The sequence below is a fragment of the Athene noctua genome, chromosome 15, assembly GCF_965140245.1.
Source record: "Athene noctua chromosome 15, bAthNoc1.hap1.1, whole genome shotgun sequence".
Lineage (NCBI taxonomy): Eukaryota > Metazoa > Chordata > Aves > Strigiformes > Strigidae > Athene > Athene noctua.
The window spans coordinates 10,490,601-10,778,958 of NC_134051.1; the positions used below are offsets into that span (position 1 = coordinate 10,490,601).

At 38.7% G+C, this 288,358-nt stretch overlaps 2 protein-coding genes and 1 non-coding gene across 6 annotated transcripts; 1 reads left to right on the forward strand and 2 right to left on the reverse strand.

The window, feature by feature from the left end:
* Positions 1–105,851: 105,851 nt before the first annotated feature.
* On the reverse strand, positions 105,852–207,155 carry TRRAP (transformation/transcription domain associated protein). Of its 3 annotated transcripts, none has more exons than XM_074918853.1 (71): positions 207,066–207,155; positions 206,348–206,498; positions 205,948–205,997; positions 201,868–201,978; positions 201,221–201,325; positions 200,473–200,556; positions 199,999–200,055; positions 199,242–199,367; positions 198,839–198,916; positions 198,526–198,614; positions 197,521–197,617; positions 197,016–197,154; positions 194,847–194,925; positions 193,613–193,847; positions 191,375–191,702; positions 191,156–191,253; positions 190,316–190,510; positions 189,604–189,795; positions 187,711–187,876; positions 186,230–186,486; positions 185,122–185,322; positions 181,702–181,853; positions 180,412–180,611; positions 179,426–179,643; positions 179,101–179,298; positions 178,159–178,419; positions 176,996–177,157; positions 175,675–175,771; positions 175,099–175,220; positions 173,473–173,643; positions 172,657–172,725; positions 168,624–168,743; positions 168,175–168,294; positions 167,653–167,817; positions 167,057–167,238; positions 166,575–166,773; positions 166,020–166,148; positions 165,129–165,395; positions 164,343–164,549; positions 163,312–163,470; positions 163,094–163,228; positions 162,782–162,892; positions 161,351–161,497; positions 159,114–159,327; positions 158,334–158,459; positions 156,316–156,462; positions 155,102–155,304; positions 154,301–154,422; positions 153,265–153,478; positions 152,139–152,318; positions 151,650–151,796; positions 150,852–150,971; positions 150,241–150,528; positions 148,760–148,897; positions 148,242–148,354; positions 147,605–147,740; positions 141,564–141,755; positions 136,173–136,401; positions 135,691–135,956; positions 134,837–134,937; positions 131,890–132,091; positions 130,634–130,798; positions 127,264–127,354; positions 125,426–125,625; positions 124,395–124,656; positions 115,640–115,865; positions 114,902–115,119; positions 112,186–112,370; positions 110,349–110,552; positions 109,178–109,372; positions 105,852–107,078 (listed from the first exon to the last, which is right to left on the reverse strand). In XM_074918853.1, the coding sequence occupies exons 2-71, from the start codon at positions 206,445–206,447 to the stop codon at positions 106,794–106,796; spliced, it is 11,547 nt and encodes a 3,848-aa protein (XP_074774954.1). In that variant the 5' UTR covers positions 206,448–206,498; positions 207,066–207,155; the 3' UTR covers positions 105,852–106,793. The 3 variants fall into 3 exon arrangements, with proteins under 3 accessions (XP_074774954.1, XP_074774955.1, XP_074774953.1); XM_074918854.1 differs by having other exon boundaries at positions 136,206–136,401; positions 181,675–181,853; XM_074918852.1 differs by having other exon boundaries at positions 181,675–181,853.
* On the reverse strand, positions 206,075–206,217 carry LOC141966769 (small nucleolar RNA ZL1). The gene has a single exon (XR_012634616.1). It is a non-coding gene; the product is annotated as a small nucleolar RNA ZL1 (small nucleolar RNA).
* Positions 207,156–207,570: 415 nt separating the features above from the next.
* On the forward strand, positions 207,571–219,801 carry TMEM130 (transmembrane protein 130). 2 transcript variants are annotated; one of them, XM_074919119.1, is made up of 8 exons: positions 207,571–208,660; positions 211,194–211,484; positions 213,347–213,515; positions 214,702–214,871; positions 215,516–215,600; positions 217,470–217,672; positions 218,697–218,809; positions 219,354–219,801. In XM_074919119.1, the coding sequence occupies exons 1-8, from the start codon at positions 208,585–208,587 to the stop codon at positions 219,528–219,530; spliced, it is 1,284 nt and encodes a 427-aa protein (XP_074775220.1). In that variant the 5' UTR covers positions 207,571–208,584; the 3' UTR covers positions 219,531–219,801. The 2 variants fall into 2 exon arrangements, with proteins under 2 accessions (XP_074775220.1, XP_074775221.1); XM_074919120.1 differs by having other exon boundaries at positions 211,194–211,268.
* Positions 219,802–288,358: the final 68,557 nt, after the last annotated feature.

Here is a 288,358-nt window from a genome sequence, read left to right on the forward strand (position 1 = left end):
CAACAAAACAAAACACGACTTTCCCCCTGCTTTTGTAATGGACTAATTCTATTTAGAAAACATTCCTCAGAGGAAACACAATTTTTCTTCCAAGGGAAAAGAAAATAATTCATAACAAAGCAGGCCAGAAAAGGGAAATATTGTCCAGGAGGACTTTAGAGTGGCAATGTTTCACTGGGCTTCTTAGAAGAACCTTCCAATGTTTCAGTGGACAAAAATATGGTCTCTTGTTCGAATATTGAACAGTAATGAGCCATTCATTCAGTATTATTAAGATTTCAAATACTCATCCCAGACCATCATCACCCTCTGATAGAGAACCAATGTCTGTTTAATACAAGGGGTTCTGTTTGATAGAATTAAAAGTGCTGAATTTTCAGCCCCAGTCTCAAAGTACTCAGTAAAACTGCAAGTCTGATGAACATAGGTATTTGTAAGCCATCTTTACATCTTTTCATTTTAGGCTGGCTGGAAACCAAACTCTTTCCCCTAGTCTAAGGTTGTAATAGTTAAATATATGCTTTAAAACATTTCTGGTTCAATCCATTGAAATAAGGAATCCATAAGGAAACCTAACTCAGATATCTGCAATATGATGAGAACAAAATACTGGTTCATGTTCCTCCTCATATCCACTACACATTGTTATAAAGATCCCTCAAACAAAACCTAAGGATTATGGAACTCTGGCAGTCCCTTACCAATCATCATCCACACTTTCAGACTCTCCCATGAACACACTTGCACATTAGCACTTTTCTGGGTTAAGCCAGTTGTAGTTCACTAGGTACAAAACAAAGGAGAACAGAATTCACTGTCAAAGAGTTAATGAATATATGGGACCATTAGTCTTATAACAAGGAAGAGATATACATTGTGTGTGTGTTATAAATAGACGTATGATCATTACCATATTGCAACTTGGAACATAAATCTCTGTTTTGTAGCCTAGGAGACTTCAGCGTCAAGAAGTCTCCCAAACTGTAGTAGTCAATCCAAAAAATATATTCTTATCACCTCATGTGCTATGAAGCTAGAAATTTGGAATAACTTCTACAGATACATATCCATAATTAAATATAAAGGGAGAAAATATAGTAAAGAGCTATAAGATAGCAATGTTGTCTGCTTAAACTGCTGATGACTACATGAACACTGAGTTTAGCCTGCTGAAGCTAATGCTTGATCGTTTTGTTGAAGTTATCTTTAGTCACCCTAAAGTGACCAACCATAAAAGTGCAGAATCTGATTTATTTAATCATATTTCTCTTTTAGTAATACAAAATGTGATGCCTGCTTTTAATCTGAACTGACAAATTCAAGGGGGAAAGACTGATTCTTAAAATGAGTGGGTAGGTAAATCTAGGTGAATCTAGGGAGTAATGCTCCTTTCTGGCATTCTTCACTTCTGTTCACTCAGTTCTTCACTCCCATTTTTGCCAAGTAAACTTTGGACAGTTTCATGACCGTAAAGAAAAGAGCCAAATCAACTCTATTTTTCCCTCTTTTAAACAAAAGAAAATAAAAAATTCCTCCTCTCCCAAAGAAGCACGAAGCAACAGAAAAGAATCTACCTGATATGCTGTGCATACAATACAATGAAGTAGCACAAATTATGGAAAACTTGGAGAAAGGATAACATGCTTGAGATTACTTCTTACGATGACTTAGACCCAAGAGAAATGCCTTGCTATAAAAATGCATTTTAAGAATTATAAAGAACAAAGCTCTAACACAAAGTTGAAAACATTTAATTATAAATATTGCAATAACAAGGCAAATCAAACAATTGGAATAACTTGTACTAACAGCTCCTCTGGATTAGTTGTATGCAAACTTATAAAACCTCTATTAGTCCAGTTCTATTCTCATTTAAATGAATGGGAAAATGCTAACTTTTTTTTTAATCAGAAGTCAGATCAAACACAAATAAAAATAACATAAAATTACTGATGAGCTTAGTGCCGTTGGGGAAACCTGCTGTGTTGAATACCGTGTTTTAGTTCGGTTTGGTTTAGGTCTTAGGATTCAGAATAAATCTTGGTTTTCAAAGTCAGTTATATTTATCACAATATGTTGGATTCATCCCCATATGCTATTTGCACACAGTTTGCTTGATGACACTATATATATAACTTCTGAGCACTCTGAGATTTTCAAATAGGTATCCAAGAAACACACCATACAGTGAACTTCATAATCTTAGCTACTGCAAAGAGTCACTGGAACTCATGAAAAAATCTTCTCCAGGAAAATAAAATGAGGAAATAGTTCTTTTGATTCCAATAGACATTTTAGTACATAAAGAAATATGGGACAAATTAGAAAAAAAAAACAATATTAGAGACACTAAAATATTGATTAAGCTGCTATGAGTAAGCTGTTGAGAACCCAAGCTAAAAGAAGTTCTATATAACCAAAAGAAAGTCTGTTACAGCGAAAAGTGTTATGGTATCAATAACTGTTAATGAGCAACTTCAACAGCTCTTTGCAGCAAAAAGAAATCATCTGTCACTTTCAAAGAGCTATGTTTCAAGGCTATCTAAAAAGTAGTGTAAGAATATAGGAAATCTAACTGAATTGCTAACAAAACCTTGTCCATCAGTTTACTAATGGAATACTTTGAGATCATCTACCTGGACTTGTGCAAAGCTTTTGACATTGTCCCACACTGCATCATTCTCTAAATTGGAAAAGACATGGATTTGATTGATGGACCATCTGGTGGATAAAGAATTGTCTGGATGGTCGAACTCAAGAAGTTGCAGTCAATGGCTCAATGTCCAAGTGGAGAGCAGTGATGAGTAGTGTCCTCAGGGGTTGGGACCAGTGCTGTTTAACATCTTTGTTGGCAACACAGACAATGGAATTGAGTGCACCTTCAGCAAGTTTGATGATGACATTGAGCTGTTTGGTGTGGTTGACACACTGGAGGGAAGGGATGTGCCATCCAGAGGGACTGGACAGGCTGCAGAGGTGGCCTGTGCAAACTTCATGGAGTTCAACAAGGCCAAATGCAAGGTCGTGCATATGGATCAATGTGATCCCAAGCACAAATACGGGCTGGTCAAAGAGTGGATTGAGAGCAGCCCCAAGGGGAAAGACTTGATGGTGCTGGTTGACGAGAAGCTTAACATGGCCAGGCAATGGGTGTTTGCAGCCCAGAAAGCCAACCACATCCTGGGCTGCACCAATAGAAGTGTGGCCAGCAGGTCGAGGGAGGGGATTCTCCCCCTCTACTCTGCTCTCGTGAGACCCCCCCCCTGCAGTGTTGTGTCCAGCTCTGGGGCTCTCAACATAAGGAGGACATGAGCCTCCTTGAGCGGGTCCAGAGGAGGCCACGAAGATGATCAGGGGCTGGAGCACCTCCCTTATGAGGACAGGCTGAGAGAGTTGGGGGTGTTCAGCCTGGAGAAGAGAAGGCTCTGGGAAGACCTTATAGCAGCCTCCCAGTACCTAAAGGGGTCCTGCAAGAAAGCTGGAGAGGGACTCTGTCAGGGGTTGTAGGGATATGGTGAGGGGTAATGTTTTAAATAGAAAGAGTGTAGGTTTAGATTAGATGTAAGGAGGAAATTCTTCCCTGTGAGGGTGGTGAGACACTGGCACAGGTTGCCCAGAGAAGCTGTGGCTGCCCCCTCCCTGGCAGTGTTCAAGGCCAGGTTGGACGGGGCTTTGAGCAGCCTGGGCTAGTGGAAGGTGTCCCTGGCCATGGCAGGGGGGTTGGAACTGGATGATCTTTAAGGTCCCTTCCAACCCAAACCTTTCTACAATTCTGTGATTCTGAGATCATCAGGGTGCCCATAAGCCAAAAGAGGTCCCATGCTCACACTGAGTTTTGCAGTTGCTGACAAACGTCACGGCTAGAGCATCAAATCCTGTTCAACAACAGGAACAGCAACTCATATGTTATGTGTGTCAGCACATAAAAAAGATATGTGGGATTTGGCCTCAAGAGATGAACAGGATCTGACATAATTAGTGCTTATCTAGGATTGATTTAGATTTAACTTGGTAAAAAATGGAGTCAGCTCATTTACTTCTAGCTGAAATTTACTTTCAGCTCATTTTATGTTAATACATTTTATATTCTGCTAGCAGGATGTGCAAGTATTTTCTTTAAAGCAACAGAATATTACCTGTACAAAAGATAAAGCCCTAGTACAACCCTGCACCTCCCCACACACACACATAATTTGGCTTTACATTAGATTTTTGCTATGCTTTCCCTACATTTGGAACACCAAAAAGGTCATCCTGAGGAAGGAAAGAGATGCACTTTGGTAGGTCCTTCTAGTTTAGTACTGACCTCCAGCCACCACTATTTCAAGCCTGTTGTTCATACCTGACTGGTCAGTACCTCTTTTTCAGAACACCTGTTTTTGGAAGTGTAGCTATTCCTTCCAGTCCACTGGAGGTATGTTTGGAAACACAGAAAGCAAGGAAGTAAGTCAGTCTCTTTATGCAACTATAATTGGTGAGTTTAAGGGAGTGCTGTTGTAAAACTATTTCCCCATGAACTATTTTCATAATCAAACTGCTGCCAGTAACAGTGAACATAAAACTGAAGAGAGAGTGGGAGAGGGGGAAAGAGCAGAAACACAAAGAAAACTCTTTAGAAAAACAAATCAAGAAAATATCCTAATTCCAACACACTTACAGTCTCACTGGGTCTTAGCAAGAAATTTTATAGATATTACATTGCATATAATTGAGACTTCTACACAGCATCTGAAACAAAGCCCAAGTGTGGAAATATCTCCACAGAGGCAACATTTCATTACACTTGTGCAGAAATGTGATTGCAAGAGACTTCTTGGATCACAAGGCCAATTTTGGACAACTGGTTGCAATCAAGTATTTGGAAAGAAATTGCCAGTTTTCTGGAGTGAATTCTCTAACACAGCTCAAGTCTGGAATGATTTCATACACAACAGTGGTTATGGTGTTTTGCTACCACTACAAGACAAAGCTGATGCTGAGGAAGCCTGTAAAAGCATTCAACTGAGGCAGTGGATTGTTTGGGCTTTTTTAAAAATCTGTCCATTTGTTACAACAGCCAGCTTTCAGCAACATTCAAGAACCATTAATTCATCAAACATGATATTAAAGCACTCCTGCAGGTAGAAAATGAAGAGGCTGCCTCTGCAAATCATTGTATTTTTTGCTCTTCAAGAGTTTTGACCCAAGAAAAACAGATTATTAGTCACTGGAAAACATACAAGGACATGATATATCTCATTTTGTTTGTTTCTGTTTGCTTTCAGAGAATTCTCTGTTCAAACAGCTAGCTTATATTAATTTAAATGATCCAAAGCACTGACTGTAGATTTGAGAAAACAGTGTCATAGCCTCAGAAGAGCTGTGTTATGTTTGATACATAGCAAAACAGTAACCTTTTATATAGTTCTGCAAAAGTGAGAGTTAGAATGCATGAAGCATCAGTCCCATTTTCAAATTAGTACCTCTAGCGTCTAGTAAACATAGCTGAAATCTTTGGGGATATCTGGCAGTGCTTCCAGTAATTGTGTCTGCTGGTTTTAACACAGTGCAAATATGATGTAGCAGTTGTCTATTTTTCTCCTGTACTGAGTGCACTGTAGGATTTATTAGCATTACTGATACACTGTAAAAGAATTATATGCCAATTATCACTACATTATGAGTAAACTTTTAAAATACATTGCAACAGATATTGCCTTCCTCAATCCCAAAGTTGTCTGCTTTCCGAGCACAGGAAAATCCAACTCATTCCATGTCTACAAAGAATTCCATGGCTTGGATTGCATTTCAAAATATAGGGAACTGGAAATGTCTGTGGGTTAATACAGAAGAGCCAAAGGGTTTTCTCAGGTCAGTTTAAAACAATGAAGTTCTGCATTCTTGCTGTATTTGCATACCTTACAGTGATGCCCAGTTTTCACCAAAAATAGAGAGAATGTGGAAGTCACAGTGGCATGTCTGAGTTTTTCCCTGTTTATGAAGGACTGATTTGAAAACACACAGATTTGTCCTACTATTTTAATAATTTTGACAGGAAAAAACCACCTACACTCTCCAAAACTCAACCTTTTCTGTTCAGAAGAGAAAAAAACCAAAACCCAAACAATCTAGAGAGACTTTTTTTCCTGTTCTTAGGAAAATAGAGGCTAACACAGCAGCCAAACAAGGATCAAATTTCTTCAATTTCCAAAGAGAAAACACAAATATTTCTAAAGAAGCAGTCTCCGTGAAAAACCTTACATTATTTGGAGGATTTTAGAAGCCTGCATTCTGCAGTATAATAAAGGCAGACAAATTAATGAAAATATATGCAAATAATATTAATGTCCCCTAAAGATGTTTTAAATCTTGGCATTGATTACTCTACATTTCTATATTTTTATGACTTCTCATATAATATACAATTTCACTGAGATAAAACTAATTTCCTATACAATTGATTTTTCAATCATAGAAAGTTATTAGTATTTGTATTTTTTGATCTTTACGGCTCACAGTCTTTAAATGACCATTGTAAAACTGCTGATCAGGCGAAGACTACAGAATTCACTATAATGTGTCAAGAAAAACTAATTGTCAAAAAATAGATAAAATTACTCTTATTCTTTGTGACTAAGTATCACATTTAGAGTATAAAAAGAATCTTTACTCTTCAGTTTAACAGCTATTAGAGCACAGGCTGGGAGATGAACCATAAAGAATTATATCCTTGGCATTGCTGCTGTAGCCTTACTGGGCTTGCCTAAAATCACCTAGATGAAAACCTCCAAGATTAGCCACAAATTTTGTGGTTTACACTTTCTAGAATGAAGACCAGTGGCAAGTTAAGAAAGCAATTGTCAACATCAGTGCCCCACCATTATATTAAGTATAATATCAGCTCCACATGAATCAGTGAGATTACCAGTAACCACTGTGATACAAACCACAGGGTCACACTGAGATTTCGTTTTTGTGTATTCCTATCACTGGAGTGGAATAAATACTGATCCTTGGTCAAGTTTATTTTAACCTGCACTTCCAGATTTTATCTCCCTGAACAAAGTATTTGGTGATACTGGGAAAAAGGATGGCACAGTTAAGGAGAGGCTCCAGTTTCATGCCCCTTCTATGTCCTTGGTTTATTGCACAATGGGTTGGAGATTGTAGGAGCTTTTCTTTTGCTGATAAATGGAAGCTATTAACAAGGTCCTTGTAGTGGAACATTTAGGAAACATCGTGGGCTCTTCATTAGCGTAAATGCCAATATATAGCACAGCCAATAATGTAAAAGAGCCAAAAACTTTTAGTAAGAAGGATGGAGGGAAAGGAGAGAATCAATATTTTTTTTTTATTTCTGCTTCATTTAATTTAAACATTTTACATCTCTCATTTGCAAAGTGAATACTAAGTGAAAAACCTCAGCATTAAACTGTACACACAGATCACTCAAGTAAACTGCATGCCCATTTACACTTTGTTTATAAGTTCTTTCCTGAAGTCAGAACTACACAGATGTCTCTGAATAAGCCATTTGGGATAAGCCCACATTCAGTCTACCCTATCTATGAATCACACTCACGGTTTCTTTTTTCACCCACAGGAATGTAAATACAGAGTAACAACAATAAGGTCAATGTGAAAAGGGAATTTTAGTCATAGCCTGCATATTTGGGTTCAGCTTTCTGATATTGGCATTACTGTAGGGTGCAGCAGAAAATAGGAACCAAGCAGTGCTTGTTAACACTCTTTTGTTCCCTCAATGAAAAATATGGATGTCAGAGAGCTTTCCATCTCATCTGAAGATTCTATTACAGTGTCAAGCCCTTTGAGGGCAAAGCTGGCTAGAGAATATAGATGATGAATTAAGATTTAACATCTTCCCAGGTGCTGGACATTCAAGGGATCTTATATTTTATGTTGGCCCGCTTGTGAGCAATACAGATCTTTTTAATAAATACATGGTGCCTATACCACTGAACTTTCCTTGCCCTGTCATTTATGTATCACTCTTTTCTTGGAGGAAATTGCTTCCCAAATTTTTAACCTTGCAGGTTTCTTCAGGCCAAATTGTAGTCACATCAATAGCATGACCAGTGTCATTCATCTCTTCTATAATCAAATTCTTCTGCTTGCAGACAGCTGGCAAAAGTTTACACAATTAAATGGTAGCTGAGCAGTGCAGAATAACTTCATGAAGCCCTATATGACAACGAATATATTTCTAGTAAATAGCTCTACTGATCTGTCATGGTCAAGACAATGCCTTGAGTCTAGATAAGTAAAATATTTTTCTTAAACAGTTGTCTAGTTTTCTTTATGCTGTATTTTAAATTGGGAGGGATTGAGATTTGTTTTTATCTAGGAATCATGTAGAAAATCTGAAAAATTGGGATATAAATTAAGTACTTTTCCCTAAGAGAAACAGTATCTGTATAAAACATCTCTTAATGTTCCCTTTACTGGCATTCCAGTACAGAGGTTCAGCAAGTTTTTTTCCATGGTATGAGTATGAAACTGATGCCAAAATATTGATATGGCCTATAACTCACAGATCCCTTTCATCAGCTGATCATAATCGTTTTTTGATTGCTTTGACAACAAATTTGATGCCACACTGGGCAACCTAAGAAAAATAAATATTTTGCATATTCCTTGCTGGCTCCATTTTTCTAAAAACAAACAAATGAAAAGTTTACACTGAGACCTCTCTCCTGAATCTCTGTCCACAGGACACTAGTTTTTCCCCATTTGTTAGGAATGTGATAGGTGCTTTTAATCAGGGGATCTCTGTAACTTCGTAACACACTGAAGAAAGAGACAGTTGTGTTTGGAAGCAGTTGCATTTTGAAGCAGTTGGGAAAACTGCTCCTTCTTTTGGGATACACAAACAAAGCTCTAGTAAGTATTATTTTTTGTAAACCACAATTAATAGACTGATTTTTTTCTAATTTTACTATTAATCTAGTTAAATACAGCAAAGTACTATAGACAATTCTGAAGAGATGTAAATATGTCTAAAATGAATTTTGCTGTTATAATCTCACTTATTTAAACGTAAATTAAAGAAAAACCTGTGCAACTCCAAGCACAGCTGAACCTGTGAATTAGGACAATTTAATTACCCTCTTTTTTGACACATCAAATGATTCTAAGAAATTACATGGGCCACCAAAAAAAAAAAAAATCACTTAGAATTTTGAGTTTCAGGAGGGTTTTTTTGTTCTGTTGTAGAAATTATTTTTAAAACAATTGAGAAATAACACAGAACTTCACCCATCATAAACAGAGGGACTCTACATATAGCTAATAGTATGACATGCTCATTGGAACTGAAGACCACCTCAGGTTCAAACCGTTGTCTTGCTTCATTCTGACTTAGATCAGAGCCTCCAAGTCTGTGCCATTCTGCTCTCCAGAACAGAAACACTCCCTTTCAGCATCACCTACCTTTGTAAAATATTGACTGATTCAGCCCACTGGACTAATCCATTGATGGCAATCAGGGAATTCCCATGGGACATAGGATACTTGTGCTTAGACCTGGTTTAGAATGTGGACTAATTGCAATGATTCACTTATTTTTCTGTTTTTTCTAGGAAAAAAAGATGGAGGAATCTTTGCAGTAATGATCATTTTTGAAAATTTCACAACATACCGTTTCTTTCAAATGAACAAAAATGTACCCCATTGAAGCTGTCAGAGAACACCACAACAAACCTCACTGCCCAGACTGGCATACTGTCAGAGATGTAGGTCTCATGTTGGCTCAGTACAAGACACTGCTTTGGGAAAGGATATAAAATTAAAGACTGCATTAGGACGTATCACTGAAATACATCCCTGTTTTCTCAGACACAGCTTTGGCCCATTTGATCTTGATTATTTTATGGGAAGACAGAGAGTGCTGTAGATACTTTCTGCTGTCATGATTCATATATTTTCCTCCCTCCAAGAAATCTCTGAAGCAATTCACAGTTTTACTGGAGTTTTATTTGCAACAGGGCATGTCCAGAAAAGAGAGACATCATGGATTTTTCATAGGTAGCCAGAGGAATTCTTTCTTTTCAAACCACAGTTTCTTTCAAGATAACTTTTCAGAGAGACTGTAAGGTGTAGCATGCTTCTATGCAGAGCGCAGCCCTGTGTTGCTTGCTTTGTAACTGTTAAGATAATGCAGTATGCTCAGAACAACACACCTTTGGGCAAAAACTGAGCTCCAGGTACTTAGATACATTTTAACCTGAAGAAAGAGTGAAGGAACAAAATCAAAATGCCAACCACCCAGACAAGTCAATACTCTCCTTTCTTTAAAGCTCCTTATTTCCTCCTTCTAAATGGATACTTATTTAATGATAATGATATTCTGATTCTGAAGGTGTTGCAATTACACTGCACTGCATCCTGCCAAGTCACCTCCTGATGTGGCAATCTCACTCAGCAGTACAAAAGCTTTGGATTCTCTGCTCCTGTCTCTGTCACCCATACAAAACAAGTGCAGCTTTGCCCTTTGCACTTTCTTTCCATCAAATTTTTCCATGTGCTATTTTGTTGTTGTTGCTGTCAGCTTGTTTGGGATTAGAACTTTATCCCACATACTAGGTGCCTTTAGAAAAGACTTCTGAAGATGATGACTTCCGATGATTTTGAGACCTTTCCCTATCCACTGAAAGACACTGCCTAAAGTGAGAATCTTGTCACTAGGAAACATTTAAAGAGATATTATCAAAGGTACAGGTCCTAGCTGTAAGAAAAAGGAAACAAAGAAATGAGAGACAAAGTTAAAGAAGATTTTCTTAACCTTGAAATTTACCTCACCAAGCCATATGCTGCAGTTTCTCAAAGGGTATTGTTGCAGCATAGGGAGAACAATGAGTATTAGTTGAATAATCAGGATAGATTATCAAAATATATAAAATCAAAGTCTGTACCCTACAGCAAGTCATAAAGAAAACCAGCCATCTGGAGCTCAAGAAATGTTTCTAGCTTTGTCAGTAAGATTTTATTATAAACACACAATATAAGCTGCTAATTAAAAAAGCTACAACTAAGCATTCTCCTTCTCTCCAGGGATTTTTTTCCATACATGCTTTAATATTCAGAATTGTGATCTTCATAAAAAGATCGTTAAGCCTCTGGGGCTACAGGAGACTGACTACAGGGTCTTTGATTTCCTTTATTCACATCCAGTATCTAGAACAAGTCCAGACCAATAAGCACAAGGAAGTGTGCCCTTGGCCTTGCCCAGTTCTTGTTTTCTTATTGATTTCAAGAACCTTCTACATGGCATTATGAAAAGTAACAAGCACAACAAATCAACTGGGAATTTTGACAAGGAGCATGACTGCAGGTTCCTGAACCACATGTGGATTTTTCTGAGGGTCTCAATCCCTATAATTTCTAAGTAAAGCAACAACAAAAGCAAAGGAGCTTGTTGATATCTACATCAAGGACAGCCAGAGAGAAAGGTTCTGAAAGTAAAAAAAAGAAAAAATTTTTTAAATCTATCAAATTATTTTCCATTTTCATTTAGAAAGGAAGGAAAAACGCAGTTTTTTACCTGAGTGGGAAATTTTGCTTCTACTTTTACTGATGCTGCTGAAGTTTTACGCTTAACTTCTGGTCAGGAATATACTTTCAAGAACTACACAATCTTGGATAATACATGCCTTTTGTGTTGCATTTAGAGCTTTCAGTATGAGCAATCATCTTAACAAAAAAAGTATACAAAGAAGTAGGCTAGTATCCTCACTCTCCTGACTGATACTAAGCTTATGAGAACCTAGCATGCTCTTCCAGACAAGCTTCTTTTCATTTCTTAACTAGGCAAATGTTTGCTTTCTTCATAAAAAACATAATGTTAAGATTTGCTCTCCTTTCGGTTTCCTACTGTCCTTTACAAATATATGTACCTCCAAGAGACTCAAACTTTTCTACTTCTTCAGGTGAAGCATTTTTAAAACATCCTGTGCTAGAATAACCATTTAGTCACATCACAAAGCAGTCACTGGCTAAGCCAAGATCTGAATTCAAAAGGCCTGAAAGAAAGAAATCTGTATTTAGTCTGTGTCTTCAATCAGCAGGTTTTACAGTCTGAAAAGATAATACAGACACAAGAAGTCAGTCTGAAACTGTCCGTACTAGAAGACCACAATCTGTATTCTATACTGATATGGGAGATTATTACAGGAAATACACTTTCTAGAAGTCTCTAATTTTAAAGCTGGCTTTTGGTTGTACTCTCTTTCAAATACCAAAAGACAGTTTTCCTAAACTTAATAGAAGTGGAAAAGATTTAATCATGGTAGCAAATCGGACTGTATATTCTTCCTAAAACAGAAAATCCACAATGTTACTGAAGGCGTTTGAGACTTGGTTACGGCTTAGACTCTTGTTTAGATACACACACTCATAGAGGTATGCACATACATCACACACGCAGAGCTTGTATTCCCATAGCATTAATCCACAGCGTAGTTGGCACGCTAGAACACATTACAGAGCAGTGTTTCTCTTCCAACCCATGATCCAGCTTTAAAAAGAACAAAGCATGGTGAGCTGAACATGGTATGGACCCAGAGATACCTTTGTTCCCTGTTCCAGATGTAACAGATAGCATTATAAACCAGATAGTTACAGGGGCGATAGATCTGGGACTGCTCGAAGCCATCTTAAAGATGGCTTGCAGAGCTTTCCATCCCTTCTAACAAGACATCTCAGCAGTGTCCAGCAGAGGAACTTTGAAGGGCCAGACCCATATTTTCCAACGTACACACAGAAGAGGAGGCATATAATTGTAAGCTAGTCATTTATTAATTAATATCCATACATACTTATAGGTTTTTCTAACCCAGAAGGTGCACCTTCATTCCTTCTAATATACCAGCCATCTCCACCAGAACAGGACACAGTACAAATAGCTAGCCCTTTTCGCAGTCAGGTGTGGTAAACATTAGTTGCAATAAGCAGGGCTGTTCTCAGAGCTTTCTGCAAATAAAGGTTCTTCATGATGTGTTCAAGTTTCCAGTTCAGACTCTTAATTTAGAAGAAAAAGAGCTACTTTGTTTCTTTGTTTCAGATGATGAAATGTGCCCTACTTACTGAGAAGACAATTTTTGTTCTTTTGATTTCCTGCTGGCCAGGATGTACAGATGGTTTTTTGGAAAAAAAAAAAGAAAAAAAAAGAGGACAGATGACACTGAAGTACAGAAGAGATTAACAGGGTCACTACCTTGCACTCCTGGGGTCTGGTTGAAAGATTCCTGCTTCTTAAAACTGTGAATACCGAGAGATGATGGACTCATCACTCAATGAAAAGTGAGTTATGACTTTGCAGTATGAACTTAGTTGGCTGCTTTCCATTGCCTTGGCTCTTCATGATGTGAAGGCTCATGGGAAAGTGCTACTTTGATGTTTTGTTGAATTTTTCTGTGGAACATATTAGACATGAGGCGTATCAGATACAAGTTCAAAGCATCTGGGCTAAATTCACAGTTGGTATTGATGATTTTCTGCACTGCTTCAGGTGACATTTTAAGCAGGTTATTTAATGTGCTAATAAGCACATAACCAAGACTATCTGACTAGGAACAATAGGTCTTTTGTAAAAAGATGTAGAACATGGAGTCACACTAAACTTGTCAGATATGAAGTTAAGCTACACATAGAATTATCTGAGGACAGTTGCGTAGTGTGGTAGTATCTTCATTACGGCAAGAAGACAACAGAATTTGTGCTAACAATTCAGAAATGTGGCAATAGCTGCCAAAACACGTGTCATGTGAGATGCAGGACATCTTACACCTGGCATGAGACTGGTCCTTGAACAGGGTAACTGAAATGCAATATGGTGAAAATTCCCTTTACAAAACTGGCATAGAAAGGCACCAGATTCATGAGGTGGGGGGGAAGTTAATCCTGCACTCCAGATTCTCTTTTGTCTCATATTTTGTCATTCTATCTTTGCAAACAAATTATTATGCTTACCTATATTCATATCCTATTGAATATCAGAAAAAGGAAAGTAGATCATGCCAAATGGTTTCTGGTTTGAAGAATAGAGAAAAAATCTTAACAGTTGCCATCTTGCAGGAAAAGCTAATGAGTGTCAGATAGTAAATCTGGTAATAGATGAGCAAGGAAAGAAGGAACTGGACTGTTCTGAACTTTTAATGGCTGCAAAGGCTAAGAAGACCACGAGATGGTCAGGGCCTTAAAATAATCCTGTCTAATTCACAAAAAATAGCAAAACTGTAAAGGAGGTATCATTTTTAACTAATTTCTCCTACCATAACCACATTTTAACAGCAAGTACAGCAGGCTTAACTGTGAGGCCTGACAGAAATTTCCAGGCTTTGAAATCACAAGTTCCATTTTTAAAGCTTATATATTCCTTCATAATTAGTGCCTGCTCTGAAAGCTCTATCACTGATATAGACAGCAGCTACATTGAACGGACTCAAGAGAGGTCTGTGATTGGAAACAGCTCAGCCCCATCTTGTTCTTTGGCATACCCGCACTTCTGAGAGAAAAGCTCTGAAATATTTTGTGCAATGTCCATCTTCCTAATTATTTTGCTCTCATTCTTTTACTGAAGCTAGAGCATCAACTGCATGCACTGGAGCAAATTTGCTGTCTTCATTTCCATGGATCCCTGAGGGTTATTTTAACTCGTTTGATACTAACTCTTTATACAACATGACTGAGATAATAAAAGAACACTGAAATACATCACAGCTTACAAAAAAAACCCCAAAAAACAAAACACCACCCCCCCCCCCAAAAAAAAAAAAAACCCAACAACAAACGAACACCAAAAAAAAAACCCACCAACTAGAAAATGAAGGAAATTTTTCTCCTCTTCACTTCAAAATTATAAGGACTGATTTTAGAGGGTTGACACAGTTTGAAGCACACCTTATGACTGAGACTATACCTGGAAGGCTGTGGCAGTCACAATCATGCAGAAGTGGTTAGTATAGGCTGCACCAACACAGACAAACTAAGTTTGTGCTTCAAATTGGCACATTTAGAGTGAAGAAAAGTATTCTGTACTTCAAAGAATGAAAAAGTTAATATGTCTATTTTGTGATCTCATTAACTTTGAATATAAAAGCTAACAGTTTCAGAAGTTTATCAAAAGCATATTTTTTTTCTGTAGGGCCAGAACTTCTCTTCTGAGCTGCACATAAACTCAGGGTAAATAGGAAGTCTCTGACTGACTCAGGTGATGGACAAGAACTTTGTCATGAGCATTAGCAAAACTAGCAAGAAACAAGCCTAGCAAGCAATTTATGATCTCTGGCCCAAATGTTTTAATCAAATGAAAGAGCATGTCTCATTTTTCGGAATTCATTGTGAAATAATTCAATGAGATTCCACAGAACTGTCTGTGTGAATCCACCAACAAAATGAATGTCAGCATAGATCATAAAGACCTAGCACAAAACAACTTAAAATAGACCAAAGAAACATATGAATTCAATGACATTAAAGGACTGTATATCAAAAGCATTAGCAGACATCCTGCTGCTGCAGCTTATGAACTAACCCTTCTCTTCTGGTTTGTAAAGTTTCATTAAAATATATAATTCCTCATTTTTTTCTGTGCCACAGGAAAACAGGCCTAAAAGAGAACCTAACGATGTGGGACACTATGGGCCAAGTTCTGCTGACAGAGTCAAAGTTAGTGACAAACCTCCCTTTGGCTTAGAAATGGAGAATTAGAAGTCCTAAAATAATATGAAGTAGTAATAGATCTCCTTAAAAACAATAGTGTCACTTTCACTTGCAAAGCAGACAACTTCCAAGAGATTGGTTGATACTGAAGTCAGAATATAGAGTTTAAACATTTCTCTGTGTAACTGAAGCCTTAGACAGAACAGCTACATCTCTTGAGAATGGGGGGTTATATTTCTTTCTTCATCTGAAAGGTGATTTCATGCTTCAGGAAGTAAAGAAAGTTTGTGCATTGACAATATAAATGCAGATGCCTCCCATAATGATTGACACCAGAGGTCATGCAAGTGGAGTTTCATTTCTACTCCCAGTAGATCATGCAGCCAAGCGAATTAACGTCTCTTTAGGAATTAGAAAGTCAAAGTTTTGACAGCTCTGGTTTCCCCCCTTGAAATGGGTTCAGAACAAGAAGGCCTCCTTGAGGTCTGCTCTGCTCCTCACAATTATCTTTTTTAATAGACAATATGAAAGCCAGTGACACTCCGAGTGTACTGTCATACAGAGGTGAATTTCTTTCCCTGCAAAGGACGTAAGTGGCAATGAAAGAAACTGGCTATTACATCCAGCAAGCAGTGAAGCACTCTATCATAAAGAAGTATTAATTTCATAGAGCTGTCAGAAAATGGTCTCTGTCCCAATCCTAAATGTACATCTCAGAAGAAGAGACCTTTTCCAGCGTATATCTGGAAGAATAATGCTGTTCGTGTAGAAGATAAGCGAAGTATATTCCTAACAAGTTGCTGTTGCAATTTGTGCTCTCTTACCAAAGAGGGAATTTTCCAGTACAATAGAAAAGCTGTTGAGCTACAACACAAATATTGTGACAAATAGTAAAATCTGCAGCTCAGCATTTTCCCTTGCTGCGTATATTCAGACAGATGCCTAACTTTGTGAATAAAGGTATACAAAATATAACATAGCATTGGTATATCAATAGGGTAACAATAATTCTTCTGGTTTTTTGCCTGACAGCAGGTTAATTTGGCCCTTCCAGCCAAGTCTGTAAAATTTGAAGTACAATATCTTTATGCTTGTTTCTAGCCACACCAAGCCCAGCTGTATCTCTGCTAAAACACTGCTCAATCAAGCCCATTACTTGATCCATGGATTTTCTATCACAGCACATGCAAGTTTCAATGTAAAGTCCTCTCATACGTACACTCACGCAATGGACAAATGATTTTGCAAACCATTTTTTATAAAAGCCATCAGAGGCCCAGTTGACAGAATTCTCAGGAATAAACTCTGCTACACATATAGGAAAATTTTTCTCAAGGCACCACAATAAAACCTGATGCTTACACTTAGCCTTTATTTGTTATTCATCTGTTCCCTTCAGTTCCTAAGCTGTACAGATATGTTTGTTCTAAGAGAGGATGCCTTACCAGCACTCTGTTTAAGACAGCACTTTGGTGCAACTGCTACTGTAGAAAACTAGAAGCATGTTCAACACAACTTTTTAATTCACCACTTTTCTAAATTGAGTATTTTTATAATGTAGGAAAGATTTGCTTTTACTTTTCTTCATTATAGCTAATGTTCAAGTGAGAATGCAGACAAATCCATCCAATTTATAGCCCTTCTCTTCACTTTTTATTTGCATAGTCACTAACTTCTGTGCATTTTCCAACCCATGGAATATCACTGATAAGTTTATGAAGTTATCACTGCTTAAATGATGGCAGTACATTAGTGTATATAATAGAAACTTCTTATCTGATATGCAGCTGGTGATTGGGAAGAAAATATTAAAATGGTAATACCATAAAGCAAGAAGGGTGTAGTGCCTGGGAGAGAGACAAAGAAGGAATATCAACAGGAAGTCTAAAAGCAAACAGAATAAAAATCAGTGTTAAACCTATAGCTTTCTGGGTGACAACAGAAAAATGAGAGCAAGTATCATCCAAAAAAATTACAAGAGCATCATCATTCAAACTTCATTGCCAAATATTAACTGATATGGACTAGAAAACCTCCCTGTACACATTATCATAGTACTGTCCATCTTCTCCACAGCATCTGGTCACTGGCACAATCAGAGAGAAGATAGTAGACTTGCTGTTCCCCTGAGCTGATCTGGCATTTTGGTGCCTTTTTCCCATATTCCTCATTATTCAGCACCTGCTTCATCCAAAAATATTTACTTAACCTTGACCAACATGTGAAGCTGATTACAAAGAGGAAGTCTACACAGAGAAAAAGGACAGTTACTTAGAAAGAACATTCAAGTGACCAGACAATCCCGTATCTTACTGCACAGCTTAATTCACTGCTATTTCCTGACTATCACTGTTCTGGAGCTATGCAATGCAAAAAAGAAAACAAGATACTACCCAATTTTGCTGGTGTCTCTCTCTGTAATTTCCAGGATTATGTATTACACCATGGTAGGTAATGCTGACTGCTTTCAGAGGTAATTTCTTGATGGCGAAGTATGAGGAAACACAGATTTTGACAGCAGGAAACCACCACAGCAAAAATACGTACAATATTCTCCAGCAGAAATTGTAAGTGTTTAGCATTGCTGGCTTGCATAACTTCTTACCTAGTCTAATACTCATTACATCATCAGCTCCAGACAGGATTGAGACTCTCACTACAGTGAAGTTGTAATGATCTACCCCAGCTGAGGATCTGATCCTTTTTGCCTGTTGGACAGTATCTAAGAGTTTCAGTAGTCTAGTTGGGAACTACCCAAACATTTGTCTTGCTGGATAGAATATAAATATATAAGAAGGAACATTAAAACGTTCTTCCAAAGTCAATTTGGAAATACTTCTTAAGTCACTCTTGAAGCATTGATCATTATCCAGCTGACCTAAACAGTCTCGGTCAGTTCCCTTGACCTACTGTCATTCTCCCAAAGATAATAACACCTTCAATTTCACACTGACCAGGACTTTTGGTTAGAGAGATAATTTAGTATGTCTCTCTTATTATTGGATCTCTTCCCTTCTCCTGTGACTTTTCTCATGCTCTTTTTCAATCAGATACTAGTTTAAGCCTGTATGTATCACATTAAGTATGGCATCCATCTTTCAGCTGGTGAAAAAATGGTTATGTTGAACGGAGCAGTGCTAGTCTGTATGAGAACTGGACCAAGTACATGCAGAGGCAGATTGTGAGGGACCAAGTTTCTCTTCCAACTTTTCTGAACTTTTTAATGACCTATCTTTGTAGCAGTGATTTTCCACAAGAAAGGCACCATGTTTGGTGCTGTGTCTCTTGAAAGTTACCAAAGAAAACAAAATATGCACACAAATGTGATGAGAGATACCCAAAGAAGGAAAAGCAGGGTTCAATAAAAATGAAGCATCCTGGTTTTCATGCCTTTTTGCCTTTTTCTTCCATTTTTTAGTACAGCTTTGTTACAGCATTTAAAAAATAATTAAGTCTGATAAATGAAGCTGTTGTTAGGGTAGGAGAACTACAGCATCTTTGGATAGTAACAAGATTTTAACATATGTCAAAAATCCATTATGTTTAATTAATATATACTTCAGACAGCTGAGGTCTAAACAGACCATAAGAGAATACTATCAGTACTATACTTGTACTGTAACTTAGATGAAAAAGGTTTCTATGACTAGGAGAAACACAATATAGTCCTTTATCTTCCTCTCATTCCTCCACTTTCGAGGCAATAAAAATTAAGGAACTTCCAGACAGAACCACTCCATCCTCACAAAGTTCATACAAACCAATAAAGTCCTATGTACATATGAATTTGTGAGATAAAGTTTAAAAACTCACTACGTGACTAGGCATTCACAGGAACAGAAGTCTCAGGGGCTATCACCAATGCCCTAATATCACAGGCTGCAAGAATATGGTGAGAATCGGCTGAGAAACAGGGTCTCAGAAGTCGCCTGAAGTTCAGAGTGCTCCTGAGCACTCCCTGAGGTGCAGCATGGACACAGCCATCCAAAGAAACGAGATTATAAAACACTTACATCCTTTCAAAAAGTTTTTCCAAGTCAAGGACATTTAGGAATTGTGGAATCTGTTCTATACTTCATACTCTCCAGATTTGATTTTGATTATTTCAGACTAGCTAGAAATTACAGAAAATTTGGACAGTACAAGCATCAACTAGTGTATGTTCAGATAAATCCATTCATATACACATTTCCAGTACAACTTCATGAAAAATAAGACAAATACATAACTACATAGCACCACTGCTAATGAAAAATACTCCATCCCCCTTTAAAAACTTTCTGATCTCTTTCCTTTGATTCAAGGAAATAACACCATCATTGTGCTGATGCTGCTAAAAAGATAAGTGAAAATGTATTTGTAAACTGTGAAGGTTTGCATTTGATTCTGCTGTCAATAATTTGCTGCAGCTTTCTGGGGGACAGCCAGGACACAAAGTTCAGGCAAACACTATCCCTTTGCAGACTTAGGAAGCACAAAGCATTTCAACACTACAGTTGTAAAGATTTCCTCTAGCAAAAAGATGTTCACAGAGCCTTACAGGATCAAGACCTTTAAATCAGACTATCAGACAATGTGGGTGTAAGCTATTTGGTACTTTTAGCACTGATCAAAGGAAACAACTTACGAACAGTCCAAGCACAGCACTTAGAGCCATAGCTAAGGAAAGAATTTTCAGTAACAGCATTCACTGTGCAAGCCACAAAGAACCAATCCAAAACCAGAGACAATCAGATCTTTCTTCAGAGACCAGTTGACAAGCCCTGCTCAAGGTCCCAGACTTTTACAACAGAATCCAAATTGGATCTTTCTTTAGAGTATCAAGGAGTTATTCAGTGCTTCCACTTACATAGCCAGATGAAGAGATGTTGTATGTTTATCTTCTACACATTTGTCTTCAGGAAGGACAGTGGGGGATGAGAGTAACAAAGCACAAATACAAGGAAACAAAATGGCTCTAAAAAACACCCTAGAGGAAAAAAAGTTGACCAGGATTGACACACATGGAGCTGAATACCTCACCAAATCATCAGCCTATGTTGTAGCGGAATACCCTGTATCTGAACAATAAAAACAGTGAATATTATTTATGTGTATAATACTTATCCCTTCATCGTGTGAAATCCTAAAGCACCTCACAAGAACGAGGCACAGAAATCCATGGAACGCAACGGCCATCGAAACAAAGCAATAATTCTCAATAGCTTAAGGCATTTCTAAAACAAGAAAATACCAAATGATCAATTTTAGAAAACAGACAAAAGCAGGAACAAATTATTCAGTAGAAATCAGCTAAAAACTTTATAACAGTGATAGCATTTTTTTTCCCTTTTCCTTCTTTTGTGTTTCTCTTTTTTGTTATTCATTAACAGTCTTTGGTAAGATTCAAATCAGACTCTCCTCCTTTGGTTTTCCCAGGGCATGAATAGAGAACATGATTGATGTCCTGATCACTTGCTTATAGCAAAATACTAACCTTCTGTATTGCTAATTTTGATCTGAGATGGAAAAAACAAAAAATATTAACTATTTCCTTTCCTTTTTGTCATACTAAAGCTATTTCAGATTCCATGTCAGAGGAAGGAAGAAAGGAGATATAATAATAGTGTTAGTTCATTAAAAAAACCACCATCCTAAGGTATCTGCTACCTATAGTTCAGGAAAGGTGAACTGTCAATCACTACAGGGAACTAGAGGAGGGAAAACAAACAAACCAACAAACCAAAAAGAACTAGATTTGAAGAAGTAGTGCACCATAGTGTTGTTCCTGTCAGTGCTCTTCTTCCCTTTCCTCCTACTTTCTCTGTTTTACATTTTCATGGAAACCAGGAGGAAGGCAGGTCTTAAGGGGGCTGATGGAGTAGCTCAGCAGACTAAAACAGAAGCTCAGGTCCCTGCCACCAGCTCCTACCCAAAACTGCATTTATCTTGGTGAGAAAAGATTCAGCAAAACAGGGAAGGGAAAAAAAAAATTTAAATTTAAGTGATGCAACAAAACAAAAACAAGAAACAGAGGTGGATCTTGTTCTTACTAATAGTAAAATGAGAAATACAGATGTCCAAGCAAGTTGGCCTTTCAAACCTTCCAAATACACTAAATTTGCAAGTTAGGTAGTTATTGTTAAAACCAGCAACAAGGTTGAGGAAAGAATTCCCTTGTGCGCCAACAGATAATTCTGCAAAAAAGTCCACACCAACAGCAAAGGCTGAAGAGGCGATACCATGTTCATCAGGCTGTCAGCTATCTTGGTTTGCACAGTATTTAGGCAGGTCATAGAATGGTTTGGGTTGGACCCTAAAGACCATCCAGTCCCAACCCCCCTGCCACGGGCAGGGACACCTTCCACTAGCCCAGGTTGCCCAAAGCCCCGTCCAACCTGGCCTTGAACACTGCCAGGGAGGGGGCAGCCACAGCTTCTCTGGGCAACCTGTGCCAGTGCCTCACCACCCTCACAGGGAATAACTTCTTCCTTATATCTAATCTTAATCTACTCTCTTTCAGTTTAAAGCTGTTACCCCTTGTCCTATCACTACCCCCACAACGAAGAGACCCTCCCCAGCTTTCCTGTAGCCCCTTTAAGTATTGGAAGGCTCCTATAAAGTCTTCCCAGAGCCTTCTCCAGGCTGCACAAACCCAACTCAGCCTGTCCTCATAAGGGAGGTGCTCCAGCCCCCTGATCACCTTTGTGGCCTCCTCTGGACCCATTCAAGCAGGTCCGTGTCCTTCTTATGCTGGGGGCCCCAGAGCTGGACACAGCACTGCAGGCGGGGTCTCACGACAGTGGAGTAGAGGGGGAGAACCACGCCCTAGAAGGGAAGATGCTTCCATGCAAAAACATTCTTCAGAGAATTGTACAGATTTCCTTCCAAACTCTGTAGAAGCCCCTCAGCTGAAAATGGAAATGGTTTTGAGTTGTAAAATGCTTTAAGCTTTGACAGGGAAAATCAGCACAGAAGAGTATGCCAGCATCTGTCACTCATTGAGTGTAATGGTGCCATAGGCTAAAGGAGGTCAGCAAAGCTATAGATTCATCCAGGAGACATTAAAAAAAAAAAGGAACTCATGAGAGCAGGAGCCTGTGTCAATAATTAGGTTGTTACTCATCAATCCTGTGCTCAAAGGTATGGAAGCCATTTTGATTTTCTTGTAAGAAGCTGCAATTACATTTTATGTACAGTTTCTATGTCCCAAAGCTTTCACAGCCTAGGGCAGATCAGTTTTAAGACACTGAAAATCCATGTTTTTTCAACAAGCCATTATACGTGAAAGACAAGAGCATGCAGAGACAACTGGACATATATGAAATTTTAGACACAGAGGTCCACTTGTGGCCCAGACTTACTTTTGGTTCAGGGACACATTTATTTACAGTCAATTTCTTTTCTGTGCTCTCTTCTTGCACGTACACAGAAACTAATTACATCAGCAAGGAAATAGGTCTGGTAATGTGTACTCTCCCAGTGCCTGGACATATCCCAGCTACACTGAATCAGAGTGAATTCAATGAATCTTCAAAATCTTCCATGTGCTAAGCAGTGATCTTTATATTTAGGGTACTCTGGGAGGTAACTGCCTGTTCCTCCTGCTGCAGATGACCCAACATCAGAATATAGAAACATTCACCCAGGAAGAGCACAAAATGATTCTACATATCAGTACACAGCCCTTGCTCCTAGGAGAGGAGAGACAGACATTCAAGACTGATAGATGAAAGAAAGAGCTTAAAAACTAAGGCCAGGATAAGTAAGTGCTATCTATCACCCCTTAGCTAGAAAGAGGCTCCATTACCTTCTCTGACAAACTACCGCAAATTTAGTTACAACATAATATATTTACTTCCTGATTACAGTGTTGACTAGTGTGTAGCCTTGGGATGACCAAAATCACATCATCAACAAATTCCAAGCCATTTTGCTTGTCTCTATAATTGTCCACATGTGGTAGGCATCCATTTTTCAATACAATGCGATTCCCCTCAAAAACTAAAGTAAATGGAAGAAGAAAAACCCCTTCCACCTTCTTAATCCTTCAATTTTTTTTTTTTTTTTTTTTTTACTCCAATAGTCTTTAAGAAAGAACACAGACTAAGGATGAAAGCAGCAACAGCCACAGGCAAATACACGTCTCCATATTTTTTGCAGGATGGAAGATGATTAGGGGAATGCAGAAGTTAGATAAGGAATATATCCACCTTCCAAAATCCCTGAATTGTTTTGCAGTCTGCACTTGGTAAGCTTTTAGCTGAGCTTCATCCATGTTTTATACATTTCCATCCTCACAGAGCCACCATCTGGAGAGGCAATTCTAAGGGCAGAGGCAGGGAATGCCATGACAAGAAACTAGTCCTTTTGGGTTTTTTATATGACTGAACTGCTGAGAATCTGAAACACACTTTTATTGCAGCACAGTGAAACCTAGTGACAGATGGTAATAATCACTTAAAAATAAATCTCCTTTATGCAACCAGCTTTTACATTCATTGAACAAATCATTAAATCTACAATATATTTGTGTGTGTTGTGCATTGCAAAAGCAGCACTGCAGGGCATTTTTCTTAAAAAGCTAATGTTCACTTACCTATCATTACCACTAGATATAATGGGTAAAGTCTTAGTCCTTACAAAGTCAATGACAAAACTCCATGCTTTCAGTGAGGACCAGGATTTCACCTAAAAAGACTGCCTAGCACAGATAATCTAAAATTAAAACTATACACTCAATTACCTCAAACTCTGAAGAGCTCATGAACTAATCATTGTAACTACAGCTGTAAAATGGACCAACATAGACGGATGTAAACCTATCAAGTTATGTTCTTTGTATCTGCTGTGACTATCTATGACGTTGGATATGAATCTTCGTATGACAAGCCTTCTTGTAACATATTCAACACTACAGCACAAAGAGAGTGGAGAGGAAGATAGTGTATTTGAATTTATTTATCCAGTCCAGACTTAGGAATCAGCAGTCCTAAGTAAAGAATCCTTTTACATGAATTAATGGAATAATCCTGAAGATACACACACTCCTCTGTAAACTAGGTCTGGCTAAAATATAGCACATTTCACCAATCAATCATAAATTGCTCTAAGAAGAGAGGAAATTTTTCTTTATTTTTCAGGTGGCAACACTGGGGCTCACAAAGGCAGTTGTAGAGAAGCAACAGGACAAACACCTTTTCTGTCTCCCTGTCTTTTGGGCCACATGATGTTTAATAATCATATTATTAATCATACTCTTAGAAGTGAATATTTACAGCCCTTTGTCAGGATTGTTATGGACTGAGGCAATCTTCTTCCTTTACACGCAATATAAAGAAGTTAACAGAAACAGAAATAGACTAAAGAAGTAAAAGATAAAGCATTTAATCAAGATACTATTGTAATTAATGTTTTCCATACCCTCCTCTCAGTGCCTACGCAATTTCCTGGAGGTTATAGAAAGAGGTTAGAAAATGTTCCATATTAAAATATTAGTAATTAAAGCCATTATTACCTCATTATTTAAAAACCAAGTTATACTGGAATTTCTTAAAGTAGAAAAGTCGCATGATCTTTTCCTACAGAGGAAACACTCACTTAAAGCTGAAAAAATACCACCATTATTACTTTCCACTGCAGTGACAGAGTCCGATATTATGAGGATTTAAACTGACAATTCAGTTTCCTAAATAAACTCCTGTTAAAGTTGTACTTTACTAGCCCACTCTTAGGAGCAAATACCCGTAACTAAGCATTCTAAAGGTATTATTATGGGTAGTACATTGATCATTGTCATACGAAAGCAATCAGTACAAAGCCGAAAGGGGATACTTCTGAGGCAAGAGTAGAGTGTCTTTAGACTCCAATTTTTGGGACAAGGACTATGTTTCAGTACTTGTCCAAGTCTTCAACAGGGAATTCTGCTAGGTACCTCTGTCACTGTATAACGTCACAACACAACCAATAAAGATGACAAAAGGAGAAGATGAGGAAATATTTCACTAAGTGCAAGAAAACCTCTATGTAGTGAGATCACTTACATTGCTTTTTATCCTCTCAAAGGAAGAGATGGAAGGCCCAGACATTTCAAAGCAGACTGTATAAAGTACAGGGCAGGGAATAAGTCAGTGTGGAAGGGACTTAGTCCACCCTGCTAGATACACATTTCTATTAATTCAACATTTATACAATTATTACATACATTTAAAAATGAGAAAATATAAGTCAAATCCTGATTCCAAACAATATTTTAGTTTTAAAATCAGTACAGTACCTTTATTGTCCTTTCATCTGTGCTCAACACACAACTGCTAAGTATTTATAAAAAGGGTGTACTGTGAAAACAGCCAACAGGCTGTGGCTGACTAAAGAACCGGAACATAAGCATAACACTTGCAGGAGGGAAGAAGGGGGAAGAAAGCAAAATAACAGAATGTAAAGCCTTGGTTTAGTTCATTTGGACTGAGGTAAGGCGTCAAAACAATAAAGACTTAATCCAAACCTCTTTAAACAGGAAACAACATTGGAAATCCCTATAAAATTAATCTGAGTCAGATGAGTATTGCTATAAAAATTCCTTTCCTGTATTTGTAAGGACAGGCCCTGCTGGAAGCAGAAGTGAATAGGTAATTCCAAACTTCTTTTTAACTTCAGAAAGTTTCAGTTCATATCCATTTTGGAGACTGAAGAGTCCAATTTTGGAGCTAGAGTTGGATCTGTTTCTCATTTTGTCTTTACTTCTCCACCCAACCTCAGTTATGAAGAAGAATGTGCAGACCACATCATGTCCAAGATCCTGTGCACACCTTCCAGAGCAAAACGTTTTTCAAAGCAAAGCTTTCTCCGCATTCTGGAGGTACAATTAGATGCAGAGCTCTGGAAGTATGGTCTTCACAAGGTCAGATGATGATGAGCACAAGACTGGAATGCCACTGTGCTTACCCTAAGCAACTCATCGGACATCAGAAGAGAAGGACAGCTATCCCCTCCCCACAGTTGCTGCAAGCAAACAGCTTTTGAAGGTAAATCTCCTTCCTATTATCAACAAAAGTGCTATCAAGCCAACACATACACTGACATATACTTCAGAAACACACATTCAACCACCACACACCTTTATCAAATATGATGGAAATGCTCATTTTCTCATGAATGGGACATGTAAATTACCCTGATTGCTGACACCAGTCCTGACAACTTTAAAATAAAACACAACATATGAAGTCTAATGATAACTTCACTTTCTTGGACGTTATCTGACTGTATCTGAGGATGAAAAACCTGGTAAGACTACATAGGTATAGTCATGATTTTTGGGAGGGCGATTTCTAGTTTTGATTTGTACCTTTTTTTCATCCTTTTATGAAAAAAAATAAAAAAGAAAAATAAAAAAGAAATTTTACTGTAGGATTTTGAGGAGATACATTTCCTTATGAAAAACTGCAGAATATAACAGAATTTAGCAAGATTCAGTTGACAAACATAGAATCTGGAAATGCAACCAAGCACAGAAAACAAGGCAGTAGGCAGTAAGTCAGAAGGAGTTCTTCATGCTTGCACAGCTACAAACATGGCTTCAGTGTTTTGTGCCAAAGACAGATTTGCCCATAGAAACCCAATGGTTGGTTCAAACACAGATGCAGACTGGGAGTTATGTGAAGAAGCATCAGTCCCCCAAACTATTCTCATAGTTCCACCTGACTGGTAAGTACCTGCATGTACCATTTTAGGTGTAAAGCCCCTTGAACAAGTGTATAACATCATATTCATGAATGAGAATATATTGTCACAGCTCTTTCTAGAAGTATTAAAAACTTTCCCTCAAGGAAAGAGCCAGCAGTGACCCCAAGTGAAAAGGAAACTGTTCCCACAGACCAGAGCCCAGCAAGAAGATGATGAAGCCAACTGAAACAGAAAAAGAAAATAAACTCAGCAAAACTGATAAAGCAAAAGCCAGGATAAAGCAGTTTTTGTAACAACAAACTGTGTTCTCATTCCCTCTGTGAAACTAAAAGCCTGTCATCCCTAATGATATATGTATGTGCAAGCATTTACACACAGTTCATGTGCAACACAATCAACATGCATCTCAAACCGCCAGTAAACTAAAGGAAGCATTATCAGACCACATGTCATTTGAAGGTTTTCTTCCATACCTGAAGCCTCTCTCCTTCCTTCCCCCTTTTTTTGCTAACCCTGTTGTGGTGTACATTGCTCATTTAATCAGGCAACAGGGCTCAAATGTATAGGGCAATGTATCTTTACTATCAAAACATAGACTAAGGAAACAAAAATAAAAGGTGTAATATTCTGGAAGAAAATCTCCAAGCACTGTTCCCTTGAAAACAGACACAAGGTGAAAATATCTTTCGAAACATGGCAGAGAAAATTGTTAGGTAGTAAGTTTTCCTTAACTCCCTCATCTATGGCTCTTCAGTATTGTGTCTGAAACAGTTCATTGGCAAGAGGGTCACAATACTGTCAAAGATGATCCTCCCTTCACAAGGTTTTATTTTACATTTTTTACAAGGAAGATATACTCTACTGCTCCCAGGGGCCTGCAGGAACTACATAGATACTTCATAAACATTTTTGAAAACAATTATATCCTGTAAGCACCCGGTTTCACTCTCCAGTATGAGGTCAAGAGAACAAACAGTATTTAAAATAAAAGAAAATGATAGCTCGGACTCCAGACTAGACCATGAGACTGTCAGTTTTGCTGTCCCGCCTCTGGCATTAACCAATTCACAGTGCTCCAGATAAACAGGAAAACACACCTAAACAATCCTCATAAAGCACCTATAGAACAGCATGATGATAAATGTGCAAAGAGGACAAATTCTTTCCTGATCTCTGTGGCAAGCAGCTTGTATTCTCAAGAATTACATTTGATAGACTTTTTTTAGCTTGCAAAACCACAAATTGCATTATTGTCCATAAAAATATCCTGAATGTATAATGGAAAATCCTATAGCAATTTGTAAAATAATGGGGGTTCAGCAGAGGCTTAATGGTATATCAAAAGCATTTCTATGTAAATAGAGATGGAACAAGAGTACATTATATTTAAAGAACTTACTGCATGGCTTGTTGTTTATAATTTTTTTTAAATTAAAGGTACTATCCTGCAAAGTGTTACACAGTGACCTCAGACTAGCAAAACCTGTTCAGCACATTCTTAATCCTAACTAGTTAACAAATTCTTCTGTACATTTAGTGCAGTCAGGCCAGAAAGATTAGCACCACGCAAGATGGAACTCTTAGGAAACTGGTTTGGCCTATTGTGATTTTTCTGCCTAGCTTAAAACAAAACCTTGCAAGAAAAGGCCCAATTCACAGAAGACAGAAGAAATGCCTATGAAAATACAAATGAAATACAAGGGTCCTGCCACGTTTGTGGCTTTTAAGCATATATCACATCAAGAGGGATATTTTCCTTCAAAAATTAATCAGACAAAATTGCCACAACTGAAAAAAGCTTAGAAGAGTCTTTGAGACAAGGAGCTCATAAGAGCACACAAGAGCCCAATGCACTGGTTAGCCATTACTCAACCACAGGTAATAAAAGATTGGGCATGTATATGAATTCAGTTAGACAGTAGGTACCCTCATCCAAATCTGTAGTGTAAAACTCAGCCCAGCTGCTCCTTAAACCCTACAGATGTTTGTTCTTACTTCAGACCTGCCCAGATAGAGGTCAGCCTCTATATAAGAACAAAGCACCTCGGCACCCATTATACAGATGACACTAGACAGTCATCAGATGAATGGTTTGGAGATTAGGCCATAGGATTTCTTTTGCCTCCCCCAAGTATTAACAGTGAAGCACAGAGGCACATTCTCCTTCGTGGTTCTTCCAGAGGGTGAAGAACACCCTTTTCAACCTCAGCAGAAAAAGCCTCATTTGAAGGAGCTTCCTTAAGGGTGAAAGAAGAGGGGTTGAGCTCTGCTATGCTGTTATGGGCAAGTAAGTATGAGTAGTCTTTTCCTTAAGTTTGCGGTATGGCACCAATTGGGATTTAAAAAGCAGGAGTAAGTCCTGCTCATTGTCTGAAAGGTTTGTTCTTCAGACACATGATGAAGAAAAGGTTTCAGGTGAAGAACCCCAACTGGACAGCAATGCCATCATGCAGAGCAAGGCTCACTAAATACTTATTTTTAGGATTTCAAAGTGAAGGTCTAACGTTCCTTGGCACAGCGAAGGGAAACTCTCACAAGTCCAAATCTAAGGCACCTTGAGTGATCTCACTCACAGGTAGGAATTTACAGACTTCTTTTTTCTTCTTTAAATGCTAATTGTTGGGAACATTTACAGCTGGCTCTAAATAAGCACAGAAGGCAAATGGCATTGCAAGCTGTGTGTTTGTGTTTGCACTGCAGAGGAGCAATGAGCAGATTGGCAAGTTTTTCCTAAGTGATCTTGAAATGGAATAACATTGATGCCACATACATTATGCAAAAGTGGATGGATTGATTAGTGGGTCACACAATTCCAAAGACCCATTATACAGCTTCCTTTAAATAATTAAGCACAGGAAAATGTACTACTCCTGCAAAACTAACTAGGATTATCTCACTACTTAGAAGATTCACTGTGTACTTCATTGCTAAGGGAAAAGCTAAGCAGGTCTCGGTGACTTGGGGCACTGCCCTCAGTTTCATGGGTGCTGTCATACTCCTTCAAATGCATCCTCATACAGTATCGACAAGCGCCGACCTCCCGGTCCTGTGACTTTGTTCAGTGGGGGCCTCTTTGCTTTCTCAAGGATTTGGCAGCAATCCATTTGCTGGTGTGAGCAGGGAGTGCAACTGATTTGTTTTTCTAAGCATTTCCCAAAGATTCAGGGTTAGGTTCTGTGCTTTATTTCTTGGCAATAGCGTTGCACATTCCAAAAAATAAAAGCAGTTGACAGAGAAAATATATCCGTTTGATATATTTTTTTTAACCAAAACTGACCATTCAAGCCATGAGGAGCTATGTTCAAATTCAGCTATTTAGATAGTGTCCTTTTCATATCAGGTTTGCTAAAAGGTTCAAGTGTTGCCAAGTTTTAAGAACGGTATGTAGTAGCCCAAGCAATTGAATTATTTAAAGCTTAAAAGACAGAGCTATTAACCAGCACCTTTCTGATGCCAGTAGGTTTAAGGACGCCAGTATACATGAAAGAGTGATACTTCTTGTCACTTCAGAAATATTTTTATGAAGGCACAAAAACGAATGGCACATTTTGTGCCTTCCGAAAAGCTATTTAGAGGTAGACTAAATAAGTACTGCCATTTTAAAAGATAATTTCTTCAGAAACACCTACTGCATTTAAAAAGAATTCATCTAGTACAAGAACAATGAAGACACTGCATTTCACTAACCAAGAAGTGCTTTAACAATCTCAAAGTACAACAGGAAAAAAAAAAAAAGACACGGGTACAAACTTACATCTAAAGTAACTAATCTGACCTCTGTTAGCTAACAAGATTTGGAGGGATTTAAAAGATTTTCTATATTTTAGAAGATATATGTCAATGTTGAGAAGAGTTGGCTTCTGTGTTTCACTTTTATTTCTCAATTAGCTTTTCTTGAACTTATTGTGTATCAATGTGTTTCAGTTTCTCATCACCTCCTAATCAGATTTCTATCTTATCACCTGATACAGAAATAAAATACCAGGAGAAATCAATAGTCAGAGCAAAGTGTCAGGTAGGGGTCAGCCCTGGATAACTGATATGTTTGTCTTACTCATACCACAACATGAGATCATCTTCAAGCAATGAATCTGAAGAGTCAAAAAATGGACCTATAAGGGAAAAAGGATTTAACTTGGCTGAGCAAGCTGCATTAATTGCTTAAATAACTACAGCTGGCTGAAGTTTGCAATTTCCCCTGACTATTTTGAATTTCAAGGAAAAAAGGCCAAATAAATTGTTTTGATGTTTTTGGATAACATTCTCTATTTTGCATCCAGCTCTACAGAATGAGATATTTAAATCACAGCTGCTCTTTTTTCTTTCTTCTAACAAATCAAGCGCAAAGATATACGCGGCTGGAGTCTGGATAGATCACCCTTTCCTCTAGGGATTTTAATGCATGCTTAATAACCTGCAACCATTTCCCGTGGTTGGGGAGCATACAAAGGATACTTCTAAGGTTTCACCCTTCCATCAGTATCTATTTTCATGAAACATGTATTATCTTAAATACCTTGCACATGTCCACCTCTCCATCAAATGTGGCTGAATCAATCCCTAGGTTCAAAAGTTATGAAGCAAGTTGTTAGTCTCTCACATACACACTCACAATGTGTCTGTAATCTCATTCCCTTAAAGATCCACCAAAGACTGAATTTACAATAACACTGCATGTATAACACCTGTGTACATCAGCCTCAGGAGACTCTGAGACTTGATGGGGGTTTTCGGTAGCACTGTTGAAACAGGTTTTTCCCAAACATAGTTGTACTGAAAGCGTTTTCATTACTAACCGAGAGCAATCTGTTGTTAATACGCACTGCTGCAAGGAGACAACTTCCTAAGGGATTGGATTCAACTGTAATGGCAACACACCCGTGAGAGAGCAAGCTGAAGACTATCTCACAAGTTGTGCTTCACTGATTAATTTCCAGGATGTTCTTTTAATCTAGTTTTTGGGTCTTTTCTGAAGGAGAAAGCTCTTCTCAACAGAAGCAAAATAAATATAACCCCACCTCTCTGCCTTCCTGCTTTGCCTCATCAGTGACAACGAAACAGAGCAGCCACAGGCCATCACTGTGTTACATTTACTTTTACAGAACATCACTGTAAACTGTAGATACGTAGCACTGAATCAATGTTTCCTCCTTTTCTTTTTTAAAATTTTGTCTCACATTTGCACACATAATTACACCATCCACTTTACCAGATGTTTTGCTCCTGTAATCTGTGTGAGTTCTCATTGTTCAGCAAGAGAACAAGGGACAGAGCACCCCCACTGTGTCACAGCAGGATCAGGTTCAGAGTGAAATTAAATTTGCCCCTTATCCTCCCACTCCCTCCTGTGCTATGATGTATGTGCTCATTTCCTCAATGCAAAAGGCAGTCCTCCCTGCATGGAAATCAATTTGATTGTAGGACTTTACAGACCTGTGTTAGAGGACTTAAACTTTTCACAGTTTTTTACTCCAGAAGCATGAGCCAAGTCAAAATTCCCTTCTGTTTCCCTTCTACTTAACCCTTTTCATGTAACTTTAGTGTTTGCCTGCATACAGATGTGCTGATTTCCAGCTGAAGAAACTTCAGCTCATGCTGCCAGAGGCTCAGTATGTGACAGTAGTAATTCTGACATATTTGAAAGCTTGTGTTTCTTTCTTTCACTATGAATTCTTATTTAGGAAATTGTTAATTACAGCAAAAAAAAAGAAAGACTCAAGACTTAACAATAAAATCTTGGGATGGAAACAAAACATTCCATTGATCGGAAGCAATTACTTCATTACTATTTTCAGTTTAAGAACAACAACAACAAAACCTCCAGGTTGTTTGGGTTTTTTTATCCTGTGTACAGACAAAATATTTTTCAGGATGGCAGCATTTTTCCCAGAACATGAGAATGGTTTCCCATCCCCTCTGAAACACAACCTCTGCTGTATGTTTAAAGTTAAGTAGGTGCATAAAGCTCATTGATTCTACACAAGTAGAACGTCTTGATGAAACACATTCAAAATGCTTTTTTACAAGAATCCCGTGATTATGGAGTACACAGTGTAAACCACAATGAAGTGACTGATAAACAAGTTAGCCATCAGCTTTACAAAGAAAAAAAGATCAGTGTAAATTCCAGAGGTCTTTCATAAGCTGTAATTAATTATGTGGTATTCCATTCTAGTTATTTTCAGGAAACTAACTGCTATAGTGCCCATAATCATGCATTTTATATGTCATTCACCTTTTAATTAAACTGGTCTTCTTGTAAGGTTATTGTTTTCTGCCTTGTGATCTCAGCTCCCCTGCTCTCCAAATGAAGATCTTATGTGTTGCTTTGTTCAGCTATACATAGGGAAAAGATGATGCCGCTTTGCAGGGCATATCTGGTATTTTGACACTGGATGAAAATCCAGTGTTTGGAAGCCTTGTCTCAGAGGGAATGGAGTCTCAGGTGTGGACAACTTCAACTGAAGTTTTTCAGCCAACTCTAATACAAAATGTAGCTGGACTTCTCCTTTGCTGTCAGCAGAAAGTGATAATCAAAATCTGAGCTGACAGAAACCTGTCAGGCAAATGAAAGAGAAAGGTGAGGAGTTCAAGCCCATTAACCTCATTAGTTCTTGGAATAAATTTGGATAAGACAACACAACTAGCATCTTGTTGTGAGTAGTCAGTTTTTGAAATCACTGTAGGCAGTCATATCCATAGATGGTTCACAGCCTAAAACCTCAAGCTCTCAGACACATCTTCCTATCCTACCTTATCCATCATAATTGTTATTTGTATTGTCATCAACTGAAAGGAGACCGTGATTCAGCTCAACCATTATGGTGTTTGTCATCAGACATCTCAATGACACCAAATAACCTGATTTAAGAGTGCAAGTCTTTTCTGTGCTTACATACTTAAATAGAGAAGTCCCCCCTGGAGAGTAGGAGGATGTCAAAAACATGGGAGCACTGAATAATCACTGATACATACAAAGTAATGTTTGAAATCAAGGAGGTGTTAGATATAGTAGGCTTGATTTTCATTTTATACTCATAAAGGATATTGTTTCATGTTTTAAACAACAGCAATCTTTAATATTATCAGGGAGTTTCCAGGCAGATGACAGATAGAATAAATATGTGCAGTGGGGTGCTACCTAGAATTTGGGGAGAGTGTAGTATGTCCAATAATCACCGAAATCCACCTGTTTTATTTCCTGTTTCGAACTGGCCTCACAGGTGAACAAACAGATCACCTTTCTCTGCAGGACTCCTTGACAGCACTTAAAGGTCACGTAGTGCTGAAGCCTGTGCAGCTCAGGCCTACTTATGATTTTGAGACACTTTATTCAGCTGTTTCAAGTACTCACACTAGATGAAAAAATCCAGCTTGCTGGTAGAGGCACATTATAGCTAAGGAGAAAAATAGCATTGTGGGAACAGTGCCAGAAGAGGAGATTGGTGCTCATACAGATCTGGCCTGAGAATGTCAAGTAGCTTCTCTCACCTCCCCATCTATAATGCTGAAATAAGTGTTACCAGAATTAAAGGGATGCTGTGAAGCTAAATCTGCACAGGTCCTTAAGCACTTAGAGGACTTCAGCTGGAAGGCATGACAGAAATGAAACACTTTTTTATTATTTTTCTCACTCACTCAAAGAAATATCTGAGAGGAAAGCCAACATTTTATAGAACTTATAAAACATTAAAAGCCTGACTCATTTCCCATTCAGTTCAAGAGGAGTGTTTTCCACTGGCTGCCATATGAGCAAGATTTGGACTAAAAGGCCTACAACAATTCCTTATAAACAAGATTCCTAAAACAACTTACAAATAGAGGCTGCTATTTGCCTTGGCTTTCACCCATCTTTCCCATGGAGACAAGAAGAGGAAGAAGATAACGAATCTGTCCAGAGATAAATGTCTGCATACTAATTTATTTTCCTCTGTTAATACTGAGAGCAAGAATGATTGCTGATTTTGTGGACTGAATTTTTTAGAATTGGAAAGACAACACACCACAGGCCCATCTCTGTCTACAAAGAAGCTCCTCGGTTCCAAGGAGATGAACACTTCAAATCATGTCTCTACAGTATCTTCAAGCACCATACTTCCACCTCATGGTATTTAATTGTTTTAACTCGCTTCAGCTGATTTCTGAAGTCTGGTGAACTAGAGGATATGTTTATATTTCAGATGCAAGTTTATTTCCCAAACATTGTTTGCCAGCACTGGAAACAGAAGCCCTGCTTTCTGGAAGTAGGCCAACCTCTTAGTACTTGAACTCCATTCACAAAGTGCTAAAAGACGTTCATCCACTGCATATATTTGCTTTGAATAGCTTTGCTGCTGTTTCAGCTGGAAAAGACTCTACATGATTTGAGTATATATCAAATTAACATATTTTGCATTGTCCTGAAAAGATACCACTGCCCTGTCACATGCATTGTTCTGTTGCATTATTTCAGGAGTTTTTCTGCCTGAAGAAATATTTGTGCCTCCTACTTAGAGCCTACTTCAGCTAATGCTAAAAATACCACTAATTATTATAATGGTATTATTCCCTCTTCACCTCCATCACTCACCTACCAATGCAACAAAGCAGCATCTCAGCATGGAACCCATATTGCCTATGCTGAATGGGATGCTCCAAACACCTCCTGACATAAAAATGTCAGAACAGCTACCCCGGATCACACCAAAACCCCATCTAGCTCAGTTCCCTGAGTCAGTGTGGGGGAAAGGTGATGGCCAAAACTCAGGGAAGGTACAGTCAGGCCCCACCACCTGTCAAGAAAGTACTCACAGCAGAACAGGCAACTGGGTTCAATCATTTCTGGGAGGAGCAGCAGAGCCAAGGCTGGGGATGGAGGTGAATGAGTTGGGATATTTACATGCTGCAGGATGAGGACCTCATGCCAACATGCTGCCACTTAGTGGGAGTAGTCCTGAAAAGGGCTCCCAGAAAACAACATAATCACTGGGACGCTCATCCAGCAGCTACAGACAACAGGGAAGAGTTTGAACCAGTCCTGGGAGATGCACAGCCTCCACCTTCTGGGTGAAGACAAGCAGAACTAGCCCTCCAGAGAAAATGTGGAGGCAATCAGGACCAGCACCAGCTCATTAAACCCATTCCACCACTTTTACCTCCCTTCCTTTCCTCTCCCCTTTACCTCACTTGGGTGTAACAATATCACTCAGTGTTGTTTACACAGTATTTTTGTTAAATATAACTACAAGTTTTAAAGAAGTCACTAATAGCAGCTTAGAAAGAGGATAAAAACAGGGTAAGCATGTGATAGTGTTTCCATGGAATAGTGCCCAACCTTGAAAAAGCTGAAGCTCAGCAGTGGAATCTCTGGGTTTAGGATCCCTTGATGGATATACTTTCTTTCATGAATTTACCTAGTCTCTTCTCAGTACCAAGCAGGTACCTAAATACATTCTAAAATAAGTCTGTGTGACTAGTCACAATACATGGAGGCTAAGTGACACCTTTTTTGAAAAAAAAAAATTCCTTTCTGTACCCTGAACTAGGCAAAATGTCCCACTCAGGTCTCCCTTCATCAGGGTAAACCACATGGAGAACTCTAATATCAGGACAGGCAGAGACAGTCACTCACTGGGATATTACTACACAACATAGTGTGGCTATACCCACAGGTACATTCCCCTGTCCAGTTTCTATGATTTCTGTAGTAAGCTAATTTTTACTTTAATTTGAGATGAGACATACAGGAATGCTTTCACTGTCAAGAAAAACATACTCTGAAACAAACCCAAAATATCTTATTAAAAATGTTTCAAGATTTCTGACCTGCATTCTGGATTTGCTATACTTAGCTATAAATTAATAAATGAAGTTTGGCTATGAATTTGGCTATTTTAATGATTCATGACTACAGAATGTGTCTTGAATGTAGGGGACAGAAAAGGATTAGTGATGAAAATACACATAACATTTTTCAGTGTCTTAAGTTTTAATCACCAGGAAACAAAAAATAAATGATCTATGGGCATTGTATAATTGCAATAAATTTTGAGAAATGAGTAGTGTCCAGAGAAACCCAATTAAGTTTAATAATTTTGTGCATCAGAGACTGGGAGGATGGGGGGAGGGGAATAAATCTAACAAGTTACTGATGAATATTAAGTTTTCAACTACAGAAAACAATGGTTAAATTAACATGACACATGGTGATACTTCTGGCTGCCTTTCTAATTGATTCTTCTTGTTAAATCAAGAGGAACTTGTGCACAATAAGCAGATTGCTGAGAGGTTATCCCCTACACAGAGATAACAGTTAACTTTAGCCAGGCACATAGTGGCTTATTAATAAAAGAACAGTCTCTTTTTTAATTTAGCGGGGTTTTGCTCATGGGATTTCTAGTTTAAGGCCCAATGTAACAGCAAGAAAAGACCAAGGGATCACAGTACTCTCCAAAGCTCACCGTCACAAAAAAATGTAACCATCTGGCTCACATGCATTACTTTTCCCTCCAAGTGAAACCTGGAGCTTATGCTCATGACACAGTAAAAGGAGAAAGTCAGGTACTTTTCTCTGTTCACCGCTAATTCTTATACACATCATCTAAGTATCAAGCCAACAAAAAGACTGGGTTACATTAAAGCATTATCCAATTCAAGGAATTCTTGAAATGCCCATTGCCAAATGTGATGCACTTGATTTCATTAGGTTCCACATCAGAACTCTGATTTTCCAGTGACTTCTGAACTGAAAATCCAACTAAGAAGGCATGAGAGGAGCCTAGATGTATAAAACAATATGACACCTTTACATGGAGACAGATAGGGAACTTCTGACCTCTATTCTACAAAGTTGTCTCTAGTATGAAAATGAGTAAGTCCAATTGGCTAATTCTTTTAGCTAGTCTCCTAACTCTCCAGAGTTTATTTTTTTATTATTAAAAAAAAAAAGTAAATTTCCATCTTTTGGAATTCCAATGATCATAAACAAAAGCAGAGCGTACCAATTCAGAGGTGTCAAGAACACATCTGGAATATCACTCAGAAACAAACTGCCCCGTTCAACTCACTGAGATGTGCAATGATGATAAATTATATGTCAGCACTCATGACCATTTCAATCCTTGTATAGCAAAGGGAAGGAAACTCAGATAACATGAGGCTAGAACTGACAATCAGGAAATCCTGTCAAGTTTTATCATTCTATCTGCCCCATTTACTGTCCCTAGTAACATAAACTGACACTGAACACAAAGTGGAAGATCATTTGCTGAAACATTATTTGGGAAAGTAACACTGACATTTAATTTTACCCTGGGCAGGAGCTCAAGGATATGGCACCTTCACAGAAGAGAAACATGATTGTGGGCACAGAAAACTACACAGAGATATTCTAAATATCTGTAGCATCCAGCAGGTGCTACATCTCATTTCAGCAACTCAGGCAGAAATTCTTCATATAGGGGAATAAACATTGAAAAAAATTCCCATCCTCCCCTTGCTCAACTTGTAAAGAATTTCCCATCTAAAGAATGCATTTGGCCCTTCTTCACAGAATCACAGAATCGTCTAGGTTGGAAAAGACCTTGAAGATAATTCAGTCCAACCATTAACCTAAAATGACCATTCCCAACTACACCAGATCCCTCAGCACTATGTCAACCTGACTCTTAAATCCCTCCACTGCCCTGGGCAGCCCATTCCAACTGAACACAGCAACCGAGGTGCGGCCTCACCAGTGCCGAGTACAGGGGTCAGATCCTTTCCCTGTCCCTGCTGGCCATGCTGTTTCTGACACAAGCCAGGATGCCATTGGCCTTCTTGGCCACCTGGGCATACTGCTGGCTCCTGTTCATCCGGCTGTCAGTCACCCCCCCAGGTCCTTCTCTGACTGGCAGCTCTCCAGCCGCTCCTCCCCAAGCCTGTAGCGCTGCTGGGGGTTGTTGTGGCCCAAGGGCAGCCCCCGGCATTTGCCCTCAGTGAAACTCCCCCAGCTGGGCTCAGCCCATCGCTCCAGCCTGTCCAGGTCTCTCTGCAGAGCCTCCCTACCCTGAGCAGATCAACACTCCCACCCAACTTGGGTGTCGTCTGCAGATTTACTGAGGGTGCACTCGATCCCCTCATCTAGATGAACACTCATCTATTTTGAATACTTTACTTTTTTCTAATGTGTTTGTTAGAAGACAACACCACGTACACAAGTCAATGATGATCAAAAGTATATCAACAGAGCACATTGACTTTATTTTTCCCACTTTAGAGAACAGCTAAGACCATCCTTTCGGCATGTAGTACAACATGCAATTCATCTCACCTTGCAGTTCATAGAACCTTGTATAGACCACTTTTTTTTAGGAAATATCACCATTAAATCCCTGAAAATCCTTAAGTTAATTACTCTTAGAAGAGAGATTAATGAGAAAGTTACTAGACCAAACCTGTAATTCAAACTGGCCTACTTCAAAAGTTATCAACAATCTTTCCAAGAAAAAAAAACACCCATGGCAATATAGAGACATCCGGAGTTAAACTCTAACAGTTTATGTCACAGTGAGAAATTGGACAGTTGAAGGACCAGGAAGTAGAGCAGTGTCTCAGTGGTAAACCATCACATTTGGGTGCATCCAAATGACTGACTCCTAAGCCACAGTCAGTCCATGTTGAGTGTTGTCCCCTGACATCAGACTTGCACACAAAATGAACCCACCCCTTCAAAACCTGGAAGGTTTAGCTCTCAACAAAGCAGAAGCAGCTTATTCTCTTAGCCATGATGGATTGTTCAAAGCTGCAACCCCACTGACCCCGTAATAAACTGAATTTTATCAATTCAGGTCCTTGCATACTGCTGCTGCTTCTTGATTCAAAGCTTATCAAAGGGTTTTATAAGTGAAATTCATTTCAAAACCTGTTAAAAGGGGTGTAAAACAGGTTGTAAAGAGATGCAGCTGCTCCAAGCACTGGAAAAGAGGTCATGAAGTTTTTCTGACCTATGTGGGACATATCTCTAGACCAGAAGGGTGATAGCAATTAAAATAGGACAGAGGATGTGTCTTTTAAAGATGAAGAGTCCTCTTCACATCTCAGACAATACAGTGCTTTATTTCTACTTATCTGTTTATGAAATACTCCAGGCAAACCAACTATCATTAAAAAAACAGTATATTGATAGTAGTATCCGAACAAGACATTCACTGACTTAGAAGATTCTTCTAATAAATAGGAATCTTTCTCTACAGGAAAAATCAAGTGTTATTTTTACCTTCCACTGAGTTGTGCTTTGCATGTATGTTGGCAATGGAGTTCACATTACTCCTCCATACCCAAGTCATGTCCTTTTCTTGCATTTACATCAGAGAAAAAAAATTTAAAGTACCTTAACATCAATGTATTCAAGATCTGTGAGTTCAGACTATTTAGGCGCTATTTTGAGCAAAATCGTATATTAGGAGGCTTTACATAATTTCAGCTAATTAAAAATAAGATTTTTGAAAGACTTACAGAGTTCTCTTCACGTGTGGGAGGGTCCAGAGCTGAGAAGAAAGAGGATGTCTGGTCAGCTTAGGATGCCAACAATGGGAAGAAGAGAAAAGAGGAGCCAATTTCTTTATGGTGGAGCACAGATGAAGCAAGATGAGGTTTTCCTCAGCTAAAATTAGAGACATTACCTTAACTATTCTTTATTTTATGGTTTGTGTTAATTATTTGGCATGTAGGACAAACTTTGGTTTTGCATGCAAGTTCAAACACACAACAAGAAGAGGGGAAGTTCCCTGTTGTTCAGCAAATTCTCTGCTTCCTATTGTTGTTCAGTGCTGGATTTTAATTGTGAGAGTTACAGTATCTTAACCATTTTTCACTTCACCTTTTATTTTATAGCTTCTGTTCTGTGTTAAGGAAAATGTTTCTTTCACTGAAGTAGCAGCATGCCAGCAGCTCCTGAAACTGCAAGATAAGAATTCTCACCTGACTACTCATAACAAATGAGACATGCCTTGCAGAATTCACCCATTTTATTCCAGGAAGAGAAAATGTGTGCACTGGGAGACAGAAACAGAAATGAGAAATGCTGGGTGACCTTGGGCATGTCATTCCACTTCTTTGTTTCTCTTTGCTGCTCTTTTCCTTGATACTTTTGGTCTGTCTTCTCCAATTAAAGATATCTGAAGCAGAAGTGCTCTTCGCACTGTCAGCATACGTAGCCAATAAGGTGCTGACCTCACTTGGATACAATAGTAATAAGTAATAACCATGACAACAAGTGATGGCCTGCATTTCTAATATTTAGGATTAAGTGTTTCAACAACTTATTAAAGCACATGTGTAAGTTCTCCTTTATAACGGGAAGCTGCTCTTAACTCTTGTCAGCTTTAATAGGACTTAAAAGCCTAGATTTTCACCCTGACGATTTCTCCTGGAAGGCCGTTGCAGAAGTCTACTGCTTCACTGGTCTGAGAAAAAACTCTTCTAATTACAAACCCAAATGCACTCCTGGACAACTCTCACCCTTCGCTCTTACGTCAGCAAGGTCATCTCCTCTAGTGTTTATGCCTGTGCTGTAGACAAATCACAACTCTTCCAGGACTGTTTTACTAGGTGAAAGAGGCCAAACTCTCCTCTGAGTTACATGTTAAGACTGCATTTGAACCTCTGCTTTGAGTTCTAATTCACCACCCATGCAGTCATTACAACCTAATTTGGGACTTAAGCTCCTATTAAACTAGGTGAAAAATCTTTCAGTTCTCTATGGCCAAACTGGCAGGGTGACTAACCCTGGGTCTCCACATACTTGTCCCAAAAATAGAAGTGTCCTTGCTCCTGAAATCCATTGCTCAGTGCTGTCCTTACCTGCCATCACTCAGCACCCATCCCAGGAAGGGAGTAGAGAGAACAAACTCCCCTTTCAGGATACGCTCTTTTCTTTCCAGCTTGGAATTGTCTACATATATCTGCATAACTATGTTTAACTGGGTCTAGGGTACAGAAGTTGTTGGGACTAATGGCATAAAAAAAGCACAGAGTCAAGAAAAAAACTTCAGCTTAGAAGAAAATACTGTAACACATTGTATATTTCTAGTAGGAAGGATGACTTTCAAATGCCCATTGGACAGAAATATAAAATCTTTTCTTTCTCTATTCCCTTCTATTGACAGCATATCACTTTCAAACATCCTAATTTTGCTGGGTGAAAATGCATGCCCTCTTTAATACAGATAAGTCATTTGCCATACATAAGTCTTGTTAATTTAGGATTAATGTTGCTGAAGTAATTAAAGTGACCTTATGCAAAACACATGACTATAGCTTCGTACTGAAGTTCTACTGGTTATCTGTAGGGCTAACTTCAGTCCAGTCGTATTAACAGCTGGGTTGGCTTTAGCTTTACAGCTTCAGAGGTCTCCAAAACCCACTTTAAAATAAAGGTCTTCCATTAAATCTTCCAAAGACAAATGAATGTCAGTCAGTTGTTCCCTGCAGCTAACTTTGAGAAGCACAAACTCTTCAGTAAGGCTTCAGGAATCAAAGATCACAGACGGAAACCAAGAATGCAGAAACTGTCGTATGTTCCCCTCTAATTTCAAAAAAAGCTAAACAGAAGTGATTCAGTAGGTAGAGGTGGCCCTTAAATCGCTATCAGATAGGTATTGTTACATGCATTAACTTTGAATTTGGTATGAACTTCTTTGTCTCTAAGCAAAAGCTCAAAATAAGACTCCACTATACTGCAGAGCAGCACTTTTAGTATGAAAGAATTGTTTAGCAAGCAGCTACTGCCAGATTAATAATTTATCAAGTACAAATTATGGTTATTTTCATAGGGTTTCTCTAGTACAAAAAAATCTGCTAGGAAATTTACATGAAAACAAACTTCATAGGAAAACAAATGCTACTGCATGGGCAAGGATCTAAAATATGAAAGGTTGTTTTGTTCGATAACACTTTGGGTTGGTGGTCATTTAAAATGCTTTTCACACACATGGCCAAAGATCAAAGTATTAATGGAGACAATTACAGAGCACAACTTGAGAGAACCATAGCAATCAGTTGCTAAGGCTAGAAAGTTTATTGTAAAATAGTGTTTGCACCAATAAAGCCCTACTGTTTTTCATACTGCAAAATATTTTGTCCTCCCAGGCTACTACCTAGGATTCCTGTATCTTCCCCTAGGAACAGGATCACTGTTTCAAATAATTTTCTCTTGAAGATACACACATCAGCTTTGTCCACTTCTGCAGCTGACACAAAGAAGTCCATTCAATAAAATAGTTCCTTTATTTGCATATGGTTTCTGAGGACTTTATTCAAAAACAGCTCACAGTATAATAAGTGTCATCTGCTTTTCTCCTGTTCATTAAATCTGTGTTCATTCACTGCATACAGCACTTCTGTTCACCTTCTTGATATCAACAAAGCTAGAGTGATGGATGGACCTCAAAAGGAGGCTACACGATTATAAATTTCAAAGCAGGGTTATTTCAAAGCCTATTGCCTAGGGTCACTTCTGGTACAAATTCCAGACATTCGCGTTGAATTTTGTAAGACACTGCTACTCAGTCAAAGGCAAGTTCAAAAGAAGCATCCCATTATGTGATATGTATGCTATTTCTGATACAGGAGTCAATATTAAAATAGATGCACCCAGCAATGCACTACAGAACAAGAACCAGCATTGTACACTTTTACAATTAAAAGGATAAAGGGGTTTCGTCTTTTCCAGCAGTTGCCTGTATAGATCAAGGGAAACAGGTATCTGAGTTATGGGATACTGAGTACCTAGCACCTGACTGTCTGACTGGCTACAGAAACAGAGATAAAACCAGAAAAAATCTGAGCTGCACAGAATTCACTGTTTAGAAGAATGATATTTGTGAAAAGCACATTTTTGAACGCACACACTGCAGCATCTATCAAAACAGTGCTGCTGAAGTAGAGGTATCCATCCTCTCCACACATGCACACATACCCCCTCCACAGAATCCAGAGCTCACGGCACTTAACCAACTGCTGCCCCAGGTCCAAAGCAAGACAAAACAACCTTGCTCCAGTGAGCTGTTTCTGATCTGTGCTTGAAATTCTCTAGCCAGGTTTTACAGCCATCCATTGCACTGAACTAGAGTCCATGAGTTACAATCATTCAAATTCTTTACTAACACAGACATAATTAAACAGTTAAAACATAAAGACACAGGCTTCTTCCTCACTTACAAATTCCCCTGAAGTCTTGCAAAAATTGCTGCCCACTGAGAGCACTGCACTGGCTTTTCTTTTTTGTTTTTCCCCTCCACCATCTGACTTTAACACACAAGACATGTAACAATGCCTGGGGCATCATCCCTGACTCCAGGAGTCTCCAGGCAATCTGCAGCCTCTGTGGTTGTGTTACAAGTGAGAGATGAGCAATAATAAAGGAACGTTACAGTGTAGAACCTATGGGGATTTTGCAAAGAGATCAAGTAAATAACTTTCATCAGTAGCATTAGAAGGAAAAGAACCCCTCCCTACTAAGCTTCATCTCATCAGATTTCAGGCTTGAAAACATTCACAGTGAAACCAAAGCCTCTCCAAAGCTCATCCGGGTTTACAGTTTTGCTACTAAATCATAACTCAGACAAGACTGGTTGAAAGCTCAAATGAATTTGAAAACACTTGGACCCACTTTCAAAGAATCCTGAGCTGATGGATGAGTTTGTGCCTAATTTTTGGTGAAACTTAGTTATGTATGGTTTGAAGTGTTTCAAAGATGGTAGTGAAATTACTTGATATACACTTGCACATCATAGTACCAGATATATTTATACAACTGTAAGGCCTAAAAGGTGGATATTGCTGGTAACATGAGGGCAAAATGCTTTCAATGAGTATTTTTTCATATTTGCCTGTTTGCTTACTGTTAAGTTATTTTTTATCATTACTGCAGTGTCACATAAGAGGTCACAGGTCAGGATCCTATTATTTTAGGTACTGCAAAAGCATCAATGTGAGTCCCTATCTCAATTTTTGAATAAGTGAGCGTAATTCTCCATTAGGCCATAAACTGCTATTGCTATTGCAAACTTGTTCAACATTGATCAGTGTCTTATAAATGAGAGTGGTTGGCAGTTTTTAATTTGCATTGGAAAGCTTACAGTGTAAGCAGGTATCTTGGTATGTTTTGCTCTTTTCTCTTTACAAAGCTTTGTTAAACATTGTTCTGATTGACCAATGCAAAAACAGTTTTTAAAAACGTATATAAGTAGAATTCATTTTGCAAAAGTGGCAGCGAGGGTTTAGGGGTTTCCCCCCCTTTTGGTTATCCGCCTTATGATTTTTACGGAGTTTGAAGCCAAACTTCAACATACAACATTGCCTAGTGAATACTGGCTAATCTTTCATGAGGTGAATGTGCTGACAACAACATAACTTCCCTGGACAGAAACAGGTGTGCAACAAATCCCTAGAAATCATACTGCAAATATATCCCTAAGAATCCTTTAGATTTCCTGAAGTAGAGTGGAAACTAGAGATATGCTTAAAATCCTAAAAGGAATGTGTATTGTCAGCAAACAGGCTGAAGTGCTGCTTCATGGGTAATGCAGTAAAGTGCCCTTAAAATGACTGTACCAGCAGCGAAAGAGAGGCAATTTTTACGACTTAATGACACATCACATCAAAACAGGTCAGATGATGCATTTCGTGAGGTGGTTTCATATATGACCCTGCAAAATCACATGTCAAATGATGGATAAGACGATTTCTCAGGAAGCAGTATGCTCCAGGTAAAGTCAGGATTAATGTGAAGGGCCATCTTCAACAAAGTAAGAAATAGGTGACAGGATGAGATACCTTTCTCATTCTTCAGTCAAGCATGCCACTATGACAATAAATGGTAAAAAATGATACAAAATAACAGGAGTAATCAGAAGAGTCATCAAAACAGAAAATACCTGTCCTTTTTCCTCAGCTTGGCCTAGAGTGGAAACAAACTCAAAGCAAAGCAAATTTTGTCTAAATATTACAAAACCATTGTAGATGGTAGTTGTAGATCTAGAATAGCCTATGGTTAGACCCTTTACACCAAAGACAAACTCTGCAATAGGAGTAGGGCAAAGTTTGTAGGAAGTTGGTTCTTTTTCATTAGACAAATACAGTTTGTCAAGAACATACAAGTTTCAGGATAGAAGCCTTCTTCAGTGATTCAGACCTCCACCCAACTTTCACTCTCTTTTAGGCCCTAGAGCATCATGCCCTTCAAAAGTACACTTCAGACTGAGTCAGTAAAGTTTAGAAGCATACAAATTTCTTAGATTTAGAACACTGAACAAGAAATGTTGGCCTTTCAGCTATGACCTAACAACAAACACCTGGGCTGTTTTAACCACTGAAGCCATGCAAATTAAATTAATTATTGTTCTAAAAATTAGCTTCTCTCTCCATTTCAGTACATAAGGGCAATATCCTCTCCTAGTTCTGTGAACCAGCAGCTAATTATCTCCTTGCAAGTGGAAACAACAAACTTTTATTTTGACAAGACTGTGTTTTCATACAAGCAAATGCAAGCATAAATCTAACATCTGAGAAAAGAAAATTCAGCCTAATAAAACACTGATGGAACAAGGGCTGAAGTTTAAATAAGTGCTCCTCACTCAGGCAATGCAAAATACTCTGTCACCTTTCACACTAACATGATGATGTTGCCAAGATGAAGCACCATCTTACCAGCATTTTCCTCTGTTGTAAGGTCAAACCACTGAGAACTTGACTTAGTTTTCCATCTTTAAGGTACCACATTTTAAGACTAGATTTTTAACATGGATAATAGACCTGTGCAGGAGCCAAGAGCCTGAAATTCCTCCTTCACATCCTTTCCATGGGTCAGCGGTCAAGGAGGAGAGGTTGACAGGGGCAGGGGAACGGCAGACCCTGGATTATATAAATCCTTTCATTAGACATGAAGGGGCACAGCCACATTTGGGGCTGTGACAGGGCATTCATCTTCCTGCTCCTACTGGAGAGAAAGAAGAGCTAATAATTGCTAGTAAAAGGGGTATCTTAGAGCACAATAAGCTAATACTCAAGGCACAGGTGACACATGTCCTCTTATTCAAGGTATGATCTAACTCACAGTGTTAACTCTAGTCTGATTTACCTTCCAGAATGACACAGGCGATTCTTGTGCAAGTCTGCAGAAAAGTGTATGCCGTATCTGCAGAAAACTGTACGCCATATCACCCATGCCTTACAACACTATTGTTAGCAACAGTATCGGCTGTGGGATGGTTGCAAATGCAGTGCTAGTTATCAACTCAGAGTAAGCAAAACCAAATTAATCATATATAACACACACACGCTTGTGCACACACACAGAGCCCTGTGATTACATGACATATATGTATTAGACAGATGTGTTTGTTTCCCTAAAGGAAATAGTAACCCAAGACAGTTATTAAAAACACAGAAGACACAATTATCTTTTTATTACTTTCTATACTAAGGCCTTTTCATTGTTCTACCAGGTCTGTTTCATCTGAATGCACATGGAAACTGAAAATCCTTACCTACTCCTCAATGCCAAGGTGAATTTAATCAGCAAACTAATTGCTTTCATTTTTCTGTTATAAACTCTTCAATTTGCTGTAGAGATTACCATGGTGAAAATTTTCTGCCAGCAATGAAGCCCAAAAGGAAATGGTCTGTGTTGTTTCTTGGAAGAAAATTGCCTTTAGAAAAAATCCGATTTCTTTGCTAGAGTATCAAGGAGAGTCGTGGTTGAAGAAAGAGATGTATAGCTTTTGAGATTAATCATTATGATGAATGAGAAAAAAGCTGAAGGCTATAAATGATCTCCATAGTCTATCACCACTTATTATCCAATAATTACACCAGTAGCTACCATCTTCACTGTTTCTATGTAGATTCTCTCCCTGCCAACCTTGGTCCCCAAAGAACCGATGTATAACATCCAGGTCTCTGCTCACAAGTCTTAAACTGCTGGCAGCTGCAAGAAACATGAATTAGAAACAAAATACCATATTAAACTAGTCCCAAACACCTGAGCCACCCATAGAATATTCACTGTTTAACAAAAAAAAGTAAGAATTGCTGAAAACAAATCTTTGAAGTGAAATACTGATCTTCTAAAACCTTAAATTCAGCATTTAATACAGCCTTAGAAAAACGCATTCGTGTCATGGTGTCTCATTATTTCTTTTGATGTGTTATCACATCCTTATGGAGTGGTGCTGGTTTCAGTCATGAAATGCAGATTTGGAACATAGTGTTGTGTCTGCTTAAATAGAAACTGAGCATACACAGCACACATAAATAATTTTAGTGATAACACTTTGCGAAAGGATTTGAGATGACGTTTGAAGAAAAACACAGAAGTCTATAATGCTGCATTCAAACATAGGATTTTCACAGCTTTATCATTTCCTTGAAGTATTTTTTCCTAAAACATTTTGTTACATACCATGTGGAAGATGGTGATCATTAAACTGTGTGTTAAGGAAATCCACACAGCTCATAGAGCCCGTCAATACACGTCTCACATCAGCAGTTCCGCTGGACACTGAATAACAATGCTCTGTCTAGCATACCAGTGATTCAGGAGGGGCAATCACACCACTCAGACTGACATTTTGTAAAACAAACCACACTGGATTTCACCCAGAGAAGCCACTGTTAAACCCTCTGATTCATGTTTACTTCTAGCAGGAGCATTCCCACTACCTTCTACAGCAGCATGCTCTAATGGTTAATCACTTTGTTAAATAAAACCTGATCTTGTCTGTAATAAATGTAGACTTAACATCAACTCAAAGAAACGGAAATGGGAGACAGTGCCAAGATACTTGTGAGGAAAGCAAACAAGCAAGAGGCAATCTGGCTGCATTGGCAGAATCTATTTTTTTTATATTAAAACCAGAGAATTAGATGTAATTCAGCTGCAGCATTATCTAATTGCAACGGCAAGAAGAGGGTGGTTTACGAACATCCGTTGTACCAGATCTAAGTGGTCATGCTGTTCAAGGAGAAATGAAAATGTGAATTGAGTAGGGTCCAGGAAGTCAAGTGCAGGAGTAAGTAGAACTGAGAGCTAATTTAATGCAAGCTCCAACCTAATGAAAAGAGAGATAATTGGAGGTAATGAAGGGCCTACCAGTGGTAGGAATGGAATGTTACACAGAGGCACGTAAAAGCACTGCTTGTGGACTTTGTTGAATGTGGGTTACACAGTGCTCAAAAACATCAGCAGCATCGAGGTAAATCACAGTCCTGACGCCGAAGGAGCTTTCCGACCTGTGAGTCACACACACTGACTGTCACACAGAGATCTTAAATGGTGCCGGCTGACTTGCAGAAAAAGCAACAATGAAAACAGCAACAGCACACTGTTAACAGACTGAAGGAGGACTATTTTTGATATCAGTAATCTGTACTGACCACCTGCCTACATGTTGTCAGCTGACAATGTTCCATCACCTCCCCAGAAGCAGAGTATCCTGTAGGGAGAACAGAAAAACAAATATTGGGAATGAATAAACAAACAAACAAACAAACAGATAGGAAAGCTGATAAAACACAGAAACAAAATGTATGCAACAGACAAGGAAGAGAAAACATGAACAGGGGAAAGAACTAATGCAAAAGTATTTTGCCAGCACGGAGAAAACCAAATTTGACAGAAAGGAAGAAGCAACATTGCAAAAGCAGGAAAACCAGGATGCCAAAGCAGAGGCACTGTTAAAGCCAAAGGGGAGCTCTTAAATGAACAGTCTTTACCTACATCCTTGCACAGAGATAGCCACTGACCAAGCTGTGAGCAGTAAAGTGTTTCAGGACCCTTGAAATATTTTTAAAAGGATAAAGCCTCCTATAGTCCTTAAAGAAGTGGAATTACGCATGTAGTTTGTTGACAGAAAAGGATGCGTTCTCTAACAGTGACAGGGGTTTAGGGGACAAATCATGGAACCACCTAGAAACCCAAAGGAGGGCTTGTTTTGTTACCAAAATAGAGACCTCATTGCCATCTCATCTGAAGAAATTCCCGTGAATGACAGGCTAGAGGCTCACATATGGACATCTTTTAGTTACAAAGGGCTTATGAGACTATATTTATACTCCAGTTTTGAGCATCTCCCAGAAAGCTACTGTCAGAAATGGTCTCATTATGCCATTTCCAAACAGGAGCACAATAGGAGAGTTACTACCCAGACTCTAAAACTTAAGTAGGTGCAAGAGACAGCAGGTCTTCGGAGAACATATGGGGGGAAAAATGACAGAAACACAAGCACAATTTACAGTTTAAGTCCCTGTGAAGCTAAAAGAGACCACTTATTTTAGTGGACTTTGGATCAGGCCCCTCACTTCTGAAGAGCTTTGAAGTTTAAAAGTGTTAGATGAGCACTCAGAATTCTTATCAACAGAAAAACATGGCTAAAGAGCTGTATAGGAGTGTCTTTTTAATTTGCTTGAAAAGGTCAGAAGATGTCAGCACATAGGAGGTGATTTAAGGGGATTTGAGGGGAACACTTCAGACACAGTGTGGATAACACAAGAAAAAGGAGTTGGGTGTTTCTTAGAAGTCTGTGCACTACAGACTCATCACAACTATCCAAGAACTGGTCAAAAAGCAGATGAAGCTACATCAGGGTGTTTTCTAACTTGTGAATGCCCTGAATGTTTGCTACCTTATCATAAATCAGGGTTAAATATTTTACGTAATTTCTTCGGCAGAAATGCTGATTCAACAAACTTTTACTACCATATCTGCCCCAGTAGTTCCTTGTCATCCCAACATCATCCATATGCTATGCAAGTGATTTTTTTTCCCATGTGGGGTGGAAGTTACTGTCTGAGGTTTACAGACATTAATATCAGGAGGGCCTCCCTGTAATCCTTTAGCACTATCCTTCATGTTTTATGACCAGTAGAATGATGCACTCTCCAATTAGGTTAATTATTAAAGAAACACAACAACAGAACTTGCAGCTGAAGAGTAGATTAGTATCTTTCAAACTGTACATGCAGTAGAAAGAAGTAGGTATAACTAAATACAGATATCTAAAATAGCACCCAGCAGTTAACATCTCATGCACTGGAAAATGTTTCTCATCTCAGTGAAAGGATACTTATACCTTTATTCTCCAGGAAAACTTTAGTCATACCTCTACTATACCTATGCAACCTTTAAAATGTAAATAAAAATCACCAATTCTCTGGGTTAGGTAAACCAAATTAGATCCTAGAACAGAAGGCCACTACTACTAAGAGATTTTACTATTATAGATAAACCTTCAAATCACAGAACAACTATTCACCAAATAAACCTAGCTTTCAGAATTTATTATTCCTCTGAGGAGTGCTGAAGCTTTCAAGAAATCTAGGATATTTGCAAGAACTGATGACATGGCTGTGTTTCGGTTGTACCACAAATCATGATGTAAGCAGACTGAAAATTAACAGAGGTTAACCAGGTACGTCTTCTGACATAGTAGCTGCATTATAACAGACTCCAATGGGTAAAAGCAACTCAGTGTGGAGCTCGCTTTATCTCCCCATTCCACAAAACTCAAATATCCAGCAAAGCAAATCAAGATGGGTAGAAGGCTAAATAGGTAGGAGGATTTTCAGATTGCAGTACAACTCTACAGGCAAATCTAAGCACTGCTGCCTGTCAAACCTTGCTCCATGGGTGAGCTGCTGCAAAAAGATGGTGTTTACCTCTACACAGATCTCTGCTGAATGTTCCCATATGGTACGTGCTGAGTGAGAACTGACAAAAGTGATAGGTAACTTCTTCAAGGGTCTCTCTGAAGCCTGGAGCTAATTGCATATCCTGCAGATCCACTTCATGGGTTTAGAAGGGGTTTTTTCCTTCCTTTTTTAATAAAAAAAAGCAGTTAGGGCTGCAGTCACACTATGTTTTCATTTCAGCTAATTTATCTAAGTTAAATTAGCTGTTATGCAGTGGAATAGGAAATAATGATGACACCATAAAAAACTGCAGAATAACTACAGAATGTGGGATGATAATGGTAGAAAGCAGTGTCTGTGGGTTTGGAATTTATAGTCACTAAAACAGAGTGAAATAACAACTGACTAACTAAAATCTGTCAGCAAATCACCGACTAGGTAACTTCCCATTGTTTTATTTACCATGTCTGACCGGAATTTACTGTGGTGGCACTATTCATTTATAATCAGCATGCCATATTTATTACACATAAAGCCTTGCCAAACATTCTGCCTTACAAAAGCAGAACAGTTGCTCTTCCGAGGCTAAAAAAGAAAAGATGAGGAAAACCAACCTTTTCCTAGAGGTGAGATGTGGTTAGCTGTGGGCCTGGCATTACAGAATGGATATTTTTGATACACGGGGTTATTTTCAAGACTTATTTTAATACTGTAGCCATAGAATCCAGAAGAAGAAAGAGTTTAAGTTCAAACAGAACTCTTACCCTCAAAAGAACCCAGCCCAAAATCCATGAATACCATTCTCTCAATAGGCTGTAAATATAGAACAAGGTGCCACGTACTTGCAGGCAGGGTGCTAGGATAACTCTTGACAAGGCACATTTCTGGACCCTTTTGATGTCACCTTTCCAAAGATTTCTGTCCCTTCCAGTTTCTCCCTACACTTCAGAGCTGTTTGTCCTCCCCAAGGGCTCATGCACTGACATACTTTCAGCAGTCCTAGATACATGGGGAGACTGAGACAGCTAAAACTGCTATAAACCAATTTATCTTACAGCAAAGAAGCCAAGATGAGCTAGTAATAGAGTCTTTCTGTGCCTTACCATAATGACAGACCTTACAAGATTTTGACTGTAGTCAAAGAAAGTTTTAGAAGATGGAGGCTATCACACAACTTCTGAGGTAATTTTCTTGCTTTGGAGTTATTCTAACCACAACAGTACTTCCCTACAGATTGGAGACTCTCCTCCCACAGTGTCTGGTCCCTTCAAGTCCTCTCTTACAGCTTTCTCTGCTGACACTAAAAAAGTCAGTAGACAAACAAATTCTACAGCTAGTATTATTCAATTACAAAAGGAGAGAACATGGCTTCCTCAAAGAGACAAGAACGTGTCACAATAAGAAATTTTCATTTGCTGTGAAGGTTTACGGTAGAGGAGAATACTGTTTAAGAAAAGGAAGCAAGGACCACATCGGCTCTCATGTAGTCAATTCCAAATCTCTTATTTGAAAAGTCAAGTAACCTCTATTGCAGAAATAGATCCGTGCTGGGAAAACGTGGTGCTTCTTTCCCATGGGAAAACCAAATATGGAGATACCACCAGATTTGCAGTGAGTGGATACAAGTGACTGTAACGTCTGTGCTTTCACTAGCGTGTGAATAGGAGTGCCTTAGAGCAAGCAGACAATGCAGTTTGGCCACTAAACACCCATAAATACGTCAAATAACAGGATGAGACCTTGCTTGCCCTCTACTTCTCAGTCAGAATTGTAGGGCAGACTGGCAGGAGCTGACTGCTTAAATTTTTAAAGCAGTATCTCTGTACTTCCTCCTATGTTCCCACTGGAAGCACTCCCTGTAAGATGTTAACAGACCATCTCACTGATCCAAGTCTGATAAAGTGATCTGAATAGTCTCTTTAAACTTTTAACAGCAGGGATAAATTCAAGAGATGCTCACGTCCCTCATCAGCCCCTCCACGTGGATGCCAGGTGCACATAAGGAGACATCCAGGCAGTGTGAAAAACTATGATGTCACAGCTGAAACAAAGCTGTTTTCCTTGATATTTGGCACATATTTTAAATAAATAGTGATTGCAGCCTAAAGGGAAAGTGATAAATGGAAAACACTGGGAACTAATCTACAACAGACACACCCTGCCCCAGCCCCATCTCCTGCTGCTGGGAGGGTAAGAAGTTCATGCTCAATAATGAGGCTTTTTCGAGCCCTCGCTGCTGAGGGTGTCAGCAAGGTTTCCTCCCAGTCAGTGCCAGTGAAGGTTAGAGAATGTACTCGGTGGAAATATTTCAAAATATTTCCCTTGCACATATACTCAAAGCCACAAAAAAAGTTTCTAAGCAGACACCAGGGTGTTCATTCCTAATAGTACTTGCCTTCTAATAAAGGGGCACTGGGCCTCATCACATCCACAGTATATGGACATGAGCTGAGCACCATCCACCCTGTTCAAAATTACTATCTCCTCACCTAGAAGTTGAAAATAAGCCAGAGAAATGCCTTTTACACCCCTAACCTCACCACAGCGATGGACTCCCACTGTTTACCTCCAGACAGAGTTTGGCTGAGTGGCAGTGAGCTTACTGTTTACAGGGAAAATGGCAAAGTTCAGCAGGCTCCTCATCCCCCACACACTTATAATTATCCTGTTTCTGCAGTTTGGTCAGACAAGGGATGAATGTTAGTTCTTTCCAGCAGTTCTATTTTCATCCTAACATCACTTTTTGGCAGTAAAATATGTCAAAATTGGAAACCATCCTGCATCAAATGACACGTAATTTCTCCTAAACAATGGAGAAGAACCTTGTTCACCTTTCCCACTTGTTTCTGCACATCTTGTCCTTAAAAGGGGTCAGGAGCAGAGTTGTGCTCACTTATAATAGCTGAGAATACAGGCCAAAAGATATACCTTGTTACCTCCCTTTTCTCCTGAGCATTGAGCCAAACCAAACCTAAACTGTCATCTACACCTGAAAGAGAAACAGATGCTGGAGACAAGACCTTTTTTTCATGCAATCCTGCTTTTTTCCCCCTTTTATTTTAAATAAGGAAGGAATAACACCTCAATTTTCTTGTAAGAAGAATGTCTCCCATCTTATTTCTTCAAGGTATATTCCTAATGGTTTTAATGCTTATTCTGACCACCTCCTCAGCTTTTCTGGTCCTGCTTTCTTCTCTCAAAATATGCTCCTCATCTTCAGCACTCCAATCTCTCAGTTTGCTCTATTAAACCAAGAAAAAGCCTCAATCCAATCAGGCTACCTTCTTTGCTGTGCTTTACCATTTTATGCTTTTGGCAGCAGCCTCTATTGTTCTAGCCCTCACTAAATAAAGATGTTTTTAACTGCTCCCTCATTTAGCTTGAATGGAATTTCAGTTGTTATGCCCACCAGTTTGAAAGAGGCTCACAGCAATATTCACATTTATTAGCTGGAACCAATAACAACCTAAACACTTGTCATTTTGCATTGCAGCTCTGATCCTATTTTCTTTCTTCCTCAAAGAAGCTATTAAAAAAAAAATAAATCAGATGTTAGAAAGAAAAGTTCAGTAATGGCTCATGAATAGTGATGTTTTTATTATAGGAGAGGTTTAGGTTTTTCAGTTGGTTTCCCCCCCCCCCCCCTACTTATTGTCACTGAAATGGTTGACTGCTTTTTCCATTGTATTAATTTATTTTTTATTCATTTCTCAGATGTCTATCAGAATGCATCTGGGATGCTGCCAACCCACCAAAAGAAGGAGGAAAAAAAAAAAAAGGTAAAGAAAGCAAGGTCCCCAGAAAAGACCACTGAATATTGGAGCTCACAAGATCCAAAGCAATTCCCTGCTCTATCACAGACCTCTTCGCTGACTACGAGCAAATCATATCAATCTACCAATTCTGTCATTTCATGGATATAACTCATTTCTTTTTACCACACAATCTGTCTTCCACAAGAAAGAAACCAAAATTCTTGGGGAAAGAAGAGTAGAGACCTTACCCATATCCAGGGTTAAGTAGAAAAGAACATATATCTTTATTGTGATTTTTCCCCTACATATCACTACATCAAAATGGAAAAGTTTGTCATTTGTATCATAATTCTGATAACTCTTTTCCCCTTTTTATAATAACTGTGCTTTTGGAAAAGCAGGGGCAGGGTGGGAGAGGGAACACATCTTCCTGGAACTCAAAACTGGGACTAGAACTCAAAGCAAAGTGAAAAACTCAAATAACTAATGTAAAGGTGGGGTTTTAAAATTTTTCATTGATCTCACACATTCCATCCACAATAGTTTTTTTTTTAATTGACAGCATTTCCTTTCTTTCTTTTTCTTTCTCTTTCTTTTCACCTATGCAGTTGACAGAACTGGGAATACTTCTCCTGAATGACTGTCCAAATGCCTCCCAGGAGTATTTAGAGCAAGAAATACTATACATTAATTTGTTTTGTTTAGTCAGGCATGAGAGGAATATTCCTGGTTTGATGTATTGTATTTGTTCTCAGTGGAAAAGAGGTTGCTCCTGGAAATAGTAAACAAAATGTTTGTTTTCTTAGGAACTAAAGCCACATATACCCCTACTAATCTCTTGAAAGTACATACTGTGCCCCAGCTGTTACTCTATGGCTCCTGAGGAAACAAGAAGCATACTAAGAAATGAAATAGTAGCCAAAATAAAAAATAAACATTCTTCCTGAGGTATACAGTGTATTTAGGTAACACATATAATTATACAAATGTGAAGATGAGGAAAGCCCAGGGATAAGAATAGGCCAACAGCGTGGGATAATTCATAGCCCATGGTCTGAGGGATGTGTGGGATATAGAAAAAGAGTTCAATAAAAAAATGTGATTTACAAACCTCAGCTTTCAAATGCTAGCATTCCCTTTTGACCATGAAAAGCTGTGTATGTACACTCTCCCCCACATTGAGAGCCTGTGCTTGCACATATTAGCATCTGCGCATGAACTAACACTTGTTTCTTGAAATAGGATTAGACCTTGCACCACCAGAATTTAAAGGTACCAACACGTTCCTTTGATACAAATCAGATTCATGTCACACATGCACAATAGACTATGGAAAGCCAACTACTTTGTTCTGGCAAAGAAAGTACAAAAACACAGGTTCTTTTGTATGCATACCTATGTGGACCTTGCACAGAGCTTAAAAAGAGGACTGGGTAAAAGTTTACTGCTAAATATGCAAAATTATAACTTCTTTAAGAATAAGCATTTTGAGTCCATGCTGAAAAAGGACAATGGAAGTGTTAATACTACCCTATCTATAGCTAAGTCTCACTGTCTTAGGTTTTTCTAAGGGACCTATTACACTGGTATCTAAGTACCAGCAGTGGAAACACCATTCTCAAATAATCTGAACAATTTTAAAGGCAATTTTCTTGTCAGTTCTATACTGAATGAATGTTCTTCTATAGAGCCCATAGAAAAAAGTTTTTCAAAAAGCATAGAATTTATACTGTGCAAAAGGACCCTTGCCTCCTGCACACAAAAGGAGGCCAACTCATATCTCAATGGCCAGTAGACGAGCCTAGAAGGAAAAAAAAAATTAAAATCAAATAAATTTTTAAAAAACTCTCAATTCATTTCTGCAGAAAGCAAGACATCTATCCCAAGTAATAGATAATTCTGTCCACTGTCCTTGCCTGACTGACAAGAATAAACACCCAAATAAAAAGTGCTGCTAGGAGCACTTATCCCAGTCTAACTCCGCAGTTCACAGCACATCAACAAAAGGCATTCAGAGTGTCACCAAAAAGCCAGACCAAACCTGTAGGAAACTTATTGTTGCTTCCTGAGGAAAACAACACAGTTTTTCAAGCAACACTATGGTCTCACCATCAGGTTCCAGTACATAAATTGCTGCATTTATGAGATTACCACTCAAACATGCACTCATTCCAAATTTCGACCTGGGACTGCCTTGCAAAGGATGGACCATTGGCCGTCCATGAAGTAAAAGAAGAGGCAACAGGTCCTCAGAGGAAAATACAGGCTTATGAAGCCTTATTAGAGTCAGGCTGAGCCAGCTCTCCAATTAAAATTGCCAATTCTGCAACTTTCAAGTTTTATTCTGGGTCTCAAATAAGAACTGAACTGGATATCTTTACCAGGTAGTATTCACTTTGGTCCCCACTAGGGCATCTTCAGGACTTTGATCACTCCAAATGCAGCTCTCTCTAACCTGTCACGGGTTTTAATTTAAAGGAATGTATTTTGAACTCATTGTGTCTGGAAACATCTGACATAGATTAAGCCATAACACAGCCTGCCAGCTGGCTAGAAAAGATCAAACCGACCTGCTGCCTCAGCCACTGCTCCCGCGGGTGACATAATCTTAGCACCTGTTGCCGTGGGACTCTAGTCACAAAAAAAAGGATGAGTGAAGTCACTCAACATGTTTCATATCTCTGAACTTGCACTCCAGCAAGAGGAGACAGCTAAATCACATGCTGGGAATCCGATCAATCACCTTCCAGACTTGGGCAGGGCCCCACAGAAGACAGTGAGACACTGCACAGGCCCTCGGGCCCTGCCTTTCAAAGTGAACAGGCTCCAGGATGAAGGCAGCCATCCTACTGTTTACAATAATACCATATAGGCTTCAAAAGAACGGCGGTCTGATGTTAGCAGGCTCTGGAAACATGAGCTCATCTATTATTATGGCCATTAGGCTGAAGACACCTGGCTGAGAGGCAGCGGGGAAAAGGAGGCAAACACAAAAAGAGGGAAAAACTGCATGGAGATTATCATTAGTACACAGAGGAACCAATATTGTAAGGTGTTTTGTCATGTGTCTGAGGTATAGAACAGCTGCTTAGCTAATAGCATTATACAGGATCATGACAGAAAAGAGCATTAGCAATATTATAGTGTAGGAAAGAAAAGAATTATGGGCTGCGTACTTTTTCCCAAAGACTAATATAATGAACAGGGTTCTGCTGAAGTCACTAAGGCACCCTTCAAATCACATATATTATAAATCAGCAAAACCCTGAGGCATCATGTTTATATAGACACTTAAATTTAAAATAAAAATACTCAATCTTCATTTCTGAATAGAGATTCAATTACTTTGAGCTTTAGAGTCTGAATAATATAAAGAATAAAACTAAGTTTTGTCCCCAAGGTATCTCTCACTTGTGGACCATTTAAATCACCTAGTTGCATGAAGCAGACAAAACAAATTAAGCCAAAAAAGCAACAAAATTAGTCTTTTATCTGTGAAATGTGATACAAACGGTGAAACAGAGAAACCCGCAAAAAGTACTTGGGGTATGAGGCATCCTGAAGCCCTCATCAGCTGTACTTTTACCTCTTCCCTAATTCTATAAGGCTCTTCACAGAAAGGCAGGAAATATTTTATTACTGCAACTATTTGACAAGCTGGTCTTAATACCCTCTCACTGTCTAGGTGAATCAGTGCCAGACTAGAGCATAATGAAATTTCAAACATAATGCAATAGAGGTTATTACAATGACAGCTAGAAAGTTCATTGAGACTCTTCTGTAACTGCAAGTTCTTTTTTTTCTTTTTTTTTTTTCTTTTCCTTTTTTTAATTGAATTAGAGATTGGCCCCTAAAGCCTTGATTCTATAGCTGAGAAGTTACTACCTCTAACTCAGCTGAGTTCAGCAGAGTGCAGTGCAGAAAAGTGTACCAACAGCAAGTTAAAGGAAAGATGCCAAAGGATCTGAGCTTCCCTAGAAGTCTAGGTTTGCAGATCTGGGGGTTTCTCCAGTCCCTGTCATATGCTGCTATATCAGCATGGTATAAATTGCTTCCTTACCCAGCTCTTTTACAGCAAATGTTCAACAACTGCTTTGTCATCTGAGGCAATTCTGCTACACTTGCAGGAGTAATTGTTGTACCTGTTATTGGAGGGAGAGGGAAATGGTAGAACTTCTTTCATGCGTAACACTGAACCACATAAAATCCAATAACCGGGCTCCTAAATTTCAGCAAGGCTTCCAAAAACATTAGAATAAAGCCAGAACACCATGGAAGCAGCCAAAGTTATGGGTTTGAAAGGGTTCTTGGAGACACACTGATACCTGCCTGTTCCACAGCCAAATGCAGATTCACTCACTTGAGTACAACAGCATCCAATGTCACTTTACACAGCTTTGCCAATTACATCAGATCCCCCCTAGATTGCTGAAGGCTTCTTTTTCTTGGTCAGACAATTCCCTTTCTTTCTGCAACTACTTCTTAAAGCTTTTCTACATCTACATTATCAAAATAGCTTCCTCACTGGAACTTACAGAAATAAAAATCCTGAACGTAACTGCCTTTTCATCAAACCACACAAGACTGTTAAAGTGCAAAAGCCCAAAGTTTCCAGCAAGAGAGATGTTCAGCACATAGAGGCTGTGGGGTTGAGCAATGCTGCTGTTCTCACTACTCAAGTTTTGCAAGCATGGGCAAACCTGTGTACAACATCACCTCTGCATGCCTGTGCTGTAAATGTTCCAGCCCCCCCATGTGCTTTTTCCATAGTTACAAAATCTATGTCTGGTCTGGCATATGCTGTAGTCAAAACCCTCAACACCACCAGAGAATGCTGGACGGGGCCCAACAAGTATAAACAAATGTATTACCCTCTGGGCAAAATGAGTTCCTGGGGATTTAGAGTAGGGCAAAGTAATAAAAATCAATGGACAGTTCTGCCAGGAGGGACTTGCAGGCATTGCCCAAGGTTGCAGGTCTGGCCGCTCCAAGAGCTGGCAGGCAGGTATGTTATACTTAGAGCAAACAGCAACATGTCTCTGTGATGTGGCCAGTACCCACTGGACTCAGATAAATCCAAATATTGATTGCCCGTGAGTGACCTGAAGCAGGAAATCAGCACAAGACTTTGTTCTTGAGAATTAGTCAAGAGTTTTTCAACCAACGTTTTGCACTGTACTGGTACACTGCAATGATTGGAAAGGAACTTTCTTAAAAGTCTCTGTGTGGTGTTCTCAAGCTATAAAGGATTCTGCCAACAGTCCTCTGAGGCTAGCTGAATGTCACTTTATATTGCTTCAGAGGTGCAAAGCAGCCTTATCTGGACCAAAAGCATGGCCTTCAGGTCTCCAGAGATAAAAGACCAGAGTACTAAACCACTCTGTCTTGCCAGCCACTATGAAGAGTCATTTAATTTAACCAAACTCATTTAAAATAGAGTTTGATAAAGAACAGAACCAGATTATTTAATAACAAAAATGAAACTATTCCTCTGGGTTGGATGACACTCCAACATTCTTGCAAGAGAGAGAAATGGTAAAATGTTTAATAAAATTTACAGCATTTCATTCAGATAAAAGTTAGAGGATGCTCAATTTATGAGTGATGTTTGGCTCAGAGCAGCAATAAAAGTCAGGGCAATAAGTGATTCTTTTTCCTAACTTAGAAAAATTATTCTGACTAAACAAAGTATCACCATAAACCACATACAGGCAGAAAAAGGAGTCCCCTGATAGAAAGGCACCCAGTGGAAAAACAGCAAAAGGTGGCTTTCTTTTAGATAGCTGGAAAATGTCAAAGCAAAGCAAATTACTAATGTGGTGTCTGTGAATAAAATATTGTCTTGAAAAAAAATGAACACTGAGTTGGAAAAAAGTCAGGAAGTCATCCCCTGGCAAAGAAGCTGGACTTTTTAATGAAACACACTTAGCACGGTCGTCAGCAAGCATGCAAGTCTAATTCAATTAAATGGAATGCTTCAAACTTAAGAAAATCCTGGAAAAAGGAAATAATAGCAAAAAAAAATAAAGGAGCTTTAGAAAAGTGTTGAGAGCCTGTTGCAGAGTAGCCATGGAGATCTGTCTGTCTAATGGGGGAGAAAGGAGATGTAGAGGATTTTAATGCAGAACTCATCACTGGAGCATGCTCATCTTTTATGCTTCTCAAACACTTTCTAACAAGACACTGAAAAAGCCTGAGTGGACTGTAGTTAATACTTCAGTTAATACAGAAGAAAAAAGTTCTGCAAACTTAAATGGCAGCAAAGTAAGCCCCAAGTCCTTTAGATTCTGTGTAATGGTTTGCTCTTTACTTTGTCCTGCTAGCAGCAGAATTACATTTAGGTCCCACACTGTATGAGGGACTGAATGTACCCAAGTAAGAAATAGTCCTCTGGCCTGGAGAGGTGACAAACTAGAGTGAGGGAAAAAAGCTGTGTGAAAGATAGGATTTGCCCTATTTATAACTGAAAACCATGGCACAGACAGATCAAATGAGTTGCAAAGGGTCACATGTATTCTGTGGTATAGCCAGAAATGAAATCCCATGTCTCCTCAGTTTCATGCCAGTGCTTTAGCCTCAGACTATCATTTTGCTGTTAAAAAGTACAAAAGAATCAAGCCTTGCCACATCCCAGCACTGAGCTAAAGCATCTCATTCATGTGACAGACAGGCAAACTGAAGGAAAGAAGAATTAAAGGTAATGAAATCTGTCAGAGGCTCATTTGTTTTGAAAGGCAGGTCACTGGTTTAGGTGCTTAACTCAGGAACCCACTCAAAAACTCTCAATCCCAGAACTCATTCTCAGTGCACTCTATTACTGCAGTGTTTTGCACTGCTGCTGTACAATCCCACTGTATTTTTTTAAATTACACCATCACTCTCTGCAGACACTCCCCTGGTTCTGAGGATGGAATTACTTGAAACTTACTTAGTAAATACCTAATGCCAAGGAGTAATCTATTCCATTTGAGCTGGAAGCAGAACAGCCAAATAGGAACATGACCCATGGCTCCTCTGACTAAAGAGGAAGAGAACGAGGAGATGGCGAAAACCACAGAAGGAATCTTTCTGGTTCAACTGTACCAAATGCAGACTTATTTATGAAACAGGTTGTTTGTAGAGATTTTATGCCAAGTGCTGGCAGGTAGCTGATTTGTATTAGGATCAAGCTGCAAGTGCACTGATAATGAAGACAGGGAATGATGCAAACAAGCATTTAGATAGCTGGGAAGTTACTGCTTTTCCTTCTGCCTGGAACACAGATATAGTTGTCCTGAAAGGCACATGTGTGACGGCACAGGTCCAAACTCGTGTTCTTCCTCCCTGAGGTCACAACCATGCCAGATGCCACATCCCTTCAACTATTATATTTATCAAAAAACATTTTTCCATAACACAAAAAAATACCAGTTAAGTTTTTGAGCTTGGATTGTTTTTTTTTTAAGCACCACAGAGTAAACAATGAGAACAGCAAGACTGAACACAGTATAAACATGGAGGTGGATTGACCAATGCCTGGCAGTAATCACAGTATGAGAGAAACCTTCCTCTGGGAACCACCCTGAGGTTTCTTTGCATCAGCCCTGAAATTATGTACACATGCCCCAAGCACAGAAGTTCTCATGAAATTGCCACTGGTAATTGGTGATTTCTGATCACAGCCTTTGATGAACCGGTTCACTAGGCAAAGATTTACTGTATGTTTCCTGCTTAGGGTATTTTTATTTTTAAGAAATCAAAGTAAAAGGAAGATACGGTTGGATTACAATCAGCCACCATGCAGAATACTACCATTCTCTATCTGGTTTGCCTCATGGTGTTATCCGGTGGACTTCACAGCACACTGAACAGTCCCTCAAGCTTATTAGGGTAAGTTGTGGTAGAAATTGGAGACTTAAAGTGTTACCCTTCGACTTGAGTTGCAGTTTGGCAGGTGAAGTATTGAGATTCCTAAAGAAAACAATGCAGCATAACCAGGGCACTAAATGCCAACTGCCATCTGAGGTAAAAGCAATGTAAAGTTTGCCAGTTACAGCTGAGGCGTAAGTTGCATTATGAAAACTCTGAATTCACATTGGTTTGTCTTAGGATGATGATATGTGGTTTTTATTTTAGTGATGCTATTAAATACAATCCCAAAGCAACACACCAGAATACAGCAAGCAAACAGTTCACAAGCACCAGGTCTGGCTCTCTGTGTCTGAAAATGTCAGGAATCAAAAAAGGATATTTACTTTTGTTTAATCAGGATCCCAGACATGACACAATGAAGCCATTGCTTGCAGATGTGTTTTCTGAATGAACAACAGAAAAGCTTTATATATAATAATGACACCACTCACTATTAATCCCCTTGTGTTCACAAAATGAGGCTGAGTGCCAAAAACTGGAAGATGCTCCACTCAGCCTAAATTTGAACCTGAAGCAAGCAAGACGTTCCTACTCAATACAGCCACCACCCCTGAAAACTTTCCAACTCACTGATTATATTTGTACTCTGGGAACAACAGAGGGACAAACAATAATAGGCAGCAAGCCTAGAGAAAAATTATCAGTGATAAAATACGACAGGTGATCACTCTAATGGTCTAAGCTGTCTTGGCTACCACTTCTCTCCCATTGTTCAAAACCACAAGAAGATTTATTAAGGAGGAAAGGAAGCTCTAACACCAAGTCCTTGAAAGGCCAAGATGCGCTAGTGGAAGAGATTTAGTGAAATAATCAGAAAGAAAGGGAAATTAAAATATCTAGGTGGGGAAAAGAGAAAGCATTTTTCACTTGAGTATCAACTTTTCCATTTAGTATCTCTAGAATTTAGAGATGTAAAAAATCACTGATTTCATAAAAATTGTCCACAGCTTGAGTGTCCCATTTCAAATATAACAGTTGTTTCCTGCACAGAGTCAGTGACAGCGACATTGCTCTATAGTTACTCAGAGACAAGGTGTCAGAAACTGCTGCTTTGTTCCATGCACACGCATTGTGCACTGTACAAACTGGATCCAAATGGTCCAGATCCAAGTTAGGTAAGAAATATTACCCAAAAGCAGAAAAGAAAGAACCACTTCTATACACCTGAGACCTAAATAACCTCAGAGTCAAGCAAACCATCTCATCTGGATTCAAGGACACTGGTTTAGAATGAAGCTTTCCACAGTCCTCATATTCTATTTATAAAGAAGGGAGCTTGTGAAGTTAGCTTTCTCTGAAATAAAGGTTAAGAGTTGAATATAAATTCAAAACTACTTTTTTAGTTCCCTTTTTTGGTGCAAGGCTATCAGAGCATCTACACTTCAATATGGAAAATCTGTTTCATTTTTGTGTAATTCAGTATAGATTCAGCATTTCATATTTAAGCATAAAAGTTAAACAAGACAACTGAAACCACAAATTCAAAATGAGTTAAAATCCGTATTTCAATTAAAGTTATTTTATTTGAATAACTATTCTGGTATTGCCATAGTAAGAAGTGTAGAACTGATTTGACAATTTTTTAAAAATTTCTAAACTGCAGGAAATCTTGATATTTCAGCTTTTCATTTCAGACTAAAGTTTTGTTCTGAAATGACAGAAGTTCCAATAAAAGAGAAGCTCTTATTCCTGAATAGACTGGATTCACTTTTTCTTGAGTAAGCAACATGCACATGATTATTATGTTGTTCTGCTTTTCCAAAGACCATTTCTGATATCAGGTGTACATTATTACAGAGCCACCCTCAGGACTTTGCCCTGACACAGAGGGAACCCTGAGCTAACTCAATTAACACAACGTTGTGAAAAAGTACTCATTAAATATCTCAAGACAAGTATGGGCAGCAAAACTTTGCAAACAGTGCTTACTCATCCTCAGACATGGAACATATGAGAAATATCCATAATGAAAGAGAAGACACTGATACTAAGGCTGGACTTGTACATACATGTGCCATTCTTGCAATTAAGAGCGCCACTGTAAATACAGACTCAAAGCTAGTACGTGGTTAGTGGTTTTCTGCTAAGTTGACTCACCGTTGTGTCAAAATCTCCAGAAAAGACTTCAAATCTATCTCAATAAACTGCCAGTGTATATGAAGATATACATTGCATCAATTCTACAAAAAGGTAATTTCATTAAAGAACACACTGAAAGACAAATCTAAATAAACAAGCATATTCTATTAGTTATAACTCACTGAAAAACATGTATCAGGTTTTATTTTCTGGAGATTATTTAATTAATTTAGCAATCTGATGGTTAAAAACAAACCTTGGTCAGTATTTGTGTCTATGCTATATCAACTGTAAAAACTGTGTCTGTGTAGAGAATTGCCTATAAGTGCAGCAGTTTAATTATCTCAAAAAAAACCCCACAGGTCAAAACATGCCTGGTTAAGTAAAGTGAGGTAAAACAAATATGCTTTATCTATTTTCTTTGGTCAGCCCCGGAAACAAACCAGCAGCAAGAGCTATAACATCCACATGCCACTTCCTCTCTCCCAGGTTTCAGTGTCAGCTCCCCTGACCACACAAAGAACCACTGCATTATGTACATACATCTATTTAAATCTATCTTTGGAAATAATGAACTAGAACTCAGTTGATTAGTTTGTTCCTCACAAACACCATAATTAGGCTAAGACATATTTCCTGACTTTGACAGATGAAGTACATGCATGTCTGAAAGCAATAGCTACAAAACAATCATGGTCACAGTTTACAAAAAGTACCTCAGAGGAAAATGACATTGACGACTACCAAATGAAAATGATACGGGCCTGATTTTTCTCTCATCTGGAAACATTTAACAGGAGAAGTGAGTGGATTTTTAACTAGAGTCTCCGTTTGTGGCGAACAGGAGGGAGAACTGGGAATTTAACACTAGTTCATGAAGACAACATACCAAAAGCTACTGGTGCAAAGCAGTGATACAATAACAAAAAAACCCCAGAAGAGCAGTAAACAACCCCTTCCCACAGATGATATATTAAGAGTGTAGTAGGTTTAAAATTATTTTATAGAATTTATAAAAACAAATCCTTTCAAGAAAACTTGCCCACTGCTTTCAATATTTCCATAAGGGAACAGTCTCTTTATGCATATGGGTTTGGAAGGGAGACACAATTTCTTCATTACTTTGAGACTACGAAACCAAAAGGGTCAATTTAAAAGTTTTGTGGAATAATTAATAGAAGCTTGCTAAGTCTGTCATATTGGAAATACTACTGTTCAGTGATTTTTTTTTTTCTCTCTCATTTTGCCAAGACAGCACAAGAATATCTGGGAGTCAAATAATGAAGAATTTCCACTGGAATCCAGTGAGCCTTGGACCGGGTACCTACACCAGCCACAGGGTCAGACCTTGGCCCCATGCTCAGGAAGCAGATGAGAGCACTGCTCAGCTGTCCCTACCTGACAAGGTGCACACACAGAGGTCTCACTCAGAGCAAACACCAATGACTACAGAAAAATATACATACTAATGTGTGTTGAGACAAGAGTTTAAATGGATTATGGACTTCAGGACAGCAGTCTCATATTGACTTCTCTCTAACACAAAGTCCTGCTTCTCTGTCAGATAGATTTATCCTCTAGTATTCACAGGACTGATCCCTCTATCTAGTGACTACACAGTCAGTCAATAAGCTGATGTGTTTAAGGAAAATTAAGCAAAGCAGGAATAATTAGGAATGAAAAAATTCTTCATATTCCAAAACAATGACAATGCTTCAGCTAAGCATGTGAGATATGAATGACGAAGGGCAAAACCATCCACATAAAAGCTTTGCATGCACAAGATGTCATTCTGCAGAACACCCACTCATCCTTTTTAAGAAACTCAAAGAAGTTATTGGTTATCAATGCACCGAGAGCATTTTCATTACATTCAAAAATCAAATGAAAATCAGGCCTAAAACACCAAGCCTTCCCGATTGCAGGCTGCCATTCTCACATTCTTGCTTCCAAAGACATTTACTCTCAGTTAAATATTAAATTACTGAGATGTAAGTATAAAGCCAAGTCACAATATGTAAGTGCAAAAAACAGTGAGCTGAAAGCCTTTTCTCTCCTCCTGAAGGACTAGAACACGTTGCATGCCATTTCAAGCCATTTCCAAGAAACATGTTGTGGTGATGTCCGCCAGATCATTTCTGTTCCACAATTTTTTTCCTTTCATACAACTGCTAAGCCTCCTGTTTGACCGTACTTTTTTGTTGGTTTTGAAGACACATTTCATTTCTCATCCTTAGTGTTATACCCTGATTAGGTGGGTAGGCTTGTAAAACTTTCATAGGCATCAGAGCATCAGGGCCTTAGCTCCCCTGGAAGCCTGGCTAAATTGAGCTAAGCCCCAGGGACTTTCAAGGAGTTCAAGGAAATGCGGCTCTTAAGTAATCAAAATCTAGATTCACAAAAGTATTTAAGTGCGTGCTAGAATTATTAAAAGCACCTTGTCTCCTATTTAAGGTTCAGTGAGTGCTTGGACGCTTCTCGTTAGTCACGCAGCGTACCTCAGTGAGGCAAGGTCCTCCCTGCAGGTCCAGCAGCAGAGAGCGCCCTGGTGCCGAGCACAGCTATGCTAGAGCCAGGTTAAATGTCCAGCCAGACACATCTGTGAAAGATGCCCTCACGCACCTCGAGGAGCGATTGCTAACGGACACGGTCCCAGCGCAGCTCCATGAGCAAGGTGCTCGCCAAGTGTAAAACACTCACAGCCCGGTGCTGGCCGCAGAGCCCCGGGGGAGGCCACCAGCTGGTACAGAGTGCCACAGCAAGGCTGGCACCGCAGGAGACTTGACTCAACCTTTGGTGAAAGAGCAGCCTGTTAATTCACGTTGAAGGCTGCTAAAGGTCACCAACACAAGACTTCTGCTTCAAACCTCTCACAGAGCAAAGGGTATCTTGTTCCCTCACTTAGTGCCCGCTAGGCCCAGGGATCACAGCAAGAGAAGGCGACATGCCAACAAGCAGGCTGCTGGTTTCAACTTTACACTAACTGTGGGGACCATCACTAGCAATTAAACGGCATAGCTTAATTTCTAAGGATGACTAAGGGCTGGACAACAAATTTTGAATCGGGAAACACTGGCCAGTACTAAAGAACTCTGAAAAAAAGCGCTTTTGTAATAACAAAAATGACACAAAGACACAAGCAGTCTCAACCTGGGAAGGAAGAGAGTTTAGCAATCTGACAGAAAGATACAGACACTGCTTCCTTCTCTCAGTAGGAAAACAATACTCTTTTTAAGTATGCCCCAGAATTGCTGCTTTAAAATCCTCAAATAACCATAGTTAAAATGTTCTCTCCAAAGACTGAGCAAGGCAAAATTGTTCTTGCTCAGGTTAGGAGAAAAGTAAAAAGAAAAAGAAAAAAAAAAAGAGAAAAAAAAATTATCAAAAGAGGAAGTTAGCTTCTCAGATTAGATACAAAAGCCCATTTATACCAGAGAGTAGATGTGTCAGGGGGAAAGTAAAGCACAAAGTGAAACAGCCCCACAGGAAAACCCTCACTCACCTTGCAACCTGCACATAGTAGAGATAGAAATACAACCCTGGAAATGTTGAGATACTTGCTTTTGCCATTAAGAAAAATCTTATTGACCATTTTTTTCAGTCTCCAGATAAGGAGAGCTCATAATACTGGTTATCTTCATATTACATATAAACTTTATTGTATATAAGCATTTGATCAAAATCAGGGAGAAAAAGAAACAGCAGAGCCAGGCAGAAACTCACAGGAAAGAAAGATAGTATGTGAGCACTGGCAGAGTCCCAAGCCTAGCCCACCTGACTCACATCTAAGCATGCACCTGGCCAGTACCAAACAGGCCTGGGATTTAGGATTTATGCAGGTCTAGAAGGAACGTGAGGAAAACAGAAAGTATAAGGAACTCTCCCAAACCACTCATGTCCTGCAGGAAACTTAACAGTAAACCATAAACCTTCAACTCAAGGGAAAAGCAACCAAACTTATGCTACTTTCATCTTTCATGTGTTCACATCATACAGACATGTTTGTGAAACCAAGTCCATAAATTACAGAGTAGCCAGGAGCACCCTTTCTATCCCCTTTAGGCTTTGGCCACAGAGCATCACCAGTGACTGCAGTGTTGTGAACAGAGGCCAGTCTGTCCAGGTGATCCAGTTGAGGGACTGACACTTCTTCTATGCCCATACCTCCTCAAATCACATTAAGTCAACTTCAGGTGCAATGGTTTGCATCTTCAGAACCTGAAAAACTATGCATACATTCTGAACTCTTAGAAATTCAGACTATCACCCTTGCAATCTGAAGGCACAACTCACCATGCTTATTCACATAAGCTTGCCCCAAAGGAGTAAAGGGAGCTGTATGACAGAAGAAGACAGGCCTGAGTCTTGGATATTGCGCAGCCCCAAATGAGACAGCTTTTAATTTCTCAAGTGTCACAAGGGTGAAAAGAAACATCCCTTTCATACAGACAAGAAGCAGAAGGTTATAAACTGTTCTGTTATACAACTACAATCAACACGCATCAGATGTGTAAAGCAGAGTAGCACTTCTCATAACAATTAGTCCAATAGTGATTGCAAATATTGCAATTGCCAGAAACAGGAACAATAGTGAGTCAGAGCTTCTACTGCTGTTTATTGGCAGCTGGTACTCCCAGGTCTCTGCCTGCTAAAAAGAAAAATTCTATCCTGCTGGGAAATTATATTAAGGAAAAGATCCCCTTCCTTTGTCCCCTGAACACTAGTGGAACAGAGAGGAAGGCTGAGGCACAGATCAGGAAACCTTTAGTCTGTTATTCGATTTTCTAAGTTCCTCTTGTTGCAGAATTAATTTTCAGTTCTCTAAACTGATGAACAGCTCCATACTAAGGCCTCGATTTGCAGAAGCACTAAGCATCCACAACTTGGGTCAGATATTTGAAAACAAGTTTTGATGGCCTCCCAAATTTCATTAACGAGCTAGGTCTGTAGGTTCTTGTGTCTTGCATTCTGCTTCAATTGAACCAATGATTTTACACCCCAAACAAAATTCTTCTTCCTCCTCCTACCCTCTCCATGGGGAAGGTTCCTTACTGAAAGGAGCTTTGAATATCAAGACCTCACACTAAGTCCTGAACCTGAATCTGCAGGTGAACCTGAAAATACTTGGACCCAGAAACTTTGCAGAATGCTGTGAAAGTTGTCACCCAGAAACAAATGGTATTACCAAGAGAGTGCTGGACCATTTGCTACTTTTCATTCTTTCTTTCCTTCAGCCTCCACATGAAATTTTTTATTTCTTTCCTCTCCTTCCACTTCCCCACATCAGTGGAGAACTACACATTTCAAGACCAGATGGGCATTTAGTGCAACCAGTGATTTCAAAGGAGCTAGTGTGACTTGCTAGCTGGTACAACATGTTTTACACCCTCTTTTTAAGTATCTGTCACACCAGGGAGTGCTCAGTGCTGGGAATCTGATTCACTAAGACACTGCTGCTGATTTGAAAGGAACAATGACAATCTTGTGAAAAGATTTTGTTTCTTTGTCTTCTGTTTATGTGCTTTCCACAAAGGGAAGAGCCTTGCATTCTCAGACAGTACAAGGCTAATGACTGCTACTGCCCTGCATTATTCAACAGGAAGTAAACAATTAGATCCTTATGTTCAATTTGGTGTTCACATTAGCATCAGGTTATCATAAAATATAATGACTTGAAATTGTAAATAAGTGCTGATCTTTTCTTCGCTGAAAACTGAGGACACCACTATCATTTCAGAAGAAGAGTCGAAGCTCTCTAAAAAAGCACAAACTTCCGCTTAGGCAAATTCCCAGTGCACGTTCCCATGTGGGTGGAGCTGAAAAAAATCTATAACACCTATGACAAAAGGACTGCCAAAGGCTCCCTCTGAGCACTGAGGAACAGCAGAGTGGCACACAATACAACAAGCGTTGCAACAAGACAGGTATTTCCCAGCAAGTGAATGTGAGGACAAGAAGAGGAAGGAGCCTTTGCCCTTTACAGACTGCCCTGGGCCAGAGACAGGCAGCCAGTGCCTTGTCACTCAGCTCCTCTCAGGAATCCGTGTCAGCTCACATCATAGTTCTGTAACTCAGGTTGTCCACCTGTGAAATGGGTGACAGCGACACTTCTCCTGTTTGAACACTGTGCGTCTGACTACCGAAAAGTGAAGACAAGAGCAAGGCCTTAGCAGCTCATCACAGGTCTGGGGTTTACGGTTCTGGCCAGAGAGCCTCCCTGCACTCATGTATCCCTCAGATTGCATCTCCTTGCTGTCATCCTCCTTGACAATAAAGCAGCATCTATCTCCCCCTTGTGGTCTGCTGCAAAGAGCGTCCCAGCAGCACAGGTTACCATCGCAGTCCCGTCCTCCTGAGTCTCGTTCATTCCCTACCAAAGGTCGCCTAATCATATCCGCATTGCCAGAAAGTGGTTAGGCTCCAAAGAACTCTCCTTGCAGAGTACATCTCCCTTTGGTTCACTATCTTCGTGTCACGTGTTGCCCTGCTGCAGTGCTATGAAGGGGCAGGTAAAGCTGTGCCATGTAATGCTGATGGCTTTAACACAGCATAGTCCTATGTTAATGGCTTCCTATAGGTCTCATTCATTAAAACAAATTGGCACATGGGGTCTTTGTTATAAGGCTCCCATCTCAGAATGAATAAAGAGAACTTCAGGTTAAAAGAGTGGAGCTTCAGGGATCAAGCCTCTTCACAGGGAAATCACACCGCAAGTCCAACAAGAGACCCTACTGATTTTCTCAGTGCACTCAGGCAGTGACCGCAGACCCAGCCATCGGTGCAGACCGAATTGCTCATCATTCCAGCCTTCACATCAAGACACCCTGCAAAGCCCACAGGAAGCTGTTGATTGCTATGAAACCATTGGAGTTTTTGTCAATTTGTGGCAAAGCTTTCTGCTTATTGAGTGCAGAAACAAGACAGGGACAAGAAGGGAAAGAGAAGACTGGAGATGTGTAATGTCCTTCAACTCCATTGCCAGGCAATAGCCCTATTCAGGAATTACTAGAGGGACTATTACAGGACCGAGTTGGCTCATTAACCAAAGGTGCACAGGTCTGAGTCTGCTTTTTCTCCTCAGATCTCCTTTCCAAGTTATTCTATTTGTCCAGTTATTGAAAAGCAACACATCTCTCTCTTCATCCCCTGCCAATGGTGGCATCCATGTTCCCCTTAGAGACTGCAGTCACTCAAAAAGAAAAGGAACGTGAAAAAGCTTCATAAATGCTCCTGTCTCTATTCTAGTGCTGGCCTTACTGAATTAAAAATGGGTTTCCCCCACCCCTATCCCAAAGAGCCTTTTAAAGGTAGTCCCACAAGGGCAGATGGATAATGTGGAAGTCTATTTTCATTTCTGTGCTGTCTGAAGCATTATGTTTCATCAAATAGTAGATATAGGGTCTTTTTTTGAAGGATGATAACGAATCCTGCTGCTACTTTTGAACCTTTTCAGATGGCTCTCTAGCCTATAACTACCTCTGTACTGGTGGCACTATACTTCTCCAGATACATTTAGTATATAGGCAGCTTAGACAACATCTATGCTACTGTAGCAGTATTATCATAAGACACAGAAGACATTTTTAAATTTCCTCCATGCTTTCCCATACCAGGGCAGCTATTTATAAAGAGACCCTGAAATTAAATCAGTCTAAGAATCTCCCAGATTAAGGGCTTCAGAAAAGAAAGTAGCAGTAAATACATTTTCTCTTTCCAGTGCAAATGGCCACTGTTATGGATAAAGCATCGTCCCACACCCAGGAGAACCACACTACACCTGTTCATGTTTTCATTTACAGACACAGGTATTCTTGTAATATGAAGGCACAGATGTTCCTAGAAGTATGTGATTTTCATGCAGATGGCCTCCCTCAAAAAAAACAAAGAAGCCTTCTCCAAAAGACACCTGAAATAAAATCTGAGAGGAATGTATATTATATGGTAAATAAATTTTCTTTTAGTTACACAATGGCTAAAGGCCTCCCAGAAGAGACCTGCATTTCATCTAGCCTGTCAGTGAATTTTACATGCAAGATCACGACTCCCTATCTGGCACCAAACCATTTCCGTTTTTACTTTGATAAATTCCTTCTGCCTTTAGCCAGGATGAAAATTAAGCATAGTAATTATAGCCACACATGATTATTTTCATAATTACTAACATGTAGACAGAGGAACCAACCCATGTTTTATTAAAACCAAAGCAAAGAAGTCTGTGTTCATGTCAGTGGTATCAGAACTAGCTCAGGTATCATATTTGGACAGGAAGTCTCAAAGTTACAGGACAAAAACCCTGCTACTTATTTTCTGACAGTTCCCAAATCATCTCCAAAATTAGTCTACGGACAGCAAATGAAAATGGTTACTGTGCACAGTTTCCATTTTAAATGCTTTTATAGAAGGGACTGGAATCTTCCCCATAACACGTTCACAACAGATAGAACAGTCACCAGTGTTCAGGGGTACACAGAAACATGCCATCAGCTGCCCTGAGACCCAGAAAGGCTTGGCTCAGGGATCTGACAAATCCTAGGGAGGGTCTTGAGGTTTATAAGCAATTTGTCCAACTTGCTATCACATGCCAAGAACAGAAAGGAACAAAATATGAAATGGAAACACTGCCCCTTGGGATTCAGAACACATCTACCCACCACCATGATTTTGAGATTTAGGTGAATGAGCACAGCTAATAAGAGGATATATAGCAAGGAAGCTTCCTCCCCAGGTACATCATTTATGCAGCATGTTCCCACCAGTGTGTCATTCTGCAGATTCTATACAGTCAGACCTTGTAAGCACCCCCTCATGAATGACTCCATCTCCTAATAATGACTAATAAAGCTCCTGAAGGCCATCTCCCATCACCAACCAGGCTGCTAAATCCAGACCTGACTATGGCATTTAAGTGCTTTTCACCTAAATAGCAATAGCAAGAGACCCAATGAGATGCATCTCCTGCTTTTCTGTCCTTTGAGGATAAAAACTTTGTGGGAACAAAGTCTTAGCAAAACCTAGTATAAAATCCTGCCCCTAATAAGGCAATGTGAGTTTTGCCATCAGCTTGCACTGGAGAACTGCCAGGATCTCATTTCCACTGCCTGACTCCAAGCACACTGAAATCAGTAGGAGCCCTCCTGCTTATTCCAGTATGTACAGCCTGAAGTCCCTAACAATTTGCTTTGTATTAATTGCCTGGTAGAGGCATGTTTGAGTTCACCTCTGAACAGAACACAATAAATTGCAGAAATCTTATTCTTCTAGAAAATGTCTCCAAGGCTATCTAAAGAATGTTCTCTGATTATATTTGTTGCTGCAAATTCCAGAAAAGAAGTGAGCCTAATAAATACTATATTTAAAATCCGTATTTGTTCTTCACTATAAGAAACCTGAAAACCAGTAAGAATTCTTCAACGTCTTTGGTTAAAAAAAAGAGGCCAATTTCTCTTTTCATTCAGGTCATTAAAGTATATTAAACTGATTTTATTTCTTGGGCCAAATTCCAGAAAGGACTTATTATTTAGATTGGTTTAAAATGTTCTCAAGATTTGAATATTTAATATAGTTGAAAATATTCTTTTTTGTGACCTATACTACTCTCTTGTTGCCTTCAGTGTAAGTTGACTAATCATTTTATAACTAAGAGTTGGGAATTTTTAGATTCTGCAAGGTTCATGCACTGAAGTCTTGATCCAGAAAAACTTTAAGAACTTCAAGCAAACCATTGTTAAAGTATACACTTACAGAGTTCTCACAGATAAGAAAATTATTTTCTTACTCAGCCCTTTATAAGATGAAGTATTGCTGTAGATATCAATAGATGTTTTGAGAAAACAGCAGTAAACATTCTTTTTCCACTCACAGTGCTTGTTTCTGAGTAAAAATTGAAAAAAAGTTGAGGTAATAGTTAGGTAAAAGACTACTGACCACCTATAACATTCCTTACAGATCCACTAACAGCAAGAAACCCCAGTAGTATTTTAATCAGTTACATGATTAAATATGCAAAGCAGACATTCTCATCAATTCAGTAATGAATGGCAAAATGGATGATAAGAGAGCATAGACACCAGCCTATTTTTCTATTACTCCAGCTTTTCTTTTTAAAACAGATAGGCCAGACCAACTGATTAAAATCCCTTTAATTTCCTCTTCTTTTAATGTCAATTAAACTTCTCTAACATGAAGGGAACATAGGGAAAGGCACAAAGCAACAATGCAATACTAATTACCTAGCAAGGGAACAAGATGATAATGATTAACCATGAAATTTTAAATCTAGAATAAAAGGATTCTGAACGAAGGAGAATTTTGATTGGCTTCTGTGTGTGTGGCTTATTGATACAGACCGAAGGAGTCCTGCCCCAGCCACCCAGGGTGCTGAGATGCTGTCGTCGTACTGTTGCACAATTCCAGGTTTTCACAAAACAGAATTCCTATTTTCTGGTTCGTTGTGCATTTGATCTGCATAATCGCCCCACAGCTATGCAAAGCTCCATGCTCTGAGCAGCTGACAGCAACATTTAATCCAAGGTCAGTGATTTCCTTTAATTATTGTAATTTTATTTTCTTTTTTTCAATCAGTCATACACTCTGCATGGTTCTCTCCTCTCCCTGCTGAAACTGATATGTTTCCCCAGCTTACTTAAAACAAAATCTAAAAACCCCATGACAACCTGGGCAAATACTCTCAGCAAATGACCCTAACTAACTAAGGTGCACCGGAGAAGTAAATACACATAGAAAGGAGGACAACTTTAGCCAAACAGTTTTCACACAGTTATCCTTCCTGCCCTGTCTACCAGCATTTACAGGCCTTATGCAGCTGACTCAGAAGACTGAGGTCCAGGCTTCTTGCTTCCACAGAAGTTACTAAAACAAAGAGGAACGCTCTAAGGTTTCCCTCTCATTCTTTCCTCTAAAACAGTCCTTAATAGAGAAAAGCACTTGAGTGGTTGGTATTCCAGAAGCTCTGGTTCTCTTAAACTCACAGATTATGAAGTTCTCCCTTGAGAGCTGTTCTCCTCCCATAGCAGCCAGAAGCCTTCCCACAGCAAATGGATAACATCTCATCATACCTTCTCCATTGCTGTGCTATCCTAACCACTTTATCACTGACAGGGTTCCCACCTGGGAGGTGACAGCAGATGGAACCTGGAGGGAAATAATGCATTTTCCAGCTCTATTACCTCCCACATGGGTTCCCATTTAGAGACCCCAACACAGCCAGAGATGGGTGCTGTGAGAAGCAGCTTCTCCCTTGAGCTCTACATAGAAATTGTCAGGGCTCCTGCAGAGGGGCACCATGCTGGGATAGGCAGAAGGAGAGTTTTCTCTCTTGGAGTTTATTCAACCCAGGATACACTTATTATTTCCTCAACAGGAAGCCCCTTCCAGTTATCATTATAATAATGCATGTCTCCATGGATAAATAGCTTCCTTCATAATAATTCACCCATGAAAAGGCAAGAAAAACACACAGAGAAAGCAATGAGCTCCCTTTTATTTTTGTTTCAGTCTCAGTGAATAGAAATTCACTTCATGTTTTAGGAGTCATTAGGAGCCTAAAGACTGTAGCAGCTTTTAAAAAATTGGCCACTTAAATCCTAGTTGCAGTGACGTTACTGGTGAGACCGAGTGAAGATGGCCCTGCATAAGAATGAGCAAGTCCCTTCACAGAGTTAACCATGCAGCAAGCTCAACGAGACAAACCAAAAAGGTCCACCTTGCGATCACAGCTCATGGGGCAATGCACTCAGTCTGTCCAAGTACTCCCATGTTTCTCCAGCTGGCAGGAATCCCAGTGCTGGGAGCAGATGGTGTGTCAGTACTCCACAGGGCAGCAAATGCATGTTCAGCTAAGACAGGTAGCTGAGGTGGCCTGACACCATCTTCCTTCTTTCTCCCAAATTCAAAGCCAGAGAAGAAACAGCTGTGTATAACATAAACCAACTCAAAATCTACTTAAATTTGCACCAGCTGTTACAGAGTCAGAAGGCTGACCAGCCAATAAACCTGCTAGGGAAAGAAAGCCAATAGTGCAGGAGAATCCATGCCTCCAGATGATACATTTTTAAAATGTCTCCAGAAACATTCCCCAACTCTGTCCCTGCGATAAACTCTAGATTTCTTGAGAGAAGCTCCAATCCTTTTTCAAACTCTAATTAACCAAGCCCATCTTCTAATACAGAGCAAATATTCTCTCACTGCAGCTCTTCAAACCAGGTATTATGGAACAGACACTTTGAAGTGGGAACACTGTGAAAAACTAAAGGAGCAGGATGTAAAATAACACTATTTTATGAGACAGTAGTTTCACATACTCTTTAAGTTGTTTTAAGCTAGGACAGGCTACCAGAATAGGCAAGTCCTGCCCTTCCCCCAAGTCCCAGTTGTTTGCTCCCAGCTCCACTCCACCATGCTGACAAGTAACTGTGTGGCCATGTGGGGAAGCGGATCAGAGAACTTATCTGAATGAAAACAATGTATTTCACCAAAAAGGGCATTTCTAGAGTGGGAAAAAGTAGCCAGGAGCATAGGGAGGGTTGAACTGCTGCTCTTGGCAGTAGCATCTGCTTATGCTGGCCCAAAGCGCATGTAAAACTACACTTCCTATCATTTAGACAATTAATGGCATTGTTACAGAAGTGCTAGCTCTTGGGCAAAATCCCTCTGTCCTGATTGTTCCCCCACCAAATTAGTACAACACAGTTATTCACTGAAAGTTATTCTGAAATACAAAGGTTCTTGAATGGTGCAAACTCTACGGTGAGTTCAGGACCAGAAAGTGATGACAGGAAGAAAGGCACTATATCATAAGGATAATTCTTTAATTAGGGCCAGTAAAAACTTTTAGCTGAAGGATACAGATGAGCTTTGTTTCTACATGTGTATGTAGGGCTGGGTGCAATATATGCAGCTGGGTGGGCTGCAAAGTCCCTACTGTGTCACAAGAGCAGGAATTACAGCCTCTCTGCTCAGCCTGTTTGCAAATTCATGTGATCTAGCTCTACACACTTCCACAGTGGTAAAGCAGAGATCTGTGCAAACGAAAGATCAGCTTCCAACAAAAGCCTGAGCAGAGCTAATGAGGGCTTTGATCCTACAGTTGGATCCACGCAAACATGTTCCATCCATGCCAGAAGTCTGTTATGTACAAAAGCAGTTGGACTTTCACCACAGGCAACCACTACAAGAGCTTGGGTTTCATCCAAATGGCCATCAGGAATCTCCATGGGTGCATGCTAGGGAAAGAGCATTTCTCATCTTAATTGATATATTAAGGTTAGTTTCTCAAACTGGGCAGATCAGGCAGGAATCAAAATACCAAGTTTCCAGTCCCAGTAAAGAAGGGAATGTGCAGTACTGACAACAACCTGCACAGAGCTGGACCAAGGAGACAGGGCAAGGAAGGAGACCTGGTTTTGTTTATGTCTCAATTTTCTCTTATTTAGCTAAACCAATATTAAGTGTCCTACACTTGCCATCCATTCCCTTCAAATTTCAAATTAAAGTATTTCCAGAAGTCAGAGTTCAACAGATTTCAGAGGAACATATTTGGACATGGACATGTCAAATAGCAACAATTTAGAAAATAACTTTATCTGAACACATGTATCTTTGAATGTGAACACTAACTTTCAAAAAAAAAAAAAAGAAATTACAGGACAGAGCTTTCTGGGATTCTATGCAACTCAGACACAAGGCAGCAGTATAAATGGATGGAAAAAAATATTGACAGGGCAAGGAAAATTACCTAAGCACCATGTTTAATAAATTCCAGGAGCATCAATGGTATGATGCCTATAAACACAATTGAGTTTCTTTAATGCTCCTTTAGGCCTGCCTACAGTGTCACTAGAATTTCAGTGGCGTGATATAATCAAAGCAACACACTCAAATTTGTTCCCCAGTAAGCTGTTTTAGAAAACTCAGAACATATTTACCAGCAAAATGACCAGAGTAAACATCTTAGTTAACTCAGCCTCATTTATCTTTTATAATTAATTCTAAGGAAAAAGTAATTGTTTGTTGGCTTTCATTTCAGTTATAAAAATTTTTGTTTTCAAAAAGTTCTTTTACACATATGCAAATATACCTGGACATTTTATCTAGTATATTGTTATAATGTTCAAATTAATCATAAATTAAACATTATAACAAAAGCAACATAACTTAGTGCCTGAAATACCTTATGCTTTATTTCTGACAGAGTTAAACCAGTGATGACAATTCATATTGTTTCTAATTTTCCTGATGATGTTCTGTATATTGTCAAAGACCTAAAATAAGCCTAAGGAAAGGGAAGGAAAAACATGACCTGAATACACCCTGCATTTAAAAATGCAGATAAACAACTGGAAACTTAAAGGTATTTTTCTGAAGTAACTGACAAAATAAAACCCAGTCGTGCAAAGCACAACATTATTCAAAAAAACCCAAACAAAAGACAACCACAACAAAAAAACCCAAAACAAACCCCAAAAACCCCAAACCAAAACAACCCAGAAAAATCAGCCCTGTTTCAAGGAGACTGGCTACAGCTTATAGTTTGATGCTCAACATTTTATTTTGCCATTATATCTTAGATTTAGAGATTAAAATACCTATTTTAATGATCAAGTCTGTAAGGAGACTAGCAAAAAGACATGGAGATTTTCTGACCCAAATCCCAGACACTAACAATGACAAATATACACTTTGAATGTCTGTACAGAAACATCTGTAAAATAAACTAGTTTTATTCCTGTTCCTCGTTTAGAAGTCTCCACATCATCAAATCCATCCACTGGTACTGGCATTAATTGGCACCTGTCTCAAGAGAGAAGATGAGGATTGAAGAGATCCAAGACTGAACAGTCCTTACTGTCCTTTTGAGCTGATTTTATTGTTTCAGAGCATGTTGACAGCATCACCAGCACCATTACCTGCTGTACCACATTCCATGGTTAAATGGAAGAGAATATAATTTTTCAGCTTGGGCCTCTTCATAACTCCTAGCTAGAGAAGGGAAAGAAAATGCAAGAGAAAGAGAGCTTATTCAAATTATGTGACTCTTGAAATCTTGGTAGAAGGCTTGCTAACACCCAATGTGTCTCTGCTCAGCCCCTCAACACCGTATGCTTTTTTGCCCCTCTGATGGTCCTGCAGCAGCAGTTACGGTCAAGCATTTATGAGCTGTACCAGCATTACTGCTAAAAATTGCAGAAACACAAGACTGGAAACTGGACAGAAAAATCTACATATATTTTAAGTTCAGTTAGCTATCTGAAGAAAGTGTTTACCACATAGGAAAAATGTACTAGGAGAAACATTTAATTTTAGGTGTACCAGAAGCATCAACTAAAGGGAATTTGGAAGTACATTCTAGTAACATGGTACAGACACAGAATTTTACAGAGCACTGTTTACCGAATACACTCTCTTATATAAGAGGCTGATACAGTCTGAAACTGCTACAGGATAGTCTCTTATGCAAGATGCTGAAGGTCTAAATAAATTATTCAGGTGTACTGGGTTTGCAAGGTTTTGGTAGCCAGGGGCTACAGGGGTGGCTTCTGTGAGCAGCTGCCAGAAGCTCCCCCCGTGTCCAACAGAGCCAGTGCCAGAGGCTCCAGGACGGACCCACCGCTGGCCAGGGCCGAGCCCATCAGCAACGGTGGCAGCACCTCTGAGATAACGTACTGAAGGGGAAAAACCTGTGCAACTGCAGCCGGGGAGAGGAGTGAGGATAAGTGAGAGAAACAACTGCAGAGCCCAGGTCAGTGAGGCAGGAGGGCAGGAGGTGCTCCAGGCCCGGAGCAGAGGTTCCCCCCAGCCCGAGGTGCAGCCCCTGGTGAGGCAGCTGTGCCCTGCGCCCAGGGAGGGGAACGGCGGGGCAGATCCCACCTGCAGCCCGGGGGGACCCCACGCCAGAGCTCGGGGGTGCCCGAAGGAGGACGGAACTCTGAGGGCAGCCTGTGCTGGAGGATTCTGTTCCTGAGGGACTGCACCCCATGGGGGACCCACGCTGGGGCAGGAGAGGAGTGTGAGGAGTCCTGCCCCTGAGGAGGAAGGAGCGGCAGAGACAAGGGGTGATGAACTGACCACAACCGCCATTACCTGTCCCTCTATGCTGCTGGCAGGGAGAACTTCGGAGTAAAGTTAAAGCCTGGGAAGGAGAGGTGGGGGGAAGGTGTTTTAAGATTTAGTTTTTATTTGTCATTATCCTACTCTGATTTTATTGGTAATAAGAAACTATTTTCCTCAAGTAGAGTCTGTTTTACCTGTGACAGTAATTGGTGAGTGATCTCTCCCTGTCTGTATCTTGACCCACAAGCCTTTCGTTACATTTTCTCTCCACTCTCCAGCTGAGGAAGGGGAGTGATAGAGCAGCACTGGTGGGCACCTGTCATCCAGCCAGGGTCAATCTACCACACCAGGTTAGAAGTTAAACTTTGGAATCCAGTAAGGTATCTAATGAGCTACTGGCTCTGTCAGTGACTGGAACACCAATTGGGAAAAAAAGAACAAAAAGTCAGGAACCTAAGAGAAACCAGTACAAACCAGGCAAAAAAAAATAATCTTATAGAACTCTGAAACCATCTCTCCCTCACAAAAAGAACAAGGTGTTCATGGGAAATTGTAACAGCCCTAATACAGTTGGAGATTATTGGCACCACAGTAATAACGCTCTACCTACAGCTGCTATCCTTCATTCCCAATGACCTAAAGCAGCTTCATTTATTATAGAATTTTCACAGAAATAAGAATAGATCCAAGCCTGCTGCAATCAATGGAAATACTTCCAAGAGCTTGAGAGAGCTCTGAGTCAGGCTCCTATTTCACAGCAAGTACAGGCCGTTGCTTTACCAGATTTACGAATACTATTTCTGATTGACCTACAAAATATTGCTCTAGAGCAAACCAAAACTCACCTAAATTAAAAGACCCAGCAAATAAAAAGAAGTTATTCTGTTAGAGCATGCCATCTACCAAGGGAAATCACCACCGCAGGATCTATCTCTGGCTCTATACCTACACCCCAGGGAGAGACTGCACCAGGGCCCAGAACTCGCGCCCCGGCTGGTGTCCACGGGCTGGCTGGCAGCAGCACGGAGCCTGGCACAGGGGGGACACTACCACAGGTACCTCCCAGCCTCAGCACATCGCTCACTGCAAAAGGTGTGCGCTTGCAGTCTCAGAGGCTTTCCTTGGCCATGGAGAAACTGCCACTGAGGTAAGAGTTTAAGAGTTAAACTGTGTATAATACTACTTAGAAAACCTCTTATGGTTTTAGATAGGGGAAAAAAATTGGTTTTGTTAACTGGAAAGAATCACTTACCAAACTCTGGAACATGGATTAAACACTTACAGATGTAAAAGAATTTCCTCCAGAATTTCTTATTACAGGATAACCACTAATTGGTTCCTTCCATATCCCTTTAGCGCACCAAGTATTGCTCACTGCAGAGTAACCTCCTGCTCTGCATATAGCTCAAGGGGAAGAATAAAACAAAACCAAAAACAACCAACACCACAAACAACAGACTCCTTTTGGTACACTGCAAACAGAGACCTGTGCTTGGGGAACAGCAATTCTCATCCTTCTAAGGTTTGCACAGCTATAGTTATTTTCACTGTTTTTCTCTGTCATATGGATTTATTTATTTTTTATCTTTTCACAACATTAAAACATACTAGTTTTCCAACCCAAGAAACACAAGAATCAACACAAGTCTGGTTTCCAAAGACAGAAGGGTTCCAAAGTCAGTACCCTGGCCATCATTTTGGGTGCTACCTTTTGCATTTCCTAATTACACGGTAAAAAAATTTCTGCTGGACGTAAAGGACCTGTTTTCAACCACTTCAATAAATAGGACTAAAGACCATAATCTCTTATTAGTACGCAAAGATGTTCAATGCTTTTAAGAGAAAGATCCCTCTTATAAATTGAATTACAGCAAAATGTTTACCCAGAACAAACACATGGTATAGTTTAGTTATCAATATCCTTGTACTTAAGAAAAACAATCCTTTACAACATCAGTAATAAGCTCAATGCCTCACTGTGCAGTGACCTTATTTCCTTCTAGTCAATACAATCAACATAAAATTCTGTGTGTGAGAGTAATGCAAGATGTGCAAGCACTTGAGCTACAAAGCTGTATGTTGTGACACAATCCTACAGTTTGTTGGAAATAAATCTGTGTACAATTGTGCATCCCTTCCCTCCAGCGTGTCCCCGCACCACACAGCTCGGTGTGTTGGTAAACTTGCTGAGGGTGCCTCCATCCCACTGTCCATGTCATTAACAAAGATGTTAAACAGCGCCGGTCCCAACCCCGACCCCTGAGGACGCCCCTTGTCACTGCTCTGCACTTGGACATGGAGCCATTGGCCACAACTCTTTGAGTGCGACCACCCAGCCAATTCCTTACCCACCGAGTGGTCCATCCATCAAATCCCTGTCTCTCCAGTTTAGAGACAAGGATGTTGTGTGGGACAGTGTCAGATGCCTTGCAGAAGTCCAGGTAGATGATGTCAGTTCCTCTTCCCCTATCCACCAGTTCTGTAACCCCGACGTAGAAGGCCACCAAATTTGTCAGGAATGATTTGTCCTTAGCAAAGCCATGCTGGCTATCACCAATCACCTCCTTATTTTCCATGTGCCCTAGCATCATTTCCAGAAGGACCTGCTCCATGATCTGGCTGGGCACAGAAGTGAGACTGACTGGCCTGTAGTTCCCTGGGTCTTCTTTTTTTCCCTTTTTAAAAATGGGTGTTATATTTCCCCTTTTCCACTCAGCAGGAACTTCACTGGACTGCCACGACTTCTCAAATATGATGGATAGTGGCATAGTCACTTCATCCACCATAATTAATTTGTACCCTTTCCTCTCAAATGCCTTAATTCACTGCTTGGCTTGGAACACCAGCAATGCAGGGAGGACTGCATGAAGAATACATTTATAAAACAAAACTTATTAGAAGTGATAACCAAGGTGTACAACTTTACATTGCACAGGGCTGTGCAAACTGTATTAAAGGACTTCTTTAAGAGGTAAGAAACAAGTCTTGGCTCTCCCTTTCTCACTGCCTGGGCTGAGGACATCTGGAGACCATCAAGGATTTTTAAATCTCTTTGGTTTATACACACCATTGTTTTTAAAAATAATCATTAATATTTCTAGGAGCAAATAAGCTTTTTGCAACAGACTGAACTGCCATGGTGCTTTCTAGAATCCAAAAGCATGGTGAAGAGTGAAGAGCTAGATGGAAACAGCAGGCAGGTGGAGAAATTAAGGGAAACTTTCTGCACTCTAGAAACAAGTTCTGTCATGCACTGCTCTTCCTAGTTCTCTGCTGCTCTGTGTGTTGGCTTCCTTCAAGAATGACAACCTCACAACTACAGGAGCAGCAGAGAGATGGCTTGTCCAGAGAGCTTCTCATCTCCACTCACAAGATTCCCCCAACACAGACTAAGGGTCACGTTCAACATTCATTCACATCAGTGAAACTCCATTGATTTGGGGTGAGTGGAGACATTTGTTCATATAACAACTTTACACCCAAGATCAAGGCAACTATAAATAGACTTCTTGGGTATCTGATTAATGGTAGGCACCATCTGATCTTAATTAAGAGTCAATCTGTTAACTCTATGTATTGAGTGGCTTACCTCCTTCCCTTGGTTTGACATATGCACCATATGGTTCATTTTCCAACTGGGAAACCTGCTCTATAAACCGAAGGCAGTTCTCCCAGGTGAAATACTGTGTTTACAATTCTATGACATAACACAGCTAAATTACTTACATGATCAAACACTGAATATGGAGAAAGCTTTCCATCTATTTTCTGGTATGCACAACCTATTTTATCAATTTCCCATTATCTTTTTCAGCAGGCATTTGAATCTGTTAACCTGCTCACCAATGTTCATAAACAGAGACACAAATAAGCAGTTTCCCCATCCCCTTCCTTTCTAAATACTAAAACACAGGTAAACAAGCTCAGGAATGGATTAAGTCTTGGAAGTCATTGTATTGCAAAGTTCTCATTGCTGATTAGATGAAAACAGATTTATAAAACATCCCAGTCATTTTCCTTGCTGAATACAAAGCACTGTCTCATTTTAGGCATCCATACTCAGTCTCTCTCTATCAGCACAGGAGACAGGCTGTTTTACTCTAAAGGACAGCCTGGAACTAATCTCTATCCATTGACTTTACAGTACTGAAATTAAATGGCTAAAGTTAGATTGCTACCTGAATCACTCTTCCTCTCGCTTACCAAATAAATTACATCCGTGTGAACACTCTGTATGTTGCTTTAATAACTGAACTTATTTAAAAGAACAAATGATATTCAAAGGCGTCAAAAATGCTGAAGTAGCTGTCCAGCTATTTAAAATGTCAGTGTGATCCCCAACATTAATACAGCCTGGCTTTTTCGTTAGAGCTGCTCAATGTTTGACATTCAAAATGTTAACACAATTTCTGAACTTCAAAAAGTTTACAAAACAACAAAACTCTCGTACTGTCGCCCCATTAAAAAGTGTGTATTTGTGTGTATATACCTATATGAAAGAATGAAGTTTTTAACTATTTCCACACTGTGAATTCTACACATTGAAAGGAGAAATGGAAACACTGCTTCCAGAACAAGGTACCCGTCTTTCTGATCACTGCTACTATGATTCCTGCACTAGAAATATCCATTCTGGCTAGGACACAAATGAGTTCCATCTTCAACTCTATACTAGTTCTGTTACCAAGATTGTTAATTAGTGAGTAATTCGCAAAGTAGATGTTTCTCTCCAGAAAATGCATGGAAACGATAAAACATTTAATTCTAGCTAATGAGCGCTTGTCAGACTACAACAATTTTGGCTACTTACAGAAGTATTACTACACAATGTAAGGAAGAGCAGTGGGATCTCTCTCTAAAGCACCCTTTCACATACAGTGAAATGTTAAACCTCCACGTGAATTTGTCAGACAGGCTAGAAGGGGTTAGAACTGGCATTCTTGACTACCGTATAGATAGTTAGTATATTTAAGGACCTCCCATCTCAGGTGACAGAGACAAATTATCAGTACACCCCCCTCTCCCCTGTCTAGGATGGATACAGAGACTGCAGCCAGCATCTGCCAGGTGAACTGTGTTATTTTGCATTACTGTGGGGTTTTGTGTTCAAATGATAAACTGTGCTCGGTGACATTTTCTGTCATGGTCTTTTGCACTAAACTGAGCTCTGAAGAAATAAGCTTAGCAGTAGCATTTGGAAGAGGGTAAGTGCACAGAGAAAGAAGACACAAATTACAGCTGAAAAGCTTTTATCTGTAAGTACTTGTCTATATCTGCAAAGCTGCAGAAAAGTTGACCAAGAGCAGCAAGAACTCTTTCACCAACTGCCTCAAAAAATGTTTTGCCTATAAACCACAGTGTTACAGGGCTGCGTAAATGAGGGAATACTGAGAAGAAAAAATATTTTTGAAGTTCTGCCTTTTGTACAAGCTTTCTGCACTACCTGTAGTTTCATCATGTGTTTTTCTAACCATCTTTCAGTGATATTCCTTAATTACACAGCACAGTAATGAAATACACTCAAAATCAGTCAGAAATCTGCAAAGCAAATAGACTGCATACAGCACATGGGGAGAAGGGAATCAGCTCAGCTCACACTATTCAAACAAAAACCCATGAATTTCCAAGAGCTCTACCACTGCCAGGCTGCAGCATGGCAAGGTTTTCAAGTTAAATCATTGCATAATATGATGGTAATGAGTTTCTCAGCAATCATTATGTCTCTGTCAGATGGTAATAAAATGGAGTGTTTGTCTCTGTTCTTGGTGCGCTCAGAGAATATGCAGATATGCCAGTCCTCATTATATCTTGATAGAAACAAAACCCATTAGCACAGGTGCTATACGTTTTAATGAGGGAGACATGTAGAAACTAATCCAGGTCAATTATAATGAAATGGTTACACCTAGCTGAAACTGATAAAAATCTAATTATGTCCATATCAATGGACTGTTTCATAGATGCACGGTGTTGATCTGCTCATGGCAGGAGTGTATAATGGGTTTTCAGTTAAATGACTCTAGGTAACTGGTAGGTAAGGAATGATGTTTGTATGATAGCTGCTGTTTTTCAAGTGTATATAAATACGTAATGGAAAATTAATCATTGGGGAAAAAATATTTTTTAACTGGTTTGTTTCTTAGTCAAAAAGGAGAGGCTTCCAAGGAAAAGACAAATCTTATTCTATTCATAAGTTATAATGGAAACAGTTTGAAGCTTTATACACATCACTGATCCTTAAAGGTAAGAGTCACAACTGAAATCGTAATTACAATTTTCAGGACTAGATCAGAGAAACCTAGAGATACCTAGACATCAACATATTTGCTCTTTTCAGCTGTACTGCAAGTGATTTAGCAAGTGGCCATGTTTGGCCCATTGTTTCAAACTACCATGCCAACACCAAGCTTACCTAGGGCCTGTCCATCCCAAGCCACCTTTGGGACAGAGTAGAGGGTGGTTCACTGTTAAGTTCAAGTTAGGGAAAGTGTGCTCACCCAGGGCATGGAGGACACAGAACAACAAGTTTCTAAACTATCATCAAGCCGTTCATGACATTCACCATGTGGTCAGGAAGTCCAAATTTAAACGTTCAAGAAGAGATTCCGCCTGCCCTCAGTAGACATCACTATCATTAGCATGAGGTTTGCCTGGTTATATTTTGATAGCTCTGTCTTAGCAAGCCCTGCAATCTGCTGAAGCTATCATCTGCTTAAGACTACAAGGCTGGGAGGATGAATGTCTCCAGGCTAAGCAATGGTCTGCTTGATGTTAGCCTCCACGAGCAGTAATCAGAATGTTTTGTCTTGAATAGGCCATGTGGAGGGGAGAAATGGCTGCCTATTTTTTTTTCTTTTTTTATGACTTACATCCTGAAAGGAAATACAAGCTCTGCTGTGAGACTGCTCCAAATGAACTCCAGATGAAATCTCCAACTGGCCCAAATTCCCACTGACTTCAGTGGATGCTTTGAACACAAAGAATGAGAGTCTGATAGCTCTAAGCTTGCAAACATATTCACATATGGCTGCCCCATTTGTTCCTAACTCACTGAAAGCAATGGAATTGCTTCCATGTTATACATGTGTGTAAGCATTCTTCCAGATCACAGCCATAAAGCACTAGATAAAAATAGAGCCTCATACGTTTGACAGTTGTCTGTACTAGACGATTCACAGAATTACTTTCCGCCAGTTATCCATTTATGTACTTTCTTTACCTGCTTTAATCCTTCTTTGCTTCTTTTTGCCTAAAGAGAAGTTGTTTTTAAATTTGTGTTTTCAGCTCTTTTACCTGCTATGCTTTAGAGAGTTACAGTCTTATAAAAATACTTACTCTTCCCATTTAGCCTACAAACTTATGCCCGATACCAAATGGCACCAGATTTATTTCTGCCATTTCTAAAGCATCTAAATATATCCCCTTTCCTTCTGCAGCATAACTGGCAGTTTACTAAGAGGGCCTTCAGGTTTCCCCAGGCACTCTATGTACTATTTCCCTAAAGGATAATGACAGAAAATAATTACAATCAAGTTTACATGTTTCTTTGGAAATGGGTTATTTAAAATTCAAGTTCACATTAAATAATAATAATTGTTGGAATAATAAAAATTCTCTTTTGCATAAGGGAATTTGCAAAACAGGGATTTAAAAGTAATTTTTCAAAGTGGCTACAAAAAACAGTTTAAAGGAAGTGTGTTTATTTTCTCATATATGAGGATTCTTTTTCTCTCACACTGAACTCTTACAGCTTATGTTTTGAAAATGTGTCTTCATCTCAGAAGACCTGTCCTATTCACTCAGCAGGTGTGCGCACAGCTTAGTGTGGGACCAACTTAAAAGATACCCAAAGCAGCTCTGCACCAGCTGTGCAGCCAAAGAGAGCAGTGGGCCACAAGCATCGTGTCCAGAATAGGAAACAGCCTGGGCACACTGTGTTTAGCTCTTTCCATCATTACGAGTGCAAGTCTCACTTCAGGCAGCGAGAAGCCTAATTCATTCAGCATTAGCACATCATCCTGTATGTGCTCTACTTCATGGTCAAGGAGACACAAAGTTATTGGGGAGGATATGGAGGTTTTAGCTGCACTGATTTCACAGTGTCTGACACATTCCCAGCAATTTGCACATTCTCAGCAGCCGAGTTGGTCTCATTGCATCAAATGTGAACACTGCAGAGAAGCTGAGTTTCTGCAGCGGGGAATCCAACCCAAGCCTTTTCACATGATGTAACAAGAGACCAAGAACAGCAGAGTAAGAAGACTGTGGGGAATAACCACAGAGATGAAGATATGTCCAACACTACCACATGATTCAATAGCAGAGTTAGCAATTAAATAGTTGCTCTATTTGCAACCAAAGACAAAGCTCAGGTGTTTCCGAGATTGTGAGGAGCTCTAATTCTCTCATAGAATCCAACTATTTGACCAAGAACTCGTCAGGTAACACCTCTGACCCAAATTCTTCTTCCTTTCAAGTGTTATACAGGGGCAACAGGGCAATTAAATCTTAGTTGTGGTGAATATGAACATGTTTTCCTTTGGGTGTTCATCAAAAAATGGTCATATGTCAACAGAAAACTATGAAAATCACAGCATATATTAAACAAATTCCTCTCCTCTAAAATATTAACTTTCATTTGCTCAGTAGTAGCAATCCTCTGTCTCTGTCTTTCAACCTCCTAAAATTGCCAGAAAAAGACAGAAGGCGGCTTTTTGAATCAGTTGAACACATAGCCAAATTCCTGCCATAATATGAACATGAAAAGAATTATTGTATAAGACTTCATACTATCTACAGCAGAGAGAGCTATAGGTGAGACAAAAGTGAAGCCATGTTTGCTGCTTATATATGCTTTTGTTTACTGCTTATATATTCTCTTAAATTAACAAAAGATAACCTGTGGATGGTCTACAGCCTGTTATACTGGCTTGCAATTTGTGATCAGATCTGGGGCTCTGCATGTCACTGACTGAGATCAGATCATGTCACTACATAATACCTGACAGCATTTGTAGAGCTGGATCCATAGTGGAAAGCTTAGTGCACCACTGATAAATAAATCATTTATAGATTTCCACAGTCAGTAAATAGCCTTACAAATTTACTCAATGCCTTATTTTCTCCAGTCCAGTCAACCCATATATAAATTATGAGAGGCTTGTCTTTTTCATTATTATTATTTATTTTAAAAGAGCTTATTTAGAAGTTATTAGGAATCCATACACACTTATACACCAGTGTAATTGCTTGGAAACTTTTCAGCCTTTCTGGTGTGACATTTCTCACCTTGAAAGGGACATTTGCATTGAGAGTTGAAAACAATTTTAAAACTCAAGGCTGAGAACACCTAGGATTGCTATTACTCATCTTTACCAACCACTGACAGTTTTAAACCTCCTGAGTACTGAGATAGCTATGTAATTTCCTAAGGGAGTCAACGATTGTGCGACACCATTGTTTTCATGTGATAGCACTTTCAAATCATTAGTCCACAGAATCCTATACATATCTGTAAACAGGTATGATTTATAGCTTGTAGGATGGAAAAATCAGACTTAAAATATTACACTGAAAAAAAAGTTGTACTAAAAAGCCCCTCTGGATTTCTCGGGAAAATGCATCATCACTCTACTGTTTACACTGGGATAGCAGAGGAGTGATGAATAAAAACCCCATAGTAGTGGGCAGTATGTAAATACAGAAAATTACTGTTCTTTCACTAAGAGCTTAAGCTTTACACCTAAAAATATATATTTGAGACATCACAAGTGACTGATTATGAAAAAAATCAAAGTATGATTAATTATTATATAAAAAATAAAATTAATCCACATATTTTGTTTTGCCTTTTTTTTTTTTTTTAAAGAGAGACATAATCTGCACTACCAAATTACAAGAAAAAGGATATTACAAACAATTTAGAATTTAAATAAGATCCCTATAGCCACCAAGGCTGGAACCACATGTGATCTGGGATAATGTTTTCCAAACTTTGGAAAAGAACAACAGGTTTGGGGTTGAAAACGAAGAAAGAAACCAGGCACAGACATTAGACAATAAAATTTCTTTTAAGGCGCCCGATAGCCTTTCTAATAAAATAATGTAAAACAAATCAAGAATACACATGCGACTTCAGATTTGCATCATTTTAATTAATAAGGGGTAACTAATAAACAGTTCTCAAGAAGCCACACTGTAATCATAAAACAGAGATGCCAAGAAGTAATTCTGAAGGACAAACTAAACTCAAACTCCCTAAATCCTGCCAATATTTACTCAGGAGATGTTCAAAGGCCTGCCCCATTTAGATCTCAATTAATTTAACTAGATTATTATAATCCATCCTGCTCAAGTTCTCCTTCACTTCTAAGCCATCAATTCCATCCCTAGAGTTTTGAAAGCTCCAATCCTGTATGGCACCCAGTGGAAGGCAGCTCTGTCACAGGAACTCTAGACAGTGTTAGCATTGATAATGGATAGCAAAATACTATGAAGTTTAGAATGAAGCATCACAACTTTCCTCATCTCTTTTATTTTTATATATGTACCACAGAAATACCCCCACATAGTGTAGGAACACAAATGACTTAATGCTACTTTGTCTACTTAACACCGCACTCAGTATGTGTAAGGATTCATCATTTTCTGGATGAATCTTTTCAAATTCTGTCTATCTGTTTTTGCTAAATGCATCTCAGTCCAAAAATATTTATCTACATCAAAATCATACTCTCAGAATAACTCACTAACTTTAGTCACAGTGATCTGCTCTCCTATCATTGTAGCAGAATTACAATTATTTTAAATGGGTCGCCCAAAGGCAACACAGCCCCAAAGCATAATGTAGCCCAGCGGCAGGCTGTAACAATTTAAGGTTCCTTAGAATATCAACTGCAAATATAAGTCAACAATAGCACAGTAAGAAAAAATAACTTTTCTATTTGTTTGACATTTTTAAAAATAAAAATAGATGGTTTGGTATTAAGTTGACATGAAATGTAATGCTTGTAAATTTGAGATCAACCCAACTGCACCCCACCAAAAAAATTGCAATCCACTTTGTTTCTGGTTGAACTAAGAAAATAAAAATCTTTAAATTTTTACTAATTTTAAAGCTTTAAAATAAAATTTTCAAAATAAAGTATTTTTGAATAAAAAAATTAAATACATTTAATTTGAAAATGGTTAAAAAAGCACAATCATCATATTGTTTTCTGAAAACAAAACAATTCCATAAAAATTGAATGGGCTCATGAAATGCTTTGATGTTGGTGGCTCTTATTTCTCACCAGTTTCTGCTGACGTTTAGACCTGGTTTTACCTTGTGTGGTAGAACTTTATCCCCAAATATTTTAACATGTACCATCAATATATAGAGTAGGTGAACTCGGACTTTATATAGCATACGGTGGTGTTACAATACCACATCTGAAGCCTGAGACAAATACTGAAATGTACAGGATCATGACCTTAGTTATCAAGTGGACATTCACAGACCAGTTGAAAGAGTAGAGCTTCAGGAACATACTACATTATCCCATACCAATAACAAAACTCTCCTGGAAGAATACTTGTCATACTTGAGAGATCACTGATAAGAAATTGAGCCGTGGCGTATTCCGCTAATAACAGTGCCCTTATCCAAAGATCAGTTTGTCTAAAGGACAGGAAGAGAGTATATTTATAAGGCTTAGTCTGTCAAACCTCCATCAGTCTTCTTCCTATTTATCCTACATAAATCAGCAGAAGAAAAAATATTCCCCTCTGCTGCTGTAATCAAAGTGATTGTGTTTCACATCAAAAACATTTATTTACTGCATGGATTAGAGGACTAAATTGTCTAGGAGTACATTTGTCCAATATTTTGTGCTTGTGCTAGAATTCAGCTGCCCTTAATCTTCATATCATTGACACAGTATATTGATAAAATGGTCTTCCCATTATGGCTTGTTTGTTTGTTTGTGATGAATACAGATATAAAGTAACAAAAATAAGATTCCTTGGTCATTTTCTCCAATGAGGTTAACACCTCAGCCAGCTTTATTAACATGCCATGTATCTTCTGCCCAAGAATCGCTCCTTTCTTGCAGAGAAGATAATAGGAATGCATTTCTATTGAATGTGTATGTTTGTAGGACCCCTAAAGGCAGTCATATAAAAGGGAGAAGCCTGTTCCCAGCTGTGACACAGTGAAATGAAATAAAGTCTTTAATGTCTTGACCAGCAATCTATGGCTAAACTAACTTTTCTGCAGTTTCTTTGCCCTATTGAGATGTTCAGCAAGACCTAGGGGTGTTTGTAGTGTGCTGTGGAAAACCCACTACTGCACTGACACACCAGTCAGTGGCTGTGTAAATGCACCCATTCATCTCAGAACAAGGCCACATGGTGATACCAGCTGCAGTTCTGAAAGTATTATGGACTAGCTGCCCTGTTGCTTTGACTTAGCTGATAAGCTCTACCCTTTGTCAGGCTGAATTAGGTTGGGCAGATCATCCAGTTGACAACGTTACATTGCTTCTGAGTCTGGAGGTGGCTCAGGGGTCTCATACTGTGTTGTCCAGGGCAAAACAGATGTGCTGTAGTTTACAGACACCAAGATGGTTCATAGAGGTACAAATGGTGGTTATCTAAAAGCCCAGTGACAAACGAGTAAGCAGTCAAAATCACTGCTAAAGACCAAAAAGCCACCAGGAAACAAAATGTGCCACAACAAAACCCAAAATGTCTCCTTACCTAAGCCAGTGGCTATAGACAAAGATACACACTGCTTATAACCTCCTGCAAAAGACTTACTTTTCTGCCACATTTATTGACACACTAAAACTTTGCACTCCTACATCTATTATGCTTTCCGTATTCGATTTCAAGGCAGGCTAAGTCTTAGAAATATACCTAAACATGATTAGACATATCCATTCATAAGCAAGAAGAATTAATTTAATTTTGACTGTTCACTGACTACAAAATAAATTCTTCCTTCAGGTTGTTCAGAAATCCATTTCTGAATGGAGAATGAGTGAAATAAGTCTGCACTAGGAGTCAGTAAATTAGGTTCAGAGTACTAATACTGATCAACAAGACTACTGTGACAATTTCCATGAGATCATGATACTTTCTAAGCTAAATGACCAGATGTTTTCCATGCAATGGGATCCAGGCACATCCCATGCAATGACCTATCATTCCTGCAGCCCATCCAATATTAAAAATAAAGGCAACTTCATTAAAAATAAAGACAACTTAAAAATACAAACATATTGTATTCTCTGTTAGTGAAAATACTGCTCCTTTGTTGGAAAATGTTTGTGCACACTCATGATAGGGTTTAGAACAGAGTTTCCATATCTAAGAAGTCTGAGCTGAGCTGCCCTTGAGGAAGGCACAAAATTCCACTATTGCTGTGGAACATTCTTGTGCTCCATCTCCCATAACAAGCCCTGGGACATATTCCACTTGTGGGAAATGCAAATAACATTTTAATATTATTGACCCTCCATTATCGCTACACTCATTACCCCTAATACACATCCATGCATTTGTGTTCAAGACAGAATCTACAGCCTGGATAAACTGACCATGGATGACAAGAATCGACTGCATGACTCTTGTTCTTCTTTCATGGACAAGGTCACAGATCACGATGCTGACACCTAAAAAATACATGACTGACCTTGATGTGAGCAACCAGTTACAGAAGATGAAGCACTTTTCACCTCAGATCTATTGTTTCAGGTTCTCTGCAAATTCAGGCAGACATCACTGCATCAAATTATAATTATCACACAGTGACAGTTGCCCTAAGAAAATACAAATAAAAATCCCCCCCCCCCCTTTTTTTTCTCCTCTAATAACAGGAGGTACACCCATATACCTCCTTTTCCCAATAAGTTTCCAGTTCTCTACAGCTTTTCCTTTGAGAATTGTTGACTTACTGTAAGCAAATACAGTATGCTAATTTAGTATTCTTGCCTAATGATCATGAAAGACGAAAATAAATCAGGAAGTGTCCTGATCACTCTTTTATTAATCTTTTTATATTTTACAGGGCACGTGTTGGTGTGTTTCTGCTGTTGTTTAAGATTATGATGCCTTTAAGGTTTATTTTTGTATCTTCTGTCTTCTGCTCTTTTGTGTTTAAATGCATAAAAGCGAGTGGAATAATAATTATGTAATTTATGTTCATACACTTCCTCCCACCGGCAAGCTACTTCTTGACTGAAATTGTATTTGATTCATGAACAGCTACCTATTAAAGATGGCGGGGACAGATACTGCAAATCCCTAAGAGCAACCATGAAATAATATTTCAGCTACACCACTGATGTCAGGTCCATTTGCACATTTTTATCACTGATTCATGTTCTGTAATCTACCGCTTCAACTGACAGCATTTATCCCTGTTACTTTTGAATAATATTAAAAGCATGTAGAGAGGTGAATCATACAACTCTAAGTGTACAGTTTTTACCATCGATTCAGGCAAAAGAAGAATATAATTGTTAACCAAATCTACAAATACAGAGAGAAAAATTTTTCAACTAAAGCAATTAACTTGTGTTTGAGTTGTTTTCCACTCTAGGAAAAGCATAATACCTCAAAAGTGCTAAACTAACACATAAATTAAATGGAAAGAATTCTACTAAAGGTAAAAGGGGCAACATTTCTCTTCTGTGTCTGCATCTAGCTCCCAGGTGATGAAACTAACCATAGCTATATAGCAACATATTATTTACATAGCAAGGTCCTTTAAAGACATGGTGCTGTGCTGGGCCTCTCATTATACCAACCACTGTTCAAGATTTTCCCTTTCTGGAAAAGACAAAAGAGTGACAGGGAAATCAAAAGCAGACAGGAGTAAAGTTACTTGATCAACATGACAAAGCGAGTCAATGGCAGAATAAGAAACAGAAAACAGATCTTGAAATTTTCAAGCCTGTGCCCTAGCTAGGGGACATCAGAGTTTCTCAAGTCCTCAGATGTAGGCATTTTAAACTAAGTTATCATTCATTCAGCTGCATTCCTCTAAGAACAACCTGCTCTTGACAGATAATACCAATTCTTCATCTATGCTTAATTCTGTTTAAATAAAAGGGAGACTTTTTAAAGGCTGCGATCAGACAAAACTACTTTATTCTTTAGCAAATTCATGACTATTATTTAAGTAAATGATATTTAAAAGTAAGAGAAACACTGAAAAGTTGAAGGTATTATTTCTCATTGCAAAGGAAATATATCAGTGTTTTGTCTAATTAGAATCTGAAATGAAGCGTTATGCCATTAAGTAAGTTGTGTGTAAGTTGCTCGTAACAAAACCCCCGAAATCTATGGTTCTCTTCAAAGACAGGACTGAGAATTGGTGAAAATCCTCTTCGAGCACTGATTATCATGCTGCAATAAATACCAAGAGCTACAGAAGCACAGCCTAACCAAATATCCAGTCTTATTCAGCAACAGCCTAAAAAGTTGCAAAAATTTTTCTAGAATAAAATTTTCAGTTAAGAATTGGGGTTTTAGACACTAAATTGAGTTAAACTGACATTAAATCAGCCCCACTAAAGAACAACTATTGCATCAACATATGAACTTATTTCATAAAGAAGGCACATCCAGGGTTAAAAACACAGTTACCAAAGCTGAGATCTCCTTCTGGGTGGACTTGCAAGAGTGCAACAAATGAAGCTGAGCACCCTTGTATGCAACTGTTACTACCATTTTAAGGACTTCATTCAGGTCACAGAAAGAACTGATTAATCACTTAGTACATGTAACTCCTAAAAAGCATGTCCAAATGAAAGCTAACCTGGACTTAGTAGATAACTTTCCCTGAATGACTAACAGCCTGTTCTGAGAACTGAGCACAGAATTCATATCCGTACCAAACCATCCCAAAGCTCTGCAACATCACATCTGTCACAAAAAGAATGAAACAAGCATTTTGGTGTTTTCAGCAGTTACCTTGTTCACAACATACTGGCTTAGTGAAACAGCCAAAGCAGAGACAAGTCATAATTTCACTCCAAACTAATGTTTACTTACTCCCAAAGCTGTGAAAGGCTCAGGAAGATTAAGTCTTTCCAAAATCACCAGATCAAAACCAGGTAGCATAGTCAGAGGAAGGGTCCCCACTATTTCAGTCCCCTAGAAGCTCTATTTAGTAAGTCTTCGGTTTTAGAACTATTTCCAGAATACAAAAGATCACAATGCATATTTTGACAGGCCTATTAAGATGTTTTGCTGAAAGAACTGAACTGCCAGAGCTGTGGAAGACTGGACTAGTCTGCATGATTATTCTTGTGCTATACTGTAATACACACGTTAACGATTAAATTATTGCCCTACTGCAGTCAATTAAGGACCTCTCATGAGCAGTACATAATGTCCTGAAGGTTTTCAATTTAGTATCTACAGCTACACTCAACGATCAAGACTACATCTTTGCAGCTGTGTTGGTTCAAGTTACCTATTGTCAGACTGGATCCTCTAAAACTAATCTAGTTCACCTGAATGTCATTTAATTCTGAAGCAGGGCAGTGATTCTGTGTGATGAAGCTCTATGCCAGCCGACACCGCAGAATTAGCCAGCTTGAATTGAAAGTGCCACCACAAGAGGAAGGTGTGGTGCCTTACAGGAGAATCTTGATCCTAGGCAGCATTCAAATTCAAGTTAAGAGTGCACTAATCTATTTGCATAGAGAAACAGGTAAATCCTTTACCAAGGTATCATTCACATATTTCTCCATGCATTCTTGCCTACAGAGAAAACCACTGCAGTTATAAACCACACCCTGCAATACACAGCAACTGCTTTCTAGAAAGTCAGAATCCCATACGACCACCCAACACCTCCACCAAGAGTTTATATGCAATACTTAAAAAAACCCAAAAAACCCCACCAAACTATTTTCTCTCCAGAAATTTCCAAAGGCTAAAGCAAGAGCAGCACATCTCATACAGGATGCATCTAGCTGCACATCTGGAAAACAGATACAGCCTGCAAGGCAAATTCATCTGACCCCACTTACTTTTATAATTGTGATCTTGCCATCTCCTATTTATCTCTGCACGTCCATACATTTAGTTTCTGCTAGTTGTTGCCAAGCATGTGTAGTAACAGGGAGAAAAGGGTAAAGGGGCTACGGGAGACCTCAGAATTTTGGACACTGTCCCACAAAAGTGTCTCAAAATTAATTTAATCCCAACAAAACTGAGTTTGGACCACCCAGACTGCCATATTTTAACAAGGCAGATAAAATTATTTATACCGAGAGCAGCATTTTTCACCCACGGACTACAAAGCAAATAGGTTGTACAACATCCCCCACAGGTATCAAAATTATCATACGTTCCCCCACCCCCCCTTACTTCATACCAGAGAATATTCATCACTCACAGAGTTAGACAACAAGTTCTGAAGTCCTGACCCCCAGTCCTCTACAGAATATCACAAAGATGAAGAACAGTCCCTCTGCATGCTCAAGCTAAAAAAGAAAAAAAGGATAGCATCATTTATTGCATGAGATGCTAAAAAAATAGCCTTTACAGTAATGCATGCATTTAATTTACAGAATTTTAATATGCCATCTTTAGCTAGTTGATAATTTATATTTATTATAGAAAGGAATGGGGACTGCTATTACACAACGAAACAACTTCAGTGACACCACCAGACTTCAGTTAAAAATTCTCTGCCACTTGCATTGCTTCAAGGGATGGTTAAGCAATACTGACCCAACTGTAAAGTGGTTTATGAATTGCTACTGATGAGCATTCTTGCTGAATAAGCACAACAGATTCTTTAATGCCAGTTTCTTACAAACAGCAGCAAGGAGGGGAGAGAGACAATAATTAATGTGTTAGTATCAAGAGAAACAAGGAACCTGCAAAGGTCTCTGTCCTTTCCCAGATAACAGACTGAGAAAGCTTCTTTATTATAGCTGGAACTGTAATGGTTCGTGGAGGCTGGACTGAGAGTAAGCAGTGGTTGATTGATTAAGGTACAATTCTGACGGCATCTTAAAGCCTGGATAAATATCCTTTCATAAAAAAAAAAAAAATAAAAATTAAGCTGCAGGCAGCTAGTGAGGCCTGGTAATAGTGCATAGAGCACAGGAATTTTAAAAGCCAAAGCCAGTATCACTTCTAAATATAACAAATATCTATACCCTGTTCAGGAGCACAAGAATCAGGTGGACTCCAAAAGGGTTTTTATCTGCACTTCATTGTGATAGCTGATTTCTGAGACAGTTAAGAGTTTTCTTCCAAGAAATCCAGCCGGCACCAATTAAATCACAAGATATTCATACAAAGTGTTGAAGAGGTTCACATTGTTGAACACAAGAAATAAACAGCTTCTGTCCTCATAAATCCAAAGACTACATTGACAAAATATGGGACAGGGGCAAAAGCACCCACCTTAGTTACAGCTTCTCTTTTGGAAATACAGACATAGCAGAATGTCATGAACCACCTGAAACTTTGCCATGACTGCAGGGTTCACACCTCATTTCTTACAAAAAGGGTGATAGGATCTTTCAGGACTAGACAAGGTCAGGACAAGTTTTATAGCTCACCTAAGAAAGATTTTTCTAACAGCATATTTACCACATGTAGTGTTCCAGTGGAGCGAGAGGGAAAAGCATCACCTAATGAGAAAAAAAAAGTAATTGCTTTTTGTAGCACCAAAATCTCCCCTTAACAAGCTTCCATAACAATGTCTTCAAACTCCTGGCTGTTCAAGATCCAGCCAGAGTAAGTTACCACAGCTAAAATCATTAGCCAGGCTGTTTACTGTTGTCAGCACAACAGTCTGGACTGGGGAAATTTCACTCAGTTTAATTTATTGCCAATTAACATGAAACTTTAATTACTGACTTAATTATTGAAGGGGGAAAAAAAAAAACAACCCACAAACAATGAAACAAACCCTTAGGGATGCACCTTCCCATTTCACCAGGCTCAGCTTCAGTCTGCCACCTCTCGACTCCCTGCTTCCCAGGCTCAAGTTCCCTCATTTTTGCAGTGGATTCCACTCAGTTGCTCCAGCCCCCTGGGTAAGGGCATGGGAGGACGTCATGGTGCCTTTCAGCCACTCCTTGCTCCTTTCTCTTCTCTACGTGTCTTCACTTCTTCCCGCTCCTCTGCTCTGCACAGACTGCCCATAGCCGGGCTCCCCCACGGCTGCCGTTCCCTCAAGCACACTTGAGCCACGCCACCGTATGCTCCTTGAGTTTCCCAAACCAGTAGGAACCAGGTGCGACCAGCACGGGGCAGTTTTCAGCCTCCTCCCCACAGCACCCTGCTCCAGCTGCTGCCACCCAGACCCCGGCATTTATGCCCAGTACACTCATACAGGGTGTTTTCTGTGGGGTAACTGAAAGCAATAAAACACTTCTTAGAGTAAAGCAACAGATTACTACAGGGAAGGGAGAAGTTTTAAAGGGGAGAGGGGAGGCAACACAATCCAGACAGAAATAGCATTTCCTCTGGTCCCTTCTTGAAACTTCAGGAAAAGGCAATGTTAATTTAGAGCAAATGGAAAGGCCACAGTCAAGAGATAAAAGTCTGAGTCAACAGTTTCACAGACTTCTTTTTTTCCCCCCTGCATTTGAGAACCTTGAGTTTTCCTTTAAAAGAAATCCCATGTAACACTACCATTTGACTAGCACCCCAGAGCGAGCTGAGTGCCTGCACACGTGGACGCCGAGGACCCCGACACATCCAGCGAACAATGATAAATCACATGCGAGACACCAGTTGTTTCACATGTGCTCTCTTGAACCTCTTAAATGTGAAATGCACCCACACTGAGCTGATTAAAAGCTCCTGTGAGTGTGAATTCTTCTCCCTGAATAGGTTTCTACAGCACAAAAGAACATTTCATACATCATATTTGAAACAGATCAGAGCCTTAAAAGCAACTTTATTCTACTGCCATTACGAAACAGAGCTTTCATTGTCTGCTGCTGAAATGCTTTGAGTCATCTTCTTCCAGTAATAACTAATCTCTCGCTTGCTCTCTTTGTATCTGACAATTCATGGACAGCCCAATTACAGGAGAGGAAAGCAGCACACCAGTTTCAGAGGGTGGACTCAAACACTCAACTAACGTTACATGATTTTGTTTTAGAGTATAATTCACTTAAGCAAATGAATTCTGATAATCTACTCTGAGAGCAGACTGAAATAATAAAGGGCTAAATTGCAGCAGCATTGTCTAATAAAGACGGAGCCAAATATGATTACAAAAATCAGGAGACTGAAATAATACACCATAATTTGAGAAACCTGGCAACTGTTTATTCTCCATGTAAAATCCATGTCTCACATTTTTGTCTAGTTTTTCATGCCAAATCTGCTTCTGAGTTACTAATATTTCTGTCATTCGAGCAACCTACCATAAAGCCCACTTCATACTAGCCCAGGTATGTGTGCAGAAGTCTACCAACATGTATAATTCTATGCATTTCATACAGACTTAAATTATGGCTGGCACAACTTTGGTGTCAAGACTTGTCACTAGCTACCCTCATGAAGATTTAGCCAAATCTGTCCAGGACTCTAACAGAGGAAAAAAACCAAAAACACAACGGAAGAAATTTTAAGAATGGCATAATGCCCATGCACACAATTTCAGACACAATTTTAAATTTGATCTCTCTTAATACTCAAGCGTTTGATTTTACAAAGTAATAACATGGGCCTTTTTTTACAATCTCTAATCTGAGGGAAGAAACCTTAAAGGGAATACTTAAGAGTGAATTGACAATGTATTTCACTTTCACGTATCTGCTCAGCAAGATGCATACTGAGCACAGATCTGAAGTAATGAGACACAGGGAACCCTCATCTAGAAACATAAAAAATTAAATGCAGCTAAAATACATGCCACGTGTTCTTGAAGATAATCAGGAACTTGTTATGCTGTACTATGTCAAACCACTTGCCTGCTAACAGACAGTTGCTGATCACGTAAGATAGGTCAGCAGATTTCCTCCAGACTCTGAAGAATGCTCATGTATAACTTAAAGCTTGGAACCAAGAGTAAAACTCTGGGTTAAGACCGTGTCAGCTTTCTCACAAAATAAGGTAAATCCATAGCATATATTCATGAAAGCAAAGAACCAATTTGCACATTAACACCATCAGGGACCTCATTAAAGGAACTCTCTTTTCCCTATTAGCTCTGCTCCCTCACACACCCTGAGTTTTCTTTTAGAAATATATCTGAATAAACAAGAGAGATGTCACAAATCTAAAACCAAAAAAGTTTGTCTCTAACTTTCATTTTCGTTTTTCCATTATGATTTCTATCACTGTACATGAACAGAGAAGTGTCTGAATTATCTGATGATTTCCTTTCAGGGAGTGCTGTCATCTCTCAGAGTCGGACATATCTAAGACATGCAAATGATTAAGATACTGCAACTCCTCTGATGCAGCATGTGCCATATTTCACAGCTACAAATGTTACAATCTTCAATAAAAGGAAGCCAACAATTCCCTTCAAGTCATGAAAGCACTCAGCTTAGTTGTGAATGACTGCATATAGAGTATGTTGTGACACATGCAGGAAGTGTTATAAGAAAGTTCAGATTCTTCTTGCCAACATGATTTTGATAAGGAAGCAAGTCTTTGCCAAAAAAAGACATGTTTGTTTTCCAAATCCTTATATAGTCTTTACAACTCATATATTTGAGCTTCTACTTGTATATACTGGCATACAGCATGACTCAATCATCCTCTCTTCGATATATAAGGAGCACACAAACCAAGTGTGGGAATAAAGGGGCCACGCTTTATTCATCATAGAAGGAAACAGAAACATAATCTAGAACAAAAAGTATCTGGTGAGAAGTAATAAACTCTTCCTTTCAGCCAAATCCCACAACAAATCCTTTGATCCATGCAGTAAGTATGTTAAGCAAAAAGGCTTGATCCCCTTGACCTAAATGCCTGCACCTCAAGTTCACAAACTGACTGGCTTTACCTGTCATCACGTGGCTATGGTTCAGGGTCAACCAGTTGGCTACCATTCTTTTTTAAACTTTTGGGGGCTGAATGCTTACCATCTGTTTCTGCTGGACCTTACCTGCTACTGGCTCTTCTGGACCCAGGGGAGACACAGGTAGACACGCAGGAGTCATGACTTGATTGATGAGAGTCCCTTTACTCCTGCTGAGGTCCTCAAACCAAGTAATGGGAAAGGCAGGAGTGATTCAGCTGGGAAAAGCTCTGGTCCCTCTCATCTAGGAAAGAATTGAAAAGACACTTGCATGGGAAGTCCTGTAAGTGACATAATTTCAGAGACACATATAATGTATTACTGCAGTTGCAGTTTAAACCAGCAAAGTATTTCCCATTCACTTTTTATTCTAGGATTAGATTATTGCACCTCCTACACAGAATAAGCTAAATTTATCACTGTTCCTTAATACTGTTTTGTCTTTCACAACAAAAATGGAACATTCATTTATTTTCCAGGCCTTTTCTCTAAAAATACAGCATTTTTCTGTAAATTAATTATTGCACATTTACTTTTCATTTGTGAGAGCTAAGGATAAAGCTTTCATTTTGATTTACAAGTTACTATCTTAATTTGCATTTTCAAAATTCTATTTTATTTTTCCTGATATATTATAGTTATATCCCAAGGGGAAAAAATGCATTTAAATTGGAGTGCAAGGTATCTTCATTTCTAATACTAGATGTACTTGTTACTAGTCAAAAGGTAAAGAACAGGTACAAATTAATAAATTAATCTAGAAAAATTATACATTATCCTATAGATTGTTTAATTGGCATAAACTATAACATTTATGCATAACTAACATCTAGCAAAATACTCTGTACTAACCACAAAAGGCTTCATGCTCAGTACAACAGTGAATATCCCACCTGAAAGATAATGAAGATGAGCAAATAACTGATACTCAAGGACTATCTGACGTGACAAAGTGATGCTTCCCAGCCCAACATGCAGTAAAAAACCTATTTAACACTTAGTCTTCAAATGGGTTTAAATTAATCACAAAGTCTGAGTTCATGTTACAGTCATGGCTGCAAACTCTGTGTGCATATTTATATATACATTTGTATATACCCACAGAGCACTTTCTGCCCATCAGCCTCGGTTCTCTCTCCATCACGTTCAGTGCTGCTTACGGTGTTAGCAGAACTCCCGCATAAGATCAGCAGCAGAGGGGGACATGTACCCCTGCATAATGTTGACACTCAAGTTTATACCAATTGACTGGTTCTGCTTGCTAATGGCTGCAAAGTTGAAAGAAACTAGTCTTTTTGCAACTCTGTAAGAGAACCTGTGGAAAACACATGTTCTTTTGTTTTTAAATAACAACTTGACTACAGTCATACATACCACGAGCCCTGATCTGCAGGTAACCAATGAGTTATGGGATGTTCATCTGTTAACTTGCAGGTGAGCTCACCCACCCAGGAAAAAGTCATCAGATCAGCTTTTAGAAATTCCCCTTGATTTACAAACAGTACAGTACTGAATGGTGGTGATGAACTTCAGTTACACCTCTCATTTTATTCTGAAATCTCTAAAAAACCTGTTGACCACTTATTAAAAAAAACAAAACAAACCCAGACAGACCCATTCTTTGTTATGGCAATGAAGATCATCTTGGTTTCTGTGGGAATAGCAGAAATCCCTTAACATATCTGCAGATATAATCTTGACCTCTGACCGATTACTTAAAAGCTGATTTTCTTGCAGACACAGAATAGACTGCTCTGTCTGAGAAAAGACTTTTAGAAAATGGATGGTTAACACATTAATTGACTGGCTGGGAAAAAAGACTGTACACTGAATGAAGAAATTCTTGTCATCTACGCACTTCCTATCTGCAGCTCTTCTGCCAACAAATTCAACACTACACACGAGATCATCACATTCATGTCCCATTAATACAGTCATCACCCTTTAACATACAGGCTGTTTTCATTTATTAAAGATTACACCTGCCTTTCAGTCTTTTCTATTTAGTTCATATTTAGTTCATTTAGTCAATGAAAAATATTCTAAATAAAATCAATACCATAGAGAGTTTTACAAAATATTTATTTTGAAAAAATCACTCTGTACAAATTTAACATTCTCAACACCGAAGTTTTATAAAAATGCTAACACAACAGAAAGACGAGTGAAACATTAAACTGATTTTTTCTTAAATTACAAAGAAAGATCCACTCTAAAGAAGCTATTGTAACTCTAAACATTAAAAAAAAAAGAGAACTTTATAAGATTTTACTTTTTTTATCTATTACAGCCAAATACATGTATCAAAGGATGACTTCCCCCCAAACACTGTCCACAACTAAACACCCTAAATGGTTTACACTTTTACTGTACATAGCTTGTGCTCCAAGAAAAGCTAGCACAATTTGATCACCATTTTCTCAGTGCCTAACAAAAAGTCACCTCTATACATTTGGTACAAAATTCTCTGTACAAACCAAGTTTGCTCATGTAAATTCGAAGTAAACCTAAAGAAAGAGTATTTATTTATTTGTGCCTTCAATTTGGTATAATGCAAGGACAGTGATTAAGTAAAATTTCACAAAGTAAAATTCAGTAACTGGGAACACTGTCCATTTTTTTTAATAATTACTATTGTATAAAAAAATTTATATACTGCAAGTTATTAGGAACAGCAGACCCTAAATCTAACAGTGCTAGCTTTATAGTCCTCATCATAAAATAACATTTTTTCTGTATATTATTGAAGTTTCCTCTCTTCATTTTAAGCTACTTGTGAAACTTGTTGTTGCATATTAAACATTTTTTAAACAGAAGGAAATGTCCCCCCATGAAATTAAAACCAGCAAAATTGTCATGTTACTGTAAACACCATTAAGATGAAGACTGAAAAAATGCAGTGTAACAGGTAAGCCATGGTCTGGAAAGCTTTTTTCACATTTTCTTAACACAATATATGGCTCACACCACAAACAGCAGCAAAAAAAGCTATTGAAAATTTCAAGTTACAGCCAGGGGTGCCAGGCAGGATCCATACGACAGAGATTATCCAAGCTATTTGCAGCTGCTACCAGAGTGTTGACTTTGCTTTCTCCTCCTTCAAACTGAGCAAGATTGTGAAGTCGAGTCATGATAGCAGTAACAGCTTTTTGAACTAGTGAAACCAGCTGCTGGCTGTCCATATTTTCGGGTTGCCCAGCTGCTGAGAGTGGAGAGGAAGTATCTTCCTGTGTTTTTTTGTGCCATGCAATTATTTCATCCCGTAGTACAGTTTTTAGAATGCCATCAACCTATATGAAAAAGAAAAAAATCAGACTATTATATTTAATCCAAAGAACCATCAGGATTTACAGAATGGTAACTAGATTTCAGTCAACAGCATTTTGACACTTTTGGTCCTGCTTTGCAATCTCAGTATTTTCAAGGTAAGTGTGGTTTCCAACTGCCCGATCTTCATACACAAATACAGTCATGTATATCCTATTTTTAAATGACACCAGTAAATTTATGACTTTTCCCACACACATGCACACATACACAGAAGTCTTGTGCAAAGTGAGTGCTTTGCAAAGCTGGGTGGACTTTTTTTTTTTTTCCACAGTGATTACGGTCTCAAGAGAATACTGGTTTCTGCCAAACAGGGAAAGAACCTTGACTGCAACATACATATGTATATAATACATCTATGCACATACAGGCCAGTCTACCCTTGGATGAAAAAAAATGCCTGCAACAAATAGTTTCCTGTTTTTTCTCATCACTGAGTTACTGACATTAATCTGTCAACTTCAACAATCTTGAGCTTCTAAACCAAACTTCTAGGTATCCAGTCTGAGTCAAATTTACTGTTTGCACATAAAACCCAAAACATTTTATAATACATATAGATATTAGGCAAACATATACATACACACATTAAATATATTTTATGGACATTTGTTAAAAAGATAAATGCAGAAAATGTTAAAAGTATTCCTCTGAAACCCAAAAGATAAATAATCTAAAGCAATAATTGACACATACCTGAACTGAGCTGGGCACACATCACTCTCAAACAAATAAATGGGCACCTGTGCTCTGATCGTCAAGGAAACATAGAATCATAGGGTATCTCGAGTTGGAAGGGACCCATAAGGATCAGAGTCCAACTCCCTGCTCCTCACAGGACTACCTAAAACTAAGCCATATGACTAAAAGGGTCATCCAAACCTCCTTGAATTGTGACAGGTTTGGTGCCGTGACCACTTCCCTGGGGAGCCTGTTCCAGTGACGAACCACGCTCTCAGTGAAGAGCTTTTTCTTAATGTCCAACCTGAACTTCCCCTGACAGCTTCATTCCATTTCCTTGTGTCCTATCACTGGTCACCAGAGAGAGGAGATCAACATCTCCCCCACTGCTGCCCCCCTTGATGAAATTGCAGACCTCAATGAGGGCACCCCTCAGACATCTCTTCTGCAAGCTGAACAAGCTAAGTGACCACTCTTCATAATCTTGTCCTCGAGACCCTTCACCTTCTTGGTCACCCTCCTCTGGAAACACTCTAATAGTCTGATTTCCTCCTTATACTGAGGTGCCCAAATCCGCACACAGTACTCAAAGTAGGGTCACACCAAATTGTTGTGGAAAATCTAATTGGGCATACGTCATTCAGATGTTGAAATTACAGGCTATGCCTGCAAATTCATTTGCGTGTATAGACATGGCTTTGTAAGGTAAGCTGATGAATTATTAAAAAATATTCTAACACAGCTTTCTGTATTATAGATAAAGAAAAAAAATCATGACATTTTCCATCTTTTTAAAAGTAACTAGCTCACACCATAGCTACAGTATGTTATGTGCAATGTCTTTCTGGTGCAAATTGCTTGCCTAAGTGCAAGATGCCTCATTTTTGGAAAGCATTAGAATTTAAAAGCAAGTTAGACAATTTCTTTAGAAAACTACACCCTGCTAAGAGCTAGAATCCATCAAAGTAACAGTATATCTTTAGCATTCTATTCTGCTAACAAAGGGCTAAGACACATTTCTATTCACAGATTATTATGTTTTATTATGAAGATTCTAAATGATGTTGCATTTGTCATTTTACCATATTCCACTGCCAGAATTTGTAAGGATTTATGAGGCCAGAGCACCGAAACAATCACTCTGGATTAACACATTTGAACAAAAAATTAAATTAAGGGTAGAATTACACATATCTTCCTCCTATTCCTTCCAAAAACACAAACTGCAAACATTTCAGCTGGCCTTTGTGATGACCTTTTGGTAAGATTTAAAAACAAATACAGACTGTTCAGTTTCTACCTTAACCAAGAAAGTGCTGTTCAGTTTATAAATTGTCAAATATAACTTGTCCACAAACAACCTTTCAAAAGGTACACAAACCTTAAAGTTTGGCTGTGCAAAGCAGCGAGCTACAGCAATCATGGATGCAGTCAGCGGACCGGACACCCCAATGGTGGTAAGGAATTCAGAAATGTTTGGTGTAAGCCGGAACGGAACTGGACGATTGGCATCCAAATCTCCGGTAGCATCATTAATGTCAAAGCGAAAGTAAGCTACATTTAGCTTGCCAGTATCCTGGAGTTAAAAGCAAGACACACAAAACTATTTAAAGGAACTGATTTTCATTAATGAAACTCAAAGAAGTTGGGGTTTTGTTTACTGTTAATACTCAGAGTACAAAGAGTGCTCCAATAGCTTTTCACTCTTTCAGTCAAACAGTTTTTGAGCAAAAAAGTTAAAATTAAAAGCATGCACAAAGTCAGGTACGTATTTCTCTCAAAATGTGTATCCAAAACCCCTTACTAAGTATACATTATTGTAATATCAAGCTTAAGGACTAGATTCTTCTGTGGCATGGTTTGTAAGGAGCCATGCAGATAGATCGTTCTCCAGGCACCCCAGCTCTGGGTAAGCATTCTCTGTGCACTGTTCACTCTGGGTCAGCATCTGAACACTTATCTACAGGGCTGAAAGAATCTTAATTGCTATACAGAGTATAGCTCTCCATGCATTAAAATGGCATTAAGACTTCAATATATACCACCTCTGCCCTACTAAGGTGGCAATTCTCATTTTAAACATTGGGTTAAAGCAGAAAAATCAGTATTAATAGGAGTTGTAGCTTGACATGATGGCAATGCTGAAAATAAAGGGTATTTAAAAAAGGGTATTCCCCTTTAAGAAAAAGAAGCTCAATATATATATATATATATATATTTTTTTTTAAACGTTTGACACAGATATATTCAAAGCAGTATATATGAAGGAGGACTAAAAATAGAGACTTATCAGACATATACACAAACAGTTCCTAAGAATGATTTTGCAAAGTTCTAAATTCTCACCACAGAAGGCAGAGTTGATGTCCATGAGGACTGCAGTTTAAATTACTACCTACATGATGTGCAATCACATATAAGTGAAAAGCCCGCCGAAATGCACTGTTAATTATATAATGTCAAATTACTGTTTTGACTCATTTCAAAAGCACAGTCCAAATTTCCATTTGATCAAAGATGACAGCATGCATCTAGAACAAGCTAAAGCATACCTGGGCAATCTGCAGCATTTCAGGGTTGAGTCTATTTAAATGAAAGATGAATTCTGCAAAGCCAATTAGGGCTAACTGAATAGTGAACATCTTTCGAAATGTCCAGTAATCCGTAGCATTGGGGAATGTATGTAAAGCCCACTCCTTTAGCATACTGCGTGGTACCATGTTACTCTGCACTTCTTTAAGTATATCTCTGAGAACCTACATATGAAAAATATTAGTTGAAAGAGACAATTTTTAATACACTTCTTAGCAAGACAAATGTGCCAAAAGCAGCTACCAAAGTTAACCTCTCAACTGCTGTATCCCATTTTTAGGAAAAACATCCTGAACTTGGACTCTTTCAACTCAACACTGTTTCCTACTTGTCAAAACACAAATAATATATTTTTAGCCCACCCTCTGCACAACTAGAAAATAGTCTTTATCTGAAAAGACGAAACCATGAGAACTGCAGACAGGCATGTCAGAAAACCTGAGACTGAAAAGTTAGAGAACCTAATTTGAAATATCTTCTATTCAAGAATTTCAAGAAAATCAGAAGTGAGCAAGAGAGACATTCAACTCATGATGCTGCACTTCCTTATGGGAAATTAATGGAACATACTTTATTATTTTCTAGCTTCAGCACAAGCTGGATATGCATTTTGCAGCAATAAAATAAAATCATTTATTTTAAGCATAATGGCAAGATTTGAAAGTATACATAGGACCTACAAAGCACACAACCCAAAGATGGCTCTCTGCATGGTGTCTCCATACACAGAGTAAAAGGTAAAGGATTTTTATTACACAAGATAGGGAAAGACACTGGGTAATTTGTATCATGTATTATTACAGAAAAATTACCTCAAAAATACAAAAAGATAAAAGCTGAGGACTGTATTCAGCTGGGTCTGTGAAATAGTTTTTTCCCCGAGATGTAAACATCTGCAATCTACCAAAATATTTAATTACTGTAGCATATACTAGCCTAATTATTTAGAAAAAGAAATAAAGTTAGGATCTGTTCTATTATACCAAAAAGCATGATAGTCATATTGACTTCAATTAAATGGCTGTTAAGGAGTTTCATAACCTGAAGGAAAAATTCTCAAATAGAAACAGATGTTACGTAATATTTCCTTTTATTTTCTAACAAAGAAATCCTGCAAAGACAGTTTCTCTAAAGTATGTCAGTGATACATGTACACCATGTATTTTCTAATAGCCATAAAATGGGACTGGCATTTTATTTAAGAATTTGCATTAACCTTAAGATAAAAAACATAAAATAACCTTATTTATCACAATTAGATGTTTGATGGAGGTTACAGAGAGAGGGAGCTTTGTTCTTTCCGAGTACTATCATTCATTAGGGTGAGATTACTCAACTGTTTCTACTCAGCTTAGGTGTAATGAATCCACTGGTAATTTTAGGAGATACATTTGAAGAATATAGGGAAGCCTGAATCATGTACCATGCTGTAACTGCTTATGTAAATCAGGAATGCTGTTTTCAATTAATTATTTTCAAAGATCTATATGACAGGGCCAAAAAACAACGTCTTGTCTGTTTTCAGTTGCAGTTACCCAAACAACATAGAATAAAACACATACAGCTTCTTTGAAGCCTTCCAAGATAATTTAAAACACCAATGAGATATAAGAATTCCCAAGAATACATTAAGAAAAACAAAAATAATAATAAAAAAATTTAAAACACTACCTCTGCAAATATATGTCTCACATCTCATGAAAGGTGAAAGGTCAGGCAAGGGAGGAGGGATTGAATACAGTATAGTAGAGTCCTCAAGAAAAGCCCTTTATTAAATGTCATTACATATTCTAATACCTGATGGCTAGCTTGAGTCCCCCGTGCCTGAACTGTTGCCAGTCTGTCATAATAACGAGAAATAGGGTTGTCATGCTCAATGCCTTTCTTGGCACAGCGCTGCTTGTAGATCTCCACCAGGGAAAGAGAAGAGGGATTGTCTTCAACCAAACGCATCTGTGGAGAAACTGCTACAACACGGGGGACTAGGAGTAATTTGAGAAGGGAGAGAGAGGTTGGGGGGGGGAGAAGAACAAAACATAACAAAACAGTTAATCCATAACCCATATACTAGGAGAAGAATTAGCATGCAAGTATCAGCCCTTAAAACAAAACTGCGATAATCAACTGAAGTGTATCAAGAGAAATTTTTTATTACTACACTCATGACTAATTCACAAGCTCAGTTAAAAAGAAAGCAAGTACAATAGCAGATTTTTGTTATCTTAACAGAAACATCTCAACTATATGAGCAAAAAAATAATTGAGCACTCGTTATTCTTCCTAATTTTCTTTATCTGCAGAAAAGAGGGTAATATTTTGGTCAGAAGCAAATGGGTTTGTAGTATCTGATGATACCACACTGGCATTATGTCAATAAAAATGACTGAAAAACAAAGCTACTAAACTCAATAGGGTATTTTAAATGATTCAGAAAAACTGGAGGAAAAAAATCTGAACATAGTTGAGGAATAGATGTTTAAATTACAGTTTGAAAATAACACAGGGAAATATTCAATAATAAGAGATCTTAAGCCACTAAACTTTTCCCTGATGAGCAGTAAACGCAAAAACCCTATCTGCCCTTTCATGGTGCTCAACAGATGTATCATCCTACTGAGTCTTATGTGCATCCACACCTACATCAAGACAGGCAAGGCCTCCTCCACAGGTAGCTTTTCCAGTGACACTGTTAGTACTGTTTGACAGCAACTTCCAGTTACCACCAAAACTGTTCTCTCGTCATTTCTCTCAGAAGCTGTAATAATTAACCTCAGAAATATAGGGGAAAGTTGTTTAAATACATTTAATTTGTTTGATGTAGCTTCTTCAATATTAAAGATGAAAATGCGTTCTGCAGAAGGAAGGAGTGTTAATGAGTTATTTCTTCTGGTCTGCTTCCATTAACTTGTGGCAGCAGAGAAACGAATGTTCTTTAGGTTCTTTCAAGTAGTATCAAACCACAAGGTAGAGAATTATTGCCAAAAACACTAGTTTAAAAACAGCTCTTTGAAGGAGAACTTCACTGATCACATTTTATATATATATATAGGATGTATTTTTGTATCAATGGCCTTGTTTATATCTTTCAAGGCTTTTTCTACTGTATTTCTGTTATTTTAGCCTCAGAGAGATGTAGAAATGTCTTCACATAGAGAGATACTATATTCACCTTTTGTTATAGCAAATGCTTTGTGTATTTTGGTCTTTTTAATGCTAGAATTCAAACATGCATTTCTAGCTCTGCAGGTGAAACTTCCATCAACTGGCCACCTAAGCTCATGACAGCAACTACATGTCTATAAGTATTACTAGCCAAAAAAGGAAGACTGATAAAACCATACTTTTTAAAAATCAGATCTCAGCACTTTTTAAAAGGACAATAGCAAAGTAGCAGCTTTGTCTTAGAGTCTTTGATTAAAGTTGCTCTTATCCGTAATATATTTTCTGCTCACCAAGGATTATTAGAACTAATGCTATGTACAGAACTCATTTATGTGAAGCTAGTCAGTGATTCGCTGACCTTCTAAAAAGTATTTATATATTAATATGAAGTAACTACACAGCTGCAAGCTGGAACTTGACAACAGCCTTAGTATCCGGAAAACAAAAGAGTTTAACTATTTTAAAACATTTACACTGTATTTGAATCACAAGCAGATCAAGTATGTTGCCAGGTGAGACACGGGTATTCTCTGTTTCTCATTTCATGAATGAATTATTCATAATCGACACATGAAAAAGCCAAGATACACAAGGAAGAAGAAAGAATTAAGACTGTGTGTTCAGCCTTCAGTCTCTGTTTCTGTTTAGAAATGTCTAACCATGTGACCTTTTTATTATAGGAGTATTTTGGCAATTTATACACATAAATCATATTGGAACCCTCCTTAACTCTCCTCATTAAGGCCTCCCATTCACTATGTTTGTTAATTCTGTAATGTTCAAGCACTAACAGGTGGTGCTGTCGGCAAAGTGTACTCTCCAAACCAAATAACCTTTTACAGGTTCATAGATGTACACTCAACAGAAGACTTGCATCCAATTCAAAGCTCTAAAAAAAAAAAAAAAAAAAATCTTTCTTCTTCTGTGTTATGTAGAAGAAGAGGTAAAAAAGGCAGTATTCACATACTGCAACTCGGGGAGAAAAAGTTTTCTTCTGTCCCTTTCCAACTGTCTCTAAATGCTTGTTCTGAAGTACACATATCCACTCCCACAGCAACAGATCCAGTGGGCATGCCTCTGCCTTATATATGTTACTCACAACTGAACTTTATACCATAAATGATGCATGTAAGCCCTTCTAAAAACACCCTAAATCACATGCAATCAACCTTACTTCTTCAGAGGGGTGCTACAATGCCAGAAAAGACTAATGCCCTAGACAGATGTGAATTTACCTTCTGAATATTCAAAAAATTCAGTATCAGAGATTAGTAGTTGTCAACAACTTCAGCAATTGCAATCTTTTGAGTATAACATGATTTTTAAATAATATAAAATCTCTTTTAAGTACCTGTGAAAAACAAATGTCTTTTTGTGGTTTCCTTCCTTTTCTCTAAGCAGGGGTTCAAAAGGCGAAGAAGCTGTAATACCCGCTCTTCTCTACGAGACTCTGTCAGGCAAGCATCATTCATTACCAGGTATGGGTAAATCTTTCCATTATGGCCTCGGATATAGAGTCTTCTAGCTGCAGTGTTGTGTTTCTGAACTATCTCCACTCTGGGCATAAACCTATCAGGAAGAAAGGGATAAAAAAAAATATTTAAAAAAAAAAATTAAAAACGCACCAAAGAAATAAGGCAGTACAACTGCATTACAAGGTAGAATTCTATTATCCAGCTAGCCCATGGTTTATTTTGTATTCAAAAAGCTCTTCTGTTTGATTTTTTAAAAAAAAAAACCCACACCATTTTGAGCAAAATTAATGATTAGATCAGACTTTTAGCACTCCTTTGAAGAAGAGTGCCTCTATTGACTACAACAGAAGAACTAATTTCAACTTATATCAATGTAAAGGAAAACCAAATATGTTCTTCTTATAAGAGTACAGTTGCTTAGTGAGGCAATGTAAAATTACCAAAAGAGGATGAAATAAAAAAATAAAGGTGTTATACAAAAGTATGAGTCCATATATGTAATTTAAATACATGAAATGTACACATCTACTACTGCAGAGTGGATGGATGGAGGAGGTTTTCATTTTCTTCTCTGTTTTCAGAATTACAACTACCAAAGGATATTTTTAGGTTACCTTGCTATCTTGATGTAGTAATGTGTTGGCTTTGGCATAAGGAATTCTCCAGGTATCTCTACCTCTGCAGTTTGAGCTGAAAAATTACTTAGAAAGCGGCACTTTTCCTCTATGAGGAAGAACTTTGGAAGCTGTTTAGTTTTTGCCTCCAGAATTTTGATCCACTTCTTCAGTTTAGAGATAAGATTATGAAGTTTCATTGACCCTGGAACACTGAAGTCAAAGTCTAAAAGAAAGAAAAAAAAATATCCTCAGCATTTCAAATTCTGTACAGAGTATTTAATTTTTAAGTGTCTGAAGTTCACATTTTCAAAGAGGTTTTCAGCCACATGCCCTCTAGTAGAATACTTTAGGGAGTCCCACATACAGCGCACACACCTCTTATGCAGAAAACCACCACACTGGTCTCAAATACTGTAGTAAAATGGAAAGCTACTACAAGCAGCAACTCAAGTCCAGCAGAGAAACATGGCTACCTATGAACCCTAAACACAAATTAAAACTAGCAGCTTCAGACAAACACAGAATAAGAATCATTAAGAAAGAGACAGACCATAACTAGCATAGGATCATAAAACAGCAATAACACTACAACTGTAGATCCCGGAGGAAAACAAATCCTACAATTCAACAGTACAAACTGAACACACACATAGAGCTGTACTGCCTTTAAAAGACAGTCTCTGCTGAATATTCCATCTCTGTAGAAAATCTTTTACTAGAAGTCCTAAAATGATATATAACTTCACTTGTCAGAATCTGCTACCTCTTTTCTGTACGCAGGTCTAAAATATTCTGAACTTCTCAAGGCTTTCCTATTTTACAGTCATATAAGCATTAGAAAACATACTGTGAAAATTTTAAATAATCATAGACTGGTTTGGATTGGAAGGGACCTTAAAGATCATCCTGTCCCAACCCCCCTGCCACGGGCAGGGACACCTTCCACTAGCCCAGGCTGCCCAAAGCCCCGTCCAACCTGGCCTGGAACACTGCCAGGGAGGGTCAGGCACAGCCTCTCTGGGCAACCTGTGCCAGGGCCTCACCACCCTCACAGGGAAGAATTTCTTCCTTACATTTAATCTAAATCTACCCTCTTTCAGTTTAAATCTGTTACTACTCCTGGTCCTATTCCTACACTCCCTGATGTAGAGTCCCTCCCCACCATTCCTGTGGCCCCTTTAAGCACTGGGAGGCCGCTCTAAGGTCTCCCTGGAGCCTTCCCTTCTCTAGGCTGAACACCCCCAACTCTCTCAGCCTGTCCTCACAGGGAGGTGCTCCAGCCCCTCATCATCTTCATGGCCTCCTCTGGACCCACTCAAGCAGGTCCATGTCTTTATACTGAGGGCCCCAGAGCTGGACACAGTACTCTGTAATATTACTCTAAATATTACTGTATTTAACTGTCTATATACTGCAACCAGACGGACTGCATAGAAAGAAAGCAGTAATAAACCAAATTATTAGGTTAGACCAGATCATTTAGTGAAAGAGGAAAAGTAAGCTTATTTTACAGTCTAGTACTATAATTTTCTGCCTGTTTCATTAGAAGTGATTGATTTATTTATTTAAATTCAGTGGAGGCTTTTTACTTTTAAAAAGGGATGAAAGAGCCTCAACCAACGATACAATGTAGAATCTGCAAGCAATTGCAGGACAAGTAGCAAAATTGCTATTACTATTACGCTCCCATTGAGCTATAAGAAAATTCTCCTTATTCTTTCCTGGCTTAGATAACAACTGCATGCCACCACAGGAAGAACAGATATGACAGCCTAAGCAAAAATGACAATATTATGCAAACAGCCTGCTCTTTTCTTTGCAACATAACAGTATTGCAGCATGGAACCATCTCCTCTAGGCCCCATGCAAGTGAAATAAGAACTTTCTCAAGGTCAACACATGCTCTTCAATATACTATGCAAATAATTCTGTAACAGAAATCACTGCAATATCGACCATTTCCTGGGCCAACACCAGTGCCATCTTCTCAATGATGCTTTAACTACAGTTTCAGAACACAGCAAATAAATAAATTAATTAATAAATACATGTGTTTGAATTTCCCAAAAGAAGGAAAATGAATAAACCACATACATGAAATTATGGTTCAGCACTTCAGTACCACAATGAAAGATTAAACATACTCAGATAACAATATAAATTGCTCTCCTCTGTAAATCTCATTAGTTATGGTATCCCAAATTGTGCAAGTTAACTAACTGACTTGAATTTTTAAAAAGTACTTCCACTCTAGAGTCTAAAAGATGCCATTTTAAGTTCAACATGTTACAAGTGAAAAAGCAACAAGAAAGAATGTCAATTCACTATTTCTGAGATCCATTATGGTTCAATACAACAGAAAATTAACACAGTCTCAAAAACGAGTTTGAATTTTATTGCAGAACCTATGTTTCAGTATGTTGCATACACACAATATCTTCTTAAGCTGACAGAAAAAAAAAAAAGAAACACGTAAAAAATCTCAGTGCTACTCAGGGGGGAAATTAATTTGACCACATAAATATGCTACAAGCATCTATTTGCAAGTACGCCAATAGTGAATTAAGTAGATGCGCGCAGCAACTACTGCATATAAAAGTTCTTTTCAACCACAATTAAAAGCACTCAAAATTCTGATTATCCACAAGATCTACTCCTACCAACAAGCTTAGTACATTCGTTCTTTTAGCCAGAAGAGTTCATATAATTCTATATACACACCCTTCTTCACATGTACAGGATACTGTTATGAAATAAAATAAAGCAACCTAGGATTCTTTTCCTTTTGCTATTCTGTTACTGAAACAAAATATCAGAGAACTCATAACCCAACATATTTCATTGTGTGTCCACAATAAACTGATATGCTAAAAGCTTTCAGGAAAAGTCTTAAGTCTACTAGCCCAAAACAGCAGCATATACAAAATCCTTTCCACTTCTGTAAAAAATAATTCTCTAATGAAAAATACAGTCTCGTATTTACAGCTGTTAGAAATTAGTATAAAACTCTGTAATATTCCCTTTTCTTTTTCTACCGGGAATGGGCAGTGCATCTATTGCGATATCACTGTAAAACACTCTTTATTATAATCCCAAGCCTACCCTACCCTCTAGTGAGCAGTGGGAGTAAATCATCTCATGAGTGACAAAATTAGTGAATCATTTACCTCCTGAATCCCTGAAGTCGAGGAAAGTATCCCCAAATTGAAACTAGTTTTTGTGCCAATGTGAATCACCCAAGTAGTAAAAATATCAGTTCACAAGGAGAATTAGCTCTAGTTTGTTGAAAAGCCTATTTTAGGATTTTTCTGTTGTTTTGTTTCCCAGTGCCAGATGGAAAAAACAGAGTTCAGTTAGTCTCTTTGCTCATGTCACAGAGAGCCCATCTGAGAAGAAAAATCACTTCAGCCAGAAGAAAGGGAAATACAAGACCAGACATTATTTGCATACAAAGTCTCTCTGCTTTGCAGACATCTTAATCTATATAAATAGTACTTCTGTTTCAAACAAATCCACTTTTTTCCAGTACTTAATACTGGAAAACATCTTCTAAAGCTAACACATGCTGGTCTAAAATACCTTACTGCTTACACCATTTTTTCCTAAACAGAATAGGAAGTTTACCTCCTCATCTTTAATAGAGACATTCACAGAAGACCATGATGCTTTACACACTGCATTTCAACCGAGGAAGCCTGCTGCCTGTTCTCAATGCTGCTAATGATTTTAAAGTGTGATACATGTATTTCAAAAAAACACATTCAATTTAATGTCTTGAATAACTCAAAAACTGCTACTTGAATCCATCCAATCCAGCATAATTGGCAAGTTCTTGCCACTCTCAAGAAAAGGATAAACAGGGAGGACATCTTTCTACCAGTAAGACAGACCTAAAAAATCCCAACAGTTCTTAACTAGATAAAAGCTTAATACTTTCTGAATGAGGGCTGCACCATCACTTCTCCTGAAGCAACACAAAAAACCAAAACCAAAACCAACAAGAATAACAATAGTTAGCTAAATCAGAGTGCCAAACCTTCTGTCCCCTCAAAACCTTTGACCTACAGAACATTAACATACCATCAAAAGACAAAGAAAATGCCTCCAAACTAAGACTTAAAACTAAAACAAAGCCCTTCTGCTACACTGGCAGAAAACAGTTCTAGTCAGATAAAGTTTTTAGCACAAGAAATAGCTCATTTGCAAGATTTTAAAGATTGATATTCAGAGCATAAACAAAGTTGCTAAAGAAAGTTCATGACCCAAGCAACTAAAGACCCAGGACACCCATCAGGTATGATGATGGAGGACTAAGGACAAAATGTAAGCTTAGCTTTGCAGAGCAGTTCAAATCCTTTATACATAGGATACTGAGGAAGATCCAAGCGTTGTCCAAGAAAGAAGAGCTGTCTTGCTTCTGAAGTTATTATTCAGACATTTATATACTCTGTACTTTTCCAAAGGTTCTTTTTAATCTTACAAAAACTTTTGGAGAGCCAACAAACATGAAAAAATCTCAGTAACAGTTAAGCAGAAATATGAAGCACAACTTCCAGTTTATCAGTCAGCTCCAGAAAACCACGACTGCAAAGACCAGACCAAGGTCAAACACAATGCTAAATTTAATCTCTTTGTCTGAGTTTTCTGGATAACATCCTGTTATATAAAAATCAGAAGGAAAGTAAATAGCTACCAAAGTGATGCTATGCTCACTTAAGAAAAAAAATAAATCCTTAAATCTGAAAATTATTAACAGAGCTCTCTCCCCTGCCCTCTCCCCACACCAAGACTTCAAGAAGCTTCCTTCTGATTACAGAGTTTCCATTCACAGTAAATATATTATTCATTGTGCTGGGTGCTAAAACTCTCAAAAAAATTATCTTGCCCTTTAAGGGTATATTTTGGAATTTTCCATTCATATTCAGCTTTAATGGAGAGATGGTTGTAGAAAGAAGCCAATCCAAACTCTAAACTATCATCTGCCCACAAAAGAACAATTGAGGCAGTTTTTCCTCCTCCTTTCACTGCTGAGACAGCTCTCAAAGGGAGCATTTCTCAGCATTTGCCTGTTCTTTGATGTCAAAGGTTTAGCAGAAAAGGAGAGAAGGAACAAAGAACAGATGGTCAAAGAGTTATGCATTTGAAGTTCAATAAAAAAAAATTCAAAGTAAAATTTGGTTTTAAAATATATAACGTTAGGATGGAAAAAGATGACCTATCAAAGCTTCAACGGTCCAGACTACTGCAGACAAAGTATTAAGAATATAAAAAATGGTGTGAGGGTCCCCACTGGCACCAAACAGGAATCAAGATGCAACTCAGATGTTGATGGAAATGATTATGCAACCAAACATCATTGAAAGCATCTATAAAACATAGCTGCCAACATTAATCTGGAAATAACTGAAGAGTTTACTCCAAGACACCTCCTCAGCTTGGATACATTTGAAATGGAAGGCAACCACTGTAATTATCTGTCCATCATCTAAATGCAACTGGTACTGAGAATCAGAAAAACAAACAAATACAAATGTTCTAGTGTGACAAAAGGACACAGTAGGCATGATTTACAAATGGTTTCTCATAAAACAGCCTTTGCTATCATCAGTACAGTAATTACAATCTTATTCATTTATTTATATTTTAGTGTTATTACAAAATTAATAAAAAACTTATTTTAATTTCCTGCATAATGAATTAAATTACAAAAATGCATAAGTATATTGATCAGTTTAATGTCATGTCTTCCCACACTTCATTTGTGAATTAAAACACTGAATTTATTAGATTCAAATAAAATCAAATCTAGCACTAAGCAAAACAATTATTTTAATCCTGTAGACATTCATGTTTAATCATACTTGAAAAATAAAACATGAAGTCTGCAACAAAAAAAATACAGAAATTACTTATTTTTAAACTGAAGTTTACTAAGAAACATGTTGCAGTTGATGACTTTACATGACTTTTATGCCCAGGCCTACTGTTACTCTTTGTTTTGTACGTTGTTCCATATAATTCTTTTAAAATTCTGTGATTAGATAGCAAACCTGAAAACTTAACAGCCATTTAAGTATTATGAAGACATTGAAAAAATACACAACAGCATACAAAAACAGAAAATCCCCTCCATTTTTAACTAAAAATTGTACCTGAATTGTAATTAAACTTTCTCTAGAAAAATTCTGAAACATTATATTTTGCAGCCTTGAGCCTGGTAATGTATTTAGTTTTCCTTTACACCTTCTGAAATCCCTGATCTCTTTAACACTCAAAGTAAAAAAAACTAAGAGATACTGTAACAGACCAAAAAGAACTCAAATCCAACAAAAAGTTATTAACAACTTTCACAGCAATAAAGAAGTGACTACACTACTATTGCAATGTAAATACATATAAAACATTACTAAAAATGAAAAACAAGTCCAAACTTGTATTAAATGTAGAGCAGAGTCTTTCAGTTGTAAGGAACCTACAATGATCATCTAGCCCAACTGCCTGACCAATTCAGGGCTGACCAAAAATTAAAGCATGTTTGTTATTAGGGACAACGCCCAAATGCCTCTTAAACACTGGCAGCCTTGGGGCATCAACCACCTCTCTAGGAAGCCTGTTCCAGCGTTCAACCACCCTCTTGGTAAAGAAATGCTCCCTGACGTCCAGTCTAAACCTCCCCTGGCGCAGCTCTGATCCATGCCCACGCATCCTACCACTGGATCCCAGGGAGGAGAGCTCAGCAGCTCCCTCTCCCCATCCCCTCCTCAGGAAGCTGCAGAGGGCAATGAAGTCGTCCCTCAGCCTCCTTTTCTCCAAACTAGACAAGCCCTAAGTCCTTAGCCACTCCTCACAGAACATCCCCTCTACTCCTTCCACTAGCTCTGTTGCCCTCCTCTGGAGACATTCTAGTATCTTCACATCCTTCTTCAACTGTGGGGCCCGGCGCTGCACACAGCACTCCAGGTGAGGCCTCACCAACACTGAATCCAGTGGGATAATCACCTCTTGACAGCTCATGCTGTGTTCAGTGCACCCTGGGATGCAGTTTGCCCTCTGGGCTGCCAGGGCACGCTGCAGGCTCACACTGAGCCTGCTGCCACCCAGCACCCCCAGACCCTTTTCTGCAGGGCTGCTCTCCAGCCACACCTCTCCCAATTTCTATCTGTCCCTGGTGTTACCCCATCCTAGGTACAGAATCCAGCATTTGGACTTGTTAAATTTCATGCCATTAATCATTGCCCAATGATATTCTTCCCCCCTGTATGCTTCCATTAAAGACACATAGAATGCTTCTACTTCCATTTCACTCCCTAGTACACTTCATCCACTAAAAATTGAATCATATGGTTCAGGACTTTCATTATCTGCTGTCATGCAACTGTTGTGCCCCAAAAAGGGCATCATGCAATACATAGCATGCACAAGACATGTAGGTCATATCTACAACTGAGTTACTTTCACAAGATTACCATCAGTTCACTTATTTTCACAACACTGTCAGTAAAATGCTTGAAAAAATACTGCAAGTCTACTTGTCAAACTCTAAATTCTCAGTAGCTGTGTTGACCTCAAATAATTTTAAGTTAAGGCAACTTTATGTAACTTAGAATTCTAAAAAGAGTAACTTTTCATTGCAAGATTCACTTTTGCAGAGGAATCAACTTCATGTAGAAAGGGGATGTTTTTTAAAATCACGATAAAAGCTATGATAGAACTTTAACTTGTGCCAGAATGATCTAAGTCAGAGTCCCAGTAGGGTAAAGAGAAGTACATTCAGAAAAAGAGGAAAACCCAGGTCTTCACCAAAATTCTATCCTTCCCGTTTTGAACAACTAGTAAGTTTGAATTATTCTGCTAAAAAAATACCAACACCTGTATTTAACTATTCATTTTCATCTAACTCCATGATTATCTTTAAGGAAAAGCTGATGTAGTTTACACAGATGCAAAACTCAAAATCCTGGCAATCCAAAACTGTGATGCCAATCAATGTCACCTTCTGTCATATATAGCTGCATGGCTTTAACACTTTTCACCAAATATATCAAAACCACACTCTACTGTACACAAGCTTTTCTTAGAATTTTAAATCAACATCAGATACTCAAACATGTAACTCCACTGATGAAGAGAAAACGAATGAAGCAAAAAAACTACTTCCCTTAAGTACCTTTTTAATTAGATCTGATTAAAGTTATTGATTCAATTTACCTAACAATGATGTAAATTTGTGTAATAGAATTTTTATAATCTAGTTATCCAAAACACTAAAGTAATCTTACTCATACGAAGTAGGTCGTTTCAAAAGACTTCATACAGCACTGTCGGTTTGGAGTTCTGGGGTGAAAATTTCATTAAATTCTGGCATCACCATAAAATAAGAGATCATTATTGTCCCTTAGCTACAGCAGGCAGTTCTACACAAATTGCAAAATTATACTGAAGTAATCTAATTTATCTTTAGACACATATGTGATTTGACCACAGTTTTAGGTAATAAAAATACAATGATATACTCATTCCCTATGTTGAGGTCTGGTTTCCACTTGAATTATCTTTATTACTCCATGGAAGACTGAAATAAACTATTTCAGGTTTGGTGAGTGACAGAAAGGTGATGTCTTCTTTATTTTCTTTTTAGGAAAAATACTGGAAGAAGACTGAAAAAGCAGAATGCCTTCACAGTTGAACTTTGGGTGGGAAATTTCTCTGGAGATTAAAAGTAACATTTAAAAAAAACATTTTAAACATTTACCTGTTGTAAATTGCCCTTTTAACTTCTGGAAGACAGGATCTTGAGCTGTTGCCTGTGCTCTCCTAGCTAGGGACTCTGAAGCTGCACTAGAAAACATGGTAGACACATTAGAGACATTCTCAAGACCTACTCCAAAAGTGCTCACTAACTTCTTGACAAAGTTCAGTGTATGAGGAGTGATTTTGGCATCTGAAACGGCTCCACTTTTCTCAAAGGCAACTGAATAGCACTTCGCCAAGCCCTGCTGCAGTTGTCTAAGAACCTAAGGATTAAAATAAAAAAAGGACAACATAGTCAGGAAGATGAGACCTTCTGATCTGACACCAAGTATTTATTCCCACACTGCATTTTATGTAGTAAACTAGCCTCTCAGAAACATTTATTTAAAACTGTATTTTTAAACTGTATCAGAGAGTCAATCAGAATGACAGCACTGATTCTTATTAGCACTGCAACTGAACAAACTGAGCAGTGGAAATGCTGCATCACAAAGTACACCTTGCACTTTCAACAGTAGCTAAGTTTTAGATTTCTATTTTGTGATATATATTAGAAAATTATGTGCTATGAGTAATCCTTCTTCAAACAAACACTGTGCTAGGCAGGCAGAACAGAATAGCCTGACACTGAGAGGCAAATAATAAAAGTGGAGGAGCATGTCCATCTGCTCTCTGTTACAATTCAAACTTCAGACAATAATCACCACCTGTCACAGACCACCAGATCAAGAAGGAAACTGGTCGCTGTGAAACTTAGTGTAAGAATATAAATGTTCAGTCAGTACAAGCCCAGCTTAAATTCTACAGACATTGATCAAATTAATAGTCTTGGGAAACCTCTGTACTGCTTCCCAAAATAACCAAGATCCTTAAAACTCCAATCAGAACAATCAGTTCTACAAACACATCAATTTATGAATCAAACCAAATAGTTGTATTTTAATGTTTAAAAAAAAAAAATTAGATAAATATTTTGCAGTTAACTTTTCCTTAGATGATACATACATATGAAGGTGTATTAAAGCCAAATACCTCTTCATGCCAATTCTCTCTGAACCAGACCATCTGATCTACAATGCCTTCCAGGGAAGACAAAAGCGTTGGATGTAATTCTCGCTGCATATGCATAATTCTGCTGCATCGCCACATTGGTGCAGTGGCTCTGATTGGCCCAGGATCTGAGGCAGAGTGGGACTGATTTCCAACTGAACTTGGCTGTTGTTGCCCAGAATCTGGAAAGTGAAAAATTTAAAAAAATAAAAATTACCTTTCATAAACTTGATACATGTCTGCATGAAATAAAATAAATTGTTCCAAGAATTTGCTTTACAGTGACATTAAGTATTAATCATGTATTACCTACCAAATTTCAGACAATTTGAGAAAATGTGTTTTTTAGAAAGAAAATAGTTTTTTTAGAAAGAGAAGTCTGCTCCAAATGCTGTTCAGTGGGATACAGACTTCCTGAAATTAGAGCAATATAAACACTCTTCAAAAACACACAGGAGTGGAGCCTCAACATTCATACTAACTAACCATGTTCTTAATATAACTGACATTGTTTCATATAGGATCAAATTATTTAAATTATGGGCATTTTGCTCCCTTCCCTTTTGGGGAGATCACTCACACAAAACTGAAGAATGAAACATGCTGGTGACAACAACACATAAACTGTTGCAGACTGTATCTTTTAGTACAACTGATCTCTTGCATTATAACTACATCAGTGATTAAGCAGAGAGTTTTGCTTTACCAGATGACCCCCACTACTTCACACAACCCACTGACAGAGGAGTTAGCGGCAGAACCACTAGAAAAATATTTTATTGGTTATCATTAACTGTGCAGGTGGCAATAGCAAGAATTTGGCACAAAAACCTCTGTCACTGGATATGAATGTAGTGAAGTATTATGGCATGTGGGTATCTCCTCATCTCCTTCTCCAAAGAAACACACAAAGAAAAGTCAGATATTATTAAATAAGTGCCCTGTAAAATTTTATTCAGAAATTTAGTGAACCAATTCCCAAGTGAAAAGGGCTATTAAATAAACAATGCACTTTGTAACAAAAAATACAGAAGAGAAGGGAGAGCTCTTCAGGTAGCTCTCCCGGGATTCCCAGGAGATTCTATGGGACAAAAGAACAAAAGAACATTCTGTGGAATCATATGACACAACAATTCTAAATAGGATTTATTCTAGAAAAAAAAGGTGTTGTATAAATTGCTTAATGTTCTCCCCACTCCTCAAACATTTATTCAAAGCCAAAATTTTTTTTTTTGTATAAACTTAGATGCTCATTTTACTTGAATTCACCTTAAGATTCACCACTATAACACATTCAAGTTATTACAGACATTAAAGTACAGATTATTCAAAGAAAGCAGTTTACCTCACATGAATTACATGAACCCACTTCTGTTATTTTTGAAGTTTGACTCATTTGAAAAGAAACTAAATGTTGCATGGTTCATACTTCCAATCAAAAGTAGTCTAGAACATCTTAGAAAATTATAATGCTCTTCTGTATTTGTAATGAAAGAATTTTATCTCCACCAATTTTTAAAGATAAAAATCCAGTAAAGAACATGTGATTCTCAGTAATTAAGGTGACATGAGAATGAAGGAGATTAAACTCTTCTTGGTGAATGTTTTATTCAAGAAAATTCAAGACAGCTCAAGCCATCTGTAGATTTAACTTCACAAAAACAAATCAATGAAAGCAAAGTTTATTATGAATTTTTTGTTTAGTGTTGATAAGTTGGCACTTTCTCTAAAGAATCTATTTTCCCAGCAGAATCAGGTGAAACTGAAAATAATAACAAAGTTACAAAGAGCCCAAACAATTTGATCACTATCAAGCTCACCACTCTTGTAGCGCTCTCGTTGTTCTATCTTCAAGGTCAAATAGAGGGTCCTGATAGGGAAGTAGACGGCTTGGGGATAGACTCTTCCCACCTGTACGGAGATACACACAAACACATATTTCCCAGTTATGAAAAACTGACTACAGATCAGATCAACACATACAGATTCTCTTTCTAAATGAGTGCAATTCAGTAATAATCAGCTCCTTGTTTTAAATAACAGCTTATGGAAAACTAGAAAATTAAAGATTCTTTCAGTAACAGAAACCCAAAGAGGATGAAATAACTCCCTACACACACTGTTAAGGCATTACCTAATTAGGGCTTCCAGATCATATTGCTTAATAAACCTGAAAAAGCATAATGCCAGAGTACCAGCTGGGCCAGCTCAAAGATCTTACTCATGTACATAATGGAAGAAAAACAGACACAATGACAGCGGTTAGTCTTTAAATTAGGCCACAATTCCCAGTGAGCCCCGTGATACTTGATAAGAAGGCCCATTAGAGAGTAAGTTTATTCCACCTAATTGTGGCACTTAATGTAAGGGGATACCAATTTCACTAGAAAATAAAAAAGATTTTATGGCTTCCATTAAAAAAAAAAAAAAAGCTGAAAAGATTTAACATTCAGCATCCTTTTAAAATTCTGTAAATCTCAGTATCGATTAAAGGAAAGAAACGATGTGTCTAAGTACTATCCATGATAGAGCACATCTTCTCCAGCCACAACTTTATTAAATCATGGATTCTTTCTCTATCCAAATGGGTATGGTAAGTGGTGGAAATTTTGCAATGGCATTTAACTGTTCGGTAATATTAGCCTGGATAAGGAATTCCTTGGATAAGGAATTGACTTGGTGGTCACACTCAAAGAGCTGCTGTCAACGGCTTGATATCCAAGCGGAGAGCAGTTACGAGTGGCGTCCTCAAGGGTCGGGGTCGGGGCCTGTGCTGTTTAACATCTTTGTTGGCGACACAAAGAGTGGGACCGAGTGCACCCTCAGCAAGTTCACCAACAACACAGAGCTGTGTGGGGTGATTGATACGCTGGAAGGAAGGGACCTTGGCAGGCTGGAGAGGTGGCCTGTGCAAACCTCATGAAGTTCAACAAGGCCAAATCCAAGGTCCTGCACATGGGTCAGGGCAATCCCAAGCACAAACACAGGCTGGGCAAGGAGTGGATTAGGAGTAGCACTGAGAAGGACTTGGGGGTATTAGTGGCCTGGAGAAAGAGAAGGCTCCAGGGAAACCTTATAGCAGCCTTCCAGTACTTAAAGGGGCTACAGGAAAAATGAGGAGGGACTCTTGGTCAGAGAGTGTAGTGATAGGATAAGGGGTAATGGTTTTAAATTGAAAGAGAGCAGATTTACATTAGATATAAGGAAGAAATTCTTCCCCATGAGGGTGGTGAGGCACTGGCACAGGTTGCCCAGAGAAGCTGTGGCTGCCCCCTCCCTGGCAGTGTTCAAGGCCAGGTTGGACGGGGCTTTGAGCAGCCTGGGCTAGTGGAAGGTGTCCCTGCCCGTGGCAGGGGGGTTGGGACTGGATGATCTTTAAGGTCCCTTCCAACCCAAACCATTCTATGATACTTATTGCAGATTACTAACCTGACATACATATGCTTTGCGCTGTAATTCAAGAGTACATTATTTGAAGACAATTATAAGGTTTAGGTTCTAGTACTTCTGCAAACTTAAGAGTTTTAAATTAGTGACACAGAAAATTTGGGGTTTTTAAAATATTATATTCATTCTGTGGACCTGAAGTTTAAAGGCAAGATAACCAAAAATATCTGCAATATTTATGACCTTAAGTTCCAACTACAGTAGGACTTCTGAGTAGGTACTCAAGAGTAGGTACTCATTTCTAAATGAGTAGGTACTAATTTCTAAAAATGGTATACAGATCTCGAGAAATAAAAAATGTCTACAATGCAATAAAGTAAGCTTTTTCTGCCCGCTATTAGAAGACAGCTGAGCACACTGGTGCTGCAAGACAACACCATGCCATATCCATCAGAAATTTTACCTTAGCTACTTCGCTTTCTTAAGCTGTTTGGGTGTTTCTTCTCTTCAAAGTTTCTTTTTAATTTTATGGAGAGAGGGGGAAGGAACATATATATACATGTATGTACACGCACACATCTAGGATTTATGTACACAAGTATCAATGCACATCCAAACACATGTGGACATATTCTCTCTCTACAACAATACGTTGACAGAGCACTGAAAAAGCAAAAAGAAGGGATAGTATAAAAGGAGTTGGATAGCATCGATTATGCTGAGTTGGAAAGGATCCACAGAAATTATAATCTGTATCTCAAAAATCAAGATTGGAGGGAAGGCAAGAAGAAGAGTATTGCAAGGCATTCAGCGCAAGAGTTGTCCTTTGCCAGTTTTCAGAGCAGTGGAGCACTGCAAAGAGTGGCCTGGGGTACAGGCTATTGTGAGAGCTTCTTATGTTCACATGGATGTTAACAGGACTTCACAATTGCTTTACATTAACCTGAATGAACAAAGACCAAAATGCTTCCAGGTTGTGCACATGCTAGAACAGAGCTGAAGTTAGACCACGAAGAGTTAGCATCTCTGAAAACATGATGTTTGACCCCTGTTTGCACTAAGCAATAACAAAACACTATCTAAACACACATCAACAGAAAGATGTCACTTATTCTCCCTTAGTCTACAGGCAGGCTTATAGAAACTTTATACTGAGTTACAGGTATTCTATTCTTAGATTCCGCTTCAGAACAGGCAATAAAATCTTAAAATCCCAAAGCAAGATTAATCAAAACTCTTATCTGTCAGTTCAGAGGCACAAATCCAGGAAGTCAGTTTCATAATCTAACTCCCTAATCCTTATCCTTATTTGTCTAATCATTTGTCATGCTAAACTTCGAGTGAAAATTTACAAAGCCATAGTGAAGATTTCTGATGGTCAAGAGTCTTGTTTTTTAAAATCATGTCTAATAAAAAACAAAGCACTAATGAAATAGTTTGTCCTTTAGTCACTGAAGCTAACAATTCTATATCCCTATTCCTACATTACAAGCATTTAACTACATATTTCTAAGCGTGTTCAGAAAAATGTAATAAATAGAATTCCAGAAGGAAATCTATATTGCCCCATCCACATACGGCATACAATTTCACTGGATTCAAACTCATTAAGTAATACTCACTTTGAAATTTAAATTACTCTACTTATAGAGAGAAATTAGCATTTTTTTTAACTCATCAACTGTTGCAAACAATAGCATTTTTAAAGCTTAGCATTTTCTTATTTTGCTTGGAAAAATATTTGTATCTCATCTTGAAAACAAAGACTACAGACAATAAATAATTAGTGATTATCTTCTGTACCTGACTAATGAGGTTGAGAAGGAGTTTGCCCTCTGAGCCAACCAGGCATGTCAACAGCTGAGGAATCCAGGCCAACCACTGAATAGGTGGGACACCAATACAGTACTTGTCTACTGCATCTGCTAAGGTGTTCTTATCATCATCAAAACTCAGTAGCCAAAGAACCTAAAAGAGAATTTCAAGAGGATATCTCAGCACTTAAATTCAAGAAACATCAATCACAATGATGCACAGAAGTCCACAAATATTTTATTAATATGATAAAGTTGCCTTGGACACAAGAACTTACTTTCATTGTGCCTAGCCAAAGCCATTTTTTCCCTTGGAAATAGTATTTAAAGGATGTAAAAAAAAAATAAATTAGTAAGTGCCCTACTTGCTATGAAACAAGACAGAAAAAAGCGGAAGAATATGACTGTATTCCAGAAATTCACTGGGGGGAACAGGTGGAAAATGAGGCATATTTATAGAACCTAAAATATGCTATTCATATAAGTTAACTTTGATGCAAGAACTTGAGTATTTCTTTGGGTGCTTTTTATTATTTTCATTGTTCATCCTTAATGATACTTTTTCTACAGTTTAATTTAAATGCAACTATATTAAGCCCTCATTAAAAATCACTAACAGTTATGCAAACAGACAGGGAGAATAATAAACTTCAGGGTGCTATCAAAGCCACCTTTAACCTAAAAAAACATTTTCTCTGTTTCATGTTCAAATCTGATTGTCTTCCACACTCTGTTATCATTTTTTAAGCCTTCTTCGTGACAGAGATTAAATATCCCCAAACTGAGAAATACATAGTACAAAGGGCTTTTTTTGGCTGAAATTTTGTTGAATTAAGAGTAAAAATTATAGAAAATGCTTATTTGGAACAAAATGCATACTAGGGTAAAAGTTAATATGAATTATCCATAGTAATGATAAACAGACATCAAATTATGTTACTTTTTAAAAGACCAAAGGATGCCTTCCTGCAGATATTGCACCGCATTACATGGTGGAAGTACTGGATGTGATTTCTCCCTTTTCTCCCACAAAAAGGTCCATACCTAAAGTAAACCCCAGATAACTCAATGAAGCAGAAAAACCCAAGATTGATTATGTGCAGTGACCCAACAGCAACCAGACTTACTGCCTAAGTTAAAGCTATGAGATATTTCTCTAATTGCACAAATTTGGGCATTGAACATTATCCCAACCTTTTCTGAAAGGGCGGAGCTCCAATTCCTTTTTAAACATCCAGATCTTACCTTTGCTAAGTATTTTCTTGATTTGCTCTCATTCTGATGACGACATGCATGCAGGTAGCAAGTAATAGCAGACACACCCAGGTGAAGCTGACGTTCTTTCACAAAAATATTCTCCAAGTAGTCACCCCACATTGCCCATGCTTTCACTAGAACATCATGCATTTGCACAGCTGCAGAAAAAGCTTTGTTTGCTTCTTCAGACCTGCATTGTGACAGTAAGAATATTAGCATTATACACGCAAAAAGTTACTAAATTAGGTAAGTCAGATTTCTGATAGGATACTGAATTACTTCCTTAATACTCCATGATATTTTTACATTAAAGTTCTCTGAAAGTCCCTTATGACTGTTTTATCTTTTCAAAGTTCAGCACCTATGAAAGTAAATGCTTCATAATGGGAACAATTATGTAAGTGTCTTAAGATCTCCAGATACTCCCTGAAAAAAAACTAAAAAACTTCCAGTGCCCTCCAATTGCAACCCAAGCAATGATACTGGGAGAAAGAAGAACAAATGATAACACAAGAAGAGCAAAAGCAGAAGCAAATGCATTAAAAAGTGCTTCTCTGCTAAGCAAAAGAGGGAGTAACAAAAAGCAAGAGTGGGAAAGTGTTACATTAGCTCTCTTCTGGAGGACTACATCTTATTTAGTTGTTCTCCCACCAAAGACATGAAAAAATTTACAATCAGCATTATTTGGAAAAAGTCAGTTCCTCATCCCTATAGCTTTAAAAGCTTATTTTTCAACAGGAAAAGTGAAGGAATATGAAGGTTAATCACACAGTTCTTGGTAACCAAAAGATTATTTGTTTGATACTTCTGAAGTCTTCTCAAGGTTTCCTCAACTGTTCTTAGCCCAAGATTTGGCATGACTCATCTCAATATATATATATATATATATATATATATATATATGCAGTCCTTGAATCTGTAACTTTTCAGGCATCAAAATAAAGGATGAGAAAACTCACATACTCATTATTGAAATGAGGAAACTTTTAAAGCATTCCAAGATTCCTTATTAATAGAAAATGTCTCACTTCTCCCTTTCCAGAATAAACATTGAAATAAACCATACTAAATTAACATAATGCTTCTCTGACTAATTTTTTAAAAATTAACTCTATTTTTAAATATTAAAATATTAGCCTGGAGGATTATAGTGATAAATTAAAATGACTAGCTATTGGGGCAAAACTATAAAAAGTAAAGCAACTTAGTCAAAGTATATATTAGTTTTTATGTTATATTACTGTGTTTCTTTCCACACCCTAGATCAAGGTTTTGAAGTGAACTACCACAGCAGCAGCCTGATAGATGACTTTGTATCACCACTTCCCCTTTATAAAAAGGGGACTTTTCCATCGGTTTTTTCTCCTTCTCTACAATCCATCATTCTTGACACCTGAGATGACTTTTTTAAAATGGTTTCTATCACCTTGTTCAGCAAATGGACAGCACAGGGAGATGCAAGAGCAAAGGTGACCTTTAACTTCCAGTTTAGTTGACACACAGATAATAGTATCCACACATTCTCAGGTTCAACCCTGCGATTGTTCCTAACTGTAACCTTCCTAAATTCCTGATCTCAACTGTGGTTCCAAAAAAATGCCTGTAGTTTTTTTGTTAAGATTAAGGAACTGTAAGTACATCAGAACGATGTTTTAAACAAAAACCTTTATCTATTCTACCCTGAAAGAACAAACAGAGACAGTTTAGCTGCTTTTTACTTTATCTGAATGAATTTAAAATAATTTAAAAAGATAGGTGGAGGTACACGTTCTTCTCTCTACACCTCAAGTGAAACTAAGCTCAATTATGGCCGTAAAAAAAGCCCACTGCACTTTCCATCAAAATAATTGCATTCTGTCTATTTAAAATTCTCTCTTGTATCCACAGAAGAAGATATTCATCATTTCCTGACTTAAATTGCTACGTGAGGTTGCAGTGTACAGCTTAAAACCTGATGAATTTCATTCTGTAAGTGTCCACAGTGTAGTGGTAAAGGAATTATTCCACCCATATGTAACATGTAGCAATACTGCTATTAAATACCATGCATATTAAAAGCTGTTGAAATCCAAAGGGGTTTTTTGGCATCACTAAACAAAATTTGACTGCTGAGATACTTGTTTACTGAAGAGAGATCTTCCTCAAAATAGTAAGATGCTTGTTAGCATAAAGCAAAATTATTACAGAAGTAGTTGTGTGAAAGCAAGAGTTGCACCTGGGTGTTTAATTGCTGCAATGCAAGCGGTCTCCAACACACACCACATCAGCCTTGAAAAATCAGTTACCTGAAATGAGTGCTGCATTTCCATATTGCAACACACACCAGATTTGTCTAAGAACTCTGAACTATGCCACAACACATTTTCCTATGCCTTGACCACTTGCAGCTATTAATGGGACATATCCAATGACAATGCAACAGAAATGAGAGAAACAGAGGCAAGCTAATCTTGTTTGAGTAGCTGTAAGCTTATTGACTGAACTTTTTTTTTTCCTTGGTTTTATATGTGTTTACAATAAGAACATAATTAAAGCCACCTCCTTTTGTCAACTTCTCTAAGATGTCAGTTTGTCTAAGTACTCACAGAACAGGGGAGGGGGGAGCAGAAATGTGTCTTAAACTGCAAAGCTTTGGACAAATCTATCCTCACTGCCTCTTCCCATCTCACCCCCTTAAATATAAAACTTTTTTAAAAAGAACTGGTTCAATGTTTGCTTTAACTACCTCTTTCCTACAATACTTAAAAATATGACAACTATTACATCTTCAAACTGTAAAGGAACACTCACGTACACTTTTACTTATATAGTTGTGAGAAATTTTAGGCTGGTATAAAAATATGGAACAACTTTCCTGCTCAAATAGTGTGTTGAAATACCTCAGCTGCATTTTTTTCAGATGTGTGCTTGTGCCTCTTCCAGCCAACATACTTACTTGTTAATCTGTGCCAAGAACATTCCCTTCAATGCATAAAACTCAGCAGTCATCTCCTTGGTGAAGTACTTCAGATTTGTTGATTCAATAACTTCAAGACCCTGTTAAATAAGCCTTAGTGAGAAAATCTTCTAAAATGGAAGGTTTTAAGATGAAAGTGCCATAAAACAACAGCCAAAATATTCTCTTTAAATTTAAATAGCACGAGCTTCTAGTATTTAATTTTCATTTAAAAAAATCTGAACTGAACAATTTTAAGTTTACACTGGCCTATGCAAAACTATTAGACACTACAGACAACATGCATCAGGTGATGGCTTATCTTTTTCACTTTCTTTATGTTTTATTATTATTATTTATATTATGTTACATTACTATTAAGGTCCCAGTTTGGTGACCTTATAATCATGTCAGTGGTTTTTGACTACACATTTTTTCCTTTCAACACATACAATTTCACTTCAGTATGCCAGCATCCATCACTCATGAGTCAGACACTCAAAATTTAGAGCTTCAGTTAGTCTTGCAATAGTGTTGTTTCTTCCTACTGCAAGTAATATAATTTTCAAGTCCTCTCCATTTATCTACCTTGTAAGATTTAAAAAACCCTTGTATTTCCACTTTACTTTTTATTCAGCTAATTTTTAACGTGTTCACAGTATTCAGTTCAAAGAGGACAATGACTGCTTTTGACTAACACCATTACTTAAAACAACACTCTATGCATGGTGTAACATGTCTGACGAAATTCAGACCCTGTTCTGTACACAGGCAGTTTACTTAAACCAATGTATCTGATGGCCCTTGTAATCCTCCAAGTTCCAACAACAACTTCAGAGATAAAGCCACCATACCTGCATACATTCATTTTTGCCCATGACTCCAGCCAGCTGAAGATAACATTTAACTTGCTGGCGTATCTTCTGAAAGCAGTCCACAATGGGCACAGTTGGAATTGTATGAATGCGACTCAGTATATCCAGAGCTACGTTGACCAGCCCTTGTTTGCGAGCTATCTTTCCATATTGGATAATGGCTGATGCAGAAGCATGAACTCCCAACATAGCGTTATTGGAACTAGGATCATGCTGAGAACTATTTTCATATGCAGTTACAATAGCTAGAAATAAAACATGAAATGTCTGTCATTATAAATGAAATTATATATGCAGCAGTAACTTACAAAGCAATACGTATGAAATGATGACCAGATAATGAAACATTTAAATGGAAATCAAATGAAAACAAACTTCTCAAAATCAACAACATTCCTGTATGTTTAAATAAAAGAAGTATTAAGAACTTATTTCAAACAATGTGTTGTCTGGAAAATTACATGATGAATGCATGCTGGACCAGGCAGTTTTACCCTGGTAATGATGTTGTCTCCACATGAAAATGCTGCTCCAGTGGGATAAATCATCTGACACAATAGGTAACCTGTTCCTCCAAGTCTTTACAACAGTTTTCATATCATGTAAGCTGTTGTTCCTTCCCAGATTAGTTGGTTGCAATCCTGCATTTATTTGGGCTGCTTCTTGCAGTTCAATTATTTGCTGCGCTGCCTAGAAAATATTAAGGAATATAAGTATCATCAAGAATAGTACAATAAGCTGGCCAATTACATCATAAGAAAAAGTTTTCTATGTATGCCACTTTTAAATTATCAAGTAAAGACAAAACTATTTATGCTGTTTTAGGGACCTGTCTATCTGTTGCATAAATGACCTTTAACCAAGCTAATAATTAACAAAATAGCAAAAAAATCCCATGAAACTGATTCAACACTTTAGTCATTGACTGAAATGTTGAATTCATCCAGTGAATCACCAGCATAGAAATTATACCAATGGGTTGTTAGTCTTAAAAACCCAACAAATTATTTTAAAAAATAGAGGTGCCATAAAGTACTTTCTTACATGATTGCAAAAGGTCCCTGCATAACTTCAGGCTCCCCTCTTCTCCAGGGATGGAGTACAAGTATCAAGCAATTTATTTCATGCATGCCTCATTCTGACAAAATCTAAATGGCCTAACATTATTTGGTTGCAAAAAGACATTACTGATCTATATTTAATGTGTTCTTCCTACAATACTATGGGTTTGCTTGCTAGGTTTAACTTTGGGTAACTATGACATGTCTTCCCTTGATGGTATTAAGATACAAATTCCCTCCGCCCCTTCTTTTATTCTGAACTGCAAATGTTTTCACAAATTATTCCTCAAGTGGTATCGTCTTGCTTTTAAGAAGCATTTTTTTCTTTTTTTCCTTTTTTTTTTAAAAGCAGAACAAAAAAACCCAAACACACACCAAAGTAAAGAGTTTACTGGAATCTATGCTTTCTCTTCACCTCCACCCTTTTCCCCACCACATTTAAATAAAACAATAGCTTAGAATTTAATTCTAACATACAATTTTGAACTTAGTACATCAACGCTAATCATAGCACAAGTAGATATATGGAGAGTGTACTCAATACAAGGATCAAGTAAAAATACTGACCTTAAACAAAACTCTGAAGAATTAAAACCCAAAACTTTTAACAGGACTGTACTAGCATAAATTCCCTGGTCATAATCTGACTTCTTGATAGAAACTTGAATGTACAGAAATACTAGCTACGTGCTCCTGAAGTTGCTACTTTGGATATTCTGCAAAGACCTTATCTTTGAGAAGTTAAGTTTAACATGGTTTTTCACTGACATCTATTACCCTTAAATTAATGAGAGGAACAAACAGAAGATGGCAGTAGTCTCAAACCTACTAAAGGCAACAGACATTTTGTTAAAACTTCAACCACCTAAAGAAAAGGTCCAAACTTAATGGAATTTAATTACCCGCAGTACAATAAAACCAATGTAGTATTCTCTAAGCTACCACTGGGCAGATAACAGTTGTATTCATTGTTAATCAACCAAATAAGATAACTATTTGGAAAAAAAAAAGAAAAAGGCAGTCCAAATTTACAGAGTGAAATCTCCTGAAACAAAATAAATTAAAGTAATATTTTCCTACAATCATCTCAGTATCGGCTCTCACAATAGCTTAACCTTCATCCTACACCCATTCATCACGTAAATTTAATTTTCTCACAGGTATTTAATCACATACTATCTGATATTAAGAAAAAAGTAATTACTGCAGTGCAAATTCACGGCTGCATTTGTACCTCTGTCAGTCACTGACTAATTTATCATTTCTTCATGAAGAATATATACATATTAGATTATTTTAAAAGCTTGTTTTAATTGATATTTGAAGGCATTTAAATATTTTGTAATACTAATCCATTCATGCTGCAGATACTGCCATTCTTAAGGGAGAGAAAACCTGAAAGATCTGTGAATTCACTTCATCAAGAAGCCTTCTAGTGGTATTGTATCAGCTCAAACAAATGAAATAGTTTACTTGACAGCTTCCTTTCAATGAAAACTTCCATATTCATTCACTTTATCTGGTGCATCAACTTATAAAAATTCAGAAGTATGGGCTGCTGTGTAAGCTCTACCCACAAGTACAGTCATTTTGTAGAGGTACCTTAGATGATGTACATTTAGTTACATAAGAATCACACTGGGCATGACACACAGGGTTAAACTACTGATCTTAAAACAGAAGCAACTAGAGCAAACAGAACTCAGAAAGCAAGGTCCTCTGCACTTCTACAGGTAAGGTTCATTCATAGTTCTCTGAGCAATGGTCCATCAAGAAATACATCCATGTTACAAAATTTCAGATTTTGTTGCACTTCAATATTCCAGAGTTTCTCCCTTGGAAATGACAGGTTCCCTTAACAGTAACAAGAGCTAATCTTCACCAGCTATATGTTTATCAGGACACCTAAACAGGAACACAGTCAGCCTCAAAGACAAATAAATGGCATTTTTTATCCAGATCACATACTGCATGACAAACTCAACACGTTCCTACCCCAGCCCCACTTCCACGCTCCAGCTGCAGCTGTACAATACAAATCAGAGGACACAAGGTTCATCTTCAAGAAGCTTCTGGAAGCACCTCAAGGCCAAATTCCATTTTTTAAAGATGAGTTTCGGCACCTACTTCCATTCAATTACACTTGGCAGTAACATCTGCTCTCGAAAATTATTCTCTTACAGTTGCAAAATGAATTAGGTAATTAAATTCAAGAGAAAACAAAAGGGTGTTGACATTCCATTCATTTCAAAAGGAAAGAGAAGCACATTTTTGTTACGGTGAAATACATGTAAAAGTTGCAAACGAATAAGCTGTGCATTTTTCACCATGTAATACATGTTATTTCATCTCAATAATAACTAAACTGCAAATTCTATATTATCAGAGTTGTGCCAACTACTTCCGAAAAATGTTTCTGGAGGTCTGAAAAAAAAACAAAAAAACCACCTCAAGTTCTTACAACCTCTTTCTGACAGGACAAGAAGCACATACTTCTCATTAATTTTCTAAGTGGACCAGTTGCAGGTAACATGTATGCCAAAGAGAAAGGATTTAAACACGTCTTGTCTTGAAATTGAATTGTTAATGTTGTGTGAACGAAATAAAAGATTTCTCACAGCAAAAATAAACATGTACCTGGTGTACAGTGTCTTAAAATCAGTTTACGTTTAAATAAATGCTGGAAAACAGTACATTCTTTGCCTTGTAATATTTAATGATTTGAGGGCTAAAACATGATGCACTTTAATAAGCACTAGGAACCTGTTTAGCAAGGATAAAAGTAATCTTTTACTTATTCTAAGCATTCTTTAGAGAAACAGAAAATAGCATTTCCCCTTATGAGAGCAAAACGCTTTTATGAATCTGAAGCAGTCAATGAGCTCTATCTTCTCCTAGAAATGGAGACAAAGTTAACCCTAGAAATGGATGACAAACTTCAGAAAGAAACTAAGGAGAAAAATGGCACAAAAAGAATGTCAGCTTTGCCCATCCTCTGGGCAAAGTATGTACTGGGTTACCCAACTGGGAAGTTACGCATCCTTTTAAAGTCAAAGATTCAAGCATGCACACGAGAGTTTATTTGAACATCAGTGCTATTAAAAATCATGTGCAAGATATTGCTGTAATTCTACAGGACAGTATCAAATTCGAGTTGCAAACTTCTGTCACTGTTTTAAATGATTGTGAAAAAGAATTCAGTTACTTAAGATTAGATAATACTCAACTTTTGCGGGTTTTATTTGCTTTGAGGGGAGCTGTTAGGGGTTTTGTTTGTTTGCTTTTAAAGTTCTTGTAACCCCAAATCCATTAGCTGTCCCTCACTTCATTCTGGACATGGCATCTCACTGCTCCATTGCCAGAATTCTGCCCCTACCTTAGAAACAAGCTTGTCTAACTTCATGCTTGTTTTGTGCATTTTCGTCCATAAAGCACATAGATTTCTTTCAGATCAGAAACTAGTAAGGCCATAGGACTCCATCCCTTCTGATTCAAGCAGTTCATTCCTTCTCAGTTCAGCGAAGGCCCCTGACAGAGGTTACCACTTACTCAAAGCTTCCAGCTGACCTACTCACGAGTGCTCCACAACAGACTGGAATTAAAATTAACTAATTAGTGGCAAGCAGTAACCTTTTCAATCAGCACTGTTAAATTTGGACGATGTGCACCCTTATGTAGACAAGGAGCATTACTAAAATATGGCCTTAAGACCAAAGAATTATTCTTTCCTGTATCTGGCATCAGATTAGATGAGGGGAGCAGAGATCACTCTTCCCAACCTACAAAATCTCTCAGTCTGTGAAGCAACATGATTGAAAATGGGAACTCTTTTTTACAATATTACCACAAGATTTTAATACACTATTGAACGGAACCTGACAAATGAGCTAGCTGGACAGCTAATAAAACTGAAAACCAATGCACGAAGCTTTGAAGTACACACGTTGGTTTAATAAAATCCACACTCATTTTCAACAGAATTTGTATACAATTAACTCCCTGTCCAACAAGAAATAACGTATACTTAAAAAACTAGGTTCCTTCCTACTTCCTTCTCCTGATGCAAATCAGAACATTTAGCAATATAATGTAGAAATCACAAAGAAAAGGTAAGGCTCACATTGGTCAGAAGCTATGGTATTTTTCCTAAAGGTAGTAGTGCTCACCTGAAAAGTCCTTCACTAACAACATACTTCTACAGTTTTTGGTTCTTTGACCTTAATCCTTAAGCCACAGGGATGCTCAGCCTGTTGAGAACGTTACTCCTCAAAGAAATACCAGCATTTCTAAATACACTTTTCTCTTACTGAGCTAACTGTTAATGCCCAAATTAAAAAAACAAAACCAAAACATATAGGAGTACATTAAAGTTAACAAAATGCCATACCACATTTAACTGAAAAGAACACTTAAGGGGTTATTTCAACATTTCTGCAGATGACACAATGCAACAATATACCCATCCAAAGTGGACCTCCCTTCACAAGACACCGTATGGTCAAGATCTCCAAGTACCGCAGTGTATTATGCATTAGTCCACAAAAAAAAGTTGAGCCATGCAATCAATTTTTAAATAGCTAATTATGTATGCCACAAACAGAATGGATTCAAGTAAACTATAAAAACTTTAAAAGGAATCCAAATTGAAATGCACATTCTACAACTTTTAACAAAAAAAATACCATTATAAAAAAAACAATCAGTACTGTACAGTAAAATATTTTATGCTCACAGTTACTAAAGTTCTGAAACCTGCTAAATAACTGGCAGTAAAAAGCTTTTCATTCTTACCTGGAGAAGGGGAGTGTGAACATGCGAGACCACGTGAGGAAGCCTTCGCCATTCTCGAATAGCTAAACTACTCGCCATCTCTACCAGACGCTCAATGAAGTTAAGCTGTTGCTCTTCTGGGTGGCAGATTGCTAAGTATCCTCTATACATATTCACTTTCCACGCCATCTCTTTTGGACAACTCAACTCAACCTGGTAATGAAATAGGAAAAAATCCAGTAAAGATCATGCTCAAATGCAAACTTTCTTTAAATTATTTTTTTAAAAGCCTTCTTAGGCAATCAGTTTTATTTTTTGTAAAAATTAGCTAATTTTCTAAAAATAGAAGACTAAAAACGTCAAAACTTTTGTCATTAGAAGAGTTTCAGCTCTCAGTTATTGGCAAGGGCAGGCTAGCAAATAAATTGCAAATTCAGCACAAGAGAAGAAGTACCTGCACACAACCTGCTGTTAAGGTATTTTTACACTGACAACTGCAGTATAGCTCAGAGACAGCTGAGCAAGCTGAAAGCAGTCTTGCAACAGGAGCATGAAGCTCACTGCAAACCACTTCATCCTGTATAAAGAAAAAAGATGGTTCTCAGCAGATAATACATACTACCTCTGAAATGCTTCAGGGGCTCCAGAACAAGTAATGTCAACTTCTCACTTAAAAGGGTCCCACCCCTGTATGTCAGCACATTATGCCAGCATTGTACTTCCTAACTGCCTGCTCTAGGACATTACTAACTTTATGAAAATAAGCAGTTAATAAATTTTTAAGTTATACACAGCTAACCTTCCCATTATGTCGATTTCTGAGAACAGGTGCAAAGTCAGGTCACATTGATAAAATAATTTTAAAATAATTTTAAGCCATTTTCTTAAAATCCTGGAACAGTAGAAACTCAGCAACTAAATCCAGCAAAGTACTTGAATTGTCTAGCAACTAAAATCTGTGAGTATTTTACAGTAAGCTTGCACTTAACCAATGCTCACTAGCTGACACTGCAGGCCTTAAATCTAGAAATTTTTCACTTCTCTTTCTTCCACTTTACATCAATCCCTTTATGGTTTGATATGCAACATAGAAATCCCTCTGCATTATCTTCTTACTGATATATTGTATCCTAACCATTACAATTGTTATTTCTGTTATCCTCAACTGACTTTTACGCCTGAGCCAGCAAAGAGAAACTGCCAGGTAGCAACCTTACATTTAGACAGTGAAGACAATCTCTTTCTTTATTACATTATCTACTGGATCATTAAACGCAATGGCAATGTGAGCGAATGGAAATGAGTCTTGGGCCCTATCAAAGGCCACTTGCTGTTTTAATAGCTCAACTTTAATAGGTAGATTATTAAAAATGTTTCACAAAGATTTACAAAAACTGATATTTATTTGCCATCCTTTCTGACCTCTATTGTGAATCAACCATGGAACTTGATAAAAAGCAGCCACATTAAAGAATATCAATAAAACTGGAGTAGCTAGTATAGCAGCATAGAATCAATTACTCTTTCACATCCTAATATTTATGCAAACATGTCCTGACACTTTAACAAGAATCTGAGTAGAGCCACAAAAGCTCCATTTATGGCTTCGGCAGCATCTTCTCCTTAGTCGTTTAGCAAATGTCTTATTACTGAAAATATCTCATTTAATATAACCGCAGCTAAAGCATATCAGCAGTTACTCACGGTTGTCACTTCTACTCAACTTGCAAATCTCCGAAACTAGAACCCGTCAGACATGATCTATTTCATTCTGGTTAAACTCTAGGTTATAATACACTGTACACTACAGTTCTTATTTTAGGCTTTACAGGTTTCTCGAATAATATCATTTCTACAATTAGCCACTGAAGTTGCATACTTAAATAGGATACAAAATAGCAATTGTTATAAGAACAAGAGAAGTTAATTAAAATGTAAATATAACCTATAAGGTAATTTTTGTAGCATATCCAGCTTGCTACTTACAGATTTGGCTTCACATGGGCTGATAAAGCATAAAATCCATCTTTAGAGACACCTATTTAATTTGAACCATCAGTACTAGAAATACTACAAAATTCCATTTCAAATGTCGCAATGGTTGGACACCCTTAATTTAGATTCCATCAAAAGACAACACTACCTCTAATTAATTAAACAACCTTTACCGTTTTCAGAGTTTAGCCTTTAAAGAAAAACATACTGATTGCATCCACCTATCTTCCCTTTTGACAAAACAAAGTGTTACAGAAGAATAAACATAACACATTTAAAATGTAATATTCAGTCTGATTTTAAAGAAAGTAAGACACACACACCACTTGGCATATTTATCATGTGATACTAAGTTTTCACAATGAAGCATGCTGTTAGGATATTTTGTATACAGGAACTTAGTCCTGCAAGACACTGAAATTAAAGGATGCTCAGCGTTACCGTGTTTTACCTTTCACAAATATTATGAAGGTAGACAGTCAACTGTCCTTTTGACATGTAAAACTGGTAGGTATTGGTTCAAAACTTAAACAGTATTGATGAAACAGTAAGCCCCAATTAAGTGAGGGACTAATTCTACTGGCTCACTCTCTACAATATGAAAACACACTACCTAAGGCTCTGTTCAGAGCTCTGTCTCTAATATTTTAAATACGCAGTTCACCCCCTTATTCCGAACTCTGGCATCTTTAGCAGAGTGATTCCAGTAATGTCACACAATATAGCAGTGGTACAGTGAAGATCAGCAAGCTCCTTTCCACTTGTGATTTAATGCAGTACTCTCACCTTTCAGATTTCAGTTGTACATCTGGTTTATATTAACTAATCACAGATGAACAACTTTACCTGCCATAAAAAGAGGGTATATTTCCCTAAAATTTTAAAAAAAGTTTTCCATCTTCTACAGAAGAGTGATAACACATACAAAGTTAAAAAAAAAAAATCCCAGAAAAATCTACTGGTGACACCAATACAGAAGTCTGTCATTTGCCCCAAGAAGCCTGAATTGGCTGTACAGCCTGACATTTTACAGCATCCTCAAGAACAATAACCATCAGCTTATTCACATGAGATGGTTCTTAAAACAGTTGGGAAGAAGATGCCTAAGGGAGGATAAAGAAGAAGTTACCTAAATATGGCCAGCTTTCTGCATGTCAAAGAATACATCAAAATTTGCTCTCAGATAAAAATATTAACCTACATATTTTCTGTTGAACATTTTCAGAAAATGGGGGAGTCATTTACAGCTTGTTTCCCTAGCCATTTAAACTTTATTCACTAGAAATAAAAATGTTTAAGGATACTCATAAGGAAAAAGATCTTCCAGATTTAAATCTTTCCAACATCTTCCGATTTAAATCTTTCGAAGTGTTATTTTTCTGTACCTAGTGTGCCTCCTGCCTTTAAACTGTTCTGTAGCAGCCAAAACTGTATGAAGCATTCATTCACCAAGCACATGGATAGCACAGAATACACAGTCTCATGAGTGAAACCCAGGAAAGGACAAAGGGAAGGTTAAATGTTTTACAAGTGCATGCTGCTCAGCAAAATGAATTACAAGTAGAACACAACAATGAACTCCGTAATGAATCAGGAAGGTCAATAGCAGGAAAGTACAAACAATACATACTATCCGTTACAAAACAGGGATGCTGACTACCTCACTTGCCATACAAAAGTTCCTTAGTTTCTAACAAAAGAAGCTAAGTACTGCACTAGTTTAAAACATATAACATGCAGGGCACATTTATGCTACTTCATGATGGAGAGTAAATCCAGAAAGGCTGTGTCATCTCAATTCTTAGAGACACTAAAACTCCACTAGACAAGGCAACCTGATCTACTTGGGCCCTGCTCTGGATGGAACATTGGACCAGATGACTTCCAGAGGTCCCTTCCAACTCAAACTATTCTATGGTTCTGTAAGCTTTACATTAAACTATGAAAGTATAATCATCAATGCACTAAGCTTCTGGGGAAACCTCGGAACATGGGAAAATTCCAAATTTGAGTTTTTCAATTCCACAAAATATCAAATAAGGAATTTACAGGAAACAACTACTAGCAGTGCTGTCTTGAAGCCTCAGCATTCTCTGTCATAAACATATATATCAAGAATTCTGTACAATCATTATATTTACTTCTAGCACAAAACAGAAATTGTGACAATTTGACAGGAGATAAAAACACTTTTTAGCCTTATTTCTTTTTTTCAGTAAAGACTGTAGATTTGAACAGTGTCACTTCACAAAAGCCTACTCTTTCTTATGAGTGGTCTCAGTATTTTTACTTGTATGCTTTCTAGTATAAACATTACACACATAAAAAGTTGTTTGGGGAACACATTTGAAAGTCAATCATCCAAAAGCTAAGTGTGCCCTTGTGCTTATGCATTATGGTTCTCTTTACTTTATAAATCTACCTTAGCAGAATCAAAGTATTTTCTCCCCCAGAAGTAACCTACCCCTTTCTGTAATCCTGCTGATCCTTGTTCAAGTCCAGTCCCTGTCTCTCAACTCAAACTCTCTTCTGCACAGCCAGTCTCATTGACATACCCTGCAACATTTAATTCAAAGCCTCTCTCCTCTCTGCTAGTTTTACCAAGTCCTTCACACTTTCTCAAAGGGAATCACTTTCTTCAACTTCTTGCTTCAGCCTACTTACCCAGCTATACCCTGCCACTCCTAGTCAAATTTGTATTCCTCCAGCCTCCTTCATTCTCACCTCATATTCTTCTCGTTACTTCCCAATCTCAGGCTCAGTGCCTGAGGTTCATTACCTTGTCTTCTTGTCCCTCATCTCTTGTTAGATCACCACTTGTCAGTCTTGACCACACCGGCTCCAACTTTTGGTGCTCCCAAGACATTTTAAAATTAAATGTAATGGATACATTGCAAAATTAAATGAGCCTTATTTTAAATGGAACTAAAGTAGACTCAAAGTGAGAATAAAGTTAGAAATCTAGTAATTAATTTGCAGTAATAAAGTATTTGATTACTTAAGAAGAAAACAAAAGGCAGCAGATACAGGAAGCAATCCCCAGACAGACAGTACAGAAGAACATTGTACTGAAAGAACATTGCTACAACAAACCTTCTCTTATGCCTCTGCTAAGCAAGCCTATAAAATCAAACCAGCATGTGTTAAGTAAGTAATCCCAATACATTTCCCACTACATATAAAAAACACCAAATTTGTCACCACTTTAATTAAAACAGTAACCACTGATATAATGTGCAGTGTACACCGGCCTCACCAACCAATCAACACGGAAACTGAGATTTCCTGTGTTGCTTTTTCAGGAATTTTTTAACAGGGATCCCAAAACACAGCCTTACAAATATTCCTCAGATACACTAAGGTATTTAAGGTCAATCAAATTTAGCTGACAAGTCCCTGACCCTCACATTTTCATACATGTCTTAATCCCCTTTCATGTGCAGTGGAGATAAACAGAATAAATTGTGCTCAACAGTTTTAAGTTTGGACAGTAGAAGCTGAAAATACTTTGGCTTTGCCTTTCAGGTGCTAAAACAAACAAAATCAAGAGAGGCAATGGCCTGTTGGTCTTTTTCATCTAGAAGCATATTTATGTTGCCCACAGACAGGAAGATGATAATAGATGTGTTTTCATATTTTATTCACTTTCACACAAGGAACATTTGTTCCTGTAAAGGTGTAAAATACAAAAAACGTCCCCCCCCCCGATACTGCATTATTTTAAATAATAACGTATATTTGCAAGGGTCCCATTTTAAGTTTCTCCATATATCCCTGCCAGCACACACTTCTGCTGCAAGCATTTTAATGACTCATTGCCACACACCTTGTCTTTCACCTGTCCTGGCTACACGGGTTATATAGCACAGCTTTATAAACAGACAAAGAACCAAGCTTGTCTGTCAAATGACATGCCCAAATACACAGCTGTGAGCTGGGACATCAAAGAAAACTTCCAAAGAGCAGTTCACTGTGTCTGCAAATGAACTGTAATGCTTACTTGTTAAACTGTAATCAGTAAAATGAAGGAGGAAACTAAACATTAGCGCAAAAAAGCCTTCACTCACCTGCACAAGAGCCTCCTTCATAGCAGTCCAGTTTGAGACCCTCCATGCACATTCCAGTACTAGGTAAGGATTTATATGACCTTTTGACTGGCCATATTCTGTCAAAGGTTCCCACTGGTTCAATTCTTTTGAGCAACTAAGAAAATCAAAAATGTTGTCAATTTGGCTACCAAAAAAACCCCCTTCAATAAAAGTGACTATAAATGTTGTATATCAGAATATTACCTGCATATTTGTTCGTTCATAAACAGCTCTGCAAGCACTGCAAAAGTTTTATCCAGATGGGAAGATTTTTTTTTTTAATTTATTACCAGTTATAATACAGAAATCTGTGAACAGGGAAGAGCTGCATTTTGTGCCTCCCAGAACAACCATTTTAAATAGGAAAAACAAATTTTAGCTCCAGTCTGTTTCCACCAATAGCAAATTACATTTTTACAACACTTCAGGCATATCACTTCTGAAGGTGTGTTAAGGGAGTAAAAAATAGCTTTTTTTTATTCCCCTAAGTTTCCCCTGTATCTGAGCTAAGTCTTGAGCTATGGTTACTCTCATAAATAATGCTTTAAACCAGCAAGGTATTTTACTTCTATTGCAAGGTAAAAATACTTGTTCCACATCAGCCTTAAAGTCTTACCGAATCCAATGGTCTTCCCAGAGCTGATACTCAGGAAAGATGGAAGGGGAAGCATTGTTCCGTTCATGCTCTTTCTTAGCCTTTTCCATTGCTTTTTCATAAGTTTCTTGTGCCTAAATAAAATTCAAACCATTTTATTTTTCCATCTGCTATATACACATTAACTCAACATTCTTTTCTTTAAAAAAAAAGTAGTAAGAAAACTTTCATTAATTCTAAAGTGGTTTTTTTTTTCAAAAAAGTAAAGCGCGTTAACTCATTCCTGAATATACTCATTATTTAGCAGCTTTATAAATGTCATGAAAAACTGACGGATGTGCTAAAAAAAATATTTTAAAATCTCACTTTATCTAGGTATTACATAGCCTTAAACTACCACTTTAGCCAGTAGATAAACTATGGCACTTTCTATTCCAGAAGACTGAAGCTGTTTAATATTCAGAATTGTTTTCTTGCTGACCAGAGTATTCATCCTGACAGCAGAACTACTCAAATCCTTTCTAGTATCAAGAGTGTACCTGTTCAAAAAAGCCATGTTGTTCATAGGCTATAGCTGTTGCTGTCTCCGGGAATTTACAGCGTTTCTGCCATAGTCCAGCCCACATATCCTCTTCTTGTAACAAAGAGTAGAGCTCAGCAAGGGAATCCAGTATTTCCTAGAATGTTAAGCACACATACTTCTCCACAGTCAAGCTGTCCTTATAAAGCACAGTAGATAGCAAAACCACATGTTTCTACACTGACACAAATTGAGAAAGACATGGAAATAGAGTAGTGTCTATATAAACTCTTTTTGAACTGCTAGAAGGCAAGCAATTAGTAACAACCAAGTACTGACACGACCACTGCATTACATGACAAAAAGAAAAAAAACCTCTGGCTTGTACATTCATTCATGCTTGCACTCCCTAATATATCAGATCAAATCATAGAAAACAAAATTATTTAATGAGACAACTTGGTCTTTAATGTAAAAAGAATCTGTAATATTTAGCTTCCTCAGCTGATCACAAACATGCCTAGAGATCATAACTATCTGACAGACTACTAAACACAACAGCACCACTTTACAAAGCACTCAGTTATGTTTAGCTAGTAATTCTTTAAGGTCATATACCAACAGGCTTAATTAGGAAAAGCATATTCCCTTTGAGGGAGACAGAGACAATACAGACTTCTACTCAGGATTTAAAATCAGGGGCAGAAATGGCTTCAACTATTTCTACAGTGCTGCAGGGAATTAAGTGTCAAAAGCAAATGGAAAAGAGGGATCAAAAGAAAAATATTAAAATAGCAATGACAGATGAAAGAAAAGCATGAGAAACAAAACAATGTTGCAAGTGTCTATATTCACAAACACGTAAGAACAGGAATTTTTTCACCAAATTAAAAAAATCAACACAACAAGCTTCTAATACAAGGACTCAGAAGTGATTGTCCCCCTGGACTCCACACTGGTGAGCCTGCACCTCAAATACTGTGTCCAGTTTTGGGCCCATCACTACAAGAAAGACACTGAGGTGCTGGAGGGCATATAAAAGAAGAGCAACAAAGCTGGTGAGAGCTCTAGGGAACAAGTCTTATGAGAACCTGACCTTACGGCTCAATACAGCAACCTGGAAGAAGGTTGTAGCGAGGTGGATGTGAGTCTCTTCTCTCAAGTAACAAGTGATAGGATAAGAGGAAATGGCCTCAAGTTGCACCAGGGGAGGTTTCGACTGGGTATTACGAGAACCTTCTTCACCGAAACGGTGGTCAAGCATTGGAACAGGCTGCCCAGGGAAGTGGCTGAGTCACCATCCCTGGAGGTATTTTAAGGACAATAGATGTGGCACTTAGGGACATGGTTTACTGGTGGACTTGGCAATGGTTTACAGTTGGACTTGATGACCTTAAAGGTCTTTTCCAACCTACATGATTCTATGATACTACTATACTACACTGTCACTGTGCTTTTCTCTTCACATTGCATAACGTATTTCAATTAATATAACACTACCTGTTGAGGAGGAGTTATGCTTTCCTGCTCGTAAAACTCCGTTGTCTGTTTAGGCTTAATTTGTAGACTCAGTCCTTTTTCAAAGGCTTGATGTTCCAACATCAGTGTAGAACGAAACCAGAGATTGTGAGTTTTACCCAAGTATTTCAGGACACAAGGTCTGATGGGAATGGGAGGAACGCACTGTGACATAGCTTCCACAAAGCAGTTCAGTGCACTTGGCTGGCAATCTCGTTGCACTTGATGGCTACCGCTGCACAAGAAAGGGCTTATTTCACCTGCTAGAGCCTAGAAGAAAAAACATAAGAATAGTTACCTGTGCATTCCGAAACTTCAGTTAGATAATTTAAACTTAATTTAGTTTAATAACTTAAACAAGGATTAAAAACCTTGTTAATACAGGAAACAATCATTTGTTAAGTGTATTTCTCTTTGTAAATTGAAGGGCCCTATTTCGTTCAAAAGATGTACTCATAAAGGTGTACAGTATTCACTAGTCACAAAGAATGGCAAACTTCTCAAAGCAAGCGAACAAGTCATTTACCACACAAATACATTTTCCTGAAACACTAGTCAGAAGAATTTATAAGTGAGAATAGAGAGATTCTCACATGCTGTTGTCTGTCAGACAGGATTTTCCAAAGTCGGGAAAAAAGCTGTATCCAAGTCTTCTCTGCTAATGGTGTAGAAATATGACATAACTGAACAAAGGCACTCAGCAATGCTCCAGTCTAAAATCAAAAAGAAAGACACGTGTACAAATGGGAAAAATATGATTAACACTATGGAAAAACAGTTCACTTATACAGTTATTTAAGCAGTAATGCAAATGACTTTTCCAACCAACATATCAAAAATGTTTCCTTTAGCAATACAGACTACTGTAACAAAAACTTAATCCTATTTTCATGTTAATAAAGACTCTTGATTCATTACTGTAACCATTTAAAAAAAAAAATGAGGAAAAAGGAAAGAAGTTGATGGTTGGTAATTAGAATGATCAAGTTAATTGGACAGAGCTGTTACTACTGTGAGAATTATTTCAACATAGCTCTCAGCTACAATTATTTACTTAGAAATTATTTAAACGTAAGATGCTGATACACTTTTTTGATCCTATAGCCTGCCTTTGTCTTCACTTTTTTCTTAACTGAACAGTTAAAATACACTTACAGGTAGAAAAGGATGAAATTTAACTTTACAGGAAAGGGACCAAGTAAAGGCTTAAGAATTTTTTACCCTATACAGATTAGAAAATACATCAGATTCTAAGAGATGTCTACATTAAAAAAAAAAGCTAAAAAATCAGTGTGAGATAAAAAAAAAAGAAGGAAAAAAGCTCATGTCAGGTCAGTTTGAAGATTTCAGTATTAGAGTGATTTGTCATGAAACCAATGACTTGTACCAACCTTCACTTCTCGAAGAGAGTCAAGAAATTTGTCATGTCGGTTGGTCAACATGTGCAGCTGATTCCCAATGTCCTTCTCAGAGAGTTCCTTCGTTTTAGGTGTACTGGTCTGATCTCCTGGAGCCAATTCTATGTCTATTTCAACATCCTGTACAGAAGTAAACAACTCAAAGCATGCAAACATTTTCTAAGTACTTTTGCTTTTTTCCCCATACAAATACAAAATACCGTTCCAATCAACTTATTTCATGTCTCCCTATTTCTGCTGGTTCTTCAAAGTTTCTAGAGTGCTATAGTACAGACTAAATGAATGAATGCAAGTTCTGAGAAACCCACACATAGTTAAAATATAATGTATTAAACACAAGATATACTGAACAATCTCTGCACATCATCAAGACATATTCTCCAAACTTATTTGATGAGAAACTAGGAAAAGCTATATTCCGTCAGAAAGATTTCCTTTTCCATGGTATTTTCTGTAAGTTACCTCCTCTTTGGATTCACTGTTTTCCCTTTCACGAGGCTCTTGTTTGACGTGGGTTACCATAGCGAAGGCTGCTCTATCATGACTGTCAGCAAGGTTGATAACGTTGGTGATAGAGGGCAGCATAGCACCCTGACAGCTTGTCCCAATTGTAGTATTTCTCTCACACACTGCCAACAGGAGCTAGGACATTAAAAAACAAGGAGAGTTCTAAAATACACATTTTACTGTAGTATTTCAAGGAAAACATCATTATGGTTTAATATTTATGAACAAGATAGAAGTTACAATAATGTTTGAGGTCTATTTATCACCTTTATTCAATAAATACACCAAGACACTTTCATCTTAATCTGATGACATTTTGTCACCATTTTGAAGTTAATGATTCTACTTTCAAGATTGCTTTTCAAGCCTCTCCTGAAAATGCTGAATAAACAGGAATTTTCTTTCCCTAAATTCTGTATTTTGTACTTTTTAACAGGTACATTTAGTGCCCTCAATGAGCTAATGTATACAGACTCTCATTGCTACAATGAAAGTCCTCTCAAAAAGGATATGGAAAAAAACCACAATGCTGTTCATCTCTCTGGAAGGAGTTCTAATAATTTTAATAGTACTAAGTCACTTTAAACTCATATGCAAATTGATTTAAAAATTAAAAAAAAAAAAGTAGGTTTAGCCCCATCTTGTTTTAAATAAACCAACCAAAAATGCAATTTTGTTTCAATGCAATCCCACCTAACAGTTATCATACCACCAGAGCAGACACTCTAGCCTTGACAATTTTCCTGAAATCATCTACGGTAACAATTCTCTTTTTTAATAATCACCATCATTTATAAGAGATAGGTTTTCTTAAGAAGTATTAACCCAGTCTTTAAACTTTTTGCAGAGAAAAATAGATTTTAAAGGTGGGTATTAAAGCCATTTCATGGTTTAGACACTGTATTTATTTTCAAGCACCACAGGAAGTATCTGAGGCAGTAGACTTGGTTATTTTTAGCTTTGGTACAGACAATATATACAAGACACACACTGCATAATGATTTACACCCAGCCAAGAAAAACAGGGAATAAAGCCTATTTCTCAAATTAATTGTATTTCTGATACAAATTACTTCCCTACCTCGATGCACTGTTTTATCCAAAAGTGATTTCCCATTGCTTCCCAGTTTTGAGAACAGGTCACATAAAGCAGGCGCTCATAAACACGACGTTTCATAGAATTGTCAAAGACCTCAAAAAATTTGGCTCGTATGAGCGGCTGGGCACAACGTAAACCCGAAAGAAATGCTGGCTCAAGTTTAGCAGTAAGTTCACTACCAGAAAGATTTTCATCCCTAAAAGAAAATAAAGATGAAGAGAACGTTAGAACATTTATATCTAAAATACTAAAAATCAAAAGATGCAATATTCTCTAGAAGCCCACATGTGTGTGGCATGCATCCAAGAAATTGGAATTCCACATTTTGAAAGAAACAGCAAAGAAAATATTACTGCTTATTAAAAAACTGTCCCAAAACTATCATAAAAACTCTTTCAGGAGTAGAAAAATTTCAGCCACATCTGTATTCTCTTTGAAATACCGGAAGATATTTATTAATAAATACTTCTGACCACCATGTCCACACCTGCAAACAGAACAGCAGCGAATAGCAAGTCAAGATAATGTGAATCATCAGCACAAAATTAAATACCTAGCATTTGTTGATAAGGTAACTATTTTAATTATTTCACCATGTTACAAAACCTGCCAGTTTAGCTAGCAAAGTAACTCTTCTGAAAGTATAATTTACAATACATTTCCAAGAAAAATAAAATCTTTATACCTTATGGATGTGAAAAGACAGACAGATTTCAGCTGTCACCACAGTGTTCAGAATACCAATCAGCTATGAGGATGCCCTGGTATCTTGGCAAAGGAAGAGATATTTTTAGCAAAGCTAAGAAGGAAATTCTTTCTAAGGAACTTCTGTTTCCAAATTGTCTTCCATAAATATGTACTGTGTTCTCAGTGAAATCAATTGATTTTCCATTTTAGGAAAAGAAAAAATAATTCATTTAATTCAGACCTAAAAAGATTGATGGCATGTTATAAAGGTCATATATTGTACAAATTATGAACCAATAAGCTGCAATAAATGATTAATTTCTATAATTACCTGTAGACATAGTTAACAAGGTCTAAGAACTGGGCATTTAATTCCAGGTCTTCTGGAAAACGCTTTTCAATATAAGTCATCATTTTCACTAGTAAAATGGACTTCTCCCGGAGAGTAGGTGTCTGTGTTAAAAGAAGACATGATTAATCTTGTAACTTCATCTTAAAACATGCAGAGAACTGAAACATTCAAAGTGCACCTCAGCCATCCTTTATATCACTCTTTCACTTCTAAAGTACAGAAAAATAGCTTGTTAGAAAGTCATAGTTCTTAAAAAGAAAAATATCTCAAGCATTTATCCTTCTAATATATACTAGAAAATTCTAAAATAATTTTTAAAAACAGGTTTAAATTGTTCAATGACTATAAAAATCCATAATGTGTATTTTAAAAGGTGTAGGTCCTTTTATATAGCACTCCATTGTCAAATACTCAACTCCAAAAGAAAATATGGCAAATTGAGGAGACCACAAAATGTTACAGGAGTAACACAGCTTAAACCAGCATTAGTCATCCTCCTTCTGAAGAATCTCTCTATCCAAGTTAATGTTAAATATATTTTAAAACTTTTACTTTAAAACAAGTTCTCAACAAAACAGCATCTGAGAACAAACACCTAATATAAGCCTATGAAATACTAAGCATCCTTAACCCATTACTTTCACAGTATTCCAGATCTCATCAAGGGCATCTAAACATATATAACAGATCCTTACAAATATCACTGTCAACTGATGAATTATAACAGTGGCTTACAGTTATTTAGTATTTGAGAGCAGTGATTTTATCTTCTCAATTTACCTGATTAGCTGCCATTGGAGAATTGTTTTTCACCCACTCTTCCACTATTTTTACCACTGCACGAAGAATTTTGGCATCAGTAGATTTTTCAATGAGAGATGTTAGAATAGCTTGTATAAAATTTTTCCTCATTTCCATGCTCATCACAGCCAGGCGAGTTTTCACAAGATCCAGGCTTAGCATTACCAGTTCACTTGTACCTGCTACGGATGCAAAAAAAGCCTTGCAACAGTGTATACACCTGTAAAATGCCTAATAAAAATATTTTCAAGAAAATATACTGTAATTTTAAAAATCACAACAATTATTTTTGTTACCTGGGAATATATCCCTAGAAATAGTGTTTTCAGAATTACAACTTCCCATTCTCCTTCCAAAAAACCACAAATGTTTTCAAAATCCTAAATGCAAGCCTGTGTGATTTCATTTCAGCAAATCTTTGGTAAAGGTATTTACAGAAGCCCAGTACTGAAAAACTGCAATTAAACTTGCGAAAGAAATACGGTAAGATTCTGTTCTGTTAATTTCCTGACTTACTTATCTGTCAAGTTTAATAATCTTCCAATTGTTTCTCAGTGTTAATAAAATTTGCAAGGTTCCCATTTACCCAGTTAAAATATGGACTGAGAATCTAACAGCAGCAATTCCTTCAAAGTATTTTCTTCAGTAGCTTATTCATTAATAAATTAAAGTGCTCTTTACTAGCATTGAATGCTTTTCTACAAGAACATCTGATTTTTTCCATGACTCGTGACATAATTCATTTGATAGAATTGTACATAAAGATAAAAACAAAAGCATCAGCTCCAACAAGTTAATTTCAAAAACAGCTGTTTCAATATTCTCAAATAGGAAGTAAAAAAAAGTGAAAACACAGAACAATCAAAAGAATTCAGCCCCTCTCTCCTCAACACTATAAACTCCCGAAGAATTTCAGTATCTCCATATATGCTGTAGCTCAACAAATATTCACTAACCATTAACTGAAATGTTTGGGTTAATAATAAAATTCATATATTGAGCAAGTAACAGGAACTCAAAAGTGCATTCTTCAGTCCTTCAGTAATATTTCTCGCTAATGCTGAAGCACTTTTCAACAATTAACAATGCACACAAAACTCTACAAAATAATTTGGATCCCTTTAGGATAAAGAGATTTTAATACTTTACAACACTTCTAATCATTAACATCCTTAGACTATATAATGTAATACCTGTATTTGCTTCTGCTGTTCCTGCTGTAGCCTGTGGGTTTAAGTGTTCCCTGACCATCTTCTGCAGAGATCGCATAAAAACTGAAATCAATCTGTCAATATAGCTGGGATTGTTACTGCACGCAGACTTCAGAATCATTAAGGTACCTATTGATAAAAACAATACTTAAGGAAGTAAAACTTCTATTGAGCATTACCTGAGTAAGATACAGCTTTTCAATGTGTATGTTCTCATTCTGTGAAAGAACACAGGAAAACGTTCTAGCTGTATTTTGTCCTGCCACAAAAGAAGCATGGGACTATGCAAGGTACAAACATGAGAAATCTGAAACTATTTCAGCCTCAAATTTAGTTTTCAGTCAAAGACTAAAATGTTACTTTTACATTAATCAAAATATTTCAAAGCTCTGTAAGTGCTGATGGAGGGGAAGGGGGAGAAAGGGAGAACGGAGAGAGATTGAGAGTAGACACTTCTTCAAGACCTTAAAAAAAAAAAAAAAAAAAAAAAAAAAAAAAAGGAAATCTAGTTAACCAGGTAAAATTAAATTACTCCTCGTGTTGCACATCTGTTTTACTAGCAAAAAGTAACATAATTTTTACATTAGTAGCCCTTGGTTTAGGAATTTCAAAATAAAGTTTAAAATTACACAATCTTGGTTTTCTAATCCAGAAATTTTATCAAGTTTCATAAATCGGTTACTGTAGATTGAAAGTTAACTACAGAAACAGCTAACTTCAGCAGTTTATGAATGCACTGTGCAAAGACCACAGTCCATCCAAATTACACAGTTGTTAACAATGCCTATTCTAATATAAGCTTGTCCATATTCATGCAAACCAATCAGTTCGAGCAATATCTATGCTTTAAAATACTTAAGTACACACATCCTGTCAAACTATACCCTCTAAAGAAACCAACAGCTATCACTTTCCTTACTGCAACTTCGTAATTCAACAAAAGCCTAGAACACAGAAGCATGCTGTTCGTTGAATGGCTGCTTCAAAAGTTTTTATTTCTTTTTGTTCTCAGGTGTGCACATAACTTGGCACATCAAGTTCAGCCTCTTAAACATAGAATTAGTAAGACAGGCACCACCTGACAGACTGTAGTGCTGCCTTAAGTGAGCTCTGGACAAAATGTAAGCAACATCTTTCTTGGTTAGTTTGTTGTAAAGCACATCCTGACATCTGACAAATAGGCAATTCTCAAAGCAAAATTACAACTATCTACACAGATCACACAGTAGAATAGTGAAGGACATTTGCCATTTAAATCAGCAAGTTTTCCAAAATTGTGCAATTTCAGGTCTGTATTACCAACACAGTCAGTTCTGGACCAAACTGTATTATTCCAATATATCTTTGTCATGTATGGTATAGCTGAGTTCTCTACCAGATAAGTAAGCAAAAAGAACAAGAAAATAACATTTCAACTCTTCAGAATGGTATACGCTAAAAATTCAGATTTGCTCACTCAAGAAAAATTCATATTTTTGTCATTTCTTACTTCTGAGAATCCAAGATCTATAATCACATAAATCTTCCTACACTATTTAAATCAGTTGATAAATGAGGCTTTAAAAACAACTGAACAAGAAAGTATAAGGCAATAACATGCAAGAATGTTTATACAGATCATCTCAGAGTACTGCCCACAGGATTTTGGTTTTTCCAAATAAAAAGTTTCCAGTAACTTTTACTTTATATTTTGGTTAATCTAATGCTGTGTATTTGAATACAGAAGGCTTCCATCTAGCACAGCTGCAGCTCCCCACTTCCAGTAACTGCTCCCAAGTCAGCTACTGGGAGAAGAGAGAATGCAGTGAACCCTCAGTCCCTTTTTTCAAAAATGACAGACATCCCAAGCTTGTCTCTCAAGTTAGCTCAAAATGCTTCCCACAGCTTCCTCTGCATGATGCCAGATTTCAATTTCCTTATGGAAAATAAAAGCTCATGATAAAGATCCTACCGATTAACAGGGACTCTACTTACACCTACAAGACATGTGGGAAACTTACCAAAGAGCTGAGAAGGGTTAGCATTAGTAGCTTTTTCATAATTAGTAAGTCCTTCATAGATAACCTTTCCAACTGCAGCATAAAGGCACTCCAGCTCTTCATACTTCGAAGCTACACTTGAGGTACCTGAACAGTTTAGAGAGTTGTGTTTAGTTTTGGTGACATTAGGCACAAAACAGGCAAAAACAGTTACACTGTGAACACACAGTCATCTACATCACCAGAAGCAGATCCCTCATTTATATAAACCTCTTTATTATACAACCAGTATGTGTTCTGTAATAGTGTACCACTACTTCTAAGTAACTCATCTTGATGAGAAGTCTTAGATTACTGATTTTTTTCTTTTTGAAGATTATCTAAATTTGTTTGTATTATTACAACATGGCATATTACCTATTGTCTGACTTTTTTACACTCTACCTCCCTTCCACGTTTTAGCAAAACAGCACAGCTTAACAACTAAAAAATTGCACTTCTGAAGCTGAAAAATTATAATTGCAAAAATACATTAAATTTATGTCATGCACTTCTTGAACCAAAGTTATGACAGCCACAGGTTATTAAGTTTTTATGTCAATGGATAATGATGTATTCCACATGATCACTTATTTCAACTCTTTTTAAGCACAAGTTGAAAGTGCAGGCTAAAATGGACTATTAAATGGAGGAATCATAAAACAGAATATTAGCACATTGCAAAGAGTGTCTTTGCCCCACCCTTAATCACTTCAGTTATGCAGCAATAAAGAATAAAAGGAGGAAGAAAATGCTACATACTTGGTTCTGTAGGGAAAATACCCATCAAGCGAGAAAGCAGACTGTGGACTGCTCTCAAAACCTTGGTGTTTCCACAAGTCATACAAGCTGCTACGCCTCGTTGCAGGGGTTTGAAACTGCTAAGGATGGCAGGGGGCTGCAGTACAGTTAACAGGAAACTTAAGACCTCTAAGCCAGTGCAAATGTTGGCAAAGTTGGCCTGATTGGGTTGTTCCTAATGAGAACACATACAAAAAAGCAGTTGAGTGGAGGAAATAACACAAGTTTTGCACAGATTAGTACATCCAGATCAAATCTGTTAAAAACCTGTAAGGCTGAGGTTTCTACACTAGAGATGTTTCACATCAATCTTTTGAGTAAGTCATGCAATATAAAACTGTGAAATACAAGGCACTATAAAATCTTTAACCATAAAAGTGTTACTTAAGCATTTACAGGTATGTTCCCTTCTGGTGTTTTTTGTGATCCTCAGTTTTGAAACTTGCCTGCAACCTTGCTTGTTAGAAATGCTTTCAACAGAGGATTATGTTTTATCTCCTTGTCAATATCTTTCAGAGACAGGCCTTCAGTGAAGAGCTCAAATAGCATATTCTATGATGTTATAGCTTAAAGGTTAGAAAAGGGGATACCTGGAACTAAAGAAATAGAAAATAAAATATTCCTGGACATATCTTCGTAAACCTACAAAACTGTCATTAAGATAGTAAATTTGTCTGCTGCAGAAGCCTTATTCTTTTTTCTGAACCTCTTGTGTAACCAATGCCACATAGCACCAAATTCCGATATAAAATTCCTATTCCAGAGGACTCATATCCTTGTATTAAGTAAACATCAACAATGTCCACTTTGCTCAGGTCTGAGGGGTGGTATGGTGCGTTTGTTTTGAGGTGGGAGAAATGGAGCAAGCTAGGTTTTGATTTCGGCTCACTCTTAGATGCAGTGCATTTTGTCCATCTTCCCCAAATTCCTGAAAGATGATAAACTGTAAGATTTGTCTGAAAAGGTGGAGGAAAAAGATAGCAGTTCACATTCTGGAAGCACATGAACTCTCTGAATTGCACACTCTCATGTTATTTTTAGAACTCCACCATGTTCCCCTATGTTCCAGAATGGGAAGGCAATGCTGGTCTGTACAGAACACACAGCTCTTCTTCAGCAGTCAGCAGGTAGATACTTAAACTTTCTCTGTCTTCAGTGCAGAGGAATCACTCAGTCATGACTTCCCTGGAGTCATACTGCTGTTACTGCACAGCCTCCATCACCTGGCATTTAAATACCTTTGCACTAAGTGAGGAAGTTGAGTAAGAGGTAAGCCTTGTGCAATAACGGTTAGAACTGACTGCGGTTCTTTCTGTTGTAGGCTATCGAATGTCATCAACAGGAAAAAAAGTATTAATTTTAATGGCAATTTTCAATCAGGTTGCACACTACTTGGGAAAAGATGAGTAAAGCAACAAGTATGAGCTCCCTGGAGCACTATCAACACTTGTAAACCCAAAACAAATGGAGCCACATCAAAAACTCTTCCAACAGAAAGAGAAAAGGATGAAAGTAGGTACTTGCCCTTTCAAGGACTATCTCCATAAAGACAACAACATTACAAAAGTATAGCACATGTAGGTCAACATTTAGAAAAAAAATGGGCCACAGTGAATTTTCATGTAATTTTAGACATTTTAAAGTTTTGAAATATAGGATATACTACTCCTCTATTCCAAGAAATAGGAAAGTAACATCAAGAGAGGTCCTAAAAATTTAACACAGTAAGAATTGTTAGTCTATTAAATAGAAGGATACAAATAAAATAGGTGTAGAAAAACTTATTATATATCAAAAAGCACACAAACAGCATACAGATGATAAATATATTCTGCTGTATCATCAAACAGAGGAAGCTAGCTTTTCAGTGAACATATTATCAGCATGTAGTCAGAAAACTAGGAATAATAAAATCAACTTCTAAAACTTCCTACTAACAAAAAACCAACCTACCAACCAACACCACCACCAACTAGTAGGCCATACAAACAAGTAAACTACAACCTTCAATATTTGTAAGTGCTGCAGCTACACAAATTATAACCACTGATGCAATTCACATACTTAACAATTTATGTATTTCACTACAAAGAAGAGAAGACTAAGACTGTAAAAATCAGTATCCAGTTATCACTAGTACTCAATCAACACATGTGCTAGTGAAACCTAAAAACCTACAGGACTAGAATGTTACCTACCACAGTCATTAGCAGCTTATCAAACCACTGCAACTTCAGTTCGGATTTTGGCCACATGTCTGGTCGTAAAGCTGTTTTCAGAAGGTTGACACAGCGGCGAGACAGCAATTCCCCAGGAGATCCAGCAGTGTTTGAGTTGTCATTTACCTAGCAATTTATCAGAGTTAACAAAACGACACCCTTTTGTAACCAACTCATTAATTTATCATGCATTCCAAGCAACCATATAATTTCTTATTTCTGAAATGGATGAGCTTAAGTAGTTTTATCAGTATAGTCACAGAGTATTTAACTGCATAAAAAGCTGACAACTAATAGTAAACATCAGAACTGCTGTCTAAACTGCTAGCTAATTACCTCAAATCATCCATCAAAGGTTTATTTTAAAAAAGTTTAATCCCATACTTTATTACTACAACTCTGAACATGCTCAAGATGGTTAATCTTTTCTGTTTGCAAGGTATTCATAAACATACATAGCTCTTTACTCAATTCATCATTATACTTCAAGAGAATGTCTATTCTGTGCAATGGACTGTGGTGTATAAAATTCCACGTCACTTACCAGCTGAGCCTGCTGCAGAAGCAGAAGCCATAAAATTTGTCAGCTATGAGCTACACCCAGCTAATTTTCCCCACTCTAGAAAAGTTAATTCTTAACAAAATTTGATGAAAAGCTTCAGTTCTACATGCTGCATGAAAAAAAGTAATTTCATGTAACTGATCTTGAAAATACAATTACAATCATTATCCTTAGACACGTAATTGACATAATCCTTCCCTATTAAACTCTCTAAATATTCTTCTGGTTTGGTTAAAATATTCTTGCCATTAAATCTAGGCAATAGCAGAAGCATACTTTGTAGCATCAGGCAAATATATAAACTAAGATATAAACGCTTAAAGGGACCTTTCTGAAGTCTGCCTGGCCCCAGCCAAACTCTACTAGTCACGTTTATTTCAATCATGTCACTCCTGATATAGTACTTGCATGAAAAGTAAAGAACAACCAAAATGCCAGAAGTGATCAACAGCACATTAAATGGAGACTCACTCCTTCCATTTCAAAATCTGGATTGCAACTGTTCGCATTTGAAGTTTTAATTTCAAAGACCACGCTCCCTGCATCAAGCTGTAAACGTACAATGCCATCAATAAGAAGCTAAAGCATAGCTCTCATGAATAATATCAATCATTTGTGAAATGAAAAACATGCAGAAACTGGTTATCAAATTCAATTCTTTCCTCCTTAAAATAAAAACATTTTATTTTTTGTACAGTTTCACATTAAAGTTTCTAACCTTTCAGCAAAAGAAAGTATACAAACACTAGAATAATCCAAGCATAAAAGGACTCTTTATGAAAAGAGGAGTTTATGGTTCTGGCTACTAATGCTGCATTGGTATTTGCATATCAGAATAAACACACTACCTGGCAAGCAATTCTAATTAAGAAATTCACAACTGTATCTGTATGCTGCTTGTCAATCGGCTTGGAAAGAAGTGCATCGGCTCCTGGCAAGGACTGGCTACGCCCAAATACCTGCATGTATACAAAACAGAAAAACCATAAGCAACACTGAAGAAGGGTAACAAGCAGAACAGACTTAAAATATTTTCTAAAACTATAACCTTTAATACACAGAGTTTCAAGTTATGTGGAAAAAAACAATTACACTAAATTGCTTAGTCAGTGCAGGTTCTAATTTCAGAGTTTCTGAACAAAACCTGATTTTTTTCTTACAGCACTTATTGCTCCTGTAGCTGTCCTGAATCGTTTTACTTCTTGGCCAGAATCCACAGACAATCCTCTTTTAACAGCAGATGAGGCAGAACTTGCTCCTTCTCCACTTGCACTTGAATCCATATCTGAATCTGGCTGAAATATCAGCAATATGCATGTTAAAAATGCATTTAACTGTATAACAGTTCAAGCTTCATCAGTTTATTTAGACTTCCTACCTGCTGGTCTTTAATTCTTTGCAATTCCCATTTAATAACTACTTCAGCAAGATCCACAGCTAATTTTCTTTGCTCTATCGTAACACTGGGAGTGAAGCCCAGTCTCTGCATGGCACTAACCATATGCTGAACCAAGTGATGTCTCACTGGATAATAAACCTGAAAAGATGGTTTCACAGTTGTGTTAGCCATTAACCAATAAAATTCTACACAAAAAGTACAATCTAAATAAAGCAAAATGGTAAAATAGTTTTTAATCCCAAAGTTTGCTAAATCTGTACCATGTTCGACTTTTGCAATCCAGAAAAGTAACTGGTGTTTTGAAAATAAAATTTTGGCTACAATTTTCAGTACAGACTACTGAGTTCATGTACCCAAATGAAGATGTTCTTTTGAAGAGACATGATTTTTCTCAAGGACCAATCATTCCAATTTTGAGCTGATCCTTTGAGAGAGCTGCAACTCATATCTGAACACACTCAGATGTTTTTTCAAAAAGCATCGAGGCATCAATTCTTGAAAAGTGACTTAAATGAATGTTAGCTAGCTGTCACTTTGGATCATATTTTAATATGTATTTTCAAAAATGTTCGTGTATTGACATTCTGCAGCACTCCCCTATTTAATGTTTCCCAACATACATTAGCTGGAGATACAAGTTATGTAGTTAACCCCACAGAATAAATAAACTCAAACAAACAAGGATGACTGAGGGATGGAAAAGAATATGGTTACGTGCTTTTTTAAACAACTCAAACTCTGTTAAAGAGCACTGCTAATGCACATGCAATTAATTCATCTTGCAGACTTTCACCTAACATTCTGAGTTCTAACTTCAATCATGATAAAGCTTACTAAGTGGTTTGCTATCTAATTTTAATAGTTGTTTTCAGTTTTATATCTTTGCAGGCAGCTGATGCCTTTTGAAGCTAAAACGTATAAAATCAGATTATGCTACTTTCTAACCCAACTGCAGTTTACCTCCTTGATATCCAAGATACAGTGACTAACAGAGTAACTGGTACAAGTACCTTGAAATGTTGTACAATCAAGTGCAAAATATGTACTAGCTGGGGAACTGTATGACCCTCTTCCACAATGATTTTTCGTGTCCAGTGAGTCAGCATCTGATGTCCATCCTCCATGCGAGCAGGCACAGCTGGAGTCAGAATAGCCATCGCTTGCCTGACAATAGCTCGGGCCTCCATTGCATGAGCTTTTAGAAGACTATGAAAAACCTAAACAGCAAGGTTTCTGATCAACATTAATATTTTACATGTTTACAAAAATAGAGCAATTTATAAAGAAAAACTACAACCTACTTTTTCTAAACAACACAATTTTTTCCTAAAGGCCCATAATTCGGTAAATGTATGATGATACTTCATCATCAGAAGCATATAGTATATACTTCTGTCTCCCTTATGTTCCCTTTTTCTTCCTTCCTCTCCACTATCCAATTTGAAGTTTCCTTTGGTCCCCACATTCTGTCTCAAGTGAAGTATCTGTCTCTTTTAAATGAAGAAATATTACCAGTTTTCTTAATTCAAACAAAAGGACTTTTCATTCTCCCAGTTACCCTCTCTTGTTTTCACTTCTCTTCAAATTTCTTTCTATATTCTCCTATCCCCAAATAAATTTGTACTAATATTTGGGCTGCTGCTTCTGTATTTGTTTGTTGCACATGAATTTCACTTGTATACTAAGTATCCAAAACTACTGTGCACCTTCTACTCTGCATCTTAAAATTTTAAAAAGCACAATACAGAACTTATCAACATCCCTTAAACGTATGAATACAAGTCCATAGTCAATACCTGCAGAACTATCTTCTTATGTATGGCAAATTTTGCAATGATATGAGCCAAAAGCAAGTGTCCACTGTATTTGCATGCTGGGTCCACACATGCCTTGGACAGGAGGCAAGGCCAAGCAAACGTCATTAAACGTCGCAACTTGCTGTTCCGGTTTTTGTTATTGTCATGAATGTGATGTGGAGCATGCTCAACCAGAAGCGTGGCAAACTGCAAGAGGTATATCCTGAGAGAATCCAACATATCAGCCTGTTTTTCTGGATCAAGTACCTAGTCCCAGTGATGATCAAAGAGGAGGAAGGTCAGAAAAAAAAAAAAAAAGGAAAAAAAAAGGAGAATATTATCTATAAAAGCAAAGTCCTAGCTTTTTGCTTTTTGAGTGGTTTTTAAGACTAATAACTATAACCACTTTTTTGATTCAGTTTAATACCACAAAAAAAAAAAAAAGAACCTCCTGAGGTGAGAACTCTTAAATAATAGCACATCTAGGAACTTTCAAAGTGCTAACCTATAAAAAAAGAAAAAGAAATAAAAACCCCAACCCTCATCTTCAACATCTATTTTATAACCGCTAACTGGTTCAATGAAATGTGAGTTGCAGATACTGATGTTCAGTCATGGAAAGCTTTGCTTATGAAAAAGACTGAGATTACAGCCATATAAATTCCATTTCTAAAGACAGACACTCAAGTCCTAAAGATACCATAAACTGAAAATTGTAGTCCAATCATACTGATGACTGATGGATCTCACAACAGTTCAGCGTTACTATGTGATTTGATATAGCTGATTTAGAAATAGCACAACTAACTCAAATCAGAATTGAGGAGCCGAATGAGAAGAACAACTTCTTTTTTAACTTTCAAACACTTTAACATAAACAAGGATTGTTACCTTTGTAATAAAAACACTAGTGATGCTTTCTGGATTATCTCCTTCTGGGTTTGGGGGTCCCAGCAGCTGTTCACCTTCTCCCTTTTCAAAACTGTACAAGAAAGCAGGATTCAGGATATGTTGCAGCACCTACAGAATATAAACAAAACAGCAGTTATACTCAACCATCAGATTCTTCTAATGGCAGTGAACATTCAAGTAATTTTTACTTTACTTTACAAACCTGCATGTTAGATACACTCACTGCATTACAAAAGGAAGCTGTAAGTAAAAATCTTAAGAAAAAGATACATACAGATTTTTTTTCACCTCTTTCCCCCTTTCAAGGGCAAAGATTCTTAGAAAGTGTAAACTAAAGTAGTCAGCACTGAAAGCAAGATGAATTGCTGTCTCTGTTTATTATCGCTCTTCTTCAGGTATGATATTTTCACTTAAATGGCTCTGCCAATTATCAAACTCATTGACATTTAAGTAAGCAAGTTTCGTTGCCCTAGTTCCCAAGAAGAAAATTAAAACTAAAATACCAGGCTTCTTTGATTTAATTGCTTTAGTTACCTTGGCTTTGAGCTCATCTCCAAAGTTGGGGTCATTGAAGTCTACAAACCGGAAGAACAAAGCCCGTTTCTGAGGAATACTGTAGTTTTTGGGTATCTCTTCTTCCATGTATTCCTTTAAGAAAGTCATGTTGCAGAGAAATCGACCCGTAAAAGCTCGAAGCAACTGGAAAAGCAGCTCTATATCACCATAATTCCTCCTGTAAAACACATAAAATGAAAAGCTTCTGTGAAAAATTACCCAAACAAACTATTATGCTGATGACTTGGTGAAGAAACTAATCTTGGTTTTAAATGAGCAGACAGGCAAAAGCAGGCAGTACCAGAGGCACGGTTTTAGAGCTAATGGCAGTATTATAAATATATTAATCTTTCTCTCAGTGACTGCAAACCATTTTTAGCACCCATGTATACCTTTACAGTATTTTCAAAATTTAATAAAAAAATGTATGCAAGCTAAAGGAAATAAATGTTTTTACGTACTTGCAGTAATTCAGTAAGCAATATGCTAATAGCTTAGGTTCTTTCCAATTTGTTGCAGCCATATTCTCCTTACGATGTCTCTCCTGAAATGCTTCACTCACCCATACACGTTTCAGCTGATTCACCAAGGAATGCTGATTTGCTAACCAACATTCATCATTCTTAACAATAATACTTATGATCTGTCAAAAGCAAAACAAGACAAATGCACAGTCAACATGCAAAAGATCTGTCAGTAGAAACGATATAAAAGCACTTCTTTGAAGTTAATTATGGGTTCTAAAATACAAACAAACAAAAAAAAATCAAATAAAAACTAGTTTAGATCAATTTTTAAAGGAAATTCTTGTTTTAAAAAAAAAAATGTTGCTGTGTTTTCCTCTTGCATCTTAACTTTATTTTAAAAAAAAGTACACTTCATTTGAGTCTCTCTTTCCTTCCTACAGTGACTCTGACTACAAATACTACATTTTTAATAAGTGTTTTTCTATGAGCTATAATACATACACTCACACTTGAAAGCCTGTATGTAACAGGCTTGTACCTAAAGAGATTCCAACTCTCTAGTGCAGAGACAAGCAAGAACAAATTAATACCTTGATAGCCTGAAACTGTAGATCAAGACGCATTGTGGTAGTGCTTGGAGAACCAGGTCTAACAGCTGCTTGGGTACCAACAGGTAACAGTAGAGTGATAAATCGGTTAGGATTAGCTGCCAGTACATCTCGTAGAGGTTTGGCATCTTTATGTTTTAAGAAACTCTGAAGGGGAAGAAATATTTTTAATAACAACCTTTAAAAGCAAAAATACCAAAAGGCTGTGTCATCCTGTAGCTCTTACATTCCTCACTGAAGTTTGCAGAAGTTATATTTCACATATATTGAAATAACATCTATAACTTCAGTAACAGTCCTACATGATCTGGAAAGGTATAAACTCAGCATCTCAGGACAAACAAATATAAAATATAAAATAGGCACCCTACAGTCAGAGTAAGACCATGATTAAGGATGTAAGGTCATACAGGGGAAAAAAAGATGGAAAAGATGAAAAACTTTTTGTTCACCAGATTTATGAAGATGAGGGCTTTTTCCTGCTCTCCTCCCCACACATCTTACCATAAACATTCTGCTCCACTGAGGATCATTTAAAGTGGCTTCCATCATGAACAGCTCCACAGTCTGGGATGGATGACGTGTCAGGAATTTTATCAGTGGTTCCCTGAATGGACTGCCAGCCTATAAGATTCATAAAGCTTAAATTAAAAATGCAGAGTACAGAGTGTTTTCTGCTAATTTACTAGCACTCAGAAAAATACATTTGACTTGGCATTTATGCAGATACAAAATGTTCAGAACTTCTATGATGAGAATTTATTGACAATTTCAAAACTTCACTTTTACGAGCCTAAGACAAATATTAACACCTCCTAAAAGGTCTGAAGAGCGTATTTATTTATTACATTAAATGTTCCCACACCACGTTTAAAATACTATGCTTATTATATACTAATGTTTAAAAAATACTGTAAAGCAAAAATTTCAGCAATATTAAATTCCCCTTTTACCTCAATTAACATTGCTCGTTCTGTTTTCATAACAACTTCCAGCAGAGGTTTAACCAAAGTCTGAGGGGCAGCTGGGATCAGATGGAATAAATTTATAATTGCTGAACAAATCTTCATTTCCTACAGGTATAAAGAAACATGAATAAATTAACATTACCGGCTAAATATATCAAAACAGTATGACACATCCAACCTTTTTTCTTCTTCTCTATATTAGCATAGCCAGCAACCAAATGCAAAGAGTTAACATATATACAGCATCTACTTACCATGATGCATGAAGAAAATTGCTCTTGTGGAAGTCTGCCCTTCCCTTCCTTGTAATATCATGGTTTAATTTTATTTTCTTTGTCAGTATAGTGGTGTTTTACAAGTAAGAGCTAAACATTGTGTAATGATAATGGTGATGGAGGAGTTAGGGAGTGCTCACTGCGCTACACCGAGTGGCTAATGCATCAAAAAGCCAGACCTTCCTTTCTAAACAATTTCTCATATACACACCACGATGCCAGACTAAACACTAGACATGAAGAAAAAGACAGACAGCTTTCACAGCACTCTTCAGTGTAACTTGCAAACAGCTGGTTACTTCAAAGGAAAGTCAGCTCTGTTCTCCCACTAGATATTAAATTCTTCTAAAGTCCAAGACAATTTGTGGGTTTCTTTCATTGTGTAATTTAAATGGGGACTACATTTCAGTTAACTGGAGTGTATATTTCCTTCAGTAAGAAAAGGAAGCAGAAAAAACAAAACAAAACATCCACCTTCACCATTCCCCTAAAACCAATTTCTACTATGCAGTATACAAAACAATATTATTACGTGCACTGTGTTTCCTGAACTGAACTTAAACGCAAATTATTAGGCCCCACTCCTTTAACACTCCTTTAACACTCCTTTAACTCCTTTGACTCCTGTCTGTCTGCTTAGACAGACCCCCACAAGACTACTCTCATGGACTGAAGTGCAGGACTTAGAACACATATAAAATCTTTTGAAAACACTTATGCCTTCACAGAAACTCAAAATCCTCCTCTTCCTACCACAAACATGCTTAACATCCTCAACAGCAATGTTATCAAAACAACTCTGCCACAGACAAACAGAAGACAATTCATAGCACTGCACTCAAAGGCACAATGCACTCTGCCCAAAACACAACAAGAAAACTAACAAACCACAATTTAAAAGAAAACAAACAAACAAACACACCCAAACCCACAACAAAGAACTTCCTGGTGCCTTCACTGAGTTTCTCACCTCTACCCCTTCTGTGGCAGGCTGAACCAGAACAGAAGTCACAGCAGTCACACAACAGAAATCACACAACAGAAAAAAAAAAACCACAAAAGTATCAAATAAGTGAACAAACCAGTATATGCTATTCTTCAGGCTGCAGTCAGAAACTGACTTTGCAGCGTTATTTTCTTATCTCAGACTGAAAGAATGGAGACAATGACTGCTCTCCTAAGAATTAGGATGATAAGCATCCTTTTCTCTACTAGTACCTTGTTTAGACATAGCTTCTCAAATATCTGTACTGAATAAAAAGATATTAGAGATAAGTAAGTCAGGAGAAACAGTATTTTAGCATCTTCAAAGACAAATTTGTCCGCCATCAATTATGAAACCACTTTCAATACTTGAACTACCAAGCTATAAAGTCCTTCTAACAGGCTGTAATGCAGAATTTCCACCATGGTGCCACAGTTCACAAGAGGATCAGTCAGAAGCAACCATCTAGGCAAAACTTGTTTTTTTCAATCATCAGACATGACCTAAAAAACTACACCTTTCCTTGGTGAGGCAGGGAAAAGAGGAAGAAGGGATTTAAATCAAAGATTTCACTCACTGGGCCAACAAATTAGATCTTAAATGTTATTTAAATGAAAAAACTAAAACATAACATATTATCTAAACAGCCAAGTCACAGTTCAGGAACACAGTACAACTGTCATTAAATTACTTAGGTGAGCAAAAAGCTTAGTTATTCTGGTGTCAACATGGATGTTTACAATAGTTCTTTATTATTACGCAGCGTCTTTAACTGAGATGTCTGAACTTCTTAGTTTGTCTAGAATTGCAATTTACATATGAAAACTCATTCCATAGACTTTTGGACCGTTTCATTAAGAAGTCTTGCTGACTAGTCACTATCTGCACTATGCTGGAGAACTGCATGACAACACCAGCATCACCATCAAATGGCACCTTCATAAAGTGCTGCTGAAAAAAGATGAAAACTCTAATTTGAAAAAGTTATTGTAACACTTTTCTGTACTGCTTCAGCTAGCAAACATAAGGCTCTCCTGACCAATTTCATTCTCCACTGCAACTCTACCATCTCCGAGACCTAATCACTCACTCAGTCTGAACGATGCAACCTACTCCAATAACACTCCCCAACAGTGCTTTTAAGTGAATAGCTCAGATTTTGGAATTCCACTCTAGTCAAGAAGAGATCAGAGCAAGTGAAAGGCCAGCTACAGTAACTCTAACCACCAGTTTCACCATTCCAGTGTCTCCACATTTAGAAAATACAATTAACAGCAACAGCACGCTGTTCATACAGACATATGAACACATACTGACATAGCAATTGTATAAAGACCACACTGTCTGTGCCCTCCTTCAGTTCCCTAGAGTTTTTATTTTTAAGGAAACTTTAGAGTAACAGCTTGGGGGGGGGAAGCATTATTTCAATCAGTTTTGCAGTCACACAATTCTATTTGAAAATGTCTCCACAGACTTCTCCCTTAAGATGTGACAGTGGATTCCTTCTCAAGTGCCTGGTGTGCACCTTCTCCTCAACATACATAGGTTTTAAACCAACACTACAAAAATTAAAAGTTTAGGAGACTAAACACACAACTACATAGAAAACATCAACAGAAAACATTAAAAGCAGAATTCACAATGAAATGTGATTTAGGGACATCTAAAAACTGCTCTAGAGGTATCACACTGTAGTTTAAAAGACTATTGCTATAAAAAGATCGTCAAGGTACCTGTAAACATCACATTTGAGGAAAAGTGAATCCAAAAAGAAGAATATGTAGGCCTCAGAACTACTCTGACTTGAATAAAATGTATTTAACTGAAAAACGCACAAGTTTTAAGTTTCAACATAAGAAATAAATTCTACTCCATTAGAGAACATCTAGGTCAAATACAAAGCAATGACTACATTCTGATTTAAAAACTCTCTTTGCCATGACAGGAAAGAATAATGAAAAGCCATTCAGCCACTTCCATGTTTTGAGGAAAACAAAAAGCTGATCTAATTTAATTCTAATTTGAAAAACAAATTAATAAAATTCCACCCATTTTTTTTCCTAGTTGCAATAATAAATCTCAACACTCAATATAAGTTATTAAAAAAAATCTTAATAGAATTATGGGACTTGTGGTAATCTACATGAAACCACACTGAAGCAGAAATTCCCTTCAGTGTCATATTGCTAAGAGCACACCGTGTTGTCATTACGCTGTGCGATTTTCCATTTATAAGAAAACTGATCAGCTTCCCATAGTTCAACACTGAGGCCATTAGTTTGGATGGGAGAGAGATTTTAATGTGATCTCAACCGGTAAATACTGAACTTGTTTTTCATAAATTGTATTTTAAATTAACTGGGATTATATTATTATTCTGTATAATTTTTGAAAGACAATGTAATGAACATCAAACACGTTAGTGAAAAAAGAGGGGTTATGTTGCTGAGCTCATCAGCCATTCCAGTGAAGAACAGATTTCTAAGCAGAAAATCCTGAGGGAAAAAAATAAAAATCAATGAACTGTTCCTACACCAACCTGTAAAGTATAGGCTTTAAAGTACCCATTGTTAGCAGATAAGAACCTCCTCTTACTAATGTTTGTAACAAATACTCAGTATACATATAAGTTCATTAGCTTGTAACAAAACAGTTTGTAATCAATTATGGCAACATTTACAACTGAATGAGTTCTGTAATTCCAAGACATTAATACTATTTATTTCTTGTCTCTCTACAAAAGCATTCATTAACTTACATTTCCATCGCTCCGTTGTCCACCTTTGTGTGTAATAACTACAACTTCCATCCATTTACGCAGGTGTTGCTATAAAGAGAGGATAATTAGTATTATTCTTCTAATTATACTGTTCCATTTTAGCAAGACACAGCATATGCTATAAGAAAAGTAGAGGCAGAAATGATTGTTTGAAGGAAACAAAGGGCAAAATGATTAGTTATTTTCGTTCCCTCAGACTGAAGAGTTTAGCATTGCTAGAAGTCCTCTCTGTATTCAAGAGAGCAGGATTTGTAAGAGTACACATATTACAAGGCACAAAAATTCTGAAGTCCAATAGGCTTACACTTGTTTAATGATTTGCTTGATATGTATGCATTTAAGTATTTAAATATCCATGGCAAAAAGGTAAATGATTCACATACACAGTTTAAAAACTGCAAATAAGAAGGGCAATACCTTCCACCATTTTCTAAATCGAGAAAACATCAAAACAGACCTAGCCCACTACAAGTAAAATATAATTTCAAGGGTATCCCTAGTATAGTATGCTGCTGGCACCTTGCTTAAAGATGAATTTGTCCAAACAGACCATAGAATAACTAGTTGTCTTCACTAGAAAAGAACATCTCAACTTTCCAGTTTAGTATCTCTTTAGAAATTAACTCAAAACATTTGAAGTTGGGGTTTTTTCTAATAATTGTGCAACAAAAATCTTTTACTTCCAATATATACATTGAGTTACTACTGAATTGTTCTTTGACTTTTCAACAATATGAATATTAGCCAAAATAAAATCTCTTCTGGAAGAGCTAAAGACAACCTGAATGGGCTTACCATCATCTGATCACAGAATTTATCGTTAAAAGAGTTTGGAAAAAGTCTAGTGACAGATGTCAGACGATTCACAACATTCAGTGTCAGACTTCGATAGTCTCCCAACATCATAAGCAATGGTCTCATGTGCGTATGAATTTGATCAACTTCTATGGTAGCTCCTTCCAAGAACTGCAAGAGAGTATAGGATTAAGATACAGTGAAGAGGGAAATGACTTTTGTGCCAGCATCTTTCTTAAAACAAATTCTGCTGACTTATTTTTCTTCTATTTTGTACTTTCAGAAAGCAACAGCTTAAACAATATTTACTGCTGGAAATATACACAGTGACAAGATGGATCTGGAAAGCACTTAAGTATTCTGATGCACAGTAGGATATAGCTTAAAATAATCAAGTAGATCTTAATTACAGACAGACTGAAAAACTGCCACAACTATAAATTAAACATACAGCTACAGACAAACTACTTAGACACTGCTTTATTAAGAACTGCCTGTGAACCTGGCCAAAGGCAACAGAGCAAATTTCTGTGTTACAATCTGCATGCGTCCTGAGTAAGGTCAAGACAACCTGGCTGCAAGCAGCCAGAGAGAATATTTCCTGTCATAACCAAAAATCCTGTGGGCCTGGATTTATCACAGGAAAAAAAGGATCAGAAAAATCTTATACCAAATGCATAGGTCAGAACAACCCTTATTTGCTCCCTCTTACCTCTCAACCCAACTGTATTATTAGCAAGCCATAAACAGTAAGTACATTCCCTGTCATGACCAGAGTTACGTGAAAAGACAATGTCTGACCTCTGATCAGTCAATGGCTTCAACAAACGTAAACCACCGGTAACACTACAGTTATATTCCCTGTTACATGCCAGACAATCTACACCTATTAACAAAGAATTTTTACTATCATTTTCTATATTTAGAAGAATGGTATTAAAATGTTGCTGAATCAGAATTATGCATATCTACTGGGCAACAAATCACTAGAGAATATAGTTTTCCATGTCCTTCCAGCTTTTATTACAATCTAACCTAGCATTCACAGAACAAGACAGTGTGCTGTAGCACCATGTAAGGATACCATTCTGACTTTAAACAGTACAGCCACAGTTCTGTTCCTTACGGTAACTGCCACACTGTGATGGAGCATCTAATCCTGCTAAGTATTGCTTACTTTTCAAAAAAACCACTATGGGGTCTCTAACACCTCTCTTTTAGGAAGAGAGAAGAAACAAGACAAAAGCTTATACAATCAAGTCAGACATGCACATTTGCAAAACTACTGGGAAGCACAGACACTGTTTATTTAGAAAAGAAGATACATTTACAAAGACCAAACAAACAGAAAGACCAAAAGACCTAACACACAGAAAGACTGAAAGACTTACCATGGTCCTTGTCCAAGAGCTTATAATGCCTAATTTCAACCAGAAGACATTTTTATGGCTTAGTTCAAACTCCTCAAAAAACCACACCTGACAAACTTAATTATGTTGGTGCCACTAACAAAAACTTAAGAAAGCAGCCATTATTTCCTGTAGAAAACTTTCCCAAAAAGCTTTGTAACATGGAAGAAAGCAGAGAACAATGGCCTCAAAAGCAACATTGTTTTAATACACTAACCTTTCTCATGCACGCTTCTCCTGCCTCCTGCAGCTCATTATTTGTTGAATTAAGTGCCTTGAAAAGTGCAGCAATGATTTTCTCTCTCGACTGAGGCAAGTAATTGCAGGCAGCTAGAGCATCTGCAAATACCAAAGTATATTTGTTCTTTTTTTTAACTCAATTTCAAGAGAGGGAAACCCCTCCCCCCCCCCCAGTTCTAAATTTCTTCTTTTCAAGTTTCTTTTATTTAATCTTCAACTACAGACAGCTAAAGCATAGCATGTTTTGCCAAAAGCAACAGGCATCATGAAATAGTAAAAGAAAGGAAATTCTATTAACAGTGTTCTGAAGTCTTCTTAATGCTATATAACATAATTAGTGTAAGAATATTTTGGGTTCATTTCAGAAACTCAATCCTAGTCATTAAGAAAGCAGTGATACTTTCCCATTATTCTCTCCATTAAACTGTGACCTCTAGTGAGCAGTCATCAGTCTTCAAGCACTCAAGATTTCTTCTGATTTTAGGAAGAAGACTGCCCATTCCTCACAAGGACACTTATCTACATCAAATTTTGTTTAGGAAGTTTTCCTTACTTAAGGCTGCAATCCGAAGAGGTACAAGTGATGGAAGACTTTTGTAACAAGGTAGTTTCATTAAGGCAGTATCTTCAGCCTCACACAAATTCAGTAACTACGGAAAAAAATAAACAATCATTTTAGCATAGCATTGTGAATCACATTTGAAACGGTATTATCATTTGAGTCCTCTTTCCTCAAAGAGCCAAGCTTATGCAAACACACTAATCAACCTCCCACGTTTCAGCAACAGGCAAAAATTTTACTCAAAATTACGGCATAAATTCCCATGAAAACTGGTGGTTATCCAGAAGCAAGAGACCCCCATTAGCATTGCCACTAGAGAAAAGTGAGGCAAAAAATAGTCATTTTGCATTTTGGCTAATACTTGGTCTATTTTCAAATAGGCTGCTCATATGATAAAAAGAACAAGGCTACAGAAAAGCTTGCCTCCTGAATGTCAGTACTGAAAATACTGAGGAAAGGGGTAAGAGAACAGAAGGCGATTAATAGGGAAAAAATGTGCTGAAAATCTCCTCAGTAATTCTAATGGTCAAGGGTCACTGCCCAAAGGGACTACAGAGCTCTCCTCTTTGCAGGCGAGTTCCTATTTTCAATATATGTATGGTTTTTGTTAGGGAACACTGAACAGGTTGAAACAAAGTCATGCAAGTTAACAATGTCCAGGTTGCACCTATATCCAAGAACATTATTAAGATTCAGACCTTCACAATACCAATGTATCAGTCTCACCTTTACAGACATTTTTTGATCTCCAGCACTTTGGTTTTGTCTTAAGGAAAAAATTGAGGATCCTCTGCATTGACAACTATACCCCACACCTGCCGTGCTAATTGCAATTACTGTTGGTATCAAAGACCTTCTGAACTTACATTTGGACAAGACAGCTAGGAAACCAAGGGACTAGAGAGTTTCTCTGAGTTAAATCTACATGCTAGTTTTATATCTGACTTTACTCAAACTCTTAGGGACTGAAGAACCTTACCACACAATATCTATGTTTTGGTGGTACAACAACTTATTTAAGAGATACACAGTGCATGAAATAAGACCTAAATATTAAAGTTAGACCAATTAGACTAGGAGTGCAACAAAGTTCATTTAATATATTTCACACATATTAGAATATTCTGCTCAGCTCAGAGCTATTACGTTGTAGGTAAAGGCAGACCTCAGTCTGCATTTCAAAAGGTAAATTCTTACATTTCAGTGAAAGTTTAAAATGCACAGAGAAAATACATATTTTAACAATGAATGTTCTAACACCATCACTATTTAAATATCTACATTCAAAGATGAGAACACAAAAAGTAAATACCTCTGTGTAGAAAACCTTGTGTTCCACAACATTTAGATCCATTGTAAACAGCCGGGGTTGCAGGGTTGTGCAAAATGTATTTCCCTCCATCAGGCCAATCTGGGCATTTGCAGGTTGATGCCTAAGCAAATGCTTTTTAGGAGGAACCATGTCTTGGAGAACCTACACAATGTAATTTAGATTAGTGAATTAGTAGCCTATTCAAATGACCTCACAGACCTAGCCACTAAGAAGACATAATTACTCATGGCTGCATGTTTCTATCCATTTGCTATTGGGGCTCCAGATGTACCTCCTCAGAAATCACTAAGCAAGAAGAAAAGTATTTCTCTGAACTAATTTAATTCACAGCCAGTTAGTGAAACAGCTCAGTATCTGTAATTTTTACATAATCTCTGTGAACAGATCTATGTTATTTAATACATCACATCACATTATGAACAATAAAGAAAATCAGACTTAAGTATTTCAAATGTTCAAGTCAAGAAGAAAGAATATTTTAAGCTCCTAAAACATCAGAAAAACAAAAACATTTATGTAAGTTTTTTCCACTACACCAACAACTCACTATTCTCCAAAAACACCTTTAGCAAAATAAGGTACCAATTAGGGGGCTTCTCCGCATGTTCCCAAACTACAATAGTAACAATCTACAATTTCATATGTTGTAGTGGCCCTTAGGGCTTATGTATGTTTACTTGTCTTTCAAGAGAATGAATGCTATCAGCTTTAAGAAGTATGTAGCAAAAAACTTACTTCAACCAGCTTTGATCTTTATGGTCTCTTTCTAGATAAGGAAAGGCATAGCATTATGCCTTATATTTAGGGAATAAGAGAAAATTGGGGTTCAAAATGCAGCATCTACCGGGCCTAACCTACATCTGATTGGTGGTAGGACGAGCAGTCCATAACTGCAGGAAGTAAATCAACCTGAAGATACTATAAATACTGGCTAAGGAGTCAGGCACAGCTTGTATGAACCTCTATAGTACTCCCACCACAGTGAATTTTAGAACAATGAAACCTAGCAAATGACAAACATATGCTATCAAAGCACTAAGAACTTAATTCACTAACGTGGGAAAATGTACTCAGAAAAGCATTTTGCAGATCCAAACTGGTAAACAACTTTAAACTCACTTTCAGTAAGTATTTCTGCTTACCTCTTTATGAGGCTCCATAATCACTGTGACACTTTTCCCAGTGACCTGTGCAAGTACCTGCAATGAATGCATGGCCTGTTTTCTCACAGTAGAGTTTGGAGAGGTTACTTCTCGAACAAGGTCATGTGTTACATGATGGAAAGACTTCTCCTGTGCTGCTAGGATTTCTTCTGTTTTTTCTTCATCTTTTAAAGGAGTGGCACATCTAATCAAAAGCTGTTCTAATGTGGTCTTTGCCATAGCAACAGCTCCATTGGAAACCTAAGGTATCATAGATTAATTATTTTTATTAAATAAGTACAAAGCAACGGTCACAAATATGCACACTACTCAAAGAACTTAACAATTGATTTTGATGAATCCTCTGCAAACAGCTAAAAATACATAAAGCTTAAACAGAACACATATTCAACTAGTCTTCTCACCAAGCGTTCCAAAACCATGAGTTGCAATGCAATACGATTCTATAAACAAGCTCAAGCACTGGAACCCTTAGCAATGTTGCGATCATTTAATTCACAAAATGAGAAAAAGGTCAAGAAGCTGATCTCTAGGTATATATATAGGAACTACATACACAGCTTTTTGATTAAGATGAACACATTTCAAACTAAACAGAGAAAGAATTAAAAAAATAATCTTTCATGCAAGTGACACTGAATTTAGTGTTCTTTCACAGATCTGAATGCGACCTGTACATTTCTATTCTGGAAGAAGCAAGTGTAATTCCAGTAACTTTGCCAAAGTTATGTGAAAAAAACCAGACCTTGTTCTTCACATCAGTTCTGGTTTAAGTTAAAATGACTAAAATTCACTCATAACACCGCAGATACGATATATTCTGAAGTTAAGTAAAATCAAAATTAGCGAGAGTTCAATCTGTGTGAATTTAAGAACAAGAGTTTGTTTCCAACTATTTGAGATAATTCATTCACTAAATACCTCTCCAGTTAGATCCATCATAACAAAGAGAAGTGCCTTCAGGAAAGTCTGCTGGTTCTGGAGGACCCAAATTAGTGGTAGTCGTTCCATAAGAAATTTAATTGACACAACACCTCCTAGTTTAGCATACCAAGCTTGTTCATAACAGCAAGCACATAAACGTTCCACAATATATGAAAACAAGGGAAGCTGACAAGCCTGGAAACAAAGAAACGTATCAGTTTGTTTTTTCAGCTCGCTGGTAGCCTCCAAAATTTTAGAAGCAACACTACATTAGCTGAAACAACATCATTTAAATACATTTTTATATATATATGTACATTACCCTTTCCTTTGAACCCAAGATAATGCTGGCAACATCAAATATCACTGCTAGAGCCACCTCTCCTATTTTGCAGAGTTCCTTTTCCTCATATGCCATGCAGATAGCTATGGCATCAATAAGCACCAAGGGATCCATGCCTTTTGACCCATTTTCTTCACTATGAAACATGGCTGTGCTAGGTTGGCTTCCAACCTGATAGCACTGCAGCAAAAAAGGACCTGCAATTTGTATTGGGGAAGGAAACAGAGAGAGGGAAAAAAAAGATAAAACAATGGCTATTTCAATATGAATAGTCTTTCAATTAGATTTTACTACTCCTCTAACTAGCTGATAGCAAAACCAGTAAGCACTGTGTCTATTTGCATATAAATGGATTGTAAGGCATTCTTCACTCTTAGAAGAAAATATTTAAGTAGATGTAATCTTTTCTTCTATGTACTAGACTATGCACTGCAAGAAGATTTAATTAAAATAAAGAATCATAAAAATTCAAGTTACATTAATGTGACAATGAAGAGTGATATGCTCATATTATGTCTTTTCCCAAATTACTTGTCATACAGCCCAACACCTAACAAAAAGTTTTCTTCACAGATACAAGACACGGCAGTGCTCTTAACATATACTTGGCTCCTCTAATGGTCATTCAAAACCACAAGTGGAAACAATCCAGTTAAAGACCATCTGCAAAGTTAATTGTATAGCAGGTTACACAAATGCTCTGGAAATATACCAAGATTTAATTATTTCACTGGCTGTAGCATTTAAAAAGTTTTATTAGATGATTGTTTCTTAAAATTTCTTTAATAATTTTTTCACTGCACAAACGAAATAAAACATGATTCAGTCATCAAACAAAACCCAACGTGTCTATCCAGAAGCAACTGCAGTATCATGACTTTCTTAAAACAAATTACTATGGGAAGAAGTACAAACTTCTCCACTGTCCCTCTCATGACAGTCCCCACGACCTCTGTTCCACTTACCACACTGCTGAGCGACTGCCACCATTGTGTAATGCCGGATTAAGCTGGCTACAAAAGGCAGAGCACTAGGCCTCAGATCTTTGATGACTGCTGACATGAATGCCCCTGTCAATGCCTGTTCAAACGTTTTACGAGCTGGAGTATCCTGAGCTTTGTATCTATGTGAAATAATCACACTGGGTATGGACTTCTCAGTGAAGCTGAAAGAAAATTAAGTTCATTATAATCCTAAACTGCAGTGCAGGCAGCTAGTCATGAGCACAGTTAAGTACTTGATTTAAAGTTTGCTCTTCATATCCAACTCCTTCTCTACCTCCCGTTTTCCCCTCATTTTCATAGACCTATACCAGTTCAGTCTGTATTAATTTGGTCAACCACTGGTCTCAAACATGATGGATAGCTCAATTTCATCAGGAACATTTAAAGCCAGTGGTTCAGAAGAAGCCACATATATTACAAATAACAGGTATACAGGCTTCACACTGCAACTCAATTACAGAATGTCATTTTCAATTTTTGACATTTTTCCCTTTCTTAAAATGACATTTGATTTTAATCTTGAAAGACTGAAACATTATTTATCAAATCACTGCCCAGCAAAACCTATTCATTGCAAAGCTATATTTATATCAAGTCTAACAAGTCCAAATTATTAAAAGCTACTATACTCTTTAGCTACATTTACTACACTGCAAGAGTCAGTCAGCACAGTTTGTGGGTAAAGATCTCAAAGCTGTCTAAAAGCAATAAACTCATTAAATATCAATAACTAAAACTGTAAAATATGTAAAAAAAATGTCAATAAAAAAAACCCACACTAGGACAAACATGGGTTACATGTGTGACTATGCTATAGTGTGGTCACTAAACTAATCAATTTTGTATATCTTGCACTTTGGTAAAAAGTTAAATGTACATACAAAACATCGCAATCTAAGTCAATCTTTAAAATGCAGTTAAGCACCAGAATATTCCAACTATTTAGATATATTAAACTGAAATTAATTTTTTTAAATGTCTGATCGTATATAACAGATTATACGCTGTACTGTGATTAGGGGATGAAAATTAAAGTATGAAACATCAGCACATGTCACTAGCATTAAATAGTTAGCTGACAAAATTCCTCTTACTGGAAAGTCCTGTGTTGATTTAAAAGGAAGTAGGATAAACCAGTAGGTAAAAGTCCCGTGAAGAAGACACTGCACAGACTAACCATTGTCTCTTAATTAGATTGTTCTAAAGACTATAAATTTTACATACACATTTATGTTTAAAGAATTGTCATACTTGGGATGTGCAAGAAGTTGGTATAATGCATGTTTATTATCATCCAGGCTCATCATAGCTACCAAAAAACACTTGATTACTTCCCATGCTTGTCTCCGATAATAAGGTTCTGTGTTAGCACTTTTCAAACAGTCCAGAGCAGTCTCAATTGCCTATAAAGAAACAAAGATAGTAACCACACTTCTTGTTCTCAGTATTCACAATAAGGGGATTAATCAAGGGCATGGTATCTTTGATACATAAAGTATGTACAATTTGGACTGCTTAAATTAAGAAATGCAGAGACTGCCTGAGAGAGCGGACTAGAAGCTATCATGGTATTTGCTGTGCTTTATAAATGCAAAGTTTTATGGCACATACATTTATTTCCACGGTCAGAAAGCATTTAAAGTCATGAGTGACATACACCTTCATTCTCGCTCCTCAGAAAGATTTTCCTCACCTTCCCTCCAGCAATAATTGCTGTTCCTAACCCCTATATACTGTAGGGATATATACAATATATTGTATACAATACCCCTATATACAATGAATTTATCAACATATATAAATGGTACCAAAAAATGCTCTAGATTACAAATTACTTTGTTGTATTTTCCATGCAAATCAAGAGCTACATTATACATGATGAAATGTCCCTGTAAACAACTTCTAAACACCGTTTAGAACTCTTAGTTCTAATAGTACTCTTCTTCTCCTTTGCAAGAAGATTTATTTAATACATTTGAGAATAATACAAATAATCTCTTAAAATATGAAAGCAATGAAAAGGGGAGTACATCTTTTTGGAAACTTTCTATTTTGTATATATATATATATATATATATATATATATATATATACACACACACAGATACTTTCTAGCCTCAAAAAAAAAAGAAAAAGAAATTAAAAACAAATGAGACAGGCATTAAGTAAAAAAAAAAAAACAAACACAAAACACACACATAAAAATTGTTTTGCAGTGCACAAAATAAAGAATTTCAATACCTGATCAATTGTGAATAAAATATAACTATCCATGCTTAAACAGGATTATGCAGAAAAAGGCTCTGCTACAAAGAAGTAGGATTTTCCTTCTTTGAAAGGAAAACCATCTTTACACTTACTGACTTAACTAGCTGTCATCCCATCACTGTCTGAATAACCTTATCAGCATCTCAATGAAAAGAACAATGAGTTTTTACACAGACCACAGAAGACTACCAAAGCACTAAAAGAAAACATGGGTTTCTCGTTTTCAATTTACTCCACTTCTTTTTCCTTTTAATTTGGTATTTCGTTTTTATAGATAGAAAAACAGAATCATCTGGGTTGGAAAAGACCTTGAAGATCATCCAGTCCAACCATTAACCTAACAATGACCGCTCCCAACTCCCCCAGATCCCTCAGCGCTGGGTCAACCCCACTCTTAAACCCCTCCAGGGATGGGGACTCCGCCCCTGCCCTGGGCAGCCCATTCCAACGCCCAACAGCCCCTTCTGCAAATAAATGCTTCCTGATATCCAGTCTAAACCTTCCCTGGTGCAACTTGAGGCCATTCCCTCTTGTCCTACTGCTTGTTACTTGGTTAGAAACTCATCCCCAGCTCTCTGCACCCTCCAGTCAGGGAGCTGTAGAGGGCGATGAGGTCTCCCCTCAGCCTCCTCTTCTCCAGACTAAACCCCCCCAGTTCCCTCAGCCGCTCCCCAGCAGACCTGTGCTCCAGACCCTGCACCAGCTCCGTTGCCCTTCTCTGGACACGCTCGAGTCATTCAATGTCCTTTTTGTAGTGAGGGGCCCAAAACTGAACACAGGAATCGAGGTGCGGCCTCACCAGTGCCGAGTACAGGGGTCAGATCCCTTCCCTGTCCCTGCTGGCCATGCTGTTTCTGACACAAGCCAGGATGCCATTGGCCTTCTTGGCCACCTGGGCACACTGCTGGCTCCTGTTCATCCGGCTGTCAGTCACCCCCCCAGGTCCCTCTCTGACTGGCAGCTCTCCAGCCGCTCCTCCCCAAGCCTGCAGCACTGCTGCCAAAGTGCAGCACCGGGCATTTGGCCTTATTGAAACTCCTATAGTTGGCCTCAGCCCATCGATATAAATTATTAAGCAGATGACTGTTTCTTGGTCAACACCAAGAAGCAGAAGACCCTTCCAAATCATTAACCAGTATGTTAGATGCATCAGCACTTTGGAAAACTTGATTTGAATTAAACCTAGAGGGATAGGAAAATGTCAGCAATTACAGTATTTATATGTATTCAACTCATCAGTTTCAGTACCAAGCGGAAATCAGTGAAGCTATCTGCATTTTAAGAATCATTTTTCCAAGCTATTTTTAGGCATGTTGGCTGTATGGAGCCAAAGAGAGCCAGCTGCCTGTAAAGAAAATTGTTTACTACATTCAGATCATACCTACTTATGAAAGTGTAATTGAAAAGGCAAGTATTAAAACTCTACAGGCCAAATTAACTCAGAATCTAGCTTCACTCTCAGATCTCAAGACACAGACACAGATTAGATTGCTGTAATTAGTGAGAACTACGCTTTTGTGATACACTGAGATTGTCAGATGAAAGCCACTACAAGTACAAAGTGGTTTTGCAGCTACAAGAAGTACTATACCCAACCTAGAGACAACAAACAAAACTGAATCATTGGAGTCATTAGAATAATCATCACTGAAGAATTTCTACCATAAATTTTTGATACACTTCAAAAGGAAAATAGGGACGGTTTAGAGTAGATTCATGATCCTATCTAAGCAGCATGCCAAAAGTTAGGAAGAAGGAAAATAATGCATAGAAAGCATTTACTTGTGTCAGCTTGGCTCCCTATCCTATCAGTTTGGAAAAGCAGAATAACATGTTTAAGTCTATTATTTTGGGGGTGACTTATAAAACGGTTTAAAAGGAAAATAAAGAACAGGATGGCAAACCTGCTAATTTTGCTTGTCAAAATGAAGCAAGAAATTATTGTAGGTCTACTGGCCTTATACAGAGACTCAGCTAATCACTACATAGTAAAAAATAAACAAACAAACAAAAAAGCTCTTTGCAATGATTTCTGAAACAATGTTCTGTTCTTTAAATGCCAAGTCTGACAACTCAAGTATTACTAAAATAAAAACAAAACAGAACCAAAAAAAAAAAAAAAGGGCATTTATATTCTGTTTCTTCATTACAACAGAAATTAATTAGAAATCTGTCTAACTGAAGGGATATTAAAAAAAATCAGGTATGCAAGAGATCCTGAAACTTAATTTTAATTATGTAAATTCTATAATGTTAGATATTCATTAACTCATATCTAAAACTGGCAGACATACCAGGTATTTTATCAACAATTTACAAGCAAACAAACTTCAAAAACAAATTGTAAAGAAAGAAAATTGAGTAAGATGTTACCTCAGCACAGAAAATAACTTAAGGCCTTACCTTTTCCATTGGGAGCTGAATGGATGCTTTACAGTCTGAAAATTCAATTGTAATACTGGGTCCTTGGATTTCTGTGACTACATATTGTAGTTTCTGTGATTCCTTTAACATCTTCCTGTTACTTCCACCAAATTTACCAAGTACACGATAGGCCACATGAGAAATGCTATCTGCAGGATTACGCAGTGTACGCCACAAAGCCTGTAAGTATTTTAAATGTTACATGATCAGACTAATCTCACTTCAAAACTTTTGAAGCTGTAATGTAAAAAAATATCATGGAAAACACTTATTCTTGTACCTGGGTAATTGATCCTGCATAACTTTCAGACAATATTTATCTGCACTGAATAAAAGCAGTCTCAGTTCTCAACAATTCAAGTACTTTTTAACAACGTTGTCCTAAATGCAGTTTTAGATTAGATTACTGTGATCAGCTATAAAATCTTTGCCACACTGAAATGCAATGTTTATGACTAATATTAGATAAACAACATGACGAAATTGAAAAAAAAAAAAAAAAAAAAAAAACACCAAACCACAACACAAAAAAACCCACTGCAGTCCAGTTAAGGCTGAAGTGAATTAACCTCCAAGAGCTAGCTTTGAAATATAAAAAACAAATAAAGTAAATATTATATTTAAACCATAAAGTATATGCAAGCACTGTACTAGGTGAAATAGCCATATTTACAACATTGTTCTGAATTTCAGCCATGTCATCGTCACTGTATATGTAAGATTTCATATAGCTGTCAATCATGACATGCTGAAGGTAAGTAGCTTTTCTTGGTTTTTTAAAATAGCAAATTTTAACCATTTCTGTACCAATTAATCTTACAAGATAGTACTATCCTTGCTATTGGGTTCCAAGTCTTAACTTTAACCCCTTCACAGGGGGTACGAAAGAAATTATTAATTCACTTCTAAATTTTTCAGTTTTCAGTTCAACAGCAGAACATCAACTGGCCTTTTACATACAAACCAGACCAGTATGGTTCTCATGACAGATTTTTCAAGTTTTTATAACCAGAAGTTCACACAAATTTCTAGTAATATTTAGTGAATCAATGACCTCTTGTGGTCTAACAGGAAACAACATATTTACCTGCATTAGCTCAGCTCGAACTGGCTGAATGTGATCATACAGAAAGTCTGGCTGCAAGTTATCCACGCACAATTCGAGAGTCCTTAAGCCTTGGCTAACCAGGGTCTGAGATCCATTGAGAGCCGACACCAAGGGATCCATCAACATTGGCAGATAAGGCAGTAATGAGCTCAAACGAACTGGCACAGTGAGGCAGAGCTCTACAAACAAGTCTTTCATGTGTTGTTTATGAAGGCCACTTTGCAACATATTAAGTCCTGAAAATCATTGATAAATTATACACTCAAAAGACAGTCCACAATTTATTATTAAAAATTGCTATTTCCTAAATTCAGAATAACCTAACATTATTAAATTCTGTAAAGCTTATAACTTTGTAAATAACGTATTTACAAAATACAATACCATTCATGATTATAACATATATCTATGGATTTTGTGCAGTGAATACTTTTCTAGGTACATGCATACACAAAAAAAGAGTATCTACGCATATTCTAAAATTTAATACTAGACTCTATAACACAGCATTTTAATACAGCGGATGAAAAACAGAAAAAGGTAATTTGATGCAAACCTCAGCCTTGTACCAATTAAAAAAAAAAAAAACCCGACACAGAATAAATGTTTTTTAAAATATCTGAAATCCTGAAAAGAAACATTAAATGAGTTCAAGTACATTCACTGTCCCATACAGACTAAACGTATTCCCCAACTTATTTTTCTCCCCATCAACATTTTCCATACACCATAAACCTAGTTAGCACTTCTACGCCGAGATGTATTTCACATAATGGTTTATAGATAGCGTACATATCTGCTAACTACAATAAGAATTGCCCCTGCAGCTGCAGATGGGAACCACAGGACTTCCACGTTCCTGGAATTGTTCCAATTAGCTTGTCCTTAGGTTTAAGTAGTTCTCCACATTTCCTTGCTCATCCTCAGTATCTCTGGAACACAGTCCTTGATCAATTAATCAAATTGATAGTTAGTTCCATTTCATTTTCCAAAGTAACACTATTTGCCTTTGTATTTAGCGTGCACTTGCAGGTGCATACGCATGCCCTCAACTGCAGAACAACCAGAGCTCCTCTGTAATGTTCTTCCCACAAAACCAGTGATGGCCTGGCAATGTTGCTTCTCCTATTACTCTTACCCCTCAGTGCTTTATGCTAACAAAGCTATTCACAGCAAAAATGAACAAAAGAAACAAACAAAAAAAAATAGCCCCACAGTGAAAAGCAGAAAGACAAGTAGCAGAAATTGTGAAGCAGCCAAAACTATGGAGCCTGAAGCAGCTGACAGTAAATGAAAATAAGCCACGTTCAAGATATCTAATCAACTGCTAAGCTCAAAATGAGAAGCTACTTGTCAGGGTTAGTTCTTTAGTTTTCTTTTTATTACATAACTTAACTTTATTATTACAATTTACATAAAAAGATCAGAAACTAGGGTGGGGAAAGAAGGTATTGTTCTACCTTGCAGTAAGTTTGGTAACAGCGGCAAGAATTCTTGATATAACAGATCATGACTGCCTCCTCCAATAGATCTGAACAGTGCTCTGAGCAGCAGGAAATAGTTATAGGGCTCTTTGGCAGTCTGTGCAAGTTCCATAGAGCTGTTCACAATCTTGTGCAAATGTGGCTATAAAAAAAATAAAGCTTGAAGATTAATAAAATATCAATTTTATCATCATTGTACTGTACAAGGAGTTTAGCACGAGACAAGTTTTTCAGATCAAAAACCTTCATCTATTCCAAGTATTCTGATATCACACTAATTTTACACTGCTGTTGAACTATTAAAAAGTAAATCTACATTTGAACAGCATCAAGCACTCAGAGCAGTCTTTAATTAATTAAGTCCTGCTTTCATATTTGCCAAATTATCAAGTCTGCATGGTACTCCAAGCAGTAACTTTATCCAAACAAAAAGCATTCTGCAGATCTGACGCAATGAAAAATATTTGCACCACAGAACCTAGGGATGTGCAGCAGGAATCAGAAGTGCCAGAATGACAAGAGATGATATTTCACAATATTAATTCACTCATGATCTAACTTCATCACTAAATCTTCCATTTTTGTGAATGCTAAAGTTTCACTTTGAAAGCAAACTTCCACGAGTAAAAAAATTATTATGAACTGGTGGCCTTTCTAGAGCAGAGGACATTAACAGTCTGCAGGAATCATTAAAAATAGTTGATAAATACAAGGATTCTCACAGGTCAGGGACACGAAGTGACACAGTTCTAGATTTTATTAACAACTAAAAGCTTTCTACATTGCTATGCAAATGCTGCAAATAGCCTTCATCATTCAATTAAATTGTCTACCCAAGGCCCATATCATCAATCCTGAGGAAACAAAAAAATGTAACAGAAGCGTGAAACTGTGAAGGTAGTAAATCACACTCTTTAAATTGGATCTCCAGCTTATAAAATCCAAATGACCTTGATTCTGATGACAAACTAGAAGAGCTTAAGCAAGAGTACATTAACATTGCTTCATATATTACTTCATATTATTTTTATTTTTCAAAGAATCTAGAAAATTTGTAGTCCTTATTCTACCCAGAAAACTGAACTAATCCTGCTAAAGCAAACTGTTAAGCATGGAAACGATTATCACAGCTACCTGTATCAGAAATTTTGTTTATTCTAAGGTAGAAGGAAGAGAAACGGAGAGAAATTATGAGCAGGAGCACATTCAATTAATGTTTTTCCAGATATAGCCTGCTGTTACTTTTATGAGAAAAGCACACTCTTGCTTCAAGCTCAGTATTTATGAACTTACTGAATAATGAGATGATCTCATCAACATAAATAGAGCCTTGGAATACACAGACAATATATTGTCAACAGAAAAACCACCATTCCTTAATCCAGACTTTTCAAGAGCACAAAAATATCTAACTCAAGAAGTACATGTCACTGAATATGACATGAATGAACAAGATTCACCAACCAACACACAAATTATTCCAGTCTAAGCAAAAGTCTTAAGGTAATATGGAAACAAAGGGGAAAAAAGATGCAAGAAGATATCCTTATCCTGATCATGAAGTTACAGGGATTTACAGCAATCCTAATCAGACCACAAGCATATGTTAGTCATTTATACTCAGAATGAGTACATCACTTGATAGTTTCAAATATGAAACAAACATTCACAGAAACTGTCTCTTATTTATAAGGCAATGTACTTGGCATTTGGAAAAAAATGGAGATTTATCACTAACAGTCTTTTCATGTTTGAATGACTATCAAATGTTAGATAGCGTAAAACTAAGTTCCTTCAGACATCTGAAGAATTTATTAAGTATTAAGAGTCAAAACAGATTTTTTTATTTTTAACACAAATGACCTTTACCTTCAGCATTTGTTCATTTTCAGCTGCAAATAGTGAAACTGAGCCAAAGACTAACTTGAACAGCTTGAGATACAGATTGGAGAGTTCCACATTAGAGCCCATTTCTGGCAGCCGATCCAGAAGATACTCTACCAAAATCGTTGCAAAGAGAGCAGAGGTAGTAGGGTTTGCCAAGAAGGAATTGGCAACAATCTATAAAAGGAAATCACAAAGGAGTTATTGTTGATGTAATGAAAAGAGCAGAGGGATAAATGCACTACCCACTTAAAATAAAAATTTCTTTCCCCATCTCCACTGCTACCCAAGTGATTCAGGTTATCCTCAGAGGAAAACAACCATGCCTATAACTTAACTATTCAAGTTTAAAGTTTAATTTTAAGTGTCTATTACAGGACTTGTGTTCTGTAAAACAGCAGAACAGTAACACAACAGCCTGAACAAAACAAGAACTCCACAATGTTCACTGCTTTTCAAGAATATAGTCCATTCCTACCTTCTAAACAGAAGTGCTTATGTTTGTATTGTATCACAGTCTGGAAAGTTTCTGAAAATCCATCTTTACAAAGTATTTTTATAGATTGCTTAAAATCTTGCACGCTAATTTCAACATTATTATTTATCATTCCACTTCAGCCTTATGTACCTCAAGGCATAAGCTATTTTCTACATACTGTTTATTATCACCTGAAAAAAGTAAACAAAAACATAATACCTGAAGAGCATAGTTTTTTGAGATTCTCTCCACCATATAAGGAACAGTAGTTTGAAAGATTTCTTTAAAAGTTAAAGGGTTCATCATTGTGAATACACCAGCAAAATGCTCCAGAACTTCCTTTTCCTCTTTCATTCTGACTGTCTGACAGTTTGCTACTCGAACATATGTCTGTCCATTTCCTGCTATTTGGACCTACAGCAATTGAGAACACACATATATTGGTTACAGGATTTGAATAACTTTTTCCACCCTATTCTTAAAATATCTTTTGAAAAAAACAGAGATTTTACAGGTTTCACATGCAAGGTCCATTCAATTAGAAGCTGGGCACAAGAGACAACAGTGACAATAAAAATATTAAAATGAGTGTTTTCAGCACATATTTTAAAACCATGAAGTAAGGAGTGGAAAAGAACAACAGCAGGAGATATTGCAGTGTATTTGTAAAGTTACTTAATTCTGAATCATGTACATTTACATTTCATCAATACTTTGTGTTACTACAGAAGATGAAGCATTCACATGGGTATGTTTAACTGATACCTAAACTATCTCTTTGAAGAAAAGACTTAATCCACTACATGGAAGATAATTATTTTTAGTCTGACCTGCCTGCATAAACAAAAATAATGGCAGTTAAGAAATTAATTTGTTCCTTGCAAGTGATAAGCACTTCAAAACTTATAAAATTTCCCAATAGCTGCGGTCCTGAAATTAAAGACAATGAAAATATACTACATGCAAAATCTGCCTTTTAGCTGAAAAATAAATCTTTATTAGAAGATTTAACACACAGTATCCGTATAAATAGAAGTCTTACACAGTGAGGTGACATACCTGATAAATATCTAAAGCTTGCATTGCATATTTTACCAGTTTTATATAGATTTGAGTCTCCTTAGGTTGCAACTGCTTATTGGGAATGAATTGTGCTTCTGAAAGAAGATAAAGAACAAGACAGTAGGCAACCATTAAAAATACTATTTGTTTTCACACTAGAGAGTTTTAGTAGTAGATTTACAAAAGATAAATATAATTAAATATTATGCAGTTTACCTCCAGGAGCTTTGCATGATGTTATGCCCCACGTGATTGTCTTGACACCACAGACCAAAGTTTTTACTAAGCTTCGGCAATCTGTGACCTGAAATGTCTGCTTATCTTCTTTTTCTTTCTCCCCTTGTTTTTCAAACACAGGTACTGGTGCAGGGGCCACTGGAGTGGCTGGGGCAGGAGATGGAACAGGAACAGGTGCTGCATTTGCTGCTGTTGGTACTCCAGGTAATGCAGCTTCAGCAGCCCCAAGTTCAGACTGTGGCTTGCATTTTTTAAAAATTACAGACAGCTGGTATCGTGCTATAGTGTGAAATTTCAGAACAAAAACCTAAGGCACAAAGAGGAAAGGCAAATGGGGGGGGGAAGAAAGTAAGTTTCTTCTTCAAAAATTATTCTAAAATTAATAATACTAATACTTCACGTCAGCATACAGAAATCAATAAAATTTACAACTAGGTATTTCTGAAGTCATTCAAATGACAGCAAACATTTTTAAGCGTATCAACAAAGTAGTTTAACAAGTTCCAAAAGTAAAAATATTTTTTGAAAATTAGTAAAACTAAAAACTAAAAATTGATCTCCCTACAATTCTACTTAATTTAAAATGAAAAGCTATTTGAATTATTTTTTTTACACAGGAATGTTTACATTTTACATTTCAGTCTATAAATATTTACTGTTAAGCATAAAAAGCTCAAATTTTTCAGATGCGTATATATATGTAATCTGTCAGATGTATTAGAAGATTTATACATTGTAGGTTCAAGTTTTAGTCTGATGCAGCGTATCAGATTTAGAAAGCAATAATCAACCCTGCAGAGCAGTGGTCCTCAACATTTCTGCCATCTCAGCTGATACTAAAGAAGGGCCGTGTTGAACAAGGTTTCAGTTTAAAATTTTCTGTACTTCCCAGATTTTCAAGTCTAGATCTACTTGGCTTGCTCAGATATTTCCCCACTATCACCACAGTTCTGTATAATCCTTTCCTCCCTAAACGTATCTTCTCTGAAGTCACGTATTATTACAAATTTTAATTTGATAAACAAATGACCAAACAACTGTGCTACATGACAGATATTTTAAAAAGGAGACAAAAAGTAGAAGTTTATTTGGAAGACAAACACTACTAAAAAGTTACTTCAGTTTGAGAAATCTGGAGTAAAGGACCCATTACAATACATAACATCAAGATTTTTCACTTGCACAGTCACTCGATTTTGTATTTAGGATGAAAGCCATTCCCTAAACTACTGCCACCTGAAGAAAAAAAAAGTTCAGAGGTAAAGCCAAGTAATCTGAGGATGACTAAAATGAGTAAATCTCTTCCCTGGTGTACTCAGAACCATGACAGTCTGTCAATGACAGAAGCAAGTTGAAGACGGAGGGGTTCCACTACATAGAAAATTCTCCCTTTCCAAAATAAAGCAAGCAACCATACAGCCCCCTTAGTTATCTTGAAGTGTTAACACCAGTTTGATTTAGACTTCAAGAAATGCTCTCACATCCCACAATGAAATTATTAAACCAGTATTTACCCTAGAAGTGTTTTACTCTACAACTGAGCGTGTCTTCATGTTGTGGCGGGAGAAACACTAGACAACATTTTTCCATTAACAACTTGGCTACAGCAAGTAGGTAGTGTTTCACTTCGGGTGCACCCCTGATTTTAGAAAAAAGCAACCCCCAAAACATCCTCCATATAAAGAAAACCCTTAAAAAGCATCAGTAGGCTTTGAAAGTGCAGATATCTCAAATTTTACAAATTGCAAACTGTGTAAAATGTGAGATCCTCTTTATGTGAGATCCTCTTTCAGAGCAGGGGTGGGAATTTAAAAAAAAACAAACCACACATTAAAAGAAGGCATTAAAAAAAAAACACTCTTACATACTCTTAAGCAAGGAAAAAAGGAGATTACAATTAAAATTTAAAAGAAAACTTGAAAGAAACAGTAGCAGTTAAGCTACCCCCAGCATCGCAGACATTCAGTTTCCTGCTCTCAAACAAGCCACTGAAAGAATACGCTGAGTTGGCAAAGCGTATCTGCTATACTTGAGATATCATCCCAGTTGCAGAGGATTTTAAAAAGCCCTTCTCTGAGGTATTAAAATGAAACACAGTATGCAGATTGTCTCTACATATTCTCATTTCTGAAGAAAGAAGAAAGTAAAATATAATTCACAACATACTATGAAATAGGACATTCAACTTATTATCAAATGTTTTAAACAAATCAATACCTCCAGCATTCTCATAAGAATATCTCTACCATTTCCATTTTCCTGTTCACTTTTAGACCGGATACAGTCTACCAAATTTAGCAGAAGCTTGCAAGACATTGTCTGGATACTGCTAGGCAACGACTCATCATCAATGTTCTTGGCAAATAACTGGACAGCAAGGGAGAGATCATTGAGTGGTAAATGCTGACGGACATGATGTACCAGGTCTGCCAGTGTACTATATGCAAGTGGTCTATCAGTAAAAACAAGAAATGAAGAAAATACATTCAGGACAATTAAAATTATTGTTAATTGGACCTAACCAATAATTACTGCCTGGCACTATTTCCAAGATTCTAAATCCAAATTTTCTATTTTGATATGCAAATCCAGAGTTCACAAGGCTTTTTTCAATTACACGAGAGAATTATAACAAAAGATACATTAATCTGTCCCACACTAGTATCACCTCTCTGATCGTTCTTCCCCCTTTGTTGAACATCCCAGGACATATTTTCATCTATATACAGTTAAGAACAAATTAGCATGTTTTAAGCCACATTTTAAGCAGTGTTGGTAAGCTGTTTCACAACTAATCACTGATGATTCATGATTTCAAAAGTAGTTATGAAAACTTAAGTTTTTTAAATAGTTTCTTTTAAAATATCAGGAATATTAGAAATATTTCTAAATCTAATACATGTCAATAAGGTACAACTGATACTTAAGCAAGAGGAAATAATTCTCCTACTTCACATATTTTGTCAGCAAAAGCACCTAAAAACTAGTAGACTACTGAAGACACAGAAGATAAGTATTCTCCCTGTTTATTTTTTTCAATTGCAAATGAAAAAGTTTTAAGGTACTTATTGATAAAACAGTTTAAATCTCGTTCAGATTTTACACTGGACACAAGATTTAGGCTGTTTCATTAAATATTGGGAAGACATTGAGTTGATTGTACTGGGACCACTCTTTTGGTTGTGTTCTGCAATTCAAGACTAGAAATCATTTTCAATCACCCGTTTATCTCATTTTGCCCTACACTCATGCTACCATGCTGTGCCAAAGTGTTAAACAACAAACACTCTTTACAGCAGCAGAAGCCCTTCCAATATTAGAATCTAATAAAATTAGTTATTTAAAGCAATGATTTAGGACTCTATACAGACACTGTTGTAAATACCAATAAAACTTAAAAGAAACCAGCCCTGGCAGACACTCAAAATAGCTATTCCAAACTCTGTCATACCTCAGTGTCTCTCGAGCAGTGTATCCAGAGCCAATTAGTATAGATTCATCAAATAGCTTGTCCATACATGGAATAAATTCTATGATTAAAAAAAAAAAAAAAAGAGGTAAAAAAAGAAAAAGCTATATATGATTGCCAAAGGAAATAATCAAAATAAAATAGTTAACTGTTAAATCACTTAACTTAGGTTTTTAAACTTCAGTCAGAAAGTGGTGTTGTTATAAAATTAATTCCCAAAGCTTATAAAAGGCAGTATCATTTACAATGAAATTTTCAATTAACCTCTTGTGACTATGAACTCCAACTGCCACTTGACCCTTGAGTAACACTACAGTACACAGTCAAAGCCACAACATTGATGCAACAAAGCCATTTATATTTAAAAAGAGAAAAAATGCTTGTATTATGATCAACTTTGCAGAACTCTTTAAATGTTACTAATTAGTAACTGAAAAAGACAAGTTTAAGCAACACTATACAACACAACTGTGTTTTGTCTGGCATCTTATCATATAAGCTGTATCCCAAACTATAAGGAGGAATACATGCAACTTGGGGTCCAGTAACAAAATCAAGCAACAAAGCAAGACCAAAGAAGCATTCTCTTTTTAAATATAGGAATCAGCAAGTTTATAGCATTGATTACATCACTCCACCCTAAAGACAGATGATGGAAATGGCAGGAAAGAATAATTACTTCCACCTCCAAATAATGCAACAAGCTAAAACTTACTAACAAATAAGCAAAAAGTCAAATAAAGAGAAAAAGGAACATCCAGCAATCTTCATTCTCCACAGATTTCCAAACAACATTAAAAATAAAATTCCAGTATTTTCTGAATGAAATCTAGAATGGACAAGAAATCAGTGAGGTCCACTTAAATTTGTAAAGGACAGCGTGGTAGCTGTCTTTGCTTTAAGAGAACACCACATTCTGCAAAAACACAGAGGAAGAGAAAAGGAGAGCATCTGCATTGGTTTTTTGAGGGGGGTAGAAATCTGGAAGACTTACAGTAGAAAAAGCAAATAAAGATCGGGACTAAAGATTTTACATACAAAGATAATCCACTACTTTACAAGGCAACCACTATGGCAGTCATGACATGAAAATAAATTCAGTCATAGACAACAAATAATACTGTGGACAAAAAAGCTAAGTCAAAAAAATGGTTGGAATCATCAAACCACTCTGAAAAAAAGGAATTAGAGGCACTAGTGTTAGCAGAGCAAAGAGATTAAGACACAAATCCTGACAACGAAAAAAAGCAAAGGAAATGCAAATTGAAAAACAGTAATGAGTTTTTGTGTATTGAACACATTGAACATTCATATTCCTGCATTGCACTATTACTCTTAATATGAACTAGTAAGACAAATTAAAGCAAAGCAAGCAATATAAAATTTACACCAGACCACTGATTGAACGATCTCATTAAACTTCGTAAGAATATTTTATGTTGAAATTAAGAAATATTCACAATGTTCAGTCATTAGAATTTCAGAAACACCATACAAACCATTCTAGCTTTCTGAAATGGACAGCTCAGTTAAAATTCTCAAAAGAACTCGCTTAATAGGGAAGTTAATAGGCACGTTTCTAAATTTGATATAAATTCTATGCCAGGTTTTAAAACATCCATCTAACATTCCTGTGCATACCACATTTTGCTGATACGGAGTATTTTTAGATGGGGGCAGTCTTTACAGTGGTAACAGTGGAGAGCAAGTACAGCTTCATATCCACCCTCTCTTTCAGAAATCAGAAGCAACGTTCCATTCAGTCAAAATCCATCACACTAAGATACACAGCGCTATTCATCAACTCCCAATCAACACAGAAGACTCAATTTGAAAGATTATTCCGCTGAGAACAATAATGCCAACTGCAAGACTCACAAACATGAAACACTTCCCTCAACGCTCATTTTTTCCAAATAAGTGGAACTGTAACAAAAGAATGATCAAAGTCTTATCTTCTACAGATCTCCACTTTATATCCCCCTTCTCCTCTTCCTCACTCTCCCTTATTCCTCCTGCAATACATGTTCCCTGTTCTCCTTAACATTTCTAACAGTCTAAAACAAATAATAAGCAATATGCCTCTTAAATACACAGAGATCCTTGAAATCTTTCCAGTTTATAGATTTATTTTTTAAAGTTACTACATACGGCTCCTCAAGTCTGTTGTCAAGATGTGCTTAGCAGCAATCAGAAGCTCCTTTCGGAGGTGTGCCGTTTCGGCTGGACAATTGGAGAGCAACTGCAACATTCCTTTTACCATTTGCTGAGAATATTTAGCCACTAATTCCTATAATAAAAAAATAACATGAACACAATTACTGTGACATTCTATTTTAAAGGTCTGATTTACATTTGCAAAATAACATTCAATTAAAATTCCCTTGTTTCTCTTTAAAAAGTCTACTTGTAAAACTAAAATACAATAGCCATTCCATAAATGCCTGGGGCGGGGGGAACAGCATATTTTTACTTTGCATTCACATAAGAATAATTCTGAAAGGACAACCACATATAGCCCTGTCTTCAGATTACTACACAAATGCTCTTCTCTCCAATCCCTGATGCACTGCACTCATGCTGGTCACTTGCCTGCCATAAAGTAACTTAAGATCTGTTGCACTAAGAGTAGCAAATTAACAAAAATGCAACCTACCTGGTAAATTCTTATGATGTAAGCCAAAAAAGACAATGTTTTAATTTGAGCAGCAATAAAATCAGCATACAATTCCTTGTTATAAAGTTTATGTTGCCTGAAATTAAATTGAACAGCAGTTACAATTTTGTTCCTTCTCTTTAATACCTTCGTTCGGAAAATTCACAGAAGTTTCAAATTACAACATCTTGTAGCGAGGTTCCTGCTTCATAAGGGAATAAAACCATTATGGGAGAACCCATTTTCAACAAGCTCTCTGCCATTCAAATTCCCAGCATCTTACGCTCTAAGCAGAAATACATAGCCCTGAGGCAGCCATACAATTTTCACCTTTCTAGAGAAAGCCAAGACAACACATCAGCATCAAAACATTTGGCTCCATTCCCCTAATGGGGGCATTTTTTCTTCTCCAAGCAATATTCCCTCCTACAGACTGCTGAACTTCAACCACTTATTCAGATCATCCAGGCAGACAGGGAAAAACAGAGATCTTACTCCTGTTGCCCCGCTCAGCACCACTTGCTGCTCCCTAGAAATGTCTCCCTCTGAAGCAAGAATTGCAGTTTCTTTATCTGCAACACCAGAAGGCTTCACCTAAGCTATACCTCTGAGAGCAAGAAACATAATATTGGTGGTATGGTAAAGACTGAACAACAGCAAGTGTCCTAGCTAACGTAGTCTCCATTCCATACTATCTGTGGTAATACGGATTGCTGTCAGAAACTCAATTTAAAAAAACACACTATCAAATATCAAATTAGGATCTACTGCTCAACTGTAGACTTTCAGTGACATATAATAGAAATATTCAGATACGCCAACTACTCCACCTACAAAACTCTGACGATTTTAAGTCAAATAATCATTGTTACTTTTGAGATTAAAAGCACTAAGACTAGAAGCAAAAATCATAGGATATAAGATAAAAATATTTTGGGCAATATTGTATGGCACATTTCAGTATTCATCCCAAATATCATCAAAATACTGATAAAATGCTCTTACCTTGCTTGAGCAGAAACCTGTATTATAATAGTGTTCATAATCAAGGGCACAAATTCAGCTACCACATTATGAATGTTCAGTTTGTAGAGCTTAAAAAAAACAAAGTATTATTAAATAAATTTACAAATTTTACTCAGTCAACTTATTTGCAAGCTAATCATAAAAAATGAAATCTCAGCAGCTTATTTTTAGACCATATTTTAATTTCAAAAACATGCTACATTCATTTTCACTAGTATGTTAGCCAGCAGAAGTTACACAAGCCATTCAGTAATAATAAGTATTTACACACAAAATACTGGAATACACTAACCTGATACATAAGAACAACAATAATAGGCAGCTCAGCCAAGACCTTTAGAGATAAAGATCCTCTGGGAATTATAGAATGCTGAAAGAAAGAATACATGTTTTATAAACAGTTTATTAACTCCAAAAATTGTCTGAAATACATTTTTTAAAGAAACATCTCATTTTAATAGCACTGTATTTTAGTGATAACAACATTTTAAAAGCACAAACCCATTTGGTATTATATTAAATAAGAATCCTGTAATTATAGATACATGGAAAATACTGAAATTTTTCAATTAGCTTCTACAAATAAATCTTGGTATGAAAAACAAGCAAAAAGCATATTACCTTTACTTGCCCTTATGAGTTGAGGCATTGCAGTACAGACAGTCCCACAGTTGAAGAGCAGTTAGAATACTTACTGTTCTTGTTTCACTATCTTCTCGTTCAGGGTTAACTTTCACCACAATTGTTGTAATCATGCCAACCATTTCAGGAGTAGGAACGGTGTTCTCTGGAATCACCTGAGGATTCTCAAAATACCGATTCTACAAGCAAAAAGGAGAAAAAAAATATAATAATGCTAGTAATAGTCAAAAGGCCATTTATCTCATTAGAATCTCTCCATGTAATTTTCCCCCACAACTTACTGCGGACAGTTTTTTCTGCTCTATACATGAGGCTTACATGGCAGTATCTATAAGACTACTCACATATCCTGCAATCTTTCACACCTACTACAGCGAGAAGCAGAAAAGCATCACTAACCTAGGTGGTTCCTTTGCTAAAGAAAAACATCCAAACAGAGACTCTGTTCACAGAGATCAAGTCTTTTCCAGCAGACTGAGCTCTTCAATGTGTATCACCTCACCCTTCCCTCAAAAAAAAACATTTGGCTGCATGGACACAACTGAAGTCAACTGACTAGTTTTTATCATACAAACTTACCTCAGTTTTTTCATACCGGTAATACTGTGCTAGAAACAGAAGGGTTTCCAATTCAAAATCTGAATGTCTCCATTTTTAGACATGTTTGTTAAATATTTTTATTAAAACTATATTTACTATGTATCACTAGATACAAAAGTAACTACATTAATTTCTTTTAGAGATGAAATTAAGAAATAAAAACTACTTTTCTGACTATGGCAAGGGCAATTTAACAAATAAAAAGCTTACCACTACTTTTGGAAGTTCCTTGTAAATCTGTTTCACGAAGTCCAAAAAATGATGGATCTAGGAAGGAAGATGTCCGTTTACCATACAGAAAAAGAAAATCTCACCATTTTAGCATCTCTGTATTAACAGTGCAGTTACATAAAATCTTTAGTCATCACTAGAGTATATTTTTCTTTATATTTAAAAAGAATCTGAAAGCATTCTCCTATTTCCTTCTGTTCTGCCAATATTAATTTGAACTGTACTTGGAAAGAATCCAATCTACCTATCAGCTCAACATAGTTCCAATACAGTAATAGTAGAAATAATTATTATAAACCAACTAAATCTTCTCAAGAGAAAATCAAAGGGAAAAAATCAGCCAACATAAAAGGATGGCAGGAAAAAACAAACCAACCAACCAAGACACCTGAACGAAGTATCGATTCTGAAGAGCATGGCACTGAATTCTATACAACAAAATTTATGACCCACCTCTTGAGTGATGGCTGGTCGGAACTGTTTGTGCAATTCAATAATTATTCTTAAGCAAATCAGTACATTTTCTTCATTCTCAGTCTGAAAAAAGAGAATCTTTAGTGAGTCTACTGTTGCACTCTTCAACAACTCTTAACTATTTCAAAACCCTATAAAATTATACTCATCTCAGGAACCTACAAGTTCCCTGTTAATATGTATTTGCAAGAGCAAGATGCCAGTCCTTTGATATAACTTTACCTTGCAGCCTCAGAGTATGGCTGAACTTAAATTCATCCCTACTGCAGGGATGAAACAGAAGTTTCAACCACTCTATACTGTTAGACCTGTTTCAAATGCCACACAGAGAGACACAAGTGGGGCTATTTACACACCGAGACACCTCCACATAGAGCAGGTTATTTTCTGTGTGCTTCAAATGACAGTGTTTTCAATTCCAAGTAAGAACTAAAGTCTCTAGAATAAGGTATCTGCACCACTACAAGCCAGGAAAGTGTTTATGAATGAAATCTCGTCTAACATGCGAACAGTTCCTTGCATTTTTAAAATCCAACTTTCTAAAGGGCAGAAGAGAACATGCAGAAAACCTGTAGATAGTAAAATACACACTGGTGAAGCCTAAATAGAATGCCCTTCCACTCTTTCTCCAGAAGCACAGCTATTTAAAATCCTACCCCCAGCAATTTTTGGAGGTAAAGAAAGAAGAAGAAAATCTTTCTGAAATAAGAGGAGAAAAAAAAAATACCTCTAGAAATCTAAACATCACAGACAGGATATTTTTGGTGTGAAGACGAAGGTGTTCATTTGTTGGTATTCTGTGAATTATTTCAAGCACCAGCTTTCGGAGTTGCTGTAAAAAAAAAAAAAAAAAAAAAAGACACACTAGAACTTTTTAAAAGCCCACAAAAAAACCCAACTGATTGCAACATCTTTTCAGCTTAATACGTATTCTGCATGCTTAAAAAGCCATTTGACTTCATACATACATATGCTTACATACAAACACATAATGCTTCCTACTACCTACCTATGTAAGTCAAATTTAACAAATTTACAGTTGAAACATACAAGTTATCGCTTTTAACGTAACTCAATTTTAAGTATTTAATGACATAAATTTAACTTTTGCCTTTCACTGCACAGTACAGTCAGTAATTTCTAAAAACATGTTATATTTTAGTGAGAAAGCCAATCCTGTTGCACCTAGTTTTTCCTGATTTTTCATAGAAGCTCAGATTTCTAAGCAACTTATTTAGAAACTGGACTTTTTAACTGTATTTTTAACAACAAAGTCTATACATCAACCAGTTCATTAGGTTAATCTAGTACTTCGCTGAAGGAGTAGTCTGCCGCACACATTGCAAATATTAAGAGATGCTCCACACAGTTTACCTGTGCTGGCTTCTCCTGCAGAAACTGAACCTCTCCATCCTGTAGAAAGGTGAGAAACCTAGGGATGATGTGTTCCAGGAATGTAGAATACTGAGGAGATGATGTCACATTCTAATTAAGAACAAAACAAACAAACAAAAAAAAACAACAAAAAAGAAGATATAAAGTTACATTCAAAGCCTCTATTAAACATTTTAAGTGTCTTTTTAATAGATTCGGTGATTACACATCTGCTGACACACTACAGAGCACTATTAGTGAAACAAACATGAATACACATTAATCTCTTCCCTCCAATCCCAATGGACTGCAATATGGGTTTTTTTTCTATTTTAACTATATCACCTCACATAGAAAACAAAATTGGCATACTATACAGCTAATTTAAATGGAGGAAAAAAAAACTAATAAACCACTGTTGATGTTCTTGAACAAGACTGACAAGCACACTCACACTTCATTGCTCCAGGATTCCCAAGACACTTAAATTGAGATTTTACTTATTTCTGCAAATACGTGTAATGCATCATCACCCAAACTGAGCATTACTTTCCACTGTGAAAACAATCTTACACTACTGTCCACTTGGGAAGCCAGAAGAAATATTAGATGAGCAAGCTGCCTTCATCTGTCACCTGCAACTGCTGTATCTGCCCCAAAACAAACAAAAAAAAATCTAACTTGGCCACTATGAGGTTTATTAGGAAACTCAGCTGTAGCTTATGTACATGCTGTTAGGCAATTCTCTGAAGTATCTGTTATACAGAAACATACTGGTCTGTTAATAAAGGTACAAATAAGAATGCAGCGTTCTTTTGAAAAATCTGTATAGGTATTTCAGGGGTTTATTCACATTATTCCTCAAATAACATAAAAGTTTTATAAAACCACCTCCTTTTATAGATTTCCACTACTATTCTCTACTTTGCAGTAAGATTTTGTAACATGTAACCGTAAGCTGTATTACACCAGGCACTGTGCGAAGTTATTTTTTATCTCAGTGGCTTTCAAGAAAGTAGACAGCTATCATAAGAAGGGCACAAAAACATTTTAAATGCATGTGCTGGTTTTGGCTGGGATAGAGTTAATTTTCTTCATAGTAGCTAGCATTTGTGCTGAAAACAGTGCTGATAACACAGGGATGGTTTTGTTACTGCTGAGCAGCGCTAACACACGGTCAAGGCCTTTTCTGCTTCTCTCACCACCCCACCAGCGAGGGGCTGGGGGTGCACAAGGAGTCGGGAGGGGACACAGCCAGGACAGCTGACCCCAACTGACCCCAACTGGGGAGATCCCACACCATTTGGCATCACGCTCAGCATGTAAAGCTGGGGGAAGGAGGAGGAAGGGGGGGACGTCTGGAGTGACAGCGTTTGTCTTCCCAAGTCACCGTTACACGTCACGGAGCCCGGCTGTCCTGGGGATGGCTGAGTGATTGGGAGTGGTGAATGAATTCCCTGTTTTGCTTTCCTTGTGTGCAGCTTTTGCTTTACCTGCCAAACTGTCTTTATCTCAACCCACAAATTTTCTCACTTTTACCCTTCCGATTCTCTCCCTCATCCCACCAAGGGCTGGGGAGAGTGAGCGAGCGGCTGTGTGGGGCTCAGCTGCTGCCTGGGGTTAAACCACGACAATGCAAGACAGGGTGTTTTCACCAGCACCTTCTCTTCACCTCAAAGGCCTTCCAAAGAAACTTTGTGTATTCTCCTCCTCCCCCTCCCCTATAATCTTTCCAAGTTTTAAAAATTCCTTAACCTCCCCAGCTTCACACCATGAGAACGCTCCTACTTTGGATGAAGAAAGGAAAGAAAGTTTCCAACAAGAAATGAAGCAGTATTGGCACATTCTTGGAAAGTGGCTCACAAATCCATTCAAGAAAAAGTATACCTTCACATAACCAGGTTAAATTTCTGAAAGCACCTTCCCAATGTCTTTGCTAAACAGCAAAGAGCAGTAAAATTAGTGGCACTCCAGGTATCTATGAATTGCTGTTCTGAACCATACAAAAAACTACATCACCCACTACTCTAACCAAGCTCAGAATTATGCTGCTGGCACAAAACATCAGAAACAGCAACTGAGGTTGATTCTCTGAAACAGAGACTGGAAAAACAATGAATACACTTCTCTCCCCATTTAGAATCCAGAATCTCTACAAAGAAATAAAGGGAAAGTTCTCCCTCAAATGAATAGTTTCTGAGAAACAAGATTCAAAACCATCAAATGTGTCCATCCAGAAATTGGTTTAGAAGAGCAGTTATCACCTGCTAGCACAGAACAACGTCCTAACAACTAGTTCAACAACTGGTACTGCCAAGTGGGTAACATCATGGTGAAACACCTTAAACCTCACTTGAAGAGGTCCTCCACAATCATCAATCCACGTTCAGTTCTACCCCTAACTAGAGAGGCTTCCAGATCAATAAGATCAACAGCATCCAACAGAATTTGAATGCAGTAACTTTCAACAAACAGCTAATTTGGGAAAAAAAACACTATTTTTTCACTTGAAGTGAAAAATAAAACCTGCTGAACTTTATAGCTATTGGAAGGTGGAGTAGGTGATAAAGAAGAGTTAATAAGGAGACTGTGGAAATAGAAGATGAAAAGCATAGCAAGATAAATCAGTACTGTCCACAACCTCCAAAGGCAAAAAGGAAACTAAAACTGTATTAATGGTTCCTCTTGCTCCCACAAGTATTTTCCAACAAATAGAACTGTAGTTCAGCATAAGACAACTCATCATCTCTTTATGTAGGATCACTCTACAGAACCAAGTGAGTTCCAAGAAAACATCATCAAAACAAATATTCAACAAGTTCTTCCTAGCTGAAGACAAAAGCAAAGCAAATCAACTTCAGATTCTAAACAGATCACTAGACACTCAGCTGTTAAAACTGTTCTTTTAGCCAAACAAATTGTTTCAGACATGGCAGGTCAGCTTAAACAGATAAAAAACTCCACAAGAGTACTTTCTGATAGTCACTTATGGTAATGTGAAGTTCTGCTCATCCCACATGCATATGGATGCAGAACTGTCAGACATCTTATTTGCTCATACACATTAAATGAAAATTAAGCTTTTTAACCTTTTTTTTTTTATATATAATACAGTTATACCAGCTCTAAATTTATTATTTCACTATGTTAACATGAACTAAACAAAAAAAACTCACCGGGCAAGAAATGCTCAGAAACAACTAAAACTGGCACAGCTTTCAACATCCAGCACCCATTGGATGTAACTTTGCATAAAGCTTACTTCAAAACATCCAAAGACATTAAACAGGACTAGAATGTCTATTTATGTTTCTGTATCACGGACTAAGCAAGATCACATCAAATAAAGCAGGTAACGACAAAATGTGTTACAGTGGAAGCACTTTTTTTTTTTTTAATTGCAACGTGACTAAAAACTAGATACAGAGAGAATTATGGTGATTCTAAGATCTTGAACTTATTCTACAAAATAACAAGTTGTCTGTAATTTCAGAACTAGGTAGTCAACTGAAGTATATTTTTTGCTAACACAGGGTTGGTTTAACTTGTATCTCACTTTTTTTCCACTGCTCATCTAAACTTCATGGTCCATCACTATTCAAAAGATGTCACTGGAGCCATCTCCACTCCTGATGTCAGATTCTGCACCTGACAACTCCTCCCTCACTTCTATACTGTGGAAGTACTCAGAGGAATCAGAGGGGCCTCTGCTTCATGAGGGCACAATACACATTTGAACTAAAAAGAAAGCTTTAAATCAGAGACTTCACATCATTCAACAAAATAGAAGAAAAATCTATTACTTCACCTTTATTTAAATGCTTACTGAATAAAGCTTAGAGAATGATCTGTAAGTCTAAATGTTGTCATTCTTCAATAACTTAATTCCTAAATACAAACCTAAAATCAATTACTTCTACTAATATAAATCATAAATCACAAGATATTAATATTTTAACCACATAATATCAGAAATCAACATACATATATTAAGCACAAGAAAGACTGACATTTCAGAAGGTTGGGGGTTTTTTGGTGGGGTTTTGTTGTCTGGGGTTGTTGGTGTTTTTTTTTAATTACCTCAAAATTCTCACTGACTTCTTGCATCATCTTCAACTTGGTTTCATCAGCTGAAAATGGAAATTCAAGCAAAAAGATTAAATATAAAACTACATCATGAAGGAAAACACCACGCTCACTGATCAAAGAAGCAATCAGATCTTATCAGTTTAGCTATCACCGCCCAATTATAAGGCACACAATTCTCACAAACAACCGTCACACAACCGCACACGCACACCGCTCGCTCACTTCGGCTCATGCAAGTATTACTCATCACTTTGCTTCTTCAAAAATCAGAACTCAAATGAAATTCAGTGTGAATTCAACACACGTTTATCAACTGTCTAAACAATACTGCGACGTTTGTGAAACAAACTACTGAAGAACTGTAACTTTCAATAGGAAAAAGGTATCTTACGTGTATTGACATCTGTCAGAGCAGCCACAAACTGAAGGTATTTTTTCATTAAAGTGGTTTGGTCCACCACCGTAGGCCCTTGTGCTGAAACAAATGCCATCTTGGAGGTGGAAGGATCAGCTTTCAGTATGTAGAATCAAGAACAACACACCTACAAAAGAGTTTTTAAAATGTGTATTAGTTTTTATGGCTGGTTAACAGCAGCTATCACATCACCGACACCCGTTCTTTTGGCACACTGTAGAGGAGACGTCTGCTCCGAAAACCCCAACTGCCCCGTTCAGTGTCGAAGCTAACGCCTGGCAGGTGAGCCCTCGGTGCGCAGGAACACGCTTCCAGGCAGCCCGCTCGCTCGGGGCTGGCTCCGTGCCGGTTCTCCCCGCAGCACCGGGAGGCTCAGGGCCGCTCCCGGCGCCGCGAACCGCGACCGGCCGGATCCCAAACGCGGAGCCGCCCCCGGACGCACCGGGCAGGACCCACTCCCAGAGGTGCCAGAAGTTGTCCTGCCGCCAGGAGCTGCCTCTCTCGCTTCCACAGGAACCACAAATCAAAGTCGGCTTCAAAGACCCGCCACCTCCCTCCTCCCCCCGGCGCCCCCCGCCAGCTCTCCCGCTCAGCCCGCTGCAGCCGACCCGCCGCGACCAGCAGCCGGGGGCGCCCCGCACACACCCCCCCCGAGACCCCCGCGGCTGCCGCAGGGCCCCGCGTCCCCCCTTACCTTCCCCGCCGCAGGGCTGGTGGCCACCGGGTCGCTCCCCGCCGCCAGGGCGCCATCACGCCGACCCCATCCCCACCGAGGCGCCCGCCCTGCGGACACGGGCACCCGTGAGCGGCGACATCGCTTCCCCCGTCCCTCGGCCCCCCGCCCCCGATCCCGCCGCCGCCCGAGGCCGCCCAGCGCCGTTCCAGCGGGGCCGCGGCCCCTTCCTCCACCTCCTCCTCCCTGCGGCGCGCCGGTTCCGCCCCGCAGCCTGCGCCGGGCCGGGCCTCGCCTCCCGCCGCTTCGCGGCACCCCGCACCCGGGCCCGGGCCCCACCGAGGCGCTGCCGCCGCCCCCCCAGCGCCCCTCACCCCGCGGCTCCCCGGGCCCGGCCGGCCTTGGCCCCCCGGCTCCCTCCTTTGTTGCTCCCTGAGGCCGGCGGCAGCGCATGGGCGCAACGGAAGCGCCCGAGCCCAGTTCCGGCCGCCTCCTCCCGCTACCCGCCTCCCGCGCATCTCCGCGGGCGGAGCCGGGCGCCCAGGGCCTCGGGGCCGCCCGTTCGCTTCATCGCACCCGGTGCGGGGAGGGGGGACCCGCGACCCCCGGCCACCCCGCCCGCCCTGCGCCGCCGGGGCGGTCTCGCCCCAGGCGGGGGGAGGCCGCCTGCCAGCTCCCGCTGGGCCGCGCGGCCGGAGGCAAGGCCGGCCCCGACGCGATCCCCGGCCCCGGGGTCTCCGCGAACGCAGCGGCCGCCGGGTGCGACGCCGGTAACAGCGGGCGAGGAGTTACCCCGGGAGACGCGGCGGCTGCCGGTGCCCCGCAGGCCCGGGCCCCTCCCGCCGAGGGCCCGCCCCGCCGCTGCGGCCGCGACCCGGCGGCGCCCCGGGGGCGCGGCGGCAGGAGCGGCTCCGCCGCGCCCGGGAACCGGGAGCAGAGCCCGGAGAGCGGGGATGATGCGTAACATAAAAAATAAAATTAAAAAAAAAATGCAGCCAGGAGTAAGAAAGAGTTTCCAATAAGTACTTTACAGGAAAAAAAAAAAAAAAAACACTGCGTTTGTGAGAGCCGCTCCTCTGGCTCCCTGCAGCAGCTCCGCGTCACGGACTCCTCACGAAGAGCCGCCAGCGCGGACGCTGAGCGACCGGGTAGCAGCAGCCACACTGCCCGCGGCCGAGGCGTCCTCACACCACCGGAGCCTGAAAAATACTTTTTATTTTTGCCGTGGCAGCCCGCAGGCCAACACACACACCGGCTCTCGCCCGCTCAGCGCCGCGCCCGCCCCCTGCGCGGAGGGGCCGCGTCCGTGCTTTGCGTTTATGGCTCCTCTCAAGCCCCCAGCGGCTCTGCAGCGGCCCCGTTACGTCGCCAACACAACCCCGCGGGAACTTCCTTCCCCCGGGAGGGGCTGGTTGGGCGCCGCCGCGGGGGAGCGTCCCGGGGGCGCGGACGGAGGTGCCGCAGTACCGCGGGCGGCCTCGGGGGCAGCGCCCGGCCCCAGCGCGGCGAGACCCGGCCCCGGCCCCGGCGGTGCGTGCCCATGGCCCCCGCCGCCCCGGGCATGCTGCGGCTGACCTCCGTGCTGCTGCTGCTCGGCCGCGCCGCCCCGGCGGCAGGTAAGAGGCCGCCGGTCTGCGCTGTCATCGCCGCCGGGGAGCGGGTCCCGGGAAGGCGGCGAGGGGGGCGGCGGGGCGGGGAGCGGGGGCCGGAGGCCGGACAGACCTCAGGCGTGAGCTGCTTCACTTGCGGGGTGGTGGTGGGTCCCCGCCCGGGCTTGCTGGCCGGGACCGGGGATGGAGGAGGCACCTCCGGGCACCTCTCGCCTCCCCAGGCTTCATTCTCAGGCGCTGCGACCTTGGGGCTTGCGGCGCAGCCGGGGCGTCCCGGGGAGCCGGGGGTTCCTAACCCCCTGCTAACCCAAAGCTGCGCTTCTGCTTCCTCCGCTGACCCAGGCTCCTGGGCAGCCTCTGGCTTTGGTAGCCTCCCTGCGCCGCGTTCTGCAGAGAGAGGTCGGGAAGGCAGCAGAAATCCATGAATCGGGTGGCACGTCTTGCTCTGCTGGTGACTCACTGGGTGACCTTGGGTTAGCCACTTAATCTCCCACTGTTGCAGCGACTGGGCTCCAGCACGGCCCCGGTTTGTAAAGCACTGTGATAACCTCCAAGGAGAAGTGCTAGATAAGCGGGAGGTAGCTGGCGATTTTTTTCCCAAGTTCTGCTGAAACAAAGCAGAGAGTGGCCTGAAATCTTCTACAGACCTGAAAACTCTCTGTGCCAGATTTCATCAAATCACAAGCATTTCTCTGTTAACTCAAAAATCTGAACTTCGGGCCATTCCTCATGTTATTAAATAGGACCAGTGGAGTTCTTGCCCAGGCTGTAATGTTACAGTTATTTCTCACAGTCCTTCTGCATCTAGATTTGCTCAGTACCTGCTATCTGTGAAATAAAATGCAGGCACTAAGTAGATGCTTTGGGTTCTCCTTCCACCCCACCCCAAGCTGATGGGTGCAGGAGAAGCAGCACCAGGGTTAGCTGACCCCAGTGCTCCCTCCACATTACAGGTCATGGATGAGTGAGAAATGCAGTTTCTGAAGCTCGAAGATTCAGGTCCCTGTTAGCAATCTGGTGGCTGCTGAAAGAAAGGAGAAGGAAAGTCACCAGCATGAGAAGCCCCACAGCTCTGCTGCTCTGCCCAGCATTGGTGAGAGCACAGCCAGGGAGGGAATATGCTCTCTGCTAGAGGCAAACCACCAGATCCTGTTCCCAGCTCTGCACCAGCTGACAACTTCCAGTGGTTGTTGCCTTTCCTTTTGTTTGGGGTTTTTGAGTTGTTTTTTCCTTTGTTTTTAAAACACAGAGGTCATTTAATCTTGTTGCACTGCTATTTTTTGGAAAAATTGAATGTATCTTTTCCATAAAACCCGATCTCACTCATGCTCTGCCCACCGCGGTAGCTGTGAGAGCTGAAGTAAGTAGCTTGTGTAAACATGGCCAAGAAGATAACAGTGAGCGATCCAGAGCAGCAGGGGTGGTTCAGTATCACAGGTCCTGCACTTCTCATGCCTTGCTGTTTCACAGAATCATGGAATAGCTTGGGTTGGAAGGGACCTTTAAAGGTCATCTAGTCCAGCCCCCCTGCAATGAGCAGAGACATCTTCAACTACATCATGTTCCTCAGCGCCCCGTCCAACCTGACCTTGAATGTTTCCAGGGATGGGGCATCTACCACCTCTCTGGGTAACCTGTGCCGGTGTTTCACCACTCTGATAAAAAAAAATCCCCTCCCTCAACCTGTTGGCCACACTTTGCTTGATGCAGCCCAGGACACGGTTGGCTTTCTGGGCTGTGAGCGCACATTGTCTGCTCATGTCCAGCTTTCCATCCACCAGTACCACCAAGTCCTTCTCCACAAGGCTGCTCTCAATCCCTTCATCTCCCAGCCTGTATTGTTAACAGGGGTTACCCTGACCCAGGTGCGGGACCTTGCACTTGGCCTTGTTGAACCTCATGAGGTTCACAGGGGTCTAATTCTCAGGCTTGTCCAGGTCCCTCTGGATTGCAGCTGATGGGCCACTAGGTCATGGTACAAGTTTAATTTACACTGGCATTTTTGGTCCTTTCCTGGAAAAGAAAGTCAGTGGTGGACCACAGAGAAGAAGCAGCTGGTACTGATACTTCTTTTTTCAGTTAGGAGCATGGGGAGGAGACTTGTGGGTCCACAGAGCTGACAAAGGAATCTATTGGATGAAATCTTACCTCAGTTTGAAAGTTCATTTTTTTAGGATGCAGATTAGAGCTGAGCTTGACTTTCTTCCAGTAGCTGGAAGTTTAGTGACCATGTTAGAGCATTAGTGGCACTACAGCCAGCGACCAGCTCTGCCTATAAAACCTCATCAAAGTTTTTGTGAAGTTCTAGTCTGAAGATCCCTTCTACTATTAATGTTTCTGACCCAGTCTAACATGTTGTTTGATGCTACTTGTTTGAACTCATATATACATGCAACAGATTCTGTTCCAGGTTAAGTCTTTGCTGGGATGAGTGTCATTGTGAGTCACATAACTGCAGCTGATGAGTTAAAATGTGTAAATAAATAAAATAAAAAATGCAGTACAACAATGGAGGTCTTTTTCCTTCTGATTTCCACAGAGGAGTATGACCTGGAAATAACCAACAATGGTCCCATCACAACGGGAGCTCAAGCTACTGTTCACGCCAGTCTAAGTATGAAGAATGACATTGTCACATCAAACTTGTATCACTTTAATTGGATTTATGCTCCTCTGATTCTGATAGAGAAATCTGAGCAGCGGTTTAACTCTGTAATTAATGTGACCGGTGAATTTCCTGGGACTTTTCCTGTATCTGTCTGGGTGACTCACAGAAACTGTTGGTTATGTCAGCCGGTTGCTAGAAACGTCACTGTGCTTCAGATTACAGGTAAAATGGCTTTACAACTTGGATGTCTTCAGGAATTCAGTATACATCAGGGTGCTTTGCCAGCATCAGAAAAATAAAAGCCAGGTGTAAATATGGCTTCTACCAACAGAGCTTGATTTGTGTAGCCCTTTGGTTGAAGGTTTGGATGGCATTGTACTAACAGGGCTGTGCTGTAGTCTACTTATATCCAGGAAGCAGGTGTGATCCTGCCCATGTTGTCCTGCCTGTATCACTTCAAGAAATGGAACTAGAAACTGGATGCTTCAGTAGCTGCAGTTCCCACATCAGCGTTGTTCAGTGATGTCCAGACTCCTAAAACAATGCTTCCTTCCTTCCTGAACTGCTTCCCAGCATTTCCAGTCCTAAAGTTAGGATGACCAGCAGCAGTGACAATCTACTGATTTTCCCTGCTGCCTGACATAGCAAAAACTTAGGTCATCAGCACAACAGAGCCATTACATTTTCTCTTGAAGTTCTGACTGAATGTACTGAAATTGATGTGAAGTCATGGCTGCATTTCCAAATATTGCTGAATGCAATTTCAGTTTACTGGAAATATTCATAACCAAAAATATGCATTTTTTTGACAAATTGACCAATGGTGCAGTATGGTTAACCTAATCTCTGATAGAGGAATTGACATATCACTGGACAGCTTCCCACAATCCCTTCATTCAGAGGCTAGTAACCACATCCCTCCAGCCACATCCAGTGCTTTACTTATACACTCCAAAATAGAGCCAGCTCCCAGCCGAAGACAAGGACATGCATGAGGACCAAAAAGCTAGCCATAGGGCATAGCTGACATTTTGGGGGATAGCTACTGAGATTTTCCTTTCAGAAACACCAAGCTTATTGGATAAGTCTTTACAAAAGTATACATGACATCTTTCTCTCTTAAGACCTGCTGCCTCGCTGAATATCTACTTGTTCCTTTCTCGCTTTGCACTGTCATATACTCATGCCACAAGCAAAAGGAATAGAAGCTTTCTATAGCTCTGAAAGGTAAGATCCCATTGTACCTTTCTGCCTTTCCCAAGCTTGAGCACCTGCAGGGGCTTTACAGGGGCGCAAAGGTAGTTGCCAATAACTCATCTAAATTACATCTCCAGTCAGTTCTGCATTGCAAGCCCCATTCTGAAGCAGTAACTGTGATTATTTGTGCACCGTCAAGAGAACAATTAACCAGATTTCATGAATTGTTAACAGGGTAAGAGTCTGTTACTGGTAATTAATATCCTTATAAAGAGCTGATAAGTGTAGCATCATACCTCTTTATTCATAGGTTAGAGAGGGTTTTTTATCCATCAGCTTTTGCTAGTCCTTGTAAACAAACTTGATCATAGGATTTCTCGCAGACATTAAAATCAAAAGTTCACCCTTTCTGTATTCACAATATATAGCACATGTTATTCATAGTCAAATTTTCATTCCTGTGGAAGCTAAAACTAAAAAACAAAACCCAGCAACATAAAAAACCCACAAAACAAACAAAACCCACTACCCCAAACATGAAGGACATGTTTACTGGTTTGATTCTCAATCCCTTGATCTAGATACTTGATGTTAATCCTAGTTCTTTTTAAATCAATAGTAAAAAATTATATTGACCTCAATCAGTCCAGGATTATTTCTCTTAGTTCTATTAGAAGCCCATTGTATAACACTAAATAAGTAATCTAATGTCTCTGCCTCACTAACACATATAACAACACTGAGTAATCAATGTGAGTTACACTTAACCACTTGGACTGTGATACAGAAAGACTTATGCAGTACATTTTAAATAATGTTTTGATACACAGAGCATGCTACAAAAGTGATATATACTGTGATTCTTTCTCCACCTTATTATTCTGCAGAATTTATCACAGGGAATCTTACCATTGCCCAGATAGAAGACAGTAGATTTATCACGCGTGGTTCTAGTTCCTCCACAGGCGCCGTGACCCGGATTTCTTTCTGTCTTCATGACCCAAGTCATTACTTCAAGTCAGCATCATTTGTTTACAACTGGGATTTTGGAGATGGGTAGGTGTGGTTACTTTGCTTCAATGAGTATTCAAGATGGCTCTGATTTAGATGCTCATCTAGAGAAAAATCCTGATTAAACCATAGGACAAACCATACACCTGTGTCAGTTGGTATGTTCTTAGCATATCAACCAGGTGAATTATGAAAACTTTGGCACAGAAGTCACTGCGTACTCACACAAAGGTGATGTTTTAAAGACCTATGTTTCTTGTTGAAATACATGCTTAGATTTATTACTTTTGTGCAATGAGCTGAACTGAATGAACTGGAAAAAGTAACTTATTGTAAATTAGTATTTTAAAACATCATTATGCCAGCAGATCTCCATTAGCAGTTTGTTGGTGTTGAATATGTGAATCGTTTGTGCACTTAAGGAAAATGGAAGTGGTATACTGTCTTGTGCTTGGGCAGCGAGTAGCTGTTACTATGACCAGCTACCAGTAAATATACCACAGCTTGGGTGAGAAGCGTTTGAAAGTGGATAGGTCCCAAATAATATGGAGGTGCACATTAACACACACTTAATCACAAAATTGAGGAGGGGGTGGAAACCCAACGTAGCCTATAACCATCAGAAATAAAACCATGGGTAGTATCTAGCCCTTAAGCCACTCTACAGTAGGGAGGAGAAAAAGAGTTATTTTCCTTCTCTGAGGATGAATACAATACAAATACAAATGTCCAATACAAATATATGTCTGCAAATAGAAATGTGAGCTTTAGTCTTTGAATACGAAATTTTCTTTCTCTTTCTTTCTTTCTTTCTTTCTTTCTTTCTTTCTTTCTTTCTTTTCTTTCTTTCTTTCTCTCTCTTTCTTTCTCTTTCTCTCTCTTTCTTTCTTTCCTGCCCCATCTTAGTGCTTCAGTTAGCTTATAGTCTACCTGCTATAAAGATAGTTTTCATCATTTACTATTCCTATTCCATTTTGTGAATTCTTTTAGCATTATCTTTAGTTTGTTTGATTAAAAATGCATAAATATACTCTGGGTCTCCTAATGATTGTAGTTTTATTGGTAATGCCACAGACATTAATCCCCATTGATAGGGACATAAAATAGAATCACAGCTGATTGTAGCATTGTCTGTAAAGAAAATATATTTGAGCTTGCTCCTTTTTAAATCAGAAATATGCAAGGACTTGGTGAAAGGTGATTTTCATTCATATCTTTTCATGTTACACAGACTTTATCAGATTACCAAGGAACCCTTTGTCTACCAGAACTCCTCTACCATGGGGAATCGCACGGTGCATCTGAAAGTCATAGCTGAATGGGAGCAAATTGGAAGCATCATACGTGAAAGAGAAATGGTGCAGAAAACTGGTGATTTTACCACTGCTCTGGCGCTGTTAGGTAATTATAAAACATCTTGCATGCTCAGAACAGAACTTCATCTATATGTACAGGTACAATCTAGCTTTAATGTTATAATACAACTTCAGTCAGTGCTGTTTCACATGCAAGAACTAGTCAACATTACTAAATGAAGAGTTTCAATTGCAAAATGGACTTTGTGCTATTCTAGTGCAGAAAAAATGGAGGAAATTATATACAATTTTCTGTTTCTTTTCCATTTAACAGAAGTTTCACTGGCTTTGTAAAACTCTCACATGCACTTAAAACTGTCAAGGAAATGTTTGCTGTAATTTATGGAGGATTTGTTTGTTTAATTTATGCCAGCTATCCCTAAAAAACAAATTAGTTAAAATAAGCATTAGAAAGTTTCATTGATTTGTTCAGCTTCAGGAATAAATAAACACATAAGTAAAAAATGTAGAGGATTAATAAAGTAGTTGGTTATATATTAAAAAAAAATCACAAAACATCCTGAAAACTTACAACTCTACCAGTAGGTTTCCTTTTTTGGTATGAAGCAAGTAGTATTATTTGTGTGACGGAACTAAAATCTGCAAAGTCTATGGAAACAAACCTTCACTGGAAATCCAGTGTATTTCAAGTTTACATGTGGAGTGTGACATACTTTTTTATCCTCTCAGACGCTGTTAAAAGTATTAATGTAGTGGGCTCCAGAGAGACTCACGTAATGGAAAACTTGAGTTTATCTCTTCATATCAACGGCACGTAAGTAGCAAACACAACTTCTTTCCCCAAAAGCATTGTCTGTTTAACTGTTTTTCCCCATTGTTTCTAAAATAGTTAGTTGCACCCCACAGAACTGTTCCTTAAAACAAAAAAAAAAAAGAAAATTCAACAAAATACTGTTGAATATTGTGTTTTTCTGACTTGAAATACCATGAACTCTAAGAGCCTGAAAAAGCCTGATTCTTTACAGAAAAATTGAATCCTCCTACGTAATGCAAATGTTATTTTTGTATCTTTGTAAAGAGAATGCTAAAAGAGAACTAGCCAGAGAAAGATAGTGGGGAAAATTACATTTTAAAACTTCCTTTTGAATTTTTTCCCTTGACCAATTTCCCCACCATTAAATTAAACTGTGTTCAGAGTCCTGTTGCATAGGAGTGATCCTGGACTGGCACATGGAAGTAATGGGTTTGGGGAATAATTCTGTCAAAGATTGCCACAAGATGAATAAAACAGAGAGGCTCCATGCAGTGAGGATTATAGGAATATAGGAGAGTCATGAGCACCTCGATCGTAGCCCAAGATCTCTCAAGCTGGAATATTTAGAACATACCAGATATTTTTTGTATGGCAGAAACATTTTAAATACCATTGAAACACCCCGGAAAGCTCCTTCACCGTAAAAACTCCATGACCATAGAAGTCATTTATTCTCCAAGAGTGACACTTTCACGTTCTGCTACTGGGAGCTGTTTAGGCTAATGCTGGGTTAAGGGAGAGGGGAGCAGGGCTGTTAGTAGGTATGGAGAATGGAGCAAGCAGCACCCAACAGAGTCACTTGCCAAAGGCATAAACAGTCCCAACAGACAAAGCAACACAGTTTGCACTCACAAAATGATGACACATTGGCAGGAGGGGAAACTGGCGATGTCATACCAGTAATTATGAGCAGCCAAAAACTATTACAGCCAACCTTGAGATTCCTAAAAGCAGGCTTGGTTTTAGGATGGACAATGTTTGCCAGACCTGGCCTCCTAGCCACAGGACTGGGACTGATGCAGTATGAGTTTATGATAGAGAAGTAATGACAAGGGCTTGAGAGATGGGTTATCGAAAACAAAGCTAGAAAATGAGCTAAACATATCAACAGGCTGCTTTCTTTAGCAGGGAATGTCCTAAAGAGATAAGGAACAAAATACTAATAAGATGGGGTAAAGAAAAGCTCTATTTGTTGTCAGAATCAAAGTCCACAGTGCATCAGGTGAGTCCAAGCAGAATCAGTTGGAACAAGGGTCTGAAAATGTAAATAAAAGGCATCAACTAGACATGATGAGAAGACACATGGCCATAAAGTGGATTGCACCTAAATTGCTTGATAGCAAATAAAAACCTTTTTGTTATTGTGAGGGTGTACTGGTGATCCTTGAAATTTATTTATCTTTTCCAACTGTTAGTCCATTGTACAGAGCTCATCTTACATTATTTCCAGTTTTGGTTGGGGAGGGGGGGGGTGTTAATCAGAAAGGTCTTGGGTGTGCTTCAGCAGCACAGATAAAAAACAACCTATACTCCCGTGGAAGTGCAGAGAAAAAAGATTCCTTTTATCTTTATTGGAGAAGGACTGTGGGGTTTTCTACACACAATGGCCTGCCTATGACCCACGCAGGTATTTAACTCTCAGCTGAAAGGCTTGCTTTTATAGAAGCATCACAAAGAACATTTTCAATTGACAAATTCTATAAGCCAAACAATTGGCACTTAATTACTTCTCTATTTGTATTTAGATTAACTGCATTATTTTCAAAATTATTACGCTATTTTAACCAAGTGATTCATCGGCTCTTAGCTGAAATTTTTGCAAAGTTTGCATCTAATTTTTTTTTTTTCTTTTTGCTCTTGTCATTTCAGCCCACCACTAGCATTATGCTGGCTTATAAAGTCTGAGTGCATTCCACTTGAAGGTGAAAAATGCCATCTGGTGGTGATTAATGGCTCCTGCTATAATCTCAGCCATACCTTCAGTGATGCTGGGCAGTATTGCCTCAGTGTCCGAGTGGAGAACGGCGTGACGATGCTGCAAACGTACCATGAAATAAAAGTGTGGCCAACAGGTGAGGAGCAGCTAGTCTGAGCAGCACATAGATTCCCAAAAGTCTCAAACATGTCAGGGACAATTATGGATTAACTGGCCTGCAGATGAGGTTTCTGGAAACTGGTATAGATCCCTAAAAGCACAGGAAGGAGGAAAAGAAAGGAGAGCCTATAATGTACCTACTGTAATTGGTCTAAGCTTCTTGCATCGTTCTGAACCCTTACTCTCAAGAGTGTCTTGAAGCTAATGAGTTTCCTGGGAAGACTGAGTTAGTTAGATTACATATTTTTCCGTTTAAATAGTCTGGCTCTTGTAGTTAGAGATGATAACTAGGAAAACATGTCTGTAACACTCCTTTAATTAAGTAGTCTCAATTCTTCTTTTTGTTTAGTATGTTTTTTAAGGGTAGACTTTTCTAGGTCTCTATTTCATTACACATTTCTGTACACCTAGACACCAGTCCCTGCTGGCTTCCCCATGCATGCTCACACAAGTCCCTCCTGGGTCCCTGAATCATCTGAGAAAGTGGTTAGGTGGCCAAGTGAAGAGGACCTGACCAGAGGACAGCCAGGCTGTGGTACAGGATGGTTATACCATCGCACTGGGCCAGCACTTGTATAGAGACAGGGCAGCTCACTCCGGAAGGCACGAGTGTGCAGTCAGGGCTAAGGGTGCAAATCCTTTTTGCTGGAGGCTGCTGTAAAGATGAGATTACTTCCTATCCTCCTGCAGTACCAAAGGTACAAACACCCTCAGGAGTTAGGGCTAACATATGTAACTGGATGGGGGTTTTTTAGGCCATTCAGTGAAAAAGAGGGGTAAAAAGGGAAAGACCCTTATAACCTCACAACCCTGCATTTCCACTTCTAAGATTTCAGAAAGACCTGAAGGGATCTGGGCTGAAAAATTTATTCCCTTTTACACACAGGTCCTTCATTCTAAAAGTAGGAAAACTTCTCCTAAAATATTGTATCCTTCTCGCTGTTGTCCCTTCTCTAGTGTATTGTATCACTCTGGGAATGCACCCTTGTTCTCTTTCCTAGGGATCCACCCGGCTTTCTTTGTGCTGCTCTGCATCGCTCTGGTTTCAATGATGCTAGGATTGGTGCTGTACACAACCTTTCGAAGTAACACGCAACAAAAAGATCTCATAGAGGTATTCAGTTACTCTTACTTTGAGCTGGGATAGTAATTAGATACCTTTCAGCCATCCCTTCCAGAGGATCTGTCTCAGAATGATTCCATGAAAGAAAGCAGGGGGATAGTGAGAGAGGATATACGATAGTAAAAAAGGGTGGGCATGTTACCTAAAGCAGCACTAAAGCAGAATAAATTGTCACCTGACCCCAGTATGTGACCTTTATCTCCCCAGCTCCCTTCCATTCTGGTGTAGCTTTCACTTGCTACATTATTGTATTTGTAATAAGCATGGGCTCCTAAATAAAAAGTAGATTTCATGGCCCTTTGGAAAGTACCTAATACACTTTACATCATGCCAGAATATGAATAATATACCTCTAGAGAGACTGCCTATGAGCCTTGTGTGCAGCAGGTACACATCAGAAGTCTGTTTGAAGTTGGTGACTGACTGAAACTGGTTGAGGGTCAAGTGACATTTCTAGCCCAAAGTATTCTTGCTGGACTCACTTGAGCCAGTAGGACCCAAACTAAAAATTATCTCTTTGATGTTTCTTTTCCAGGTAGCTGACTTTGACTTTTCTCCACTGTCTGATAAAAACCTGTCTTCTCAATCGGAGTCGGGCTGTAACCAAATATGTTGCAGATCATGTTTTCTTTGGTCATCTCAAGAAGCTGTCAGGGAGAGTCATGAACTTCTACATTCTTTTTACAAGCCAGTCAAAATGTACACAGTGTGAAGAACACAACTGCACTTTGGTTACACTAACTGTCAATTTTAACTTTCTCACTTATGATGAGTTAAAAGTGCTTCATGAATGGTTTGGTTTTGCCAATGCAATGAGGTTAACCACTTTAAGTCCCACACTTGAGCATTTCATTTTCTGAACTCAAAAAGAGCAAGCCCTGAGACACACTAAAAGTAGCTTTGTATTTTTAAATTATATGGGTGTATACATTTACAGCTGTAAATGCAGCATTTTATTCTTATGAGAGATTGTTTTATGTGAAGACTCACTACCTCTTGTAATTTCTCTGTTCCTTCTACTGTCTGTTACAAAGAAGAAAATGCTTAAGACAAACATACCTCTCTTTCCTATGTTACAACAATATTACTGGAAACGGAATTTCCAAATCACCCAAAATACTGTTGACCGTGTATTTGCTCTAAAAAGGAACTGACTTGTCCAGGTTGAGAATGGCCTAGGTGCTTGCAATGAACCAGACTGCCCAATTATGCTGTGTTTTTTGGCCCTGTCTTAAAAGACCCCTTTTTTTAAGTTAATGGGCTTCTGTGAGACTGCAGCAGCTTGTGACCTGCTCAGGAAGAGCCAGCTGCCAGCAGTATTTTGGTGGGACCACAGCATGTGCTGTAAAAGACTCCACATCTCCAACACTTTTATGAAGTAGTACACAACACGCTTTTTTTTCCGGCTGTTCATCTTCCTTTTCTTTCTCATATTATTACCCAGCTAGTCACCTAAGCTCCTCTTCCAAAAAATGCAACAACCAGTAGCTGAAAGCTGCTCAGCAAAACATCAATTCAAATTCATAGTCAGTGTTCAGGGCTGTATAAACTCCATGCCTGTTGCAGACTATCTTCTACTATCAGCTTCCTGCTCAGACAGGCTTTGTCCCCTGCTACGTGTCATTTCAAACTACCCTGGCAGCTTTTAAACAAAGGTGCCTTTGTGGCGGTTTCTTTTTTTAAACTTGACACACCTTTCCCATCTCTGATTTAAAGCATATGGGGTATCCTGGGCTTGGGGTTTTACAGGTACGCCCTCATTTCTCAAATGCATTGATTGGGGGATAATTGTCTGAATGTGAGGGGATTTACCATGAGGTTTTCAGGGTGCTCATCTCACACATTCAACTTGTTTCCTCACAGAAGCCCAGAGCTTCTGTTCCTCTGTGAAAAAAATTAACTGACCTCAGAAGGGCTTTGTTAATTAACTTTATACATTCAAAACAGAATAGGATCATCTAAGATAAATGATCCAGTAAAACCAAGTTTTTACCAAAAACTAACTTTCCAAGGCAGATCTTCTTTTGGCTTTTTTTCTAAAAAGTAATTGTTCTTATAAGCAAGCTTGTTGATTAGGAGTGGTGTCCTTTGTATTCCTACTCAGTGCTCTGGTGAAAAACTCTTCAGTCATATTCAGCCACTGTTAAAAATGTGCCTCTCCTTACCAAAGAAGCTATTGTTCTCAAGAGCTTCAGTTTTATTGCTTATTCCTGAGATCCCAGCCATGTGAGCCACTGCCAAAGGTAGGTGACTTGTTCTGGGCTATTGGTGTGTTCTGTAAATGGCTACACGGTCTTGGGCACTGGAAATAACAGATTTCTGATATGAAAAATACAACTCAGAGTGACAGTGACCCTAGACAAACTGCAGAGTGGCTCTGCAGCCAGAAGTTTAGTTTGGACTTCTTTTATTACGCCTGAGATGAACATGTGGCCCTTGCTGCTAAAATACACCTAAAGACAACCCCTTGGCACACTACTGAAACAGCCCTTTCTTCTCCATACTGCACTCCTAACAAAGGCAGTAACTGTGAGAGAAGACTCAGTTATAGGTACCTGAAACCAGGGTCATTTGGGTTGGAGGAAGATCATATCAAAGGAGTAAGACCTCTGCTCTGCCCCATTTTCCATTAATAACCAGCTGATTCAAACGGTGTCACAGGGAGTCAGGTGACGAACACTGTTTCTTTGGTTTTGTGCCTCCGTATTCTCCCCAGTACATCTGAGCTGAGATACAACTGGTCATGCCAAACCTGGCTAAAGTGGATATCAACCCTGAGTCAAAAAAAAGAGGGACATGGAGTTAGTGACGTGAAAGACTAAGAAACCTCCCCAATTCCCTATTGAGGAAAATAGAGCAAACATCCTGCAGAAGAATATTGGCTCTTACTCTCCTCCTAAAATGAACAAAGGATGGCAAAGGAGTCAGATGATTCAGAAGGGTAGAAAAGATGAAGTGCGGCAAAGTGGAAAGTCAACACTATCAAATAGTGGAAGATATTATTCAATAGCAGATGGAAAAGAATAGAGGTTAGAAAGAAAGACATCTCTTGCAAAAAATAAGCAGTGGAGAAAGTACACTTAAAAGGGCATGTCAAGAAGGAAATTAACCAAGAAAATTTAAACAACCTTAACTAATTGAGGTATGAGAAATATTCACACGAACATGTTCCTGAATCCAATATAAAACTGCTTCCTGCACAAAAGATTGATCTGTGGGTTCAATAAATGCCTCTGAAATTGAAGACAAAAGGTAATTGAGCAGTTCAGGTTATAGCAAGGAGATTAGTGGGATGTAACAAGGATCAGCAGGAGGATTCGTTTTGTTAACCTTAGAAATCAATGACCTGGAAAAAGGAATGTTCAGCAAAACGGTGAAACTCACTGATTCAAAACAAGAGTCCAGTGAGCACAAAGCCAGAGAGTGATTAAATTCAGGTGATAAGCAAGAGTGTGAGCAGATAAGAAGTTTATGCAATGAGAATTATTTCAAGGAAATATATTTGAGGATAAAAATGTTCTGGAAAGGCACAGTACAAAAAACACATGGTAAAGCAAAAGAACTTCTGTTATTCTGTAATTTGCCATATAAATAATGGTACCAGTTTGTGCAGTAGATGTGGGGACAAATTAGCCCCTTATCTTAACAGCAGAGCATAAGGCTCAGTGGCTGAATGGGTCGAGGCTTTCATCTCTGAAAGCAGATTACACAGCCCAAGCTGTGACAACAGTTTGAATTTACAAGACCTCTATTGCGTCTGCTGGATCCTGTAGGAAATGGAAATTGTTTCAGCAAGAGGAAGGTGAAGAACTTCATATTTAAATGCTCAGCATTATTATTAGATAATCAGCCAACTCTTCACCTTGATTTTAGAGAGCCAGTGCCAGTTTCCGTGGAAACTGAAGTGCTATCCTGCAACTGTCACAAAATTGTTTAAATCCTGCAGATCTCAGCTTTGACAGCACACCAAGCACCACAAATGTGGATTTTTAAATTGCAGCCACCAACGTGAGGAATGCAGAAGTTCCAGAAAGTTCTTTAAGAGCTGGGTATACTCACTGCCAGTGTGCGTAATTCCTATGGCAGCGCGTGTAAGTAGAGCAGTCACAGCATACAGTGGGTTTTGTATAAAATACCATAGCTCGCAACTGACTCAAATACAAGAGCAAATTATGCTATAGCTCTAGTGAAAGACTACCCCAGCCAAATAAATTTCTAATGCATTTACTCACAGCAGTCCTGGGAGGCAGGGAAGTGATATTATCACCATTCACAGGAGGCAAAGGGGAGCCATATAGCGATATGGAGCTCGCTCCTGCAGAGGCAGGTGTAGATGCCTGCATAAAATTCAAGATTAAAAAGATTAAGGCACCATGCAGACCATCTACCTAAGCCTTTTTTTTTTTTTTTTTTTACAGCCCGTGGAGCGAGGTAAGCACTACATTCAGGTTACATTTTACACACAAAAACTTAGGTATCACACCTACCTACTGTAGCTGTAACAGGGAGCCTGGGCATAGTACATGCAGGTGGAGTTGCGATTTGTGGATTGCACAGCAGGTGTCTCCCACTGCACAAGAATATTTCCACAATCTTCACACTCCCACGATGGCAGGCGTGAGCCGCTGGTGAGACTTTCAGTGAATATTTTTATGCACGCCTCGCTGTGGCATGTAAGCTAAATGAACAACCAGATTCGATAAAAGATGCATATTATTCACAATACAAGGACTGTAATTTTGAGCACCACCCCAAGCAACTATGAGAAATGACTGTGTCAATCACTACGCACAGGAACACTTGCCCCATGTGGGGTGAGCCCTGCATCTCTCACTTGGAAGGCAATGGATGGACAGACTGAGCAAGTTGTGCAGGCAGTCCCGCTCCTGGGAGAGAACTTTCTGTGCTTTATTCAATGCACTTGACCCGACAACACCCTCTTCCGCAGTCCCTTATGTCAGTGAGACACATGCTGCATGATTAGAAACTGGTGGGACTAGGCCCATTGCTGTGAATGCAAGTGGTATCATTTTCCATAAAGGAGAGTAACTGTGAAGTTTCAGTCTACAATGACTTATCTTAAATTAAGGAAAATGAAGAAGAAATCAGCCCACAGCACAAAACACACCTGAGTGTAAGCATTTCTTGAAATCTTGAGTGGAGGTCCCCATTGCTTCAGTGGAAGGTCTCAAAAACAGGAAAGCAGAAGCAGTAACAGGCACATTCAGGTTTAATAGCTCTATAAGCTCAATCCTTCCTGGTAATAAAATTAGGACTCTTGTCATTTAAAGCATCTTTTCAGCTACAATTTAGAAACAAAATGAAAACAGATCACAGAAATAAAAGCTCTCTTATCTGATCAATAGCATGTATTTAATAGCAAAAAAATATATAAAAATTATGCCATAGGTTTTGAATGTTTTTTCAGTTTCCTGACCTTAATCTATTCTTTCATTATATGCAAAGACTTAAAATATTTTGAATTAAATCAAAAAGAAAAAAATAATCTAAAAAATCCAAATGCATTTGCTAATTAAATAGCAATGCCCTTACTTTCATTCAGGCAATCTTGTTACATTACCGTCTTCCCATACTAATTAACTTTAAGTTTAATAGATTTCTCTCACCACCCCAAGCTATGTAACAAAACACAACATGCTCAATTTAACGAAAACAAGCCAATATTGAAACTGGCTGGTTTGATTCTGCTTGATCAAAGCACTCAAACACATACGTAAGTGCAAACACTTGGAGGAGCAGACTTGGAGAAGCAGCTCCTTGGGGTGGTGGAAAGGGTCTGAAGGAAAGATAAAGCCTCGCTTCCATGGGAAAGCCCAGTTCTCAGGATATCAGATGGCCTACCACAAGCATCTGCATCTGGAGAGCTGGTGTCTAATGTAAAAGTCATTTCTTAGCCCACTAATGGATTTTTTCCACATGCAATAAATTCACTTGCAATGAATCCAGAGCATTTTCATAGGTCCCAGGGGACGAACAGGACTGGTTTATGACAGGCAGCACAGCGTGTTCTCTGCCAGCCCAGGCGAGTGCCCCATGCAGGAACACTGCGGCCATCAAGGCAGATAGATCTGCATTTCTGAACTGAACCCCAACAACACAGAGCAGTTCCTGGGAGGCTCTATATTTGCATGTTAAAGTGTTTTATTGTATGTAATTAGACCATAGAAGTAAGATATTTCTGTTACAAAATAATGTATATATTGTGGAGTTGATCAAGGTTATAAGCAAGTAAATTTGAGTTAAAACATCATGAGAAAATTGGACAGTCAACCAAGACAGTATTAGAAAACGAATGGCAGCCCTGATCCTGGGGGAGAGAGATGGGTCAATATAGTCCCCCTGAGCCACCAGGGAAAGACTTACATTTTTGTTACAGCTTGAGTTTTGAATCTGAAATTATTCCAGGTAGTTCTCCTTGTGGTATTTTGAGTTCTTACTTGTGATTTTTTTTCTCCATCTAAGAGCAGTAGGATAGTAATGCTCTCCCCTGTCAAACAACTGCAAGATTTCACTTATGGATAAAATTATTCATGCTCAGTAAGATGAGTGTTTCATATCACAGGTCCACCTCCACAGGAGTGAGGCATCCATTTCCCATAGATATCTCACCACAGACAGGAGCTGCATTCTGAAGTATCCTTAAGACCGATCCAGGCCCGGCAGTTTGGATGGGGAGGAGAGACCTTTCAGAGACAAGTGGATTTGCAAATAGCCATTATTTTATTCTGGTTTTATTCTTTTCTCTCTGTTTTGTTCTTTCCTTCCTTTTGGCTTGGTAATAAGTAGTGGGGAAAACCTGCTTGCAGACAGAAAGACAGCCTGTAATTAAAGGTAAAGTATTCGATTTAGTTCTTTAGGAATTACGTCCTTTTTCATAATACAGTATGTGAAAAATCAGGTAAGAAGTGCATACATTTTTTATGAACAGGAGGACCCTCAACTATTACTAATGAAGTACAGAGAGAAAAGACAGGACTCTCAGTAGGGAAATATCATCCATTAAATGCCTCCCCGGGGATCAAATGACACTTACAATTGAGAGACACTAACTGCCTCCTACATTTCAATTGGTACCAGCAGGATGCCTATTTGTAAAGATTTGTGCTGCCTGTACTCTGTTAGTGTATGATGCCACATAAATATTTTCTGACCTTTGCGGTAGATATTACCCTTTTTTTCCACAGACCAGCAGCCTGATTTTACCTTTTAGAATCATTGATCTTCCTGAAGAATGAGCACAAGAGCAACCCTGTGAGTGTGCATAGGCCCACTGAAGTCAACAGACCTGCTGAACACGTGTTCTGAATGTTTTCTGATCAGGGCTTTATGTACATCACCATTTACAACAAGACTTCCATGAAAAGTGTACCTGCCTTCTACTAAATACCCATCACCAAAGATCAAAATGCTTTCGAAATATGTCCCCTAAGAAGAGCAAAACATGAGAACTTAGAAATTCGTTCATTTCAAAACTGACTAATCGAAGGCAGCTCTTTGATCAGTAAATAAAGTCCTCAATTCCAAACCCATAGGCACTTTAATAAGGAACAATTACATCCCTCTGGCTATATTATCCCTGAGGCATCTATTGGGCTCTCCTGGGTGTCAGGGCTGACCAGGACTCCGAGGCACATCTGCTTTCCATTATGGTACCACTTGAAAACTCAACAGCTCCATCCCATGTACTAACTGCTGCCTCTGTTTGGCTTTCCAGAGTATGTGGTAATGTTTGCACTAAAGCTTCCTGTGGTTTTATTTGTGTATACACACACACACACAGACATATACATGTATCGTAAAATATCCACTGCCATTCAAATGAGAAATGTGCAGTGATTCCTTCCTGTGGTGGATTTTACATTATTCCTATTTTTTTTTAAATGTAGTCATAAATAGCAGAGATTAAACAGCAACGTCAAGGTCTGAGAGGAGAGATTACAAGATCCCATATCCGCAGATGTCTGCAGCCACTGACAGTCCTGTGATTTAAAGAGCTGTTCTTCCACGTCATTACAAGACAGGCAAACGTCTGCCACAAATAATCATCAACAGATCCTACCCTTCCCTGGATCAAATGGAGCCTGTTCAAAATTTGCCATGCCTGTTGCAGAGGTGGCCCCAGTTCAGTGACAGGTCAACTGAAACTGTCCTCCAGTGTCAAGAACTCATCAGGGTGTGAGACGCAATGAGGACACGTAACAGCCACGCTAACCCCGCAGGAATTCACCCCATGTGCACCGCTCATTTTGAGTTGCTACAAGATGATGAATTGTCAACGACTTCGGGAGGGACACAGCGCAAAAGGAAAGCAACAATATACAGTTGTTATCATTAACAACCAACACTCTGCTGGCTTGCACACCACAGACCGAACACAGATGTGCAAATTATGTAAAAACAAAATAATTCCTCGGGACCAACTGTCATGGAAGGAGAAACACCTCCAAAGCAAGCTTTTAAATTAAAAAAAAAGAAAAAAAAACATCAGCAATACCAGGACATTACAAAGGGACATTCTGTCTGTAAAAAGATGGAAGGCATAGCATCCTTTGGGGAAATATCAAAGTGAAGCAAGAAGCATAAAAAATATGAGGCAATTCTATGGTTTTGGAATTTTTTGAGTAACATCTGTGCTTCTGTAAAATATACTCCTGAGGGCCAAAGAGAAAGACAATGGTAACCAAGGCCTGTGTGCAAAATTATAGGGAGTTTTCAGAAAAGGTGGGTATTGCCATTCACTGGCAGTGACAGGCAGCAATCTAATCACCCTCTTAAAGTGAGAAAGCTAATGCACAGCAAGAGGCATGTGAATTCACAGCTCGTTAGTTCCTCTGCACTGGTTTTTCAGGTAGATGCTCTTCCATGCAAGGTGCCCTTAGCCTCAGAGTGCTGCCCTCCTCCCACACCAGCTGTGCCATGGGAACACTCACTAGCGCTTGTCCCGGTCCCTGCACTGATCTGCCACACTGAGCATTCCCTAATTCACATCACCCAAATCCCTGGGACCAGCTCACACCAACAGCATGGCCACTTTGGGCCAGCCCTGCCGAAGCTGCCTGGACCAAAGGGGTACATGCTCACGCAAACCCCTTCTGCACCAGCCTCTGGCAGAGAAGCACTGGGGAGCCTCTGGATCAATAGATCTTCCATTGGCTCAGCTGGACCTGCAAAAGGGCATCTGTACAGGGCCTCACTGTGCTTCCTGAGTAAAGCAAGCTGCTTCACACAAAGGAATTCAGGGCCTTAGCGGATGTGTTGTCACTTCACACCTTGGTTTACTTGCTACTAATTGTTTACACCAGCTTTGAGCTAACCTCTCTGTTTTCTTCCCTCTCTCCCTAAAACAGCAACTTTACTACCAGTAATCTCAGCAATATAGTATCTCCTGGGTGCAGTGACCATACGGGAGTCCCCCTGCAAACCCCAGATGTGTGGCCACCATTCTGCTATTTATGACAGTAACATGTTGCAGTGTTTGAGCCAGCAGAGAAACTTGAAACAGAGCTGAGCAGCCCTGTTAGACTCAATCAACAAATGTTCAGCAGGTTTGTAATTTTATAGAACCGCATCTCTCTTCTGTTATATCTCAGACTCTTTGGGAGACTTGAATTACCAAATCCCATGCTAATATATGTTGGTGTGACTCTGCTGCTATCAGCTCTAGTTGACACCCTCCATGAGTCTAAAAAATGTTCAACCCCAAAATGTTAAACTCTTAGAGGATCACAGAGTCACAGGATGATACAGGTTGGAGGGGAGTCCAAGAAGTTGCGGTGTCCCACCTGCTGCTCAAAGCAGCACCAGCCTGAGGTGAGACCAGGTGGCTCAGAGCTTTGTCCAGTCAGGTCCTAAAAACCTCCAAGGATGGAAACTTCACAGCCTCTCTGGACAGCTTGCTCCACTGCTTAAGAGTCATCATGGGGAAAACTGTTTTCCTTATACTCAGTCTGAACCTCTCTTGTAGCAGTTTATGCCTGCTGTCTCTTATCCTCTCACCACAGAACCCCATGAAGAGTCTGGCTCTGCCATCTGGAGAGCCTTTATTGTCACACAGCCTCTTCTTCCCAGGTGCAAGACTTTATATTTGAGGACAATTTGAATATTGAATTTCATATGGTTCCTGCTGGCCTTTCAGCTTATCATGGTCCCTCTGAGTGGCAGGTCTGCCCCTAAGCTACAGACAGGTAGAGCCTGGAACTTGGTGTCACCTGAAAACTTGACAAAAGCATCCATCACCTCCTCCAAGTCATTGGTTAAGGTCATAAACAGGACAGACCCTGGAGTACTCCACTTGTAACATGCCTTTGAGTGTGACCAGGATTGATGAGCCTAATCATCCAATCATTTTTTTAATCCATTGAGTTGCCTGTCCATCTTCTAGATAGAGGAGTATCTAGGAGACTGTTGAAAGCTTTGCTGAAGTCAAGGTAAATGACAGGGAGGTTCTTCCCTCATCAACAAATCCTGATGTTTTATCACTGAAGTCAGTCAGGTTGGTCAGGCATGTTTACTCTTGGTCAACCTGTGCTGACAGCTCCTGATAACCTTCTCCTCCCTGTGCTCACAAGCGCATCCCAAGAGGAACAGTGACTTGATGCAAAAGCTATGGAATATTCAGATATCTTCGGATATTAGCATTCAGCAGCACCAACCACAACCAAATATAGAAGTATCTACAGTCAAAGCATCTTTGTTTCAAAGAGGGAATATTATGCAGCAGATGGGCCATAGGTTGGCTGGTGCCAGAGTGAGCCCTCTCCTAACTGAGCAGGACCTACCACCTAATACGGTTCAGTCATAAAATGTGATGAAACACCTCCATCAGAAAATCAGACTTGAGAATAGTTCATGATTAGCACAAAAAACTTAGTAGTTTTAGGCAATGAGTGCATTTAACTGACTGTTTCAAGAAGACACATACAAAATAATTTTTTTAAAATCTTCCTTCTACCCTAGAAATTGCTGTTTCTTACACAACATCCCAAATTTTTATGTATACCACAGCACATTCTTAGTGCTGTATAATTTTTAAAACAGATGGGTCTTGTTTAGTTCCAAAGCTCTTGAGTATGCCATTTTTAAATACAAATCTGGAAAATGTCCACCTAATTTATGCCACAAAGTTAGCATGATTTCACAGCAGCTGGATATGTTTCCCTAACTCATATACTCCATGAACACAGCCCGTACCTACATACACACATCTATCTTTAAGACAGATACAGAACCATGGAATGCAAATGTTTCATCAGTGTGCATGTGGGACAGCATTACTACTTGCATGAGATTTTACTTGAAGTTTTAAGGCAGGCTACGGCATTAAGGATTCACATTCACTTCTCTATCTATGCTGCACATGCCACACTTCTGAAACTGTTGTAGAATTTTTTGAGAATTTACTTTCTTATTTTAAGCAAGACAATTTTTTATATTCCTTTAGCAATATAACCAAGTGCCTCAGTACCATCTGTCAAATTACTCACATGGAGCCAGAAAAGCATTCTAAAATAATCTAATACGCCTTTTATTTGCTGGTGAGTGCCACAATTTAGAATATTTCTAATTCAGATTTGACATGGCTACTAATCAGCATTCAATATCAGAAGACAAATAATTATTTTCTCTCTCTAATGGCATGCAGCCCTGTAACTTTTCAAAAAATGCAATGTATATGTTACCAGACCAGCACTGAATCTCACAAGTCATGACGTTTTGGAGCAAGACATTGTATTGTTCAGATGTGGGAGAGCCTGCGGAGCCACAGCCGCAACATTTTAAATATGATATATTTTTTTAGCCTAGAAATGCTGGAGATATATGTGGCTATATATTTTTTTAAAATTGTTTCCTTTCTCCTGAAAGGGAAGAAAGATTGTTAAGTGGTTTTATTGTGGCACAGAAGGAATCACGTTGGCTCTGAGAGGAAATAACATTGCAATCAAAAAGTCTTCAAGAGTGCATCAAGGATCCGGTAAGCTGCACTGAAACTACTCCTCGGCTTCCCTCTGCAGGTTCAAGGAGGATGAGCTTTGGTGCTCTGGAGGTGTCACAGACACCATGAGCAGAGGGAGGAAAACAAGGGCCCTCACATTTCAACACCTTAAATTTAGTCAGTTTACCTGCAAAACGTTCTGCAAGCTAAAGCACTGATAACTACAGTTTGCATTAGTCTCCTCTCTCCGATACCTTAATACAGCATTTAATGACAGGTTCACTGTGACAGCCTACAACACAACTGCCACACAATCTGACAAGAAAACAACCAAGTGGCTTTCTCTTAGGTGGCTTAAGCAGAAAATGCACACAATATGGCATTTCTAGCTTTTCTCACAAAACTCTGCCAATGTGCCTGGATGTTTCCAGAAGCCCAGAGAGCAAGCAAGGCCATGGGTGCTACTGAAAGCCAATGAAGCAGGAGGGGTCCTGCTAGGAACAATCCTACCTCTGTCACTGAAAGTTATCCTTCTGATATTCTGCTTCATCAAAATGGCTTTTACAAGTGAGTAACCTAGGACTGCATCACTGCCAGAATTTCACTTCTCTTTAATGTACCTTTGCAGTTCTTTGTCCTGTTGGAACTTTTATAAGAACTCTGCTGTTAAAAGGGTTACCAGAATACCATGCTAGCTGTATCTTTTCAGGCATCTGGAAGTACTGGAGGACTGCCAGTAACCCAGGACAAGTATCACAGATGTTCTTAGATCACAAAGCTCTACAGACATACAGTAAACATCTATGTGCATCCAAACATTTATAGACCTATGATAAAGTGCACGTTCCACCTATCTCTGACTACTCCATAAGCACCGCAGATGAACTCTCCCAGTCTCTGTTCTAACATTCAAAGGAACACAGAGGTTTTCCTGCAACACCGTAAATGGTACAGACCTCTAAGCAAGAATATTAATTTCTACACACAGCTTTCTACATGCTCTGTGCAAGGTCTCCATTAAAAGTAGTCACCTGAGGTTCCTTGTCTCTTGTCCCTGGCTAACCCAGCTATGCTACTGTCTCAGAAACCTGTAGGAGGGATATGATGGATCCAGACATTGCAGATGGGAATGACAGCTAAATAAAGCACTTCACTTCAAAACCTACCTCATCGCACAGGAAACTCCTGTGTAGACAATCCTTAGTCATCATTGTTTAAACCCAAGACAGGGATTTTCATACACTTCCTCCTCGCTCCTTCATATGTACTTTCCTTCAAAGCCCCAAACAGACAACATTCACAGATTTGACACATCATTGTAGTCACACAATTTCTAAATAGTCTTGCGTGGTTCAGACAAAATTAGATTTTCAGAACTCACACTGATGTCAAAGGACTCAAAAGAGACTGGTGATGAGCAAGATAAAACAGGGGTGGCAAAGAGCATAAAGCTGGTATTTTGAACAGCAAGCTGCCAGGCTGGTGCTGGGCCACAGCAAGGAACACCTTCACCTTGAGAGGCGCAAGTGTCAACAAGAAGTGGTGGTCTCTATCTCCTGGTTCCCTTATCCGTGATTTCATGTGAGCCAGGAACTGCAACCTGCTGCCTCCCCAGGGGCAAGATACTATGATGAGCTGGATCAGCAGCATGCTGGCTTTAGATTGGAAACATTTCCCATTTATATCAGGTTTCCACTGACATGCTTAATGTCCAATTTGCAAACACATATGTATTCTGAAAGACTGTCCTTGACAGATTGCCAGCTCTTGTGCTGAGGATTGCAATCCAGAAATCCAGAGTTGATAGGTTCTGTGTGGCTTGATCACTCTCTCACAAAAAAAAAAAAAAAAAAAAAAAAGAAAAAAAGTATTTCCCTTAAGAATAGAAGGTTCCTACTGAAACTATCTGTTATGGAAGCCTGCCATCCCTCCTAAAGGTGCTCCCTTATGGAAAGCCACAGCCTAGAGCCATATGTGACCAGGTCACATCATGCAAGGATACACGCACCACATCCAAGTGGCGCTGATGGGAGCTGGCTACAAATTGCTGTCCTGGAAGAGGGACCTGCCTGTTTCGCAGTCCATGTAGAAGGACTGAGCCCTAGCCCCCGCTGTGTAAAAGGATCTGCCTGTGCTATTTGAGCTACAAGAGGAATCCCATCAGTTCAGACATGGGAGGATGTTTTGCCTTGGCATTAAGTCAGTGACAGTGGGCTGGCCTATGTTAACCTGTTTTACACTAGACAGGATATTTCATAAGCCAGATGAACATTGAAAAATTAGGGACAGGTTGCAAAGCCCTCCCCCATTTGTAATCTAGAGGCTTCCCACACTCCATACATTAAACAAAGATGAGATTTTCCATTGTTTGAAACCAGTCACAAAGTTGCTCCTCCACGCTACAACTGCCTATTTCCAGTACACCTCCAACTTTTGTTTTCAAGTTTGAAATGGTGTGAGGTTTGTGTGCCTTTGCAGCTCTGTTCTCCAGTGGGAACCTGAGAAGTTGAAATACTGCAGAGAAGCGTGTCCTCACAGCGGTTTCAGCCCAGGCTTGAAGACTCGTGACATTCAAATGGATGAGAGAAGCTTTAGAGAAGTGTCGAACTTCGGGCTGCTCTTCGAACCGCACTCAGACGCCAGCCTCTAAGGAGTTCACCCATCATTTTTAGAACCTTATTAACTGGAGCTTAAGGGAAATAACTATAGATTTTATTCAGCAGGGACACTCTGCCATGTGAAGCAATGCTCTCTGCATTCATTTCCTTTTCTGTAGTGTTTCAGTAGTGCACATTATTTAGGCATCAGATCTGAACACAAATAATTGTACAATAAAAAACAGTGACTCAACAGGTTATTGCCACAATAACTCCTACATCTCCAGTGTGCACAGAGTTAGCTTGGCTGCTCACCCCACTTAGGAAGCAGATGTAGGTAGTGCCATTTCTAGTCACTGCTACTCACTGTGTGCCATTCATCATCCGCTAGACAGAAGCACACATCGCTTGGTCAGCGCATTGTTGAGACCATAGGGCATACTCTAAACTGAAGGAGGGAAGAGGGAAAGCAGATCTCTACTTGTAACGATTAGCAAATGCTTCATACACCTCTCTCTAATGTTGCTTCTCCCATCCTTTATTTTGCAATTAAATACAGAGGTTATGCCAGGAAGGTAGAGCAGGTGGAAGCACGTCCATCCTGTCCTACTCTTCACTGTTGTGTTTCCTCTGTCAACACCCTCTTCCTTTTGACTTTGTATCCCACAGCCAGAGAGATGGGGGCATCATTTCCTAATCTTCCTTACTAATTTCTGGAAGATCCATGAAACTAAATACAAGAAAAGGGAGAAGGAAACTATGGATTCATAGATACAAACACTCACATTACAAGTTTGCCACAGTACCCATCGGAGAACGCAGACCTCAAACTCCACAAAGAGATTGTGTTTTTAAAAGTTTGCATAATTACAGAGCCTGACAACCCTGCCAAATCATGCAACATGATGGAAAACCCCGTATCTCTGCATTACATCTTCAGCTATAGTTAACAGCAGCCTGGAAAAGACTGCTGTAAGACTAGGAAATAACCTAACAGCTTTTCAGCGGAGTACAGTCACCTAAGTCTCCTCCTCTGTTACAGTATCAAAGTCTCTACAGTTTACATTTCAAAGACAAGGAAAAAAACAAACAGTGAGCTAGGGAGGGGGCCAGCATCCAGAGCAAACCTATGCAGTGCAGCAATTCTCCCTGTCTTTCCAGTCACCTCAGAGGTCCCCCCCAAAGACACAGGGAATGACAGAGCCGTGAAAAGGAGCAGGACTGAACACACCGTGTGTACAGGCAGCACAGCCATTGCCGAAATCACTCTGCACACAGCCATTTCTGTTCATTTGACTTTTTAGAGCTTGTGACTCCCCTTATAGGAACTCATTACAGCTCACTGCAACAGCAGCCGCTCACCCTGTCACATCTCATTGCACGCCAGAGGAGGCTGCCCTTTCATCTCTGTGGTTTTCTAAGCTAAGCTTTAGCGCATCAGGGGAACATCTTTGAAATCCTCACTGATTCCCACTGGAAACAGTGCCAAGGTGAAAGAATCATTTCCCACGGACATTTTCTTTCCCCAGGGCCATGAGCAAGCTCAGCTCAGCCCTGCTCACAATGTCATCTAGAAACAAAACAAGATCAAACCCCAGTTCTCCCTCTCTTCCAGCAGTATTTTCTGAGCCTGTCCAGAGCCAAAAAACTTTCACATCCCAGCCCGGCTGAAGGCACAGTGGTGGCAGAGGGCAGCAGCAGAGCTACCAAGGCAGCTCTGACAGCTTTTTGAAGCCCACTTAGCCTCAGCTTGGACATTTCAGTCCAAATTCTTTGCTAGAGCTGGGCAGGAGAGGTTTATGGTTTGCTACTTTGGGCTGGAACATCCCTGGAGCAGGGCAGCAAATGGTGCCTGCAGACACAGGCACCGCTCTGTGCACTGCTCATTCCTGGGACATGCTGGGCTCCTGTGCTGGACCAAGTCTCCCCTTCACCCGCCATCTCGGTACTTTTCGTTTTGAAGCAGCATTGGGAAGAAATATTTAGCTACAGCGAGAAGCCTTGTCTCATTATCTCTGTGGCCTTTTTGATGAATTATAAAGAGCTCATGCTGCTTGCTAAGCATGTTACAGATGCCATGCCACAGGCACAATTTTTTTGTATTTTTGTTTTAAGTGAAAGAAATATTTTCTGGAGGTTTGCTGTAAATTACAGAATGATCTTTCTGCAACATGGAGACTAGGTGCTCTTGCCAGCTTGGAAACACTTGTACAACACTCATGCCAAGAATGTACTCTGGATTTTGTTTTAGAGAATGAATGATCATTCTCTCTATCACATCTACATAGCCTTATAGCCAAACCTTTTATTTTTTTCACAATCTTTAATTTCTCCTCAAAGCATCCCTGTGAGACAAGACATTTTATGGTCCCCTTTTTTCAAAGAGAAACTTTAAGATCTGTATGGATCACAAAGAGATTTAGGTACTTAAGTAGAAAGCAGAAGCCTAAATCCCACTGAAATGAATGAGCGATAAGCTCTCAATAGGACTGAAATGCTTTAATACTTCACTAAATTTCTGCCTAAGTGATTTGCACAAGGTCATGCAGGACATTTGGAAAAACAGCTCCAAACTCCTCAGCTTGCTCAATAATTACTCTCCCTGTGAAAGATGGAAATTTAGTAATTTTGCAAGGTCATTGGGGAAAACAAGACACACCTATTGTGTTAGCTAAGCCCAACGGGCAGCAGGTATCTTTGCTGGGACATAACGTATCAATGCAACTATTCTGCTTCCCAGCTTGTTTGGAGGTAGCCTGGAAATCTCAGCACAGGACTGCATTGTACCTGGCTGACGTCACTTAGAGCAGGGCAGAGGCTTGAGCCAAAATCTCATGAGTTCCACCCAGTTCCTTAACCACAAGGGCAGTCCTCCCCACGTCATCCCTCTTCCCTCTGGGGGGGTCAGGATGAATGAACGGTGCCTTTTCAAACACCACAGAGAGTGTTTGATGTGGTGGGGCCTGAACTGACTCTTTCAGAGTTGCTGAACCTCTTCCATCCTCATAGAAAAATAAAAATCTTCAGATTTTTTGTTTTAAATTCAGATCTAGTTACTGCTGAGCTCTAGAAGCAGCATGTACACACAGGAAGCTTTATGCCTCCCTGACTGGTGTCAGGCAGAAAGTAAATTATTTATGAAAGCACTCCATGTGAAATTTTATTTTGGATTTAAAGAGGCATGAGTGATGGGAAGGATAGTTAAAAAAAAAACAAAAAAAAAAAAGTTAAAAATGCATCCAAACCTTAGTCTTTTAGTTTTGCTCAGGATCCACTCCCTGCTAAGACTGGTTGCACAGAGGCATAAATATTATCTCATCTGTAGTTATATGGATAATCCCATTCACTTCAGCGGAGTTGCTCCTAATTGCCACTGATTTATACAGGATAAGAATCAGGATTTCTCAAAAAACATCTCTGGTGCCAGCACTTCAGGGTTGAGTGGGTGTTTGCAAACGCAAACCCCCTTTTCCTCCCACCATTTGTAGCTTTTCATTTTCCATGCACAGAATTCCTCAATCCATTTCTTAAATTAGCAGTAGCCATATAGCCCCAGCCAGCCATTGCTACACAAAATAAAATTACCTGAAATACTGTGTGGCTCAGAAGGACTAAGATCCCAAATACTGGAATAAAACTGACACTAACATCCCAAAGTTCACTAGGTGTTATTTCAAATCAAATATTTCTAAGTGCTTGTGGCTTCAAACAAAGCTCATCACCTTAACCATCACCAAAGCTTTAACCTCTAAAAGCACACTAAAGGCAGGTTTTTGAAAAGGACTGAGCAGAAGTCATTCCTTGAGATCAAGCCCTCTATTTGTCTGGTACTTGCATACATAGTAAGTCTGGCTGGAATTTCACAGGGGAGTTAAATGACAAAACACCTCAGTAGCCTTTTAGCCTGTCAGGGTCAGGCCACTGAAGCCAAGGCAGGAGTATGAGCCTCAGGTGATGCATGATACAAAGCTGTGCATCAACTTGCCCACAATTTCAGGAGACCGCTCCAGGGGGCACACTCCAGTTTGTCTATTCCCACCGACATGATAAATCTATATTTAAAACCTGGGTTTAAATCCTTAAATCATGTGCTTTTGCAGGATTCTCCCCCAAGTCCATGGTTAAGCAGTAGGACTATGCTCACACTGACTACAGGTACAGCTGCCTTCCGTTCTCATGAAATTATTGTGCCTTCAATAACATCTTCCTCTCTTTCATTGTCCTAATCCAAAAATATTATTCAGATATAAGGAAAGAAGTTGAACTATAAATCTGTATACATCCTGCTACACATGGTAGGCTTTACACACACACAGCAGCAGTGCCAATAATACACAGCTTGGAGACACACTTAAAGTGCTTCACGTGGTGCCAAACTCTGGACCAAGCCAGTAAAAGTCACCAAGCCAGTGAGTAAAGGCTCCTGGGTTGGTATCACATGCAATGTTTGGACTGGCCTCGCCTTTGGGTTTTAAATCTCAGAGTCTGTGACATTTCACCTTATTGAGACACATGGGTTTGTTTTGAGGCTTCCCTGCAACACAATTAATATCTAATTATTCAAATGTCCTGGGAAGAACCTAAGAGACTGGCAGCTTCTTTCGGTCATGAGCACCGGCATCAGCAATCACTGTGCTAAGAAGAGCTCCTGCCCTTGACTTGGATTCAACTTTCATTTCAGAATGAGTGGCGCAAACCACTGTGCAGAGCTTGCAATGTACCCAGCAAAGTTATTTCTTTTATTACAAAGCTGCTCCAATCTCATATGGAAAAATAGCTCTATATTTCTCAAGCTGCTTTGATAACTGAACTGGTGCTGAATTTTTCCCAAGTCCAGAGGATGTACACAAGTGCAGACTCTGCTTCATGGCAGATGAATGAACTACTGGCCTGGCAAGGGCTCTTTCAACTCTACAGTAAGATGAGCTGCCAGGGCTGGAGTATCTATCCATGATGGACAATCCAGTTGGATTCTGAGGACATTGACAATAAAGCCGTTATTTCCTGTCCACATGCTTCTTTGTGTCCACCTATACTGTCAATCACTAGTGGCTCCTCAGTGTTCTGATCATTTTACCCTAGAACTGAACAAAAAACCTTTTTTTGCTCCCTTAAAAAAGGCTGGAAAAAAATTTTTATTAACTTTAATTTTGAATTTCCACACTTTCATATACTTTAGTGTTCACTGTGATTAACTGAACTGAGACTTCTATACCTGGAGGCCCAGAGCTTACTTTTCTGATGAACACATTGTGTGGTCAAGCAAACATTTAGACTTTTGATAATTTAGGGCCATTTATACCATCAAGGTGGAGAAGACACTTTGTGCCTAATCAGCTCCAGGTCCAGCAGGCAGAGCATTCAACTTTTCTTACTCTACAACTTACCAACTGCCATAAGGTAGATCTGGGCATGCTGGCAGAAATAAGAAATTTCTACTGCAAAGGCAATTTTTTTGTAACTCAGTAGTAGATCATAACTGTAGAACTGTGATATAAATCCAGGAAGAAATAATATTTTAATTTAAGAAATCACTAGCATTTAAAATAAGATTCCTTCAGTTGACGCACATAGATTTTTCTTCCTAGTTTATTATTTCAGTAAGATGGTGTTTATTTCTACTGCTGTGCTCAGATCCTGAATACAAAGATTTTTGACATGCTTGCTTCTTTCTCTTTTTTAAGCTGTGTAACGAATATTACTGACATGTTCGTGCCACCATTTCAGCAATAAGGCCACATGATTTCATGTCAGCATAAAAACAAAAAAAGGAATAGTAGAGATAAACTTTTCTGTAACATTTCAGCAGCTGTTACCATAGTAATAATTCCTTTCACCAAGCTACCAAACATCATTTCAAGGATTTTCCAAATGCCCATAGAAGAAGTAGCAGCCATCAATAACCTTTTTCTATAAAGTCTCTCCAAATTGTCACAGACCTTTCTCTTATGTTATTTGCTGAAAGCAGAAACAAAACAATGAGGGCTAGAAATAACATCTCTATTAAGATGGATGGATGTGAGGAGAGGTAGACATAAAAAAAAAAGTGCTGCATCTTTGTGTGCCCAGGGCCTAAGCTTCCCAAACAGTCAATGACGCCGATTGTCAACTTGAGATATGTCAGCACTGAGACATCCAAGATCCTAAACAGGAAAAGCTTTATATATCAAAGCCAGCTCTTTTAATTGTCTGAAGGGTGTCACCTACAGGGCAGTATTTTGTAAAACCAAGCGATGTAATAAAATAATAGCATTTTACACTGCTGGAAGTTTCTGGGTAGGTTTTGGGGCATGTTGCCAAGCAGAGCACAAGGTAAAGGAGAACTGCCACTCACATTGTTTTCTAGTGCTGCAGAGGCGCGGATGTAATTGCGAATTGGGACGTAGTCCTGGTGGCAGGACTGAGATCCAGTTATGCCATTCACCCGCAGCCACATAAAAATGAACCATGTACCCAGTGGTTTTTTTTCTAAATTCACTGGGATTGCAGAGTTAGAGGAACAGTGGGGTGGGCAGCAGGAGGATCTGCAGCACCTAGCAACACTTGGGGTATACATCGGAAAAATTCCTTCCCAGTTCTGAAAGCGGTGTTTGCTTTAAATTTGTATGTCTTCAGGAATGACCGTAGTTTACCAATCTGTCTCTTCAGCATACCAAGAACCATCACTGAAGACCCACCATCTATGTCTGGGTTCCTCAAATCCCTATAATACAGTTTCTGTAAGCTCCTCCTGGGACAAAGAATTACAAAGGGAGTTGCACCTCCTCAGTTTAAAAATATGCCACTCATGCACATTCATTCTCAAATACTGGTTTTGTAACATTCAGAAAAGTTGTTTTCCCATAAAACTTTACTTTGTGTGAATTCCAGGGCAGAGATATGTAGAGTTAAGTACACTCCTAATACATTCCTCAAATACAAAGCACTCTCATTTTTCTCTTATGTTCAAACACCACCAGCACAATAGACGCTGGACTACAACTGGAGTACCTAGCAAATAGCAAGATACGAAATAATAAATAGAAATATTCAGTGAAGCTCTGACCTTAGAAAGAACATGCTTAAGGAACAACACTGCTGAATCCAAGCCACGCTCAGAACCAATATCATTCTGACCTATTGTCATAAAGTATTTTTTTTAAGCACTCCGAATATCACAGGAGTTTGTATTCTGGAACTTGCAGCATTAGTCATTTTTCTACATTCTTTGAGGCACAGCTTACAGGAAGCTGTCTCAGTGCTCTTCATCTGACTGTCCAAGTCTCCTGTTTCATCACTTCAGACTCACCCTTCTGAAAGTGTGGGAGTGCAGTGGCTCGCGGTCACCAAGATCACGCGTGCAGAGAAGGTCAGCAGTGCAAGCAAATGGCTAATTCCACCATATGCGCCTGGAGTCACCTGCTGGGAATGAGCAATCCTGGAAACCGAATGCACAATTAGACCTCCTGTTGCATGTCAGCCTCTGCTGAAAATCTATAATTAAACTGATAGAATGATAATGAATACAAGATTTAAAAAGCAGATTCAGGAACTGCAGAGACATAGAGAGGTGCTTAATTACATCAGTTTTCCCACTGGGTATTACAAAGCAGCTTCCACTGGCTCTGTCTAAAATGACAGAGCTGAGAAGGCTTCCAAATCTGCATGATGGGGGGCCTCGTCCTGGCCACAGCCCAGCCTCATAGCATGGCACCGAGCTATGCTGCCTTCCTACTCTCTGCCTCGCTCTCGACAGAAAGGGAAAATGGGCTCCTGTGGGCTGCATGGGAGCCAGCACAGCCATAATAAAACCTACATTCCTGCCTAACTTTCTGTAGGATCAGGGTTTGACTGTTTTCTGCATCCTCACAGTGGGGCTGCTTGCACAGTCCAAAACTGAGCATTAAAAGGGGTCATGAAAGCAGTCAATGAAACAGAAAAATAGACAATTTCATTTTAGCTAGACTAAGTATTTGTGCAATTGATAGTAAAATATTCTATTTGCATCTGGGCAGGTTTTACATTTTCACAAGAGTGCATTGACCTAACTTTCTAAAAAGAAGCATGATTTCAAAGCAGAAAACAAAAACGTTTCACATAAAACCACATCAAACTTACTCAGTTCTCAGGCAGCAGGTAGAAGGCTGAATTTGTTTCAGATAAGTTTTTAGTCAACCCAAAACTTCATTTCTCTGTCAAACAAATTATTAGCAAATATAATTATTGCCCAGATAATTTAACTCTGGCAAAAATCTCTAAAACTACAACCATAAGAAGCAACAGCCAGGCTGTGACATGCAGGCTGGAACAGGCTCATGATCTCTGCAGGAAAATGCAGATGGAAAACCTAAAATCCATTTCAACTGGTAAGTCACACACATACATCCAGCACTAAATCAAGTGCAGATTAATTATTCACAAGCTCTTCAGTGTCTATATAACATTAATACTGTGAGATATCACTGATTTCATGTTGCTTTAAAGATACCACATTAGACAGCAAGAAATAGTATTTGTAAACAAGGCAGCTTGTATGCAATACTGTTCTGTCAAAAGATCTTTTTCCATGTCAATCATACAACTTCAGGATAAGGGCTAAGAAAGTTTTTTTACATATTCATTAATTAGTGCTTAGCTTTATTTGAAAAATGCATCCTTCACAATGTGTCATGTTAATATGCCACAGCATTTTGAACATTATTGTTTTTATGCTTATTAGGCATATCCTGCTAGAAGAAAGCATTTTAAATTAGATTAAATCTTATACATGTTTAATGCGGTGTTCTCACAATTTAAAATGCTGCTCTATTAAAATAGCAGAGAGAGGAATTGACTCACAGAATAAGAATGCAAAAAGAATAGATCATGAGTGAAATGAATAATAGATTAACTGAATAATCATATTACTACCTATATGAAGTGTATAAATCACAGCAATCTAATGCTGTCACAGCAGAAAAAGGGAGAGCAGGCTTTCCAGTATATAACTGTGTTCATTACCTAATATGAAAAGTAAGAGGTACGTGTGATTAACATTAGCAAGAGGTCATTTCATTGCAGCTGATGCTGGGTATCAATCCCAACGCACACCGGACAAGAATGCTCTTCTGGAGATCCTCTTTCCGATCCGTGGAAAATCATTCCACCCTCATTTATCCTTAAACAGCCCTGACTCTGCCCCTCAGCAAGACTGAAAAAACAACCTCACACACCTTACTGCATCACTAACAGACATTAACTTGCAGTACCACCATTCACACAGAGCATCCACCAGGACTTGACAGCCCTGAACATTCACAGGAAGACGTAGTCTGTACAACTTTCAGTAATTAAGACAAATAATTAAGAAGCCAAACCAAATGCTACCAACAGCTAGTGGAAAGATTCCCGATGATTCAAAAGGGATTTGATTCAAACTGTAAGTCTCCATATATGTCTTCAAAATAAAATTTTAAATCACCATATTTATATATCTTTTTTATATATATTTGATTCATTCACTTCTATAATTGCTATGAGTGAGTATCTGAATCTATGCCTGCAGCACTAGGTTAGAGATTACAGTGATAATTAGATGAGAAGAGCCAACATTCAAGTCACGATAAAGCAGGGCTTTTACTTCAGCCTATTATCCAAAACCAATACACCAGGGAGTTCATTTTCCTTACTGTGCAGGATACACAATTTTAAGATACTCAGTTGAATTAGAGTCCCTGGCAAACTTCAATGACCCTTAGCCAGCGGAGGATTAGTGGAGGATGCTGAAGGCATGGTATAGGAAAACTGGAATTACAGGATCTTGAACTAGGACTCCTCCACATGGAAGAAGTTTCCCTTTAACAGCACAGCTCTGTGGACCAGCTGCAACTTGTTCATGGTGCTCTCCATCCATCCATCCATCCATCCATCCATCCATCCATCCATCCCCCCCTGATATCCCCTGACCTGCTACCTCATCCCTTCCCCCTCAAAGAGCAGAGAATAGAGTCACTTGGAAAATGGGATTCAAATACTAATTGCTGTAAAAAATATGAAGAGCTAAACAACATGTGCAGTGAGACCTGCTGGCTCTTATGCCAGTCACCACTCTAGAATTACCAGCTATTCAAATCGGAAGCTTACGGAAGACAGAGCTGATTAAAATGGCAACTGGCATATACAAAACAGGAGTTGCCACCCAATAGGCTGTCTGTTAATGAGAAAGTAACATTTGTTAGAAGTTTCTAAACTTGACCTTGTCGACATCAGACTGAAGGAAGAGGATACAAAACAGGAATAGCTGCTGGCATTAGGAGCTGATTGTCAGCTGAATTCAGTATCAGAAGGGCTCGCAGTCAATCTGCTCCATGCTCACTGAGCACTCTTGGTAGAACATGTTTAGATATCTAGGGACGTGCGTTTTGAGAGAAGGAAGAAAGCAGGGAGACATATTGCACAAATGCCAAGTAGAAGACAGTATCAGCACAGACAAGTAGGGCCGGATTCTGTCTTTCCTGCTATGGCTGTACGGTAGGAAAGGAGGGGAAGAGAAGCAAAATGGCAGCAGACCTTAATCAGGGACACTCACCAAGTCTGGGGTTCCAAGAAAATTTATTTGGAAGTAAAAGCTCTCCCAGGCTTTGAAACCCACATCATGAATGCTCTGTAAGCCTGCGCTGGCTGTTGTCAGCCTTACCGATACAAACTGTGTTTCTGGATCCCCTGTGGGTCGATTTATACCTCAGGCAACACAGCACCATGACCTCGCTCACATCTTGGGAGCTACTAGATATCCTCTGCCACAAAAAAAATCATGGTGCCTTCTCAAATCCCAGAGAAGATGCTCAAGAGAATACTTCTGGGGTCTGATGCAAAAAATTATGATCATGGTATTCAATCTGACCACACCCAGCCACTAAAGCATCCTTTATGGTGCACGGCCAGGTGCAATATGGAGGAAATAAGTTTGTCTCTGTGTAAATCAGTTAGACTTAAAGAACCTTCCCAGTCAGTCACCTGAAGTCCAGGATCACTCACCAGGTCCCTGTGCAAGGCTTGACATCTGTTGCATTAAAAAAAATGTTTCCATCAATTAAGTGTCAGTGATTCAGAGCCGTGACAAGGCAAAGTGACTCAGTAAGGGACTGATTAGGAATGCAAACTCAACCTGTCATGTTCTTGCAAAACAGTGAATTTTTAGCTTTACAGATTGCTGCATAGCTCACTGGACACCCATGCAATAAGAACAAGGTCATTCTGGCAGCTTGAGCTGCCCAATGCTACCCAAAATTGCTGCCACAGCAGGAGCAGATTATTTCATAGCAATTGGTGCAGCAGTGGCTTTGGATGCGGATCTAGGAGCATACACTGAGTTTATGCCAGCTCTCAGCAAGTCACAGCAACAGCTCTCATAACTCAGCACCCCAAACAAGAAGTTTTATCCCTGTAATAGTCTCTTCCACATATAAAATCACCATTGCAGAAGTATATTCCTACTTTCAGGAGATCTAGTTTAGTCTCTTAAAAAAGATTATAACCAAATCCTATTTTCCAACAGTGTAGTTGTAGAAATCTAAGGATGCAAGCAAGGATTGTAGAAGGAAGAGCCTTTATTACGCCAATTAATGTATATAGAAGAAACCCCACAGATACAGCCTAAAGAACATGGGTACTTCTTCAGTGTTGAAATGGAAGCCACAAACTGAGAACAAATTGCTTAAGAGTTCAACTTCACTGTATTAATTGAGAAAAGGATAGAACAGAAAACAGTCTCTGCAGAAACTCTGGACCACAAAGATATAGGACATGATATTCAAAGTGCTATATAAACATATTGGTAACACTGTTGCTGATCCAGATATTGCAGTTTATTATCATACTGTGCAAAACGTAATTTAAAAAAAGATAAAACATGAGGACGGAACAGAAAGGAGAAGAATAAATGGGACATATGTAATTTTATACCTGAACCTTCAACAGGACTGTTGCCCAAAAACTCAAGAACATAAAATGCCCAAAAACTGACTGAAAAGAAAAAGTAGACTGGATGAGAATTGGGAGTTCTTGGGGAAAAATTCATGAGATGACCAAGAGCCACAATACTACAATTAAAAAAAAAAAAAAAAAGAACAAGTTTGGCTAAAAGCACATTCTCATTTGGTGCAAAGTGAAGGAGATAATTAGGAACAAAAAGCCAATATAAAATGACTGAAAAGTAGGAAATAAATTTTGTAAACTAAGTTAGAAAAGATGAAATATTTATTAGGAAAGCTAAAAAGGACAGAGAAAAAGCCATGGCAGGCCTGGCTGAGGACAAGGGTAAAAGAACCTCAGCCACGCAGCAGCTACACCACCTGCAAAGTTTTCAATAATAATGCAGAAGAGGTAAAATTGTTTAATACATATTTCTATTCCATATATGAAAAGGGCAGTAGGAAAATTAAATGTCTTCCAATCCTTGAGTAATTAAGGCGATGTTAAAGATCTAGGGATAAACATTTTAAGGCTGTTAAGGAGAGCCTGCACAGAAGAACAGAGTTAGATGAGATCTTTTAAATTTTTAATAAACCTTGATATCTCAGGGAAATCTATTCATTTTCACCAGGTTCATTTAAAGCTAAATTTGTGGTTATATATCTAGGAACAAGAATTATACTTAGGCACAGCTTCAGAATAAGGGACTATAACCTAGAAAATGATCCTTAGATGTATAAACAAGTAACAAATAGGGAGGTAAATTTACTTCCATTTGCAACACTTGTGAGACTGACAGTGAAATATTCTATAATGCCCTGGTACCCTAATTTTTTTAAATAGTGTTGAAAAACAGTAAAGATGTAAAACCACAGAATTTCTTAGAAGATCAGAGAACATGCCTGGTTTTGTAAGATGGAGAGCTCAAAACAGAGACCAAAAGCTGCCTGATTTCCAGTGTATGGAGACCTCAGAGGGAAAGGCAGAAGTGGAATAGTTGTTAATAAAAGGTTCCTTAATCTAGATGAGACTAGGCAAATTCAAAACAGTGCCCTGGAAGACATGAGAATGATTAAATGTTTGAGCAAACACTGGAGAAGCAGTAGATGGTCTCAGGGTGATACAATCTCCCTCCCTCACGTGATGGAGAGGTGCTGAAGGCACCGGGTGTCAATCAGAGAGCAGTACAAACCCTGCAGCTGGGCACACCGCTCTGCACAACTGCTCCCTCCAGCCATGGGTCAGTGGAGAAGAAGGAGATGTGCCCTGCAGGGCTAAAATGAAATGGGCTGCTGGTCTACTGCCATAAAGATTGCCTGAGTACAGCAACGCCTTTGGGCAGCCCTTTTCTGATTCAACAGGGCCTCATTTTAACAGTTAAGAAGATTTTGTTAAGAGTACCAAAGTACAATGAAGTCCATTAATAACTTTGTATTTGCAATCAGAAATGTGTCTCTAAAATAAATCCTAGAAACTCCCTGAGCCCAAGATTGCCTTTTGGATTTGTGTTTGCCAAGCCAGGAATCCTGGCCCATTACAGAGGCATCGCTATCGCAAATGCTCAAACCAAAAACTAAAGGGAGGAAAATTACATATGTTCTTTAGATGATGAGCCATGAGTTCATTTGTGTATCTCTGTCAAACTCAATCTGAGAAAGCAGCTGAAGGCACATGATTTGAATACAGGAAAACAACTCAAAAGGGATCCAAGCCACAGAAATACCAGTTTGCTATTTCCTGAACAATAACATAGCAGAGCAGGACACAATCAATTCTTTCCCAAGTGCTCACGCAGCAGTATACTCCTCATTTATTCATTTCCTGGCACTGGGGCCTCAGCCTTCATGTAGGTCTCTGCCTCCTGAAGCAACCTCTCTGCTTCTCACCAGCACCAGGCCATAATATTGCTCTTCCTCACAGCTGTGTCACTTTGAAGTAACTGCAGTAAGTCTAGCGCTGCTTTCTGTGAGACACAGGCAATAAAAAGCCACCTGAGTTACACAGGCTTAACAACGTGTGGAATTGGTTACAGGAAGGAAAAGGACCCCAATCATTTGCCCTTACAAATGGAAAAACAACGAGGCTTGACTGAGTTTCTCAGTTAGCACGTAAGCACTTGATTCAGCGAAGAGGATACGCAGCCCGATGGCGTAATGATTGAGCCCAGGCAGCACCACTGAGTATTGGGCTGCCTGTGATGAAACAATAAAAAGCAAGGAGAAAGCGTGTCCTTTGTGCATTGAAAATCGTATTTCACTTTTCATTATGTATAGCAAAACTTTCTCACGTCCTGACAAATCTGCAGGGCATTTCTTAGTGCAATTTTTTGCATGAGTTGGCAGGGTTCTTCCATATTAACACTGATACAATTACCCTTACGTGGACATCTTCCCAACAAACTCAGTCCAAGGATGAAAGACACGGCAGCTTTCAAATGTTCTACCTTGTAAAATTAAAGTTATTAGAAAATGTAATCACCCTCTATCTAGTCTGTGTCTACTGGATATATTTACTCTCCCAAGAGGGGTTAAAACAACATTTTTAGCAGCTGCCTCAAAACGCAAATCAAATCTTTGTGAGATGCTACATTGATTTGCATATCATTAAGCATGATCCTTCCCCTCTGCTGCAGTTTTGCTTCATAGTTTTGCTCCTGCATGAAGGTTGCCACTAGCTGCACGTGTGACACTTTCCCCTGTGGCTGCCTACCGCTAGCAGAAAGTACGACGGCGCCATGCTAATGAGTCCCAGGGAGACAGTAATGTAGCTAGAGTTGCCATTTTAGGTTTAGCAGAAAGGGAAAGCATTAAAATGCTTCTGGCAACTTTTGGATCTGCTAAAATTTAGTCAGTTGGAGAGTGTTTACACAATGTTCACATTGAACTGGGCAATTTCTGGCCCCAACACGTTACATTTTTATTTAATCAGTTTTGCAGCATACAGTGTCTCACAAAGCAACACAGCGGGCCAGGTTTTAGGCATTTGCTAATAGGGCACTGGGCACTTTGTCGACCTCCTCCTCCCTCCCACCCTTTTGCAAGGAGATTCTGCAGCATTTACCCATAAGATTTAGATGGGTCTAAGTAAGACCCAGCATAACTCTTGGACGTTAGATTGCAGCTTGGATGTGGGCTGTTGGACAGAGCATCCACCCTTAGGAGGAAAGGCTCTGGACAAGGACACATGACAGTTAAGGGTTTCAGCTATGAGCCAGGAGCATTTTTAACTCCTGCTAGGGAAGAGCACTGAAGGGAGAACATGAAGGGCTGACAGGCTGCACTCGGACTGGTAACGACTGGCGAATGTGTGAATGAAATGAAGGCTCACACCAGAGCAGAGGGCACACGGCTGCGGCTCGGCAAGCTTTCCGGAGAGCAAGCCCATACCACATGGCATTGCCTCATGTTAAGTGGGAACAAGAGGAGCTGTTATGAATATCAAAAGCTGGATTCTAGTCTCATCTCAGGGGAAATCCAAAATAATTCCGTGGCAGACAGACCACCATGCTATTCCTGGCTATGGAGAATTCCTACTGCCATAGGTAGTTTTCCTGCTGTAATAATAGCAAAGGTCCCAGCTGTGGTGTAGGTCCCAATTTGCTAGCACAAAAGGTCCCACAGCAATTGAAGACTGGCTTTCCCGAGCGCAAATCTGACCCCAGACACTGGGCTACCCACCCAACAGGCCTGCTCTCACACCCTGCTACCCTTCCAGAGGAGAGAGCGCCCTGTGCCTCAGCTGAAATCTCTGTTAACAGTATTTACCTACCTCACAAAGCTGTTGTAAAGCTTAATTAACATTGGTACTGCAAAATGCTTCAGGACTGTCAGATGCCAGGCAGTGCAGAAAGCAAAGTGTTCCTATCACAGACAGAGCAGTTTAGCTTTGGCAAGCTGTGCTGCTGCAGACTGAACATTGACTGGTACAATTTTGTTGCAAGTAGGAACAATGAGATATGTAGTTTACATTCACACATTACAGGACTATAAACACAATTTGTCTTTGTTGCTTGCAGGCTGGTGCCCTGTCCTTTGTACATCTGCAAGCACTTTTATGCTATAGTTTCCTAAACAACGGCTTTCAGTCCCTGCACTACCTGGCGCAAAGCCTTGAGCCTGTTGAATGGTGTATGGTCTGAGCCTTCTGCTGCCCCTAACTCACAAGACTGTAACACCAACAAAAGTTAAAAGCTGCTTAACAGAGACTGGATGATCATTGATTCAGAGTTGGAAAAGTGGATGGTTCACCCCTTCCGATACTGCAAAGGATGGCATCCAATATTGAAAATTCCTTCTAGATGCCATTTAAGTGCCCAGTATAAACCCGCTCAGAAAATAATCTCAGAGCACAAAAACGGAGACTTCACATAGGTTTCTCTTTATTTTCCCATCAAACTAGCTAAGGGGAGCACTTTCAACAGGAGTCTCTTCTATGCCGTCACGTAACATTTTACCTGATAAAAGCAAGTATTAGCATAGGCCCAAACTTGGAATCTCTACAAAGTCTGACATGTTTACAGTTCAAACAAAAAGCCTACTTAAAAACACAGAGATGGATTCTGGTGAATCATCTATCTGTACACAGCATTGACGTGTAAAGTTGAACTTTTTTTCACATTGGAGCTTTTTATCATCTTTTTTTCCTATCAGTCTTTTGAGGGGAAAAATGAAGAGCTGAGAGAGAGAAATGTGATTCATTTTTACTAGAGTGAAGCAATAAAGCTCTTGTAAAGTGTGGTCACCCCTGTGCTCCATTTCAATAACAGCAATAACAGCTAACCTGCTGCTCCTGCTGCCGTGCTCATACCCTTCACATGCTAAGCTCCTTATTTTTAATCACAGGCTCCTATCGCATTTATAAGGCCATGGAAATGTGGTGTGGGTTTTTTTGATCATCTGCTATGATAAAGTGAAAAGCATTCAGTGAGTCACTGATAGATCATCGTCTCTTCCATATGCAATCAGAAGCTGCTGCTGGGAGATGTACCCCTGCAGGAACAGCAGCATGTCAGTTCTGCTTTGGAAAGCTTATTGCACGATTCTCTTTTTCCTATCAAGTTCTCATTTGCAGTATGGAAAAAGGAAGCGTTATAACAATGCAATCCCTAGATAAGTCAGCAATAACGTTGTTTCAGCACTGCAGGTTATATACAGCGGTGATAAATAACTGCAGTATGCGACTGCACCAGGGTCCGTCCTGCCTAACCTACACCTGAGTCCTTGTCCTGATCCAGCTGAGAAACAGAAGTCAAATAAATCAAGGGCTCTGACCATAGGCTCACTGCAGGGCAGCCTTTTTTGGCAGGGGTCCCTGACAGAATGTCAAGTCTCTTCCCACCACAGCCAGGCTCCTACAGACCACTTTCCCTGTGGGGTTTAACCATGTCTCATCCCAAAAGAGACAAGAAGTAAGCTCAGAGTCTTTTAAATTGCTGTATCTGCTCCACCTACATGCATCACAACTGGAAACTGGCCCTAGCAAACCCAAATTATTCCAGATCACCACCAGCAGCTGACTATACAACTTCACTATTCTTGCTGGAAACCACAGGCACACTAGGTCCAATCTCAGCAGCATCACTGAAACTGGGAGAAACCCGGAATGCTGAGAACTTCCGGCTGGAAACTGGTTTTTTCCCTTCTCTTTGCCTTCCTCTCCAGCATTTTAGGCAGAGACATCACTTGTGTTTCCAGGGCTGTTTATCAAAGGGTCTGAAGTATTTCTGTAGATAACACTGATGTTTCAAGGTGCTATATTGCTCTTCTGTAAAATCTCTTTCTCAGTGTTGCTCAAGCTCATACAATCTGGCATTACACACTTTGTCAAAAGCATTGTACAAAATTATTAATCCTCAAGCTGATTCACTCTGAGGAAGTGCCTGGAGGAAAGGCGGTGATTATGGGAAGGAAAGCTGAGTTTTATGTTTGGAAAGCAGCTGTTTTTCAAGCCATGGGCATCAAAAAACCATTCTCTATTTGTGGCTTCTAAGCCACTGCACTTTTCTATTCCTCATATGCCTTTACATACTTCTCTTATCTGTTTTGTTTTTAAGGTCTCTAGAGACAAATATTTATGATATGAAAAAAATCTCAGTAATGTGAAAATTTACAACTACATCTTGTTTTATGAGTATTAAAAGTCAGTGATAATATGATCTGATTTCTGGTAACAAATCTTAACTTTTGAAAGTTAATTACCATGGCTTTTTATCAGTGTCTACTTTGTTTCTGTTGAATCGGTCCATTGGTTTACATGTCTGAGAACTCAGTAGTTCATGTTCTTCTTTGGCAAAATCAGTGGATCCTCAAAGTAAATGGAATCGATCCAGGCTTCTTAAATGTATTCTTCCACTATTTTCTCACAGCCTGTATCTTATTGGGAAAAATATCTTTACTTCAGCTATGGTATACAGACTTTACCACAGTACATGTGCTAGAGACATATCTCAAACTCCTTCTTGTGTTAATGTATGTTACAGTATGTATTCTCTTACCTAGCAGAGTGTCCATATTTGAGCTTTCACCTTCGCTGAGCACAGGACTTTGTACTCTTGGAAATCTACTGAGAATGCTGACCAACTGCATTTATTTCAATCTTGAACTCTGAATTTATTCTAATGCTACCCAAAGATTTGTCTTCCAAGATGGGAAAAGATGCAGTCAATTCTCTGCAACCATGAACATACATATCCATAATCAACAAGGTAATGAAGCTCCTCCAGTGCCTCCCCGCCACAAATGCTCTCCATGTTTTGCTCTGTGTTAAGTTTCCTTAGTTGGGAGGTGTTTAGGGGTTTAGAGTTACACTTCTAGGGATTCTTCGTGAAGACACAGAAAAGAAAGTATCTTTATTATTCCTGTTAGTTTACGTTATATTGCAGTTTCATCTATTTTATTTTTTTTTAATCTTAGCTAATCAATTTCTTACATAACTGATATTTACGCATGTTTCAACCAGCTCTAGTTCTGCGTGTCCTGTTATCAATTTTACACAATCCTGGAGAGATTTCCTCCCCACTGCCACCACCACCTGTCCCCTCCAATTAGTGTCAACTGCAGTGAAAATCTTTGTGATAATGAAACTATATTAAGACACATGTACATCTGTTTAGAAAGGCAGATTTTCTTTCCACAGGAAAAGCTGCCATTTCAAAATCTGTTTTTATTTTGAATTGGAACATAAAGTCAAAATTTTTATTTACCTGACGAATGAGAATTCTGATAAAATAATTTGTTACCAACTAGAAAAGTGTCAAAACGTTATAAAATAACTACTACTGTTAAAGGTTCAAATGTTATATTATATTATTTAAAATATAAATTGGGCTAAAATACATGAAATCAAGAAAATAAAAAACTGATTAATATTTATTCTAGTTTTTCCCTATTAGACTTCTTGGTCAAATATCAAGATGTTCTAATTAATATTTAATCTCCATTCGCCACCCCTCAAGCTATATTTTTTAGAGGAAAAACTGTTCCACTAAAACATTTCCAACAAGCTCTAGTTTGAGTATCGTGTTATCAGGTCCTCGCGTTTTCCACTCTCCCCATTACAACCTATAAAAAAAGACCAGCTATATCTCATATCTTTCAGAACAATCACAAGATGAAGGAATTAATTAAATTCTAGTTATGGCCACTGTGAGTTAGACCCTGGCTCTTTGGACGACCATGAACTAATAATTATCTGAGTATCTCCAGAGTTTTTTTTCTTTTGTGAAGAATAGCTGAACCATAGTCAACTGCTTATGAATCTGCTTGATGAGATTTTTCTCATCAGTGGGCAGTTTCTTCAATATTAAAAGAGTCACTAACTACTGGGATAAGAATACTTGTTTTTAATTTCATCTCCTCTGAAACGTTCCTTGGTTTCAAAACAGTAATTAAGCTGCTACATATATCTGAAAGCAGAAACAATAGAAATACTTTAATGGAACTAGAACGGGAAAAGAGGCAGTTAAGATTCGATTTAAATAGTGTATAAAACATCTAAGTGTTTCATAGGTTTGTGATGAAATAGTCACTACAGAGTCTAAGCAGTTTCATTCACCTATAGTTTATATATAAACTAAAACAGTTTCATTCAGCTACAGTTCATATATAAAGAAGTTTATATATAACTAAGCAGTTTCATTCGCCTGCAGTTCTCTACATCTATAGATGCTCCAAGCACTTGAATGCATGTGTCATGTAGTAATACCTGTAGCATTTCAGTAACTTATTAACCCCTACATAACTTCTATGAAATGTTAATAAAAACATGATTAAATGATCTTCAGGTAAACTTTTTGACTGCTTTCATATTATGTTTGATTCCACTGATCAGGAATTAATCTGGTTCTTCAAGGTCTGAACTGGCAAGTTACTTTATGGTGATCTAAGCAATAGACATCACAGTATCTTCAGTTATAAGAAATGCTTTATATTTCACACTTCTAAAGAGCAAGAAATTCTGTACATCACATTGTGCATCACCTATTTTCCTAATAACAAATAACTTGCATAAGAAACAGAGTGGCCATTAATATTTCATTCACTTCATATTGCCTTCTGGATTTTCTGCAGATTTTTTAGCACCCAAAAATTCAGGTGAATGAATTCCTGTCTGTTGAGATTTATTTCTTCACTAAGAAATTAAAGTAACATAATTAGAGAAAGTGAGAAAGCTTTTTAAAAATGGTTAATTGAAAAGCTAGTTACCACCACAATGAATTGCCTAATTAAAATATTATCATGCATAGAAATCAGTTCACGCCAGCCTACAAAGACACTTTCATCTTTGATAGCTATTCCTGCTGAGAAGGAAGAGACTGCCACTATTATCAGTGTGACATGAGAAGCATAAATCTCTTCTTAAAAGCAGTAAGCATGGGGAAGTCTTGTTCTCATACACAAATTCCTACCCATATATCACCAGTTAATATTTAGAGTGTGTCCATGTTCTGTCAACAGTTTCCTTCATCTGCATAAACAACTAATTTAAGGTATTATTTTCAGTAATACATTTCTTAAGGGCCCTGCAATGAACCAGTTACTCAGTAATGGGAAATCTAATCAACAGGCTACTCCAGAAATATTTGCAAACCATGCAAATTAATGTAATGTGAAATCTCTCGGTTTGCTTAGTGGTACCAGGGGACACACACATCCTACTGATGTTACTGAGGTGTGGTTTTTTTCCTTCTAAGAATCAGAACAATCAAAGGAGTAATTTGGAGCTCAGAAACAGAACTGAAACACTTTCCCTGTCTTTAAAATGTTCATGTATTGCTTAGATTTTAAAAACTCAGGTTTCAGAAAGAAGTGTTTTAAATACTTTCTGCTCAATTTCCTACTAAAGCTGGAAAAAACTTCTATTTAGGAAAATGGGAGGACACAAATATTACTTTATGGCTAATTTGTTCCTTTCATTTTCTGCTCTTATTTAAGCCAGATGTTACCTAAACACAGAGCAAGAAGTGGTCTGGAGCTCGTTAACTAGAAGATGTATCTATTCATAAGCGTATATCAGAGCAGAAAACTACTAGAATTTTTCTGCCAGATAATATATATATATATATGCCATACAATTAGCTATTTTCAAGCCCACTGTTCTTCCCTCCCAAACCTCAGCAAGGCTTACAGCTGTTACAATGACCAATGTACTCAGCAAACTTCTTTTCCACCACCAAAACTGCTTTGAACTCTTGATAAGTGTTTCAAAGAATACTGGAAAAAGAAAAATATCATGTGTATTACCCACAGGAAAGTTAAGCAGTAAAAAGAAAGGAGAAAAAAAAAATACAAAAAAAACCATTAAAAACATACAAGATGTTCAGATTCAGACAGTTGTTTAAGTCTCACTATCAAAGCAATCTCAAGCAAAGAAAGCATGTCAGTAAGTCAGCTTGTAATTAAACATGTTAAATGATGCAGTGGTCATGGTTTGATTTGCTCTAGCCTGGGTTAATTTTTTTTTACATGCAGCTGCCCAATTTTACAATTTTACGCACCCTCCTGTGATTTTCTCTGTTGTCAATTAATGCTTGTTCTTACAGACAGTCTGACTGGGGAATAACAGATCCACCACAGCGTTCTATCATTTGTTTCTGGATTTTTATAGTCAGAATTAGCAGGTCAGTCAAACTGCCTAAATTGCTTTCAGCAGCTGGGCTTCTCAGCTGCAGAGCTCCTGGTCAGGGGCAGCTCTGTCCTTCCAGCAAACAGCCAGGGTCTCTCCGCTCCCACTGATGTCTATTCAAGCAACATTCCCTTTGTTTTGGTTATCAGTTGAGTTTTTCTAAGTGTGGACCCATCACTAAACTAAACTGCTTGTAAGTTACAAAGCATCTCTGTTCTGAACTCTTCCACTGATTTATTCAAGATGGTAGAAAATCCAAGAGAAGAACTAGGTAAAAGCAATGGAGAAAGGAGGACACACCTAGACCGCACAACTACAATTCAACAGCAAAACATCTATTTTGCAGAGGATAAATAGAAAACCATGGCAATAGGAAGAGGAAGAGAATACCTTGCTTAAAGGAGAAAACTTCTGCAGCTGGATAATGCACATAAAATCCCTAGGACTTCATCTCATTATAGATCTCAGGAAATAAGATCTGAAAAAAAAAAAAAAAAAAAAGCCTTATGCTGCAACACAGCAGAGACATGCATCCACAGAGGAGCTTGTAAATGAGTAACAGGAACCATCAAGCTTGGCCTTCCACAAACAGATGCATTGCTACATGAAAAGCTGCGCTACACTCTACCTCTAACACAGGTCACATCTTTCACGTAAAAGATCACCAGTCCTTCAGCACCCAGAGATTCCAATTATCACCTAGCATTCTAGTGCACAGCAATATGACAGAAGGAAATGACTGACCCCTCTGTCCTGAAGTGATAGAAAATACTTATTCTCAGTGCTGATGACTGCAGACCTGCTGTGCAAACTGGTGTAGTGTCCATATTATTCTTGCACTAGCCAAGAAGTCAACATCTCAGCTGTTACATGAACCTCTGCCAAGTACTTCATCCAATCTCCTGTAGTAATTCATGAATATGCAGCAGCCAAATCTCTTTTCCCTTTGACATTATGAGGAGATAGCGAAGGAAAACAAGGTTTTGCTCTTATGATAAGACTCTTAACAGAAAAATAGAACAGAACTAGAGATGTCCTTGGACAGGGTTGAAATTTAATGAACTTTTGTTTCTATCACAACTCAGTTACTACTAAAAAGAAATTTAAAAATAATTTCCACTTCTGTTAACATGGAAATTAAAAATCTAGTGTGACGTGTGCAAAGACATGCAGAAGAAGAATGATCTCATGGTGAAGGCAGCAGACTGCATCTGCAGAAAGCACAACTCATTCCCTGCCCTGTAGAACACTACATATATCGTGCTGGGTCTGATCCAGAAACCTTTGAGAATAGAAGGAGCCTACATATCTATCAGTAAAGAATATAACCTTGGATTTCACCATTCCTTTTCTCCTTGCTCTGGTGCAAGTTCTTTTATTAGGAGGAAATGAAAGCATTAAAATGTAAAAAAAAATACACAGTACAAATAAAAATATGCACTTTTTTTTTTCCCCTGAGTAATTCTAAGTAAATGATGAGATCATTCTCACTTGCTAATTGGTTTTTTTTTTAAAAAATCTAATTACCATGGACCCTCACTAATTCACATAATGTTCAGGATAACCACCATTACAAATTACTTGCTAATTTGCAAAATTCAGCAAGGAATCTCACAGAAAAAAGCATCAGAAAATGTACTTGCTTCATTTAGATTGTCAACTGTAGTTTATGGTTTCTTCAATTATTTACAGTGTGATAATACTTCCTATTACACAAACTAATGTATCGCATTACATTTTGCAAGAATAATGAAATCTTAATTTTGCAAGAAATTTCTGCTAGAAAGACACTGTTAATAGGTAAAAGAAAAAGAACTGTCTCTCAGAGAGTTTATGGGTGGATAACACATAGCACATCTTCAAATGGGAAGGGGAAGACAAAATTCAGACCCCAGCACAGCAGCCAAATTTCCAGGCATCCTTATGCTGAAGAGAGGTCATCAGCCTTGTTGTACAGGCTTATTTTCCCTATGTGAAAAAAGTAACTAAATGCAAGTAAAAAATTACGATTTCCAGCAAACAGGAATTTTAGGTCATAGTTTGAAGTTCAAAGATATATCTCGTTTACACTGAGGATTTTTAGGACGTTTTAGTAAGTGTATTTGTAGATTCTCATCATCCAAGACACAGAATGAAATCTGACTTAAACTTGGAAAAATTAATTATTGGGAAATAAGAAAAGCACAAGACTCTGTATAGAGCCATTAACTTAGGAATCTACTCCAGCTGAGAGAGTGGAGGGAATTTATTTTTTTTTAAACACTCTACTCTTACACACAAAATAACCTCAAGTACTTCTTGGAAAGACCCAGTGGAGACTGCAGTTGTTCATACTCAAGTTGTTTAGGAACTTCATTCATCCTAAGAACTAATTATGCAAGTATAGTTGGGACAATCAAGGCAAATTAAATCTCTGAAGGATAATGGACATATTCCCTTTATAATACTCCCATAAAAACTACCCAGAGCAAACCCAAGATAAAGAAACAGATGTTTAGTCTTCAGTTACAGAAATTTATATTTATTTCAGCTGTTCCACAGTTCTCACACACATTTCATTGGAGACATTTCTTTTACAGCTAACTCCTTGCACCTCTAATTGCTTGTTTACACAGAAGGAAACAAAACCAGCATTTTGAAATATCAAAAGAAAACATTTAGACTTTTCCCCTCTTTTTTATCTGACAAAAACTATTTGCAAACAATTTTAGTAACCTAGATCCTGCATTTTGCAGGAAAAACAATACTGGTAGCTGACCAATTTTACCAAAAAAGCTTCTGAAGTTATTTTATATTCACCTCCTCTACTAACACTGTGAGGACAATGAAGATGGGAAAACCAGGCACTTCCTGGCCACCACAGTGGTACAGTGATGGTACGACACAGAAAGAAAATGTGACCCAACTTTGCTGTTCTTACAAGGGTTAGGACACAAAACCAAAAATTAAGCAAAACAGCAGAACTAAATTTCCTTCATTTTTCAAGCCTTGATTTGCATTAAGCAATGACAGCTGGAGAAACACACGCAGCAAATGTCTCACTAACCACATTTAACCAGTGAGCAATAGAAAGAAAAGACTTAACTAGAAGTTATGGTATAGTAGAATTGTCATCTGCTTCCCTGGAGTAAGAACAGAAAATTTTAGATCTGTAATATTGGAATAAAAATAATAGGCCAGACAGAAACACAGTTATAGCCGATTTACTGACAAAATGGTGCTATAACAGGACTAGTTTGATTCTCCTATTACTCCAATATGCTCCAAGATACAGACAATTATTTTGTAAATGAGTGGTTAACTTCTAATTTATACCAGTAAAAAATTAGATGTTAAATCTGAATATCAAACCTTTGCTCTGAAAATAAATATACACAACTTGCAATAAACAACAGAAAACACTCTGAAACTGCTTTGGTGTAAACATGTCTAGGCACAAGTGTTGGAGGGCTGTGCTGAACCAGAAAGTCTCAGCAGCCCCCAGAGGGAAGCACTGAAATACAGATTTGTAGTGGAGCATCAACTCAAAAGTGTGAGTCTCCATCCAGATGGCTTCACTAAGGATAAATTGTGCCTTATGAATCTGGTGGCTTTCTACACAGGGTTACAGCACTGGCGGATAAGGGAAGAGCATTTACAGAGCCTTGGGACAAGGAGTAAACACATCCCTGATGACCTCATCTGCTGGTGGGACTTTTTGAGTGGGGGGAAAAAAAATAAAAAGAAATAAATGAAAACAGAGGAGTCAGTAAGAGCTGATCAGATCAGGATTCAGCTGTGGTGCCTGGACCGTGTAACCAAACCCATTCTAAATTATGAGCAAAGTGGAGACCATTCTCTTTCATTCACAGCCAGAGCATCTGATTTTGTAGCTTTGGCAACAGAGTTGGGGAGCAACACGGCACTCCAGCAGTCTGTGCGTTAATGAGGGATGGCGTCGCTTCACGTGGAAGACTCACTAAAGAGGGAGAAAAAAGTTTATCTCAGTCCAGCTGGCTTTTCCTTCTACTTCTCCTTCCTGATAAGGCTTATTAATTTCTACCAATTCCAGACAGCAGCTGAAACAAAAGCTGATACTGCATAATTGACAGTGGCTGGCACATACGGAGGACAGCAGCCTGCTGGGTCACTCTAGAGATGCTACTCCCCTACAGGCACAAAGCAAAGTCACACACCTGCCCACAAGTCTTCTACCTATGGCTGCTTTCTTCTGGAAAAATAATCACAGCTGAGAAATTGAAAGAAAGAGGTTAGCAGAGGTTGATTAGATACCCATTTAAAGAAGAGAGGGCAAAGTGTTCATCCATAAGTACCTCTCATTTGATTTCTGTCCCAATTCTTTCAATATTGTAATTTTCTTTTTATGTAAATGCTTCATAAAAGATTAAATAACCTATATAAGGGACAAATTAAGGGCAGACTGTGCACAGAAGACTGGAGTACTCATAACTATACTTCACAGAGCACTTCCTACAAGACATTTCTACCTACAAGTCCTGCTGTGCCTATGTCCTCAACCAATCACAACAATCTTACCGTGGAAGCACCTACCTACTAATCTCCCCTTATTATAGCAGCTAATCACCTATCACTTATTCATCACCACAGATGCCTATGACAGACAAAGAAAACTATTCCTATCCTTAAGAGCTAAAAAAGACAGACAGATGCTGAAGTACTTACACAAACATGTTTCTTTGCAAGTCAAAAAGTAGACAAGGTTCAGAGGCGTACACAAGCAGATGGGTAAGAACCTCGTGCCTGGAGATACAACTCCCAACGCAACATTACACAGACACTCTCACAATGACTGAACCAGGCAGTGCGTCCAGGTAAACAGAAAAAGCACATGGGTTTCCACATGGAGGCTGTGAAGGTTCCTTCATTCCCCACCATCTTTCCTTTTTTCATCTTCGTTACTTGTGGAGTTTTTTTCAGTTCCACATACCTGTCCCTCCCCTAAGCTTTTGTAAAGTTGAGTAAAAACAATGCTCACTTTCATTAAAGTTTTTTCATTTTCAGGCACCTCACTGTTGCAAGTTTGCAGTATGTTTCTTACACTTTTTTTCTCTCATATAAATCTTTCAGAAACAGCAGAAGACTGTTGAGAGTGTGACAAATATTACTCTCCAGTCCCTTTGTTCTTTGTGGATTTTTTTTATCACTTATTTCATTTTGCTGCAAACAGCACCTTTGTACCTTGGACAAATTCAATAACCATGACTCAATCTAAACCCATACTGAGCTGTCTTCTGTTTCATCTTGCCTATTAAAATCAGCACACAATGTTTGATGAGTGGAGAGGGGCCTGGTTCCAGCTACAGAAACTCTAACCAAGTGGAGGGGCGCGCGAGGGCCATAAAAGAGCTGCTGTATCACATAGGGCTGCGCACATCAGTCTGTGCGCCTTTCAACATGAGCACTTTCTTTGACACTCTTTCCACCTCTGGTCTCTGAGAAGCCTCCTTCCATAATTATGCATCCCCTTTTAACTTTGCTTTCATCAGTTGGGAAGGATGACTCTCCCTGCCTGGTGCTTTCACAGCCCGCTGTCCCCCCAGCGCCGGTCGTGTCACTTGCCTAAATGACAGGAGCGATATTTCACTGCAGCACAGGCCTGTTCTACGCATTAAATGTCAGCAGTGGGGTGGTAACAGGAGGGGGGAAAGAGTGCCACGGTTTTTATTACCCAAAGCCATCATCCTTTCAACAGCAGTCAAAGGAGTACCTGAGGGCTCTTATTTTCATGGAGGTGATTATTTCTGCTGGATTCAATCCGAGACCCTTTTTTTCTTTTTTTCTTTTTTTTTTTCTTTTCTTTGTTTTGGCAGGGGTCAAATACCCCAGCCCAAACTGTGCAGGTGCTGGAGAGAAGCCCTCCCCACGGTCCTGCACAGGGGCTTGCAAAGAGTGTGGTAGGCAATAATGCCACATACCCACATTCTCAGCAAATACCACCAGCTCCTTCCAAAAGCAATTCTTTCCAGACAACCCTATATTGCAGTTTAGCATTTTTAACCACGTGGATACTTGTAGGTCTTACAGTGCTTTTCCAAAACCTTCCCCTTAGTTGCTGTTTCTCATCTTAGTGTCCCAGGAGGCTGTGGGGAGGGTCATACAGCCACAGGGCTAGCAGACGCTGATCGACATTTATTACTCAGCCACGTGCTTGCACACACAGCGCCATGGAAGGAGACCTTCTGTAAACAGAGTCCTTGGTGGACGAGGTGCAACAGCCCAGATCCAGCACCCACAACAGGCACATCTACAGCTGCACACTGAACACCACTCCACACCACAGCGCTCCTGTAGCCAAGCCCCAAGTTTCAGCAGCAATTACAGTCACATACCTCATACCTTAGACCGATGAAAATATAGATAATTTAAATTGGTTAGTCAACCTTCCTGTTTAAACAGCACAATTTAGTCTTCAGTATTTACAAAGACTAACGACACACAGGAAAAAAAAAAAGTTATTTTTGGTTCTTGTGTAACGATAATAAAGCAAGTCTAAACTTCACATCAGTTCCATCTGCAAGTAACACCTTTACATTTAAAAAACCCACAGAAGATTTAGATATGAAAATATGTAGTGTTAGAGCACCACAGAGTAGCTGAAAGCACACTGCCGAAGGAAGCTGCATTTAAATAAACACTAGCATTTTATATACCAATAACTGTACTAAAACTTTCCATCTAAAGGACAAACCTATAGTAGCAAATAAACACTGGATATGTTCAGGTGTTTGGAGTCCCTGGCTGGGCAGGGAGAAGTGAGTAAAGTCTTCAAAACCTGAATCAGAAGCAGGTAAATATAATTTCATTATAAGCTCATCAATATGTCTGTTTAGAAGGCAGAGATTTTCATCATACTCAAAGGAGTATCAGATGAGTTTCAATACGATTTTGGCACTGACTCCTAATACCACTTTTAATGGCCATATAAATGGTGCACTCAGCTTTAAAAAAACGATCATTAAAAAAAAAAAACAAAACAAAAACAAACCAACAAAAAACACACCAACAAAACCCCCTCTTCTTATCACAGGCAGCTCAACACAAAAATAGTACTACCTTTACTAATTTATATCAGCCTGTGGGGATATAGAGGCTTTCTGTTAATTCACTGTTATACAGTGCCTGGTTCTGCAGTTGACGATATCCAAATAATCCAGATGATGTCAACAGGGGGAAAGGCCAGAACTGTTGATAGCACATGGCTGTTGTCAGTAGTGAAAATCTGACAGTTCATAACTTCCAACACTTTTAATTCAGGCAGGAGAAAGGTAAAGCAATGGCAGCCTGGCTGCTAGTGTAGTTCACTGTGCCACACCAGTCCCTCTGCAATCATATGTGACACAAGATACTCAGTGTCTCTCTGAGGCCCAGTTAAGCTATCATTACATTTAGGGAAAGAATTTTTAATGTTTATACATATGCAGTATCAATTATTTCTGTTGTATTAACACTGCAGCTTTGTGGATTTACAATGCTTATTATAAAAACAAAATAATCATGGATAGACAACATCTGAAGAAGCTTTTTCAAGCACAGTACTAATGAAACAATAAAGAAAGGATTAAAATTGGACAAAAAAAGCCCCAAATCAACGTTTTCAAAAATCTCCCAATCAGTGAAGTCTGTCAAAAAAGAAGGTCGTCTAGCTAGGGTATTTTTTTAGGTAAGCCTAATACATATTCAGCTATAATAGGCATCTCTCTTGAATTATAAATACTGTTTAGAAATATAGGAAAGGGTATATCCTTTAGTAGCCTAGTTATTGTTATGGTACCCCAACCATTACAGAAACTATTCCACAAAAGAGTAATCAAATGCTACTTGATCCTCTGATTATTATCCCTTCTAAATGTTAATGCATAAGATTTTACAGGAGACTACAGCTAAAGCTGCAGCTGGAGTATTTCTAGAGTTCTGCAAAGACTTTGAGTCCTTTCAAGAGGCATCAGAAAATATACAATTTACTCTTCTAATTTCTGAGAGTGTGTCCAAGAACTGCTGCAGTGTGTAAAGAGAAGGGAAAAAAAAAAAAAAAAAAGACAAAGGTGCAGCTAACAAGACACAAAATGAAACAAGAAAACAAGACTATATTAGTAGGAAGAGGAAGGTCAAAGAAAGTCAGTCTGCTACTGAACAGGAAAGAATGTCTCAATAAATGATGCTGAGCAGACCAAAGCATTTACTCCCTCCTCTGCTTCAGCCCTCACTAAAAAGGTTAATTGTGATCAGATGGATAACAAAATTGATGCTGGCTCAGAGAGATTAGTGTATGAACTATGACAAAAATCAGAAGAAATCGAAGAATACTTGACTAAGTTGGAGGTTTTTATATGTGTTGGTCAGAAAAAAAAAATAATCAAAGGAGTATTGAGGGAACTAGTTGTACAGTTTTTGGAGCAGATGTTGAGATAGGTGACAATCCAAAATGCTAGAAAATAAGCAAGGGAGGATCCAGAGATTTACACATTGTTCAGTATTCAGAGTAATACTGAAATAAATAACCTGCAGGAAACCAGAAGTTGACGTGAAGATGAGTAATAGCCAACAAGGATCTGTGAAGAAAAAATACATGAAGTAAATGTAATTTCCTTTTCTCTGACATTTCTTAATGTTGTTTTACTTGACAGTTCATAAGCAACCCTGGGAAATACAGTCTAGACATACTTACTGTAGCCCGGCCAAGAAAACATACTGTGAACAATATACAATTGAACTGGGAGGATGCACTGAGCAGCTCTTTAGCAGACGCTGCCATTCAGGGCTTTTGTTGCAGATGGATACCTTGGAGCAAGAAATACTTCCCAACCTAGATTCCTTGTCAGCACTCAAGAACTCAGGAACACTTCATTAACTGGTAAATACACTTTCAGATTAATTGGCTGTCTTATTTTAGTTGTTTGGCTTCTCTCAAGACCTGCATTTATGTCTTCATTTGTGAGTTTATTCGACACATTGGGAAGAGTTACAGGGAGATCTCTACAAAAGGCTCCAGTTCATACAAGGAAATAATGTTCATCATCTTTAAAAAACATGCAGTGTTTCAAAGTCACATGTTTTCAAACATGTGATATCACATGATGTCATCTGTTTTGATGTAGGTTTCCTAACTGTAGTCATTAGGGAATGCAGAGCTGGCAATGACAGTCAGAAAGCTATCATGGAAGTCAATCCTCTGAAATAAATTAATCTGATATCATCCTGACACGATCTCCAGGGTTGTTGAGTACCCTCAACTCCTGACAAATTTAGTATCATCTCAGGACACTCAGCAGCTCCCAGACCTCGGGGTATGTGACTCATAAGACACAGTGAATGAGTCTTCTGGTTCAGCAACTGCATTAATACTTCATACAGTGTTGGTGAGTTACCTGCAAAGTGTATCATCCTATTTGAAACAGAGGATGTAAAAATGAGACAGAGCATGCCATGACTTGATGTGATTGCTTGCATTTTGTAAAATATGTTCACTTGAAGGCCGATGCTGACAGCCGGGTTGCCGTGTGGGCTTACCTTTCCGGAGGATGCAGACCTGCTCCTGGCATCGGCAACTCCTTCTTCCATAAACATTCCATAAGGGAGAAGCATTGTTGCAAGTCCCCTCAAAACCCTTAAGAGATCTCTGCAGGCTGCCCTCTGGCTTCCTTTGGAAACACTGGTTAAAAACCCTCCTGAATATTAAACTCTATTTTTTTTTTTTAATTTAGGTATTTAGGATTATCAAAGCTTTACAGGCTTTTTGAAAAACCTCATCCTCTAGATATACTTTTCACAGTGGAAACTGCTCATCTCTGACAGCTGGCTATTTTTGTTGGTTTTTTTTTTAACATTGAACTTCTTAGATAAAATAGTTTTTTCACCATTAAGAAAATTAATTGAATACAGTTTAAAGGAAAACTGGAATATTTATACTGCAGTTTCCCTATAGTATAATTTAGCATACGTGATCATAATTTAGCCACCATCTAGACCCATTTTAGAAAGTTTTTCTATTCACTATGAAATATAGCCCTTAATACATTTTTATTGTTATACTGATACTTAATTTTTTTTTTTCCACCTCAGAAGGAAAGCGATAACTCAGGGTGCCTTTTCATTACTTCACTGTGGCTTCCTTAGGCTAAATGCACTCGATTCTTTCAGTCTGTATTTGTGAATTCTAGCTCTAACCTCGTCCTTCCAGATTGATGCAATTGCTCTTCCTGAACTTTTGAAGACCAATTTTATCTGTCCTCAAAGTCTCAAACTCCTTTTCTTTTTCACAGGTTTTCACACAAAATGACTCAGAAGCATGGAATGAACAGAACTTCCAGGTTTCATTATAACACCCTACAAAATATGAACAGGTTGCCTCCAAAACATTATTAGGAATATAGAAACAACTAAAGACTGTAAGGCAAACGAAGCTTTATGGCTGGTGAAAGAAGACTATTATGGTTACGAAGCAGTTTGAAAGCAAAAGTATTTTCAATACATATTAAAATAAATTCAAACATGTTTCTGAATACTGATCTCTTTAACTTATAATAAGACATGCAGAAACCATTTCTATTTTATTACACAGCAAGGATTTTCACATAATTAGATTAGCTTTTTTCTGTATTCAAACTTTCTACTAATTGGTAGTGCTGGATATTCCTAAATGAATAGCATCAATTTTCTTTATATTTATCAGGACATGATCATATGTTTTATGCCAGGAACATTCCTTTTGCAAAATAAATGAAGTCCCAGGTTAATGGAAGCTTCACCACTAACTTCAAAGGAACTAGAATTTTACCCACAGATCTAATGCAAAATCCTCAGAGGTTAATGAGAGTCTTTCCACTGACATCAGTGTGGTTTGAACAAGGCTAAGAGTTGCTCTAATTCACTACTATAGGCCCTGATGAAAACACTTAAGCATTCTTCTAAGCGTATGCTTCAATGCTTTCCTAATTCGGTCCATATTTACCAGTGATAGGGAAAGGAACCAGATACCTTCTTTCAACCATCTTTACTGGTCATATTATATTTTTGCAAGATTAGTGTGCTGGTTTGGCTGGGATAGAGTTAATTTTCTTCATAGTAGCTAGCATTTGTGCTGAAAACAGTGCTGATAACACAGGGATGTTTCCATACTGCTGACCAGGGCCAACACACAGTCAAGGCCTTTTCTGCTTCTCTCACCACCCCACCAGCGAGGGGCTGGGGGTGCACAAGGAGTCGGGAGGGGACACAGCCAGGACAGCTGACCCCAACTGACCCCAACTGGGGAGATCCCACACCATTTGGCATCACGCTCAGCATGTAAAGCTGGGGGAAGGAGGAGGAAGGGGGGGACGTCTGGAGTGACAGCGTTTGTCTTCCCAAGTCACCGTTACACGTCATGGAGCCCGGCTGTCCTGGGGATGGCTGAGTGATGGGGAGTGGTGAATGAATTCCCTGTTTTGCTTTCCTTGTGTGCAGCTTTTGCCTTACTTATTAAACTGCCTTTATCTCAACCCATGAGTTTTCTCTGTTACTTTTCCAACTCTCTTCCCCGTCCCACCAGGGAGGAGTGAGCGAGTGGCTGCGTGGGGTTTAGCTGCCGACTGGGGTTAAACCGCAATAGTTAGAAAGACATCTGGGAACTTTCATGCGCAAGTGCTTTAATCTTATAAGAAATTCCTCTCAACTTAGTTATCTCGTTTCTAACAGTCTAATTCCTGGAATGCATCATTATATATGCTAAAACAATAACTTATCCCTTGATTATTTCTTTTAGAGGGGATTCTTGCAGAACTGTCAAGGCCATGTAAGAATTAGCATTAATTACCCTGAGGCATTTCAGACCAACACTTGCTAAGCAGATCTGTTAAAACCAATGATGAGTTTTGAGTAAAACCTATGAGACTTATACATGACCAATTAAGTTTAAAAGTTTAAAATTCCTTTTCCTCCCCTTCCCACCTAGGCCCAAATGAATATAATGTTTGCAGGATTCAAGTAGGACAGAACTGACTAGGAAACATTATCATGCTCAGTGACTAGCATGCAAAAAATAGAACTGAACCCCAAAATGTTTTCTTACAAAAATTTTGTTCACAGTGGCAACCAGAATTCCTAATCATGACTGGGAAATATGTTTTACCAGCTATTTACATACATAAGTCCATGTCCTTATCATTTATTATCTATGCAGACAAGATAAAGGACCATTATCTGTTTTTGACAAAGGTGAATCAAGGCATAGAGAGATCAAGTGACCTTCTGTAGTTTGTACAGGAAGAATGGCTGAATGAGAATGCAAATCAAACCCAGTTCTAAATCCTCTTAATCATAACATTGTCCATCTTCAACCATTTTGTCTCCAAAAGCTTGCAAGGATAAGCCTGTCCAGTAGCTCAAAAGACCAAATATTTGAAATACTGCTGAAGGAGCAGAGACAAGACATGAAACCTGCAGAGAACAGTGCCACTCACTCTTCAGGGTAGCAACAGCAGTGTTTGCTCTGATGGTAGGTTCAATATTTTCCTACAATTTCTATTTATTTATAAGTCTCCAATGTTCTAGATATCCTTTGCAAGCACATTGCTTGGACACATCAGACTATCAATACAGTTTGATTAAACAACATAGAAGTGGGGAGCTTTGCAAAGGCAGCATGGCACACAGTGTTTATTCTTTCTCAAATCGAGGCAGTGCACTGGGAGAAACTCAGCAGGGTCTGGAGATGCATCTTCTGTGAATTAAAAGCCTCCATGTAGCCTGGCGACGTTATTTTGTCCCAGCACAAGGCAGTAACTCCCAGCTCCAGCTGAGTTCAAAAGCCAGCAGAGATGGTGCGTTTCCCAAGGCAAGGAGGGCCCATTACTGCTCTTCAAACCCTTCCTACAGGCCACCTGCCAGCAGTTGCTGAATCCTGAGATAATATATTTCTGCCAGTGGTCTGGCAGTGTTATTGCAATTGTCCTTCTAAGTCCTAGCAGCAAAAGGATTTAAATGCCAGTAGTGATAATCTCTATATAGAGCATTTCTGAAACATATGAGACTTCTCAAGACGAGACTAGAGCAAAGAAATGTCTGTAAGAAGAAAAACAATGCAAAACTGCAAAACTTTTTCTGTAAACATCCTCCTTGACATGTCTCTGGTTCTGCCACACAGTGTGGCAGATGAGGAGGCACTGGCAACCACTGGAAGAATTTTGCTACTAGAGAAGACAAGGGACTTCCATCTCAGGCAACAGCAACAGGTACTGAAACTCCACATTGAATTTCAGTAAGAATCATGATGACCAGTCTCCATCGTACAGTGTCATGTCTCATCATGTGCACTGAGACATCAGACCTTTGATGGGAGCTTCTAGACATGCCTGAACCACAGAGCCAGAAATGCAAGTCATAGCAACTGCACAACACAGTGAAGTCAATGAAGCGACTACTCCATTGGCATATCTTGTAAGTCACTTGGGTTACATTGCATTAGTCATGCTCCTGAGTGCAAGTTGTTTTTGTTTTAATTTAGAAAAACTATCACACTTATCCCATTGAGCAGGAGGGGAAAGCGCTTCTGCCCTACTCTAACCTTATATAGTGATAGGCAAAAAACATAGCCATATGTCTGGGGGAGGCAGTTGGTAGCATGTGGGCTGTGCTGAGTATTTTACTGGATTTGTGAAGTCCTCAGGACACTAGGCTCTTTGGGCCCCATCCAGTAAGAAATAATTGGAGAAGAACCCAAGTGCAGCTCAGAAACTATTTTATTTGGAGCTTCAGCGGTACAGAGGGGATGTTTGGAGATTTTTTATTCGTTTTTCTAGATCCAGGTCTTTCCAGGGATCTGTGCAATATTCCAAAGCACTTAAAGACAAACAGTTCAAAATGCTAGAACATGACAACCCAGTTTCTAAATATAATGCCAATTATGATAAATGTAGCAACATTTGGAACAGATACGGTCACAGAATTATGTTCCAGAAGCTGGAGAAAACGCAAGCTTCAGAATAGCGATATTTATCTCTGTGCAACCAAAAATAATCTTTTGCAGTTATTGACCTCCAGCTAGAAACTAGATACTTTTGAGTACCTGGGCCTCAGCTCTGGCTAAATGAAGCCTCAAGTAAGGTGGCACAGGGCTCACTCTGCACGCCACCACAGGTACTACTGCACCAGCCTCTCTGAATGGCACCTTAAGAGCCACCTGCACCCAGTGAGGTGCTGCGGCATACACCACTGCTGGTGGTTCCCAAGCAAACTGAGCTGGCAAGTCCAGATGTAGGAAGTCAAACACCAAGTACTCCACGCATTGGCAGAAGAGAGGTACTAAGCATGCCAATAAACATTTCCATTTTGAACCGCTGGGATTTTTTTGCTTTGCAAGCACAGATTACACATATGGGGAAAACATTATTCTTCTGTTCAAAGTTATTTTTCAATAATTAATGAATAAAGCTAAATTCTCTGTGTTTAATGAAATGGAAGCGTCACTTAAGCAAACAGCTAATTGTTTTATGGTGTCACTAGCCAACTCTTCTTTGTGCCCATCTGATTTCAGGTATATTTTCTGGTCAGTCCATTTATTTATTTTTCTGGTGATACAGCTCTGCAAAGATTTACATAATAGCATGAATGTTTGCTGGTAACATAAGCCCTGTGTTTCACTGCAATACCTCAAGCAATTTGCTGACAATATTTTTCTGCAAAATTAGATATGGAATTTGGAGCAAAAAGCTGCTGCTTTGACAGACAGAAATTCCCTAGTTACTGAACAAAGGGTTCCTCTTTTTTTTCTTTTTTTGTGGCAATAATGAACCTAGAAGCTTTAAGGGAGGGCAATAACACTGGAAGATTAATGATGATGAACCCATTTGGAAAAACTCCAGCAGAATTGAAGCTTCCTTCCCCCCACTCCCCAACCCTTTCCAGTATTATTAATGCAAAACAAAATGAAAGAAAAATCCACAGAAAAAGGCTAAGAACTCCCCCAGGAAGATCTGAAACAATGAGACAAAAACTAAGGATGTGAGGATGCACAGCTCTGAGCAGAAGGAAAATGCCCAAGTGGATTTCAAGGCTGAGAGTGATCTTCAGACAGCCAGAGAGAACGTTTCAAGCAGATGAGGCAGAGACCTTGGCTAGAAGAGCTCAGCATGCCACAAAGTGCATTTTCTTCCTTTAGAAGATCCGGAGGATCCATGCAAAGGTAGTGGAGCAGGATGGGGACACAGGAGCCCAGCCCAGCTCTCTGGAGTATTGAAGCCACTACTTACAAAAAGGAAAATGGGATTTTAAAAAAACCCAACGAAATAAACCCCCCCAAAAAAAAACCTGGTCGACATCTTCCTTTTGAAGATGAACTATGGCAGCACAGTTTTCAATGTAAAGTCACTGTAAAGACACAAAGATGTTTCAGTTTGGTTTTTTTATCTGGGCACAAAGTTACCTGTGTGTACTTAATATTTACTTTTACAGAAACATATACAAGATATACAGAAACGTAGCTGCCACATGTAAGAGTGATGCTATTGCACCAAAATCTGAAGAGAAGGCATGGCAGAACAGAGACAGGGCTTTGAAAATTAATAACAGACCTATCCCTTATCCTTGTGCACATCCCACAGGAAAAAAAGTTACCGTGAAGAGGTACATGAGAAACCATAGCACAACTTTCTTCTCTTCTATTTTTTCCACCACAGCACACACTTTCCTGTGATTTACAGTTTTCTTTTTGCTCTTTTTTTCCCCCTCATCTCTCCCACAGCCTGATGATCTCTGTCTCACTCTCTCAGCAAAGCCATCTTCTCTTGATAGACCCTCCAAATATATCATGCAGTTTCACAATGAATCCTTTCTTCTTATCTGTGAAAACTAATTTGGGGTCTGTTTCCCTCCTCAGAGATGCCTTTTAACAGAATGCAGAGCGATCTCATATCTTCAGGATAGAAAGCAGTCTGAACTCTTCAAGCCAGAACCTTGGTTTCAGTGAAACAGTGTTTTTCCAGACAGCTCTGCTGCCAAGACTATACTTACTCCAATCACATGCTCCTAATAATAAAGCAATTGAGCCTTCTGCAACAGACACTTTTCTTATTCCACATGAAATTTCAGATCAGATCTTTTAAACACACCCCATTCTTATGTGCCCTCCAAAGCTCCTCTCCTTACACTTATAAAATTATCAGATGGAGTTTTCTCAGTTAATAAGGAAATGAAAATCACAAGGTCAGATGGGTTTGGATGCAGGCTATGTTTGGATACAGGCAAAATTTCATTCAAGGTGCTTGTCCATCAGTGCCCACTCACATTCATACCTTCGCACATCTCTCACCAGAACAAACAAAACCTGGAATAATTGTCCCTTCATTTAGCAATACTCCTAGCAAGGCTCATACATTTTTATAAGCGTTCCAAACCATAGATGCTACTCGAATAGCAGTAACTGTTTGCATCTGAGGATGCTTTGGGATGCCCTCAAAGGAAATGGGAGATAGAGGACAGAGGGGAAACAAAAAGAAAGCATAATAATTTCCAGATGTCTCCACAGACTGTCATTACAGAATCATTCTTCGAATGCCTGAATCGTATGTTTGCTTTTCCAACTGCTGTTTCTATACATGGTGGTATTGGAAGGAATTGTGTCCTAATATTGGAGGGGACTACTGCATCACCTGAGTACACTCCTGCTATTTGTGGTTTCACCATGATCATTCATTTATGCTGTGACTTCAGCAAATGTACTTACCTTGCGTGGAAATATTAAAAATATCTGGAGCATATAAAAATGGAACAGTTTCTATTACCAGAGATTTCTCCTGAACATATGTTATAAATTGCAAGTATTTATTTCACCTGCTGTAAAATGCATTAGCTAAAAAGAACAAATAGACCAATTATTACAGAAAATTTTTATTGCAGAAATCACCTGCTATGCTATTAATGTTAGCAATGCCAAATTGTTCTGTGTAATTCCAAGAAGATCCTTCCACCCACAGAGGTAATACCCTAATACTCTTATTTAACTGCTTATTAATATTGCTCATAGTCATGGATATTTAAAGAAGATTATATAATTACATGGGTATATTGCCTTTTATTAATTGTGATCAGACACATATTACAGATATCAAGATACGTAGCCAACTACCCAAAGTCTAATTAAGCACTTGCTATCTAATCATGTAACTGTTGTGGAATAAGAATTTGAATACTGCAGAGCATTTTGATGAACTGAAAGCAAAAATTACATAAACATAAAAACCACAGGATAAAACAGCAAATTAATACTACAGAGGATTGCACTAATCTATTACGTGGATGTATGTAGACCTCAGAAAAACGTGCAAGCCAATTGATAGAAAACAATGAGAAAAGCAGGAAAGTGAGGTAAATGAGGACCTGTCCTGAACACACAGAAACTCTGAAAGAGAATCAGAAAATAGAGGACAACTTTCTGTGCTCATCTTTCTTTGCTATTCCTTGTTGAGTCTGCTTCCTTCTGCATGGTTCAGGGGATCAGGAAAATGAAAAGAAAACATGCAGCGAGGCAGATATCACAAGATATACCAGTTCATCTGTTTTGGTTATCAGGGAACTCTCAAAACAGTAGCAGGGAAGGATTAAGACAGGGAAAGACTTGGCATAAACCACAGCTAATTAGAAACATGGCAGGGAGAGCTGGTCATACATAATTAACTTGCTGAAATTCATAGCACCAGAGTTCCATGAACCAAGAGTCACGGTCCTACAGCTCCTCAGTTTACACCAATCAAAGTGGAAGGGCGTGATCCTACTACATGTGCTTTTGCTCTTTGGAGAAGAACTGCTAAAAGTCAAGCTGAACCAGATCTTGCAAGAGACTTTGAAACAAGTAACTAGAAGTCTTTGGGCATGCAGGTTAAAAGGTGAAAAAAGAAAAAAAAAAAACAAAAAAAAAAAAACAAACCTGCCATCACTGATTAGGTTTATCTCAGGAACGACATGTTCTGTGCAAGGTTGCCAGCCTAAGAACAGCTGTCTGAGTGGTGTTATCCACCCCAATTAACAACAAAAGAATTTAGAAGAGTTCCTGTAAAAAGGGCTAGCATATTTGAGACGCATCAAAGTAGCAAAAGATTTTGAACTGTGACAATTTGGGGCAAAAACAAGGATGAATGAAAATTGCACTCTGAAGTTATAGCTCTCAGCAGGTGAATTTTTGCTCAGTCTCCACAGCTTTTCCCCAGACAATCTAGAAAGTTTAGCTTGAGGCCTTAGACTTTGTTCTTTGCCCAACTCTTATCAAATTCTTAGGATTAAGAGAGAACTTCTGAATTCCCTATTAAATAATCATATATAAAAAGAAAAAGCATTTCAGAAACAGCTTAGTGCACACAGTGAATGGGAAACACAATCAACCAAAGATAATGATGTCTTACAGGAGGTCAAGAAGTGTAGAAACACACAAGAGAATTGCAAAAATTCAAGCTGAATTGTATCTTGCAAAAGACTTGAAAACAAGCAACTAGAAGCTTTCTAGCATGCAGGTTAGAAGGTTAAAATAAAAAATTAATTAAAAAAAAAAAATGCAAGGACGTTAGGCAGCAAAGAGAGAGATGAGAGATAATCCACTGGCGGCCACTCAGTGCCTCATCCTGCCTGGCCTGGCAGCTGAGGAGGCACACGGATGGCTGCATTGCTTTGCTCAGCCCAAGCGACCACAACTTGCCACTGGGCTCAGGAAGGGGCCACGTTTCCACTGACCTGTCTCACGCTGGGCTGAATTGGACTAAGTTCCACTGTGAGTTCTCTGGAAAGTGAGAAACACCTCAGATTTGAAGCAACTTAGACAAATGCAGAATAAACAGTGTGGTTGCTTGCACAAGCAGCACACCCAGTTCATTTACACAGGAGTCCTTTCCAGCCTTGAGCTCCCAACTTTGACAAGTGACACTTGTAGTAAAGGCAAAGAAACTGAACCTCTGGACAGTTGAAGTTTTATTTATACACAAAATTACTGGTGTGCTTTATTTATTTAATGCAGATATGAGTCTACCATGTGTCAGGAGACAAACTGAACATGACAGACCCTCCTCCAGACTGCAATTAAAAGCTTTTCATGCCTATATTGGTAAAAGACATGCTGGTATTTACCATCATATCTCAGTGCAGTTCACATACACACAGACTTGCACTGCACAGACTACATAATGTCAGAATAAAAGTGTCTCAAGTCTCTTACATAAAAAAGAGCTTCTAAACTATCCCTGGCTAAAGGCGGGGCAATAGCAATTTCAAATTCTCTGTTATGTGCTGCCTTTAATTCTAGTCCTTCAGCAAATTTTCTTTAGTCGCATCCACTATAAAATGCATGGCATGTTCCTGAGAGTCTTTCAGCTCAGCTGTGCTGGCTCCTACTGCATCAAAAATAGAACCTGAAGAAACAGAACCAAAAAAGATATAAGCCTCCTTTATTGTGTCTACTTGACTGTATTAGCAGATGGCCATGCCTGAGACTATAAAATGCATAACAAATATTCTCTTTACAAGGGGGAGGAGTGTCTTTCAAAATGCACAGCATTAAATAGCTTCAGTGTACCGCCAGCACCAACGCCTTTGGTAGGAACGTTATCTCAGAGCTCTGAAGTGGCCAAGTTCCCTGTGCTCCCCACCTACCCCAGCCCACAGCATCGGCAGGCTTGGCTATATCCTAGAGCACCATTTAACTTGTTACAGAAGAAACTAGCTCTCCCGTGCAGGCATGCACACGAACTGCACACATTATGTGAAGAAGGAGACAAGTGGTTCTTCCTGCCTGTGAAAGCTGTGTATCCCCACCTTGCATATACATCCACTTGTGCAGGAGCCTGACCCTGCAATATTGATGCTGGCAGCTAAGCCACTGGCAGGAGGGAGGGGGCATCCCTGGACACAAGCTGGGAGTTTGCTTTTAACTGCTGTTTAGTTTATCACCGGCTCTCACTGCTGGTGTGCAGGATATGCCCCTGAAAGAAAAAGGGGCAGCTGCTTGTGCGCGGAAGCATGTTCTGAATCAGACACAAAATAAGTGTTTATAAAAATAGTACAGACTTCACCTATCTCACACCAGGCAGAGGCAGGATCCTCTTGGGAGAGGCTTTGGTTTTAATGCTTACAGCATCACATCTCTGGGCAATACTGGTAGCAGATACAAAGCTTGAAACCATTATAATAAATGAGATGCTTTGTTAGCAAAGGCCAAAGCAGGGTTGGGCACCACTGGTAGGAACAGAGGGGACAGGGAGAGTGGGGAGAGGAGCACAGCTAGGAAATAACTCACATTTCTTATTAAAGGCTTACTGTGAGGTAAGTGTAAATTGAGTTCCTCTTTTGCCAGCTACATACAAACCACCACCAAAAACCCTCTGGGGCCACACAATTATTTTGGCTAACAGAAATAAATTTAGAGATACCAGTACTGTACTTAGTAGTTGTACTTCGAGCTTAACTACTTTGAGTTTAACTCATTAGTTCCACCCTAAATACCATGTTCCTTCCTCTGATTATGCGTCCCACAGTCCATCCCATTTCCATCAGGTGGAGAGAGAGCATGCAAAGAGAACACAAGGAGTGGGGCAGGGCAGTAAAAAAAAGAAAATAAACCAAAAAAACAACCAAAAAAAACCACCCCCCAAGCTGCAAGTCCTTTGAGGGATTTCAGGTTTCTGCTGAAGTATTCTGGGAGTTAGAATCATAGAATATCTCAAGTTGGAAGGGACTCATAAGGATCATGAAGACCAGCTCTCTGCTCCTCGCAAGACTACCTAAAATTAAACTAGATGACTAGAGCGTTGTCCAGATGCTCCTTGAACTCTGACAGGCTCTAACATTTGTCTTTGAGCTTTGATTTTTTTTAAAAAAATATTTATTTATTTAAATTAAACCACAATAACATTTTCTTTCTGGAGGGGGGGAAGAAAAGGCAGTTCTAAAAACTAAGCAAACCCATTTCTGAGGAAAAACTAAAATAATTATATGATCCTACAGACACCAGGAGAGACAAGGCCAGACCTCCTCAACCCCTCAAAGTAGACAATCCACCGGTAAGCTTTTCTCTAAAATGTTCTTCAGCACCAGGTTCACTTTACTATCAAAAACATAAATACTACCTTTGACAGATTATTTCAAAAAGATATTAATGCCTACATACCTCTCTGTATATTGGCACTTTGCAAGAGCACAGCTTCCTCACCCAGCTGAATAAACCCTCAGGGCTATTATATTATAAATTGACCTTTGAGTGCCATGAGAAATGTTGCCATCTTCTTTTCAGGGGTGTTTGTTTTTTTCCAGGAGGGACAAGAGAGGAAGAAAAATCCATTCTGAAGCAGTAAGCTGTTTTCACAATATAAATGCATCTTGATGAATGGAATTTTCATTACAAATGTGTCTGACCTTTAGTAAATAGACCTGCTCCTTTAAAAGCCTGCTCTGATATCTATTAAAGACAACGGAAAGACTTGCAGAGATTTCAGCTGTAGATCCATTAGACACAAAAAATTTTGATAGCATTGGCTCTTCAGCTTGTTATTTAAGACATTTTCATTAAATTTTAATATATTCTTAAACTTTAATATTACACAATCAGTATGTAGTAATTCAATGTCTTAAAAAAATTAAGTGTCAATAAAACCTGTAGTAGGTAGATAATTTTCCAGATTAATTTTGTCCTTATCTTTTTCACAAGACATTATTAAACTGTATTCCTCTCTTTTTGTTAGCTATTTTTATGGCGAGGCAAAAAACAGCAGAGATACAAATCAGTTCTTGCAACTCTTGCCATGCTGCAGGTCCAAAGTTTTTACAGAAACACTTTCTTTTCTATCTGAGGTGTTTGCATGCAAAATGGATTTATGCATGCAAATCCACTGGGCAGCTCTCAGTCAGTAGGAATGAAATGGGATCTTTTGCAAAGACATTTGTAATTGTAATTGTCAGATTTGGCAAATGAGGAAAGTTGAGCATCATCAGATCTCCTCATTATATGATAGCAAGATAAGTAGTCGCTGTTTTTTATTCAGCTTGCAGGCACAAATTCTATGCCTTTAGCTGGAATTAAATGCATGCGCTGAAGAATCACTGAACCCCTAAACGCTTAATCTCAATAACCAGATATTCTCAATCGATGTGCCAATTTTCTAGACAAATTCTTTGTCACTACTGAAGTATCATTAGCTAACACATTTTGCTCCCTCCCAAAGCACAGATTTGGTGAATGAGTAATTCTAGCACTTTATGGCATCCACAGATTTTGTTCAAAACACTGACAGCTTTCACATAGTCATTCCCACTGAATTGCAATGTATTGCTCTTTAAACAGCATTTCCTTACCACTAAGAAATATTCACGAAGATATGCTACCTACATAAATATTTAAAGTTGGTATTTTATATCTCCATCCCTGCAATAACCAACAGAAAAATGTCGGTCATAAATTACAACTGTAAGTAGCACTAAAGGCACCTGAAATTCTGGATCAACCTGCTATTGCTGACAATCAACATCTACTTATAAAGGGGCAAAGTGTTGGCATCACTTTTCATTATAAATCCCAAAACAGCAGAAGTAAACAAGTAGCTAATACACATTTTATGTAGGGATAACAAACCACAGATGGCAGAAAGTTTCAGATGAGGCTTTTTACCTCCATTAGACATGTCAACTTGCTAAGTTTTTTCAGTAGGACTGATTGCAGTTTTTATAAATCTCCATTAGGAAATATTTATTTCATCCTGGATGAGTCAGTAATTCCAAGTGGGATGGTGAAGTATGAGCAACCAATGCTGCAATAACAAATAGGCTTGAATGTTGGAGGGGGTAAGGCACAGACTTGGACCAGGGTGCCTGAGCCTCCACACCTGCATTTTTGTGCTTGGCGATGTTTCACCCTTCTTCCAGTGCCCTCTAGTGCTCCCCACTGCTCCCAGAAAAGCCCTTGAAGAGGTCTAATCAAAGAAGGATATTGGAAGAGGGAGAAGGGTTGAAATCACAATGATCTTTTGGGACAGGAAAACCCTTTTCTACTCAGCTCCATATTAAGCTCTTAAAATTAAGCACCACATCCAATAAACTGTGCCATAGGTGGTAATAATGATGCTATTTTAGATCAAATTATTCTGCCAACTATCGTGGATCAAATCCAGATTAATTCCACTAAACTCAGCTTGAGTTGTTGCAGATCTACAACAGTACAGTGAGAGTTTCACAGACCACATGGTACCAGCAGACCACATACCAAGAACAGACTCAAGGCTGAGATTGAGCAGGTGGAGGACAAAGGCAGAGCAGCCCTTGGAGCAACATGTGCTCTCCCACCTTGCCACCGCTCTGGGATACAATATTTAAAAAAAAAAGAGCAGTAAGGAAAAAAACCCAAACACCACACCACAGATTTTCCTTGCCCACCGTCAAAGCTTCCTTTTTACCTCTGCACAGTCACTTAGCCTTACCTAAACGCTGGGGCTATGAACCATCCGCTGAGTGAAAGGAGGAGACCTTGCCAGACCTTCTCTACCCCCTATCTCCTGGGTCTCCAGATAGGGCTTATCAGGAACAGGACTACAGGGGAGCCTGGTCTCTAAATTGGCTCATCTGAGGAGCAACAGCCTAATTATTATTGACCTGTTACATGACACCTAAGCATTTCATCTGAGAGACTGCAATTGCTCCCCTTGTGCAAGCCAATCAGCTGACCTCCTTAATGTCCATGATGCCAAAGGAAGAGGAAAAATACCCCAACTCTTCTGTCAGAGCTGAAGCTGCATTGATGCAAAAAACATTGAGAAATTCTCCAAGCTCTTAAAACTTTATCTTGGTCTTTGTCAATATATTTTCCTTTTGAGTACTTTCTGACTTGCCTGCTCCAGTCAAGCACCCACACAGAATGATAATAAAAGGGCACAAAGAAGACAGTGCAGAACAGGAGCAAGTCTGTCCCAGCCTGGCAGGAGTGAGGAATGAACCCTGTAAGTTGGAGTCAAGCTGGATGTCACAGGCACAACTTCCCTCATAACTTGTTTTTCCCAGACTGTGAATCGCCACATGAGATGAGAAAATATCGCACCAAACCCCCTCCTCAGTCACGAATATCCAGTGAAAATACCAGAGACTCTCTGTGCTAGTGTATATAATGCAGATATTCCTTTGTCAAACAGAGACTTGTTTTCTGTGCAAACTGAAGCGTAGTGCATCATGGAAACAGCTCAGATATTTATAGATGTGAAAACACATCAATACAGTAAACTGGGACACAGAAAAGAGAACTAAGCCAGTGTCCAGCAGCACTGCATTTTGAATGCACTGATTAAGGAATTGTATTAACTGAAGCGTCATTAACTCTGCTCTAGCTGACACTGGTAGATATACGCCTGACAAGGCTCATCCTCTTTACAAGGGCTCCGTGGTTTCACTATGCATCAGGCAGTCACCTCAGGAAAGGCAGCCTAGCTTAATTCAAATAAAAGGCAAAACTCTAAAACAATATTGCCTATAAAAGTTGATTTTACTCCAGAGCAAAATCTAAGCTGCTTGAATGTCAAACCAGACCAGGGTGACCCTCAAAAAGGCATAGTAAAGGACAGCCATCAATCAGCAAAGCACTTTAAGACTAAAAGTGTACTTTCAAAGCGTATAGGAGAAAAACAATTAATAGTAAAGTCCATATTTACAGAATCACAGAATCATCTAGGTTGGAAAAGACCTTGAAGATCATCCAGTCCAACCATTAACCTAACACTGACAGTTCCCAACTACACCAGATCCCTCAGTGCTGTCAACCTGACAGAGATGGGGACTCCACCATCTCCCTGGGCAGCCCATTCCAACACTTAACAACCCTTAATGTAAAGTAATGCTTCCTAATATCCAGTCTAACCCTTCCCTGGTGCAACTTGAGGCCATTCCCTCTTGTCCTACTGCTTGTTACTTGGTTCAAGAGACTCATCCCCACCCCAGCTCTCTGCACCCTCCTGCCAGGGAGCTGTAGAGGGCGATGAGGTCTCCCCTCAGCCTCCTCTTCTCCAGACTAAACCCCCCCAGTTCCCTCAGCTGCTCCTTGTAAGACCTGTCCTCCAGACCCTGCACTAGCTCCGTTACTGCACTGATTTTAACCAAAGTTATTACAGTATAGGGCAGCACTGTCATTTATTTGGATACAGTTACATTTTGGCAAAGGACTGTTAAACACATCACAAATTTCGTTAAGCACAATCCAGCAGACGTTACAAACTGTACTTCAGCGTTAGTGACATGCTCTGAGATTAATTTGCCTCCAGACACAGGACTTCATTCAGCTCCTACAAAACTCCATGTGATGGAAGTTGAAGCCCACTGGGACAAAGGTGGCCAACAAACAAAACAAAACCTCAAATAAGAGAGGAAAATACCTGAAACTCAGTTTTCTGATTCACTCAGTACTCACTATTCTATTGTCAGCTCCTACTGACATGGTGAGGTCAGTCAGAGCTGTCAGTATTAATAATCAGACTTTTTAACTGATGGGCAAGATCCCAAAGGGCTGGGGACTCCTTGTATCAAGGGATCCCCACAGACCATAAGTTATCACCAATTTAGGGAAAAGCAGAATGCTGATGAGATCAACAGTTGCCAGTGTAGCTTCCTCCTGGTGAAATTAAATGCTGGGCCACTGAACTCCACAAGGACAGTAGTTTGATTTTAATGCTGACAAGATTTTACCTTAGGGCCTCTGAGCAAGCATATTTGGCTACAGATAACTAGACTCACAGGAGATCCCCAATGTACAAGTAATACCACAATAACTACATAGCTCATTTTAATTATGCCGAGTACAGCATGAACAGAGCATGAAGAAACAAGCACAATGCTATGCTATTAAAATATACAAAGGACAGATGTGCAGAGACAATGGAAGAGGAGCAATAGTGAAACAACCGAAACATCAGTCTTTTTGAGAAAATTTATTTTTAGATCTCTCTAAATTAAAAGGTGTAGAAGGAAACAGAGACCTTTTCCCCTCTCAGTGTCACTTGCACTACAGTAACCGTGAAATCTCACCTCAGACAGAACTGGCATTTCTCCTAAAAATAATATAGACTGTAATATGATCACCCAGGAACAAAGCACTCAATATCTCCTGTTCATTTTCCAAATGTACAAATTTTGCTTCCCAACTCATTCTTTTCAACCATTAAAACAAGCAATCTGATGATACAGTATTTGGATGACAGTTTGTTTTCTAATGTCTTTTAAAGCAATAAAACTTTTTAAAAGATCAGAATCCCTTTGTCAGTAAATGCTCTCCTCTAAATTCCCTCGACTGTCTTCTGGTCTTGAAACATCACGGATCTTGGGGATAGACCAATAATTCCATTGATTATGACAGTGATTTCACCAAGGAATTGTAACAACCCCCTCATCGAAGAGTGGGAAATACATCTGAGGAGATGGCCCTGCCTCTTCCTAGTCTCTTTTCTGCACTTTGCTGTTGGTGTTGGGAGTGGGAGCAGCAGGAGCCACAGTGCCACAGCCCTGGCTACTGAGCTCCTGCCAGCCAAGGGCACCAGTCTGTTCTCGAAAGCATCCATGCAATACTACTCAAATTAAGAGATGTGCAATTTCCTCCACAAAATGTCATTCAAGTCAGTGGCTTTCAACCTCATTTCAGACACACACATAAAACTGAAATGTGAAATTTCACTGAAATAAAACCTGGGGAGTTGGCCAGGCTTATCTAGGAGTTTTGTAGCCAACTAAGATGTCCTTGAAGCTCAGCAATTTATTTTATGTCTGGAAGCTCAGGGATAAGCACACCCGATGCTCCAAGCAGCAGCTCAGAGATACCTCTGCACAATGTTCTCTGCCGCCTGCACAGGGCAGGGTCTCCCAGGTGCAGCCATGTCCCCTTCACCCCAGCTGTGGTGCCCATCCCTAATGCAAGTGCAGTGGTGCATCGCCTGCAGCAGCTGCTCACGGGGGATCTCCACAGCAGCACCCACCACCTCCCCTGGCATGTTCCCACCCACACCTCTCCCACCTGCCCGGTGGAAATCACAGACTGGACAGTGCCCATTTCATATACAAACATCTCCAACACACAGTAAAGCTTACAGAGCTTCCTATCTGTATTCTCATGAAGCCAATGTCTAGAATTTATTCAAACTGAATTTCAGTTTAAATTCTGCTACGTCTATAAATATCTCCTAGAGGCAGGCAAAGACAACTACTTTTATGTTCTTGCAGCCTTTCTTCTCTAGTTTGGTTCATGCAGAATATCATTTTAGATGTTGCTGTTTCTCTTTTCCCAACTGTAAATATTTGGTTCCATTTTCATTGCTTCTTATCCCTTATCTTTAATATCATATAAATAGAAGCCTGCACAGTTTCTCCATTTACAAATACATCAAGATTAATTTGCACGCTGAAAGCTTAAATCAAATATTTTAAACTGGACATGGATAAAACAGTAATCCACCACTGGGCTGAATTCCAAATAAATAAATAAAGTAGATTTCACATCAAAGCAATAAACAATAGCAATGCCAATTACTCATTAGAATTCCCACTCTGCAAACATGACTGACAAATACTTTATAAAAGCAATGAAAATAACAAAAATCTCAAGCCCTCAAACTATCATTACTCTTCAAACTTTCCTCCTTGTCTAGACTATGTTGGTGTGTGTTTACCAAACACTTGGAGTTCCAAAGCACTTAGGGGTTAGAGTTCATTTAAATACTGAAATCAGCCTATGTGATGGGGAAGGAATCAAAGTATTTCCATTTAATTTCTAATTCACCTGTAACACAGCAAAGTGCCATTCTTTTTCTGAGCCACCAACAGTATTGCTTTTAAAGTTGTATCTGTATCTGCTGCAAATATCCACCTTTCTGTGGGGATGGACTTTGAGATTTGAAGTGCTGCCCTAAGCAAGCTATTACCAACTCAAGTCACTGTGACTCACACACATCCCCACGTCTGAGTCACAGCTACTCCTCTGCTCTACTACTCCTTTCCAAGATCCGAGGGAGGCGATTCACTCTCTAACAGTAATTATGCCCGTCCGGAAAACAGAGAGGCTCAGTATTGCCAATCTGTAGTATTCAAATATTATGAGTCAGCCCTCCCTCCCTGAAGTCATGTGGCTGGTTTAAAAAGTCACATAGTTTTAAAAATATTAAGTTTGTGGGATTTTTTTTTAATTCACTTTCTGATTGTTATTTTTAGCCGGTTTAAAAGCGTCCTTTTCTCTCCCACCTCCTCTCTTCTCTGCTCTCCTGCAAAATGAAAGGTGAGATTCTCACGTATTGACTCAATTTCATGCTTCATAAAAGACTCTTCATAATACACCAGGCAGGTTCAGACCACGTGAGGTGGTACCACTGGGAGCAGAGGGCCACCTTCCATGGTCCGACAGACATTGTTCACGCTAGGACGCCAAAAATTCACTCCAAATTTAATATCTTTTGTTCTTCACCCCTCTCAGTGCTCTGCTGAAGTAATAATATTTAGCTGTAAGAGCAGGGAGCACCTCTATCTATATCAAGGTTTTGTGGAGAATGGAAGAATTTGTTTCAAGCCCCCAGAAGCAGAAATACATACCGAGCAATGGCTGTTACCTGTGAAATCTCTCAAATCTTATGGCTTCCACAGGTACAATTTAACTTTTCAGCAACAATTCCTTCCCCCCCTGCTTTCTGCTTCGGATGGCTACCGCACAGCCAAAACACATTAAAACCGGTTGACCCCAGAAGCCCCATGGCCTCCCGCACAGTCACTTACACCACCGAGCGATGCTGCTAAACTGCAGCTACGCAAGCAGAGATCAGGATCTGCTCTACTTCCCACCCAGCCTGCAAATCCTCACGGATCAGCCTCACGCCAGCTCCTCACTGCAGCCCAGCAAGGGCCGAGTGGCCAGATGGGATTTTTGGCCTACGGCCTTGACTTTGTCTCCACCGTACTGAAGTCAGTCCTAAATATTATACAGGGGGGGGAGTTATTCAGAATTGATATGTACGCGTGGAACGAGTACCCAAAAGAGCATCTCTGCAGTAGGTGACTGCCTTATTGAGTGCCTGCCTTTAGGGCTTTTCTTGAAGACGCACATAAGGCTTCTTGTAGCCTGGTAATGAAAATCCCTTTCTTTGCTGCTCTGTAGTATCTCCCTACACGGCAGAGCTCAAAGGAAACCAGCATGGCCCAGGGCTTCATGAATTCTGTAGCCTTGATCTCCTCCTAGGTCAATGCTTGTGTCAGAGAGGCTGCACACTAGCATGAGGATCCATCCCTGCTGCCTGCAGGACTGGGACACATGTGCTGGCTGTAGGGTTCATGGAATGGAGATGTGTCATGCCTTCACATGGAAAATACAGGTAAATACAAGCACAGAAAGGGAGGCAAGACATGCTGATGTTGTTTCCATTAAAAATGAAGAAATCCAGTGTTCTCCTGAAATAGTATTTGCTTTTTTAAACAGAGCCAGTAACTGCAGAATCACTGCTCTTTTTTTTCCTTCTAGATCTCACCAGTATCCTGAATCACTTTGTCCTGAAATCCTGTTGTGAAGGTGGATTGAAACCTTTGGTCAGGTTAACTTTCAGCATTTAAACAAACAAGGGCTATGTAAAGCTGCTTAGCAGCAGTTTCTTTTCCTTTCCATTCACTAGAAGGGTACAAAGAAATACCCAAGAAGGTTGTCCTAGTCTACAATCCCCTCCTCCTAGGAAAGGGGCAGTGCCTTTGAGTATAATACCATTTTCCTTATTCTAAGCAAAAATCTTTACCAGTTGTCAGACAAAAGCAGCTCTTTTTCTGTTTCGTTACTGGGATCACAAGGCAACATATTCCTCTGAGAGTTTTACCCCCAGGTTTAGGCAGCTCTGGCTTGTTCATCCTAAAGTTTTTGGAATCCTTACACTACTAGTGGAAGAGAAATCATATAAATAGAAATCAAGTGAAATAATACAAATATGAAGGAAAAACTTGCAGTAGCGTTGTGTATACCTTTATACTGTCACAGCTGAACTGAGCACCCACATGTAGTGATACAACTAATATACCAGTGAAGACAGACCACTCTATAGGAAAAGCAAAATATTACACAATTCTAATCAACAATTTTCCCCACCACTGACATTTTTGAAGGAACATACAACAGCCTAACACTCATAAGTGCTTAACACTTTGTAACAATGACTTCTACAAAAAAAAAAAAAAAAAATCATGTTGCAACACGAATATCAATAGATACAGCCACCAGCTCTTCCAAGTGGACTTTTGTAGTCATTGTACCAGGACACATCTGTGACTAAGTTGTAGTGAACAAGATGTTCTCAAATCCATGAGTAAAGAAGAAAATCTTACAATAGGGTAAACATTAAACCTATTTGGTGGGCAGTGATATGCTGCTGTCTGAAAACGAATACTGTTCTCCTGTATTTAATCCCCGATGACTCACACACTCCAGTATTCTTTAACAAAGAGTATGCTGGCAATTTTTAGTCCACCTCCCCAAGGCATTATCTTCCTGTCAGGAGGATACCATAAATCCCAAGCATCCAACTTGCTCTCATCAATGTCAGAAAAAGTCCTTTGAGACCTTTTCCCCCTGTGGGGAACCCTTTGCATCTTCATCCTAGAAATCCTTGCATCTATTTTTCAGCAGTAACAGTAAAATAGTAACACTGAAATGCTATAGTACCTTATTGTTAATGTGCCTACCAAGCCCTACATGAATCACGCCACTGGCTGCACTCCGGCTCCACTCACAGTCCATCAGTGTTGCTTGTAACTAACCTAAACAAGTAGTTTTGTTTGAAAGACTTTAAATCCAACCATAAACACCCTCCCTTTTGACAATCCCTCCTGCTTCCTAACATGCCTATCACTGAAGCCTGGTCTAGGTTGTGACATGTGGAAATACAAAGAAAAAAAAACATTTCACGTTTCAGTGTGTTGTTGCTTCCTTCTCTCCTCAAGGGGTGCACAAGGAGTGGGCAGGTCCAGGTAGCTCACTTGCTTCCCAATGGGAAGAAAACAGGCTGAAACAAATCAAGTGCTTCTCTGGTAAAAAAAAGAGATAGAAGAAAAGGGATACACATACAAGAGGGAAAAAAAAAAAAAAAAAAAAAAAGAGGAAAAAAAAAAAGAGGAAAAAAAAAAAAAAAAGAAGCATCTGTTTTCTGTTCAGAAACCCAAGTCTGCCTTTCCAGCAAGTGCTATTCCCACTAGGAGCTCTCGCTCTTGGCTTTCTCCCAGGCTAAGCACTGCCTCTCCCCCTTTTTGCAGTGTTTTTCCTTAATTTTTACTTCTCAAAAATATGGAAGGATATAGCATCAAACAGTCAAACCAGAGTTTGCAATTAATCTGCAGGAAAACCCCTGTCCATTCAGCTCATGTTGCTCATTAGTTTTGTGTGGCTCATTGCCTTGGGTACCAACTTGCTGTTGTTTCATCTATCACCACACAAAGGAGCACTTAATTGGTCTTTCTATTTACTGTAAATGAAAGAGGTTAGTATATCCATCAGCTTTAACCAGCGTTGCAAATGAACAAAAAATACACCCTGCATAACAGTGGCCATTAATACCTTAAAGCAAAGCAATATTAAGCCCTTTTTAATTTTGAAAGCATTAACAACACAATCACTAATTTTTAGTTATTAATGTTTCAGTCCCACAAGACTTACACGGGTTCATAAGGTTTTACAGCAGTCATGCATACATGTAAGGTCTTTGAGGGACCTGGATACAGTACACCAGAAACAATACTGCATTTTTTTATGCTGCACAGCATTTCATAATTATAATCCAAATGTCAGTTAACTACCTGGCTTTGTATATGACACTTTTAAAAAAGTAAATATTCAGGAACATGGAATTTGTTTTTCCTCAGAAAATACGTCACAAAATCTGCATATGATAATTTCAAGGGGTTTGTGTTTTGTTGGGGATTTTTTTTAATCAAATAAAGTTTTGCTACTTTTCCAAGATGTAGGTACAAAATAAATCATTGTAGCAGCACAGTTTATACAGGCAATAAAATACCCACTGCTTAGCATTCGGGACAATAATATATGATATGAAATGAGTGCAAGTACTATAGAAACTGGTAGCAGATAAACCATAAAGAAATCTTATGGTCTGGAACCTACAAACAACTTCAGACTCAAAAAAGTTCTTCATATACCATAGATGGAAGCATGGCCCAGTGAAGATTTTTGCCATTACTGCCAGTTTTGCTTGTCCTTTTAAGTATTTAAGAATTCTTGGATTCTCCAGGCCTATGATCATGTGCATGTATGTAATTTCTTTTATTCAAATATCTAAAGGACTATATACACAAGTTTGCATATTCTGGACTCTTCTGGCAAATTCTTAGCTGAAGACGAATTGCAATCAGGCACTTTCCTGTTTGCAAAACTGGGGCGCTTGGCCAGTCTGTTCCCATCCAGCCAGTAAAAGGAAAGCTTGATTTTTTTCAGGAACGAACCTTCACTAAGCGTAGGCTTACCATAAGCAAATGCTCCATCTCTTCTCTTAAGAAGAAACTCAAAGTAGTAAATCACTCACCTAGTTTTCAGGACACAATATATATGACACCAATGAACAGCTTGATCTTCTGTCCAAACTATGTACAGCAAGTCAGGTTTGAAGTGCTGTGAAAGGCTGGTGGCAAAATTTAGCTTGGTTCAAATTTTTATCCCAGTTGGACTTGGAACATGTATGGGACTACAGGAGGGAAGCAACAGAGTAACACAGATCAGAGCCCAGTCTGATGCCAGCCTCTAGGCTTGCTTCCCCATTACCCTGTGCCTCACGTCCTCACTCATCTCAGTGAAATATAGATGCAAAACATTATCATGCTGGAATTTTACCCTCTCAGTGTAAAATTACCAAGCAAATAAAAATTCCAGCATTTTAAATCTCTCACTTTCTGAAACACAACAACTTCTTTCTGTCTTTTTCTCTT

Coding starts and splice junctions, on each gene's coding strand:
- TRRAP (XM_074918852.1), bottom strand. CDS start 206,447: ATGGCATTTGTTTCAGCACAAGGGCCTACGGTGGTGGACCAAACCACT. Junction 191,703..193,612: donor TTCTTATGAGAATGCTGGAG/GTATTGATTTGT, acceptor TTTGTGCCTTAG/GTTTTTGTTCTGAAATTTCA. Junction 168,744..172,656: donor GACAACGGAGCGATGGAAAT/GTAAGTTAATGA, acceptor TTATACCTGTAG/GAAATGAAGATTTGTTCAGC.
- TMEM130 (XM_074919119.1), top strand. CDS start 208,585: ATGGCCCCCGCCGCCCCGGGCATGCTGCGGCTGACCTCCGTGCTGCTG. Junction 211,485..213,346: donor CACTGTGCTTCAGATTACAG/GTAAAATGGCTT, acceptor ATTATTCTGCAG/AATTTATCACAGGGAATCTT. Junction 213,516..214,701: donor AACTGGGATTTTGGAGATGG/GTAGGTGTGGTT, acceptor CATGTTACACAG/ACTTTATCAGATTACCAAGG.